At 43.2% G+C, this 288,358-nt stretch overlaps 1 protein-coding gene and 1 long non-coding RNA gene across 6 annotated transcripts; both read right to left on the bottom strand.

Annotated features, from left to right (window-relative positions):
- Positions 1 to 66,704: 66,704 nt before the first annotated feature.
- Positions 66,705 to 187,069, bottom strand: Acvr1 (activin A receptor type 1). Of its 5 annotated transcripts, none has more exons than XM_038336988.1 (10): positions 186,998 to 187,069; positions 116,713 to 116,786; positions 96,612 to 96,875; positions 94,486 to 94,697; positions 90,983 to 91,082; positions 86,193 to 86,339; positions 81,626 to 81,901; positions 77,153 to 77,350; positions 68,655 to 68,785; positions 66,705 to 67,942 (listed from the first exon to the last, which is right to left on the bottom strand). In XM_038336988.1, exons 2-10 carry the CDS (start codon positions 116,777 to 116,779, stop codon positions 67,808 to 67,810), a joined length of 1,530 nt encoding a protein of 509 aa, XP_038192916.1. In that variant the 5' UTR covers positions 116,780 to 116,786; positions 186,998 to 187,069; the 3' UTR covers positions 66,705 to 67,807. The 5 variants fall into 5 exon arrangements, with proteins under 5 accessions (XP_038192916.1, XP_038192919.1, XP_038192918.1 ...); XM_038336991.1 differs by lacking the exon at positions 186,998 to 187,069 and adding an exon at positions 182,230 to 182,254; XM_038336990.1 differs by lacking the exon at positions 186,998 to 187,069 and adding an exon at positions 135,305 to 135,401.
- A 92,442-nt stretch (positions 187,070 to 279,511) lies between these two features.
- On the bottom strand, positions 279,512 to 280,424 carry LOC119819521. Its single transcript, XR_005286277.1, has 2 exons — positions 279,964 to 280,424; positions 279,512 to 279,765 (listed from the first exon to the last, which is right to left on the bottom strand). It is a non-coding gene; the product is annotated as an uncharacterized LOC119819521 (long non-coding RNA).
- Between the last annotated feature and the right edge of the window lie 7,934 nt (positions 280,425 to 288,358).

Raw genomic sequence — 288,358 nt, 5'->3', positions numbered from 1 at the left:
AATATTATTAACCACTGAGCCAGGAAGCACATTTTCTTCTTTCTTTTCTATTAACATTTTTTCTTTATTTTACATACTGACCATAGTTTCCCCTCTCTCCTCTCCTCCTATGCCCTCTCCTCTACCCAGCTCCCATCTATCCCCTCCCTATATATCCAGTCCTCCTCCATCTCTATTCTAAAAGGTGTAGTCCTCCCATAGGCTTGAACATAGCATGACACATCAAGTTGAGATAGGACTGAATCCTCCCCCTAGATAAAGGCTGAGCAAGGTAATAAGGCATGGGAAACACGTTCCCGAAAGCCAGCTAAGCACAAGGGACATATCCTGATCTCACTACGAGGAGCCTTACAAACAGACCAAGCTACACAACTGTCATACACACACACGGATTCTGATCTCACTGCTAGGAACCTTACAAATAGACCAAGCTACACAACTGTGATGCACATGCAAAGGTTGGCCCCATGCAGACTCCCTAACTGTTGGTCTAGAGTCCATGTGCTCCTATGAGCTCAAGTCAGTTGTCTCAGTGGGTTCCTCAATCATGGCCTTGACCCCTCTGGCTCATACAACCCCTCCTCCCTTTCTTCAGGAGGACTCCCAGAGCTCAGTCCAGGGCTTGGCTGTGGATCTCTGCATCTGCTTCCATCAGTTACTGGATAAAGGCTCTATGATGACAATTAGGATGGGCACCAATCGGATTAAAGTAGATAGCCAGTTAAGGCACCCTTTCCACTATTGCTAGGGGTCTTAGCTGGCGTCACTATTATGGATTCCTAGGAGATTTTTTGGTACCAGGTTTCTCCCTGGACCTCTGTCCCACCCCCAAACTGCCTCCTGCACCCAACCTGTTCAATAAGCTCCTCCAAGTTCCCATCTCTCCATTCCCCAGCCCCTACCCCAGTTTACCCAGGAGATCTAGTTCCCCTTCCCAGAGAAATCTATGCATCCTTCTTTGGGTCCCTTTGTTACCTAGCCTCTATGGGGCTGTGGATTATAGGCTGGTTATCCTGTACTTTACTCCTAATATCCTCTTTTGAGTGGATATATACCATGTTTATCTTTTGGCCTCTGAGTTACCTCACTCGGAATTACTTTTTCTAGTTCCATCTATTTGCCTGCGAATTTCATGAGGTCATTGTTTTTTTACAGTTGAGTAATATTCCACTGTATAATTGCGCCACATTTTCCCCATCCATTCTTCATTTGAGGGGCATGTAGATTGTTTCCAGGTTCTGGCTATTATGAATAGTGCTGCTGTGAACACAGTTGATCAAGTGTCCTTGTGGTGTGATTGGGCATCCTTTGGGTATATGTCCAAGATTTGGTTGGATACCTGGGTCTTGAGGTAGACTGATTCCCATTTTTGAGAAACACACATACCATTTTCAAAGTGGTTGTATGTTATGAGCCAAAGGATAATTCAGTAATTAATCAGCCTCATTTCACAAGGTCAATTCATCAGCATCAAGGGCTTTGTTTGGAGAATTAAGACAAGATGCAAGGCATGTTGGAATTATTGACTCGTGAATAAAGTGACTGCTTCTTGCTATAGATTTCTTGCTGCAGCTTATCCCTTCTGTTACAAATTTGGGATTTATCTCCCACAGTTTAGCACTATTTGATCATTTACTAGGCACAATTTTCCCTATGCATTTGGGGTTTATTGTTTACATCCCCTAGTTATGTGTGAAGCCAGTCACACCATCAAGAAACCTATTTCCCACTACCAGATCTCTGTTTCTTTCCTCAATGTAAATGTAGAAATCTTTATTGGCAGGCATTTGGTCAATGTTGAGGTCCCAGGAAAAAGCATTCCATTTAAAGTATTCCCAGATATCCAAGGACATAGAATGACTACATGCCCAAAGCTTTTTATTCATAGCATCTCATATAGATAGAAAAAATAAGCATGCCCTGGTTTTACCTCACTTATAGATAAGAAAAGCAATGACCTGAAACTAATCTTCCATTAAAAGATTCCTAACTCCTCATGCTCACCTTCACCTCAGTTTATTGATGATTTTAGTTCAGGAGATTTACTCCTTGTGTCTTACTCACAGGAAAAATAATTAACCATCTACCACAGCCAGGAAGAAGACAAACTTCCACTGGTGCCCTTGATAGGCATCCAGCCCAGATCTTATAATTCAGAGGCTTGGGTCTCCTCTTTGTTTCAATCCCTTAGAGCAATAGGTGTAAACTTCAGATTTAAAAGGGGTTCCTCAGAGTTTGCTACATTCAGAAGAATGTGCTAATAGGTCAAAGGCCATAAACTTCCCTTGTCTGTTTATGTGGGTTTCCTGGTTACTCTCTATGCCTTGCCTTCAAGGTCTACTGATTTTTTTTTTGAGGTAATTTTGTATCCCGTCATATTGCTGTTGGTGTTTATCAGCTGTAGGAGTCATGAAACACATTTTCCTATGAAAAAAATATTGAAGACAACTCCAACATAAATCAGCAAAGAAATTAGTTTAAGGACACCTGGAATAATTAATGGCTACTAAATATTGTTTGGTCTTTCTCTATGGATATACACAGGTAAGATTAAGAAAACATAATTCAATCTCAATGTTTCAAAAATAAAAGATACATGTGTATATATGAATACACAAGTGGGTAAATTGGTGAGTAAGGTGCTGGAATGTATTATGGATGAGGCATAAAGGGTAAAGCATGGAACCACTCTTTTTAAATTCACTTCTATGCTGATTAAATTTTATAAGATTATATGCCACACTTACGATTAAAGATACACAGTGCTCATATTTTAAGTCATTGAGACCATATCTGAGAATTCAGGATCTTCGGGTCACATAATATTGTTTTGCTATTTTTGTCTCAGCTTCCCAGAGATGCATGCTTTCTACTTAAATAATATAGCCAAATATTCCAAAACACATACAAAATAACAGAAATATTTACTTGTCTACCATATGTTCAAATAAATATGCTGAAATTAATGTACAATCAATGTCTAGACCTCCACTGAAAAGAAACCTTAAAATAAAAGGTCAGAACCTTAAAATAAAAGGCACTTGATTGACTCTAAAACCAGGACAGATTTTAACTTAAAAAAAAAAAACGAATTATAACTTGGGACTTTTTTCTATGCATTTATTCTTTTGAAGCCATGTGTCAGGCCAGTTTACAGCTGGTCTAGTGAACCACAGGAAAATAAGCATGTGTGGCTCATGAATCATAAACAGTTACTCTAAACAGTTATTAACAAAACTTCTTAAGACATCTGCCTTAACCCAAGGGAATGTTTTACCCATAAGTCTGAATCTTGCTCAAAAGCGAAAGGTAGATTGATGCCCCGCTTACATGCAAAACTGTTTCATAATGAATTCCTTTGGGTACTTCATAATCTAAATTCCTCCACCACAGAGAAAGAGTAAAATTAATTCATTCTAACTAAATGCTTCTTGGTAATTATGAGAGCTTATAGAAAGGACCACATTTCACAACTGAATATCATTGAGAAGTCTGAAAAGGTAGAATACTCCACTTCCTCCTTTACTGGAATGCTAACTATTTTGCGCCCATTAAATACATCTATCCATGTGTTCTCAAATGTACACAAATAAAAGTTGTATTTAGCAGATGTTCACTAACAAAGCATGTCAGATATTCAAAAAGAGCCGCTTACTTATTATATATATGTCTAAGTAACTAGTCAAGAATGGCAATGGAATCCCCCAAGGAGGGATGAAAACAAATCAAATCGTATGCAAAGTTAATGAAGTACTGCCCAACACTGGTGTTAAATAGTATGAGCCCATACTGTTTGCAATGTAGCTCAGCAAGACTCGTTTCAAAATGATGATAGGATAATAGGGATAAGAATAACCAAAGGACTCATAAGATGGTGGCAGCTGCCACTCATAATATCTCAAACGACAGAGTATCATGATTTACAATAAATATAAGATATTATAATTTTTACATTTGATTTTAATCAAGAAATGTGTCTCTATATTTAAACAATATTTTAAGAGTGAAAACCTTCCATTCCTATGTTTCTTTTCCTTTGGAGGTAGACATTCTGGAGAAGACTGTGTTGCTGAGAAAGGAAGGAATAATCTATTAGAAAGATGTCGGGACTGGATGTCACAAAATGTGAACTCCTATCAAAGATCTTTCAGGAACTGGTTGAGTATCAAGCAAAAACCAGTTCCTTCCTTTTTCAAAATGAAAACTGCCCCGAGATTTCACCAGACCTAAGACAACACTCCACAGGAGTATTTAAGAAACTATCCCCAGTGACATCCTGACCTACAGATGGTTAATTGCTCATAAAATACTAATTTTTTAATAAGGTCCCAGTAGTTCAAATGAGTTACAAAAGTCCAAGACTAGCCGGTTGAACACACAAAGTCAAGAGATGTGCATCAGGCTGGGGGTGTAACAGAGTGGTTAAGTTGCTTGCTAGCGTGTAGTGGGGTCTAGATTCAATTCCCAGTATCCCAGAGGAAGAAAGATTTACGTTGTACATCCAGCTTCCTTTGTGTCTGATTCTGTTATCCTTTGCACATTTTCTGAATTTCTCTGTGTTGGAATTCTCTTTCTTTCTCCCTCCTCCTTCTCCTCCTCTTCATGATGCTGGGAATCAAATCCAGGACCTTACACAGCTAGGCAAGTGTACTATTACTGAGTCCCAGCCTCGGCCCTTCAACAAGCAACCTAGAAAAGTGGCTAAAACACTACATACCCCCTTCCTAAGTGATTCAAAGAAAAGCAAATTGACATCTCACCTCTAGATTTAAAACACAAAGGAGTACTACTCAGTGATGAAAAATAATGACATCTTGAAATTTGCAAGCAAATGGATGGATCTAGAAAAAACATATTTAGTGACCTTACCCAGACCCAGAAAGACAAATATAACATGTACTCACAGACAAGTGGCTTTTAGACATAAAACAAAGAAAAAACAGCTTACATACAGTCCACAACTCCAGAGAACCTAGACAACAAAGAAGATCCTAAGAGAGGCTTACATGGATCTACACAGGAAGGAGAAAAAGACAAGATCTCTTGAGCAAATTGGGCATATGGGGGGGTCATGGGAGAAGGGAGAAGGGAGAAGGGGAGAAGGAAGGAAGAGAAGGAAGCAGAGAAAAATGTATAGCTCAATAAAAACAATTTTAAAAATCCACTGTTTTGTTTTGTTTTTGTTTTTAGAGACAGGGTTTCTCTGTGGCCTTGGAGCCTGTCCTGGAACTAGCTCTTGTAGATCAGGCTGGACTCGAACACAGAGATCCACTTGTCCTGTATCCCAAATGCTGGGGTTAAAAGTGTGTGCCACCACTGCCCGGCTCACTTTTTAAAATAATGAACACATTATAATTATTTTCAATGTCCAAGTGTCAAAACGAAGTCCTTTAGGTACCTCTAACCTCCACCCCTTCCTGCTGAATAACGGAGCTTCCATCAGATACTGTCCCACAAATCCTCTCTGAAGAACCCCCTCGTCACATCTTTCTATAATAAAAGGCCATTCCCTTGTCTGTGAACTGTATGACATTTGTCAGCTGGAAGCAGCTCTCCAAGATAAGATCAGCTGCAAGTGGCCAGCAGCTCTATCCCTGGGATCAGTGTGAATACAGGTTTCCCTTCCAGTCACAGGGCCTGCCTTCCTGTGAGTGCAGCTACTTCCAAAAATTCCCAGCCAAAAGACTTAAGACACCAGCACCTTACACAGGCCTCCAGGAAGAAGGGGCTTCCTGAAAAATAGAGAGACTCCCACTCGGGGCTTGCTACCTCTAGTCCACATCTTCATGAAACTGAGAGAACACGAGATTAAAAGCCGTTCTCCTGATGATAGGAACTCTGTAGTTGGTGGCTAATGGGACTCACCCATTATCAGTGCACTATAGATTGTCAGAGCTCAGACTAATGGGCGTGAAAGGGAAGGGAACAAAGGGTGAGGGACATGGCCGCATTCGGTAAAAAGGAATAGAGATTTTGAGAAAAGACTATTAAGCTCAATCACACTCTTCAAGAACAAATCAAGTCAAGTACTTTAAAAAAAAATCATTTTGCCTCTGAATGTTTCCCATCCGGCTTCCAAGTTCAGATGATTTTCTACTAATATGGCGTTATGGGAAGCCAAATCTCTTCCTTTGAACAGTGCCCAAAGAGGAAACAGGTCCCTTTTAAAACGCATTGCAAGCTGGAGCAGATATCCAGCAGCGTTAGAATCCTGTTCCAGCTAGGAGTCCGTTGGCTCAGACACAGGGCTGAGATGGTTTCCTCAACATGAGCCCCGGTCGTTCTATTCGGTCACATTTTCAGTCTTCAGAGGCTCATTTTTTTCTTACTGGGTGGATGTTATTTTTCAGATTGTGAAATTCTTGAATTAGTGGGTTGTTGGAGTTAATGAGTACATTCGTCATCGCCCATCTGGTTATTTAGTCACCTCCGTAGGTCTATTATGTCTGTCAAGAAGTGTAAACATGCGAAGAGCACATGCTCTGCCTGAGTGAGCTTCATGGAGGGCCTCCTTGGCACCGGCCGCATAACGAGTACACTCTTAAGGCCAAGAGAAAGCATTGGGTGGGGGTGGGGGGAACAATTCAAATTCATAACAAAAGCAAAATATGTTTCTTCCTCTTTGGCAGAGTCCCACGAGAACAGAAACTGTGACTCATTTACCTCTGTATCCTCAACATTGAATGCAGTGTGTGGTTTATTACGTATTCATTATCTTAATGGCTGCCTGGTGACAATGGATAGATAAATGAGATCTTCGTGGCTCGCTCATAAAACAATGCAGCAGGGCACAGAGACGAGACAGAACCTGAGCCTGTCGCTTGTCAAGGTTCCTCATCTGCGTGTGCAGTACAATTACACCAACCCTGGAGGTGATAAGCAGAAACAGAAACAATTGGCAACGTGGCACACGGCCCCCGGAAGGTGTGCTGGAACTCTTGCTGGCCAAGAATCCCTTGTGCTTTCGACTGAGCAAGCTGGCAAGCCGAGAGCATGCCTTTCTCTATTCATGGAGCTTATTTAGATCAGCACAGCCCACTGCAGAAGGGGAAGGGGAACTCGTTCTCCATCTGGAAAGCATTTACTCATAGGCTCCATTCTCTACACATGTCGAATGCATCACTAAGCCCAGAGAATTGGATGAGGATGTCTTCCAGCACCTAGGATCCTAAGTCGGTCTGACTGTCCCTTCCATCCTGTGCTCCTGAGTTAGGAGATGCGCAATCATTTGGAGGTTACTCTGGAGGAAGAGAAACGCAGGACTACAAACTACACTGGGCCGGCATCTTGAATCATGCCCAGCTGAGAGACTGCCCCCTCCCTCCTCTCCTCCCTCCCTCTTTCTTCTTTTAATTTTTATTGTAACTCATTCATTTGAGCTTGTATCAGGGAAATGGAAAAAGGAGATAAATTATATCAATCAAAGATACTATTCATTCACTATAGAAATAGTTCTAAGACCAAGGTCAGTGGATAAATATCCTGAGCGAGGCAACAGCAACACAAGAGACAAGCAAACCGGCTTCCTGTGTCTTCTCTGCTGTGACAGGTTACGGTGAAGAGGCCAGCAGCAAGATTTATTAAATTTTCCAGCTTGACACACTGTGTTTGCGTATTTGCCTCAACAAGAAAGCAGTCTATAGCCTTGACTCCAGGCTTTATTGTAGATTGTTTTGGAAGGATAAATACATCTGCTATTCTGAAAAGAAGCATCCTGTGTTATTGGAGACTATCTCCACTTTGATGGGGCCTAAATAATTTACAGAGAATTCTACAGACTATAGTTGTATTTCCATGCAAGCTACGACACCAATCAACTTATTTCTCATGTTCAACACTCTCATGATATCCACCATTAGGATGATTCTTAAGGCTCCAAGAACCATCCCCAGCATAATGTTTCAAAAGAGGAAATGCCTTGTTTTGGGTGGCTTTTATTTATTTCAGAGCACCCCAAACAAAACAAGAGGTGGCAAGTGACTGATCCTGAAAAATTGATCTCATCTCTCCTCCTCCTCCAAGCTGTTGGCACCAACTGTAGCTTTTGGAGATAAGAACTCAGAAGCAAGGAGGTAGACAAAGAAAGAGAGACCGTTTTGCCCCTGCAATAAAATGAACCACTGTGACACGTCAGGAAATGGCAGCTGCTTCTGCGTCGCCTTGTTTAATCTCCTATGTCCATTCTCAAGCTCACAAAAGGGAAGGAAAAAAAAACAGAGCTCCAGGTCGGCTGCATTCACAAAGTGTGACTGTCAAACATTGTGATTTGAGCAGTACTTAGAGACTGTGCCCCAAATATCCATCTCATTAATTCCCATGGCTCTATGAATCTTCATTTGACTGTGTTCTCTGAAGTAAAAGTACACCATTACTAAGATTGTATTCACTGGAGTGTAGACATATGGTTGTTAGCACAACCAATTCTCTTGAAACTCACATGTCTAAAGTTCTTGTCTACTCAGAGTGAATCTGTTGGGGGCACTTCCTCACATTCTACAGCAGTGGTTCTCAGCCTTCCTAATGCTGCAACCCTTTACTACATACAGTTCCTCATGGTGTGGTGACCCCCAACCATAAAATTATTGCATTGCTACTTCACAACTATAATTTTGCTAGTTGTGAATTACAATGTAAATATCTGATATGTGGGAAATCTAATATGCAACCTCTAAGGGGGCTGTGACTCACAGGTTAAGAACCACTGGTCTAGAGCTATCTAGATCAGGGTTTCTTCAACTTTAACATACACGAGTAACCTAGGGATCTTATCAGAATGTGTATTCTAAATCAGAGGCCCTAGGTTAGGCTCAAGATTCTTGTATCCATGTATCCTTGGGGTAGGATTGAAGGGGAGGGGAGGGGCAGGGAGGGGAGCAGAGAAAAATGTAGAGCTCAATAAATATCAATAAATTTTCTTAAAAAAATATTCTTGTATCCATACTAAATGCCCTGTTGCTGATGTAGCTGGTCCACTGACCACATTTAGAGCTGCAAGTTTCTTGATTCTTTTCAATGTCTTGTGCATTGGTACTGAAGACCAAATCGTAAGCAAATTTTACTGTGAAGAGCAGATTGTAAATAGTTTAGGTTTTGGGAGCCAGAGAGTCTTTGTTACAATCTCAAAAATGCAAGAAGGTATCCATAGTCAGCATGTCAATGAATGGACACAGCTGTGTCCAAATAAACTTAATTACAGAGTCAACAATAGGTCACATTTTATCTGCAGGTCTTAGCTTGCAAACCTCAGTACTAGCCATGTCTGCTAGCTAGTTCTATTTCAAGCCTGGTAAGCCTGCCACTAAGAATCATCTTGCTGTTTGCCTTGACAAACCATTCATATCAAATCCATCCAACCATTGACAAACTTCCCATTGACTAGGTAGCAGGCAACAGGTTCTGTAAGCAACTAAAGTGGTAATTTTCTAGGTAGGAACACTTAAGCAACAGCTGTAATGCTGTTGCTTAAAACGTTGTCCTGCCTTTTTTCTTTTGCTAATTACTCATATTTCATAACATAGGAGACACAGCCTCAGTAGATTCAGCCCTCTGTGTTAGATTAGATTCGACCAACCACAGATAGAAACTATTTGAAAAGAAAATGTGTCTCACAGAATATGTTTTCTCATCTCTCTCCCCTGAACAATGCAGCATGATGACTATTTAGTTTTATTCGTTACTAGAAGTGATCTAGAAACAATTTCATACATAGAAGACACTATGTACATACAGCTTCGTTTTTCAGAAGAGACTTGCTCATTGAGGATTTGGTATTCCTGAAGGTCCTGGCACCAGTTCCCCCATAGATATGGGAGATGACTCCACCTCCATATACCCAACCAGCTCATCCTAAAGAGTTTTGAAAGCCAGTAGAGCTGTCTCTTCCAGTATGCTAAAAGGATGAGTTTCCCACGGAAATAACGTCACTGGTGATAATGTTAAATAGTCTCTCTTCCACAAATATTTCTCCCAAACTTTCTAGGGTCTTAAAATAGTCACCATTTGTTCAGTTTTGTAGTGGCATGTCCATTACGAATAAGACAGAATGGGTGTTAAAACATGTACTGATTGAATAAACAATTATAGTAAATAAATACTGATGGGCTGAATGTGTGAATGAAAAATGTTCTGTGGCCAGAATGAAAATATGATGTCAAAGCAAATACTAGCCATGCTGAGATCCACTGACTCTTCTTCCTGTGCCCTTGGCCAAGAAGCTGGCCAAGACTGTGCCTAATTGCCTTAATCACAGCCAGATGGAACCATGTGACTGACCGTGTTCAGGTAGATGTCTGGGAAATTGCTTTCCTGGTTTTTTCATTTTTCCATTATCCAAGACTGATGCAACAAGGACTCTGCTGCAGCCATGCCAATGAGGACCATGTCCCAGCAACTGGCAGAGAAACAACGGAAAGATGAATCAATAGCATTTTGTGAGAGATTTCTATCTAGAAAAATGGTTCAAGTCAGCTACCATTTTGCTGCTATGACCAATGCCTGAATTAATCAATTTATAAGGAGAGAAAGTTTATTTTTGTTCACAGTTGTAAAGCTTCCGGCATATGATCAGTTAACCTCCCGGCTTTGGACTTTTGACACAATGGCAGATCATGACAGGGATGGATGGCAGAAGAAAGCAGCTCACCATACGAAACAGGAAGTGAAAGAGAGAAAAGAGATTGGGGTCCCACATTCCCATTGATATAAAGACATCCCAATAGGCCTCACTTCCCGGTGAAGCCTATTTGGAAAGCAAAACTTTAAACACATGGGCATTTAGGAAATAATCAAGCTCTGAAGCAGAGGGGGAAGGAAACAGAAGTTTCTAGATGTCGAACTTAGACAATTAGGAAATTATTTTTTCTAAGCTGGGAAAGTTGAGAGAGTTTGGGAATAAAATCATGAGTACAACTTTCCAAATGTTAAACTGGAGACAAAAGTTTGGTTTTGTTTGTTTGCTTGTTTGTTTGTTTTGTTGTTGTTGTTGTTTAAGGAAGATAACATTCCAGGATTCAGCTTCTTTAGTAACATTTGGTTGATAGGTTTTGGTTCCAAAGGACTTCTCGGTACTTTCAGTACACTAATGCACAAGAGAAACTCAACATGGAATACATAGCATTAGGTAAACTGAGTTGATCCGAGGCCATCTCCTCAGAGAACTGAGGCTTGTGTTCTTTTACTGTACACTACAGATCAAATGTAAAGTGTGTGTTGGTGCCACTCTGCAGGGGTGCAGGCAGGGTGTGGAGTGAGTTGTATTGGTTTAATAGTCATGTATCAGGAAAATGTGCTATGACTGAAGAATCTGTACTACCTGCGAGAGTTCTTACTTTGAAAAATTCATGCCTTGAAAGGCAGGTATTCATGGAGAGCACTCAGCTGAAAGCCAAGAGGACACAATTCTGGATTTACTGGGATCCAGAGTTAGTGATATAGAACATTAAGGACGGCCTTAAAACTTTCTAGAGTAGAACAAATGTTCTGATTTGAGTCTTTCTTGTAAATATATTAAAAAATTCAATCTTCTTTGGCACAGGTCACCAAAATTTACAAAGAACTCAAGAAATTGGTCATCAAAAGAACAGATAATCCAATAAAAAAAAAATGGGGAACAGACCTAAACATAGAACTCTCAACAGATGAATCTAAAATGGCTGAAAGACATTAAGGAAGTGCTCAACATTCTTGGCCATCAGAGAAATGTAAATCAAAATAACTCTGAGATCCCATCTTACACCTGAAAGAATGGTCAAGATCAAAAACACTAATGACAGCTTATGCTGGAGAGGATGTGGGGCAAAGGGAACACTCATGCATTGCTGGTGTAAGTGCAAACTGGTACAGTCGTTCTGGATATCAGTATGGTGATTTCTCAGAAAATTAGGAAACAACCTACCTCAAGACCCAGCAATGCCACTTTGGGGTATATACCCAAAGTATTCTCAATTGTATCACAATGACATGTGCTCAACTATTGTTTGTCATAGACAATACCTGGAAATAACCTAAATGCCCCTCGACCAAAGAATGGATGAGGAAAATGTGGTACATTTACACAATGGAGTACTACACAGTGGGAAAAAATAATGACATCTTAAAATTTGTGGGCAAATGGATGGATCTAGAAAACATCATATTGAGTGAGGTAACCCAGACCCAGAAAGACAAATATAATATGTCCTCACTGACAAGTGGCTTTTAGACATAAAGCAAAGAAAAAACAGTCAATTATTCACAATCCAAGAGAACCTAGAAAACAAAGAGGACCCTAAGAGACATACATGGATCTAATCTACATGGGAAGTAGAAAAAGACAAGATCTCCTGAGTAAATCGGGAGCATAGAGATTCACGGGAGAGGGCAGAAGGGGAGGAGAGAGGAAGGGAGGGGATTGGAGAAAAAAATATAGATCAATAAAAACAATTTTAAAAATAAATTAATTAAAAATGCAATCTGTGCACATAAAAGCAATGTATCTTGCTTTGTTAATTATCTCAGTATTATTTTTAAGAAGAATGGAAGTGGACTGGTCAGAATAGCTCTTGGTTGAGTGTTCTAGGTTCTACCTATATGTCCAGCAAATTTTGAAGGCTTTTGAGTCACATCATCGGGGACAGAAAGCAATTAACCCAGTTCTCAGCTCTAATTTTATCGCTTGGTTCCCATTGCTGCGACAATGACTCAGTGCTTAAGAGCACTTGTTGCTCTTACAGAGAACCCTGGTTCAGTTCTCAGCATCCATGTGGTATCTCAAAGCCTTTGTTTTTGATTCAGGAGACCTTACGCCCTCTTCTGACCTCCATAGGACCCAGGCACTCATGTGATACAATAGTCATATGTGTAGGCAAACACTCATACAAGGGACATCGGAGGTACAGGAGAAGGGAGAGGAAGGTAGAATAAACCAGGTTGTCCCTAATAACATAACTTCCTTTCATTAGAAACCTATTACATATACAGAACCTAAATAAGGTTAGTAATAGGATTTATTTCATAGTCTTCCAAAAAATAACAATGGGCTGGGAATGTAGTAGGAAAGCAGCTACTTTGCATGGGTGAGGCTCTGGGTTCCATCCCCTGCAGAGAGGAACAAAGGGAGGAGAGAGGGGGAGAGAAAGAGGAGGTGTGCTTGCTGTATGATAAGGAAAGTAGAATTCAAGACAGATAAACACAGCCCATCCTATAGTTACCTGGGAAATGGTTACTCTTGCCATAACATAGGCAAAAAAATTAAGACACTCTTCAAGCTTATATTGAATCTGGGCAGACTTGTTCCAAAACTCCATTTCTACCATTGTGCAATACCACATCTCAACAAAAACAAATTTGGTTTGAAATCCAGGTTTACAGAACAGACACGAGTAGCATATCGCCATTGTCTCCAGGCTGCAGAAGAAGGTCCTACAAGGCTCTTCATATCCAACCTTATCCTCTGCTCCACACTTCCCCCTTGGTCTGTATATCTCCCAGTCAGGCCACTTTCATCTTTATGAAAACAAGAGAGATCCTATCTTTTGTTTCTCTTTACATCAAGACTGTAGACTTGGCACTTTGTAAATATGGTAAATACATGTCAAACAAACATCCCAAGTGAGGCACAGGGAATGACAGTGTCAACAACATTTTGTTAGCCCTGGAAGTCCACTTCTCTGCGGATAATCCACCAGATCGTGAGGCAAGCTGACTGTCTCCTGTCTCTCGGTGCCTGAGTTCATAGGACAGTTTGTTACATTGACTTTTTGTAAGAGAGGTTGCTTCACCTACTTCCACATGCAGAGGAAATACGTTAGGACCAGCCCAGTTGCCTGCAGCCGGGCGCACCTGGTGCATAGTAAATTCCCAATAAAGATTTGATTACGGAAAGGGGAAAACACTGCTGGAGGTGCTTGGAAACTTTGTGTTATCTCATACATGAAGGAGCATCCTTAAACTGATTGAGTGGCAGCTCGAACTCACAGAACGCACATTGAGATCAGGAAGACTGATTGCTAAGTAGCAGGCTGCTTTCATGATCCTTGCATTTATTTGGTTGCTAAATGCAAATTCTTTCCAGAAAAAAAAAAAAAAACCTCCCAGGTAATTTCTGAGGTCACAAACGTCATCCTATTAACTGTATTTTTCTATCCATCTCCTAAGCTCTATTCTCATCCCCCAAACAATTATCTTAAGCAATTTGTAATGCATGTCTTATTTTAATTCCCATGATATTTGACAGAGTAAAACATTTCATAATTCTTATTTCCTGCCTCACACAGCAATATAAACATTCATGTTCAGGCATGAGATTTGGATGCTTCCTCAGACTGTTCCCCTATCTGCTCTTGGGAGAAGTGTTGAGTTCATTTGGCACTGTATAGTATTATCCTGCATTGGTGTGGGAGGTCCTTCTGTCTGTGTGTTGCTTTTCTTGGTTAGTGAATAAAGAAACTACCTTGGCCTGTTGATAGGGCAGAACTTAGGTAGGTGGGGAAGACAGAACTGCATGCTGGGAGAAGAAGGGTGGAGCCAGGGAGAGACACCATGGAGCTGCCAGAATCAGACATGCCAATCTTTGCGGGTAAGCCACTGCCACATGGCGATATACAGATTAATAAAAATGGGTTAAATTAACATAAGAGTTAGCCAATAAGAAGCTAGCGCTAATGGGCCAAGCAGTGTTTTAATGAATATGGCTTCTGTGTGATTATTTTGGTACTGGGCAGCCAGGACAAACAAACAACCCTTCCCCCAACACTGCATGGAGCTTAAAGCAGTTGTCTTTTCTTGATCAACTCTCCCCCTCCCGTCGTCTGTCTCTCTATCTCTCTGTCTCTCTGTCTCTCTCTCTCTCTCTCTCTCACACACACACACACACCTGTATATGTGGTGTGTTTTACATGTTTGTTGTGCATGTGTGTACAGGTGTGCACGTACATGTATGCATGTGCATGTATGCATGTGCATTTGTAGGCCAGAGGCTGACATTCAGTATCTTCCCCTCACTACTTGCCACTTTTATTACTGGAGTCTCTTGGTGAAGGAGCTCTCTGGGTCAGCTAGTCTATCTAGTCAGCCAGCTTGATCCATTAATTCCACTCAGAGTGCTGGGATTACCAGAGGGCCACCATGCCTGCCTGGAGTCAGTGCTGAAGGTCAAAACTTCGGTCTGCACACTAACAGGGCCAGCAGTTTATCTACTGAACCATTGCCTTAGCTAGCCCTGCAAATTCTGGACCCTTCTCATCACTTTGCACCAGACAGCCATGACTAAGTAACCAGGCGCCATAGCAGTATTTTTGATGTGCACAGTTTCTCTGTCAGTACCCCAACCTACCCAACCAGTTCATGTTTTTCTAACCACATTCATTCTTTGCCACCCCCACCTTCAGTCTCATAACCTGAAGCTTAAAAACTGAGTCTGGAAAAGTTGCTTCAGTTACGAGGGTCATCCTCGGTCCCCAGACCTTGAGGTTTTCCCTTCCCTTGGTCCTTTGCCTAGACACTTGACATTGTCTTTCCTCTTCCACAACTTGGGGAACAGCTTTTTCCAGTCATGCATGGTCACTCTCTTCAAAGTTTTCTTCTAATGCCACGAATTGCATTTTCTGATTTAGTAATAAGGCTGTAGTTTTTCATATAGCTTTTTTACCCCTTCATTTGGTCAACCCTCCCCTACCCCTCATCTTCCCTATCCCTTACACTCTCCCTCCTTAAACCCCAGTATTCTCCCTCCCTGCCCATATTACCTATGTTCTGCTGTCCCCCATCCCCAAAACTCTCTTCCCAATGGTATCTTCCTAGTTTCTTGGCTTCTGCAGATACTCCAAGCTGAACATCCAAAATTAGAGATCTGAGCCCTGAGGGGAGGTGTTTGATGGAGACATTGCATTTAGGAATCAGTGTTCCAAGGTCTCTTGGAACCATTAACCAGTTATGCGTCTCTGTGTGGCAAAGCAGATGGAGGACACCAAAGCATGACCAATGCACATATGAACTTAGAGACGGTGGCAGCATGCACAGGGTCTACATGGATCTAAGACAAGTGATGCCTGAGAGGGAGAGTAGACACAAGCCCCCATCTCCAACCCAGAAGCTATCTGCAATTGTTAACCCCTCACAAAGGAAAACTAAGTTTCCTCCAACTGAATCTCACTGTGTATGCAAGCCACTCTTAATAAAACAAACTCGATGGCATTTTTGGAAGTTCTTTTTTTTCTCTTACAAGTCTTTCACATATATAGTATGGTTTCCAGTTTGGGGCCATTATGGAATTTCTGTGTGTGCAAATGTGTGTGTGTCTCTGCATCTGTATGTGCTTTTTGTGCTTCTCACTTTGCTTTTTCTTCTGCTTATTTGTTTTGTCTGATTCTGATGTATTTGGTTTTTATTTATCTTATTTTATTATTTTTAGATGCCTGTTTTCTAAACAGAGAGAGAAAGAAAGAGTATTGATTTGGGTGGGATGGGAAAAACCTAGGAGAAGTTGAGAAAGGGAAACTCTAATCAGAATATATTGTGTGAAAAAGGTATATTTCAATAAAAATTAGAGATCTAAGGCTAGAATTTAACTATAAAAGAGAAAATGTCACATCTGGTTCTCTGTGCTTGGGTTACCTCATTCTAATTCCATTCATTTACCTTCACATTCCATAATTTCACTTTTCTTCACAGCATAACTAAAATTCTATGATTAGAGTGTCATCTGATGGACATCCATAATAATTCCATTTTCTAATTATTAGTCCCTCTCCAGTAGTGTCACTCCTGGATTACTAAGCACTAAAATGTATCGTTCTTATTCAACCATGCTCACATGTGAGCGAGTGCACACACACACACACACACACACACACACACGTGCACGTACAAACATACATGAAGCATTTTTAAATCTCCTCAAATTAAACTGTAAATTTTATACATTCCAACATAACTGATTTTTGAGAAAAAAAATGAACAGTAGAAAAACTAACAATGAAGAATTCTAAAATCCTATTGACCTATGTGTTCTTCACTCTCTTAATTGGAACTGAGTCTCCAAATTGTAATGTGTTGTAGAATACAATTTGTTTAACTAGGTAAAGATGCTAACCATTTGTTCTCGTTGTAGAACAATTGTTGAACTATGTAAAGATGTGTTGCATTTGTTTATGCTGAATTTGCTTACTTATGTAAAGGTGTGTTGCTTTTGTTTATGCTGCATTTGCTTAACTATGCAGAGATGTGTTGCTATTTCACCTTGCCTGCCTAAGGCACCTGATTGATCTAATGAAAAGATGAGTGGCCAAAAGCTAGGCAGAGAAGAGACAGACAGGGCTGGCAGACAGAAAAGGGGAGCCAGCCAGCCATCTGGGGGCCAGTCAGCCAGACTCAGAGGAAGCAGTAAAGCAGGATAGACAGTACATAGATGAGGTAAAGGAGACTCAGGACATCACATAGATTAATAGAAATGCAGTAATTTAAGTTAAAAAAAAAGAGCTAGTGAGAAATAGGCATAAACTAAGGCCAAGCCTTCATAACTAATAATAAGTCTCTGTGTCTTTATTTGAGAGATGGTTGGTAGCCTAAGGAAAATTCTAACTATGTTAATGTCATGAGTAGGGTGGTTGATGGGAAATGCTGATAGGGTAATTTTTATATCACAAGCAATGCCTTCATTTTTACCCATGTCAGTGCCCTTACCATAAACTTGATACTAAAAGAACAGATGTATTTGTTTGGGGGCTAAAATGAACTTTTTGCAAACTGTAAGTACATTTCTTATCTCTCCCATACCAATGTACTTTGCTATGAACAATTGCTCTTCCATTATCCAACGTAATTAAAATCAGTGATCCTGTGACCATCATGTCTTGCCCACAAAATAGGTAATCAAATTCTCTCAGCTACTTCTCATTGGCACTAAGTCAGAGGTTCTTTGAGATGAAAAACTGTATGTCTCACACAAAACTTAAACTGATGCCAATTACCACCACATGAAGAGAGCCTGCCAAAGCAATACCAACATAGGAAAAACAGAACCAAAGGGTAGACAAAAGTTTCTGCTAATCATCTCAGCTTCTAGATCCATCCATATTTGACTCACCAATGGTTGTTGTCAGACAAGGAGTTCAATAGATGCTTGCATAAAGTATCTTAAGATTAGTTTCTGTCACCAAAAGATACCTGGATAATATGAACTTACCTATAAACTACATTATAAATGAAATATGTTAGCGGACAATGTATTCCTAAACTGCTAACAGTTATTTGTGGCCCTATAACTGCCCCTGTTTTCCAACTCAGTCCCTCTGAATTGCTCTCTTAAATTTCTATGACCCGAGATGAACCTAGAAACAAGAGCAAGAACCACTTTTCTTGGTTCCTCCTCCTCTTTAGTGACACCATTTTCCCCTTAAATAAACTCTCTTCACCTCCTCTGTGTTACTTTTAAAGCCATTAATATCCCTACCAGTGACACAGCATGTATCCTCCTCCTCCAAACTAAAAAGTGGCAGATAATGCCTTTTCTCTCTGGCTAAGTTCTATACAAAAAGGATTCTGGATCACACCTATTTGGGCCTCCCAAAGTTCAGAACAGAATACCTGCCTGTCTCACAAATCTTTTCTCAGGAATTTCTGAGTTGTTGTGTAAACTAGTGATTTTTCTACAGTAGATTTCTTTGGCAATTCATTGTAATTCTGGAGTTTCATTAGAAGCAGCGACTGCAGAGTGATTGCTAAAACAGATTCTGAGTGAGCTCTTCCAACTCAGCACACATCCTTCTTAACCACTCTAGGCAATTGCTCACACATTTACTTCTGTGTTACAAAGCTGGAATAGCTTTAGGGGTATAGAGTATTCTGGTGAATAATGTATGTCTAATCTGATAGGCCACCTCATATCACTCTAAATGCTAAGTCCTTCCAGAAATGCTCAACCTAAGAAAGTAAAGATAGAACCTACTGGAGTGTGTGTGGAGAGAGAGAGGAAGAGGGAAGGAGGGAGAGAGAGAGAGAGAGAGAGAGAGAGAGAGAGAGAGAGAGAGAGAGAGAGATAGAGAGAGGGAGAGAGAGAGGGAGGGGGAGAAGAGAGAGCGGGAGAGAGCGAGAGAGAGAGAGAGAGGGAGAGAGGGAGAGTCTATTTTAGTGTATGTCTTGTGTTGCCCAAAATAATGCCACAGAAACCATATTATTTGCAATACTGTTTGGCCAATAGCTTAAGCATATTTCTGGCTAACTCATATCTTAAATGAACCCATCTCCATTAATCTGTGTATTGCTATGAGGCTGTGGCTTACCAGGTAAAGTTATGGCATCTGTCTCTGGTGGGGCTACATGGCTTCTCTTGACCCTGCCCTTCTTTCTCCCAGCATTCAGTTTAGTTTTCCCCACCTAGCTGTGTTCCACCCTATCAGGCCAAGCCAGTTACTTTATTAACCAATGGTATTCACAGCATACAGATGGAAATCCCACATCACCTCCCCTTTTCTGTTTAAATAAAAAGGAAGGATTTATCTTTAACAGTAAATAATAAAATATTTTATTTATGTAATAGTAAAATCACACATAACAAAACAGGTATTAAGCAAGGTTATACTTACAATATTTATATCTACTTTATATTTTATCATATCTATAAATTATATCTATAACTATAATTATTTATTCTTTAACTCCATCAGAGACTCAGGAAGTGCATTGTAAGAAACTTCCAAAACTCTAGAATTGACAGAGACATCTTACTACCTGGACAGTCACCCAAAGTTCTTCTGTATTTTTGGAGCATCCATCTTCAGCCTACAGGCCCATAGTATCCAGCAGACTTTTCCATGAAGCAGGAACTTTCAAAGACAGTTCTGCCTATATTGTCAGTCCCTTTTTTCTGTGTCCTGCAGAGTGTCTGGTAGACTCTTTCATGAAGCAGAAATCCCAAAGGATCGTCTCACCCTTAGGCAAGTTCAGCCGTCATTTCTCTGTGGGTCCTGCATATCCAGTTCATACAGCATAACACCAAGCAGTCCAGGCAAGAGTAGTTTCATGCCCAAATACCTTACAAACTTTATAAGGAACCTCTTCAATGTCCATCATCCTCTTGGAGTAATTGGTGGTACCAGGAGCAGATGTGTCTTATGTCATGAAAAGTCCTAAGTTCCTAAAATGTTTGTTTTAAATGCCTATTCTGAAAGTCTCTGAAAGATTTGAAGTATACCTGTCTAACTGAAATATATCTATATATCTAGAAAGCCTAATTAAAATGACAAGCTTAACTATTAGAGATGATTATCTATTAATCTATATTTCTCAATTATGCATTATATTTTTAAATGAGTTGTACAAACACAATACCTTAATCAAGAGTAGAAATATACATATAACAAAATTGACCTAAAATTTGTATCAATAAACCAAGATCCAGACCAATGCAAAGTATCCATCTCTATAACATATCCCCCTTTAAATGTAAACAAACATTTATAAACAATCATTTAGGGAATTTGGGTGTAGTTCTCTCCAAACTGATTCCTGCTTTTTGTTGGGTTATGTAATTTTAGGGGGTGTTCACGGCAATCTTTCAGGGGGTCTTGGTCCATCAAAACACATTAGTCTGAAAGGATTCCATAGGCTCTCATCTTCGGTTGAAACAGAAGAAGAACCTCTTTTCCAAAACAACTTATCCTCAGATACAAATTTTGAAGTCAAGATACCTTGAAAACATATATGTTGGTTTAGTTTAGCAACCCACACAATAAAATATCTTTCACTTAGCTCCTTCACAGTCAAAAAAAATAAAAAAAACACAATATTATACATAATCCAGACTCTCTTTGAATAGTCCCTCTTTACATGGCTTATTGTTTTTACTCTGTTACTTTATTTTATCATCTATCTGTACTATGTCTCTTTAAAAACGTTGTTTTGTTTTCTAACCATTTATTTCTTCTTAAAACTTTCCATACTCTTTCTCTTCTCTCTTTCAAGCCTATGTACATTTATCCAACACTGTGACTCGTTTAGAGTTTTTTTATGTCTGAATCTGTACTGCTGTGTATCTGTAATTCTTTTCTGTCCAGGAACATTTCTTAAAATGCTAAGCGTTTCTAAGGCTGCTTTGCCTTTTGGTTCCACCCAGTCCAATATGGCAGGGCAGAGGGTTTTTTTTAGTACAAGTCATGTCCATAGCCCCATTTTCAGGCACACAGCAGGTCTATGTTGCCATTAAGCAAGTTGTAGCACTCTGCTTAGAAACCCCATTTAAATGCTCTGCCTCCTGAAAGAACCAGAGTTTGTGCTGGCAGCACAGCCCAGGAAGCCACCATTTCAAAACCATGCAGCTTTTTTTCTACTACTGTTAAATCAGAAAAAAACCTCTCTTAAAGGAGCTGTGGCATGCCGCCACTGAAAAGAGCAAGAAGCTGTATTAAACTCTGGATTTTTGCATGTGTCTAGAATTCCTTTCCAAGCTTTTTCAGGTTTTATGTGGATGTAGCTAGCACATGTTAGAGCACCAATTTCTTGTAGGAGGCCACTTGTTCATTTCCAGCTGCTCAACCCCGAAATAATGGCACAGAAACCATATTATTTGCAATACTGTTTGGCCAATGGCTTAAGCATATTTCTGGCTAATTCATATCTTAAATTAACCCATCTCCATTAATCTGTGTATTGCCATGTGGCTGTGGTTTACTGGATAAAGTTCCGGCCTCTGTCTCCAGTGGGGCTACATGGTTTCTCTCTGACTCCACCCTTCTTTCTCCAAGCATTCAGTTTAGTTTTCCCTGCCTAGCTCTGTTCCACCCTATCAGGCCAACCTAGTCTCTTTATTAACCAATGGTATTCACGGCATACAGAGGGGAAATCCTACATCAGTCTTGGTTGTCCTTTTATTGCTGTGATAAGATACCATTACCAAGGCAACTTATAGAAGAAAGAATTTATTTGGGACTTAGAATTTAGAGGGTTAGAACCCTTGACCATCATGGCAGAAAGCATGAGAGCAGGGATATGGGAATGTCACTACAGTAGCATATAAGGTCTTACATCTTGATCTACAAGCATGAGGCAGTGAGAACTAACTGAGAATGACATGAGTTTTTAGAAAGTTGAAGTCCACACCTAGTGACATACCTCCTCCACCAAGACCACACTTTTTAATCCCTCCTGAACAATTCCATCCACTGGGCAACAAGCATTCAAATCTATGAGTTTATGGGAGCCATTCTCATTCAAACTACCATGGTATCTTAAGATGACCACTTGGAATATAACTTCTCCTTGCCAACTATATTTGAGAAGTGCACAAGCAATACCACTGTTTTTTCAGACCCAAAATAAATAAATTACTGATAGTGTTTTCTGGTTTCTCTTGCTTACATGGTGAGCTCAGTGGGAATGAAAAGCTGAATCAGCTCCAGAGTTTGCAGTTCTATTATACTGTAGTGGAATAAAGTAAAAATTATGAATGAGATTGTCTCTTATACACTGTACTAACTGTGGAGTGTTTCATAACCCCACAGTAAGCCAAAGTTGACACATTAAGAGACACAAATGTTATTATGCTATGCACACATTGAAGGGATCTGAATTTTTCAGAGCACAGAGAATAGTGGGATGCCAGGAGCCTTAATTTGGTCAATATCTATATTTGGTAGGCTGGAAGAAAAAAGCAGATCTTCAAGTATCTGTTTATATTCCATGCAAAAGAGATTTGGAGAAATACACCACAGAGAGAACAGAAGCAATTCCAGGCGCAAGTTTTTGGAAGCTGGAAAACAGATGGGTAACTTAGCAAACCAATGAAGCTAGAGTCTAAACTGGCAGAGGTAGACGCTAAGCAATGACTTATTTTTACATGGTAGAAACCCCTGAACCTCAGGAACTGTCAGCAAGGGGCACCACTAAGGGAGGCATGGAGATAGGGTGAAATCGGGGAGCATGGTTTTAAGTTTGTTTGGGAAATACTTCACATTCATGATTTCTTCTGTCTCTTGTGAGATTAGAGTTTATTCTCTGGAGATTATAAAATATGTGCTCTCTGGCTGAGAGACACCAGACATAGTTGACAAAGGACGTCTTACTGACCACCCAGGAAACTGTAAAATTTGTGTATTAAATATATATATATACCTCACCTTTGCTCTAAATGGAGTACTTAGTATTGGCAATCTGGTTTGTACTCTTTAGGTCAAAGACTGTAAGAGTTTTCTCCAAGGAATTGAACAAGCCAAGCAGAAATTCTTCAATCTAATGACTCTGGAAGCTTTTTAATTACATGGCTCATCCAAACACAGAGAACTTTCAATTCTCCTTTTAATTCCATTCTAACAAGTAATCAGCAAATATCTGGAGGACAATTCTAAGATGAAGACAGAGCTCAAAGATTAAAAAAAAAAAAGACAAAATATAGAAAAAACTAAAAATACATTTTCATAAAAAAATCCAACAAAATGACACAGGAGTTATAATTAATATCAAGAGAATTTAAAGACAATATTGCAATGACTAGGCAAAAACAGGATGTGTGTAAGTACATATGCATATGTATATATATCCTTTGGAAAAGTATATCATAATCAAAATTAAAAAGTCAAAAGAATCAGAAAATAAAGTTGAGAAAAATATCTTCCTCAAAGAAAAGCAAAATAATATCATATGAAAACACAGAAGAAAATCTTAAGAACACTTCAGATCTAAGTGACCTGAAAATCTGATTAACAGGTGTTCCTTAAAGACAAAACAGAAACGAAGAGAGAGAAGTCTTATAAAACGAAGAGCATCATTTCCTGGGATAAAAGGGCTTATCAGAAGCTTAGCTGGATGGACGCAAGTATCAGATGCCTCTGCCATCATATCAGATCTTCTGCCTCCCAGTTTCCTGCCCGGAAGCCCTTCTACTATTTCAGCCACAGCAGTGGTAACTCGCTTTGGCTTTCCTTTAATTCGCATGTGTCCAACCTCACACTGGCACTGCTGTGTGCCCTGAGGATGTTGAGGAATGGGACGTTTCCAATCTTGTTTAATTCCCACACATTCCCTTTCTGTGGTTTAGGTCAAACTTTGAAGAGCTCTGATACCATCCCCCCCTACCCCCTGACATCTTCCTCAGATGTGTAATAAACTATGAATCAAAGTAAAAAATAAAAAGCATGCAGCTTCACCAAAAGTAAATAACAGAAAAAGGCAAACTGGGTGCTCATATGATTTCTCGGGCCAGTTACTAGAGAATTGCAAGCAGCAAAATACCGTGGCCAGTCAAGAATTAAATATAGGATACAGGAAGTCTAACCAAGGGATGCCAGGGTAACAGTCTCCCTAAGAAAGAGAAGTGACCACAGGAAACAGGGCCAGGTCAGAACAGCTTGAGTTTCAGGCTCTAGAAGCTTCTTCACGTAAGATCATACAGATAGAATATTTTCAGCACATGAATATGACCAAGAAGATATAAGTAGCCAGAGGAAGTTTCAGAGACTACCTATACCAGGGCTAGAAAATGAATAAATTACCTGCCTATAATCCTAGCACTGTGAACCCAGGCCAGTCTGCCCAACATTGTGAGAACTCGTCTATAAAAATCGACAAAGCCACAAGAAGCTTAACTCCATAAAAGCTTGGAAACACATGCATTAAATGAAAATAACAGTATATGTTAGGAACAAAGTATGAATATTCATATGCCACAATAATTCAAGTATAATATTTATGTTGAAGGTGGTTTGCTTTTCTCCTTGTATCTTGGGAGTGACCAACAGTTGTCTAATTGGAATAAAGGCTCCTTCTCTCACTGGGAAAGGATCCATGCCTGGTATTGTAAAAGAAGCCAACTACTGGTGACCAGTGAGGTCATGAACTCTAGAGGAGAACCTACTACTGACACCTTCCTAAACAGTGTACTTCCTAACTGCATTCTAAATGTTTATCCATTTATCTACAGATAAGTGCAACTCATCCATCATCAAAGGAGCTTCTCTTTCCGGCAGACGGAGATCATTATAAAAACCCATGACTGGTCTATGTATGTCTCTCTTAGTGTCCTCATTGTTGTCTAGGTTCTCTGGGATTGTGTTTTATGGGCTGGTTTTCTTTATGTTTAAAACCACTTATGAGTGAGTACATGTGATAATTTTCCTTTTGTGTCTGGGTTACCTCACTCAAAATGATGTTTTCTAGACATACATAGATCTAATCTACATGTGAAGTAGAAAAAGACAATATCTCCTGAGTAAATTGAGAGCATGGGGACCTTGAGAGAGGGTTGAAGAGGAAGGGAGAGGCAGGGAGGCGAGCAGAGAAAAAAATGTAGAGCTCAATAAAAATCAATTTAAAAATTCACCACTGGTCAAAATACAGAGAATAACTGACTCTGGGGTGCCCAACCCCAACTGACATATTTACAATACAAACCTACACCTAAGGCTCGGGAACATCACAGGGGTGGAGGATAGAAAGATTGTAAGAGTCAGAGGACTAGGGCATCTTCAGCAAGATAGTGATTTCAATGTGTGCAGAGAAGCTGCACTTATAAAATCTCGGCCATATGGTCACCTAGACAAGACCTGCACAGTGGCACCGGCAGTTGATAGACCATTGTAAATGAGGAAATCCCACAAATCACCATTTCTAAGTGACGAGTAACTGGCAGTTAATGACTGCTAAGAAAAGTGAATCAATCTCCTCCAAGGGTAGTCAACTGATGATAAGTTTTCTAATCACACGTGTTCCAATCTAAAAATATTATGCATACAAGCAACACTAAATGGGCTCAGAAAGTTGTGTGTGTGTGTGTGTGTGTGTGTGTGTGTGTGTGGACTAGAGGTTTGGAATTTCAGAGGAATCAGGGGGCCAGCAGGAGTAGAGTGGGAGAGAGGTAATAGAAATGGTGTAAATACAATACACATGTATGAAACTCAAAAAATTCAAAGTAGCTGTCTTTAGATGTGAGCAATATGGTTAATAAGGTCATTGTATTGTATGGTCTGGCTTTGGTTTTGTGACCTTTTAATAATACTATATGGCTCCCTAAATTATGTATATGTATTGGGAGAGCCAAAGTTACATTTTAAGTTTTAATTATTATGTCTAAGAGAACCATGAAACAAAAATGCCTCCCATCCACTAGCCACTTGCCCAAGGACAGACAGTGCCTGAGCCAGAGGCTATTGTTGATCAGAGATAACAAGACATGTGTTTTCACTCTAAACAATTTTGTTTGACTCACCTGCACAGGATGGGCTTAATCACTTGAAAGGCAGGAGGTACCTGGGCAGGAAATATGTCATAATGTACTCTTGCCCCTGATTGGATGTAGGCTGGAAGTGTGCCCGGAAGAAGTAGATCAGGATGTATGCTTGCTCCTGATTGGACTTAGTGGGAAATACAGTGAGTTGTGAGTTTTGCCTTTTTAAAGTCCCTGCAAAATGTGACTTGGAGCTATTTTCTGGGAAACCAGAGATGCACCTGGCCAGAGAGACTATCCACCTGGCCAATATTTAATTAAAGCTTGCTTCAAATTTGACTTTAAACTATGGTAGTGGCCATACTCTCGACCAGGGGGATTAATAGTATTACTTATGGAAATTAGGATGGGACTTCTGTTTCTGGTTACTGGGAAGAAAGAAAGTTTGAACTCACTAGCAGACAACAGTCAACTCCAATAGTGAACAAAACAGACAAAATAACAGTTTCCAGACTGAACAGGCAGCAGAGAGCTGCCAGGCCTGAGATATGGGAAATGGACTCAGCAAGCACTGGGCAAGAAACCAAAAAAAAAAAAAAAAAAAAAACAAAAAAAAAACAAAAAACAGAAATGAGGGATGTGGGAGATCTCAGCATTCTCCTGAGTAGAAGTGGCAGTACAGGTTCAGAGTTCAAGGATCTGAAAGAGTTAGAACGTACAAAGAATGCAGTTAGAACTGTGCTAATTAGGTCAAGTGGTGGCTGTAGGCTCTCCTCTAAGACCAACGACCACATTAGCCCTGGCTAGTAGGCTAGGTTCCCAGTCCCAGGCATAATTTTCACCTGTTGAGCAGGCCTAAGTCCAGTTAGAGAGCTCTCGGTTGCTGGCAATATATGGATCTCACTACTGCACCCTTAAACTTACTGTGCCATGCTGGTGATTATTGTAGTTAATAGGCATTACATTTGGGTAGGACTATTGATTGCTTCCCTAATTTGGAAGTTTGAGTATAATATATATATTATATTAAGTATAATATATTATATATATTAATATATATTATACTCAATATATAATATTATATATTATTATATTATATATTGAGTATAATATATAATATACAATATTATATATTATATATTGAGTGTAATATATGTTAATATAATATATATTATACTCAAACTTCCAAATGTGTGTGTGTGTGTGTGTGTGTGTATACACTCTGAAGTTGAAATCATCTACATAGTACATACAAATAATGCTAAACAGACTCGGCTGGTAGTATTTAGATATTTATGCAACTAGATGGACAATAATGCTTAAACAAAGAGAAGCCATGGTTTCAAGAGGGATCAGGGAACAGGGTTGGGTCAAAGGGAGGAAAAGGAAGAGGGTCGAAAAGAAAGAGAAACTTGCAGACACAGTTGTAACACAGACAGGACCGGCTTACACTGCCCTCCTTTGGAAGCTTGAACCTCACCTGAGAAATATGATAATTCTCACAGAGGAGGTTTTCAAGTCAGATCCAGGTCAGGTCCTCTGGGGTTTCCTGAGTCAGAGTTACTTCATTCAGTGTAGTGTTTCCCACCCTTTAACCTGGCTGGGCCCTAGTGCAACTGAAATAACAAATGTTGTTTTTAAAAAATAGACTTAAAAGATAAATCAAATTATTCTACTAATAACTTAAATGACTGCCAGACTAAAGCCCAACAGATAATTTTCAAATAAATATAGAAAAATCTAGCATTAAAATAAAATTGGTATTACAAGATTCAGAGTCAATAATAGATTACCACACAAATACAGAAAAAAATATGTAAAACAGGAGGGGAGTTGGTGTGTAATAATAAATCTAGAAATTATAGAGATGGTGCTGGGCATACAATTCAGTTGTAGAAAACTTGCCAAACATGTGGAACTGAACTCAGCATAAATAAACAAACAAGTAATCCCTACCAAAATATTATAAAACATGTAACCAACAATATTTAAATTGTGTACCATGGGCACAAGGCATCCTGGCAGAACTGTGAAATTATTTCAGCATTTCAAATATGAACTGAGGAGGGCTGGGAAGTGCCTCAGTAGATAAGAGTAGGGGTCTTTTGTTTAGAGGACTTGGATCTGATTTCCTGTGCCCTCCGGGGGCCCTCACAACCTTGTGTGACTCCAGTCCCAGGGGGAGGAGGGGGGAATCTACATGCCCTCTTCTGGCCCGCAGGAGCACTGCAGGCACGTGATGCACAGATAAACATAAAGGGAAAGCAAACATACACATAAAAATAGATTGTAAAATAGTTTTTAAAAGCAATTGCTATAACTCATATTAATAAAATAAAGAAAAATTGTATGATCAGAGCAATATGTGGAAAATATTTACAAATCTTAATACTAATTCTTGATAAAACTTCAGCAAATTAGAAACACACAAAAAAAGAATTCCCTCAGTCTAATAAAAGACACTTAGAAACAAGAACAGTTAGTTTAAAAGTAAAGAATAAGAGGTATTTCATAAGGATCAGCAATAAGGAAGAATACTCACTTCTGCCAGTTCTCTTCAATTATACTAAAGGTCTTTAAATGAGTTAATAGAAAAAAAGGATAAAAAAATTAAAACATGTAAATTAGAAAAAATACAAACATGTCCCATTTGCACATAACTGTCATATATATAGTAACAGTTTATATTAAAAATATCTTGTAAGTAAGTAAATTGAGGCAAGATCTTAGGAAAGTATACAAAAATCAATTGTGTTTGTATGTACTTATAATAAATCATTGGACCAAGAATTTTAGAGAAAAATATTTTAAAATAGGAAATGAAAGAAAAACTTTATCAAGAAATACATACAGTGTTTATACTAAAGATTAAATTATACTTAAAAATTAAGGTTTAACCACAGCTAGGGAGCCTTCATGGGACCAACCTAGGCCCTCTCCATGTGGGTGACAGTTGTATAGCTTGGTCTGTTTGTGGGGCCACTAGTAGTGATATCAGAACCTGTGAGCTGGTTTTTTGGAACCTACTCCCCATCCTGGGATGCCTTGCCCAGCCTTGATGCAGGGGGAGGACCTTGGTCATGCCTCAATTTGATATGCCATGCTTTTTTGATGCCCATGGGAGGCTTGCCCTTTTCTGAACAGAGGAGTAGATGGGTGTGTAGATGAAGACAGGAGGTGGGGAAAGAAAAAAGGAAGAGAGAAGAGAAGGAAAACTGTGGTTGGTATATAAAATAAATGAAAAAAATAATTAAGAAGATATAGTAAAAGGAGTGGTGGGCCGCTTCCCACGGCCCGGCTCCCGGCCGCCTGTCTAGCTTATACCCTAAAATAACAACACACAAATTGTATTCATTTAAACACTGCCTGGCCCATTATTTCTAGCCTCTTATTTGCTAACTCCCACATCTTGATTAACCCATTTCTATTAAATCTGTGTATCACCACATGACTGTGGCTTACCAGGAGAGATTCAGCACGTCTGACCTGGCAGCTGGCTCCATGGAGGCTCTTACTGACCCTGCTTTCTTCCTCCCAGAATTCAGTTCTGTCTACCCCACCTACTTATGTTCTGACCTATCATGCCAAGCCTTTTCTTTATTAATTAACCAATGAAAGCAACACATAGATAGAAGACCCTCCTACACCAAAAAAAGAAAAAGTTAAGGTTTAAATAAGAGACAAATTGTATCTGTAAGTATATCCATTGCTGTGATAGAATTAGGAAATGAGGTGATGTTAGTCTAGAAGGGTCATTTTATCATGTAGTTTCAGTTTGTGTGGGCAGCTCCTGCCGGAATAGAGACCCTCATATCATGGCATCCAGGAAACAGAGAGAAAAGACCTACACTCACTAGTTTTATCTTTTCTTCATTTTGGTTTTGTCTGGTCCCAGAGGTGTGTTCTATTAATCTTCAAGACCCTTGTCAATCCAATCAAGTTGGCAATCATAGTCATGGATAGCATAACACAATTATTTTTAAGATATCAACTCTCTCTAGAGAGGTTGAGTATGAACTAAATCAAAATCACAACAGGCATTTTTGCAGAAATTAGCAAGCAGAATTGAAAATAGCAGAAATTAGCAAGCAGAATTGAAAATACACATGAAAATGTAATAGATCCTTAGAAGGAGAAGCCCTATTTGAAAAAAAGAAAAATGAGATTTGAGACTTATTACAAATTTACAGCAAGAAAATATCTTTATGGATGTAAGGATAGACTCTTCATATAAAAGTACAAAATTAGTCAGATTTGACTTTAACAAAGGTACCAAAGTGATTCTGGGGGTGGGGAGAAACATTACTACAATAATAGAGGACACTGGGATGATTCTAGGAAAATGAGACTCACATTACGGTCTTTGTTAGATTAATTTAAGTGGATTAGATACCTAAATGCAAAATTTCAAACTAAAAAACATTCTTAGAAAAAAATCTACAAGGGCCTCTGTGCAGTTTTAGACAATGGTACCAAGACGGGGGAAGAGAGCGGATGCAATGAACTCATCCTTAACAACATTTGACTCCTTTCGGAGGAAGAAAATAAGGCGAGATGCAAATCAGGAGGAAATAAATATTCACAATATGTACACTTGAGAATAGTCCCTAAAATATGTATCGAGCTTATACCACACAAGATGAAGAAAGTCACACAGTTTAAAAATGGGCAAGTTATTTTAAAACTTCCACGAAGTTGCTTGATCCATCAAGGACTGAAACCATGAACCAGATGTAGTGCTGAATGCCTACGATCCCAGAACTTGGCAGATTGAGGCAGCAGGACCGAGAGTTTGGAGTCACCCTAGACTACATTTGGAGACCCTGTCTGAGAGAGAGAGAGAGAGAGAGAGAGAGAGAGAGAGAGAGAGAGAAAGAGTAAAATATGTGTGACGCTACTTTTCTTGAGGTAAATGTAAATTGTTAGCACAATGGGATGCTTCCACTTTGGTCCCTACTAGGTTAGTTAAGAAAGACTGGCAATGAGGACTGCTGGAGACAGTCTGGAGAAACCAGAACATGGCTACTTTGTGGTGCAATGTAACACAAACTGGCATTTTCTTACAAAGTTAGACATATGTTTAACGTATGACTCAGTAATTACACACCTACACATTTAGTCCCCCCCCACCACCACCACCAAAAACAAGTTATGCAGCCACGCAAGGACTTATGCATTAAAAAAAGGTTCATACTGGATTTATTCATGGTCGCCCCAAAGTGGAAGCCACCTAATGTCTAACACCTGGTAAACGAGGAAACAAATTGTCATACATTCGTGCAATAGAGGATTGTGGAGCACTGAAATAGAGCAGCAACCTGGATGATCACCGCAACATTCTGGCGAGGGAACGAAGCCAGGAAGAAGGCAAGCACACCCTTCACGATGACATTTATATGAGATTCTACTAAGACAAACCCATCACATTGCTGCCTTAGAAAGTGGTTGCCTCTGCTAGGGTAGTGGGGTGGGGGCAGGGTGGGCTTTGACTGGGCAGAGGTACTGCAGCCCTCCAATTTTTTTTTTTTTTTTTTTTTTTGGCTGAGGTTACTGATCTGTATCTTGATTGTGGAAGAGCCACACATGTACATATTTTTCAAAGCTCATTGCTCATTCAAACAGAGGCTGTGTGATTGGTAAAAAGTGATAAAAAAGAAAGATGAGAAAGGCCAAGGGTGGTGCTTAAAAGGATCCTATAGTTCCTTCTTTTAAACATACCTTGTAGGTGGATCTCTGTGAATTAAAGGCCAGCCTGGGCTACACAGTGGGCTCCAAGCCAACCGAGACTACAGAGTGAGACCCTGCCTCTAAAGAAAGTAAGAAAAGAAGGAAAGAAAGAAGGGAGGGAGGGAGAGCAGGAACGAGGGAGAGAGAGAGAGCGAGAGAGAAAAAGAGAGAGAGAGAGAGAGAGAGAGAGAGAGATGACAGAAGGGAAGGAAGGGAAGAAGGAAAGGAACCTGTGACATAAGAGAACTTGTGAACAAGTTAAATGAAGGAAAGGCTCAAAAAAACTTGAAGTCAAGAAGTTAAAATGGAGAGCTTCCCTAGCCTGCCAGTAGACAAGCCTCCTGCAGGCAGGCTGTTCCAAACCTCCCCATCAGTCAGATCCTGTAACCTACTAGTCCCACTCTGCCCCCAAATCTACACATCCCCGTGACCTCAGAGAATCTCTGACTCACAGACTGCAACTGCACAGAACAGACCAATATTTGAGTGAACAGTGCCCCAGCTGGACAGTTCAGTCTCTAGGCCCTAGGTCCCTAGGCAAAAACCCCATACCCCTCCCCCACCTGCCTCAGCTTCACTAGCCAGTAGGCAGGCAAGCCTCCTATAGGTACACTGCTCTACCCTTCCCCAGTCTATCAGACCCTGTAATCTGTAAGCCCCACTCCATCCCCAAACCCAGAGACCTCAGTGGCTCCTGAAGACAGAGACAGTGACTTCACAGAGCAGACCAAGAGCAGCTCTCTAAGACACACACAGCAACTATAATGATCCGTCCAAGTGAGGATCCCTGAGATTCAAATACTGACTGCAAAGACTGAAATAAAGACACTGCCTGCACCACTTGGAGGAAGAGACCAATGCAAGAATACAGTCAACAACCTAAAAAGCAACATGGCAACACCAGAACCCAGGGACCATACCTGAACATCCTAACCCAGAATAAACAGGAGAAAATAGCCTTAACTATAACTTATGAAGATGATAGAGACCATTAAAGAGAAAATAAAAATTCCTTTAAAGAAATGGAGGAAAAGACAAACAAAAAAATAAGAAGAAATCAATAAATCTCTTAAGGAAAACAAAGAAAAAAATATCAAACAGGTGAAGCAAACAGGTCAAGCCTTGAAAATTGAAATAGAGGCAATAAAAAAAACACAAACTGAGATAATTCTGCAAATGGAAAATCTGGGTAAACAAACAGGAGCTACAGACATGAGCATAACCAACAGAATACAAGAAATGGAAGAAAGAATCTCAGGCATTGAAGATACGATAGAGGAATAGATTCACTGGTCAAAGAAAATGTTAAATCCAACAAATTCTTAACATAAAACTTCTAGGAAATCTGGGACACCATGAAAAGACCAAACCTAAGAATAATAGGGAAGGAGAAGAACTCCAGCTCAAAGACACAGAAAAAATTTTCAACAAAATTATGGAATAAAATTTTCCCAACCTAAAGAAGGAATGCCTATGAAGGTACAAGAAACTTACAGAACACCAAATAGACAGGACCAAAAAAAAAAAAAAAAGTCCCCTCACCATATAATAATCAAAACACTAAACATACAGAATAAAGAAAGAATATTAAGAGCTGCAAAGGAAAAAAGCCAAGTAACATATGAAGGCAGACCTATCAGAATTTCACTCAACTTCTCAATAGAAACCCTGAAAACAAGAAGGTCCTGGACACATGTGCTGCAGACACTAGGAGTTCACAAATGCAAGTCCAGACAACTATACCCACCAAAGCTTTTAATCACCAAAGAAAACAAGATATTAAACAGATATTAAAACCAGGTTTAAACAATACCTATCCACAAACTCAGTCTTACAGAAAGTACTAGAAGGAAAACTCAAACCCTAGAAAGTGAGCTGCACTCATGAAAACACAGAGAACAGATAACCTGACAGTAGCAACCCCCAAAGAAGGGAAACACGCAAACATTACCACAAAAATATATCAGGAATTAGCAATCACTGGTTATTAATAGCTCTTAATATCAATGGACTCAAGCCACCTACAAAAAGACAAAGGCTAACAGAGTGGATACAAAAACAAGACCCAACCTTCTATTACATACAAGAAATACACCTCAACCTCAAAGACAAAGGTTTATTAAACCCATTTATTACCTCAGAATAAAGGGTTAGGATATGATTTACCAATCAATGGGCCTAGGAAACAAGTGGGCATATGTATCCTAATATCTAACAAAATAAACTTCAAACTAAAATCAATAAAAAGAGATAAAGAAGAACACTTCCATCTAGATGGAAAAATCCATCTAGATGAAGTCTCAATCTAGAACATCTATGTCTCAAATGCAAGGCATCCACATATGTAAGAGAACATTACTCAAGCTTAAATCACAATCAAACCCCACACTCTAATAGTAGGAGACTTCAACACCCCACTCTCCCCAATGGACAGATCAAGCAGACAGAAACTTAAAAGAGAAATAAGAGAACTAACAGATGCCATGACTCAAATGGACTTAGACATCTATAGAACATTTCACCCAAATACAAAAGAATATACCTTCTTCTCAGCACCTCATAAAACTGGCCACATACTCGGTAACATGTGAACCTCAACAGATACAAATAAATTGGAATATCCCCCTGTTTCTTATTGGATCACCATTACTTAAAGTCAAAATTTAACAACACTAATTGTAGAAAGCCTACAAACTCATGAAAATTGAATAGTACTCAAGTGAATCATCTCTGTGTCAAGGAAGAAATTAAAGACTTCCTAGAATTCAGTGAAAATGAATATACAACATAGCCAAACAATGGGATTTATGAAAGTGGTGCTTACAGGAAAGCTCATAGCACTAAGTAGCTACATAAAGAAAGTGTAGAAATCTCACGCTAGATGTAGAAGGAACAACAGGCTGTGATCCTGCCACCCCGCCCCCAGCCACCTGGCTAGCTTATGCCCTGAAATAACAACACACAAATTGTATTCTTTTAAACACTGCTTGACCCATTAGTTCTAGCCTCTTATTGGCTAACTCTCACATCTTGATTAACCCATTTCTAATAATCTGTGTACCACCATAAAGTGGTGGCTTACCTGGAAGATTCTAGCCACTGTCCATCTTAGGTAGGAGAAGCATGGCAACTGACTCACTTCCCTTCTTCCCAGCATTCTGTTCTGTCTTCCCCGCCTACGTATATTCTAACCTATCAGGCCAAGCAGTTTCTTTATTAATTAACCAATGAAACCAACAGATAGATAGAAGAACCACCTACATCAGCTAGAGACTTAACAGCTCACCTGAAAGCTCTAGAGCAAAACGAAGCAGACTCACCCAGGAGAAGTAGATCACAGGGAATAATCTAATTGAAGGCTGAAATCAACAAAATAAAAACAAAGAAAACAATACAAAGAATCAATGAAACAAAGAACTGGTTCTTTGAGAAAATCAGCAAGATGGACAAACCTTTATCCAAACTAACCAAAAGGCAGAAAGAGAACATCCAAACTAACAAAATCAGAAATGAAAGGAGGGACATAACAACTGGCAGAAGACTGATCTCCAAAATATATAAAGAACTAAAGAAACTAGACATTAAAATACCAAATAATCCAATTTTTAAAATGGGGTACAGATCTAAACCAAGAATTCTCAACAGAAAAATCTCAAATAGGCAAAAGACACTTAAGAAAATGTTCAACATACTTAGCCATCAGTGAAATACAAATAAAAAGGACACTGAGATACCATCTTACACCAGTCAGAATAGCTATGATCAAAAACACTAATGATAGTTTATGCCGAAGAGGATGCAGAGAAAGGGGAATACACCTCCATTACTGGTGGGAATGTAAACTGGACAGTCACTTTAGAAATCAGTATGGTGGTTTCTCAGAAAATTGGGAATCAACCTACCTCAAGACCCAGAAATTCCACTCTTGGGCACATACCCAAAGGATGCTCAATCATACTACAAAGACATTTGCTCAACTGTGTTAATAGCAGCATTATTTGTAACAGCCAGAACCTGGAATGCCCCTTAACCAAAGAATGTATAAAGAAAATGTGGCACGCTTATACACCAGAGTAGTACTCAGTGGAAAAAAACCAATGACATTTTGAAATTTGTGTACAAATGGATGAAACTAGGAAAAAAACATCCTGAGTGAAGTAACCCAGGCCCAGAAAGACAAACATGGTACGTACTCACTCATAAGTGGATATAAAGCAAAGGGTAACTAGTCTATAATCCATGACTATAATCCCCAGAGAAGCTCGGTATCAAGCAGAACCATAACAGAAACATACATATATCCTCCTAGGATGGGGAAATAGAGAAAATCAGGAATATGGAGGTGGCGGGTGGCAGGAGAAGAGAGGGTAGAGAGGGAGGAGGAGGGAGAAGGGGAGGTGGGGGAGGAGAACATGAGGGAATGGGATGGTTGATATGGAGGTAGGGCAGAGAGGGAAAGCAAGGAAAGAGATATCTTAATTGAGGGAGCCATTGTGGGGCTATCAAGAGTCCTGGCACTAGGAAAATTCTCAGGAATCCACAAAGATGAGCCCAACTAGGACCCAAAGCAATGGTGGAGAGGGTACCTGAACTGGCTTTCCCCTGCAGTCAGATTGATGACTACCTTAATTGTAATTGTAGAACTTTCATCCAGTAACTGATGGAAGCAGATACAGAGTTCCAAAGCAAAGCACTGGGCTGAGCTTCCAGGGTCCAGTCGAAGAGAGAGAGAAGGGATGATATGAGTGGAGGGGTCAGGTCCGTGATGGGGATGCCCACTGAGGCAGCTTACTGAGCTGGAGGGAGCTCACTGACTCTGGCCTGAGAGTGGGAGAACCAGCAGGTAAACCAGTATGGGATCATGCTAGGCCCTCTGAATGTGGGTGACAGTTGCGTGGCTGGGGCAGTCTGTGGGGTAATTGGCAATGGGGCCAGGATTTATCCCTACAGCTTGAACTGGCTTTTTGAAGCCTACTCTCTTTGGAGGGCTACCTTACTCAGCCTAGATATAGAGGAAGGGCCTTTGCCCTGCCTCAAAGCAATGTGCCAGACTTTATTTACTCCCCATGGGAAGCCTTACCCTCTCTGAGAACTAAATGGGGAGTGAGGTGGTGGGAGAAGGGAGGAAGGAAAGGGGTGGGAACTTGGGATTGGTATGTAAAATTTCAATTAAATAATAATAAGAAAGAAGTTAAAATGGAGATAACCTTGCACCGTTAAATGCTCTCCAGCTGCTAAGGCATATCACAATTTCCCTTAACTTTCACAACCATGTTGCAAATTTAAGGTAATCATCTTCACTTTATGGATATGGAAAATGAGTCCTTGATACATCAAAGAACCACACACACACACACACACACACACACACACACACACACAAAGTGGCTCCCAAACACTTCTTTCTGAAAGTAGAACCATATTTTGCAAGTTAGTTTGGAGAGCGTAGGTATGCAAGAGTCCAGATTGAAGAAAGAAGGACAGAGAAAGAAATGAAATGGAAGTGCAGGCCAGCCACATCCCTGACAATCCTGAAGGGGTGGGTGAGAAGAATGGGACCACTGGAGTCCTATGTCGAGAACAGTGGTCAGATCTTACAGGCAGTTCTTTGATCCCCACGCATGGGATCCCCAGGAAGCTCAGTTTTGCTTGGATGACCCCAAGCTGAGATTGACATCTGGAGGCCAATTTCTTGTAGTTGGATAGTATATCCTTCCTTGAAGAGGGATATAGGTGGACCACCATTGTGCCTAGTGTGACACTAATCCTACAGAAAACTATTTGAATGGGAAGATATTCATTTTTCTTCTAACATAAAAAAAGGAATGGATTGTGGAGACACAGAATTCTCCTCCTCTGTATCCTGTGGCACCTTCTGTCCTGTCTGTCTTGGCAAGAAGGTTTCTTTTCCTGAGATCACCCACCTTTCCCTGAAATTATTTGTCCTAGGAGAATGAAGAGACACCCAATCGGGAGCAAAATGACAAAGGTCTTGTCAGCGTCTTACATACGTGTATGGTCAAATGTTCAAGGCAAGTCATGTTATAATTCGCTCACAACTACAATGGCCGTTGAGGTGGACGCCATTTTTATATCTTTATTTGACACCACAGCAGGGGAAGACTGTGAGTGAATTTGCTTCCAGCCTAAGAACACATAACTAGTACTTTCAGAAGGACCCAGTTTCTTAACCCCCACACATTGCGGCTTTCTCCACATCAAAAAGACACTAAGGAGGTTTCAGTGACACGCTATAAATATGCTTGATCAAATGCCACATAGAGTACCACAGCTTCTTCTCAACCTAAAGCCACCCACCAAAGTCCTCAGGTTACTCTTCTATTTGAAACAAGAACCTTCTGACTAAACTCATATTCTCCCTCAGGCAATCTGTTCTGACCCAGTTGGACTCGAACCAATCGCCTTGCTTATGAGAATACTCCCCGGTGGCTTTAAACTCTAAGGGGGTAAAAATCTTAAAGAGTGACCAGGAAGGACAATAGTGTGAGTTTAGGTTCTATGTGAGATCAGATCGGGTTTAGGGTGCTGATCCCCTGCCTCCACTATCCTAGATTGGTCTATAACACAATCTGACTCTCGAGTGCTTAAAAATAGAGATAATTGAACACCCCACGCTGTGATGTGGGGCCTTGAAACTCAGTACTGAATTCAGTGGTGGGAGGGCTAATTTGCATTAACTTAGTCATGCCCACCTCGTCAACTTAGATAACTGATGTTAGGTCCCTAGAGTCTCCTAGGAACCTGCGTGCTCCTGTGAGCACAGCCGATGAGGACTTAGACCAGGATTTCACTCCCAGCTCTCTGTCGTAGTTCTGTGATCTTACTCAAGGATTCAGACCCTTTCAACACAGGCTTTGAGACTTGGGATGGGTAAATTCACTTTCATCTAATCCTGCACTGCTTAGAAATGAAGCAGGCACAAAGACTCCCATACAGTCATTGGGAGAGTTGATTGGAACAGTCGTCTCTAAAGTGTTTCTCTAGAGCCTGTGCGGCTAACATGGCAGCGTGGTTTTTTTTCTTCAGTCCCATGAGCCTCTTAAGGCAGTGTCCTAATGTGCCTCTGTTGAAATGGATGAGGAAACAAACCAGCCAAGAGGGATCAACCCATGGTCAGGAGGCGGTACAGTCTCATGGGAAGAGAGGGGCTAGGCAAGAACTGAGCACGGCACTTCCAGAAGCCATCTTACCTTCTTCCTTGATGAACCCGAGTCACAGCAACTGCCATTTCCGCAGAAGCACTCAGAGAGCAAGAAGAGAGGAGAACAAAGACCAGAGAGTAAACATGGCTGATAAAAATCACCCGAGCTCAAGAGCAAAGAAAAGGGTTTAGTTTACCGAGTGTGGGGGATGCATTTTGAGTTCCCTGGATTTCATTCACTTAAACCAGGAAGCAAGCATTGCAAACGGCTACAATTTTCCTCAAACAAAAATGAGGGAACTCAAAGGGAAATCTGAAACGGGCATTGCATGACCCATCTCACGGTTTGCAAAACACACAGAGAAAAAATACGGGATATTGGAAGTGAAAGGGCTGAAGGTCTATTACTAAGACACGGACCTGTGCTCATGCGTTTTTCAAAAAGAAAATCAGCGAAGGATCTTAAATGGAGTAGCGTAGAGGGACTTGGGAGCTTGAAGATGCTCGCTCTGGAGAGGCAGGAAGCCATGCGACTGTTAGAATAGAATGGATAAAACAACCTGACTCTTGCTTCGAGATGATCTCCATCATCGTACTGTGAGTACAGACTGTAGGGACATAGGGAAAGAGGGAGCATGGGGAAGAAGCTGTTATAATAAGTCAGGCAAAAACGACGGTAGCTTGGGCAGGGTGACAGCAGTAGTGAGTACCCAGGTGCTTGGTGTGTTTCAAAGGTAGAAATAAGTGAATCAGGTGAAGAAAGAAAACAAGTCCAGGATAGCTCCAAGGTCTTTCCTCAATCCTGATTAATGTATATGCTGTGCCCAGAAAGTTCACGAACACAGTTTAATCTGGGGAAGGTGATATGATCACATTTGTGTGTCTAAACGATAGCTGTGGTGGCATCATAAGGAAAGGGCTACAGATGGATGGGGAAAGAGGTTTTAGTTAAAGGCTGAGCAGGTTAGACAGGAATATGTTCATTATGGGCCATTTGTATACTTCCTCTCATTTACACAGTTTAATTTAGAGATAGATAGATAGATAGATAGATAGATAGATAGATAGATAGATAGATAGATAGATATAGATAGATGACAGATAGATGGATGGATAATAGACAGACAGGCAGGCAGGCAGACAGATAATTATAAAAAATAAAACTCGGCCGGGCGATGGTGGCGCACGCCTTTAATCCCAGCACTCGGGAGGCAGAGGCAGGCGGATCTCTGTGAGTTCGAGACCAGCCTGGTCTACAAGAGCTAGTTCCAGGACAGGCTCTAAAGCCACAGAGAAACCCTGTCTCGAAAAACCAAAAAAAAAAAAAAAAAAAAAAAAAAAAAAAAAAAAAAAAAAAACTCATTAAACCTGTGACTTTGGAAAATTGCTTAAGATATAGACTAGCATAGCTCCTTAATTCCATGTAAAATATATTCAGTGGGATAGTCAACAGATTAAAGTGGGGGGAAATTATGATGATAACAAGCAGATATCAACTGTGGGGGAAACATACTGTCTATTTGGTGAATCTCACATTTTTATGTAAAATCATTTGAATAGCACACCATTTGGGTTATACTCCCAGCTCACAAGCTGCACTATCCCACACTATTCTGAGAAATCTCCTTGAACTGCGGTCACATTCGGTCAATAGGACGCAGACATTGGTTGTAGTAAATTGTACCAGACAGAGGGCCATCTGATGCTGTCTTCTGGAATGGGAGTGTGTGACTGAAGCAGCAAGGTAGCACTGACAAGTTAGTAAGATGATAATCTCTCGGTGCAAGAGCTACTCCTGTCCATCCCTGCAGTCAATGAAGTAAGAGAGTCGCTCAGAGGAGAAAGAGAGCACACACAGCAATGCTGGCACAGGAGACAGAGGACTGACAGGGACTCAGGGTCTAGTCCTGGACATTTTCTGAAGCCAAGGGGTCTTTCTACACTGGATGCTTAAGAAATTTGTATATGGGAACAATTCACTATTGAATATTTAATTAATTTAATTTGTTTAATTTTTATTACCTTGTACTAAAGGTAATAGAAATCATACCTAATAGTGATTTCTGTATTGAGGAAACAGAGTAGATAGCTTTTTCCCCTGCATATTCACATATACAACTCTTGGAGTTCAATATCTAAATTCATTTTCCAGCCAAAGAACATATATATTTTAAAGATATCTTGACTTCAGAATTTGAGTTTAAGAATATGTTACTTTGGAAAAGAGTAACTTTTGTTTCCACAGAATATGAGAACCTGTGGACTCTTTCCAGCTAATGTGGTTTGATGGAACAAGACCCCTTGAAAGGTCTCCGTGAACCCTAAAAATATTTCATCTGACAAATGGCAGGAAGCAGTTTGAAGAAAACAACACTCAAATTCCCAAAATGGTTGTTTATAAATGTGTTTTCATTTAAAGGAGGTTGATTATAAATGGTTAATGGTCACAATCAAGGTTTATCAAAAAGGGGAAAAAAAGCTGGGAGGTGGTGGCACATGCCTTTAATCCTAGCACTTGGGAGGCAGAAGCAGGCAGATATCTGTGAGTTCAAGGCCAGCCTGCTCTACAGGGCAAGTTCCTGGACAGGCTCCAAAGGTACAGAGAAAACTTGTCTCACTCTTTCCCCCAAAAAAACCTAAAGAAAAAATGGGATAGAGATAAAAACTTTGCATTGGTATGGACCTTGATCTAGTGATACAAATTTAAGGTCAATTTTGTTACACTGTGTATATATATTTCTACAGTTATTTAAGGTATTGTGTTTGTGTAGCTAATGTAAAAATATAATGTATAGTTAAGAAATACAGATTAATAGTTATCTATAATAATTAAAATTTCAATTATGACAGTAATTAAACTAATTAATTAAATTTAAAAATAATTTCTAGATATACAGAGATATATTTCAGTTATATAATTTTCAACACTTCAAAGACCTACAGAATAAGGCATTTTAAAGGTTTTAAGAACTTAGACTCAAATTTAGAAGTCAAAATATCTTTATGTTGGTTTAGCTTTGCAGCCCCCACAATCAACTGTCTCCCTGCAGTTAGTTCTGTCTGAATCTGTCTTTATTGTGTATCTGTAACTCTTTTCTGAAAAGGAGAGTTTTGTGGGGGTATTTATTTCTTTTTTTTCAATGCTAAGCAGGCATGGCTAGAACTAATGCTGCAGCTTGCCTGTTGGCTCTGGCCCATCCAACATGGCAGAACTATGTTCACCACCTCTGTGAGCCATACTCACTGTCCCAACTCCAGGAATGCAGCTGGTCTATACCACCATTAAGCAGCTATAGCACTCTGCTCACAAAACCCATTTAAGTGCTCTGTAGCAGAACCAGAGCCATTCATGCTGCCAGAACGAACCAGGAAGCCATCTCTTAAAGAAGCCACACTTCTGTTTGTGACCAGCAAACAGAGCCTATCTGAAAAACTGTGGCTACCAAGAAGCTCCAATTAACTCCTGATTTCTTGGGTCTAGAAGCCCTTTCTTTAAAGCTTTTTTTTTTTTTTGGCTTTGTGTTGATATATGTTGCTGAACTTTGTGCACCATTATGTGAAATGAAGACTTCTTTCATTTTCCAGATACACAGACCCAAATAACCACACAAAATCTATATTAATTGCAACACTGTTTGGCCAGTGGCTCAGGCATATTCCTAGCTAGCTCTTATATCTTAAATGAACCCATTTCTATTAATCTGTGTATCACCAAAAGACTGTGTTTACTGGTAATGTTCTGGCATTTTTCTCCTTTGGCAGCTACATGGCATCTCCCTGACTCCACTTCTTTCCCCTGGCATTCATTTTAGTTTTCCTGGCTACTTATATTCTGCCCTGTGATAGGCCAAGACAGCTTATTATTAACCAATGGTAATAAATCATATTTATAGCATTCAGAGGGAATCCCATATCAGTTGGCTGGGGAAATGGCTCAGTTGCTAACATATCTACCACATAAGCATGAGGTCGATATCAATCTCCAGCCTTGCTCCAGCCAGTTCTGGTCATGAATATCTATAACCTTAATGCTGGGGTCAGAGATACACTGATCCTCAGAGAGTATCAGCTAACCAGACCAGTCTTGCAGCAAGCTCTGAGTTCAAAGAGAGAGACCTCTCACAAAAGGTAAGGAGGAGGGCAGTACTGGAAGATACCAGATATCAACCACCAGGCAAAACATGAGCTCACACTAGCACATACATGCACAACAAACACCAACACACACACACACACACACACACACACACACATATGTCACCAGGCACTGAAATCATTCCTGTACCTGCCTGAATCTTCCAGGAACTGGAGAATATAAATATATCTTAAAGCACAACAGTTGCTGCTTTCTCAAAGATACATAATCATGTGGTATTTCAAGGATTCAGATTTCCCAATTCTTTAAGCAAAGGTAGGTATTTGAGGTTTTTATAGAAAATATTTCTAGTTTTTAAAGTGAGCTACAAATTAGTGTTAGCGCTATGACTGCCGAATAGCATACCTGTGCACCGTTAGCCTGTGTTCTTTCCTGAACTGCTGAAGAAAGGAAATACGAGAAAGTCTGTAGCACCTGAGGAGAATTCCATGGTCCTTTTGCAGAGATACTTGTGTATAAAAAGAATCATGGTGTCCTAGCAGCAAAATTAGCTTGATGAATTTAGCGGAATAGTCACCAAACATCCACCAAACATCCACTGTCTGTGAGAAGGGGAAAAGTTCAGATGGGACAGCATCACTCTCCTCTCTGTTAGGAGCAATAAACCAATCATACCTTTGGCATCAGTGATAAATAATAGGAGATGTGTTCTATTCTGATACTGGTTTCACACCAAGAACTCACAACACTGCTAACATTCTGGTGAGTTTGGGGTCAGAGACCTGTCATCAGACTGATTAGGGTGCCACCATGGTATCCGTGATTTGGGTCAGCTCCTTTTGGTTCTGTGGCAGTCCAGATGGAGTGGTTTGGTTCGGTTAAATTTGGAGACTATGTATTCTGTTGAGACTACTGACTTGACCAATCAATTCAGCTTTTTTTTTTTTTTTTTGGTTTTTCGAGACAGGGTTTCTCTGAAGCTTTTTTTAGAACCTGTCCTGGAACTAGCTCTTGTAGACCAGGCTGGTCTCGAACTCACAGAGATCTGCCTGCCTCTGCCTCCCGAGTGCTGGGATTAAAGGCGTGCGCCACCACCGCCCGGCTCAATTCAGCTTTTATACAACAAAAAGAATCAGAGACAATAGTTTAAAATTTGTGGTGCTTGTGTCCGGATAAAAATTCATTCACATAGTGAGATAATGAGACACAGTAGGTCCACAATCTGTAGCGTGTCTACTCCTGGTCTAACCTTGGTATCCAAACAACTCTGTGATTCTGAAAGAAGACATTTGAAGACTCTGAACCTCACTCTCTTCCTTGGGAAATAAGAGTTTACAGCCGCCACATTAACTAACTTACAAGGACACTGAGGTTATACCTAGGATGAAATTAGGTAACTTATTGAACAGTGCTTTGTAAATTGCCAAGTGGCATGGGATTGTTTAATGATTAACACCAAAACTTCATGCTTCAACAATAAATACTGGCTGCCTGCCAAACCATCATCATTGTTTTCCTTCCTTCTATTCCTTCACTCAAATATCTCTGGCTCATTCTTGCTCTGGAACCCCCCTTGAAATACATATGCATGTCTGCTTATAAACGCACAGCACAGCACAGCACAGCACAGCACAGCAGAGAGAAATTCTTCATCCCTGGGATTCTATTCTTACTAGATCCTGCTGTACCCTAAGTCCTCTGATTTCATTCATTCCCCTAGTAGACTTGCAAGCTACCTCTCCAACGTCCCTCTTCACATTAGCCCACTAATGGCAGAATAAATATCATTGCTGACCCAATTTTCTATCTAAGAGGAGTCATTTGCAGACAAATGGCTTATCCAAACATGCCCTTGGGCCAGCTCACTAGAGAAGCCTAAAGGTTAAAGCGGAGTGTGCCATTCCTTTTAGAGCTTATTAGATTACTTCCAAGAAACTCACTTATAGTCCCAAACAGCAACTAGACTCTTGCAAACCAGGGGAAATCTGAGCCAAGCGAGTGCTGTGTGAAGCTACTTCCAAATGTGTGTAGAATTCGATCAACAACGCAAGAGTCACAGACAGTGTAGAAAAGCAAGCTTGTTTAGAAGAAAAACTTGGTTCACACCTGCTGGCCACTCCTTCATCAGAAGAGCCAGTCCCCTGCTTGGTAAATGATGCCCCTCTCTTTTATAGTACTATTTCCGATCACAAATATAAAAGGCTTCCCTTACTGTATTCTGAGCTGTGTGAGAGCAGAGAGAATTTGTCTACTGTGTATTTCAGCCACTATTTCAGGGCCTGAGCTATAGTAATTATGGAATGAAAAGCATGTTAAATCAAAAGTATTCATTACAAGTATAAAAGAAAGTGTTTGCATAAATTTAGGACATCTAATTCATAATTCTTTATGAATTAGAAATACAAATTGAAGACTAGCTGGACTTTGTGGCATCCAGAGCTGGTTCTAGCATTGTCTCTAGTCCCAGTTTGAGTCTTCTGCATTGCAACTACTGTTCATATCTGACACTGGACATATTTTCTGGTGAGAGCTTTTGAATGACCCATTCCATCATAAGGCCTTTGGACCAGTATTTCCACCATGGCTACTACCTAGAGCCAGCACTGGGCTAGCATCCTCTATAAACTTTTCTTCCCAAGTTTGCTGTTTGTTCTTTCACTAATATTTTGAAATATTTGAAATAATATTCCTACCGGCTTTGGTAGGAATATTCATGTCATAAAAATGAGCAAATGCCACAATCAACATCAATTCACACACCATTCGCTAAGCTGCATGCTGATTTAATGGTACGGAACCTGACAGGTGAGCCCTTGGACACTGTGAGGAAGGACTAATAAGGGTGCACTAATTCTAACTTAATTATACAATGCCAGGCCAGAAAAAGCCACTATCCCATTCTTCCAAAGAACTCGAACTTCTCAGGTCAAATCCCACTAAGTTTGAGTGGCCGCTGGTTCCTGACACTGTTAAAGATTCTTTGCATTGTTTCTACATGGAATACCTCCTTGACTTATGCCTGTCAGAGCAAGACAGGAAGAGATGATGGATGCCAAAGAGTTACTGCTTTCTGTTCACTTTTCTGGTCTTTGTATCATCCAGTATTATATAATCTAACAAATATGACTATTGGCCCAAAGGGTTTAAACCATATAACAAAAATAACATTGAAGTTTCTTCACCTGCATTTTTAAGGGACTTTCTCATCTTCACCAAACAAGAAGGAAATATTTCTTTTAACATGCCCCACAAAGGTCTTACATACTTAGAAGGAAGATAGACAATGACCACCAGCTGAGTCATGGCTTCCTAATGTCAACACCATTTGTATTTTGTTTTTATCTTTTCCATCCAGCTAAAAATCTTATTCTTTTAGAAATCATACTTTGGATTCAGCTTTACATCTTAACATGGTTACATACAGAAAAATAAATCTGATTTTTAAAAAATTAAGTTCTAAACAAAAAATCCACTCCATTGGAAGTTGGTACATAAAAAGAACACATTGCAAGAGAAAATATAAGGATAAATGAAAGCTCCTAGTGGTTCCACCTGGATTAACTTCACTCTTTGATAAAATAGGTCCCCGGATATTTGTAAATATTTGAAGAACTTCTGCAAATAATAGGGTTCTACTATCTGATCTTGAAGTTGAAGTTATAAAGGAGTTGAAGCCTAGCTCTTCACATCCCTTAACTAAAGAGGAAAGCTTCCTTAAAGTTGAATGGTAGAGACGAATTTATTTACTTGTTTATGCATTATCAGATTTTAAAATAATGCTTACAGAATTATTTGGGTGTGTGCTTCTGCATGTATGTGTATGTGCGTTTGAATGGATGTCATGTGTGCCAGTGCCCATGAAAGGTGTTGGATTCCCTGGAGCTAGAGTTACAGGCCATGGTGAATGACCTCATCTAGATATAAGAACGTAACTCAGGTCCTCTGGAGGAATAGTAAGTATTCTTAACTGATGAGCCGTCTTTCCAGCCCCATAATTTTAAAGTGAATTTTAATGAATGATGTAGCTAGATGCATACATTGACCATACCGGGATTCTTCTAATTAGGGTTTTGCTTTGTTTTGCTTTGTTACCACCTGTGCACGTGAGTGAGCGTGTGTTTGTGTGTGAGTACATATGTGTATACATGTGTTAACACAATAAATTCAATTGGTAACCTGCTTAACATGTGTGAGGTACCAGCTTCTAACCCCACCACCAAAAGGTGGGGATAGATATAGTGAAATTGCCAACTATAACTGTAGGTGATCTTATATCTCCTTTCAGTCTCTCCGGTCTCGGTTATTAGGTCCATTCATAAGTGTTTGGAGATTGATTTTTGTCTTCCTGATGAACTGACTCTATAAGGAATATCTTCTTCACTCTGGGTAAATTCCTCATCCCAAAGCTTACCTTTTCTAATAGTCGTGAAGCTATAATGTGGAATGAGAAAGAAGTCATTTTCATTCATGCACATCCTTACTTTTTCAGCTTTCATCCCCGCATCTGTCCAAGTTCGGATCAAGTGTGCTTTCCTTTGGTCTGAGATTCCGTTAAATTTTTTTTCCCCCAGTGGGAATTGTTTAGGGTGAATTCTTTCAGCTTTGGTTTATTTGAAAAAGCTTTATTTTAACCTCATTTTTGTAGGATACTTTCACAGTGCATAATATTTTAGGTTGACAGTTTTACTTTCCATTCTGAGAAATGCCATTCCGATGACTCTGACTCTCATCATCTCTAATGAGAGGTCTGTGTTCCTATCTTCACTCCTCAATACATGGGTTTTTTTTCCCCTGACTGCTTTGGATATATTGTCCTTATTACCAAACCTTGGTTAACTGTTAAATAAAAAAACCTGGGTGTCATGTTAATGATTTTGGCGTTTTGTTTGTGCTTAGATTTTGGACTTTGTGGGGTGGGATCCTTAAATACATGTGAAAATGATATTCCTTGTTTTGGAATGCCTCTACACATTAGTCCTTCAAACACATTTCTGTCACTCTTCTTTCAGGGATACTCCAGCTTTTCCTGTGTTATATCTGTGAATACCGTCCCTAAATTACTTCAGTTTTCTCACTGATTCTACATTTTACCCTTCCAGAATTCATTTCGAGTAATTTTTAGTGCCAGGCCTTCAAGATCATTGACCTTTTTTGAACTGCAGTCTTAAATCTGCTGACATTTTAGGCAGTGAGAATTCTCATTACAAATAACAACTTCCAATTCTAAGAATTTTAACTGAGTTCTTATCACATCTCACCAACATATTTACACTAAATGTATATTTTCTTTTAAATCCATGAACATACTAATCTTATTGAAAGCAGATCTATGAGTATCTTTGACTCACTGTCTCCCTCTGGTCCCTTTCAAGGATGTATTTGATGTGGGATTCTCCTCTGTATGCTGTGAATATGTTTTATTACCATTGGTTAATAAAGAAGCTGCTTTGTCCTATGGTAGGGCAGAATATAGCTAGAAGGAACAATTAAACTGAATGCAGGGAGAAAGAAGGACGAGTCAGGCAGATGCCAGGTTACTGCCCAAGAAGCAAGATGTGAGGTAACAAACCACATTCCTCATGTTTAAATATAAAAAAATAGAAATGTATTAATTTAAGATGCAAAAGCTATCTAGAAATACACCTGAGTTATTGACCAAACAGTAGTATAATTAAAATAGTTTTTGTGTGATTACTCAGGTCTAGATGGCCAGAAAATGAAAGCACAGTCTCTACTTATATAATGATGCCCAATGTTTGGCAATGTATATCCACATAAAGCCTAAGAAAGCTTTGAAAAAAGGGGGGCTTCTAGACCCACAAAAATGGGAGTCAATTGGAGCTTCTTAGTAGCTGCATTTTTTTTTTACTGTCCACAAGCAGAGGCGGGTCTTCTTTAGGAGATTGTTTCCTGGTTTGTACTGATTGCAGAAATGGCTCTGGTTCTTTCAGGAGGGCCTGCCTCAGAGCATTTAAGTGGGGTAAGTGAGCTGAGTGCTACAATATACTTAATGGTAACATAGACAACCCACTGCATCCCTGGTGCTGGGGCAGTGAGCATGGCTCACAGAGGCAGTGAACATACCTCTGCCATGTTGGATGGGGCAAAGGCAACAGGCAAATTTGCAGTGTTAGTCCTAGTTATGCCTGCTTAGCATTAAAAAAATCTCTGCTTGTCAGAAAATGATTACAGATATACAACAAGACAGATTCAGACAAAAAAAAAAAAGATCTCTGAATGGGTAACAGTGTTGGATAAATGTACACGGGCTTAGGAGAAGGAGAAGAAAGAGTACAGACAGCCATAGATTAAAGGAGTAAAGATAAATAAATATTAAAAGGTAAAAGAAGAAAAAATAAGCCACATAAAGGTATAATATATACAGAGAGTCTGAATATGTGTATTACTGTGTTTTCTTTGGATTTTTATTTTTGACTACTAATGAGTTTGCTCCTAAAATCATTGATTCTGGGAGCTGCTAAGCTAAACCAACATATATATTTAAAAGATATCTTGACTTCAGAATTTGAATCTAAGAATAAGTTACTTTGGAAAACAGGTTCTGTTTTTGTTTCCATAGAAGATGAGAACCTGTGGATTCTTTCCAGGCTAATGTGGCTTGATGGAACAAGACCCTCTGAAAGGATTCCATGAGCCCTAAAAATACTTGACCCAACAAACAGCAGGAAGCAATTTGGAGAAAACAATGCCCAAATTCCCAGAATGATTGTTTATAAATGTTTGTTTTCATTTAAAGGTAGTCGATTATAAATGATTATTGGTCATAATCAGTCTCTTTCTGAAAAAGGGGAATAGAAGTAGAAATAGATATAGAAATGAATACACTTATATGGGCTTTGATTTATTGATACAAATTTAAAGTCAATTTTGTTATATATATATATATATATATATATATTTCTACTCTTATTTAAGGTATTATGCTTATATAGATCATTTAAAAATGTAATATATAATTTAAAATTACAGATTAATAGATAGTGATTTATAATAGTCAAACAAAGTCATGTTAGTTAGGTTTTCTAGATATACAGAGATATATTTCAGTTAGATAATCTTTAACACTTCAAAGACCTACAGAATATGGAATTTTAAAGGTTTTAAGAACTTAGACTTTTCTTGACAGGAGACATGTCTGCTTCTAACAGCACCAATTACTTCACAGAGGTTGATGGACATTGAAGAAACTCATTATGAAATTTGCCTTCAGAGTCTGCGAGACATTCTGCAGGACACAGCAGAAAGTGACTGAACTGTCTTTGGAATTTCCTGCTTCATGGAAATGTCTGCTGGACACTATGGGCCTGAAGGCTGAAGATGGATGCCCCAATGGTACAGAGGAACTTTGGGTGACTGTCCAGGCAGCGAGTTGTCTCTGTCATTTCTAGAGTTTGAAAGTTGCATATTTCTTGTTTACTTAGGTAATATTATATCCTGCTGGAGTCTTTGATGGAGTTGAAGAATAAATAGATAGTTATAGCTTTCCTTAGTTATGATAAAAGATAAAATAGATTTAAATATTGTAACTGTAATTCTTGCTTGATAACTCTTTTGTTACATGTAATTTTACTATGTTAAAGTTAAAGCCTTTCTTTTTTGTTTAAACAGAAAAAGGGGAAATGATGGAGGAGTGTCTCTGAGTTACTTTCATTATTAATAAAGAAACTGCCTTGGCCCTTTAAGAGACAGAAAATTAGGTAGGCGGAGTAAACAGAACAGAATGCTGGGTAGAAGGCAGGCGGCAGACGCTTCAGGCAATCACCATAGTGAGCAGTTGCCATGCTTCTCCTCTCCGAGATGGACGCAGGTTAAGATCTCTCCTGGCAAGCCACACCTCATGGTGCTACACAGATTACTAAATATGGGTTAAAGAAAGATGTGAGAATTAACCAATAAGAGGCTGAACCTAATGGGCCAGGCAGTGTTTAAAAGAAAAAAAAAGAAAGAAATTTGCCTTCAATGTGACAAGGCTAGCCATTTGGGAAAAAAAAAAAACTGCTCTAGCCTTGACTTCTTAATGGTATACTGTATAAACTGGAGATGCAGGATTCACAGAAAAATGACTGCTGATCTTACCAAAAGAAGGTGAGATAGTCCTTTAGGGTTCCTGCTTTATGAAAGAGTCTGTCAGATATTCTGCAGGACACAGAAGAAAGTGACTGACAAACTGCCAATATAGGTGAAACAGTCTTTCAAATTTCCTGCTTCCTGGAAAAGTCTTCCAGATACTATTTTCCAGTAGGCTAAAAATGGGTTCCTGCAATGTTACAGAAGAACTTTGGGTGACTGTTAAGGCAGCAAGATGTCTCTATCAATTCTAAAGTTTTGGAAGTTGCTTACAATGTACTTCATGTTTACATAGGTAATAGTATATCCTTTTGTAGTCTTCAATAGAGTTGAAGATAGATAGTTATAGTTTTTCTTAGTTATGATAAAAGATAAATTAGATATGAAACTTTAGATTCACAAAGATAAAATAGATGATATAATATTTTTCTTTAATTTTATCAGAAACAAATAAACTAAATATTGTAAGTGCAATTCTTGCTTGATACCTGTTTTGTTATATGTAATTTTACTATGTTAAAGTTAAAACCTTCCTTTTTATTTAGACAGAAAAGGGGGAGATAATGTGGTATTCTGCTCTTTATGCCATGGATATGTTTTATTATGGTTAATAAAAAAGCTGCTTTAGCCTATGACAGGGCAGAATATAGCTAGGTGGGAAAACTAAACTGAATATAGGGAGAAAGAAGGTGGAGTCAGGCAGACGCCATGTAGCTTTCCAAGAAGCAAGAAGGGAGGTAACAAACCACGAGCCTTGTGGTAAAATACAAAATAATAGAAGTGGGTTAATTTAAGATGTAAGAGCTAGCTAGGAATATTTCTGAGCTTTTGATGAAACAGTGGTCTAATTAATAAAGTTTTCTGTGATTATTCGGGTCTGGATGGCCAGGAAACAGGAGCACAGTCTCCATTTACATGTATTTCTATTTATCCTCTCTTCTTCAGGTGTGCAGAAATTACTATTTTTATTACACACTGGACATTGTAGATGTTACATTGCTGAGTATGTGATTTCATTACATTAGTTTTAATCATTTTGGATCTTAATCTACATTTTAAAATGCTTTGGTGAATCACTTAGCTATTTAGGGAATTTGTTTTTATTGTTTAGAGTAGACCAATGAGAGCCATTGTTCCACCTGTGAGAGCTTCAGTGCTGTGGTAAAGCCTTGTCTCAAGTTGCTCTGACATGTTCCATGTATCCACTGAGGTTCCATCACTTGGGCTCTTGCAACAACTTTCACCCCTGCATAAGCTTAGAAAATTATTTGGTTTGACCCATTTTATTGTATTATAGCAAATATCTGAGGCTAGATAACTTCACAATGAAAAGGTGTATGTCTCGTTCACACCTTTGGGGGCTCAAAAGCATGACTCCAGCATCAGTTCAGCTCAGGAAGGGCCTCATTGAGGATGGCATTGCAATCATATCACAAGAGAGGAACACAAATAACAACTAAGGGCCACCTGGGGTCACCCTTCTAATGATCTCAACACTTCTCATTAAGCCTTGTCCCAAGGTTCCAACACCACCCAAGCCTCCAGCCAAGACCTCAGCCATTGCATCCTTTAAGAGTGCACATTCCTGAGACGTTCATACTGGCCAGCCTCAGAGAATTTTATTCTGTTCATTTACAAATCATTTTTCAGCCAAAGACTCAAGCACGTCACTGTGTACAAATATATTGTCCGTGCCCTTTATCTAGTTTCCTTCCCTCTGTTACGTGGCTCCACAAAGCCTCACTGTCTGGATCTCTAGTTCCCTCCACTAAGCAACAGATGACGAATATCTGTGATGTGCAGATGGAGAACTGGGGGCAGGTAGGGTCTCCATCTGTGCATCACACAGGTCTAGCGTGCATGGCTTTGCCTCATTTGGAGTCTTACTCACTTGACTTGCACTCTCCCAGAAAACTGCTGTGCCTAGAGGGTGGACTGCTTTCTTTCTCCTAAGTGCTCTTCCCTAGGCTGCTCGGTGTGTGATGGTAAAAACAAACAAACAAACAAAGAAGCAAAAACCCTGACTTTAAACATTGTCCTTGTTTTCAGACAGGGCAACTCTCACAGTCAAAAGCAGAAGGCTTAAACATTTGCAAATGAATTTTATCAGCAAATGGAAGCCAGATTAATTTGACATCATTGATTAATTTCAAGGTGAAATAGTTTCCGATTTATTGTCATAACAAGTTACAACAGCCTCATGGGCTTAAGCAGCATACATAAATGTGCTAGGAGTTCCAAAGATCGGGACCAGTAAGATGGCTCAGTGTACCAAGCCCAACATCTTGGGCTTAATCCATGGTACCCACATGACAGGAAAGAACTGACTCCTCTCCACATGTGAGCTGTGGCTCAGCGCTTCCCCACAAATAAATAAAAACATAACAAAAATTGGGGTAGAGGAGGCTGGAGAGGTGATCAGGGTTAACAGTGTATGCTGCTTTGCTAGAGAAGCTGACAACTGTCCCTAACTCCAGCTATAGGGGATCTGACACTCTTCTGGTCTCCAAGGGTACCTAAATAACACACACATACTCACAAATACACACACTCACATACATACATATATATACACACACACACACAAGCCCAAATCCAGTTAACGAAGTGTTAGCCATCTTGCATTCCACCCTGAAGGCTCTACTATAAGGGAGGCTATTTCTCTGCCTGTAACAGCCTCCAGCAGCCCCCACCTCCCATCTCCAAAGCTAATCACAGCGAACCCCTTCTGCCATCTTCTCCCATCAGCACATCTACCTCTGCTCTTCCTCATCTCTCCTCAACTTTGTGAAGCACTCAGTGATTATGCCAGGCATGACCAGCTCCCAGTTCTAAATTCAGCTGATTAGCTACTGTATCCCACCTGCATCAGTAAGGTCCCTTGGCCATGCCACCAATGCTATTCACAGTTCCGTGGATTAGGACATTGAGGGGCTGTTCACATGGGGCAAATAAACAATTCAACACCACGTCCTTATATTTTCATACTGGACTTGGCTTTAAATCTAAGTTCAAAATAACTTCTTAGGCAATTTTAAATCCCCACTGTATAAAGTCTTAAGGATAACATTGGCAAAAGACTGTCAAAACATAAAAATCAGCTTCCACTTATATTTTTGTGAGCTAGAATATAAGATGGGAGGAAAAATTAAAAATTCACACGTGTTTTTATGTCTCCTATGCAGTCACAATTTATATTAACTATATAAATAGCTATAGACACAGACAGGATTGCTGCAGTTTATCTCATCCATGGTAACTGAAGCTTCATTCTGAAGTTATTGCCTATTTGAATGCACACCCCTTTTTCCAACGTGTGGAGTCACTCTGCTTTTTATGTGTGTTGTAATTTTCCCTTTTCGTGTTTGTCCACATCAAATGTCCCGCCCTTAAGGGTTATGATCAAAGTTGGGGATACAGCCTGAAACTAACGCTCCATGGTCACCTCAAGGCTTTATAGCAAGTAGAAGTGAGCACAGCTCCTATCCTGTCGAATATCAAAATGCGAGGTGAGGAGTCCTTCTTTACATTTTGCAATGTGAACAATGTGAACTGAAGAGTAAGTCTTTCTGTGTGGGGAGACATTGGCAAAGACTCTCCGTCAAATGTCAGCCTGCTTGCTCACTTCTCTAGTTTCTCTTCTCTTCTCATTTTGCCACGTCTTCAGTGTATTCCCTTGGAGCTGGCTGTGTTCTTCTCAAGTCAGTCAAACATTTCTGGAAAGGTAGACCTCTCAGTTTTTCCTCCACTATTAATTTCTCGGCAAAAATTGCCTGCGACTGCTTTACTTATGACTTGAAGAGATGGTCAGCAAGTCAATAATTGCTACCCATGTTCCTGAAATAGTGCCAGCCTCTATAGGTACACACACGTGCTCACGTGTGTGTATGTGCGTGTGTGTTATTTCTGAAGTCTTCCTTTTCTTTCAGACTGTGTGTGATATTATGGCTCACGGCAAACATTAATAGAGATTATGGGTGTGACTGCCGGCAGAAGGAGTCTCTAGAAAACACTTCCGTGACTCAGCAGATTCTCCAAAAAGCTCTCAAGGCATTTATCACACTCTGAACTGATGATGTTACCACCCTGTCATTTTGATGCCGTGATGACAAAGCCACCCAACCCCTTAGATCTATCTTAGGAACTGCCATTTTCATGGGAGAGCAACTTTAACAAGAGGCATCTTTGTGTAGTGCCAAGAATTTCGGGTAACATCTTCCCTTTTGAGCTGTTTGTTTTCAATGTCGCCATCTCTTCTCACCTGTCGCCTCCTTTTGAAACCTTTGCTTAAACTTCACTTGATTGGGCCTCTTTCTGGATGCCACCCCAACTACTATCTTCTGAATATTCATATGTAATCTGTGTGTTTCTGGATGTTAAACAAACCATGCCTAACTAAAACTTTACTCAGTTCCCTCTAGAGCAAACCATGCAAAATTCATGTAGAAATTCTCAACTTCAGGTTTTCTGGGGGTATGCACAGTGTTTTAAAGTTTGATCCATTTTACATAGCAACCCAGAGTCCTCACATGGCTGGAAAAACAGGAGCATTTTCCAAGTCTGGGTCAACAATCTTCAATAAGCTAGAATGTATTTGTGTGTGTCCGGACCAAGGCCTTAAGGTACTCCCTGCCTCCCTAGTTGGAAAAGCCCTGGTGGTTTGGGATGAGAATAGTAAGACACTTGTCAACTCTGTGCAAGACTCTGGGTTTGATTCCCAGCTTTTACACTAACAATAACAACAAAAACATGGCTGAACGGAAGAAATCCTAGGAAGGAGCTCCGTGGTAGGCCACATTTATGACTTTACCATTCTGCTTGCACCATAAAGGCAGGAAGAAACAACCACTATTTATTAACTATCAAGAATGTGTGAAATGATGCCTGCTATGAAGAAATTCACATTCTAGAAGAAAAAAGCAGCAGAGGATAAAAACAGCCCAAGGGCAAAAAGGCTCACAACAGGTAGGAACAACTTTCTGCTGAGCAGGCAGTGAAAGTCCTCCCAGCGTGGGAACTATAAACCCAGCCATGTCGCGGGAATACATACGCAGTACAAAGCTCCGAAGCCAGAGGAGACTGCCCTGGAGGTGAGGGTACAGGGACTCCCCGGTCTCAGCATCTTAACCCTCTTATCTGCAAGTGGGATCAGAAATGACTCTATCAAAGAACTAAATGAGTTAGTGTTCGGCTCTTAAAAGTGTCAGCATAGAGCAAATGACTATTGAAATGAACCGGAATGACTTTTTAAACAGGACTCACTCTGAGGAACTTGGTATTGGTGGTGGTAAGATGCGGGAAAGTGGAGAGAGATGTCCAAGGCAGGTTCAGTTACAGGGACCATCATGAGCACACTGACTTCACTGAGATGCAAGAGACTGTGTGCCCCTGGATGTGGATGGGTGAGGGTCCTGTCCCAAGACTCCTAAAATGAAGAGGGCACGCTATATCTTGGTGTATTTGTCTTTGAAAAACTTCTTGGCGGGTGTTTCTTAGCACTTACTACAGGCTTGGCTCTGGAATACATTAGCAGCAAATGGTAATAAAAGAAGAGCTTTGTGGTTCACTTTCAGCTGGGCCAATGAAGAGATATATAGACCAAGACATGGCACCTACTTAAACTATCCTGAGTACTCACAACCTCGGAGAAATTGTAAGAATGTGCCAGTATTCAGCTGTATTAATAATGTTCCACCAGATACTAATTCTATCTACTGTCTTGTCAATACAAAATCATCTTTAAAAAAAAATCAGTTACATGTGTTTTGATAGCACCTGCTTGGCTCAGATCATCAACAAACTGTGTTACAGTTTTGTACTGTTGAATGGATTTCTCAGGCTACTGATCTATACACTTTTCAAATTGGAGTGTATTCAGGAAGAGACCAATTATTTCAATTCAAGTGAATTTGGACTGTGGTAAGAAAATCTACTTAAAAAAACATGGCAAGCAACAATTTCAGTCTCCTTTTTTGTGTTCTATAGCTGAGGAGCAGACAGAAGAAGTTGGCCATTGTGTTGTCAAGGGAAACAAAGCAGAGAGCCAGATTGACTCCTTTTGGACAAATCCACCCTTTGGGGAGCCTGACCCACTGCTGTTGAAAGACCATTTTTCTCAAAAGAAATGCATTTGCCCAATGCTGTTGCAACTCTCCTCTAATGCATGCTGCCCTACGGCATGGAACTCCTTTCCCTTTTTTTTTGATATTGCCAAGTGCCCCCTCTGGAGCCAATAGCTTGTTTACCAGACACACACCAGGGACCAAGAGATCCCAAAAGCTGGGGACATGATCTCATACACATTAAGATTAGTTACTGCCAGCTCCCAGCTTAGTCTCAACTCCTAAACTCTCACCACTATAAGGGAAAAATGGATATGTAGTGAATTTTCCCAACCATGAAGGGTTTCAGAGAAAAAGCAGAAATGACTCCCTTTGTGGCCTTCATTTTGAGTAGCTCATCTTCATTGGATTAGGTTAACCTACATCAGTGAGATTAGTAGATGCCTGCTTAGGAGGATTCAAAGACACTTGCAATGTTTTCTTAGAGTCCTCTGTAGCTAGAAGAACTCTCCCTGGACCAGTTTTATTCCACCCGCCTGTTCCCGTAGCCACTTATGAAAGAACCACTCTGAAACTTCATATTAATTACATATGCTTTGGTCTTTTAGCTAAGGCTTCTTATTAACTAACTCTTACATCTTAAACCCATTTCTATTATTTTATATTTTACCACGAGGCTCCACCTTCTTTCTCCCTGCATTAAGTTTAGTTTTCCCGCCTAGCTATATTCTGCTCTGCAAAGCACCTTCTTTATTAACCAATTGGTAATAAAACATATTCACAGTATACAGAGGAGAATCCGACATCATTACTCCTTCTATATTCTCAATCTGTGGGTTCTAAGGTATTAGGTTTTCAAAAATTAGCATTTATTGGATTTACTTTGGGGGCTTTGGTTCTTTATTGTATTCCCCCCCCACCCAGAATGTCCAATTCTATAGGTCTGAGGTCTACACTGGTAAACTCCATGTGTAACAAATTCCCAGTTGGTGTCTTTGTCACTGATATAAGTACCACAATTTGAGAACCACTGCCTTAATGTGTCAACTTGAGATCTGAAAATCACCTAGCAATAAAAAGGGGGAAATTCTTCAAGCCACATAAAATAGTAGAAGGGTTTTGAACAGTAGCGTCAGAAAACAAAAGCCTGTGAAGAAACCACTTGAAGATGGAGAAAGAATAGAGCAAAATTTTTGGTCTTTACACTGGGCCACGATCAGTGCCTGTTTTTGCCAAACAAGTTGGGAAAATGCATAAATAATGGTTGTTTGTAATGTGCATAGGTGAACCCTTACTAAGTAGTGAAGATGAACAAGGCCTACACTGTGTCTGTTACAGCCCCACCTAAAACTATGAAAATCAAGAACCATAAGGAATAAACTGTTTCCAAGTGACTGTATCCTAGAACAACATTAAAGGATATTTACAGGAACACAAAAATATCTGACAGCCAGTAAGGTAAATTTCGCAATGTCCAGAATCTAATAAAAAACAAAAACTACCAGATTTATTGAGAATTAAGGAACTATGACCTCTAATGAGAAGAAAAATGGACTGAAATGAATCTATTACTGACACATATGTAAAGAGCAGAATGGAAGGACATTAAAGCAGTTATCCTAACTATATTCACTATTGCCAATCACTGTAACTAAAGACAGAAATATTTTTCAAAATGTTTATATTGAACTATACAAATCAAAAATTTTCAACATGCGAGATGAAAGCATGAATTTGAGGGATTAATGACATACCAAGTCTTCTAGAAAATATTAGCGACCCAGAATAGAAACCATCCAAAATAAAACACAGAAGAAAAGAAACATGGTACCCACCAACAAGCTGTGGGACTTCAGCAGCCTAAATAATGTATTATAACTGGGGTTTCCGGGGGAATGAAAGGCACAGTGCCCACCAATCAAGGAGGAGAAAATGACAGTGATCTCTCACATGGGAATAATACAAATAGGAAAATAGTAGAATGGCATCTTAAAAGTCCTAAGAATTCCCAACCTTGGAGCTCTGAGATGTAGTGTGGAGCTGTGGGCCGCTTCCTGCCACCTGGCTAGCTTTACCCCAAAATAACAACACACAAATAGTATTCTTTAAACACTGCCTGGCCCATTATTTCTAGCATCTTTTTGTCTAATTGTCACATCTTGCTTTAATCCATTTCTAATAATCTGTGTAACACCACAAATGCTGTCTTACCGGGAAAGATTCAGCACGTCTGACCTGGTGGCTGGCTTCATCGCATCTGGCTCACTGAGGTGAGTCATGGCAACTGTCCCAGAGAGGAGAGGTGGGGCAATTGTCTGAGCCATCTACCTCACTTCCTTTTTCCTTTTCTGTCTACTCCACCTACCTAAATCTTGCCCTATCAAAAAACCAAGGCAGTTTGTTTATTAGCTAATGAGAATCCTCCATCACTGAGAAGCAGAGACTTCTCCAGATATGCACAAGCTGAAGAAATTTATTACCAAAAATCCACACTGTAACAAATGGGAAAGACTAAAAGGAGAGGATGCCAGGTGAAAATATTGACCAGTAATGCAAAGAGTGCTTCTGTTCAAGTATAAAATTACTACTGAAAGCTTGAAAGTTTTCCCCAGTTTCCTCTGGACAACAGGGACTTATCCAGATGAGCCCCTTTTTTTCAGTGCACCACATCAGAACTGACAGAAAACAGGGACCTTGGAAAGACTCAAGGGTAGCACAAATTTACCACGCTTAGACTAGTTCTGACTAACCCGACAAGGGCCCTACTTGATGAGGCACACTACATATTTTTATGCTTGGATTGACTTCTAAGTCGCTTCCCACGTTCTGAAGGTACAGTATACTGCTGAGAAATGGGAAATGCGGCACAAATGTTGGAAAGTGTGACCGAGGAAACAGTAAGTACTGGTGTCTTTAATCGTCATAACGAAACATGCCCACTTAGCAGGAGAAACTAGAGCAAGAGGAAGTGACTTGTCCTAAACTGGCTCCTCACCAGGGCATCTGTTCTTGGACTCAATGTTCTTAATGTCATATTGCAGGCACAGATCTGGAAAGGAGCACAAGAGAATGTTTTGAAGTCAGAAGACCAGCTAAGAAGGCTCAAAATCTAAATAATAAGAACTTAAGACAGAAATAACCATAGAGACAAAAAAATCTTTACAAACTCCACTGAGAAAAACAATGTAAAGAATTTATACTCAGATGACACAAAACTTCTCGGCATCAACAGGCAAGGCAGGATGATAAAGTATATTCTTACCCCCAATGTCTGAAGGTCTAACCTGGAGTGCGATAGTCCTGAACTCTTAATCAGGTATGCGTGTAGAACAAAGAGATTCCCAGTTCTAAAAGGTCTAAAATAATTCACTCCCCACATATTCTTTTTAGGAAATCACTGGATGATACATTTTAGCAAAATAAATAAATGATAAAGAAGGTATTGGTATCCAAGGTTCCTATACAAGAAAGGGCCAGGGAATTTAACAGGTGGTTTAAAAGGGAGACTCGGGAGGAGAGCAGTAATGGATGTGCACAGCAACCCGTGTAGCCTGGAGCATGCTGAAAGAGAATTCCAACCTTCCAGAGAAGCAAAAGGTTGACATGAGTGGATGGGTACAGAGGAACGAATGACTGTATACCAAAAATTCATTAATGAGAAGAGAGAAGAAATCAGTCCAGATCTGGGGCTGTGGCTTAGCAATAGAGTGCTTGACTAACATGTATGGGGTCCTTCCTAGGTTCGAACCTCAGGGTTCAAGTGCACACATGCACACACACACACTCACGCACCATTTACTTTAGGGAAGCAAACTCTGTACAGGGAGAGAAATAGAATTATTGGTGGATAACATTATTAGTAACAAAATCAAGTAATTGGTGCTGACTTCACTCAAAAATAGTCTCTGAATGAAAAGAGGTTTCTGTCTGCTAGGTCACTGATTACACACACACACACACACACACACACACACACACACACTTACTTTCATGGCAATCAACTAGGCACTCAATAAATATGTATTAAGTCAATGAATGAATACAAAGAGGAAAGAGGTATAAACACATGCAAAATGAGGGCGAGAAAAAGCTGGTACGAGGTACATTCTCTTCTTGAATAGAAGCGAATAAATAATGTCTGGAACCAAACACAAAAACAAGAAATAGAAAGATAACTGTGCTATTTCAAAGCACAGGCAAAGACTTTAAAAAGCAAAAGGGGTGGCCACAGGAGAGGGAGTGAGACTGAGAAAGATCAGGAACTGCCGCTTGCTATTGTAACTGCAGAGCTAGCTGCCTTTTTAGACAATAACTTAGAAAGTATTAAAATTGTAAATTGACAAAAGTAATCATCAGCCATCCGCCAAGTCAGCTGGTAATTAACAGACTGGCCTGACCTCCCAAACCAGAACAAAACTGCTTTGTCTTTTACATTCCAAAGAAGTTTCTCATTATATAAAGACACCTAGGGAGATGCCTTAATGGTAAAGTGCTCACCATGCAAGCATGAGGAACTGAGTTTGATCCCCAGCACCCTCATGAAAGATGGTGTGTGTCGATAAGCCTGGTGTTGGAGCAGGGCCATATACAGGCGAATGCCTGGCGCTTACTGGCCAGTCCCTCTAATTGATGAGCGCTAGGCTATGAGACCCTGCCTCAAAAACTAAAGTGGAGAGAGACCGAGAAAGGCACCTGACATTAACTGTGGTCACCCCCACACAGACCCACATGCACAGATAGCCACATGCACATGTATACTAAAAAAGAAACAGGAAAAAAATAAGTCAGAATGCCACTCCTCAGAGATAATCATGTGCAATATTTTAGTATAGCTGGAGAGAGGTTTTTCTCCAGGCATTTCTTTTTTACAACTGGCAAGTATATTTTAATTTATTTCTTAAAGTGTTGAAAGTAAACAACAGTAAGCAGAGTCATAGCCTCCATTAGCCCGAGGATCTCCAAATAGCAGATAAAAATAGAGTACAATTCCCTGCTAGTGTGTGTGTGTTTCTGCTGAGTGCAAAGGACCACACACACAGTGACTACTCAGGAGACCTTAACTATCTGCTGGAGTGTAGCAGGGACTCAGGAGAGTCACACAGTGGACACTTCAAGATGAACTCTACATAGAGCAGGATGGTACTGCATGGTCGGTCGGTTCCTGAAATATAGATTACTTAGGTTTCGAAATACCATGTCCAGGACCTTGACAAGGGCAGGCTATGACATAGGAACGCTTGGAGGTGGATCTTTGAGGCCAAAGTACTCAACAGTGTACAGACATAGGGACTAGGAGTTCTTCAGGGGGTCTTCAGTTTATGTTCAAAAGATTATTACTGATTTAGACAAAGAGGTGAGAGGAAAGAAAACCAGACCCATAGTGGAGATACTAACAATCTAGAAATAAAATGAACAGTAAATCCAACAGGTTCATTTGCTTTTCCTATGGAATATAAACAAATACAGAGATAAGACCACACAAGTGATTCTTTCTCAGTCCTACCACGAGGGAAGGAAGGATGGAAACTGGGAAGTGAGGATGGAGCCAAGTGGGAGTCACAGGTAACTGAGATTGCTCTGGCTTTAAGAATCTAATCTTGATTCTAGTTAATCAGGTTACAGCCTCAGGGTTTTGTTGTTGTTGTTGTTTGGTTTGGTTTTTCGAGACAGGGTTTCTCTGTAGCTTTGGAGCTTCAAACTCACAGAGACCTGCCTGCCTCTGACTCCCAAGTGCTGGGATTAAAGGTGTACACCACCACTGCCCAGTTAGCCTCAGTTTTCCAACCTGCCAATTGGAACTATAAAACCTATGCCGTTGCCTCATAAAGTGGCCAGAAAGAGGTCACAGGACAATGGTGGTATTAGTCCAAGGAAGAGTCAGGGACTACACCGTTTTTCATTTTATTTCAACACATTTGGAGCATGGTTAGCTGGGTCTGGCTGCTAGTAATTGGGGAAAGGCCAAAGATACAGCAAAATTCACATGTAGGAAGCACCCAGAGGAAGCAGAGGAACAGAGGTAGGAGGGTGGGGTTGCTCTAGTGTGCCAAAGTTTGAAGGAGAACACCAGAGGGGGAGCTGACATCTGAGGTCCTTGCAGGAAGTCAGACCTTCTGAGGAGCTGCCCTGGCTTCTTGGCAGTGTATATAGTGAGGGACACAGAAGGCTGCTTCTGCAAATAATAAGACAGCTGCAGAGTGGACCAAGAAACAGTGGCATTTTGGAAATAGTTGCCACTATGAAGTTGGGCTGGGGGCCACTGCTACACAAGATGCAGACTAGTACCCATCCGGGCTTTCTCCTGCCCTGCAGGCTTCCTCTAGTTACCTCTCATGTCATAGTTAAGTAGAGGGACTTAAATATATCCAGACTTCACACACTGACATATAAAAGGGGTAGACGACAGTATCTTCTAATCAGGTCCAATGCCCATGGAAGACAATATGGCAGCAATCCACCTGTGTTTTCTTACCGATCTTGTGAAATAAAGCAAGCACTCAGAGAGAGGGGCTTGCCCACCAAGTCTAACACCTGAGTTCGAGTTGATACCCAAGAGTCACATGGTAAGAGAGAACTGAATCCCATAGGTTGTCCTCAGACCTCCACAAGCTCATGGTGACACATGGCCATCCATACAATACACCCATACACCCACAATTAAAATTTAAAAGTCTCCTTGATATAACACTCAAGGGGCCTGTTTTGAAAGACCAAGGAAAACAAACGTGTTCTCACCCCAGAACTCTGCAGCTAGCCCAGTGCCAGTGAAGGGGGAAGCCACCTTGGAGGACTGATGTGTAGCTAGAGGGTCAGCTCTGATCTTAGAATTAAATTTCAGTCCTGGTTCAGCAACAGACCTCTTAGGACCTTGGCTTCCTGCGTGGACATGGAGGAAAATCCACACTGACCTGCTTTCTCAGAGGGCGACTAGGCTTCTTCTCACCTCATGCATAGATCAGTCAGCACCCAAATACAAATCACAGGCTGATCAGATGGCTAACGGCATTGGCTGCTCTTCCAGATGACCTGGGTTTAAATCCCAGAGCCTAAATGGTGACTCTCAACCCTATGAAACTCTTTTACAAGGAATTCGACACCCTCACCTGTTCTCCACTGTCAGCGCACGCATGTGGTACAGACATACAACAGACAAAACACCCTTACACGTAAAATAAAAAAATCTTTCTTTTTTTAATCTTGAGGTTAAAATTCAAATTCAGGGTCAGCGAATTGGCTCAGAAAGCAAAGGTGCCTGCCACCAAGACTGGCAACAGGAGTTTCATCTCTGAGTCCCACATAGCAGACAGAAATGATACCCAGGTTGTCCTCTGAGCTACAGGTATGCACTGTGGCACATGCATACCCCTAAAGCAAACATGACAGGCAGACAAACAGATAATAGATACATACATAGATGCAAAGATAGACACATCGATATAGTTTTTAAAACATGGTTTTTAAAAGAAAATTCAAAATCACTAAGAGGGAAATCAGATGGGGTCAAAATTACTTCCAAAAAAAGGCCATTCTGAGACTGGAATACGACATGCTGGTCTGCAAAATTAGATCGGAAGCAGCCAGGCTTAGTGGGTGGGTACCAAATGACATCACAATTGATCATCCAAGTCCAGGCTGCAATGTCAGTGATGTACATTCACAACTCACACTTAGCCGGTGTGAACTGAGACCTTTTCTGCTCCAGGAGGATGACAAGAGCCATTTAAACCATCATTTACTCATTCCCCCTCGCTTTGTTTCTTCATTTTCCTGAAATGCATGTACAACACCCACCAGAAAGACTGAGATGGAAAAGAAAATCCCAAGGAACTGGTGAAGACATAGAACAATCGGAACCCTGATGGAAATACACCGCGAACAGCCCTGTTAATAGGAGCATCTATTCACCAGACACCACTCCCAGTGACCCCACTCCTTCCCACACGCATGTGGTATGTTTCTACTGGTAATATATTCAAAACAACTGAAGAGAACATACGATGCTGATGGTCAGGAGAGCAGCTTCCTGGCTGAGGAACAAGATGCGAGCAGGAATGTGCCTTCCTGGAACTGACAGCCTTCTGCTGCTCAGTGGGGTTCCGCGTCCGTAGATACCAACAACTCATCACCATTTATTTAAGTTCATTAAACTGCATCCTTTTTTTTTAAGTAGTCAAAATCTTAAAAAAAATAAAGTGATTCTATTTAACTTCTGAGTATACGGGCAAAAGAACTGGAAGCAGGAACTCAAAGACACGCATGTCTACTGGTATTCACGGAAGCAGGAACTCAAAGACACGCATGTCTACTGGTGTTCACGGAAGCAGAAACTCAAAGACACGCATGTCTACTGGTGTTCACGGAAGCAGGAACTCAAAGACGCGCATGTCTACTGGTATTCACGGAAGCAGGAACTCAAAAGACGCGCACTTCTACTGGTATTCACGGAAGCAGGAACTCAAAGACACGCATGTCTACTGGTATTCATGGAAGCAGGAACTCAAAGACACGCATGTCTACTGGTATTCAGGGTAGCATTTTTTCAGCCACTCTGCAGCTAAAGATCGGGAGGTTCATCAATAGATATGCAAACAATCAAGATGCTGTATGCGCATGCAAGGGATATTATTCAGCAAGAAAAAAAGAAGTTCAGACATACGCTACACCATGGGTAAAACTTGAAATCTCTGTGTAAAGTAAGCCAGTTTTCACTAAAGAACAAAGACTGCACGATCCCACTGACAGGAAAAACATGAACGCACAGGGAGGGAAAGCCGCATGATGCTGTAGGGGTCGGTGAGGAGGAGGAGGAGGAGGAAGCCTAGCATCCAATAGACACAAAAGAAATAGATACCGGGGAAATGATTACGTAACCATAGATGTGCTTCACGCCTCTGACCTGCGTGTGTTAAGTTTATTAAGATAGTAAATTCTATGCAGTGTGTAACCAGAAATAAAATGTCCGTTTTCACCCAAAGCAAGTTTAATGTGATTCTACTCTATGAATGCTAACGAAGGCATAAACCACCCACAGAGGACCTTCAGGAGTCCTCACCCCCTTTGGGGGTTACTCTAAATCCTACCTTCAATTCTGTTGTAGACAGACTTGCAGGCACTGTGGTGTATAAGGCTCTGGATTCACTGGGACCCTGCACTACACAATAGCCATCCTCCAGTTCAGAATCACAGCCCAGGTTGGAGGGACAAGCAGAGAGGTCTGTTCATACACTTTAAATCAGGGAGACTGAGGAAAAGAATCCAGTTGTAAAAGAATTGTGGGGACCTCAAATTCAAACTGTGAGCTAACCCCTTAGGTCCCCAGACTCCTTAATCCCCTTGAAAAACAAATTCGATTTTCAAATTAGTTTTGTGTCTCTAATACTCCCCAAAGAAAACACATTAGATTTCACAGATCTTTTGTTATACATTTTAAAAAATTCACCATTTGACTTGAAAACAGTTTATTTAATTTATACAAATAACTACTAAATACAAAAAGTAGATTAAAACAAAATAGTTATTTTTTTCTGGCAGAGTTTAAATGCACATAATGGATAATTCCGAAGAAGATGCATTTTCCCCCACAGCGTTTGGGACTAAAATTCTACTGAAATCTTTGCTTTCTAAATCAGTAATATATTGGGTGGTGTCGCATGGGTAATGACTAAATATGTTCTGCATACGAACTGAAAAGAAAGTTACAGTCTACACACATTAAAAAAAAAAAAACGTGAAGCACTTAAAATGTGAATTTAACTGATAATAAAAGAAAAATGTCCATTTCAGAGTCTAGTGTTAAAAACATTTCGGTAATAAAATCATAAGACCACATAAAAATAAGCTTTAACGTATGCATGAAGCAGTTTTGTAAAAACTGCTAGGTGCACAAGTAATAAATAATTTGCAAAGTTGTGTATAAACAATTCCTAATGTTCGCATCGTTGTAAACATCAGCACGTGTGTAAAATGCAGCAGAGTCTAACATTACATTTTTTGTTTTGCCAAATTGAATTCCTATTATCCAAAGACAGACCAGTGGAGTACGCAGCCGATGTTTTTGGCAAGTTGGGTCTTTAAAATTAAGGGTAACAGTGCAAGTAAGGAATGCACAGAATTCCTAGTGCAACAAAGAAGAGCAGTGCAGCCAATATTGCTGATTAAGAATTCACCACCTCCTTGAGTTTCCCGTGGGGAGTGTCTAGGAGACCCGTGAAAGATATGCAAAGCCACTGTCTTAATGCCCAGACCTCTTGCAGGATCCCTCCTGGTTCCTCCAGTCCCCTCCCTTTGCAACCGTATCCGCCCACCATTAGTCTCTGTGGTGGGAACAGTTCACCAAGTGCCCAGGTCACAGTTTTTTTTGAGCGAGGTTAGGGTGGTTTTAGTGTCTCCCTGGAACATGGCTTGGGAGAGACATCTGCTTTTGTCAAAGCAGCCACTTCGGGAGGGAGACCGATGGGTTCTGTTCTGACAACTGGTCAGGCCAGCGTTAGGTCCCAGCTGGACAATGACAGTGTTGACTCTTCCTTCTTGACACCGCGAAAATGTCAACAGTCAGTTTTTAATTTGTCTAGGGAATTATCGATTTTGGTCAAAGTCTTTTTGATGCGAAGAGCTGTGAGCCTCGCCGACGGGTTCTGATACCAACACTCTTTCATCAGCTTCGCCAGAGAGGTTAATGTCTGAGGAGAGGAAAGAAACATCACACAGACTGACTCTCTGGTGGGCCTAGAGACTAGGCAGATGTTGTATCAATTGTTTTGAAGAACCTGCAGGTCTTGAGAAGCTGGCCATGCTATAGCCATCTTCTTTAAGGAAGTACTCAAGGCCTTAGCCACCAATGAGGAAGCATTTATGAGCTTCTTTTGGACTCCTCGTACCACCAGCTTACTTTATCAGGCAAATGCCATGGGCCAAGTCAGAGGCCTTGCATTTTATGGCTGCTAAAAGTAACATTACTAACCCAGTGATGAGAGTGAAATCTTAGGAATCATCTGGGATGTGCTACTAATGAGGAATTCAATCAAGCTCCTCGGCATCGTACAGCCTGCTTTGAGAATCTCAGGTAAGCAGAGATGGTCAAGAGTTAATCACCATTGCTGCCCTTGATTGACACACGCAACCACAGCTTTGGGGCAACGGTAATGAGTAATCTCGTTTTTGACACTGGCCACACATGGACACTCATGGGAGTGTCACCCATTAGCAACATCTGCCAGATTGTGCTTCTTCAAGAATTACAATGCGATCCAAACCTACGCAATGAGGCTCCAGGATCCTACGTAACACTATGCTGGAGAAGAGTAGATGCACAGTGCCCACGAAATGAATGCTAAGAGTCAGGAAGCTAACAGTTGCTGGGATGATCTAAAACTAATAATACAGCATGCTTACCGGGTCTGAGAACCATCTGTTGGGTATGTTTGGCCTCTGTTGATCCACACAGACAACTTTCCTCATATCTTCAAAACTTGGGTCATTGGGAACGACATCATAGAATGGCGGCTTGTAATCTTCCACTATTCCTGCGTAGGACAAGATGAGAACTGTGTGGGTTAGCAGGAGAGTACACCTCCCCGTGGGGTTTCACTGTCGTGTGTCATTGTCATGAGTTATAATGTGACAGGATAAAGCACCAGCCACCACTCTCCTATGCAAAGCACCTTTGGAAGCCACAGGCAGGTCCTAAAATAAGTTGAGACAAAGGCAATAAATATAGGCCCTGCAGGAAATCAGAATGAGATGAAGACTGAAAATCCTCTCATGAAATCGCAAGTATCACAAACCATTCCGACACTGTCTACAAAGAACTCACAACCGTCTGTAATTTCAGTTCCCAGGGAACCAACATCCTCTTCTGACACACACACACTCATACACACACTCACACACACACTCACACACTCATACACACACTCAGACACACACACTCACCACACACACTCACTCACACACACTCACACACACACCACACACACACACGTTGCACAGATATACATGTAGGCAAAATACTCGTACACATAAAATTAAATTTAAAAAATCTTTTCAAAAAGTATCTGCAAACACCTGGAGGCAAAATAACAAATCAAGACCATCACCCAAACCACCTTTTTGTTGTTGTTGTTCTTATGAACTTGAAAATTCATGGCTTTCAAATAATCTCTCTCATCAGGGGCACACAAATAGCGTGATCTGAGACTGTCATTTCCCAGTCACTCACTCTCCACACAGGCATGTCCTCAAACTACCAGACGGAAGCCTCTGTTCGGTGGCTAGTGCACAGTTATTATCAGTACCTGCCTTTTCACAAAGAAGACGAATTCCGCAAATCAATTTAAAACTTCACCATACGGAATTAGCAAAGTGACTGTCCTCTTACAGCCAGGGAACCAGGGAAATTACTACTTGGTTTCCCCTCACCAACCATGCGGTCAGTGACTAACTCGGCTGCTGGCCCTTTTTCTTCTTGCATGGAACGTACTTCTATTCCTAGACACCCAGGAGGACTGTTGTAGAGGACAGAAGGAGGCTGTGAGTAAAAGGTATAATTAAGCTTTCCCCATTCTTGCAAGCCCCCTAAAAAAGCTTCAGTTCCCTTTTCCTTTGTCGCAGGGGTTAGTGAGAATCCACTCACACCAATTTCACAGAAATACAAGTCGCTTATGCAGAAGCTCAGAGATGAGGAGCATGTGCTCTAGAAATACTACAGGGTTTCTAAACCTCACAAACTCCAGAGTTTATTTTTAAAACGGCAAGTAGTCTAAACTGTATCTTAAAGATTCTAGTTGACACTTTGTTAATCCTAAATAATGTAGCCACGTTGTGTAACTGAATCTGTGGTGTGGATCCAAAAGAAAACCTTTCCAGGCAAATATCAATTGCTCCTAATGGGCCTAAACCTCACCGGAAACAGTTATTACACCATCTCCAAATCTTACTTCTCTTGTAAGGATCTCTGAACACGTTTAAGCAAGAACGTCTTCACCCTTCTGTACTTGGGAAACCACTTCAAACACAACTGAACATTATGCGAAAAAAGAACTTCCGTCTTTTGTGGGGTCGCATATGCTCGCAGGAAACAGAAAGCAAGGTGCCATTCACCATCCTCCATTTATCCATGGAAATACAGTTCACAGCCAGGCTTCATGTTTTAAAAATGTAGCATAGGCTGGTCAGTAGTACCACACGCCTTTAATCCCAGCCCTCGGGAGGCAGAAGAAGGCAGATCTCTGAGTTTGGTCTAAAGAGTTCCAGGACAGCCAGGGCTACACAGAGAAACCCTGTCTTGAACCTCCCTTTTCCCCTGAAAAAGAAGTAGCATAATCATTTGCTATTTGTGGGTAACTTGTTCAGTCAGTACCAAAAGGGTTATGTAAATATGAGCAATAATACAACGTTGAACTTTTCAGTAAACTAACTTTCTCTCTTTTTCCTTTATATAACATCTTGCATAAAAGTATCTCCAAACTGTTGTGTGTATGTATGTGTGTACGTGTGTACGTGTGTACGTGTGTGTGTGTGTGTGTGTGTTCGTTCATGCTGGGGGGAAAAATTTACACTGAGCTACAAGTCAACATCAGGTAATGTTATTCAGACACCATCTCCCTTTTGGTTTTCTTTTATTGGTTTTATCTTGTTTTATTTGAGACAGTGTCTCTCACTGGCTGCAAGCTTGACCAGTGAACTAGGCTGGCTGGATAGCAGGATCCGGAGACACCCCTACCTCTGCCTTCCCCAGCACTGGGATTACAAGCATACCCCATCATGCCTAGCTTCTCTACGTAGCTTCCTGGGATCGAGCTCACATCCTCGTGCAAGAGCTACACTGTCTCCCCAGCTCAACAACCCTTTCCCATGCCACTAAATACTTTTACTTAGAAGGGAGAAGTTCTCTTATGTTTATGTGTTAGCTCCTACATTAAGTCATCATCTGATCCACTTAACTCTGTATTAGAGACGGTGCCCGGCAGCAGGGATACAGAAATGGTCATACCGGTGACAAACAACAAAATAATGGGGGAAAAAAATGGATGAAAAGAGAATCATCAACTAACATCAGAGACAGGAGCAATGGGATTGAGCTCAGAGAAAGAGACACCGTATGGTTTCCTAAGTAGTTCCTAGAAACTGGGTGTCTGGGTGGAGGGCAAAGATGGGTAAGCTGTGAGACAGAGTCAGAGGTCAGGAAAAGAAAAACTACCAGATGATGAAGGCATAAATGGATAAGGCCAGTCATACGGAAGGATGTCGCCCAAAGGGCCCTGACCCTCTGAGCCTTTCCTCATGCCAAATAAGCAAGGAAGAAGTTTTGGGTTCCAGAACTCCGAGGATCTCTCAGTAGTGGCTAAGGGATTGTCGACCTGAGTCTTGGAGACAGGGGACCAGGAACCCACAGCTGACACTCTGAAGGCAGGCAAGGGAAGCCCAGCTCTGCTCCACGCTAGGTAAAGGACCCTGTGACAACTGTATCATTACCCATCGCCTCCAGTGCAATTCATGCCATATGGAACCATGCGCAGCGAAGTCAAAGCCCAGTCTTGGAGGGTTTTTTGGAGGTCAGAAGCAAAAGTCAACAGCCTGTAATAGAGTACTATGCAGTCAGGGATGGTTAAATTATCAAGCAATGTTATCTTAAGATGTCAGACAAGAGAGATGGGAGTCTAAGATAGCTTCATGGCCGCTCCCCAGTTAGAGCTGCATATCACTCAAACCTAGAGAGACAAAACGCACCACAGGGCTGAAACTGGATGCCTCTTGAGAATAGAGGCCATGTACTAAAGGCCAGGACCACTACAAAAGACACGAATATCTGTCTTAGAGGAAGTAAGAAGAAAACCAAACAAACAGCTTCTTGCAAAGTTCTGATGCCTCCCCGCTATTTCAGCATGAGGCCAACTGATGGTCCTCCTCTGTTTAGCAACTCCAAATTGGGGACACAAAATTCCAGGAAATCGCAGGAACAAAAATAATCCTTCCTCCAGCCTTGCCTCCACATTCCTGTCCCCAGTCACTTCCCTAAAGGTTAAAATGAACAACTAAATAAAAGCCTTCAAATTTCAAAAAATAAAAAGTATAAATATGAATTTTCCCTGGCTGATTCATCAGCTCAAACATTAGTGCGCACTAAGGGAGTGAAGTCACATCATGACGCATGCTGGACATCCAGCGTTGTCATGGCTCCCACACACAAGCCACTGTGCTCACGAACAGAAGCACATGGGGCTCTCTGGCAAACGCAAGGGCTCATTAGAATAGGTTTCCCAAACTACATGTGCCAAACATACGTTTACTCTAAGTATTTCCTAGTCCCCAGCCCATGCAATGCAACTTGGCCAGCCAGGGTATTTTTTTTCCCTATAATACAATAGTTTTTTGGCACATCTGAACATGTTTTTATCACAAAATAACTAAAGTCAGGAAAATAGGAGTGCTCCCCCAGAGTCTTCCTTTAGGCATGGAAATGGGGGAACACATGGAACACAGGGGAGGGGGAGAGGTAGACAGTAGGAGGTGGGGAAGATCTGGAAGCTCCTGGAAACCTATTTCCAGTAGAAAGGAGCCAGGAAATGGTAGCAGTCAATGTTCTCCCTATGCAGCAGGCAAATAACAGTTGCTTCGCTGACATGTTAGCATTTAACTGCCATGATCTCTTCATGGTGGTAGTTGGTGTTACTATCAATATTTTTCCAATGGTGAAACAGATCTAAATAGTAGTGTCATAGTATAATAGGAGAGCCTAGGATATTATTGATTCTCCCATCCCAGCGGGATCAGAACCAGAGACAGAGCTCCAAGGGTTCCACCCACATAAGCCTCTGTGTGTCACACCTGAGAGCCCTGGTTTCAGGCATCGGAAAACAGAAACACACAACAGGAAGCAAGAAGCCACCAAATGCCACAAAGGCACACGGCTTTACCCTCTAGACTACAAATGCTTGCTGGCATTGTCTCTTCTGCCTTCTCAGGACGCCTCTAGTCCAATGTGCACATTCAAGCCCTGGACATCACATTCTCTAACTCAGAACCCCTTCTTTGGAGTTCCAGGGCTGAAACCCAGCAGCATCTTGGCATGAGCTGGCACTGATTCTGATGCCTACTCCAGCTTTCACTACTTCCCCAAGCAAACCCCTGCCTTTAGTTCGTATGGAAATCCACACAGGAAAGGTGGGAAAATCCTGTTCTTCCCTAACGATTCCAAGCTCACTGTCAAAGTACTAACACCAATAAAATACAAAAGATCCTACTGAGAAATCCTTGATCGTGAAAATAGACTGAAGTCTCATTTCCTATACAGAAACAGCATGAGGTTTATTACTAGTAGAAAATAAATGTGAAATTCCAATAAAAGTGCAAAATATGACATATTTTTATGCTCATGGTTCACTTGAGGATCACTGCTCCAACAGAACTATCTGGTCATGAATTTTTATAATAGACTCTGAAATTCAAAGGACATATAATTATAATAACCCTTCTTAATATGAGGTGTTCATATATTTAAATGAGGTACATTTTATACACAATAATTTAAAAAAACATATATTATTTTAATGACAGTTCCTAAAGGTGGTAAGAAAGTGAAATAGGTACATTGTACCCTGGGGTGAAGGAAATATTGTAAATTAGGACAACTCTTATGGAAAGTAATTTGGCAATGTGTGCCAAGCCATAAAAACATCCATATTCTGACCTATTAAATCCACTGCTTTTAAGATGAGGACTTAAATTCCCCAAATGAAAAGTTACGTGCACAAAAATGTCTACCATAGGCCTCAAATGGGAGACACAGGATGTCTAGCAATCTGGGAATGGCCACATTAATAAAACACCACATGACCATTTAAAATAAGAGCGGAGATTAGCTTAAGAGTCGCATACAAGAGAAAGACGATCGTAAGCACATTTAAACAAAGTGAAGAAGGGAATAGAAACCATGAGTGTAGGAGCGAGGAGAAGAGAGCAGCATTTCTCCTGCTTTCCGTTCTTCCCACCTTTCCTCTCGGGGACTAGCCGTGGCTAAAATAAAACAGGGCTTCAAGAAGCACTGACTAGTCTCAAGTCTGAGTTTAGGCACATTAATTTGAATGTGTGTGTGTGTGTGTGTGTGTGTGTGTGTGTGTGTGTGTGTGTGTGTGTGTGTGCGCGCGCGCACGCGTGCATGCACGCACCTATGTGTGTGTGCATGTGTGCATGCATGTGTGCCTATATGTGTGTGTGCATGTATGTACATATGCATGTGGCATATAGATGTGTGTGCCTGTTGCATGTGCATGTGAATTCTCATGGGAGAACAGGGGCTAGAGGAAAAAGAAAAGATCAAGTAAGCCATTTCTAGAAAGTTAAAACTTGCTTTAAAATAAGAGACAAGATACCCTTATCTCCCCTTAAACACACACACACACACACACACACACACACACATCACAGAACAGAAGCTCAACCCATCTTGGGAAATAGCTAGACGCCTAACCCACGATGCAAAGGAGAGACCAATAAATCACAAAAACAACCAAAACATTCTCCCTTCCCCTCCCAGCCACAGTTTTCTGCTTTTTTTTTTTTCTCTTCCCAAAAATAACCTTAATCACAGGATCTAGCAAGCAACCTAACATTTGTTTGGCTGAATTTCAAGCTGATGACTCTAACTTCAAGCTGACTACTATTAATCACAGCTGATCCTCCAAGCCATTGGGGTTGACGCCTGTGACACTGACACAGGGCACATTTGTGACACATTCTTACAAAGCCCACACCATGCATTCCTGCCTAGCAACCTGATTGGCTCTGGGCTGTGCACCCAAAGCTGGGAAGCAGCTACTGTGCTCGTATATGGACACCTGATTCCTCCTCTCTGGGGGGGGGGGGGGGGGGGAGAGAAGTTCCCCAGCACACTCTTTAGTCTGGTACCAATCCTCTAAATGCTCCTGTTAAGACAGACTAAACTAGCCAGTGGCAATGGCGCATGCCTTTAATCCCAGCACTTGGGAGGCAGAGGCAGGCAGATCTCTGTGAGTTCAAAGCCAGCCTGGTCTACAGAGTAAGTTCTAGGACAGCCAGGACTACACAGAGAAATCCTGTCTCAAAACCAAACAAATGAAAACAAGCAAGCAAACGAAAAGATGGCTTAAGCAGAATCTGGCTTTCCCCCTCAGTTCTAAGGCAGCCACAAATGACTGGGGAAAGGTGAGGAAATGAAGTCAGTGTGCAATCTCAGGCAAAGTTCAGAACTTTATAAACCAGCTAGGCAATCCTTCTGTCGCAAACTGGTCTCCAGTGCTTCGATGGCACTAACTAAAAGGCAGTGGATTGAGAAATAATTACCAGAAAATGTCCATGGCTCCATAAAAAAGAACTGTCAAGTTACCGTTCACAGATGTTTAATCTGAAACACTTGCCATAAAGTCCTTTGATGGTATCTTAAAAATGGACACACCAATGTCACAGAAAACCCTATCATGAAGGCATGCTAGCTTCAGCTACTGAAACTATATCAAATTACTCAACCCCATTTTTTTCCACAGGATGTCTTAATCTCTGGCCGTTACTCACAAAAATTGTAACTACCACACAATCTCAGTCCTTAGGAAGAAAACTATCAGTGGATGGTAGATGTAGCAAAGATTTAGATTTCATGTCTTATTTCTAGAAGACTTCAGAACTGGGATCCCAGTGGTTTACAGGAAGATAAAATGACTTTTGAAAATTGAATAAAACTTTAAACATCATTTTCTTCTCTCTTTTTAAAAATAATTTATTTAACTTTATTTTATATGTATTGGCGTAAAGATATTAGATCCCCTGGAACTGAATTTACAGACAATTAGAGTTCCTGCCATGTGGGTACTGGGTTTTGAACTCAGGTCCTCTGGATGAACAACCAGTGCTCTTAACAACTGAGCCATCTCTCCAGCCCTCATCTTCTTCTCTTTTTATGAGATAACTTCAGAGACATATTTTCTAGGTATAAGAAGTTCATCAAGTTGACTCAAGGAATTGGACTATGAAAACCACTCCATGCTGTTGGGGCATTTCTAAACTGAGAGAACAGAAATTAATGCTTCCTAAATCAATACAAAGTTTCATTATGTGGAGGTTCCCTTAAGTACCTAGTGAACACGAGGGAGAGCTACCTGTGGAAGGCACAGGCCAAAACACAGTGACATACAGGTCAAGCATAGTGGCACACACCTTTAATCCTAACACCTGGGAGAAGAGGCAGTCAGGTCTCTGGGAGTTCTAGGCTAGTCTGGCCTACATAATGAGTCCTGGAAGGAAGGAAGGAAGGAAGGAAGGAAGGAAGGAAGGAAGGAAGGAAGGAAGGAAGGAAGGAAGGAAGGCAGGCAGGCAGGCAGGCAGGCAGGCTGGCTTTCCTATCAGCTAAGAGAACACCATTTTATATAATTAAACAGATCAATATAAACCACCCATCCACAGTCCTTGAATTTAACTGTGATTCACAGAGAAACTATGGAATTTTTCTTATAAAGAAATGCCTTCCAAATGTGGAAACAGACTTTCCCCAATAATCCAGTGATAAGAAGAAAGGAACCATGCAATAGCAAGATGCTTACATAAGGGCTGGACATTGCTCATGGAGGAACAAAGAGAGAACAGTGAGAAGAAAGTCAAACAGAAAGCCAGAGGTCAAAAGGAAAGAAGAAGCAAGAGACCCAAAGGAAAAAAACAAGAAAAAAATTACGCTGGTCGAAAAATAGTCCTTCCGCTGTTGCTTCCTCTCTGGAACTCCAAACACAATGCCATTACACACTTCACCCACCAGAAGTCAGGCAAGCATGATTAACTCAATGAACAGCACAGCTGCCATATTCCCCTGTGCCTTCTGACCACGAGGCATCAAGAGACCATGGACAAAGACAATGCCACACACTTACCATTGCTCACCATCCGCCTGGCCACTTCCCACAGAACAAGGCCAAAGGCCCAAATATCGACCCTCTTGTACGAATCAAAACAATCCACTTGGATAGTTTCATCTAGAACTTCGGGAGCCATGTAGCGCTTGGTCCCCACACGGGGGTTGTTTCCCACGTCAAGCTGATTGGTGCTCTGGGAATGCATGACTGCTAGGCCTAAAGGGAAAAAGACAACAGCAGATTAGCTACTGCTTTCTTCCTGCAGGGCAGCTGAAGGAATTTAAAACAACCCCAATCATAAGCGCCCTCTGGTGGTGAGTGTGTCACTGGCATTAAACCTAGACTACCCCGAATAGCCCCAGATTAGGTGTAACTCTGGGCACGAGAGCAGGAAAAAGTACTAATTTCAGGATGAGACTATCAAGTTAATATATAAAGATCCAGAAGATAGGGGTTTTTTTTGTAAATGCAGACCAAAACACGAAAGCAATATGAGGCCATGTTTGAAGCCGATGAGAAAAACAGGCTCATACATGTTCTACGTATATCTCAAGGTGGCTTAAAAATCAGCCAATTAAACGCTCCACTTTTCCCACTTATCTCCAAACACAAATTTTTGACAGTGAGAGACCATAAGCCTGAGGTAATTTATTGTTCCATAAGGGGCAAGCTACGACTGGTTCTGGTGTATCCCCATAGGGGGCAGCCGCTTATCAGAGCAATCAGGCTGGCTGAACCCATGGGCCTTCCCCCTGGAATCATGGGAACAGACGGCAATAAGCTGAACCTTGACTCAGAGTGCATCTCTCTCGTTAAATGGTTCCAAAGCACTTAAACCATGGCTCGTTTCTGAATTCCTCAGTCAATTAGAGAGACCTGCCATTCCCCGCTAGCCACTGGGGAAAGACAGATTTGTGCATGGCTTATTTGAGGATGGAATTATTTATTGATGCATAAATAGACCATCTTAAAAATGATTGCTATAACACTCAATATAATGAGAAATCCCAAATAGGATCAAGATGCCCCGGGAAACTTCGCGATCCTAAGGTGCCTTGGAAATCCCTCCAGCTATCTGCAGTGAATGAATTCTTCAGGCCATAGTTTTGAAGACGTGACTCCACACAAGGCCAAAGAGCGCACCATTTTTACCCTTCACAATCGGCAAAGATTTTAGCAACTGCCTTCATCTGAAACAGAGTGGGTCCTCTTTCACTGTCTGGGCTGTTATGAACATTCGCCAAACCATATACACTCCTCTGCATCAACCTGCTGGGCAGGTGCAGGTGAGACCAACAGGCCATGGCAGCTGGGCTGGCTTTAGCCACATTAATAACAACAAAAGTGACTGTGTGTATCTTTGAAAACGAGGGCCAGAAAGACAGAATAAAAAGTTTTCTTGTTTGTTTTCTTTGGCCCATTCATTATGCTAAAGGCCAGTAAACAGCCCTGTGGAGAGGCTAATGTGCAGGGCACTGAAGTTTGCTGCCCAGAGCCATGTGACTGCATCATACTGGAACTGTTTCTTTCCACCACAGTGAAGGCTTACGATGACCAGGGCCCTAACCAACAGCTTATCAGTATACATCTACGTTCCCAGCTCTGGGGAGGCAGGAGAATTTCTACAAGGTTCAAGGCCAGTGAGTTCTAGGTCAGCTAGTAAGATACTGCAAAAAAAGAAGAAAGAAAGGAGGGGAGGGAGGGGGGAAGGGAGGGAGGGAGGGAGGGAGGAAGGGAGGGAGGAAGGGAGGGAGGGAGGGAGGGAGGGGAGTGGACAGAAAGGAAAGGAAAGGAAAGGAAAGGAAAGGAAAGGAAAGGAAAGGAAAGGAAAGGAAAGGAAAGGAAAGGAAAGGAAAGGAAAACAACAACAGAAGCTTCCAGAAGATGCTGGGTGCTAAATTTTACAGAGAATCCCCTACCTACTAGCAGGCAATATAAAGAAAAAAATGCAATCTGTAAACTTTGACTGAATCGTTACTTGGGAAAGTCAAGAAATAACCAAAGCCAAGTATCATGGCATACACCTGTAATACTCTAGCATTCAGGAGTTGAGGCAGGAGGATCCCGAACTAGGTTAAAGGAGGGTCCAGGCCAGTCTGGGTGACATAGTCAGACTCTAGTCGTTTTTAGATGAGACTAAACTGTGGTTTTGGAAGAGATATATTTTGATATGGGGTGATACATTTTGAGATATTTAGTAAATAAAATGTTATAATATCTGTCACACACCCCCAAATGAGTAAAAGTACATAATCACAGAAGGAAAATATAACAACAAGTTCAATTTTGAATCTAAGAGTTATTATAATATTCCTTCAAGCCGGGTAGCAGTGGCAAACACCTTTAATCCCAGCACAAGGAAGGCAGAGGGAGGCAGACTCTGAGGTCAAGGCCAGCGTGATCTACAGAGGGAGTTTCAGGACAACCAGAACCACACAGAGAAACCCTGTCTCACAAAACAAACAAGGCCAGGTGGTAGTGGTGTGCATCTTTAATCCCTGCACGTGGGAGGCAAAGACAGGTGGGTCTCTGAGTTCAAGGCCAGCCTGGTCTACAGAGTGAATTCCAGTACAGCTAGGGCTGTTACATAGAGAAAAAAACTAAACAAACAAATTAAAAAAAAAACAAAACAAAATCTAATATTCCTTCAAACCATTTATGTAAAGTTTTCACTTATTTGCAAGTATTTTTCATGATAAAATTTATTTTTAAAGAACAAATTAATTAAAATCTTATACGCTTAACTGTTTTTAATAACAAAAGTTAGAAAAATCAATTGGATATAGTCCTTTCAGCAGCGCTGATAACAGAACACCGTTCCTGATGAGTGGTCCTTAATTTCAGGGTAAACCATGAATAATTACATGCAACTTCCAGCCTTCAAGGGGCTGTTTCCTATACAACATTACTGGTCTCAGGCAGTGACTCAGTAGCATGGGTTTTTGCCACAGCCAATGCATCTAAATGGAAGGCTTCATACCAAAAAAATGTGGCTGAACCATTAATTAGCTGGACGAAATCCCCCATCTCCTTCCTGACCAAGTCCCATAAACCAAAGCCTAGAGCTTCTCTATTATAACCGCAGCCCTCACCGGAATCATTTCTTCTGAGACATTTCCGGCAATGCCAGAACCCTACCATAATCCTGTGAGGTGGGCGCGACTAGTGTTGAGGTTCATGAACAGTTCTTGTGAGGGCACCAGTGTTGTAGAATTGAGAGCTTGGCATAAAGCACTAGGACCCCCTTTGGCCCTTGGGCAGAGCTTAAGAAGTGTTGGCATTTGAGCCAGGTGAGCCCACAAGTAAATAAACAAGCAAAAGACAGAATTTGCACACAAATCACCGTGGCTCCAGGAGCCATGACAGAGCTGTGCAAGTTTTCTTCACAACTCAATGGCTCCATGCGGTTTGGGGGCCACACCCGCACCCTCGCAAAAACACGGGCATGAGGAGACTCGAAAGAAATGGATTTCCCTAACATGTCAAATTCTCTGCTTTTAAAATCGAACAAAAGTATATTAATCTTATCACACAACTAAAGCTAATCCTGTCTAAACCTTTCTTCAGAATGAGGTGTCATAACGGCACCATTCAGTTATTATTAGGACAACCACACAGCCAAAATCCTAGGGGTTTAGGGTAGAGATTAGTTTGCAGAGTTGCCACTATCTGGGAAGATAGTTTCATTTGTAGGACAACTGAAACTCCCGTGGGTAGACCCGAAACCCTGGGGGGGGGGGGGGGCCTCCGATTTCACAAAGGACGAGTTACCTAATGGCTCACTTTCTCCACTTGCTAACTTTGCTTTGGTGACTGAAGAATGACTTCATGCACCATTTTTAAGACAAACCAATCCATAAAATATTTACTTTCACACAAAAGTTCGTGAAATCAGAATGCTACAGTAGTTGTCGCAGATGAGGGTGGTGGGATAAGGACGGAGCCTACTCTAAAAAAAAAAAATAGTAAGAAAGTCTTGGCAAAGGTTTACAGCTTCTGTCAAAACTCTTAAAATATAAGCTTTGGGTGTTTCAGGATATGTAAATTGTACCTGGAAGGGGGAAAAAAATGAATGAACAAACAAATAAGGCGCTTTACTGAATGGCATATTAGTTTGAATGGCGAAGTTGTCAGAGCAAAGGATTCTTTTGTCCACAACTTGCTTTAGAACGCTCCGAGATGAACATGAACTGATAGATGGACAGATGAATGCACGATAAGGAGGACAGAACTGTGAAAGGGTAACGGGGAGATGCGAGTGGTCCACACACAGCTGCTGGTTAACGGGGAGATGCAAGTGGTCCACACACAGCTGCTGGTTAACGGGGAGATGCGAGTGGTCCACACTCAGCTTAGACAGACATTCAGTTCTCCTTAATGTTTGAAATTTTCAGTACAACATGTTAGGAGGAGAAAAGGGCACAACACGGCTAACTGCTAGAGTACAATGTTAATAAACGAGGTAACGAAGAATGGTTTTTAAAGTTTTACCCAGATCTGCTATGCAGCACTGCCCATTCTTCTTCACCAGGATGTTTTTGCTCTTTAGATCTCGGTGGGCAATAGCTGACTTCCCTTGGGTCCCAAATATCTCTATGTGCAAATGCGCAAGACCACTGGCTATGGACAGCACTATCCGAAGGCAGCTAACAGTGTCCAGCGTCGTGAGCTGAAGGTAGTCGTACAGGGATCCCATTTCATGGTAATGTGTGATTAGCCACAGCTGGGTGCTGGAGTGTCTGGATGTCATGTCCGAAGCAATGAAACCTGGGAAGAAGGACAAGATTTTCACAGTGAGAACTCTACCTTGTGACTCTTGAGAACCCAAAACGGTCACAGAGCGCATCCAATCTAGAACAAAAAATAATTAATTACAAAAGCACCAGGGAACAGCATCTACTCCTGAAAGGAACAGCACTAATGAACAGCAAAATGTTCTGCCAATTTCCACCATAAGTAATCCTTGTAAACACTAATATACAGTGAAGAATCACATGACATTTATACTTTGGTGCTCACCCATAATAAATTTTTAGAACTCTTGCCAGATAGAGCCCTAACCCTACAAACCTGGGAACTGGATGTTTGCCTTCTAGTCCTGACTTGGCACCATGAGCCCAGCACCCTGAATCCTAACTGGGTAGCTCAGAGCAGGTAGGCATGCTACTGCCATGCCTACTGCAGCCTGTGCAGAATCTAAATAATTTTTTTTCTACAATAAAAAATTTTAAAAATTCAGAGCAAATACTGGAATAGGTTTATATCCAGAGGTGACAGAGGTCTTGGAAAGAAAATGAGACACTAGTAGACACAGACATGAAGCTACTTTTGTACACATCTTAAGTACAAGGAATTCTTCCCCAAAATAAAGATCCCGAGCTAGAAAGTACAATTCCAAAACAACCAAACTGCTAACATATACTTATGTAGTAAGCCCATACTCATTTATTCCCCTGAGGGGGGGAAAAAGCAAGCTCTTCTCCTCTCCCCTTCCCTATGAACCCTAGATCTTAAAGAAGGATTTTGTTTGTCCCATTTTGCTTTAAACCAGGAAAAATCACTTTGAAATGAACAGGACTTTTACAACTGTTTACCTCCCAAGTTTATGTAAGTACATTTGATTCTCAGTGCTATAACGCTGTTGTAGGATGACTGGGTTTGGAGTCCAGAGACGTCCACTAATGAAAGCTGAGTATGTGCCTTGAGGTGGGGACTTGGGTACACCCACTGGATGTGTTTGTAATACAGGGAGAGGATGGTTAGACCCAATACTTCTGTCAGAACTGTCCCCTTGGCTCTTCAAGAACTAGACGTGATCAAAGAGTGACCGAACCTCTGTGAAGTTTTCAGGGGCCATGCTCTTAAGGAACCAGCAGAGGTACCGAATGGAAGGTGTGGAGATGGCTGGGCCCTACAGCTGGACCACTACTTCACACACTGGCTCTACCAGCCTTGATCATGATCAAGTCACGTTAAGATCTCCACTTGCTCTCCTTGTTTATAAGATGAGGGTAACAACATTTATCCTAAAGGGCCATGCCAATGGAAGATAGTGCATTCAAAATGCTCAGCGTGATGGTGAGCGCACCGTGTGTACAATGAACAGTTTAATTGTATACTTCCAGGAACAGACTGCTTCCCTCCCCAGTAGTCTCCAGAGATTGGGACATTAAACAGTCAACAGCACTCTTGTGTGCATGTTTGTGTATCCACATGTATGTGTATATGTATGTGTTCATGGTGTGAGGACATACATATGTGAGGGTTCGTGTGCGCAGGTCACAGAACAACCTCAGCTGTCAGTCCTTGCTTTTCCCGTTTTTTGAGACCTGGTTTCTCTTGCTGTTGACTGTTGGATATACAACATTAGCTGGTGTGTGAGCTCCTAGCAATTCTCCTATCTCCATCTCCAGTCTCCAAGTAGGGGTGTGCTGGGATTATAAAATTTCTGCACTACAGCATACTTTTTACATGGGTTCTGGGAAACCAAACAGGCTGTCAGTCCTTCAAAGTAACCACTTGACCTACTGAGACATCCTCCTAGCCCCTCCGTAGTGCTTTAAATTTTAAATTATTTATTTTTATTATATTTATTATTATTTATTTTGTGGGAGCATGAGCATGTATTCATGCACCATGGCGCATGAAATCAAAGAACATGTGGAGGTCTGATCTCCTACCACGGGGATCTCAAAGATTGAACTTGGGGCAAATTCAGGTTTAAGAGCAAGCACTGAGCCATCTTACCAGCCCATCACACAAGACACAAGAACACAAGAGAGATAGGGCGAAGGACGATGGCAATCACTGCACAGCCATGCCAACTTTAATGCCATTCAATTTTATGCTTAAAAACACAGGACAGGAGATGTAATTGTTACAGGGCTTGCCTAGCATATAAGAAACCCTGGGTTTGGTCCTCATCTCCATAAACATAAAGCAGGCATGGTGGCACTTCTAGCTGTAATTCTAACACTTGAGAGGTAGAAGTAGGGGGTGGGGGTCAAAATTCAAGATCCTCCTTGACTACATAGTGAGTTTGAGACTAGTCTGAAAGACATTAGACCCTTTGGCAAAAACAAGGCACAAAGCGATCAATATCATATGTGTTTTTAAAAGAGCGTGATGTAAGACGTGGAGTAGACCTCCATACCAATCAACCTCCTTAGTGACAGAGATAGGGCAGTGAACGCACAGACAGACACAACTTTGGCAGGGACAGTGGGCCTCGAACAGTCCTTAGATTAGGGAAGAATTTTACTCCTCAGAATCAAAGCCAGTTTCCCAGCACCACAGGGCAAGCTGCATTAGTTACACCTGCTCTCTTCCTTGCCAGATGCAGCAGGACAAAGGCTTGAAATTCGAGCTAGCCCACAGGTTTAACGAAGGGGACAAACAAGGGCCCAGAGTTTTACATGCAATTGCGCCTACATACAAAGAATAAGTTGAATTGAACTATGTGCTTTGGGGACCTAGACTTTGCAATACTCCTGGGGAGGAGGATCATAATCAGATCCTGGAGACATAATATGCAAGGCAGGCACGGTGTGGCACAAACCTCTTCTCCCACTGATTCAGGGAGGCTGAGGACTGAGGACTGCATGAATCCCGGTGTTCAAGACCATCCTGGGCAATGCAGCCAGACTCTGTTAAAGGTTAAAGGATGGAAAGGCGATAGTAGAGAGTCAAGAACAATGCAAACAAGGCCAAAGGCACCTGTTTGTCACAGTCCCACAGAAAGGAAAATACTAGATGTAGCCAGACATAGACAGATTTGTAACTGACGCCCAAAAGACTCCTTGCAGCTGACAACTAGGGAGTTGGGAATGTCAGGCCTAGGAGTCACCAACCCCATAGGCCGATTGGGGAGCACTCAAAGACACATTTTAATTATTTAATTCGTGTTTGTGGGCATGGCTGTTTTGCTTGTGTGTGCCCCAGGTGCATGCAATGCCCACAGAGGCCAGAAGAGGTCCTCAGATCCCCGGAACAAGAGTTACAAAAGGTTGCCACGTGGGTGTGAGGAACAGAACCCAGGACCTCTGCAAAGGCAACCAGTGCTCTTAGATGCTGAGCTACCTCTCCAGCCCCTCAAAGACAACTTTTAAATGTCCCTGAGATTGACCACCACCATTGCACTGTTGAAGCAATGCTTTGGACGGCCACCCAATCATCAGCCACCAAGAACCTGGGTGGCATTTAAATATTAAATTGATAGAATGGGAGAGAAGTACAAGGTACAATACCCAGACATAATCCAATAGCCATACAGTGGCCAACACTAGCGCCTACATTTAAATGCAACACAGATTTCTCTTCTATTTTTGAAGACTCACTCTAGGCAGCTTTCACCATATGTGTGTATTAATGGAAACGCACTTCAAGCCTTTTGAAACTATAGAAGCCATTGCTATAGCAGGATGGTAGTGGGCACTTCGCATATTTCTAAAGTGTTGCTAAGCTTTCGTGATAAGATGATGAAAAATCATCTATATTTTGTGAGTCCCAGAAGTATCCGAGGAGTTTTCAAATGAAAATGTATGCTGAATCCCTCTGTAAATCTGGTCTCTGAAAGTGATGCCTAGTTTGAAGGCATGTGCATCTAATTACGGCGTCCCTGGGAGCTGTGAATCTCTAGGAAAAAATCCAAAGACCTTTCTTAGTTTGATTCCAGTAATAAATATTCAGGAAGGGCGGGGCAAGTGGAGCCACCCAAGAAGCCTTGAAGTGAACAATGCAGAGCAAGTTGGTGTGGTTTAAACACATCCGCCGGTCCAGGTGTAAGAAGTCCTGCAACCTCTGCTTAAACACATCCGCAGATACAGGAGTTAGAAGGCCCTTCAACAGATATCCTCTTCATCATGCAGGGAATTATAACCTATGTGCATATTTAAATTAAAAAATACCTGTTAAAAAGTTAAATAGTCTATAAATGCTGGGGGGTCACTACGTCGATTTCTGGAAGAGACTCTAAACTGACGATGTGACAGCAGGAGAGAGCCAGGACAAGCAACTTATCTCTACCAAGACCAGCTAATAGAAGCTCATCCGTACTCACCTAAAATATTTTCGTGCCTCAACATCACAGTGTTGTACAGTTCCGTTTCCCTGAACCATGACTTCTCATCGCGGGAGGAGAAGATCTTTACGGCCACATTTTCGCCTTGCCAGCTGCCCCTCCATACTTCTCCATACCGGCCCTTCCCTGCGGACGGTCAAACAGATGAAGCACATGAGAAACGTTTTTGTTTTTCCCAGCAAACATAGTCAACCTGACAGTGTCCTTCCCCTTCCTCTCTGCAGATGAGCCAGTCATGTCGGATTGTGAAGTTGAGCCCCCGCCAATGGCATGAAACGAAGTCACCACCTACATCACAGAGGCCATTCTGGCACATGCCTTTACTAGTTTGGTTTGGGTTCTGGTAGACCCTTTTTGCAAAAAGAATGCCTTGCCAATAACTTTTGCTTTGTGTTTTTTTATGTGACACTGGGACTACTCTTTGTTTCTGAGATACAGACACACAGGCAGACCAAACACTCTTGCGGTAAACACTGAGACTAAAGCCCGAAACTCTTAACCCCTCCCCTTATCTGCTGGGCAAACTCACTTTGGGAGTGCAGATACTTTACCTACAAAGATGTACAAGGATGAGGTAGGACTCTCTTTTCTCTGTCCACCTCATTGTGACAGGAAACTGCCTTCCAACCAGTGCCACACAATTAGCTGATACCAATTAGCTGCACATTTATATTTAAATTGCTTTCCTGAAGGGTACCTAACTTGCATCCCTAGTCCTGCAAGCAGGTCAGCATATCTGTAGATGACAATGTAAAGCCGCAATGTCAAAAGGATAGAAACCTTTGTCATATCGTTTTTGAAAACACAGGAAAGGTGGCACAACTCAGAAAATAGTACTGATTCTTAGATTTCAATATAGTATCAAAACCCAAAGGGGTAAGGGTATGAAGCTAAATCACTGAATGGCTTCTCTGGCTCCCTTCCTTTACACTGGACCGTCACAGGCAAGTCTGGTCACAAGTATCACCATGTGCGCCTGTGCTTTTCCCACACGGAAGGACAGTTTGAGGTCCTGGAGATTAGCGACAGACTGTGGCACTGGCAGGAGGCCGTTCTGCACCATCACCACCACCTCTAAAGGGTTTCTTGGAGAAAGGTAGTTTTCAAAAGCAGATTTCCAAAATCACAAGCACGCAATTCCAGAAGAGCTCTGATTTCTAACACTGGTCATGACTGTCTGTTTAGAAGGTCCCTGGTGATGGCACACACGTGGACGACACTTGAAAGAGTGTCTGGGAGGCAGGGAGATGTCTCAGCAGGCAAATGTGCTTGCTGAGTTCGAGCCTGAGTTTGACCCCTAGAAGCTATGTAAAAGAGAACTAAGTCCATAAAGTAGTCTCTGCCATACATTCATATATGTGTTCCATAAATGTATACATACAATACTAATACATAATTTTTTAAAAGTCACCTGGGGGCTGGAGAAATGGCTCTGTGTTCAAGAGCACTCTATGTTCTTCCGAGGACCCAGATTTGATTCCCAGTACCCACAGGGTGGCAAACAACCATCTATAACTTCAGTTCCAGGGAATCCAATGCCCTCTTCTTACCTCCTCAGACACCAGGCAAATCTGTGATACACAATGCATGCAAGCAAAGCACCTATGCACATAAAGCAATAGAATATTTTTTAAGTCACTTGAAGAGCATATTTTAGAAAATGGGGTGACTTAGCCCCATCTGATGCATGCCCCTTACTCTCATTCAATAGCCACATGCTTATCAAGGACAGATTCCCCCTTCCAATAATCTCTTTAATTATAGGTAAGGATGATCAAAGAGGCAGGAAAGAGGAGGTCATTATCTCAAAACTATGGGGGTCACATGGGCTGTAATAGCCGGGGTGGCAGGCAGTGCAGCGGGAGATGAAACTACAAGGCAATGCAATGAGCCTGTCAGTCCAGGCGTGTGCAACTGCTCCATCACAGGCCTGTGGTAGGCAGCTGCCGAGCCACCTGCACGCACACACATACCGTGCTCTGTTGGAAAACTACACCAATAAGAACCTAAACATAGAAAGAAAGCAGGTGTGTCCAAGTCACACCTGAAACAGCCCCCAAACCACCGACGGCTGGGGATGGGGCTTGGCGACAGAGTGCCTGCTTCACAGGTGTGACCCACAGGGTACCATCCAGCTCCAGCGGTTCCCTGACAAGAACTAATAGCTCTATCCAATAGAAGTGACTAATCTAGAGGGATGCTAAGATTGGCTAGAATGTAGTGCAGGCTACTGTCGAGAATCACACAGAGTCGATACAGTTTACCTGTCAAGCCAAAGGCATGGTTAGCCTTTGATGAGGACTAGTGTTGGGATGCTACAAAGCCAGAAGCTACAAAAGAAGAAGCTGAGTGCTAAGCCCGCCCTGCCTTTGCTCCACGTGGCAGCTTTCGATCCTCTTTGTAGCCACTGTTTTACTGGGAAGAAAAGTATCCCAAAGAGTTGGGGGACACAAACTTGATTGCTGTTGTTAATCTTTTTCTTTTTTAATGAAGAAAATAAAATATATGGCATGGTAGGTGGATATAATCAGTACAGAAATTTATTTTGATGGCTGTCGCATGCTTTTTGCTAATGCGATCTTACGCAAAAGTCCTTAAAATCGTGGCACGATTTCCCAACAGTTCCTGACCAGAAAGCCCCACAAAGAGGATGCCTGGGGCCTTCAAATTTGGATAGCACGATATGGAAGGGGCTAATACGGTCAACTCCCCATGTTCTCGAACTAATGTGGTCATCTATCTGCCTTTCTCCTCAAAACGACACCATGCAAACACAAACGTCAAGCTCCTGGAGAGACACTGCATCCACCAGTCTTCAATGTCGACCCAACAAAGCGCCATCATTGAATCTACACTGGCTCCAAAATGCTTGAAGAACATTGAGAGAATCAGAAACTGTACCCAGGTCAGAGGAGCAATTGGACTCTGAGGCCAATCTCTGAGGATTAAGCTTGGCACATGGGACTATCTGGGAGTGATGGGACAAGGGGAAAAAGGCAGGAGAGGCAAGTGCATGGTCCCTTTGCTGCCTCCCAGCACAGCCCAGGGCATCTTTGCTCATAAACAAACAGGGTGCTAGTTAGTACAAGAAGACAATTCTGTTGTTGGTAAGGAGTATATCTGGGTATCCTCCCCCCCCCCCCATCTTTCTCTAGTCTCAGTCAGCATGGGTGGCACCACTTGCGGTGGAAATAGGCACAGTAGGTGCAAGAAGACCCAGGGAAATGGCAACACAGCTCCATGCTGTCGCCTATGTGTCTGTCTTAGGCAAGCAGTGTCGCCCATCTTAGTACAGAATTCGAGAGCATTCCTTCATATAGCAGCAAGTGTTGGGGGCATTCTGCACCATCTTCACAAAATCTATGAGGCAATCACAACAACAACAACAACAACAACTACTACTACTACTACTACTACTACTACTACTACTACTACTACTACTATACCTACTACTACTACTACTACTACTACTATACCATGCCATGCCTACTACTACTACTACTACTACTACTATACCATGCCTGACTCAGAAATTCCCAATTCCTGGGAATTCATTCTGCCAATTCAGAAGCAGAAGAATGTGTGCTAAGTCCTTCATGAGCATTTCTGCTAACCCACCAGCCAAACTGACTTAGTGCTGAGTCTTTTTAAGAACTTCTGATAAGTCCCAGTACTTGAAAAAGTGTGTGCCCTCATAAACTGAAGGAAGCTGGGCCAGTGATACGATTCAATCAGTAAAGTGCTTACACACAACCCTGATGATCTGAGTTCAATCCCCAGCACCCACATAAAGGTATAAGGTGACAACCAACTCCACAACACTGTCCTCTAACTTCAGATGCGTCATGGCCTGCACACACCCACACACATACATCATAGACACACATGTGTGTAGCATGCACACACACCCCACATACATCATATACACACATGTGCTGTAGCATGCACACACACCCCACATACATCATATACACACATGTGCCATGACATGCACAGACCCACACATATACATAATATATACATATGTGCCATAGCATGCACACATCCACACACATACATCTTTTACACACATGTGCCATGGCATGCACAGACCCACACATATATGTCATAGCATGCACACGTCCACACACATACGTCATATACACACATGCAATGATAACAGATCAAAAAAATTTTAGTGAATAAAGGAGCACAAAGTTTTCAGAAACAATCCACCACCCTAAAATGTGGTGTAGGGAGAAAATTGAAAGGCTATAAAAATATATATAGCCCTTGGGAATAAGGACCTAATATGAAAACACTTAGTAAAATTCACTCTAGTTTTTAAAAGTATATTTTAATAAGTTTCCTTGTTTCTAATTGACACACAGTAAGCAGATAAACTCATCATTCTTTTTAGAGAGCGGGGACAGTAGAAAGGATGGGAAAACCTTACTAACAGAAGTCTATTACCTTAGATCATTCAGTCCTTGGGCAACACAGCCTCTTCAATTCACTCTTTCTAGGCAATGTTTGTACTGCTTGGTGATGACCCCCTTACCAGAACTTCAACAAGTTCTCAAACTTGAGTCACAGAAAACAGAACCCCCCCCCTCACGGCTATCTCTCTCCCCCTCCCACGCTGAATAATCACCTGGTGCTTGGCACCTCCTGCGCTTAATGAGGAAATACAATAAACAAAGAGAAGCAGATTTTTCCAAGCCCCTTTCTACTTCTAGAATCACAGCTGATGCTGTCCATTCCCAAAAGGAAGGGAAACCAAGAATTACCAACACACTCCAACAGGGTAATCTGGCGAGCCACAGTTCTCTGAACCAGAAACGGAAGACCAGAGCCGCTTCCTGAGGTACACGAGTGGTCCAGTAATTCCTGTAATGAAAACAAGGAGAAAAAGAAATTACTGAGCTATAGCTCCTGCTTCAGGACCCTATGATGCATGCCGTGGTGACCAACATGAGTTCCAGCAACTCTGGTCATGGGACCCTGCTAATGCCTGAAAACCGCCCCTGAAAGGACTAGAAACTGTGTGTTTCAGGAAAATTAAAAGGTAAAGCAAAGGCAGGTTTTCCTGGTGCATAAGTCATTCTTTCTTAAGCCCTGAAGTTTTTTTTTTTTAACCAAATACATAAGAAGGGAAGCTGATCAAAGTTAATGAGCACATTAGAAAGTTCAAAGGATTGACATGAGGAAGCAGTAAGAAGAATGGGGGTGGGGGATGTTTCAGCATTAGAGCCGTGCATTATCTAGTATATTCTGCAATGCTCACTAACTATCTATCCAACGATCTACTTTCATTGCCAAAGAAATTAAAGATGTCTAATTAGAAGCAGACAAATTAGGAGTATGAACATCCAAGTGCAAAGTCTGTAATGGAAAGATTCTAATAGTATGTAGACCATTAAATTGGTACTTATAGGTGCATGTTTCTTACAGGTAGGTGTTTCTCTGGATGGAGGCTCCTTTTTTTTCTTTAGTTAATAGATGAACAAAGGAGTCACTAAATTAACACTTGCCATTTCTGAACACGAATTGCAAATTAGAAAGGAAAGACATAAAACAATATTTCATTTAAAACATAAAACCAGAGTTGAAAATTGATTTCTCCCAGGGAGCATGCTGGCAAGAGATTGCCAGTAAGTTCACTTATGAAGTTTTCCTTCCTACTCTTAGCAAAGGCCTGGATCATGTCTAATGCACAGACTCCCCACCGTGGTGGTGGTGGAGGGACAGCTGCAGTATCAGCCAACTAACCCTGCCCAAAGTTAGTCCCTTCCCAGGACATGAGCAGCGTAGGTGAGCAACGCATAGACTTCCAGCGACTTTCATCCTCTCTCCCTCCCATACAGCACTGCTGCACAACACTGTTGATCGGTAAAGTTACCAAACTACAGTTGACTGGTAAAATTACCAAAAGCTTAAGAGTCAACAGAAGAAACCCGGAACCCTTAAAAGCCACAAAAGGATAATCAAGGAGAGAATGGATGTAGATGGAGCAGGGTTCACGCCTCTCCAGCAAGTCTCTCTTGCCTCTCTTGCTGTGTTTGTCTCCATTTGATCAATTATTTGGGAGAAAAACAACTCTGAATATTAAGCTGTTGCTTTCCCGTGATGCCCAGTTTGGGTTCTAATCAAGTTCACAGATTAAAGAAAGGGTGGGAGGAGGTCAACCAAAGACTAATAAATATCTCCCTCAATCCCTGAAGCTCCAGCCGTGGGTAAGCTTTCGCAAGGCCACACTCTGTCAGATCACGGCAAAGAACACACCGTTCACTTGAGCAAATAAGGACAACTGGTTGTTTCTTGCTATCATTATATCGTGACATTCTGTCAGTTGACGTGGCGGGGCTGTGTTGAGAAAACTGTTTTGGCATAGGTTTTCATTCCTACTTCAAAACCCTAAAAGCTATTCAAACAGTAATTTACACTAGACGTTCCAATTACTGCCCTTGGTAATTAGACACGTTAGCAGCTCCGAGGAACAAAGTTCTGACTGATCTCCATTAGAATCGTGCTTTGCCGAAGCTTGGTCGGGAATCATCCTCACGTCTTCCTGCTACAAACTCCATAAACCCATCCGCTTTACGCTAAATCTCAGAACACACTTCAAAGCCAATATTTAATGGATGGGTATCCTCTTCCCGCCTCACTGCCCCGTAACTCAGATAGCTAAGTAGAAGGAGGTACGCAAGGATAACTTGTTCCTTTTTTTATGCAGAACACTGATGGTGCCAGGCAGAAGGGCATGGTGGCACCCAGGCTGGATCATCATCAATGTTCTGGCACCTGACTACAGGTATGTCCTACGCCTGTCCAGGTGTAACACACGAGCCAAGGGTGGCCACTGCCTAGGGTACATCATCTCTAGAACACGAAAGGGAGGAAGTTGCAGAGAAGCCTAATTAGAGGACTCCCGAGCACTTAAGAGACTTGTGGTGTAGCGGAGCCAGCCTTCATGCATGACGATCTGCTGTGAGACAGGAGTGTAGCATTAAACAGCTCTGAATCACATTACGGAGATGACTTGATTGACTTGCAACTCACTGGATTATGACAAGGAGGGAGCGGATTTGGTTGTGTCATTTGCACCTAACGCCCACGAATCCATGTCTTTTTCAAAGAAGCCATGTCGTTAGTATCCATGGAGAAGGCTGCTACTTTATTCTTTTGCGCTCTATAGTAGGCTGTTTATGGTAAGTGACCTACTTCCCCGACTTAACTGAAAGTTTAGCAGAGTAGCTAAAGGAAGACATTCACTTGGAATGGGACACTATAGCCTTAAAACATATGAGTAACTTTATATTTTGACTGCATTTATTCATTTACTTATTTATTTATTTGCGCGGTGAGGGGGGGTAGCCTTGCCACAGCACATGTTTGGAAGTCAGAGGACAGCTTGTGGGAGTCAGTTTTCTCCTGCGGATTGAATTTAGGTCATTGGGCTCAGCAGTGAACATCTTTACCCTCTGGGCCACCTCACTGGCTAGGGAGTAATTTTCAAATGTATAAACATAGTGCCTTCTATGCTGGAGAAGTAAACTATGAAGGGTCTGGAATGGGGCACCTTGCAAATAACTTTGGAATTTTATGTAAAATAGCAATAATCTTATTGTATATTGAAACAATAAAAAATCACAAATGCTTTGCTTTCCTCCCCTCCTCTACTTGTAAAGGAAGCTACTAAACATTCGAAATTCCGGATCTGCTACACATTTCAACTGGATGGAGGACACTGGTTCAATCAGCTGTTTACACTCCACAAGGGGGCAGTACTGGAGCATCAAAAACTTAATGGCTACTTCAGGAGAAGTCAAGTTTCTAAAGTATGGGGTATTCAAATCATCTAAAAGGAAAAAGATTTTTTTACTATTAATGAAAAGATGCTTCCTTGTTAAAAAAAAAAAAAAAACAACAAAACGTTTTTGTTGTTACAAATAGAGCAATTGAATAGCGCCATTCCAAGCCTCCAAAACTCCAGTCCACTAAACATTCTTTATCCCTTTTCCTCACATTCCCCAAAGAAAAGTCAGCACCAAGAATCTACTAAGGTAAAACCTCCAAGGCCATTCTTCAAGTGTCTACTTAGATGGATGTTCTTATATACGGGAGCCAACCTGGTGCTCACATACAATTGGACATTGGTACAGTGACTAGTTAGCCACTAGTTAGCACATCTGAACTGTCTCTTCACTGCTAGCTTTCCACACTCAAGGTAAGAAAGTGTCCATCTCCATTTCAGGCATCCCTAGACATCCCTCTGGGGTCCCAAACTCACCGCAAGAGTGCTGTCTCCGACATTGGTGGTGATGAGCCCTTCAATGGTACCATATTCCACATCTCTGGGGTTGAGGCGTTCTTGGTTACGTCTTTTAAACTTCCTGAGAGCAACTCCCAGGATGCAGGCTAACAGACAGACCGCAAACACCACCGAGAGGATAATAAGGCCGACTTCCAGGTGGAGATTCTGTGATCCAGGGAAGGATTTCCCTGGAGAATGGGAAGAAAATGGTCAGTGGGAGTCAGGACCACCGTTTCCTTCTTCTTTACCAATATCCTAAGAAGTGGCTCCTGATCCTGGCCAAACAATCTCACAAATCAAAACAATTTACAACTAAAACACGTCCTAACATCCAGCCAATGGCACAGTCATTTATTTGAGTGCTCATTCAGCTAAACAGAACTGGAGTTTAGAAAGGATCCCAAGAATCAACTGCATTAATGCATGGCTGTTGAAGGGTTTCTAAAATACAAGAGCCATATAAGCTTCATTGCTGCTCTTATTAACTTGAATTTCATATGGAAAGATGATTTATCATCAAGCCCTGAAGGACAGCCATTCCACTGTAATATCCCAGTGAGAAATCTCCCCTAAGCTTTCCCTCTTTCAGGGTTCCTTTCAACAACCCAACACTCTACTCAAAGACCCTTAAGTTTCTTTAACTCCCCAAGTCCTGAGAATCAGGTTGGCACACTGCGTGACAATGCATGGCAATACATGCTTTTATACATGGCATCTGTATGGCAATGGAGGACATGTCATGAAATGACAGATACTGTGGTCTCTCAAATGAGAAATTCCTTACAGGAAATGCCTTCTGTTAAAACGCAGGCTGTTGAGAGAGAGGGAAATGGCTCCTCAGGGCAAGAGTGCCCACTACAAAGCCTGCCAGCCTGAGTTTGACCCCTGGACCCCAACTCCTACAAGTTGTCCTCTTATCTGTCCAACACATGCATGCACATGCAGGTGCATGTGCACATGTGTGCACGCACACACAAACACACAGATAAGTATATAAATAAATGTGTAAAACTTAATGTGTGGTAGTGTGCGCTTATCAGGCTCTTCACCCTGTTGACATAGCTTTTGTGTGAATGCAGAGATTTCTTCTTGTCCATCCCTCTGTTAGTAAAAAATTAACACACTGAGCATACGGGAAATAACCTTTGAGTTCAACTACTTCAATATTTGATCCCTGTTTTTCAAACCCTTGTTATTCAACCCTATTTTTATATTAGAAATGGATCTCTTCTAACTGCCCTAAGCAGGTCACGGTAACTTAAAAATTGCCATACAAACTATCAGCTTTTTGGTTTTCTGCCTCAGGCCTCCTTCCTGCCTCGTGACAGTCCTGGCAGTGAAGGCTCCGAGTGGCCTCTCTTGTGCCATTTGTCATTTCCTTCTTCCACAAGCTCAAAATCATATAATTAAACCTATTAAGAGGTACTCTATATTAAGGAATAAATTTGGCTTGGAGTGGGCCTATGTTAATCTTGACAGCAACTTGAGATAGCCACTTAAGAGTTCACTGTATGAGAAAACAGTTTCAGAGGGAGACCAATTTCCAAGGGACACGGAATCCATAGGAAATGCATGAGGGGAAAATTCCATAAGTACATGGCTCATGCACAATCACATGTGACTTCAGTTCACATGGCCAGGAATTATATCTGGAAGATGCTGGAGAACGTTCCTTTGTCTTCTTCTTAACAAAGAAAAGGCATTTCATGCAAGCACCAGGTACCACACATGACCTCGAGCTGAATGTTTACTAGGCTGAATTACTAAAAAAAAAAAAAAATATATGAACGTCACTACCACCCCTTAACAGAAGGTGCTAGTGGGAGCCACACACCTGTGCGTGGTGACCTCTGGTCAGCAAACCCTGTCCCTAAATCTCTCCTCGATGAATGTCACATCACTCCCTGGCCCCAGAATGCTCATTCTCCTTTTAGATTGCAAAAGCCTTTCTCTTCCTCACCCAGACTGACCTGCCATGGCCCATCAGCTCTGGTTCAGGGTGTAAGAGGAAAGCTTCTGGCCACACAGATCTTTAACCCACAAGGACTTGGGGCAACACTAACAAACCCCCCTGATCTAGGAATAGAAGAAGCCATGGGAACCTTTAGTGGGCAGCTGAGCAGTGATGTTTCTGTTACACCAATCCCCCTGGCAGCATTCCACCGCTTGGCCAGGCGACGGAGGGGTCTTACACGTCATCTTCCCCTGCTCATAAACCTGAAAGCAGCCCTTCTGGTAGACGTGGAAGCCATCGTTGATGCTCAGAGAGGAGAAACACTGCTGGCCTTCACAGTGGTCCTCGTTCCCACAGGAGAGGCCCTCACAAACACACATGTAAAGCTTCGAGTTGACTTTGGGCTTCTCATCTGCAAAGGAGAGGTAAGAGGGGGAAACGATTCACTTGTATGAGCTTCATCACTCTCAGAGGAAAAAAAAAATCAGGTTGCCCTGCAATCACCCCAAACCTGATCACAGAGACATCACCACTGACCGAGGTCTACGCTCCACACGACTATCACTCAACCAAAGAATAACGCCATCCCAGTCTATGGGTCCATCTGTCCGTGCTCTGTAGCCTCCTTAAGAACATGCTAGCACAGAGACCTCAAGGGGCTGTCCAGAGTCATGGGGAGCCCCTCTCTCATATCCCCAGTTCCTGCATCTAAAAAACAGTATTTATTAGGAACATATAATTTGTCACCTTTATTTTATACCCACCCAAAATGGCTGCTAAATAAATATATAGCAACCATTAGCACCATTTCCTGCCAGCTCTGCCCCTGGAAGCACGCAATAAATCGGGACTTGAGTGTTTCGGAACACACTTGTAGAAGAGTCGATAGCTACAAACCCAAGTTCTCAACCTTCTTAGCCGGATGCTAGACTACGTGTAATGATGATGATACTGGAGTCTGTATATTGGTTAAAATTACAATTAGTAGATCTTAAGAACTGTCTACTGGTAGGGAAGAAGGGGGAAAAACTGGCATCAAATACTCAGGCGGAGGGCACAAACAAAACAAGGGAAACTATATTTAAACAATTAGGTAACAGGTATGACCAGGGACCAGGCAGTTCCCGGTGACGCCACCGAGAAGCAAAGCAAAGTGAGACAGAACCGTATCCCAGGGAGGCACACTTCCTCTGACCTCCCAGCTGTCTTTCTGCAAACACTTATTTGGAGTTCCATTTTCACATCGTTCTTTCCACCTCCCTCATCAGGATGATTAGTTCAGACTTGCTGCCTCCCAACACTTTCCGCCAGCCAGGGAGCAAGATGAAGACAGAATTTGCCGAGTCCAGTCATAAAGGCTATTCCTTAGCTGGCCAAGGCCACTGTCACCAAAGCCCTATTCAAGGAAAGACCTCCGGAGCAAGTCTCTCCCAAGGTCTATGGCACAGGGAGGCTCCCCACTGATCCTTGAACTCTCAATGGCAGGTCTGTGAGGTAACTGCTTTTTTCTTTTAAGTTAAAGAAGAAGAAAAAAAGCAAGAAAGAAAAAGAAAAAGAGGTCAGGTGGCTGTGCTTTTAAGACAAGACCTTAAAGTCAGGTCTTTGAAAATGTCAAGTTCATTTACACAGATTTGTGTGGGTGTGTGTAGAGATGTGGGTTATCTCAAAAAGAAAAATGCGTTTTTAATCTTTCTTCTTCCCTCTTCAAAGAAGGGGAAATATAGTTCGCAGCCCGCTGTCGGGCGGGTGCTGCGTCCCACGGAGTAAGTACATACAGACACACTGACAAAGCCTTCTGTTTATAAGTGACTTGCTAGTTCTTTTGAAAGGTAAGGTGCTCATCCGAAAGCAAAGACATGCCTGAGAGCAGAGAAGCCAAAATAGCCTCTGCCATTCTAACCCCTGAGGATCAAGATCCCTCAGACTTTTCTAATGAATGGTAGAGGTAGTCTTTATTTTCTCTGCCTAGAGAGATCCAAGAAATATCCCTGCCCCTATCTACTTCTATAAGAATAAATATCATATATATATATATGTGTGTGTGTGTGTATATATATATATACATATAAATACATGCACACACACACACACACAGACACACACAATCCAGCAAAAAAGCTTACTCTTGCCAAAAGAGAGCTGAAAGATAATATTTCTAGGGCGTCTAGACACACCTGCCACTCTTGACTGGCATGAAGCTGGGCTGAAACCTGCCAGCTAGCTGCCCGACAGGTGATGGAAGGAACTGAACCGGGGAGGGGAGTTACGGGGAAGTTAATGGTGTCATAGCGATGGGTGTGTGGCCTGAAATGAACATTAAATGACTGTATTTTAAAAACTGAAATAAGGCAACGGGTACAAATTTAAAACACACACGCTTTAATCGTAGAGAATTTGTAATCATATTTATCCGAGAGCATAGCTAATACACTGAAAAGGACATCGGCCCGTACTGGGTTGGAGATGAAGAACTAGTTAGTTGTAATGAAGACAAAATACAGGAGCGACTATTCACAGACCCATGATGGATAGTCAAAGATCACCTAGGCAACGCACTGCACCAGAAATACCAACAAGCTGAAAAGATCGTATTCATCCCTGAGCCTATAGAGTGGATGGATGGTCAGAGAACGGGGCTGCGGCTCACGGAGAAGCACAGGACACATGGGTGAACTACCCAGGTTTATCTACAGCCGTGGTTCTCAACCTTCCTAACGCTGCGCCCTTCAATACGGTCCCTCCTGTTGCAGTAACACCCAGCCATAAAATTATTTCTGTGGCTACTTCACAACCGTAATTTTCCTACTGTTATGAAGCATAACGTAAAAATATCTGTTTTTCTGATGGTCTTGTGAAAGGGTCCTTCGACCCCCAATGGGGCAGCAACCCCCTGGTTGGAGAACCACTGAGCTACAGCATCACAATATACAAAGAAGTAAGCAAACACACACAGATAAATGCACGGTCCGAGACAACAAAAATTCACACTTTGTGGTTGTAATAGTATGTCTCTAGTGTGAGCTGTCTCCAAAGCTGTAGCCTAAATTAGACTCTCCGGCCACCGACATAGGAAGAAACACCACTTTCCCAAGACCTCTAGCTTTTGACAAGATACATAGTCTGACAGGTGTTCCGACTATAACCAGAGCGTTTTACCAGCCGCAAGAAGCCTCAAGTCATTTTAACATTTAGTGAGGCCACGTCTGTCGTGGACAAAGGCATGAAGCAGCATTAACCTTCATCAGCTTTGACCCCTGCAGTCTCAAATAAGTCTCCTTCAACCTTCTACATACTTCTTGCTGTTCCTTTTTTTTTTTTTTTTTTTGGTTTTTCGAGACAGAGTTTCTCTGTGGCTTTTGGAACCTGTCCTGGAACTAGCTCTTGTAGACCAGGCTGGTCTCGAACTCACAGAGATCCATCTGCCTCTGCCTCCCGAGTGCTGGGATTAAAGGCGTGCGCCACCGCCGCCCGGCTGAGGATCTTGAATTTTGACCCCCACTTCTTGCTGTTCTATAGAAAGAAATAAGAGTTCCTGCCTGCCTTCCTGTCAGTGATTCTTTTCAATCAAATGTCAAAACGCCTGGTTTACATAGCCTTGCTCTCCAGACTCAGGACAAAGAAAAGAGGCAGCAGGAGAAGAGCTCTTATGGCTATAGAGTAATTAACTCCATCTTTGATATGGAACCAGGAGCCAAGCACGAACCCAAAACCTTCATCAAATCCGGTTCTCTCATGCTTTCCTCCCAACATTTCATTTATTTAATTGGTACATTCCCATAAAACTAACTAGTAAATCCTTTATGCAGTTACTTTACACACACACACACACACACACACACAAAATAAATGAGAACCTTAAGTTCATAATACAAGATGGCAGTCCGGGTTAGTTTGAAGAGACGTCAAAGCAATTTTCTGAATCAGGGTTACTAATTCAGCAAAGGCTAAGAGGAAGGCAGAACACACTTAGCTGCTAATATCCACAATTCTTAGGAATACAACAAGTCTCAAGATGCCCATGACTCACATTTTCAGTCTGGTAAAATTTAACATTCACCATAACATGTGTGGGCCTGTTTTATTTTATTTGGGCTGGGTGTTGGGCTAGGGGATGCCTTTAAGGGCTACATATAAGAATGTGTGGGTTCCTAATCTCTCAGACCATGATATCAATACACTATAATTGTGTCACGCGCTGCCCCTCCCTGGCGCAACAGGAAGTGTGATATATCTAAAGTGAATATAGTCTTTACACCTGCCTGTGCGAATAACCAGGAAGTGCCCTGGCAGAAGGCAGCAAGCCTACTCCGCCTAATTGACATTCATTTAAATAATTCAGTAATTTAAATGTCAAGCCAGAGGTATTCCCTCTCTGCAAGCTCACCCACATTGTTTGTTCTAGAAGGCACATCCCGGCATTACTCAGTGTTATGGCTGGCTCTGCTTGCTCTTTGCTCCTTGTATCGCCAGAACCAGGGCCGTGTGAAAATGCACTCCGCTGGAGCTGGCTGGGAACAGACTGGAGAATTCGGTCCACAGCGGATGGCTGCTTCCTATCAAGGGAGAAGCCACCAGAGTGGGAGAAGATCAGGACTGTTCTGCAAGCCAGAGGCACAAGCTGGGAGTCCCCAAGAATTCAAGCAGCCACATCTTTAAAAAGATTTTTCCAGGCAGGCAGTGGTAGCGCTTCCCTTTAATCCCAGCACTTGGGAGGCAGAGGCAGGCAGATCTCGGGTTCCAGGACAGCCAGGACTTTTACACAGAGAAACCTTGTCTCAAAACCGCGCCCCCCCCCCAATAAAAGATTTTCTTTTTCTTGTTCTGGGCAAGGCTCAACTCACCATCTGGACACACACAGACTGGCAACGGAAGACGCAAAGCAAAGTGCAGCTCAGACTTTATCAGACGGTTGATAGCTTGGGACAATCTTGTGCTTAAATCATAACATTATTCACATTTATGTTGAACTAGGACTTCAGCAATTGAAGCACAATTCTGCAGACTCCCCTGTCCCCACCTGCCTAGTGGTGTGCTGTGTTATGCTTTACAGCATTCAAACAGCTTTTCGTTCTACATGGTGCAGTAAAGCCCACATTTCCCACTAAGATCTTTAACACAAGACAGATGAGAAAACGTTGCAAACTACCCTGCCCTGCACCCAGGAGCCATGCCAAGGGTCATCAATAGGGGACAGGCTGAGTTTTTAACAGGCTCACCTTAGAGCAGGGTAAATAATAATGTAGTAATTAGAAGGTGATTATAAAAGCCCCATAGTGCAGAACTTGTATAAGCTAAAAAAGGGAACTCCAAACATCCTTGGCCTCCTTCCAGCAGTCCAAACGGCTCATTCATTTGAAAAGGCAGTTTATATTAGGTTTATAGATTATGGGAGTCCTTCCACCGGTCTCCTAATCTGGGAGCACTGTTTGGCGCCTCTCCAGAATGTGCAAGCATTTGAGATCTCTGGCATTAAACAAAGGCTTAAGGAAGGATTTTGCAATGCCAGGTTTCATTGCCAGCAAGCCTGCTCCTCAGACAGAAACACAAAGGTCTATCCGGAATGTCTACTGAGCGGCCCTTGATCCTCTGGCAAGAAGGCGGGCTGTATAGGTTTGAGGCTGAAACTCACCAGGGGTGCAAATGCTGTCTACACATTCCTATAAGGGAATCAACATCTTACTCTTATTTTTTTAAGTCAGAGATACTGATACGTAAGGAAGTTGTAAAGCCAAGAAACAAATACATCTCAAGAGCAACGGGAGAACAGAGGGAGTCAAAGGCTCTAAAATAGAATGAAAATAAGGAAGTCCAAGACTTTTGAGTAGCTACTCCAAATGCATTTCTCCTGAGTGCTCTCTAACTCAGTGAGTGGCATGCCCATTCATGCAACCACACAGGCTGATGGTCGCTGGCTTCCATCATCTGCAAAGACAGACTATAGTCTGACTCATGCAGCTCTTCACCCTGCCCTCTCCAGAACCTGAGAATCCTCAGGAAGCCTCTTCCTGCTACAGGAGCTCAGATCCTTTCTTTATGGAACCCCCTCCACATTGCACGTTTATTTCCTGACAGGACTAAATCTACTTGATGGGTCTCCCCTTGCCTGCTAGAGCCCAGAACTTGAATCTTTCAGAACGGATGGCTCCCCAGCCCTTTGCTCTGATGGTCAACAACCATGAGGATGGGACCTACACCTTCCGGCAGTACCCTCCATACTTGGCGGTACCAACCTGATGGGTATTTGCTTCAGCATGAATTTTCCATTCACAGAAAACTGTCAGGGGTGGGAAGAGACCTGATGCTGGTTTGCAAGCCATAAACTCTTCAAATGTCAGCGCAGATCTTCAGGCAAGGCTTAGTCACTTGCCAGCGTGTCTGTGCAAATCATTTCTTCCTAGAGGGGGCCCATCCCACCACCACGTCTGTTCACTACTTGGGCTCCCAGTGGGTGGAAAAATCAGTATTTTCTATGAGATTGCAGGCTTGTGTGTGTGTGTGTGTGTGTGTGTGTGTGTGTCTGTGTGTGTCTGTGTGTGTGTGTGTGTGTGAGAGAGAGAGAGAGAGAGAGAGAGAGAGAGAGAGAGAGAGAGAGAGAGAGAGCTTGTTTGTTTATCAGAGGCCAGAAATAAAATGTAAGCATTCCTTAAATAAAGAACTCTTAAACACACTCATAAAACAGCTGGGCTTTGTGGGTGGTCTTTCTCTGGCTAGCTGTTCCATGGACTCTGGGCTGCTAGGATGCTCCCATGATCAAGGTCATTAATAAACAGTCGGTGCCTTCAAGGCCAATCAGTTTGGAATGATCCATACAGCCCCTGGCTTCCCAGCAGAGCAAATCTGCCCCGGGGTCTTTGTTGCCGATGGAAAATTCAGTAGGGAATGGGGAAGGAAACGTGAGTTCTCACTTTCCCCTTAGCGCTTTGCTGCAGGTAATGAGGATCCCTAAGTCATTCTATATTTGAACTCCTGAAGCTGGGGGGCGGAGGTGGGGGTGCCATCTGTTTATTTCATGCCTGGGCTGACTCTGAAATAATCCCCACAAATTAAGCCTATTGCAGCAGCTACACCTTCTGCTTCAAAGCCAAAAGCTCGGCCTGTGTTCCAGTGATGAAGAGATGAAGGAATACTTTGGGCAGCAACCATAGACAGCATTGGCCAGGCTTTTCCGTGTTTCTTATGACCCTCTGAAAACAGCAGTCGTGGCTTTAACACAGACACCCAGTCTAGAAGGCAACCTCCTCAACCTGGGAGAAAATAACAGAATAATGACCTCTCCACTTTGTCTGCAAGCCTCTTGAAGCAACACTTCACAGAACACAGGGTTGCAGGCCGGAAGGGAATCACGTTTGGAGGAATATTTTCGGAACCCAAATATATCACCGTTGCTCTACACAAGCCAATGCCCGTGTTGGAACAAAGCTCCAGTTTAGAGGGCATGGCAGAGCCTGGAGGAAGAGGGCGACAGTCCCAGTGAATTATGAATGGTTCAGAGAAGTTGTTCTCTTTGGATTTGGAAGGAAGTAGGAGCAGGGGGCTGGGGATGCTTCCATCTCAGCCAGGAGGCTGCCGCGGTGCGGGGAGAGGTCCTGGCCTCTTCTGTTGCTTCTCCTACTTGTGGGGACTTGCTTCTGAGGTTTCCCACGCAGGTTCTAAACTGAAATTTAAAGTGTGACAGAAAACCCTAAACAAGAATGCTACGTGGACTAGCCAATGGAGGAGTGTGCCTGAAGCCCCGGGACCTACCTTTGCTCTCCCCTCTCTGTGTCCTGGGCTAACCTTCTCTAGGGACTCAGGAGACAGAGCTCCTCCAGAATTATCAATCTGGGATCTGGAAATCACAGGAAACTTCTAGCCCACCTTTCCCAAAGAAACAAAGGAAACAATGAATTAAGACTTCCTTCTGATTAGCAGTTAAGAAAAAGGGAAAGAACTGGCGCACGGTTCAAACTTCTGATACTGTTACTGCCGCATCCCATACAATTTCCCAAGTCATCGCTAAGGCCTGATACAGTTTAGTGTTCCACTGCCGGCTAACAGAGACAGGATCCCATGCCGCTGGATGCAGAGGTGTGTCTTGTGCATCAGTGTGTGGACCTTTGCAGCCTCAGGAACTCCTTCCCTAGTAGTCATATGACCAAAGGAACACAATGGAGGAAACTGCCTTATGAGCCACCGACTAAAAACACTACAGTCACCACGAGAAGGTGGAGTTTCAGCCATTTTGAGCCTCATTTTAGCGCTAGCCCACAGAGAGGTCCCAGGTGCCTACACTCAATGTGGAAAGAACAAGCCTTTCTCGTGGCTGCACAGAGGACTGCTCTTCCTATCCTCCCATCTCAATCCCTGCGGCTTGCTGACCCATTCCTAGCTTCTCCAGTCCTATTGGGCCTCGGCAGAAGAACCCCCCGCTAAATCTGAGATGTGTCACGAGGCCTCTGGCTGAGGAGCAAGAAGATCTAAACACAACAGGCAAGAGTTTCCACAGACTCCCTTTGGCTCCTGCAGCCTCGGATCACTGACGGCCTAAAGATAACCCAGGTATCTATGAAGGGCCACTTTTAAATAGAAGCTCGAACACCACCGGTCATTTCAGAAGTATTTCCTTGTGGAGCCTGCTTCCCTCCTCGCCAGCGTGCCAAGGCCACTGAAGAAACGAAAGCCCAGAAGAAACTGGAAAGGAACTTTGAGAGGTAAACAGCACTCAGCATACTGTGGTTCCATTCTATAAATGCATGTGCCCACAATCCCACTACTGAGGAATAATGGCTTAACAAGGGAAACACCTCCTCCTAGGAGCCATCCACTGGCAAGCACTGGGGATTGAAGAGCGGGTATGGAATGAAATAAAACAGCTTAACTCAATGTTTTACTTTCTAAAGCAGAAATTACGCCTGTTTTTCCTTCAGACACATACTTGACATAGGTGCCCCCGGAAACCCCGACAGCCACCAGTACAGCACAAACCTGCTCAAAATGCATTGCTGGCTTGCTTTTGTATTTTGTTTTGTTCTTTTCATTCTTTAAGGAAAGTTCCCAGATCTTCCTACGAACCATTAAAATCTGCCAGCTCCTCACCTGTCTCCCAACCGGGTCCACATTGTCCTAAATGGCAGGCAGCCAGGTGCTGGTGTACAAGGGACAGGTGCTCAGGGAACTATTTTCAGATGCTATCAGCTGCCGGGTCCTGCACATGCTCAGGAGGGAGGGAGGCGAGTCTTGGTTGCGGTTCAAACTCTGGGCTGCCGACAGACATGCACCTTGCCCAGCTGCCAAGCCAGCCAGCTGCCCAGCGCTCCTCCCAAGACGAGAGCAAGGGAAACAGTGTAACCTGGCCAGCCGGCATGCCATTGAGCAAGCCATACCTCTCAGTTCACTGTCTGGGTTATTCTGAGCTGCTTATTGACACTCCATGGCAACCTGGGAACAAAGGGCCAGCTAAGAAGGGTTTAAATGTCCTGCAAAAGTTGCTAGAAAAGTCAGCAGCCCAGACTTGACTTCATTTAAAAAAAAAAAAAAAGACTGTGGAATGATTCGGTGATTATTGTTGAGCCACTGTCGGTTTTATTACAATTTATGAGCTACCTGTAATGAAGCTTTACTTTTTGAATGTTAAGTCTTTTTCAGTTGCCCCTACGTGGTAGCGTTAGTTGGGACACCTTTGAAAGTACAGCATGTGGATCAGCTTGCTTCAAAACTGCAGGGGTGGGCAGAAGAAGACACGGAGGCTGCAGCGGGGGCCTAACAACCCAAGTTCAATCTTCCAGAACCAACATAAAGGTGGGAGGAGAGAACTTCCTGCACAGAGTTGTTCTCTGATCTCCATGTGCACAGCACAGCATGCAAGCACATGCGCAAAACAATAAATAAATGAATTATTTTATTAACGGTGGGAGGACTCGTATTACTCATTCCTTCTTCTCCGCGCCTTGCCGTAGCCCATGATCTAACCCCGTCGACCTGTTCAGTAACTCGCCACAGCTTTCAGAGTGGATGGCAAGCACCTTAGACTCTGTTTTCTTGGCTCTGCATTCTTGCAGCTCTCCAATTCTCAGGCCTGAATAATCCCTTCTCCTGAATTTCAGTGTCTCTCCCCCCACTTTTCTTTCCCCTCCCTTATGCTCCCACTTCTCTGGGCCCCACCCATCCCCTGCCTAAAATGCCCTCCTCAATCCCTTCCTTGCTGGTTCAATGCCTGTTCATCCTTACGGCACTTCCTCCTTCCACTGCCAAGCCCAACATCTGTGAGGTCAAAAACCCTTGGAAGGAGAATACGAGGGTTGTGTTGTAGCTCCAGGTTCACACAACTGAGGAGTGACTCCTGGACATCAGAACCCACTCCTTACCTACATCTGCATCACAGCCGTGGCACTGTTTGCAGCTGACGCCTGCAGGAACTCACGGACTGAAGGATCTTAACCAACTCTTGTGCTAAACTCAAAATAAAGGCCTTGAAAGGGTGTGAGTATCCTCTTATCTTCTTCACAGCTCAGACCAAGTCCCTCTGGCCCTTACGCTACCATTTTCATATTACAGAAGTCATTACTGCAGCCAACATTATTTATTCATTTGTCAAATATTTACTGAGCACTAATGATAGATGTCTTAGCCGCTGTCCTAGTGCTGCGAAGAGACACCATAACCAAGGCAACTCTTAGAAAAGAAAGCATTTAACTGGGGGCTTGCTTACACCGTCCACGATCATTGTGGTGAGGGCGTGTGGAGCAAGGGCGGCACTCACTGCACTGGAGCCGTAGCTGAAAGTTACATCCTGATGCAGAGATGTCCAGAAGAAAATGAGCTGGCCACGGGTTTTTGAAATCTCAAAGCCCACCCCCAGAAACACACTTCCTTCCACAAGGCCACACCTTATAATCCTTCTCAAATTCTGCCACTCCTCGGTGACTAAGCATTCAAATATATGAGCCTACGGGGGAGGGGGTCATTCCCACAAGCACTAGAGATGACACAGTGAACATGACCAACCCTCCTCCACCTAAGGCTTACTTTGTGAACAACCTGTGGCATGCATTTTCCCATGGCTCCTTGCAACAAGGTGCAAGCAGGGACCGCCTTCATCGTACAGTATGATAAAGAACACAGAAAGGTGCAGAAAGGATGAGCAATAAAAAGGAAGACGGCTTAATGACGCTGATCAGCTGCGTCTCCTTCCTGATTCCTATACCAGATTCCCAGACCCAGCCAAGATTTAAAATAAGTTTATTGAAAATAGACCCCTTCAGATTGATTTTAACTGACACCATCAAACATTATCCTAACCTGAAAATGGGCATTTATTTAACCAGGCCATGAAGTCAAGAGGAAAGGAAGGCGGTTCTAGGAAGCTACAGGGCGTCTGGCAGTGCCTTCCGTTCCACCAGAGTCAAACTCAAAACCGAACTGCGGGTGGCTGTCACTTTCTATCCTTCATAACTGCTCTGAATAAATCTGTGGGTCTCCGGGGTTTTGAGACCGCAAAGATTTTCCATCAGTCCTAGAGTAGGTACCAGAATTCCGAAGACAAACGAAACATAGGATGGAGGAGGAAGAGGCCATCACCGCTCTCCCCGCCACCAAAAGGGAGAGCAGTGGTTGTTTAAGGTGAATTCCACCATCACGTTCCCAAGAGAGACATCTCCCCAGCTTCTTCCTTCTCTCCCTCCTCCACATATCCTGGCAAGGCCATCGTCTGCACTAACCCACAAGAGCGTTAGCTGCAGCATCCGCCAGCTCTGCGGGAGGCACTCTGCTCCTGGACTCAGGTTCAGCTGATTAGAACCAGGTCATTTCTGTCCCGGGGCTGTGGCCCAGGCTTAAAAAAGTGTAAATGTAAGTTTCCCTCTTCCGGTCAAGTCAGTGGCTTGGAGACAGAGGAGGAAGCCGTAACCATAAATAAATAAATAATAAATAGAAGATTCTAGAACAGCGTCAGTGGCTAAAGTTGGGAGTGAAGGCTTCCAGCTGAGGTTCAGCAGAACTGGGCAGGAAACTTTGGGGGGAGTTCCCTGGGCTTTTTCCCTTTAAAGCTATGGCTTTGACCTATTACTGGGTAGCAAAGGCAAACTCGGCTCTTTGTTTGTTCTGTGAAAGATAATGGATTGAATTAAGGAAGGGGAAGAATAAAAGTAATCTCTGTTTCCTGATGCCGTCTTTTTAGATGGATGGGTCTTGACGCTTGCCCTTGGGTCCCACTCCAAACGTTTCTTGCCATGAGTCACAGGGAGAATTTCAAAAACATGGCCTTGTGTCTGCAGGATCTTGGAATGACTTGAGTTCTGGGTAATTACGACTATTAGGAATAACCATTATCTATGGAAGCTTGCCTGGGGTCAGCCCAGGCTGCAGGGGGGATGTTCCAGAGGGCAGTTAACAGTGCCTTAAAAGTTGAAACTCATTTCTAAATGGGTTTTCTTTTCAGTCGTATTCCTCCCCCCCACACACACAAAAGTGAAAGTTGTGGACCTGACCCCTGACAGGAATCCTGTGTCAATAGTTATAGAGAAAACGGTATCTCTCCTCTCCCTTCAGAGGTCATCTTCACAAAAGAGAAGGTTTGGATGCATTTGCCCTACGTACCACAGCTGACCCCAAGCAGAATCACCTCATTTGCCTGCGGAGTGAACGTGGTTGCCCATTTGCTCAATTCTTAATTTTGTCTGATCTTTTGTTTCGGTGAGTGCTACCCCCTCTGCTCTTCAACATTTCACTTAGATAAACAGACGTGGCTGGAGTTTATGGCAGAAGCAAACAGTTCCCAGGAAGGAGTGGCTGAAAGAAACCTTTGTTAAGCCGCTCACCTTGCAGCAGTTTATAGACAATCACTTGGTTACAAAAGAAAACTTGATAAAAACAGAAGCAATTTTGGGAGAATGTGCGGCTTCATCAGAGAATTGCATTTTAGGTCCTCCTAATGGCAAAAGGCCCAGTGTATCGCACATCTTTCCTTTAAGGAACTAATTTCATGATACGGTGAAGCCCGAGACTTTATTCCGAACAAAGGGGATAAATGACAGTAACAAGAAATGAGAGCAACAAATTCAATACTGAGACGTTTCTTTTCCATTCATTTGCCCCCTCAAGAACTTCCTGAGGCCTCAATAACAAGAAACTCAAAGAAAGGTTCATTCTATTCTTCCCCCCACTGGCAAAGAGGGGCACCTTTGTGGACCCTAACAAAAGTCTATTGAACTTACCCACTTCCCTCCTTCATTGGGTAATTGGGCTGGAAAGTCTGAGGGCTGATGGCCCTGGGAAGTCTACAATCCAGTCAACACAGAAAATCATTTAAGGCCAAAATCTGCAACAAAACAGTGCCTACGTCCAGACTTCCTTGCTGTCTTCAAATCTAGCTGCGGTTTGTCAATTCAATAAACTGGGGGGTTGTCTGCGCTTTGAAAGACTTCCAAAAAAGCAGTCACCGTTTTCACCTCCATGTCATGGTTTCCACCTGCAAACGCACACAGAGACAAAGGGAGAGCCAAGCTCGGAGACTCCAGCTTCTCCCTGGTGGCATAATAGCAGTGTTTGAGCATGATTAGTCTTATTAGTGGGAAGGAAAGGCAAGAATATACAGGTAATTAGGACTAGAGTGCTCTTCTCTCTGAGAGCAAACAAAACTCTTCCTGCAGCTAGGGTTGTACAGATAATGAAAATGAGAGATGTTTACCCGGAGGACAGACAAGAGACCTGGAAAACACAAACCCAGGTGAAGGGCGCCTCATCCTTTGCCCACGCTCTCTTCTCTCCCCCTCTGGCAAACTGCAGTGAGCTGGATCCCAGCATGTACCACACAGGGAATGAAGGTGGATGGATGCTCCTAACTTACAGCAAAAATCTAAAAGTTTGAAGAGGATGGATGGCGGAAGCTCATGTGCATCATAGCTCACAGTAGGCCTGTGTTGGCTGTGTACCCTCAGGAGCGTTCACCAATCTGAAGGTACTGAAAAAAAAAAAAAGCTCCTGTCTTATTATTATTATGAAAAATAATTAATGTGAGAAATAATATAAAGCAGTAAACTCAATAACTGGAACACATTAAATATCCACTGTTGCCTATAATTGTCAAAAAGGTAGTGTAAGAGCCAAAGTCACATTTTAAATTTAAATTCTATGCATAAGAGTTACATGAAACAAACAAACAAAAAAAAAAAAAAAAAGGCTCTGACCTGCTAGCCCCTAGCTCAAGGACAGATAGTTTCTGAAATGCTGGAGGCTATAGTTTATCAGAGATAACAGCCCTAAATTTTCACACCTCTAAAGAAGCTTGTTTGACTCATCTGAAAGGATGTGCTTGATCACACCCATGGGTGGGAGGTTCACAGGCAAGAAATACAACAGGTTATACACTTGCCCCCTGATTGGATGAGGCTGAACGCAGCAGGATGTGTGTTTGACGCTGGTTGAACCTGATGGGAAATGCAAGCAATGAATTCTGGGGGCTTTCCTTCTTTTTTTTGGGGGGGGGGTGTTTTCGAGACAGGGTTTCTCTGTAGCTTTTGGAGCCTGTCCTGGAACTAGCTCTTGTAGATAAGGCTGGCCTTAAAGTCACAGAGATCCACCCTCCTCTTCCTCTGAAGTACTGGGATTAAAGGCGTGCGCCACCACTGCCTTAAGCCTTGCAAACCTTGATTTGGGGCCATTTCCCAGGAACCAGCAGATGGACCTGGCCAGAGCCCATCCACCTAGTCAGTATTTAATTAAAGTTTGCTTCAAATTTGGCTTTAAATTGCGGTAGTGGTCTTATTCTCGGCACTGGGATTAACATTTTCTACAATAAACAGCATTTTCTAAGTTTCCATATTTGGATGAGAAAAAAATTCTTACTTTTTTCCATGCTGATTAGTTCCACAGAACCTGAGGAGTATTCTGAAGTACATTCAAATGCTATGCTATCTCAGTTACTTCTTTCGACCTATTACTGAACTGTTAGCACATTTCTAATCAGTGTTTAAGAAACATAAACATTAGGTCTCCAGCACCATGGAGAAAGGGCGTGGAAAGAAGTGAGACAGGAAAAATAAAAATATCTAAGAAACAAAGAGATAAGAGGAAAGTTGACCCATGAAAATTGTACCTACTTACCGGTACTGTATGTTGTTTTGGTATATTTGAACACTATATAATATTCCAATCAGACTAAGTATAGCTAATGCCTCAAATATTTCTTTGTGATTTAAAAAAATGCAACATTCAAAATTCTTTCTCCCAGGTTTAAAATGTACACTATATTACTATCAACTACCCTCCAACTTTTCAACAGCACACACCGTCTAACAGTAACATAGGGTCCACTGGCCAATGCTCTCCCATCTTTGCTTGCTTTTTGCAGTGTCTCCCTGCACTGCCCTGGCAAGTCTTGAACTCTTAGGTTCAAGCTATCCTCTTACCTCAGCATGCCACCAAGTGCCCTTTGTTTGTTTCATGAACTAAGTCTGTACATCAAAATCTATCACAACAAAATATCTGTGACTTTTTACGTGTGCCCCAAGAGCATCGGGTGGCCTCAGCAAGACATAGTCACTAGACGGCTTCTACTGCCCAGTATACATTAAATGGAAGTCTTACTTTCTTTTCAACTTGTTATCTACAAAGCTCGGCACCAGACTTTTTATTATCTTTCCTAGTATTTCTCTCTTTCAATTAAGCATTTTGTACCTAAATTTTACTTTATAACTGAGTGTATTGCAAGCAGTTTTTTTAATCCTTAGTGTGTATATAGAAAGCTAAAGTTCCTTTTACCGAATATACTACTGACAGCTAACAAAACTAAGTCATAAAAAGGAAAGATGGTGACCAGCACCCAAGCCAGTCACGAATGTGACAAGCACACTCCAACTTAGGGTACTCATAGAATGTTACAGGGGAGGGACAGTATTCCACATTCAGGTCACTAGCTGAATTATAGTAGTGGTGGTCTACTAGCTAGTAAAATCTTAGTGGTAATCCATTTCCCTATCAGCTCAGAACAATGGGTTTTATTATCTGTTTCCAGTACACAGTCATTTGCCTGTCTGGGGGAATGAATGGGATGGAAAAGAAAGAGGAGTGGGGAGGTGAATGAGGTCAAACCACATGGCATACTTGCATGGAGATGTCTTTGTGACACCATCACTGTGTATAAATGCCGGTAAAGAAAGAAACATGGTGAAATGGGTCACTTAGGGAAATGTAAATAAATGTGTACAGAGTTCAGAAACTAAAAGTGAAAATACAATGTATAGAAAATCCTAAGTAGTATGATCCATTTTATATAAATTTCACTAAATATTAAAAATAAAGAGGTCATTTGCTGGATTCTACAAAGCTTAAGTGTTAGAAACACAGAGGGGGGGGGGGGGGACAAAAAACCAAATCCAGAACAAGGTCCTTAACGCTACTGCACAAGTGTCCCTTTCCTCCCTCCCTCTTCGCTGTTTTCCTTCCCCTCTCTTCTGGTTCCTTCCAACTCGACCTCTGTTCTGATCTCCTTTTCTCTCCTGTCTTGCTGCCATCACAGGTCCACCGTGATATTAACTGAAAGCAAAAGGCATGACTTAATAGCTTATGGAGAGGAAGAATTTGGAGAGAACTTAGTTTCCAAGATTCCTGAGACTTATTTTTTTAGCAATGGGCACTGAGTAAGGGGAACCAAGAAATGGGTCCTCCAAAATGTCCTACTGAAAAGCACTGGTAACTCAACCAATACTTCCAGCTTCCTCCTACGAATGCCTTCAGCACTTGCAGGACAGGATCGTCTGGGGCACCACCTGCCACGCCTACGAGAGCATTGCAATGTCTTTAACAACATTCATTGCTGAGAGCTGTCTAGACAGACTCTAGATATCCAGACTAGGCTACAGCAGCGCTGCTCAACAGAAACAAAATAGAAGCCACCTTACTAGAGCTAATCTAAATGTTCTCACAGTAAAAAGAAGCAAGCCAAACCTTCGTTTGTGTTGTCTTCAAAACCCAGCTCGTACCTTACACTCAGAGACCTCCTTGACTATTACCTACATTCCAATGCTACATGTAGTGGATTTGTGACTCACAAAGAGGGACATTGGAGAGAGAAAGGCAAGGAGTGAGGGATAGAGACAGAGAGACAAAGACAGAGAGACAGAGAGACAAAGAGAGAGAGAGAGACAGAGAGAGACAGAGAGAGGAGTTGGATGGGATGATAGATAGATAGATAGATAGATAGATAGATAGATAGATAGATGATAGATAGATAGATAGATAGATAGATAGATAGATAGATAGATATAGTAGAGAGATAGACAGACAGACAGACAAGCAGACAAACAGACAGACAAATGATGGATACATAGATACAGATACATAGATAGATAAAGTAGGAACAGATCCAACAAGGTAAGTCTAAAGTTCAACAAAATAACTCCTAGGACACTGAGTACTGACTTTTCTGCAGAGTTGGCTGCACTAACCAGTTTAATTATTTGCCTCCTTGGAAGCTCATCAATTATGCAAAGTAGACCCCTACATCCCAAAGAACTCACAAGAGGGACATGAGACTTATGTCTCATCTGATCAGAACAAGACTGAGAACCACTCTATGCACTGCTCTTCCTGCAGGAACTTGTACAAAACAGACATGTTCCAGGGCACACGGAGATAGACTTTAAGATTTGCAGCTGGAATACACTGACATAGCAACACAGAAAGGCGGGATTTATAATTGCCCAGAGTTAGGATTAAGTTTTCCTTTCTTTCGTAGTCAGCTGTTTTTGTTGCATTCAAAAAGAGAAGTTCCACCCCTAAGTAACTTTCCAGAAACAAGGTAGGGCAAAGAGGGAATCAATAACAGTAAGAAAGGGCCAGAGAAGCCCAAGGCTTTGAAATGCCTGGTTACATCATGCACTACAATTTTCCCTGCGGTGTATGCATGTTTGTGTCCCCCGAAATCCATGATGACAGTAGTATAAGGTAGGGCAAGTGAGAGAGCATGAGCAAAGACTCTCAGCGTGAGCCTGTGATGGTTCACTTCTCACCCAGGTAGAGTCTCAGTGAAGGAGGCACTGGATTAGCCTCTGAGCATGTCTGTGGGGAACTGTTTTAAGGCTACTGCGGGCAGCACCATTCCCTGGACAGGGAAATCTGAATGATGTAAAAGTAGAAAGAGCAGAGCAGAACAGAGCAAGCGAGGGAGCACCCGTGCATTCGTTTCTCTCTGCTCTCGACCGTGCAAGTGATGTAAGCAGCTGTCTGAAGTTCCTGCTGTCTTCACTTCCCTACTGCGGTGGACTCTAACCTAGAGTCGCACATGCGCATAAGCCCTTCCTTTAAAGCTGCTTTTGTCAAGGCATTTTAATCACAGCAACAGCAACGAAACTGGGACAGCGCCCTCGTAAAAGAGATAGCTTGCCTTTCCACCATAGGATGCAGTGAAAAAGCGCCACCTCTCATTAACGAGTTCTCAGTCGACAGCAAATCTCCCGCCCAGCACTTTGAACTTGGCCTTCCCAGACGGAGAACTATAAGCAATAAATGTCTGTTGCTTATAAGGTATCCAGTCTGTGGTGTTTTGTTACAGACACACAAACAGACAGAGACAAAGACATAGCCTAAGTCATAGCAAGCTTGTTGCTTTGAGGCAGAGTTTTCTGAGGCCTAGGCTGGTCTCGAGTTCACTATGTGGTCAATGGTAACCTTCGGCTTCTAATCCTCTTGCCTTCACCTACTAGTGGCTGGGCTCATATGCAAACGCCTCCATGTGTGTTTCATCAGGACAAGTTCTGATTACGCCGCAACACATGCGTTTACCTAAACAAGTTGCATAATTAACTGAACCATATCCACCTTTTATACACAAAAACTTGTCTTGATGTATATTACATTTCCACCAAGTAAAACTACCAAACAAACTGCAGGTGTTCTGGTCCGCTTTCCATAACTGCAACCAATCCCTGAGGTAATCAAATTAATTTAAAAAAAAAAAAAAGGTTATTGGGGTGGGCAGCTGTGGAGGTTACAGTCCATGACTGATTGCCACTGGAGGTTTGCAAACCATAAACACAACACATAGTAGTGTCTTGAGAACGGGGCGGGAGGGGTGCAGAGGAAGACTAATATCTTGCAATCAGGCGTGAAAGAAAGAGAAATGGCAGGGCCTTCCACAAACTTCTTGGACGGCAACCTCCCAATAACCAGAAGGCCTCTTGCTAGACCCTCCCCTCCTGCCGCAGCAGCGAACCTTTAACATACTGTGGTTCGCTGCAGATAGATAAAATTATCAAAGGGGCCACGGGTCTCTGTTTTCTTGACATTCTACCAAAATTTTTCATTATTCAGAAAATGCAACCACTGAAGGTAGAACACATGAACGATACCAGTGCCACACAATGCAACAGCAGTCATCTATTTTTGGGGGTAGATGGCTGAATACACACACGTGTGTAACATTAGAACACCCCCTTTATCCTTACACCACACTTATAAGTGTGGATACCATCAAATTCTAAACATATTACTCCCCCCCCCCCCACCCCGCCCCGCCCTGCCGGCTACCTTCTGCGATGTTTCATGTGTGAGTTAGTCCCAGGAAAGACTGGAAGTGGCTCTGTAGGTAAAGGCAAAGCCAAACCACTTGAGTTCAAGCCCCAGAACCGCTGGGTGGAACAAGGGAACTGACTCCTCGAAGCTGTCCTCTGACCGCCACACACGCCACTGCAGGCGCACTTACACACACATGCACACACACAAAATAAGTAAACAGATTTTAAAATGAGGCGCAGTAAGTGATAAAAAACAGAAGTATAAAACTAAGCATAATAATATTATACTATAATAAATACATTGACAATTACTTAAAATTTAGAAATTGCTTATTCTGCAACTTCCAGGAAACATGTCGATCATATTTACCGTGGGCCTTCAAAATAGTGGATATTAATGTACAGATAATAAATAGAGAATACCACACTTCATAATATCTAATGTGCTTGGGCACAGAAGCACAGTGTACCTTTGTTTACACATATACTTTACTGTTAATTACACAATCGACTCTATTTCACCTTCATATTTATTTTTGGTAGGGTATTCCACAGAACCTTTAAAAACTGCATGCACAAGCACGCACATAAATCAAGACACAATGTGTATCAGAAGTGCACATTAAAGCAGTCAAGGGACAGTGTGGATATTCATCATACAAAGGGTGTGTTAAGTCAGACCGGATTAAGGACCAAATACTTTATAGTAAGCCAAAGAATACACAGCACGTTATCCTAACCAAGCAGCTGTGTGTCACGTACCTTCCAGACTCGGGGAAGGAAAAGCCATCACCATCAGCACGGGAAGGATCATTACTCCATCTACCATGGTATAACTGTGGAAGGAAAAAGAAGACATGTAAGTCAGACCAAAAATTAACCGCAGGACAACAGTAAATCAGACATACCATCTCCAAAGGCCACGGGGGGCCTTCAACTAGACCCAACACAGAATGTCTTGGGTCCTATGAATATCCTCTGCTCATGGATCTGAACAAATCTTCAAAGGATTTAAGATTTCCCTCCGGCCTGTGACCTCATCAAGGCCATGTCTCCAAGCCTGCCTCCCTGATGAAGACCTCAATAAGGAAATAAATGGAAAAATGTTCAGATAAAACATTCTGAAAGACTCTAGGTTTGAATTTTACTCTACCTTATTGTACATGACATTGGCATTATAGTACAAAAGACTGGGAGGCCAAGATCATGACTCTAACATGATGTTAAAGATATGAGAATGGGGGGGGGGGGGGGGTTGCTCTTCCAGAGGTCCTGAGTTCGGTTCCCAGCAACCACATGGTGGCTCACAACCATCTATGAGATCTGGTGCCCTCTTCTGGCATGCAGGCATATGTGCAGACAGAATATTGTATACATAATAAATAAATTTTAAAAAAAAGATATGAGAATGGATAATTCAAGGCTGGTCACTGTGTCTGAGCCTCACGTTTCCTCTGTAGGTTTGGAGGCTGAACTTAGAGCATCATGAAAACCCAAGAGGGGAACAAGGAAGGTATCCTCTACCACATCTGCAAACACTGCATCAACCTCAAGTTTTAAAAGGCTAGTCTTTTCAGATGCTAAACACAAGACAGGAATGTTTTCAAAATAAGAAATTATGTAAATTTACAGGCTAGGAAATGTCCATGGAGAAAAAAATAAATAAGACAGTTGATAGAAAGTTCAAGTTGGTGCTGACCTAGAACTACATTGCCAAAGCTCACTTCCCTGAGTTAAGAACCTTCCTGTTGAGGCTCAAGAGATGGCTCAGTGGTTAAGAGCATTGCCTGCTCTTCCATAAGGCCCTGAGTTCAATTCCCAGCAACCACATGGTGGCTCACAACCATCTGTAATGAGGTTTGGTGCCCTCTTCTGGCCTGCAGACATACACACAGACAGAATATTGTGTATATATAATAAATAAATAAATATTTTTTTTTAAAAAAAAGAACCTTCCTGTTCTAATGAGAGTCTGATTTGGTGCAGTTTCCTGGATAGTGAAGTTAAGAACCTGGGAGAGCTGTTCCATGAACGGGTCAGCACGCTGTCACGCTTACACCTTCACAAGTGACAATAGCCAGTAGATTATCTCCCGTGTGTCTGTGCAGAGTGCACACACGTGCGTACGTGAGTGGGGTGGGTTCGTATTTGTATTCACGCATGTGCAGATAGTTTCAATGACTGGAGGTCAACCTTGAATGTCATTCTTCGGGAGCTATCCACCTTGTTCTATGAGACAGAGTCTCCGAGTGAGACGCGGGGCTCAATGATGAATTTAGACTATCTGACCAATGAGTACACAGACACAATCCTCTCTGCCTCTCCAGCATAAACCACCATGCCCAATGGGCAGTGGTAGTATATATTTTTAATCCCGGCACTCCAAAGGCAGAGGCAGATGGATCTCTGCTGCAGACTGGTCTACAGAGTGAGTTCCAGTTCAGCCAGGGCTACAAAGAGAAACCCTGTCTCAAATAATAATAAAAATAATAATAATAATGTAGTGATATTTTGTTTGTTTTAAACAAAATAATGAAGATCGGAGTGCAGAGCTAAGTCACTAGAGGCCAGGCAGTGGCGGCATGCACCTTTAATCTCAGGAGACAGAGGCAGACAGATCTCTGTTAATTCAAGGTCACCCTAGGCTACCTGAAATTGAGCCAGTCTGAAAGATAAACAAAGCTCACACCAAGGTGATTCTAGCAGGTGGGATCACACACCTTTAACCCCAGAACTAGGAAGGCCGAGACAGGAGTGATATGGCTGGGTGGAGAGACGAATATAAGGCAGGGAAGAGACAGGAGCTCAGTGCAGTCTGAGGCAGCGATCTAGACAATCAGTCTGAAGAGGCAGTGTGAGGACCGGATCGCCCCTTTGGTCTGAGCATTGGTAGAGGGAGGAACTTTAGTGGCTGACTGCTCTGCTTCTCTGATCCTTCTGCTTTCACCCCCTGATAACAGACTCCGGGATTTTATTATTAAAAACAATTAGAATTCGTGCTACCAAAACCCACCATGCTCGGTTTCTTATGTGGGTATCAAGGATCAAACTCAGGTTCACGTGCAGGTACAGCAAACACTTTACCTCCTGAGCCCCCAGCTCATCCTAAACCATCGTTTTTCTCAGTGGCCTGTCCATTCACCATACTCTCTGTTAACTGTGTTCAGAGAAAGGCTTAGAGGAAGGGGGGCAGTTACGATTAAATGAAGGGCCAGGCATGGTGGTGCACACCTTTAGTCCCAGCACTTGGGAGGCAGACAAACCTCTGAGCTCAATGCCAGCTTGGTCTACAAAGCAAGTTCCAAGACAGGATTTTACACACAAACACACACACACACCACAAAACAAGCAAAAAAAAAGATAAAATGAGTAGGGTAGTGATGGAGTTCCAAAGATGGCATCATTGGCTTTTCTCAGAAGAGGAAAAGAAACTAAGTGAACGCTTTAACTCGCACCGGGATGTTCTCTGCTACTGTGTGCGGCAGCACGAAGACCTTTAGGAGCTCAGCTGCTCTAACACGCCACTGGGCTCTCCAGACTAGGAGGGAGCGGGGATGCTTCTGCCTCCTGAAACCGAACTTAGAGGCAAGCACCAGCATGACCAATCTAAAAGTGAATTTCTTAGGTATGAGATACACAGGAGGTCTTAATTGGGAGGCAGAAGCAGGAGAACTACAAGTGCAAAGTTAGTCTGGGTTATATAACAAGGTCAAACTAAAACCTATACATACATACATGCATCCGTATATACATACAATCAATCAATACAATTTTTGTTGCAGATTAGGTGACCTAAGATACTGTACTATATAACAGGAAAGAGATCAATTCTTGCAAAAGTCCTCTCTACCCGAAATGACTTCAACTCCCCAACTCTGGTCTAATATCTAGAACTGTGTTTCTGGCAGCCTCCAGCAGTAACACACTCAACTCCAGTGTGGTTACACGCATCTAAGAGCCACACAAAGAAACCCCTTGAGCTGGAGAATGAAAACACTCCAAGCTTGCTTTCACACCACTGTTCCCATAAACCAAAGGAGTAAATAACTGACCGCTTTACTTGGCATCCTTCTCTGTTCCAGGGAGCAAAAGGGGGTACCTTTCAGAGAGACTGTTAACGAAAGGGTAGTCATGGCTAGCCTACAAAGCTCCCAGGAGCTTGCTGTAGTGAGATGAACTCTCCCCAAATGGCAAGTACTCTAGCGTCAGTGAAGAAACTAGAGATTAATTACATTAGTGATACAAGTACCAGAGAAGAGTATCAAAACACAGGCCCCGACATCACATATTCCTAGAGGTTCCTCCTTCGCCACTTCACTGAAGAACAGCAACAGAATTCAGGTCAACCTGACATGAAGTAATCTCTTCAAATACACATTTTTTAAGATATTAAAAAACGAACATTGTTCCATCTTGCGTAATAAACATTAGGTTTAGTATCTTGAGAGTTTCGTTAATAATATGATTCCACCATGAGCAAACCTTTAATGTCTTTAAGTTTCTGTTTTATGTGCTGCTATCATGTAGGCTTGGTCCCCAGGCTGGTACTACTGGCAGACAGTGGTCCCTTTTAAGAGGTAGGGCCTAGGAGGTGTCCTATGATGACTATGGTGGGGTTGTATGGCCCCACCGCTTCCCTTTCCTCCTCTGCTTTTTAGCCATGAAGAGAAACTGTTTCCTCTACCACATTTCTGCCACCGCCATCCAGCACCCCCCTTAGAGGCGGAAAAGCAATATATAATCCTGCCACACAACAAACCTCTTCATTTGACAAGCAAAACCCTTGTCTCTTATCTCAGGTAAGCTGTCCCTATGATAGAAAGTTGATTGATGTATATATTCTATTCACATATTTTACAGTTAATATCAATACACATTAGGGGTACACCAGTGGGTACTGGCAGCCCCCAGCAGTAACACACTCAACTCCAGTGTGGTTACACGCATCTAAGAGCCACCCAAAGAAACCCCTTGAGCTGAAGAATGAAAACACTCCAAGGTATATCTTGAGGACTTAGGCTACACATCAGAACATAGTTTGAGAACCCCTGGGAAAGCTGACAAGCAAGGAAAAGATGAGACCCAAGCTAAGATACTGTCTCCTTAGTCCCTCTCCACCCACACTGCTGCCAACCCTCTGCATCTGCCATCATCCTTCCCTTGGATCACTGCGCACTCCCACCTTATTCCAAGGTCTACTGCCTATCTCTTGAGCTTGGTACATCATCACACTCCCTGGGGTGGAGCTCTTCTTTCAATGCCCAACCTGGCTAAACTCCTGCTCACCCTTCAATCTCCACAGGGAAGTCACTCCCTGACCTAAATCCTCTAACACTTTCTTCTAATACAGTTGCTTTTCATCCACATGAAACACAGTTAATGATGATATAGTCTTACCTAGTGTATTCTCCAACCACATCTCCCTTACCAAACTCCAGCAGCAGAATGTACGCCTCTTGTTCACTACAGTTGAGCCAAGTAGCAAAATACTTAGAACTCTCCTAAATTTAACACACTCAATTTAACTTTGAATTATAAAGAATTAGCACCACCCCCATCATACACACCTACAAAGGACGGGGAAGATTAAAAAATACATCACCTCTGTAAGAGTTGAGTTTGGGTAACGATAAATGTCAACAGTCGACCCACTTCAACATAAACAGTGCTTTAATAATTTAAAAAACTCATAACAAATCATCTCTGCCATGTTTTCCATGTTAAAAGCCAACAAAAGCCTATGTGCCCCAGGAAACCTATTTACAGACTACTATCATTATTATAAGATGATTTAAGCTCATAAGACAAAAAAAATTATAAATTTATTTCCTCAAGCTCATCTATAAACTAAGAGCAACACGTATCACATTAAAAGAAGAAAAAAAGAAAAGAAAAACCTAGAGAAGAAAAGAGCCAGCAACACTTGCTGGTTGTCATTTGCTTTGCCTGCCTACCAGTTGTCTACTAAAAATCATACTACCAAGAAGGGAGGAAGTATTAAAAAAGAGAAATGAGTAGGGATTTTCTGATCGAGTCTTAACTATAAGAAACATCAAGCCTTGAATGGTACACATATAGGATCCTGGCACCACCAGCATGTGGTAGGCTGAGATAGAGGGACCAGCCGAGGCTACCCAGCAAATTCCAGGTCAGCCTGGGCTTACCTCAAAACAAACAAAAAATCAATTTACTAAAGTATTGACCTAAAGCACAAAGTATCTATTTTTACTTTTAAAACATGAAAGGAAAAAAGGTGCTGTTGTTGTTGTTGTTTTTTTTTTTTTTAAGTAAACTTCTGATCCTTTTGTTCTTGGTCCCAGAGAACGGAAGTGGTAATGACTCAATAACCCTGAGCTCAGGGATTTCTCAAGTGCTTTGTGAGCTTACTGATCAGCAGGCCGTGTTAGACTCCTTGAAAACTGCGAGTTACTGGTATGTGGGCTTTAGCCACTGATATTTACTATGTTAGAAAGTAAAACACACTGGGCAGTTGTGGTGCATGCCTTTAATCCCAGCACAGAGGCAGGCAGATGTTTGTGAGTTCGAGGCCAGCCTGGTCTACAGAGCAAGTTCTAGGACAGTCAGGACTACACAGAGAAATCCTGTCTCAAAAAAACACAAAGAACAACAACGAAGAAGAAAGTAAAACTAATTTATAAAACATTATATTTACGTCTTTTTAAAAAAAATCTTACTACATTTTTTAAAAAAGCAAATTTGAAAAGAGTATTATTTTTAGAGAACATGTATACAGAAGGGAAGTGGCATTGTTTTACATTGAACAAGTCTCTACATTTGGCATGATCCTACCCATGATTCTACAGCCCATCTGTTAGAGCATGTTGCTGGCTAACATACACATGGAAAATACAGTTGGAACCCAACACTGGATCTAGAGAACCTTAGAACCCTGACAAATGTCTCAGATTCCCACAGACTCTGCAGCAGCACCTCAACAGTCCCTGCCTCTCTCTCTCTCTCTCTGGGAAAGCTCTATCCTTTGCTACTGCATCAGCACCGGCCCCGGGTATTCTGGACTGAGCACCCGCCCCACACCTGACAGAGATGCGGTGGAGTGTCGAAACTCCTGGGAGCCCTTCCCGCATCTGAGAACTCTAACCATCTAGGAGGAATGCATTAGACATCTTTTAATATATGAACAATGTTTTACAGAGACAACTACAGTTTGTAAGAGCGTGTGCAGTGTTGGGGGCTAGGAAGGTGCTCACACAGCTCATCTCCTTTAGATTCAACTGCCGAAATCCCTAGGCAAAAGATGATAGGCTACTGGGGATTACAAACACAACACACAGGGTTCAGAGTATAAAATTTTTGCCTCTGCTATATGTATAGTTCCCCTTCCTACTCTTGGCTCATTCCTCCATTGCTAGCAACTACTCCTAATGCTTCAGACACAAAGAGAGAAAACCCTCTTTGCATCAGCACCATCTCTTATGATGTCTCAGGCCTGTCCTCGGGGAGGGAGAACATTGCCACGTTCTCTCCTTTAAAAAGAGACAGGACAGAACAGAACAGGACAGAACAGAACCACTTTTTTTTATACCATGGTACTCTGCACACCCCATTTCTAGATCTGGGAGACACTAGCTAAAGAGTTGGTGTTTGCCTCAATTTTTAACATGTGTGGGTTCAGGTCAAGTTCAGTAGTCCTCTTTGCTCATCACAATGTTATATGTGGAATTGGGGGAGAAAAACCAGAAATCCTCTGAAGTCTACTACTAAAAATATCATTTTGATACTGGTCACAGAATAATCAATGCATAATGGCCCTCTGTATTCAACTTTCAGAACTCCTAGAGAAAACGTAATGTAAAACTATGGTAGGCAATAAAGGATGCTCCTACAAGCTGGATTCTGCAAAGTATGTGATTTGCTTTCTATGTAAGGAAAACAATCATAACATTCAATGGAAGTTTAGCTGGCCTTTTATCTGGCCTGCATGCCCAAATTCATTTAGTTGGCCCATTTATGACTCACTGAGTCTTACTGAGAAGGGAATTTCTTGACACTGTTTTATTTTTAACAATCTTTGCGTTAAAATGCAGCCTTGAAAGACAGTCAATAAACACTCATCCCTGCTTTGAATGACTTGGATGCCATCCAGGAGAGGTCAACTTTACTCTAATCCTGTTAGCCACTCTTAAGAGTTCTTCCACTACTATTCAATGATGACTTTTTCCACCATGACATGTGCAGCGTTTTTTATTGTGTCTTCTACAATGTAAGAACGAATTCAGTGAAATAAAATTCTACTGAACCCAAAAGCCAGGGGCAGAGCAAAGAAAGATGCTGATAAGCCAACATCAAGCCATCCTCACTACAGGAGCACTACACCCAGGTAATATGTCTAGCTCTCTGTCTAGGGATAAAGATACAGAATTTCTTCCTAAAACATTTATGATATTCATAGTGATCTTTCACAAATAAGAAAATGGATGGGTACAGATGACTATCCAAGCACACGAGCTCAACCTAGGACCATTTGGCCAATCACTATGCTGACTTAACCACTTTCCTGAAATGGCCACCCTATCAGGCACTAATCATCAATCCAGTTTTCCCATCAATATTTGATCCAAACTAATGAATCTGAGCTTCATCCACCTTCAGCTTTTCCTAGGAGAACAATCTTTGACTCAAGGTGATTTGAGTCACCTTTCAATTATGCCCTCTCTCCATTTCTCTATAGTCAAAATTAGTTTTACACACCCTGTAACCTCCAATAGTCTCCCCTCATGCCTCCTGTCTCCCAGAAGAAAAATCTCAATGTCAAAGAAGCTATTTTGGGAAAAAAAACAAAAAAACAAAAAAAAACAAGACTTTCTTGCAAGTGTGTTCATGTTCCCGTCCACCCTTAATTCATTCATCAATTCTCTCATAATTCACACCTCAAAATAAATGTGGAAATTAGTATAAGGTTTATTTGAGGACAAAGTAAATCCAGTAATACATATATTTTAAATGAAACATTGAGAGAAAGGCATACTTACAACAACCCCCATCTACGACAAAGCCCAGCCATTCTGGCCAATTGGATGATGTAAAAATAGGCACCACCGCCCAAGAGAAAAGGAGCTACCCAAGGGCAGCTTCCTCCAAAACACTTGGGCCTTTGGGAGGGGTGAGAGAGACATGCGCTGTCAGTGGGAGCCAGAAAGAGAGGCCAAACTGAAGACATCATACCATATAAGTTAAGGCAGGGTCTTCTCTTCAGTTCACAGACGACCTGTTAAATATTTTTAACACCACGCTCTGACCTGGCAGTCTGCAACGTTGCCAGGGCTCGGTTTTATATAGACTCCACTACGAGGGTTTCTGGTAGGGTGTTTCCTTTGGAATATTAGCATGTAGCTTGATCTTTTGCCACAGATGAATACAAATGGCCCCTTGGACAAGTCCTGTAGAACTGAAAACCAGACCCTGGATCTGTTCCTGCTGTGGTCAGAGGAAACAATCAGAGATCATTTCAGGAAAAAGAGGGTTTTGAAGGGGTTCCCCTATGAACATTCCAGCTGTGGCAGATACACTCCAGATAACAGCAATGAGAAGGAAAAGGGGGGATAAAAAATAATCTGTAAATTGGGGGAGGGGAGCAACCGAAGGAAAAGTAAATGAAGGGTTTAGCATAGGCTGCCATGGAACAAGGAACTAGCTTTTACTTCTTTACTTTTAAATTTACTTTATTTGTACACAAAAGACTTTGCTCTCCCTGACACAAATGAGAACTCAGCTATCCCTGAGATGCCAGCATTTTGGTTTCCTGCCGCATGCCTTTCTGACAGCTCAGATTCCTTTCTAATTGTATTCATGCATGAGACCTATGGGCTGGTCATGTGGTTGTGTGAAGATATGCTTGTGGGGGGACAGGAACATGTACGTGCACATGCACGTGGAAGCGAGATGCCAGCATCGTTTATCTTCTTTGACAACTCCCCAGTTTACTTTATGAGACAGGTTCTTTGAACCTGAAACTCAGCATGGGCTGGATGACCAGCAAGCCCAAGGGATCCGCCTGCCTCGACCATATCTCAGGGCTGGGCTCGAAGACCACTCAGACCACTTGCTGCTCCTGCTTTCTACATGGTACAGGAATTCCAAGCCAAGGTCTTAGGCTTCCAAAGCAGGCACTGAGCCTTCCCTCCAGTCCCTCCACATCAGGTTTTCTTTGGCCATGGAGAATGTTTCCTATCCTCCTTTTCCTTCCTTTTGGATCACACAGGCTCAGCTCTGCAGCTTTGTTGCAGGGAGCGGGACGCCTTCACCTCCTACCTGTTCTATGTCGTCCTCGACTTTCCCCAGGGTCCCACGCCCTCTCCCTTTGGTCTGAAAGGGGTACTGGAACTTTTCTTCTGTTATCAAAGGGTAAGAATGACTTCCTTATTTCCTCCCAGAAAACTTTTACATTTGGATCTCGGGGTCTACTTAAAATCCCACTTCCACCTCTAGTCCTCAGTGAGACGTGGTCTCTGTCTTTCTTATTTCTGACTGTGCAGACCTTTCCACCCCGCCAACATCTGGACAACAGACACCTACCGTCACACACGATGATGCTGTTTCTATGGCTTGCTTTCTTACTTGGTTTTGTGAGGATAGATCTAATAATCCAAGCAGGCCTGATACTTATTATATAGCTGAAGCTGAGGTTGTCCTTGAATTTGTGGCCGTGCTGACTCAGCTTCCTAGGTGCTTGCAGTAGACATAAAGCACATACCTAGAGAAATGTTAAGGCTAGTGAGATCAATTGACAATACTGGTGGTGAAATGGGTATTAGATGTGGGAGGAGACATAATTCAAAACCATATTCTCATTCTCTCTCTCTCTCTCTCTCTCTCTCTCTCTCTCTCTCTCTCTCTCTCTCTCTCTCTCTCTCTCTGTCTGTCTGTCTTTCCTTTGCCATCCCTTCCTCTCCCTCCCTCCTGCTTTTTTTCCTCTCCCTCCTCTCTCACTACAGTATATTTCTGTGGAGGTGAGAAGAAACACCTTTCATATTCTTTCCACCTTTCCACCTTCCCTCTCACACTTGGGTCCCTCACACTCCAAGCCCACTCCTGCGTTGCCGCTTCCTACTCGGCCCTATGTGTTCCACGCCCTAGCTATCTAGACCCGTCCCAAACCAATGACTCCGGAGCAAAATGCACCGTGAACTTATTATTTTATTTTCACTGTGTGCCCACCTCCCCCCAACATATGCAAACACCACACAAGTTGTCTGACTCCAAGCCTGCATGGTGACATCCCCCTGCAGCAACCAGGCACTCAGGAGCAACTAAAACATTAGTTTGAATCATTAGTCTACGAGGCATTTGGACTGGGTGGGGAAAGGAAGGTGAGGTGTCAGTCTGACACTGCTTAGCTTGGCAAGGAAGTGACCTGGGAGCAGGAGGGGCTCCGCAACCTCAATTTAATTGAGAAGCAACTGAGTATTTGAGATCAATTAAAAGAGATCACTGCTAACTTGGATTCCAGCTTTCCAGAGTACCATCCAAGAGAAGCAGCCAGACAGAAAGGCGCTGGCAGACTCTGGGTGCACCAGACAGCTCCTGGCGGACAATAGCCCATTTGGAAAGGCCTGCTTGGATCTCTCGTTGCAGACACCAGCTGATATGCCCCAGAGCCATCCCTAATGACTCTAGGACAACTTTGGTAGCTTGAAAACACAGCTCCTACAAGTCAGAGATTGACCTACCATCTCCCCCCACCCCAAGTCTTCTAACAGTTATTGACGCTATTCAGAAAGCCATGCTCCCAAGCCTATTAATAACCTCAGAAAGAACTGGGGGGAGGTGTCAAGATGAAAATGGATCCGGCTCGTGGAAGCCAAAGACTCAATCGGAGGTTACAGTTGCAATTAGTCTACTTGAGAAGAGAGAAAAGAAAGACACAGCATTGTCCGTTCCCAGTGTAATCTATTCAGGAAGCTCAAGACAAAACACTTCACCAATGAATTCGAGCCCTGAGTGGAGAGCCCTGATCACCATGGGAAAAGGAGCCCCTCCAGGATTCATTATTTGGAGAGATGAGCAGTGGCAAGGAGCGGCCTGCACAACAGTTACTTCAGAGCGCTTTGCCTACCAGGCTGGTATCGCTAAGCCTTTGATAGCTATTTACACCTTTGTGCAGTTTCTGCAAGTGACGCGTTAAGTTGCAACTGGATCAACGTCCTCTAAATAACGGGAATCACTAATTAATCTTTAAAAGGGCTTTTTTCACAGTGGCCTTGCTCCATTCCCCTCCCCCTACCCAAAGTGACGGTGATTAATGGAATTCTCTCACAATTTAGCTTGAAATATGGCTTTTGCCAGTCAAGCAGTTACGGCAGAATCAGGTAATTGTGGAATGACTCAACAAACGCGCAGCTGTTCATTTAAATATATCCGTCAAAAGTATAAATACGGTCATGAGAAAGCAAAGGAGCCACGTACCAGGGTCAGAGCACAAGCTGAACTGGTTAGCATCCAAGTAACCACAACAGAAAAGAAGGAGGCACTGGGAAGTGGCAGGAGGGGGAATACAGGCAGGATGGGGAGTTCTGGATACATACTGCATGGGAAAGAGACCAGAAAATAGACATAACCAAAAGATGAGCCACCCAATGGAAACCACTCGCTGACCTAAACAGAGCAATGTTCAAAATAAAATTAAGGGCACTGTATTCAATGAGGAGGATTTTTAAAAATAGATGGTGACCCAAACACATAGAGCTAGAAAGCCTGCAGGGTAGAAGACAATTTATTCTATATTTGTTATGGAAAAACAATGGCTACCTCTCAACCCCCCAACACACACAAATAAATAATAAAATTTAAAAACAAACAAGCCCACCACCTACTCTCCAGTTCTGAAGATATGTAAACTGACATCTTCTGTTCTTTCATTTTCCTCTTGGGGTGTTCAAATGAGAACCCCAGGCATTATATCATCTCTCTCCCACTAGCTCCCTAATAGTTATGGCTGCTTCTAAATTTATCTACAAGTCCAGCATCACATCTAACAACGTTGCAATTATTCCAATATAATATAAAATCAAATCAGTGTTTAATTCTGGGAAATTGTCAATGATAAACAATCTCTCCCTGAGGAAAGGAGGAAGACCCAGAACAGACACATAAGGGGGGAGGGGAGACTAGTTTTCCAGAATGGCAAGTCGCGGTACAGTGGTAGCACTGAGGCATACTGGGAATGCCATAAGCCTAGTACTGAGCAAATGAGTCACTATGGCTGATAATGTCACTCCTCAGTGTTCCTATAGACCAGAGTTTCCACTGTGCAGGACAGAGAAGGAATAGGTGCAACATAAACAGGAAAACCTCTGAAACTGAATTTAAACTGGAAATATTTGTGAGAAATATTTTATTCATGATCCCAGGTCCTGCCCACAAAAAAAAAATAGCTTCAAAACACGGCTACCCATTGGTAATGGGCATCACTGGTGCCCAGACTGTGGTATTAAGATGCCATTTCCCATTGAGAGAAAATCAAAGCAGAAAGATACAGTCACCAAATTCTATCCTGAAAGGAACTAGAAGTCCAATGTCTGAGTTTATCAGATCTATGGAGAAAGAACTGGCGTGTGGGGAAAACCTGAAGTTTAAGAGCCTTATCAGACAGGAGAAGTAGGGGCCAAACTAAACCATACTGTGAGGCACAGACCCTTTCCTTGATAACACTGCAATTATTGCTCCGTTAACTACCTAACGTGCTTGACCTGTATGGAGGTCACAAAATTCTCACTTTACCAGAATTAACTAAACTAGATGCTTGTTGGGTAACAGTTTCTTCTGAGGTTGAAACATTTCATACTGAGGGGACACTCTTTAAGCAGGAAGGTAAAGGATGCCAAACAGTTTCAGGAAGTCCCCGAAACTGAGCAGAGTCACTAGGCCCCTCCCTAACAGAATAAGCCATAAAAGCTAAGAGTGCCTCTCAGATGGAAGGAAGCAGTGCTACAAAGACACCTCTCAGACAAGCCGAACCGTGCAGACAGCACCCACCGAGACCACGCCTGCTGCCTGCAAAACAGAAACCAGCCGAGCTTCCCAGAAGAGGTTTAGACCAGAATCCCTTGGAAAGGACACTCTCAAACCTGTCGAGCTGCCTGCAGGCTGTGCAGTGCGCTCCAGCTTCCAGATTTGGGAGCTGTCACCCATGCTAGTATGGACCTTGGTGGTGTAGCTGTCTTTGAGTCATTGCTGCTCCTATAAGCAACCCCTCACCCACTCTCCTAGAAGTAACCCCAATAAAACTCATTGGTTCATCAAGCTGGACTTTGGTGGTATCTGTACTTTGATCCATTGTGGGTAGACTTGCATGCGTTCCTGTCACCAGGGCAGGTTTTGTCACACAACAATGCTTCAAGAGTAAAACAGTTTTACAGTTAAAAAAAAAAAAAAGCACAGTCAAGATCAAGATCAAAGCTGAGTATGTGCTACTTGACACACACACCCCATATTCATACACACACAACAACAAGCAAGGTGCATCATATTCGGTATGCCAAACTCTACCCAGGCTTAGGTGTCTCAAGATCTGAGTTTATTATCAGTAGAAAAATAAGTACCAGTTTCCTTGTTATAAGGAGAGACCACTTACTAAAATAAAATTAACACCATGTCATATAAGTTGGTCCTTACTCCTCGTACCTGCTTCAGTGAAGTCCATTTCTGATGTCAGAGGACACAGAAGGACCAGATTCCTGATCAGTGTTTCCCAAAGAGGCTATGCAACATGATCATCAGAATTAGCACCATAAACATATGCACCCTTGCTGACAAAGTGCAGAGCAAACCCCAGCGAGACCAGCAGCTTTCTCTCTCACATGGGGAAACGGTGGCTAGATGTGACTCTCCTGAGTTTTTGTATTTTGAAAACACATAAGCCACACGAAAGACTAAATATGGAAATCCTGTAAAAATGGAACAAGACAGGGAGACTCCACACCCAAGAAAGTACATTATGGTTTTGAGTTCTCATACTTGCCTAGAATTAAAGAATTAATTAATGAAGCTACGTGGAATCTCAGAAATAGGTCAGAAGGTACAGGAAAATTCATACCGCAAAGGAAAGCCAGAACTGGTGATATGGGCCTAGACTCCTAGCAGTAAGGAAGCTGAGACTCGGGGTCTCAAGTTCAAGGGCAGCGTGGAACCAATACTGTTAGACCGTGTGAAAGAAAGAGGGGGTAAAGTTTCAGAGAAAATAAACAATGAAAAACTGATTGGAGCTGTTTCATAAGTTGACTACAGGGCCACTCTGCAAGAAGACCAAGTAGTGACAGGAGGAGGGCACTGGAAATATGAAGCCAATGAGACAGTTGCTGATTGTCCTCTAAAATCCCTCCTTCCCTTCTCCTTGGGTAGCAGGTGACGGGAAGAGACAGTGCTGCCCAGGCTCCCCTGCAGCTAGTTGTGGCCACGGGTCTAAGTTCTCACCGACCACATAAGCTGCAGCGATGCCTACAAGCGCTAACACTTGCCCTGAACTTTCCCCTTTGTTCTTGCCACTGACCGGACCCGATAAGACCACACAGATAATAACCTCAGCGACACTCCCGGCCAATGGGACAGAAAGAACCCTGGTTACGCAACCTCAGGTGGAAAGGGGCTTTTCCGCCCAGCTGGGACTGCTAAGTGACGAAAAAAAAAAGTCAATGTCTATGTTCTTTGAACCACGGCGTATTTCAGTCCTTGGTTAGCGCAGGTCAGCCTTACACTAATTGATGGAGCGCCTAGAGAGAAATTATGTTGGATTATACCCAGCATTCCAGCTCCTTTAAGAGAAGCACATCACCCCAGCAGGAGCCAGAACAGGGGTCTTGTCACCTGTCACTCAGAGAACTAGCATCACTAACACAAATGTCTGGAGCCACAAAACGACTGACGGTAGAGGTTTGTCTACAAATCTCTTGATGTGGATTCCACGTTTCAGAGAGAAAAACTGGAGTCTGTTTTCTCTTCTACTGTACAGCTGGGTACTTAAAACATGCTCTTAATATGTGAAAGGAATTCAATAAATATTTGTGGAATGAATACATTTAACTACACGGAATGTTTAATAATCAGCAAAGCAAAACAATTTAACTTTATGCAAACGACCAAGGAAATACACAGCACAAACGGCAAGAAGGGGAGAAAGGGAAGCTCTGAACTGACCACGAAAATCGGTGTTTTTGTAAGAAACCAGCATTTTGGTAATAGAGATCATGAGCATAACAGTGTAATGGACAAAAGACACAAACTTAAAGGGAACAGCACCAGAAACATAAATGGCTTTTAAACCTAAGGAACGGTGCTGAGTGTGGATCAAAATGAGAAAACAGGAACGACAGAATGGTAATCTGACATTTGCACCTATCGGTTTGTCAGTTACGTTGTGACTGGCTAAGGTGTAGGGAAGCAAAGGTGCAGGACTGGCAATGGTGTGCACACCTCTGTGGAGAAATCTAAAACTTCCTAAGGTGAGTAGAACAACTGGCAACAAATGGATACCAAAATTAAAACGCACATGTTCTCTCTGATCCAGCGGTTCTGCTAGAAGCAGGCCCTACAGCTGCATTTAATGTCTGAGACCACGCATGAGGCCCTTCCCTGCAGCCTTATTCATGAGCATAAAAGCTGGACATAGCCTATGTGTGCCTCAATAAGCCACGGGCTAAGCACATGACATCCTCCCCCAACAGGCTACCACACACCCACTGAAAAGGGATGCAACACTAATAAATATGGAAGAAATTTAAGAGTCGTCACTTCAATGCAAAACTCACACATCATTGCCATTGTGATGAAAAAGTCTGCAGTCTGCATATATATGTGTTATATATGCACCGAAAGAAAACTTCAGAATATAGCAAGTGCGGAGTCAGAAGGTCAAGTGGGTTCTTTGCAAACCAGAAGAAGAGACTTATTTCTCAACCCACACTTCTTTTGTATCTTTTAAAACCTGTGTACATCGAGGGGCTGAAGAGATGGCACAGCGGTTAAGAGAACTGGATGCTCTTCCGGAGGACCTGGGTCCAATTCCTCTCGTCTACAGGGCAGCTCACAATTATCTGTAGTTCTAATTCCAGGGGATCCTACACCCTCACATAGACATACAGGCAAAGAACCAATGCAAATAAAATAAAAATAAATAAATTATTACAAAAAGTTTTAAAAACCTGTATGCATCAATTATACTTCCTTTCTAAAAAAATACTTTTACAAAATAATTTTTAAAAATATAAATATGCATTCCCAAAGAAAGGTATCCAAAAGGCTCCCCTAGAGATTCCCACCCTTGGCCACACGGAGAAACAACTGAGCCCAATCATGTTCACACGGTTTCATAATTGAGACTGACAGAGTCAGTGATTAACTCTAGCCACCGACTCCGTCTCCTCCACCCTGCAAATAAATAAATAAACAAAGCAGCGTCTCTGTGCCACCCCTGTTATTCATTACTTCCTTTGAAAACTAACTCAACCTCACACCACTTCACCCAGGTAGAAGAATAAGCTTGAGACCCCTTAAGGGTGAAAGCCAGGATTTACAAACTACCAACCACCAGGAAATGAAAAAAAAAAAAAAAAAAAAAAAAAACGGATACAATTAATACCTCCATAGCAGCCCAGAGAGAGCTCCACCTGGCCTGAAATCCAAGTCACAACCTTAGGAGCTTAGTATCAACAACCAAGGCTCTTTTGGTTCCCTAAGGAGAGAGGTCTGCCCCCTCCCCGCCCCTTTAAATTATAGGCTAACTCCTCAGTGGAGGAGAGCTGCTTAATACCGTCATATGAAGGACAGACACTAAGGGAGGATGACTTATGCTGAACTTAAACCCCACAATATATCAAGTGCAGAGAGAAGCAAGTTGCTAGCCGCAACGTCAAATTATGTTCCATCGGTTTTAGAACCGTGGATATGTGTGCTTTGTACATAAAACATGTCTCTCAATAAATAGGTTCACGTGTGGAGAAGGTAAGACAGAAAAACGGAAACAGCGTGGCCCTGGTGGGAAGAGAGGAGTGAAAGCATTTTCTAGGTAGGGACATGCTGGCAGCACGTGAACAGCTTGCCCAAAGTTAAGGAGTGTGAAGCTATGACCCAGTAGAAACCTTGCCATTCAGGCCATGCCGGACCTAAGAACTAGCCAGCTGCCCCCAAACTTTATTGTACTAGATTCACGGGAAACAACAAACCAACACTGTGCCAGAGAACTAAATGCGGATTTGATCTGTGCCAAACGGCATTAAAAGAGGTGACTTGTTGGAAAGGCTGTACGGCTGACAACACTGCCCGGTGAGGTTCAGAGAAGGCCCAACGAGGCTACAGTTAAAGCCAGCTCCTGGGAACGCCCCGTCCAGGTCCTCCTTCAGAGAGGGACTGACTGCTCAACTGCTCAAAGGGAGAGGGCAGTAGGAGAGAGGCTCCTGAAATCTTCTAAAGCTGTATGTCCAGGTCCCCACTCCCCCGCAGGCAGGCTCCCTATGGCCAGACTAGTCCACAACATTTAGGGGTGCAGAGGGGAAAAAAGAAGACATCTCTGCATTTCTGACTATGTTGGCTAATAAAGGAAGTAGGCTTGACAAGCTTCTCCACTGGAACCATGAAGCGACAGCCCATTAGCAAGGGGAGCAAGGACGGAAAATCTGATGATACGCTAACGCGCATGTGTTGAGGTCAGAGAGTGGCACTGCTGTTTAAATATTTTTGTAAGTGACACAAACCCAGAGAGAGGTTAGTAACTCAAAGTCAGGTTGCTTTGAAGCTCGTATGCCACACGCTCTAAACCATGATGAGAAAATTTCAAACAACAAAAAATGGCTATGGATATGATTTTATGCACTTAAAAAGTCTGCACATTATAAGGATAAATAAAGTCTCCCTCTGGTCCCACCTAAAGACAGCAGTACACCAGACTAACTAAACCTTGAAGAACTACGGAGAAACTGCTGGGTTTGGCCCATATTCAAGCAACAGTCGTAGTAGTAGATAATACAATTCAAAGACTCCAAAAACAATGGTGGGGACCGAGCACAAAGCGGAAGGGAAGGGGCTCCAGATAACTCACAAAAAACAAAAACCACCCAAACTCCCTTTTCCTTTAGGAAGACCTGGAAAATGAAAAATATCAACATTTACTCAAGGAAGAGGAAATTTTTATTAGAATCAAACTTTCCCATTCAAATCGCTAGTCAAAGTACCAGACCCCACGCTCCTCTCCGAAAAAAGTTCCCCATTTTTAACTTCCAGGAATACTTTGCCAAGAAAGCGCTTGTGTAAATAAATCTCAGTGGAAAACAAACCCACAATACAGCATTCCTAAATAACCATGTGGAAAAGAAAACCTTCCACCTACCCTGGAATTCAAGAGAGAAGTCTCAGACGCTACGACACCATGCCTTAAAACGAGGATCCCAATCAACTTGAAAAGAAAATCTAGACACATAAATGGCACACCTAAAACAAGACGCAGTAAAAAGGATCTCTTTGTAGAGCGGCCATTCCCAGCAATCATGCGGCCGAGTCAGGGTGATGGTCGCTCCCTGAAAAATGCACCACAGACCCTTGAGTCTCCATGAACTGCTGAAATGCGGGTACTTCCCTGGGTTTCTGGGGCCAGGGAAAAGCGATGGGTTCACAGGAAAGTCACTCCACGTGCTCGTGTTTTCGGAGTAGGGTAGCAGAAAGCGTCCAAACTCTGGCCGGTCGGACAACTAAGATCATGGGTGCCGCTGGATCAGGGGGAGGTTTAAATCAACAAGGGAGTAAGCCTAAGCTGATGCTGATAGTTACTGATTTATTTCATTATCCTTGTAATTCTCTGTGCTACTGAGTGCTCACCCTGATTCCTTGCCCTGGTCTCCTTTTAAACTACAACCTCTAGGACCTGTTATCTTTACTGCATGGGATTCTTTACCATCCTTCAACGGTGTTTACATCCCTGCCTCTGACCAGCCTTCTCTGGGTTCCAGGTCTTGCTCATTCTAATTCCTTGGCATTTATATTCTGTAAGTCTCAAGCTGGTGCCCAGTTCTATACTGTAAAGTGGATTTCTCCCAAATTCAATTTAAAACCAAGTGCACATTACATATTATTCTTCTGTTTCATTCTTCCTTCACAATACGTAGGATACCGTTGGTGCTCAAAAGCTGCAGGATAAACATCAAATTAAAATTTAAGTATCATTTAACACCTAGGGCCAAATGTACTGGGCTATCTGTAGATTGTATCCAAAAGTGTGATGTACTATATGAAAAATATTTGGTAAAGGGGTTGGAGAGATGGCTCGGTTGTGAAAAAGCACTTGTCACTCTTGTAAAAGACCAGGGTTCAGTTCCCAGCACCCACATGGTGGTTTATAACAACATCTAACTCCTGTTCCGGGGCTCCGAGGCCTTCTGACATCCACACACACCAGGCACACATGTGGTGCGCACACACACACACACACACACACACACACACACACGCAGGCAAAACATTCGTACACATGAAATAAAAGAAGTATGTCTAAAAAAAAAAACAAAAAAAGGTTGAAAGGGTGGTAAAATAAAGAGTTCCAGGGTTGGACAAATTCTGAACATCTAAGCCTTCAAATGCCCCATTTAGAGCCTATCTGCCCACAAATCAGCATCATGTCAGGAAGCCACCCGGGCAGAAATGGCAGGGATGGAAAACAGCTATATTCAAAACCCTGAGTCACCAAAAATATAATGCAAACTGAAGACTTATGTACTAATTAAAATGAGCGCTATAAGATAATTATATAACAAACTGCAACAACTTGAACTAGACTTTTATTGAGGCCTAAGTATTGTTCTTACAAGTCTGGCCAACATGTTTGTTTGGCTATGGAGTTTTAACCACTGGCAGCTAACTGAGCCATAAGAAACCCTAGTCCACAAATTCTAAACCATGCTCCTGTGAAGGAGGAGAGGGTAACCATGAGGGAGGAGAGAGAGAGAGAGAGAGAGAGAGAGAGAGAGAGAGAGAGAGAGAGAGAGAGAGAGACAGAGACAGAGACAGAGACGAGAGAGAGAGAGAGAGAGAGAGAGAGAGACAGAGACGAGAGAGACAGAGAGAGAGAGAGAGAGAGATCCAACCCAGCTTTCTAATTCCAGTGTTGAGTACTTAGAACAGTCATGAGTTTGTTGTATTGAAGCTGAAAGAGTACAGTTGGTTCTTAGACATCCGCGAAGGACAACAGACCTGAACAGGCTAACACAAGAAGCACTTACAACGAAGCAAGTTGCTGGGAGTCAGTACAGAAATGAAGCAACAGGAAAACAAAATCAATACAAGTCTCACTATGAAATTAAAACTATATCCTTGGATTCTAGTAACTGTGGCTTGCAAACACTGAGGGTTTCTGTCTTTCCCAAAACAGTCATACCTGGGTGTTCTACCCACCCAGGGACATTATCCAAATAAACAACAGCCTTCATATAAAAACTTCCTGAAGAAGCAGGGTATAAGAACACGGACTTGGAAGTAGGCAAGCGAGTTTCTCAACCTACTACATGTGACCTTCAAACATCATTTAACGTCTCTCAGGTTTTTTTTTCCCCATGAAACAGGAAATGTAAATAGCTTTCACCATGGAAAGCTGCTAGGAGTCCCTTGTCTCTGACACTCGTTAGCCACGTTATTTATGTTATCCAACTTAGTCCTATCAACTACAACAGATATGGACAAAAGCACAAGTCGTCTTTTATACATAAAAAATTATGTTCAGACAACTCTAAGTAAGTTGGTCATATTTTAGTAAGCGGTAAAAACCAGAAACTGTATTTTTCTGACTCTAAAAGTTTATGCCCTTAAGTTCTAAGTTAAACTGTCTCTTGATTGTATGTATAGAAATGAAGTAAATGAAATATTTTTTATAGAAAAAAGAAGTCACATGTTCTGAGTACCAACCATCCTAGTGGACTGAGAGGGGTTGGAAGAATGACAACCCTGGGCACGCACGCCACTGCTCGACAAATCGAGAGGCAAAGTATCGAACAGGACAATAGCTTCCTGACTCTGAGAGCTTTCAACATCCTAACAAATTTTAATCTTTGGATTTGGGGATGAAATACAGTTATTTACAAAAATGTCTCTAGAAGTCAAAAATAAATCATTCTTAAAATATTTTCAAACAAACCGTTCATGGTTGCACAGTCCTGTGTCCTATCTCGGCTACTTCGGGGGCTAAGAAAGGACGGGAGCTTAAGCCCAGGGATTAAAGCCCAGTTTGAGAAACACAATATGGACCAATCTCAGTAATAATGACAAAGAAGGAGAAGGAGAAGGAGAAGGAGAAAGAGGAGAAGGAGAAGAAGAAAAACCCAAACTCTCTTTTCTCATGGACAGATGAAGACACTGTTAAATAAGATAATGTCCTTGGTGATATTTGCAAAGACTTATGGCCTATAGCAAGTATTAAAGCCTGGACAACACCTGCAAACATTACTGCATAGTATTCCAGCAGCAAGCCAACTGCAGCCCACAGTCTGCTTTTTACAAACAAGAGTTTCACTGGAACAGACACATGTGTTCGTTTTACATATACTGTGTTGGCTGCCTTCACGCTGAAATGGCAGAGTTGATCATTGTGACGGAGTCCGTATGCTTGCAAGGCCTAAAATATTTACTATTTAGCCCTGCAGAGAAGAAGTTTGTTGACCCATACAATAACCTACATTCAAATCCACGAGCTGCGTTAACAGTAGTACGCACAACTGCCAAGTTTAAGATGTATTTTGCTTCTGAAACTTATTTCTTGGAATGCCACACTTAGGATTTGTATACAGTGTGCTGTGCATATAAACTGACTTTATTTGCAAGGATGACTCACCAAGAATAGCAGACTGGGCCACAAACACACATTTATAACATAGCAACAGCTACAAGCAATCGTGACCAGTTCTCTCCCACATGTCTCTCCTGCTCTGACTCCGAGAAATGTCAATCTATCCTATCCTTCAACTCACAGGGCACCTTTACCAGGCTTTCACACTGACATCAGCTACGAATGCCTCTGTGTTAACTCTTTTAACTCTCGTAGAAGAATTATAACGTATTTTCCATTCCCTTGATAACTGATTTTTCTTAGGTTTTTAAAAAACAGATATAGTATACTATCCAAGAAGTCTTCGTAAAGAATTCGGTCACGGAAGCACTACCCTCCCTCCTGGCATATGAGTAGGAAGCAAACATTAGATGTCTAAGACAGGAAGAAGAACGTATAGGGGAGAGATGGCACGATATAAAAAATAAAATAAGATCTCCAGGGTGTTTTAAGGTAAAACACGTGTCTGTCCCCAACCTCAGGATCAGTCAAAGAGAAAATACAAGGAAAACTGTACACTCCCAGGAACCCAATTTAAGGCCCAACTACCAGAGAGACTCTTCTCTAGAATTTAATGTATAAATTGGCTGAGGAGAGGGACTCACGGTGGATTACTTAATTACTGAGCGTAATTAAGTACCAGACTACACTTCTGAAGATAACCTGCTTATATTTTGTAACCTCAGAACTCTCCACTGAAGTGGTTTGGCGGTCCATCAAAATCCTTTTTATTTGTCCAACCAAAGACCCATTTATTTGTGCCAGAAACATAAAGGTTCAAGGATGAAACTTGAGAGAACAAAGGCAACACGCCACAGTTGAGTTCCAGGCTTACACCAGAGCCCTGGATGGAAGCCCAGGCCTAGTAGCAACCGTGTCACGTGACCTGACCCAACAGTTCAGGCAGCAGTCCCCTACAGGCAAAACCAGCATGGTGACTTCCCTGCAGAGTGGCCACATTTGAAGGCCGTGGCATTCAGGGGGTTCACTTCTGCCAGCATAGATAAGCTCAGTATTTAAGGAGTGAAAACAGGTAACAATGGGATGACCGCAGTTGGTCATGAAAAGGCTAAGATCTGACTGACCACTTTGATCTATGATTGCTATTTTTTAAGTAGTTATTACAAAGGATTCCACATAAAAACCAGAAAAGAAGGTCAGGAAAGACTAAGATACCAATGTCCACTGGCAGAAGCACAAACGAATTTTTTTTTTTTTTTTTTTGGTTTTTCGAGACAGGGTTTCTCTGTAGCTTTGGAGCCTGTCCTGGAACTAGCTCTTGTAGACCAGGCTAGTCTCGAACTCACAGAGATCCGCCTGCCTCTGCCTCCCGAGTGCTGGGATTAAAGGCGTGCGCCACCACCGCCCGGCTCACAAACGAATTCTTAAGACTTTAAATAAAAAAAGGGCTACAGACGAGGGCTAAAGAGATGACTCAGTGGCTAAGAGCACTATCTAATCTTCCAAAGGACCTTGGTTCAGTTCCCAGCACCTCCATGGCAGCTCACAACCATCCATAACTCCAGTTATGGATCCAACATCCACTTCTGGCCTCATGGGCGCCACACATACACATGGTTCACATACATGTATGCAGGCAAAACACTCATAGACACACAAAATTATAAATTAAATAAGTAAATCTTAACCACAAGACTGAAATGGAACCCCACCCCGACTCCACTGTCACCGCCTCACTAGCGAAGAGGCTTCAGAGAACAGCAGATCCCACCAGAACAGAAAGAAGACACCCCACACAAGCAGCCCACTCAACTCCCTCTTTTCGCGTCTTCCCTGTCCCTGGCCTCCCCTATCTGTGTCCAATGGCGTCTACTTTTTTGAGTCCGTGTGTCGGCGTGCACACGTGCATTCTCCTAACCCACCACCCCAGCACGGAACCAGATTCAATGGTAAGCAGAGCCCTCTTCAGACTGTCGGGTTCATAGTCACGTGTGCTTCCCACCCCAACACCCAACTCCCTCACCATAAGGGGCCCGTGTTTTAACTGTTGACTCACCGGAACATGGTAATCCTTGATGATTACCTTTGCACATAACACCATCCAGGCTTTCATCAGTTCCTGATCTCAAAACACCTTCACAAAGAGTTCGAAGTGATGCCACCCCCTGAGCCAGGACCAGCTTTTCTGGTTTTATAATGAGGTGTCTGGCATTTTGTATCTCCTCAGCTTTATTCTAGGGTGCTAAGGTCTACATACCTCACTACACAGACCTGCTAGCAAAGCTTCCCTGGGAGACACTCCAGAAAGCAGGGACTCAGCAGTCAACGTCTTGTGTCTCCAATGCCTAGTCCAGCATCACACTAGGTTGAAAACTATACGGAATGGACAAAGTTTAAATTACAGAAAAACCAAATGCACGGACAATGGCAAGCTCATATTTAAAACTGCTGTGTGGCATGTGTCTACCCTGAGCAAAACAGGAACGGAAGAAGCCAAGGATTCCTAAACCTTTTTATTCCATGTAAGTCGCTTTCTAACCTAAATAAAACGTTCATCAGGTCACTTCCCTAACTAAGCTTCAACACTAACAAACTGAGAACAGTTCAACACGCTATCCCATTTGTTATATTGGAACGATTATCTGCCCACAGGCATATAGACATTCCCATGGCTGCTAAGGCAGCTGACCCTATGCCAAGAACACGAGACTGAGCGGGGAGGGAGGAAGTCCAATCAAGTTAAAAATAAAATATGAACAATGATTTATGCAACCTTGCTTTTGGGGGTGTGTTCACTACTTTGTAACTGTGTCAGACAAGCCGTATACTTTGTAAGCAGTTGCCAGTCCTGCCAGGAACAGCTAAAGAAGCAGCGTCAAGCCTCTTGATGACAACAGCCAAGTGGGGTGTCACACACCCATGATCCCCCAACTTAGGGTGATAAAGCAGAAGGCTTACCTCCCATCCTGGGCTAACTTGATCTATGAAATGAAACGCTCTTTCAACCATAAACAAAATAAGGAGAAAGATGAGCTCTAACATATCACTCTGTTTGGTTTGTTGCTTTGGGATGGGTCCTATGACATCATCCAGGCTGGCCGCGATCCCTGGCTCCTCCAGATTCCCAAGGGTGTGCAAGCTCACACACTGACCATAGGTGTCTATAACTGGGACATATCCTTTCCAACCCCAATCATCCACGAGCCCCTGTCAGCCCTCTAGACAGTGAGCTGACACAAAACAAAAGTGGATGGTCAGCTCGGCATCTACCACCGGTGGTGCTGGTACGCACCAGAGTTCTCCATGCACCAGAGTTCTCCATAGGAAGGCCTTCTCCCTCTACCAGATTATACAGGTCTAACCAAGGTCTGGGGAGAAAGCACTTAACTAATGAAACAATGTTCCTCCAAGCCCATGCTGTGTGATACAGGGAAGTCACTTACTCTCTCTGATACCCACTGTCCTGGCTATATACTGCAGCCGCCCAAAATTAGTAAATTCCCCACTAACTCAAACACTCAAAGCTTGTCTATCTAGATCTTTCTTTCTTTCTTTCTTTCTTTCTTTCTTTCTTTCTTTCTTTCTTTCTTTCTTTCTTTAGCTTTTCCATGACAGGGTTTCTCTGACTGTCCTAAAACTTACTCTGTAGACCAGGCTGGCCTTGAACTCACTGAGATTCCTTTGTGTCTGCTTCCCAAGTGCTGGGATTAAAGGTGTGTGCCACCACCACCGGGCTGGATATTTCTTTTACTACTGCTAACAGGATTCTTTATGTATTACACTTAAAAGGGATAGTCTTTAATTAAAGATTTAATTGAATTTAATTTTGCTATCTTCTACTGTATTGGGGATGGCACCTCCTAGCCCACTCACCAAAAAAAAAAAAAAAAAAAAAAAAAAAAAAAAGTAAACACATTTCTCATGTAACTTAGCAGTTCTTAACTCAAAGATTTGCTTGGAATTTGTTTTCCAACTGAGGGGTAAGTGAACAACAAAATCCAAAGAAATGTAGACAAACTGGATGCCATCAGATATGGTCCCCTACAGGCATAATACATGCAGCACCCAAGCTAGACATCTCAGTCTCTCAGCCGCGTTGGCGAATGTCTGCCTGCAATGATTTTTTTCCTGGAAATCTGGCCAACTCCTCTGGTTCATGGTCAGCTTCAGCATCATCTCCTGAAGTCCAAACACATACACTATCTGAGCTCCATGCTTCTCACTGGGTGCTCTCAAACTCAACTACCATGGCACCCATAAAGCTTTTCAACCTTTCAATTTTGTCCTCTATTTTCCCAGTAGATTTGTGCACTCCTCAATGAAAAGTAGTGTTTTCACCAGTGAAACATCAGGAGCCATCTTGTAAATGACAGTTCCTTCACAAAGGATGAATGAACGAGTCTATCCTGATACTAGATTCGAAGCTTGAGGAAACCTCCCAAAATATAAACAACAAAAAAATAACAATGCTAATAGCAAGAAGGAGGTGGGTCTTTTAAAATTCACTTATAGGGTTATCTCTGCTTTTAAGCCAAAGCAATACATACATCTATACACACATACCTAATGCATACGTAAGTAGGTATATAAATAGATAGATACCAAGTCCCAGAGCCAAGTTACTAAGAGTGAGCCACAAATGGTTCTCACTTTATATGAAAAGGTGTGAACACTAAACATATACACTCCCACATACCTTCCTACTCACACTGGAGAACAAAGAACTATTGTCCATTCCAGCAGAACACAATCTGTTTTCCAAATCACCGAAGAAGGCAGGACTGGCGAGCAAGGCTCAGACATCATGCTAACAATGCAGTGTTACTGGAAACTAAGATACTGTCAGTAAAAGTATGAAGGAAGATGCCTCATCTTACAAGAAAAAAATGCTAATTTTTTTCCCAGAAATTTATTCTTGAGACGGTCACTTGGAGCCATGCCCCATATAGTTCCTGCATCCGGGCTGCCTCTCCTTGGCCTCTTTCCAGACATTCGCAGTCAACGAGAAGGGAGTGCAGTGAGAAAGGCTGCGTTCTTCCTCCGATTATATTATGGGTTGTAAATGTGCTCTTCAACACCCCATGGATTAAAAACTTGGTTCTCAGTCTGTGGCCCTACTGAGGGTTGGCTTCCTCAGTAGGGAAGGCCAAGTGGAAAGAAATTAGGTGAGGGGGTATGTCCTTGAAGGGAAGACTGAGACCTTTCTTTCTCCCTCATCCCCGCACCAGAGGCAAAACAGGTCTCTCCCACTCGCCATGTTCCCATCACAATGCACCGTGCCACGACAAGTCTGCACAGGCGCGGAATGAAACTCGGAACCAAATAAACCTTTCCTCTTGTGAAGGTGATCATCTGGGGCATTTTATCACGGCAAAGGAACGCTGACTACGCACAACATCATGAGGGCGCACGCTCATCACAGCTTTTCCCTACCTTGAGTGTCTGCCCCGGTGCGGGGAGGAGGGCTGTGGCCTGGTGGAGTGAACATGAGCAGCAGCTAAGGAAGGGTTCAGGAGGTATTGGGGAAGACAACTAAAAGGAGGGTGGAGTGGGGGAAGAGTCAGGCCTGTGGCTCAACCTACCAGAATGGGGAGAAACCCCTCAGGAGTTCTCCTTTATGTTCCCATGATACTTCCGAGAGGAGGTGACACGGGTGGGAGGCTCGAGATGGGGCTATGTCCGGGATACATGCTACTGTCACGACTATACGATCTCTGCCGCATGAATACCCAGCTTCCATAACTCAAGCAGTGTTCTATCAGGAACCAAAAAGCACAGATATCACACACACACACACACACACACACACACACACTTTAATCTCCTATCATTAAGCATTCAGTCCACTAACAGAATTTCAGGGCTCTTGATTGGGGGGGGGGGTTATTATTAATTAGGACAGTTTTGCACCCAGATTCATTTTGATAGATTCCTTCTCCAAAACGAAACATGCCTGCCATTGATCCCATTCACAGTCTCCATCATGAGCTTCCACACCTGTGGTTCATTTACATCACCACCAGCTGAAACCCTGGCTCTCCGGTCATTTGCGATAGCGCATCTCTGCCGGCGCATCTTACCTGGCAATTAATAGGAACGATCTATATTTACCATCAATAACCCAATTCCCAAAGGTGACAGAATCGCTAATGTAAATTAGAAATTTACCCAGGGCCTTAGGCATAGCAGGCAAGTACGGCAGACCCGGTTCAGAAACTAATTCACAGGGTGCTTTGGTTTGATTGATTGCTTGAGACAGTGTTTCAGCCTGTATCTTAGGTTGACCTTGAACACACAGTGCTCCCATTACAGCCTCCCAGGTACACATCACCGCAATGGTTCTACTCTCGTCCTTTGTCCAATGATTATAAAAAACAAACAACAACAACAAAAAACCTATCTATGTTAGCATATACTGGCTAGGTTTTATGTCAGCTTGGCACAAGTGAGTATCATCTGAGAGAAAAAAATCTCAATTGAGAAAACGCTTTCCTAAGAAAGCCGGCTGAGGCAAGCCAACAGAGCATTTTCATAATTGGTGATTGTTACTGGAGGATCCATTCCATTGTGGCTGGGGCCACCCTTAGGTTGGTTATGCTGAATTCTATAAGAAAGCAGGCTGAGCAAGCCATAAAGAACAATCCTGTAAGCAACACCCCATTATGGCCTCTGTATCAGCTCCTGCCTCTAGGTTCCTGCCCAGTTTGAGTTCCGGCCTTGGCTTCTCTCGATTGTGATTCAGGATATATAAGCTAAAGAATTCCTTTATTCCCTTATGGTGTTTCATTACAGCAATAGTAACCTAAACACACAAACATACATGTGTACATACACATGTATTTATGTATGTGTAAACTTTATGCTACACATAAGTTTAAAAAAGAAATGCAAGGGATGTGTATGTAGCTCAAAGACTGAGCACTTGCCCAGAACATGCAAGGGCCTAGGCTCAATCTCCAAAACCATAAGACAAAATACAGTATTTTAATTCAAGAAAAGCTAGAAATAACCCATCATCCCAATGTATCCCCAGGTGCTAATGCCCTCAGTGAAGTTCTAGCAGAAAACATATAACAAACTAGCATCATGCTTTGGCTTCCCAGATCCTCCAATCCCAGATGCTTAGAGAGTATCTGAGTTTACCAGGTGGAAAAGGAGGGGTCAGGCAAAGATTATCCAAAACACCAGGGTCAAGGGAAATATGGAGCCTGAGGGTTCTCCCAGTGGCTACATGAGAATATGGTGGGTAACCTCAGCAAACTAACACCCTCAGGACTGTTTCCACTGAGAGAGAGAACATGAGAGCCTGGCAAGATGCTCAGTGGTTCAGAGCTTGTACTCCTCAGGCAGAGGACCCGAGACTGGTTCCCAGCACCCATGCTAGGCAGCTCACAACTTCCTGTAATTAACCTCAGCTCCAGAAGAACACATGCACACCCCAACACATACCCAAGCAAACACACATACACATAACCAAACCTTTAAAGAAGAAAGGACATGAAAGTACAATGAATACAGAAAGGAAATAACGTTAGCAGTCACCATGTTTACCCGACATGTCAACACTTCTTAGAAAGACTCACTGTTTGAGATGACTAAGCCCTAGTCCGTCCCGCGAGCATTTGTCTCTCTGACTTTGCTTTTCCACTTTTTAAGTCTCAAAGGGAAGTGTTAATCTTCGGGAAGTTTTAGAATGGCTCAGTTTCTAACACTGGCAGCTTCTGAGTTTGAACTAGGAATGCATTAAGTGTGAAGGCAGGCGCTCATCATGGCCACTAGAGTTTCCGAGCTGCAGCCCTTTCGGTGCCTGTGCCAACACCGACCTGCAGTCAGGATGACTTGAAGACAACACAGACCACACATTCCACTGGGTCTCTGAACGTATCACCAGCCATAACCTGGCTTAACTTACCCTGAAGCGTCCCTCCCGTTGTCACTTTGGACACATGAAGAGTAGACCCCAGGCATGTCTAGAAACTTTAATTTTAAATATAATTTTGGATGGACTTTCTAATCACGCACACCCCAAAAAAATATACCCTATGTTCTACTTCTGACTTCTGAGTTAGAGTCAACACCTAACATTTTGGGCCAAGGCAAATCCAATTTTTAATCTCTCTCTCTCTCTCTCTCTCTCTCTCTCTCTCTCTCTCTCTCTCTCTCTCTCTCTCTGTGTGTGTGTGTGTGTGTGTGTGTGTGTGTGTGTCTGTCTCTCTCTGTCTGTGTGTGTGTGTGTTTGTTTGTCTAAAGAAAGAGGTAAATAAATGTGAGTATTCCACAGAAGTAGGGTCCAGTCTGCACTGAAAATACATGAGTAGATGCTCTAGAAACGAGTAAATGGTTCCCACCGGTGGAGTTCATCATTCACCAAACACCAAGAATGGTGAAGAAATCTAGGATCTTATACACACAATCACAATTAAAAACAAAAACAAAAACAAAAAAACATGAATTCATGGTACAGATATAACCGCGCGCACACACACACACACACACACACACACACACAGAATTATGAATTCAGTCACTGGCATAATCTGAATGTTTGTGGCCTCCAGAAAATGTACATGCTAAAATCTAATCACCAACCTGGTGATATCAGGAGGCAGGGCAGAGAGAAGCAAGTAAGCCCAGAGTGTAGGATCTCACAGGATCGATGCCTAGACGGGATAATGAGGCTCCCTGGAGCTGCCTTTCAATTCCCGCCGTGTGAGATCACAGTAAGATCCTCCTGTGTTGTTTTGTTTTCCAAGGAAGTGGCCAGCACACTGTGCCTCCTCAGTCACAATCTGTCTCCTCACGGACACTGGCTAAAAACCCAGCCTGAACCAGACATGGCTGCCTTGTCATTTGCTACCTTCAAGGCCATAGGCACTAACTACACGTCCCTCATTTCCTTCATCTACAAAATTAAATTAAAACTCGTGCCTGCCTGGCAGAGTTATTATAAGAACTGCATGAGCTAATATACATAAGGCACGCAGAACAGAGCCTGGTAGAAGGAGGCACCATTTCAAGGCAAGGGATCACTATTACTGACACTCTTGTGACCATAACCCTGACTTTTATAACACTCATTTCCTTCCTTTCCTTAATAGATTTTAGTTTCACCAACTTTAAAAAAAAAAGCAGTTCCTCCAACTTGTTATCTTCTGCCTTCTCCCACTCTGAAAGACATGGCAGAAGGCATGGGGAGGCTGGAGCTGAGTCAGCCCCATCCTGTATCATCTTTACTTCCACAATGAATAATAAATCACCTGGCAATTCTCACAATGGACTTGCAACCTAGCTCTGCCCCACAGGCGGGCTGAAAACAATGGTAAAAGCAATGATCCCTCAACCAGAGGTGTTTACTGGAAGAATAAAGGCAAACCTTCAGATTAATAGCCACTGCTTGTGTGTTCCTATTCACATCCCCTGGCCTCAGCTAGCGAACAGAAAACTGAAACCATATCCCCGCCAGCCCGCCAACCAGGTCTTCAACACACATCACTATTCTTCATTAATACGGACACACCCATCCACCAACAATACTCTGGACCCATGTAAACTTCTATGTCGGGGACCATCCTCAACAAAAATACCACTTGCCAGGGTAAGGGCATGGAGATTAGAAATATAAGTAAAGAGTATGAAAAACATGAATAAAATAATAAAGCAGAAACCATAAAGTAGTACGGGGGTTGGGGGGATATTTCAGTGAATACTGAAATTGCCCATGTTTAATTTTCCCTACACTTTTATACCCCAATACAAAAGGGTTTCTCTGCAGCTTTAGAGCCTGTTCTGGAACTAGCTCTTGTAGACCAGGCTGGTCTCGAACTCACAGAGATCCGCCTGCCTCTGCCTCCTGAGTGCTGGGATTAAAGGCGTGCGCCACCACCGTCCGGCTAACAAAGACTTCTTAACATGATACAAAGGACAACTCAAACAGTTCATTGCTTCAACACTTTGAGAGATCAAGTCATTAGTATTCTGTTGTTTAGGCAGTGAAGCCACCCTAGACCAAGTATCCTGAAGGCAGCCATTCCCCCAGGTAACCTCCTATTACAAAAGAAGGAGTAGAAGTATGTTTGCATATCCTGACCATCTATCAGGATGGAATGGATCTACCTGTATGAACCATCTTAATGTCAAAAGAACCAAGTAATCACATCCTGAGTCAGGAAGTGTGGCTACAGTTGTTGTCAACAATTTTGAACAACCTCCAAAATCTCTGGCCATCAGTCAAGGTGGAAACAGGCTCACATTTTTGGGCCTCCAAACTTCTACAAAGTATAAAAAGGAAAGACAAAGTGTTACAACTGGAATTCACCTGAGCCCTTTAAACAACACAAAACAGCAATGTCCTGATGCGTAGAAAAAAACAACTCGCACTGACGAGCTACTGAGACCTGTCCAAATCCATTCACTATCTAATATTAATCACCAAGGGTCGCATTTCCTTAGAGTAGCCTCTTCTGTTTGCCATCTAAACAAAAACCACAGCAGGAAGAAGTTGCACGCTTTTCCAAGGATGCCTCACATAAAGGTCCTGTCTAAAAGAGCTCTTATTTTGCCATCTGTAGTCAAAAGATAAACAAAACCAGGCTTGGCAATGCTAGGCCTCTTAGTGGAGCCTGGGAGTGGCCTTTGTGCGAGGTTTACTGTAAGGAACCTTGGGCTAGCTCACGGTCAGAAAGCTGTTTCCAAGAAGGAAAGGCAGGCTATACCTGAAAGCATTCCTGAACTGTCCCTCCCTCTTATCTGTCTCCTTCTGACCGACATTCCAGGGGGATAAATGAATAAGCCACATTACCAGGTAAGCATATCAGCAGGGATTTTCCTCAAGATTCACTTCCTCCTCCCCCTGAGCTAGTAGTCAGAGGGCTCATCCAGGAAAGGGAGGGTGTCACCAAGCCTGACAACCAGACTTCAGTACCTGGGACCCACATGGTGGAAGAAGAGAACCAACTCCTACAAGTTGTCCTCTGCCCTCCACAAGTGTGCCGTGATTGTAATGTGTGTACACACTCACGCGTACATGTGCACATGCACACACACACACACAAAATAAATAAACAGATGTAAAAGAACAGATTAATCTCCCCAAGAGTGCTTTGGGGTACACACTCTGTACTCCTCACTCCAGGTTCTGGCATCCTTTGACAACAGAAAGGCTTAAACTCTTGGATCCTAAGTCGCCAGCCCCAGGCAGAATGCACGGGACATCTACCCCTTCTGTATGTGCACTGCAACTGTGTATCATAAATATTCAACTGTGGGCAACAACATGTTTCCTTCCAGATGTTGCCAGGAACAGGAAGAGAAGACTCTGGGATAGAGAGTTTATTCCTCAAACTTTGTTTCTTTCAACTACAAACTGAGGCTAAGGGTACCAACTTCCCTAGGACCTTCAAAAGAAGAAAAGGGGCAGATTCACCTCGATTTGAAACCTACAGGTGACTGGTAGTCAGTCACCTCTTTTGAAGAGATGGAAGAGATATGACTGTCCACTCAGTACAATTTTTTTTCCTCCTTTGGAAACCTAAGGGCTTTTGGGAAAGGATGTCCTCTCTGTACAGAGAAGAGTGTGGCAAGGCAGCTAAGAGCTATATTCAAGGAGAGGCTAAGGGAGAACACAGGCTGAGTGCTGACAAGACCAACCTTTGAGATCATTCTGCTTCCTTCTAGAATGAAACAATAGGTGTTGTTGGTTTTTAATTATTATGTGTGTGTGCACATGTAACGTGTACACAGGCCTATGTGATACCACAACACACACACAGAGGTCAGAGGACATCTTTTGGGGGCTGGTTCTCTCCTTCCATCATGTGGGAACCCAGAATCCAACTCAAGTAATTAGGCTTGGGGGATCCTCTACCTATTAACCATCTCATCATCGAGACAATGGGTTTCATACTATTTGCTTTGAATGGGAAAATTCAAATATACTGGGGAAAGGGCACAAGGTAGTGAGTGTTGTGATGACTCCTCCAGCAAACTTTAGGAAGTGTAACTTTTCAATAGCATTTATATCTATCTCTACAGTCGCAAACTAACCAGGACCATAGTTTGGAAACTGCCAGCCAACCTTATTCTATGGGTAACCATTAAGTTTTAATCAGATGTGGTTCAATTTCTAGAACAGTGCACATTAAGAGGGGAAATTGTGCAAAAGGAAGGGGAAGGATGGAGGGGGGAGGACTGGGGAGGATGGAGAGGAAAGGAGGGAGGAGGAAAGGGAAGAAGAGAAGGAGGAGGAGGAGGAAGAGAAGGAGGAGGGGGAAGAGGAGAAGGAGGAGGAGGAGGGGGAGGGGAAAAGGAGGAGAAGGAAGAGAGGGAGGGGGAGGAGGAGAAGGGGGAGAAGGAGGGCGAGAAGGAGGAGGAGGAGGAGGAGGAGGAGGAGGAGGAAAAGAACAAAGAACCGCCCCCCAGCCAATCAGTGACAGTGGCTGCTAGCTGGGAATACTTCCGCCCTCTGTGCAGCTGTCCTCTCCTGCAGTTGGCACGAAGCACTGCCAATCTGGGACTGGCTTCCAGGGAGGAGAGCATTGTTTTATTGGCTACTTAGGCGGTGCACACACCATTAATGGAGTTTTTATCTCTCCTTCTTCCTGTCAGTGCAGAACCAGCCAGTCTGACTCTGTTTATCATTAAGAAAGCTTTCTCCCCTCCTCCACACACTCTTTAATCCAACAACATCTGGGAAACTCCTGCCTCTATCATGTAGAAAAGGAAACGGATATTGAAGGAAAGGTGGAAAAAGTACAGCTCTTGCCACACGGAAAAACCAACAAATTCCGACAGGCAAACTTCTCTTGAGCCACCCTGAACCTCTAAAATGCTGATGGTCTCAAAAAGGGAAGGGACTGGCCAGAGTGTGACTTTAAACTGTAGCATGATTATTGCCATTTTGACATGTAGCTTTTCTAAAAACCAACAAGAACAGAAGAAAGAAGTGAAAGGAAAAATTACATATTAGGAAATTTCCTTGCTAGGATTGTCTAATTTTAAATAATAATACTTAGGTTATTTTTTAAATTTATTTTTTTTCTTTCAAAGGGGTAGAAGCAAAGACCGTGTATAAGACATTGCAGTGAATCCGTCACTAATGTGGGAATGCAGAGGAAACCCCGCACCATTTAAAGCCTGACAACACACCCCCTTGTCACAGTCTGCCGTCTCTTCTGTGGCTAAAGTGAGCTTTTTGGTTAGACCATGCTCTCACTCTGAGACATTAAGTCCATACGGGGCAAGCTCACAAAGCTTGAGGTTGAGAGAGGAGTGTCCAGCCACTCAGTCACTGTCCCCTTTCCTTGACCTTACTCTCTGGGAATCACACACACCCTATTCTCTACTAAATGCTTGGACAAGGCTCATAGGGACCCAACTGTTGGCCCCTTCAACACAGACGCTAAGTAAATAACCTAAAAATGAAAGATGCCCAATACACAGGTGCCAAGCGATCCCGCCCTTCCCTCATTCCACGGTTTCTTTAATACACTACTAACGGCAGTGAAAGGTTAAGAAGTGTTTACTTCCTCAGGAATGCTCGTTACCCTAAAACTGAACATCTGAGTGTCAGCAAAAGTTAATCATCCAATTTAAAATTTTTGTTATTGTTCCATTCAGGAGAAGAAGAAAAAAAGGAAAGTCACTAAGTGTCTGAGCTACAGGCTGGTGCTCCTAGAAGCTGTGCCTAACGACAGTCTCCATAAGGTAACTTGATCCTCTCACAGTGGGAGACTTGAGCAAGCACTGGCCTCTCTCTGGTCTCGCCTTTCTATTGTCCCACCCTGCAGGGCCAGCTGTTTCTGACAGCCAAATTGCTGCATGCTAAGCAATGAATGCTGCCAGGGAAGGAATTTTCATCTCTATAATGCATAGGCCTCCGCGGACAAATTATACAGCTTATGGTGCTGGCTGCAGGATGCTGCTCCAGGCTTGAAGTGTTGCCAAAACACAGCACTGTCCTCCATGATCCCCAGTCCCAAGCTGACAAAACGGTCACCAAAAATGAATCTGAATGGCCAGAGAGAAATGGAACGCGCGTGTTTGCAAAGACAAACGAAACCTGTTGGGACCGGTCACCTCACAGCAATCCGTGATGGGCCGATAAGGTGTGCTGCGGGCTTACCGCGCTATGTCGTAGCACAGAGCCACCAAGCACAGCATCCTTCAATACCCTGAAGAGATCACCCCGGCACAGCAGCACAGGCCCCAACTCTCTGCTTCTGGGGAATGCTAGACTTCTGGGGAATGCTAGACTTACTCAGAAGATGAAACAGGGTTTACTACTTCTTAAAATGCCAACGAAATGGAAGCGGCCCAAAACTAGTGTTCATTCATAATAAAGAAAGTCCTCAACATGTGCTTTATGGAGTCATTCCTCCCCCTGCTCTCCAACCTGCACCTCAGCTTTTGCCGAAACAACCCCTGAATCTGAACTGGGATCCCAAGCGCTCCTTTTCCTGAATCCACGCTGAGGATGGACAGACTGCACCAAGTGGCACATTGAATGAGATTTGGGGTGATCTGTGACCTAGACTGACCCAGCCACGGTGACTCTGAGACCTTTATTGGAACAACTAGCAAAGAACGTTTGGTTTTCTCAGTCTGCGTGAATGTGGGAGAATATGCCATAGCAATCCTGATGTCATTAAGGGAAATCTTGCCTGAGAATGGAGCTGATACAGAAAGAGTTTGGGCACCTGGGGAGGAGGTAGGAAGTGACAGGGGACAGGGACAAGTTCCCACGGACCCTGCTGGAGCACAAGTCAGCCCACATCTTAAGCAGCCATTGAATGTCACCTGGGCTTTCTAGGGCTTACAAATACAAGAGAAACACATGCACATCCTCTAACAGCACCCAAGTACGCCTTCTTCCTACCTTACCCTGAAACCCAGGAATAAATAAGATGTTTCCTTGTAGCCTTCAGTCCTGTGATAAACTGGAAATGGGGGTGTGGCCTAATTCAGGCCATTCTGTAAAGCAGGTCTAGACGTCTGACCTGAATTCATGGAGAGATGAGTGAGGTAGGCTCTCGATCGGCATTGTCCTTTGGGGCTGTTATACATCTTAGCACGGCACAAGTGGCAGAAAGAAAATGGACTAGAACCTAGTGTAGTGGCTTAGGACTGCGATCACAGCAGTTAAGAGGCTAAGGCAGAAGAGATGTCATGAGCTTAGTGCCAGCCTGGGCTATAAAAGGAAATCTTGTCAAAAAAAAAAAATCTCAGATCACACAACCCCATGTCAGTGAGCAGAGCTACAAGGAAGGCTAGGAAGCCATGGAAGCCAGGAGCAGTGTAAGCAGTAGACAGGGCCACTCTCTTGGCTGAACACCAGGCTGGTCACAGCACAAGCACCTGCAAGCCAGGAGCTGCCAAGGCCATCACTCGCTGCATCCTGCAGGCATCCACTTTATCATTAACTGCTGTCTGGCCAACAAGGGCAGGGTCCAGGTCAAGAACATCCAGAACTTTCAGACAGAAGGCATATGCCGAGCCAGGGTGGACTCCCAGCCACTGACAACGAACTATAAATATCTTCCTAGCTACAGACCTGGCAGAGCCACAATTCTCTCTCCTGTTGGTGGCAGAAATTGTAGCTAGGACTTTCCCCCAGGAAAAGTCAGAACAAGCAACCAGGCATGGCGAAAACAGGAGATGTGTGCACAACTTTCTCAGTGCCAAATTAGGCCTCAGGTCGCACCCCAGTCTTGTCCATTTTTGGCTTCTGATCCCCAAAGATTGAAAAGAAGAGGTGCTAGATCTAAAAATATTTTTTTTAAATCTCAATATGGGGCTAAGAATAAACTATACAATATAAAAATGTGCAGTGCCACCAGAAGGGGAGGAAGACTAACCTTGCCCTACTCCTTTAAGACAACCACAGGGCCCCGGACTTGATTTGGCTTGAGGAGGAAACATTCTACAGAAACGTTTCTTATCACGAACATGGAGAAAAAAAAGAAAGAACCCACACTATAGAGAACCAAAGGCAATACTACTTATAAGGACTTGACAAAGTGCTTGATACGACTGGAGCTCCAAAGTATGGACAGATCTCTCCAACCAACCTCCTGACCCTAGCGAAGGTCATACTAGAAATAAGCTCACTGTCTCTCCTACCCACATCCACACATTTCCCCTCCAGGATACTGAGTGTCTGCGGTGGGCAGACATTAGAGTCATAACAGCCAATGCACAGAGCATGGAATTCCACACAGAAGTTAACTCATCCATTTAACCACATCACTCCTGTGAAAGACCCCAAATCTGAGAACACCCTCTCCATATGAGAACATATCAGAACATCAACAGCCCAGAACATCAATGATCAAGGTCAGACAATACGTGCTATTGCTTTCTTTAACTCTTTTCTCTTTTAAGTGGCATGACACCCAGCTCTCAAATAAATCACACATGGAGTCTTCGTCTTCTAAATGAATGCCTGGCCTTAGTTTGGCTTGTTCCTAGCCAACTTTTCTTAGCTTAAAAGAATCCCATCCATCCTTTGCCTCTGGACTTTTACTTTTTTTCTATTTCTGTATATCTTTCTTTCTTATTCGGTGGCTTGCTGTGTAGCTGGGTGGCTGGCCCCTGATGTCCTCCTCTCCTCCTTTTTCTTTCCCTCCTAGATCTTCTTTCCAGATTTTCTATTTATTCCATCTGCCTGCCAGCCCTGCATATCCTCTCTCCTGCCTGGCTATTAGCCCTTCAGCTTTTTATTAGACCCATCAGATGTTTTAGACAAAGTAACACAGCTTCACAGAGTTAAACACATGCAACATAAAGGAATGCAACACATCTTTGCATCATTAAACAAAATGTTCCACAGCATAAACAAATGTAGCACATTTTAAAATAATATTCCACAACAGATAAGCTTCCCCCATACTCTCCTCCCACTCAGCAGAAATGATACACAGAAACATTTTAATTAAAATGTTCATCCTGGACAAGGGTCTGTTGTAAACTTTCATCTGGTACTTGAGACCCGCTGTGTGAACTCCAGATTGCCTAGTTCAAAAGATGCTGTATTTAATCAAATTGCTGTTAGAGAAGCCCCACAATGTAGAATAAACCTCAGGCTTCAACAGTCATTCCTTAAAAATATGTATTTTGGGTTGAGGATGCAGGTTCAGCGGCAGTGTACTTGCCTAGCGTGCACAATGTCCTGAGTGTGAGCTCCAAGCACTGTGGGAAAAAGAGAGGAGAGGAGAGGGATGGGGGGGGGGGGGAAATCTAATGCTAACCAAAGCCCTTCTAAACTGGATAGTTTCATTGAGTTTGGATGTGGGCTTCACTAAAGACAAGCAGAGTTTAAAAGAGCTCTGGTGTAACAAGTGGGTCAGATCAGGGAGGGAGCTGGTTACTGTTCCCTTCCCACAAGGTAACAAAATATATACCTACAGCCACTGCTGTCATGACTGGCACACCCAACTCAAGAGTCTTCCTGGAGGTAGTTTGGAACATTCCTACGTCATCACTCCTGCCTCAGTTTCTCCTGTATATAAACACTAGTAAACACAATATTCTAAATACGTTCAGCCACAAAACACTGTTGAGGTAGGGATTTATCGGCAAATCATTATACTTAATTCTTCCAATACGCACCATGATACATGAGTTATCCCCCTTTTCCAGATGAAAGCCACCTCAGGTTCACAGACGTTATGTAACCTCTCTGATATCACAACTCCAAGGTGTGGTAGACCAGCACACCCAACCCAGCTCCACACCGCCCAACACTACAGGCCATTTTCTCCACTGCATCACAACCTCTGTGTTCCTTCTCCATTGGGATGCCACGGCACAGGATTAACGTGTACCTGATGGGCATGGAACACCGTCACTCTAAGAAATGGTCACATTACAAGGACTTCAGCAATCACCGGATTCGTGGATGAAGTTGGTCACCGAATACCAGCTTAAAAATACAAATAAGGCTAAAATTAATCACCTTCCAAGGCTTTGTTCAGAAAAGTCACAGCCTCACTTTAAGAGGATTAGAGTGGCAGCATCCACTCAAAGTTAAGACAGCGACAAAACGCTATCTGATAACCTTAAAATCAAACCAAATAAAACCGAGCTTAATTCGGAAAACAGCCAGAGACCCTCGCTCACAGGCAAGCTATCCATAGCAGCTGTGCAGAGAGCAAGGCAAAGTAGATGGCACTAAGCAGCCATCTCCTATGAGTGCCAGGCTGCCCTCCCTGACTCCAGCCTCTGGTACATTGCAGGAGATCATATGCAGGTACCTGCAAACATCTTCTGGGGATGGTGGGCAGCATGGCAGATTCCAGCACTGAGGAGAATGAAACTCAACTCCATTAGAAAGGATAAGTCCAGCGACAATAACGACTCCCGAGAGAAAGGCATGACAAATTCTCAAGAGACAATGACAAGGCCCAATCTGCCAATGGGTCTCAAAGCTTCATCCAGCAGACCTCCAAAGCCACTGCCCCAACCAGATTACCAGGTGTTTCTCTGTTCACCCACTGGGGTGTCACCTCTGTTCCCTTTCCGAACACTCAAAAAAAGGGCCCAGAGATACAAAGGGCAGCTCCTTTTCTGCTACCAACAAGGAACAAGGCATGACGTTACCAAAACAAAATAACAGAAAAGGTTGGGTGGGGGATGTCAATCAAAGAAGCAATCTAGGACTGCTGGCACAGGTCGTATGGGTGGGGTTATTAGTGTCACCTAGCAGCCATGTCCTTCTCCTGTTCCGAGAGACTGTGTGACCTGTCTTCAGTAAGATTCATTAAGATTTATGGAAGAATCCCCCTAAAGGTTCATGTATGCAATCCTCCTAAAGGCTTGGTCCCCAGATGGTGGTCCCTAAAGGCTTGGTCCCCAGATGGTGGTCCATTACTTTTGAGATGTGACTGAACAGGAGCACTCTGATTTCTCAATGGGCAAATCCACTGAGGCATCCACGGTTGGAGGCCACTATCCTGCAGTGGGAGAAACTAAGCCTTAGACTAACTGGTCATCAACATCTGGAAACATGAGCCAAATGAAACGGTGCTTCCTTGAACTTGCGTCTCTCAGATAGCTGCCCACAGCCACAGCAGGCCTGACTGACACAGAGCTTATTTGGAAGAGGGTCTTAACAAATTAATTACTCTAATTAGGTTAAGGATCTCAGGCTGAGATCATCCTGGATTATCTGTGTGGGCCTGACATCCAATGACAAGGTCCTCACAGAGGATGCAGGGAGAGGAGGAAAGCTCCTACAGGGGTAGAGGCACAGACTGGCGTTATCCAGTCACAGAGCAGGATGGAACTGGAAAAGACAAGAAAGGAATCTTCCCTCCAAGCACCGGGAGCACAGAACCCTGCTGGAACCTTGACTTCACACTTTAGAACTTCCACAACGGTGACAGAATTCAATCCTGTCACCAGCAGAAGTCATCAAGTGTGCCCAAGGAAACCAGTAAGAGATAGCAAGGACCACTGGGGAAAGAAGGGGATGGGGACCCTATAAGCCAGAGGAAGAAACAGCAAAGGAAAAGTCAACTTGGCCAGGAAAGAAACAATGGAGAAAGCCAGCTGCTTGACATGAAAAGAAGACACCAAAGTTCAATGTGTTCTTGGGCTAACCAGCAGCCTGAATGTCAATCTGGCCTCTCCTGGTTTTATTAGCTAACGGGGACTCAGTAGACATGTTCCTACAAGAAAATAAATCCACAATGTGCCGTGGTCGGAATATCAATATGATATTAAAAAGGAGAGAGGGCTAGCTTGGAATACCTGATAGCCCTTCCCTTTTTGTCGAGAAAAATCCTTGAAAAACAAAACCTGAGCGTCTACATCCTTATCTCCAGAACCTGTGAGTGCTGCCATACAGGACAGGGGACTCTGCAGATGCAATTAAATAAGGATTTGGAGGTGAGCTGATTATCCTGGATTATCCTGGTGGGCCCTAAATATAACCACAAGCTTCCCTGAAGAAGGAGACAGGGAGGATTGTACCTCCAGAGAGAAAGTGAGGAAACCAGAATGGAGACAGAAAAAGAATGTCCTTCACAGACAGAAGCGGCCACGAGCCCCAGGAAGCAAATTCTCCCCGAGAGTCTACAAAACTTTAAAGGAATGAACCCTTATGCTTTTGAGATTTAAAAAAAGTCATAACTTGGCAGGGTAGCCATAGCAAATTAATTTTTATGTTTCTGTTCTGAAATTTAGGTAAGTTTTGCTTCTCTGAGTTCTTCCTGAAATGGTTCCCCATTTCCAGCCCCCGCTCCCTCCAATTCTTCCCGATTCTCCATCTCCTCCACCCCTTAGCTCTTCTGGCCCCAATTAATTCTGCACCAGTTCACAGGCATCTCCTACCTCGCTGACTAACACTTTCCCAACTCAGCTGTCTGAGACCACTTTGCCTTGTAAAACTAGGCGCTATCCGGTTCGACTCCTGAGAATGGCTCACTGTGTAAATCAAGTGTCAGGACCTCAGTGTGGATCCCAGAGACATTGTGGCCCATAATCCTAGTACTCCCACTGCAAGAGGGAAGCCAGAGAGAGGAGAAAGCCCTCCAGTCATCTAGCTTGGCATACACAGCAGCCAACAACAGTTAGTTTCCAATAAGGTGTAGGGTAAGAACTAACATTCAATGTCCTCTGACTGCCACAAGCTCCACAGAACCCACACACACACACACACACACACACACACACACACACACAACTAAATGTCATTACAGTGGTCCTCCCTCTCCAACACAGACACATTCCAGATCCCCAAGAGGATACTTCAAACTCTGAACAGGGTCCACACCCACTTACACCTGTTTTCACAGTAGGGGATTACCATCAATAACTAATAATATAATGATAAGATAGTAAAAGTGTCAGCGTGGTTAGCTGTTCCTCAGGGCCATTATTAAACAGTAAGAGTTTCTAACACACCACCACAGAGGATCGAGCTGATGGCTGTGATGGTTACTAACTGACTTAACAGGCAAGTAGCACAGACTGCACTGAACCGTCACGAAGGAGCAAGGTTAACGCCCAAAAGGATGGACCGGTATAACACATGCGCTTATCATTCTGTTAGGAATAACGAGCAATTTAACATTCAAGATTTATTTATTTCCAGGACTTTTCATTGTATTATTTGGGGGCTTAGGATGGCATGCAATAACTGAAATTACAGAAAAACTACAGACGGGGTGGAAATACTACTAAATGTGGCAAAGTAAACAAACAGAAAATCCACTCTTTTAGTCACCCATGCATCTCACTCTGCCAAGGACCTAAGAATAGTCGGTTTCCCTCTACAACGCTCACATAGACAAACGCAGGCACAGAAACTCACTGAGTTGTGTGCTGAGATGCTGCACACTTTACCCTGCAGGTCCTACGCTTCAGTAAGAAATACCAGAGGGGGCTGGAGAGAGACCTCAGTCGGTGAAGCGCTTGCCTTGCAAGCGTAAGAAATTGAATGTGATATCGTAGAACTCATTCTTTTTGTTGGTTGGTTTGGTTTGGTAAAGACCAGGTGTGAGGAAGCGAAGAAGACTCTCGATGGCTAACAAGCCTAGTGAGAGGCTGCCTCTGAAGAGGAGTGTCCTAACTGAGGAACAACAGCCGGAGTGGTCCTCTGAACTGCACACAAACAAGCACCTGCATGCACACTCATCCCGCATACACACAAGAGCCAGCAGAAAAGAGAATAAGCTAAATCCTCCTATTTTTCTTGAGAACAGGGGCTGTCTGGGAGTCTCCGGAAGGGGAGAAACACAGCAGCATTTGCCAAACTGAGAAATTAGGTCATTTTTGGTCTCACATAATCTAAACTAGCCTCGAACTCCAGATCCCTCTCTCTCTACAAACACTGGGATTGTAGGCATGGGCTTGCCACACCTAGAAAGAAATTGGGGGAAGGATGGCTAAAGCAGAAAAAAATGTATGTGGGCTCATTGGAAGATGGTAAGTAAAACCCTAAGAAAAAACTTTGAAAGAATTAAAGAAAAATAAAAATAAGCCACAAGGTCAGAGTTTACAAGGCATTTATACATAAGTCCTCTGATAAAATTTATCTCTCATTAAAACAGAAAAAATACATTTTACATTTCAGCTCATTACCAACATGGCATGTATAAAACTAAAACTGAAAATTTCATGAAATAATTCTTATCCTTGCAAGACATGAATTTTTATCCATAGCTTCTGTGTCCCTTTATTTATAGCCTTGGGTGTTACTCATTAAACTGACCCAGTAATGGACTGTAACCATCGTTTTCAAAAACATAAAAAACACTAAGATCTGAATGTCAAGGTCAAAGACTGACCTAGGCAAAAAGATGGTTAATAGCAAAAAATCCGTCCTCCTCTTTTAAACTAAAAGAGAGTTCCTTTAATTTTATGGCAATGGGGGGAGGGGGCGAGGCTTACAACTTTTGCTTTCGAACTGCTTTATAATGGAGAGACAATTTTCTTAAAGCTTTAAAATTCAACATCAGAAACAATCTCTATTCCAATTGGGAAGCTTTTGATTTGTTTCTTACAATTCCCTACTTAACCACTGCTAACTCCCAACCCATCCGGCTCTCACTCTGAGACCTGCTTGCTTTGACATTGAAAGCTCCATTCAAAGAACATACCTGCTATGAGGTACACAAAGATAAACGAGACCTGGTTCTTATGTTTAAAGACTCAGGCGTCTACTAAAAACAGCTGCAAGGGAACCAGACAAATAATAATGTGGGATACAATATGAAGGATAAACTTGACCGGGCAATGGGGGCACATGCCTTTAATCCCAACACTCCGGAGGCAGAGGCAGGCAGATATCTGTGTGTTCGAGGCCTACAGAGCGAGATCCAGGACAGGTTACAAAGCTACAGAGAAACACTCTCTTGAAAAAGGAAGGAAGGAAGGAAGGAAGGAAGGAAGGAAGGAAGGAAGGAAGGAAGGAAGGAAGGAAGGAAGGAGCTTCATGAGATGGGATAGGAAGGAGACGGGCAGAGGGAGGGAGCAACTGATGTAGGGATAGATGAGGACAGAGAGCCTGGTTGCGACCATTTAAGGGCCAGCATTCTCTGCTCTCCTCCCATCAAAGTGGGTTTACACCCTCTCCCCTGGAATCTATGGCAGCTCAACAAACACAATGTGGTGGAGGTGACAGTAACAGTTCCGAGCTAGGACCGGGTCTGAAGAAACTTGCCTCAAACAGCCTGTGTGGAGGCACGGCAGGTAGGTGCTTCAGTGGGCAATCCCAACCGAGCTTTCAACCGACAGCATCGTCACCCAGACGTGAGAGGATGGAAAGAGGGAACTGTCAGAGGGATCCAATCCCCAGATGCTCCCAGATGCTGCCCCAGACAGAGCCTGAGAAAAGATGCCCTTGCTGTGCGCAACACAATGGACGATTAGGTAGATTTGCAGAGCAGTTCACACAAATGTGATCTGGCCGGGATTGGAGCAGTCTAGGTGAGACAGGATCTGCGGTGTAAGAGGATGTATAGAGTCAGAAAGGAGATGCCCCTGGCTTAAAGATTGACCTGAGCAGTCTCAAAGTTTTCTTCTAGATACAGAAATGGTTAGCTCATAAGCTGGCCAAGAATTAGTGTAAATTGATTGGAAAGATTATGAATAGTCAGGTAGAAGAAGCATTTCTAGCAAGCTGAAGAAAGATCTAGCAAAAATAATATCAGCTATGGTTTTTTAACCTTAACTGCTTCACAAACAAATTAGGGATTATGGGAGGGGGAAAGATAATCTAGAGTAATCTGACATCGATTCCTGTAGCAGTTTCTTACTGCTCTACCAGACTCCAATCGGAGCCCAGTCTGAGCAATAATAGCTCACTCCCACCTAGACCAAAGCAATCGATCACTCCTACCTAGACCAGAGCAATCACTCACTTCCACCTAGACCAGAGCTTGTCCAACTAAACTTCCCACCCACCATACAAGCACTGAGAACACCGCTTCTAGATTCCAGACAGTCATCTTCTAGAACAAAAACAAAATATTGGAACTCACGGAAATCAAAACTGACTTTGAAAATATTTCTAATACTCTTTACTCACAGCTCCACAGCTTTAGTTAGGCTTGCTTGGTTTTGTTGTTCTTTTGTTTTGTTTTTGTGTTTCTCTATGTAGCCCCGGCTGTCTGAGAACTCACTCTGTAGACCAGGCTGGCCTCAAACTCACAGAGATCCTGTTTGCTCTGCCTCCCGAGTGCTGGGATTAAAGGCGTGCGCCACAACCGCCCAGGCTTGCTGGTTACTCTTGCTGGTTTATACATGTATACTTGTGGCCCTTGTTCAGAACACGCAGGCACCACGAAGAGCTGACAAACATCATGAGACATTTGGATATGCTACCTAGGTTGGCAGCATTAGAATCATATGCCAAAGCTGACGACTTAGGGGGCTTTCTTTTGTTTTTTTTCAAAGCTCAGTAGCTCTTGGCACACTACTCACGATGATACAAATATTCTACACATGCATTTATTCGCATTTACTTCGTTTTCAGAAATGACTCAGTATTAGCAGAAGACACAGGCCATAAACACACATGTATAAACCAGCCGGGATAACGAGCAAGCCTAACTGCTTGAATTCTGGCCATTTTGCTCCTTCATGCTCTGATCTTAATTCCAGGAATAGTCGGCCTTAACCTTCTGCTCCATGGGGTCAGCCTTTCCTGCAAAGGCTTTCAACTTGAAGTCAGTAGATTCATTAGAGACATCAGCACCTCTACACAGACTAGGGTTGGCAGCTACCTCATTGAACAACGAACACTCAGAGAACTTTGAAAATGGAAATTCAAAAAGAAGAGGAAAGCAATTTCGGAATGCAAACTTGGGAGCAATGTATGTCAACAAAGAAACATCCGAACTGCTCCAACACTAGGCGCTACAGGCGCTACAGAACACCTATAATGACCGTTCCACAAGACTCTGGACGGCAAACTGAAGTCCCCCGCAAGCTTTGGGAGCAGATCTTAAACTCGCTTTAATAAACAGGAGCAACACAGTTTCCTTCTCCAGTAAGATCCCCTATTTGCGGGCGAAGGGAACGTACACATCTGGCTTTAGCAAAGCATAATAAAACCTCTTATGAAGTATTTGCAATTTAATATGGACAGAACGTTGAAGAAACGCACCTGCTCAGTTTCTACATCAAGGGCAGTCTTAGGGTTTCTATTGCTGTGAAGAGACACCATGACCTCGGCAGCTCTTATAAAGGAAAACATTTAACTGAGTTGGTGGCTTACAGTTTCAGAGGTTCAGTCCATTATCATCATGGCGGGGAGCATGACAGTGTGCAGGCAGCCATGGCGCTGGCTACATCTTGCAGGGAACAAGAAGATAGTCTATCTCACTGGGAGTCGCTTGATTATAGGAGACTACAACCCACTCCCACAGTGACCCACTTCCTCCAACAAGGCCACATCTACTCCGACAAAGCCACACCTCCTAATAGTGCCACTCCCTTTGGGCTCATGGGGGCCAGTTACATTCAAATTACCACAAGGGTAATGATAAGAACTCAAATCTTTCCTGAGTGATAATCATGATCCACAAAAAAGGAAGAAAGAAAAAAAAGGGGAAAAAAGCCTATTGATATGGACAGAACCAGATAAACAGATAAACTAAGAAATAAGCAAAAATAAGGTATATAAGGTCCTACACTGATAAAGAATGAAAGACAAGCAAGGGAACATGGAGCAAGCCGCAGAACCCATGCAACACATTTCAGATTTGTGTTGGCAGCCAGACTCAGTGAGTCGGACAGTGTGACCCTCCCAAATACAGCAGTCCGCAGTCGTGAAAACAGACAACACAGAAATCGTTCATAAGCTCCCAACTCCGTGCAGCTCAGAGCATCTCGATGGCGTCTTCGGCTGCCCTGTCATCTCTGTTATCTGAACAGCTGTGCAGCAGCTGTCGTGGGGTCCTGTTCAGGTGGCCCTTCCGTGTTCCCTACTAATGGCCTCAAACCTCGGGGACAGAGACAGCCAGTTTGGGTGGCCAGAGAAGCCAGGAAGAGCTTCCTTGAAGTGAAAAGAAGCAGGATCTCTCTATGTAGACCTGGCTCACTTACAGACATCAATCTTCCTGCCTCAACCGCCTGTGTGCTGGGATTACAGGTGTGTCCCACTGTGCCTGCTATAGATAAACTTCTAAAAGGCCAACCGCAAAACTGTTGCTAGTGATCATTTCAAAATTCAAATCTAATCAAATCTCTTTCCTGCGTACAGTTTCCCAATAGAAACAAAGTTGGAGAAGGATGTCTGAATTGTTTAGCAAACAGAAAGCAGTCTCACTGAGTGAGGGAACCCCCTCCCCACCTCTCCAGCGCTGCGTCCCAGCAACACCATTAGGGCACACTCACTGTATGCTATTGTTTACCTAAACTACCTGAAGTTCCCTGCATGTGCCATGTTTTCCGGCGATGCCCTCCACCTCTGTGTGGAATGTTCGCCATGCTGGAGTACCCTTCCTTACATCACAAAGCAAACTTGCCGCTCAAAGTCTTACAACCTTCGTAACCACCCTTGTCAAGACCTGTCTACACGCTTTCCCGAAAGCAAGTAGGCGTATCCTCCCCCCATCTCCACTGTACACTGCACACCTTCCGCACTTCCAAAACTGAACCCAGCCACCTATGCATGAGGCTCCCTCGCTAAGCTGTGAATTCTCTGGAAGCCCAGAATAGCACCTCTGGGGCCTGTGTCACTGGCAGAGAACCTGAAACATAGTTAGTATTCAAAGACAAAAGAAAGCTGAAGAGCATGAACCTGAATCAAACAGACCCGAAAATAAAGACTTGAGAGTTTTTTATTTCTTAACATTTCATTCTCCTCTTTGAAAGACATATTTCTAATTGCCTTCCCCTGATTTACACAAATATTTGGCAATCACTTCTATTTCCACCAAAATGGAAGATTATTGCCAGGTGTGGCAATCCCAACACCAAGGAGGTAGCTAGAGGCAGGTGGATCTCTGTCATTCCAAAGCCAGCCTCCTGGTGTATATAGTACGTTCCAGGCCAGATTGAACTACCAAGAAATAAAAATAAAGTAACAGAATTCATCAACATCAGGTACAGAGAGACTGATGATTCTGCCACAGGACTAAGAAACAAAAAGTGTCCTTATCCACAAAGCAGGCTTCCACTCTCCTGGGGTTATGAGCAAGCACGGCTCCTTCTAATAGTTCAGTGCAAGGGAGAACACTGCCCAGTCAGAATCGTAAACAGCACTTTGAGGTTTCAAACCAACTAAACTAGAGCAACTAGGTACTTTGTGAGTTCTAGGCCACTTGGAGCCACAGCATAAATAAATAGATGATAGATAGATAGATAGATAGATAGATAGATAGATAGATAGATAGATAGATGATAGATAGATAGATAGATAGATAGATAGATAGATAGATGATAGAGATAGATAGATAGATAGATAGATAGATAGATAGATAGATAGATAGATAGATAGATAGATAGATAGATAAATGGCAGCATGCATCACCGTCTGAGCTGTACTTGCTGGGTCTGTGGTCCTTTAACAGAAGGGTAGAAGAACCAAGTGGAGGGAAATGACTTAAGAGTCTGCCTGACGCATCGTTTGCCCTTTGCTCCTCCCAGAAGAAATAAGCTCTTAATGCTACATCTTCCGATGACCAAACATTAACTCATCCTCCTCGGTCTCTTTGATGACTAAAACATCCCTTCCTCCATAATGAAACAGCCTAAAATTTTAATATCAACACAAGAGAGAGTCCAATTTTTACGACTTTTCTTCAGCCTACAGTACCCTAGGAAATATGTTTTTTTTAAAAACAAAAACTGCCATACAAACTGAATTGCACAAAAGAGACTACACTCTACCAGCCCTTAGTAGAGATAGAAAAAATATATATATATGCTTTTGTCATCCTGTGGCTATAAGTAAGGGTTGGAAAGACGCCTACCGTATTCTCCTCTAAGACGCTGGACTGAATCCTCCTGTCCCATCCTCAGGCCCCACTGGTGTGCTCCTCTGCATCTTCCCATCTTCCCAAAGGACTCTTACGTACTTCCAACTGTTTACAGCTCAGGCAGAACCCCTCACTAACCAAACTACTGCCTCTTATTCTGATTCACTGATTCCATCACTTTATTCTCTAATCATTCCCTTTCTCCAAATCCTAATATTATAGAATTAATGACTCATCAGAAAATAGATGGATGGATGGATGGATGGATGGATGGATGGATGGATGGATGGATGGATGGGTGGATGGATATAGATAGGAAAAACAGGCAGGCAGGCAGACTGATAGATAGATAGATAGATAGATAGATAGATAGATAGATAGATAGATGATTGATTGTTTGATGGATGGATTAAAAACTTGCCATGGTTCGCTGTGGTTAAAAAGGAGAAAGTATAACATAATAACAACTCCTCTGTCCTCAACATGTATCCAGAATGTCCATGATAGAGTTACTGAATAAGACAATATTTCTAGACTGTCAGCTCCTTGAGGAGGTTTGAGTCATCTCTGTGCTTGTCCCTGCTCCACGGTGCATGAGAGGCTCTCATAAGGAGGCAGCCTCAGCATAAAGTGTATTAGAACACACTCAATCTGGTTTATGATGGCTCAACTCATGGACATTTACTCTATCCTATAACCCCTACTTAGAAATGGGAATCTGGGAGCCAGTGGGTAAAGGCACTTGCCGATGTGCCTGGTAATCTGGGTGGGTTCCATCCCTGGAATCCACATTACAGGTGGAAAGAGACAGTTGACTCCATAGAGTTATCCTCTGACTTCCACATGCCTGCCACGGCATGTACACACCTACCCATACATCATACACACAGAATAATAAATGTTTCCTTCAATGTGAGGCCAGGCAGGGTGGTACAGAACTTTAATCCAGCACTTGAGAGGCAGAGGCAGCCTGATTTCTGTCTGTTCAAGGCCAGCCCATTCACAAAGACACCCTGTCTCAAAAAAACAGCTATATACAAAAATTTAAATTTAAAAAAAGAGAAAGGAAAGCCAGGTGTGGTGGCACAGGCTCTTAATCCTAGCACTCAGAAGGCAGAGGCAGGTGGGTCTCTGTGAATTTGAGATCAACTTGGTCTACATAGCAAGCTCCAAGACAGTCAGGACTCATAGAGAGAGGAAGAGACTCCGCCTCAAAGAAAAAGGGGGGAGGGAAAGGAGGGGAGAAGGGGAAAGGAAGGAAGGAAGGAAGGAAGGAAGGAAGGAAGGAAGGAAGGAAGGAAGGAAGGAAGGAGGGAAGAGAGGGAGGAAAAGAGGATGAGGAAGAGGAAGAGAAGTGAAAAAGATATGAAATTGAGGGTTTAGTAAAATGGCCAGGGCACTAGCACCAAACTCTGAAAACCTGAGTTCAATCCCTGAAACCCACAGTTAAAGGAGAAACCCAACTCCTCCAAATTATCCTCCAAACTCTATAAATGTGCATTGAAAGCAAGTACACGCACACGCGCGGACACACACACACCACAAATGGTTTTACTGGTTTTATTTTTAATGTGAATTGTGATCTTTCCCCCAGACTAATAATAGATAGAATACTCCTTCCCCTTCTCAGCTCAGCCTCAGGCATAAGGGCACACACCTATCTTCTATTGAAGAACGTGTGGCTAAGCTAAGCTGTCGCCAGGTTAAAACGTGTTTTGACTCTGGATATTTTCGACTCTTCTGGATTTATTGGGGCACAATTTCTTCACAAATCAAAAAGGCATCTGAAGAGGGAATGCCGAAACAGGGTGAGAAAGGCCAGGTACATTTTAAATGTTTACAAAGCATGCAAAACACTAGCACTGGACTGACCTCAAGATAATTGCCAGACCCATTCATGGCACAAGTTCAAGCTACATGATCCATGCATGATGTCTTTGTCAATCCTGTTGCTTTACCCCTGCGACTCTCACTCAAAGGTAACGGGAAACATCTTCTGAATGGGAAGAACCCCTCTACCCACCATTACTACCACCACCCAAGGTCCCAGGACAACAGTAAATGAAGAATTTAGGGGGGAAAAAACCTCAACTATGAACACTAGAAACAGAAAACAAAACAAAAAGAAAAAATTTTAAGCAAATTCCCCCATCAATATAACGGAAAAGCCACTGCACCAGAAATCGTGCTTCCATCCTGGACCCATCCCGAAAATCATTAATTCACCATCAAGTCCTTACTCTATACAAACTTCCCTGAAAAGTGAAACGATCCTATTGTCAGGCCTGCTTCCTGCAGGCGGGACCTGAGAGGGCCACCAATGTCCTGTTCTGTGTAATCTCAGAAGGGAGGGAACAAAGGTTGACTCATCACATACAATCTTACCGCCACCATAAAAAGAACCCTTAAAGGCATTTATAAACGCGTCAATTCTGACCTTTCAGCTGTTGTGTCCAGGAAACGACAAGAGAAGCTTTTGAGAAAGTGGGGGGAAAAAACAAAACAAAATAAAACAAAACGTGAGCTGGCTATATTGCAAAACAACTTCATGGAGCCCCAGTAGACTCTGCCGCCTCCTTTGAGTATCTGACCAGCCCGTCTGTGTTACCTCATGGAATAGCCTCCATGAATAAGCAGGTGTCTAATCATCAGGCCAGGGCCTATCTCCTAAGGTCCAGTATCACCTCATGCCCTTTCTTTAGTAAAAGCTTTCCTTCTAGAAAAGTCCTTAGTTCCAGCTAGCTACCTCCTCCTTCTTGACCCATTATAACGTGACTTCATCTTGAATCCATAGAAACAACACTTAAGAGGTTGTAAATGACCAACACACTATCTCTGTAGGCACCCTCCCTAGGGTGCTAGCCACCCACCAGCTGTACCCACACTGCTCTCTTCCAGACACCCATGGCAGACCCTAGGCTTGTTCTACTCTCTGACCTTTCTCCCTGCAGGATGTGGTTCCCCACTGCCTGCACTAGGTGTAAACGCTTATCTGTCCCTGCCCCATGCTCCCCCCTAAACTGTTCATTCTAGACAGTTCCACCGAGTGCCCCGAGGCCAATCAATCCTAGTCACCTTCCAGTATTCACCTACAGCTAATTACCCCAGACCCAGTCCCCTCCCGAACCCACCTTCCCTGTTTGATGCCAAGTCCCAGTAGTTCAGCATTCCAAACAGTCTTAAAACCTCTAAAGCCACACCCTTTGTTAAATAGAGGCCTGTGTTCCTCACTGCCCTTCCAGCCTGCCACTCCTCCTTGAGTGTTCCCACAGTGTAGAGCATGGAGGACTGCTGGTCCCCTGGCATGCTGCTAAGTGGCATTTCGGCTCTTTTCTTTTTCATGGATAATGTTCTTTTCTATTGCATATTAAAATAAATCCATAAGTGGCACATCAAGACTACATTCCCACACATTTAATTGCTTTGAACAACTTTTATAGATGGTAGGATAACTTGGGGGACCTTTGAAACATTCCATAGTATCCCAGACCAATTTAGACACAAGCTTAGCAACTGGGATGGGACACAGGGATGTAAACAAGACTGGGAACCACTCCATCAGAAAGTGGCTGCGGCTGGTATTTAAGGAAAAAAAAAAGAAAGAAAGAAAATTCCTACGTATGATAAGCAAATTGAATCCCAGCTTTGGCTCGGGACCTCGATACTACAAGTCCTATATCCCAGGACATCCCCGATTCCCAGGCAAGCCCGGACAGCTGGCCTCCCAACTCAGTGTTGCGAGCCTGAGAAGCAATGCTGGCTTTCCCAGAAAGTACTCGGCAGAAGGCAGTCTGCTAAGCCTGGGGTGTTAACAGCTGCACTGGGTTCCTCTGCGGAATAAATTTGGAAGACCCCAGGGATGTCCCAGCAGAAGTGATTAAGTTAATGATTTTCCTCATCACAGACGCTTCGGAACTCTCAGTGTACCTTCTACACTGCCTGAGACAATGTGCTTCTCACACTTACTTGGGGACCTTTTTAGTGGAACTCCCGCAGTGTGATTTGAGTTCCTGATTTTTCTTTAATTTTTTTAAAATTTATTACTACTGTGTGTGCACAAGGATGGTGTGGGGGCAGGGCATACCACAGCGCGCGCGCACCACGCGCGCACAAACACACACACACACACACACACACACACACGTCAGGGGACAACTATGTTTGTCCATGGGGTCCCCATGGGGTCCCCATGGGGTCCAGGGATGAAGCTAAGCTTGCCTTTACCTGGTGAACTAGCTTGCCTCCCGATTTAGGTTTCGAGAAACATTTGTGGGGGTTGGAGATATGGTTGAGTCAGGAAAGTGTACTACACAAGCACAAGGACCTGGGTTCGGATCCCAAGAGCCCCTGTGAAAACAAGGCATGGTAACACAGGCCTTCAAACCCAGCTTCAGGGCCCAAGAACAGAAAGAACCCTGAAGCTCATTGGACAGCCAAGCCTAAGGCGCTTTAGTTTCAGTGAGACACCCTGTCTCAAAAAACAAAGGGGGAGAGCAATGGAAAAGGTCTACACTGACCTGGGACTTACACACACACACACACACACACACACACACACACACACACACACACGCACATACACACACAACAATATTTAGAAAATGTAAGTCTGCTATTATTTCTGCATTATCAACCGTACTTTAAAAAATCAAAATCAATACTCCTTAGCACATGGTTGGTCCCTTCCCAGCTCTCTTGCATCTTACTGCTTGCTGTTGGCTCATTGGATCTCAGACTTCTAAAGGCATTCAAATTAGAGTAGTGTTGAAGGACGCCTTTAATCCTAGCACTTGGGGGGCAGAGGCAGGTGGATCTCTCTGAGTTCAAGGCCAACCTGGTCTACAAGAGCTAGTTCCAGAGAAACCCTGTCTCGATAAACAAACAAACAAACAAATGGACCTGCTGAGAGCAGTGAGAAGCTGGGTCCAGCTCAGCAGGATTCCTGGTAGGTCTGTGTTCTAAAGACACCATTGCCTCATCTCTGGTCCCATTAGCATTCACTGAGACATCACTGCAGATGTTTACTTTTAAAGGAAGCTGATGCTATCGTCTCTCCCACCCCCCACCGCCCCAAGCCTCTGCTGGGATGGCCCTAGGCTACCTGAGAACTTGCAGTTGAACTTCTATAAGCAGCTCACAAACATCACTGCCCTGGAAGATGACGCCTGAAGCCCTCTTAAGCAGATGTCCGCACCCAGCATACTTTCCATTTATGCCATGTGCCAGACGTCTCTGTTGTATCCTTGCTACTTCTCTGTCTGTCTGTCTGTCTGTCTGTCTGTCTGCCTCAACCAGGCTTTTGTCACCATGCTCAGTGGCAACACCTGAAAAAGAGCATCCCCCAGGGAAATTTAGAAAATAATGCTAGGACCAAGGATGTTTCTCAGCAGCAGGGCACCTACTTCTAGTGAACAAGGTCCTGGGTTCTACCTCCAACACAAAGGGAGAAGCCGATGATGGAAAAGAGAAGGAGGAAAGAGAAAGGAAAGGGGTAGAGTGGGTGACGAAAACAAAAAGAAGAAAATAAAAATAGAGGACAAGCCGCTATGGTGGGTCCCGACTTTCCAGAGGCTGAAGCAGGAGGATAATAAGTTGACTGGACCCAGGAAAAATTGGGAGGATTGGGCATTCAAGGTCCTAGACTACAAACAATTGGAGGCTACTCTAGGCCATGGAAGACACTGTCTCTAACAACAATAACAAATGGAAAACAAAAAGGGAGGAAAGACCATCACACACACACACACACACACACACACACACACGTCTGCTGATCTAGAGACAGATGATTAGGACAGCCAGTGGAAGTAGAGTCTCCGTCACCTTTGAGGAGTCAAATCAAAACAGAGTAGCATCACGCCATTGCTTGCTTTTTCCCCCCACTATACAAAAAAATAAGATGAAGCTTGAAAAGTAAACTTAGGTAACCGTCAGTTTGACCTGTAAACAGACCGAAAATCGACAGCCGCAGTGGGGCTCAAAGCACATTCTCCCCCAAGTCCCCCAGCATCCACCTCACTGAGAACCCCTCCCACAACGTGAAGCTTAAGCAACCTTCTATGAAGACTACCATGGCGGGCCCAAGGCAGTCAGAGCTATCAAAATCACGGGTGACGTATCACCCTTAAAACAGCATTAGAACTGTGTCAATAATTATAGTTAGACACTCACACCAATCAAATGCGCCTGCACTATGTGAAATTAAAACCAGCCTCTCCAGAGTGTAACCACCAGATCATAGTTTAAATCCTCACGTAGGCATAAAGTCCTATAGAGACAGGAGATTTTACTCAAGAGGAGCAAAAGTCACAATATTGTTGAGTCGCCATTATAAGGAAGGTGGCCACCTTTAATGCTACCTTATAGAGGTGACACCAGGTCTTGATATTTACTCCACTCCTTTGTGCTTACTGACTGTCTCTTCCTAATCGTCATGACCCACAGCACGATGTCACATGAGATGGCAGCTGCCACTGTCGCAGTAAATGCCCTAGTAGCTCGTTTCCCCCCTTTAAGGCATGGCTTCATAACCATCGATCTAAACAGCACTAAGGAAAATTCAAACTATGATCCGGAGCTGGCTATGATGGCGGACACCTATAATCCCGGCACTGGATGCAGAGGCAGGAGGATCACTACAAGTTCCAGGCCTGCTAAGCCTGCATAAAGAGACCCTGTCTCCCCAAAAATGTATGATGCGCCCATGAACAGTCATCTGAAGTCATAGTTTTAGGGGACTACATAGGATTCATTTTTACAAGCAAATAAAACTTCATTTCTGCAAGAGAATATCTAAGCTGCTCTGTTTGGGTTTTGCTACCCTACAGCTACATAAATAAATTTGTACATGGAAAGAGGTTTGATAAATACAAAAAAAGAGCAATCAAGCGCTCAAAAAAATGTTCTAGAAAAAAGTTTATTATATTAGCGATCCAAAAATTCCAAGAGGATCAAATGAAAGAGTCAAACGCAGTGCTTGGCTGCGGGAATCAATGCTAAAGGGAAAATCCAGGACAGAGAACAAACATGAATTTTATATCATGCAATGTGTTTAAAATTTTAGATATATCTAGCTTGGTAAGTGCAAAGGTGTCATTGGCATTATTAAACACAGCGATTGTCATAGTGGTTAAACCCTACAAGATGTACTTCAGCCTTGGAGCTCTCCCTGGCTTACACAGGCCCTGGGTTCCAGTCCCAGCACCACCAAGGAAAAAATGCTGACTAAATGCTTCAAAAATAAACCTTATTGTACCTTCTTCACCTTACAACATGACCAAAAGCAGTCTCCTCTGATCTGCTCCAAAATCATAAATAAAATTTTGCTGTTTCTTATAGACTGTCCATCACTAGCCTATTGTTTTTTTAAAGCTATTAAAAAAATAAAACTTTTTCCCTAAGTATAAAAACCCACTGTCTCTGTTCATGATCGATAATAGAAAGCTGACTATATGAGTTCCTTGGTCACTAAATGCTTATTTATCACTCGCAATATATATATATATATATATATATATATATATATATATTTTTTTTTTTAATTCAGCCATCAGCCACATAAGAAACGCTTTTGACATACATAGGCAGACATGGTACTTTAAAACAATCAAAGTAAAACTGTGGTTTGCAAGGCTTCCAAAGCGCACAGTTACTCACAGACTTAAACTTACATAGGAAAAAAAAAAAAATCACCAGACTCCACTTACTGGAAAAACCAAAAAAAAAAAAAAAAAAAAAAAAAAAAAATGAGAAAGAGAGAGACTAGAGAATTATTTAACGTTAGGAAGAACCAGCACTAAATAATTCCTGCCTTCCTTGACAGACAGGAAAACAGTGAAAATAAAATTACTTTCTTTGACCACATAACTGGCTTTCAGCAAAGGCAGACAGGGCTGGGTCCTTGGCCCCTACATCCTCATCATGCACTGTGTCCTCCAAACACATACGAAAAGCCTGATGCGAGCTGCAGCCTCAATAAAGTTACAAAGCAAAGAGCAATCATCGGTATTTATTCTCAGATGTGCAGGAATCAGTAAATCAAGCTGTCCAGACACAGATGTTCAGGAAGCAGTGATGCCCCCCCCCCCAAGGGAGCTGCCCCAAGACACCCAGTGGGCGCTTTCAATGGAGAGCACCAAACGTACATACGTGAACCCCAGCTCTCCCTAGTATGGACGCGCTTATGCAAAAGCGCAATTTACAAACCATGTAGAAGAAAAGATTAACGGTCATAATAAAACAGAAGGATTAAAATAATATCGCATAATAAAAGGTATTTTATTTTTTGTTTGTTTTTTGTTTTTGTTTTTCGAGACAGGGTTTCTCTGTAGCTTTGGAGCCTGTCCTGGAACTAGCTCTTGTAGACCAGGCTGGTCTCGAACTCACAGAGATCCGCCTGCCTCTGCCTCCCGAGTGCTGGGATTAATGGCGTGCGCCACCGCCGCCCGGCTAATAAAAGTTATTTTATTTTAAACATACAAACTATTTCTGAAACTTTCCATGAAATATTTTCAGACCACAGTTGAGCACTGACAACTGAGAGCAGGAAGCAAAACCGTGGATAATGGGGGACTATGGCATACATAAACACAGCCAATGCAAGACTGCATACATATAAACACAGTCAATGCACAGTTCTGCATCTATAAACTCAGTCACTGCAATGCTACAGTGCACAAGGTTATCCAAAGCAAACGCTGAAAGAACTACCACATAAGTTATAGTACGTAATACAAGGCTATCCAAAGTAAAAGAGGGGGTGCAGAGATGCACTCACCTAGCACACACGGGGTAAGTGAGGCCCTCAGTACTGCAAGTAAACAAGAAGGCAACGCTGTTCATAGTAATAGAGAATTTTCCCAAGACTAGTTAAAAACAAACAAAACAAAACAAAAACAGGTACAGAACTGAAATTTGTACAAAGAACAGCACACATAGAAACAAAAATCATTCGCAGTCAGAACGGTGGCGGACGCCTGCAGTTCCTGCTACCTGGGAGGCCAAGGCAAAATGACTGCTGGACTCCAGGAACCCTGAGCCATCCTGGGAACCACGGTAAAATTCTATATTCAATAAACAAGCCACCATTAGTATAAGACTGCAAATATAATTTTTAAATGTTACCACTGAGAAAATGGCGAACTTGGACTTTTTTTTTTCCTTCTTTTTGATGCTGGGGATTGAAGCGGGGGCGGGGGGGGGGGGGGATCTTCCCTATGCGAGACAAGCACTCCTGAACTGAGCTGCAACTCTTCCTCTGACTGGTGCCTTTCCTCTAATAACGGAAAACAGACGATGGAAGTACACAACTACTTTTTCCAGGGTTCTCTTTTCCTTTCTGTTTTGTGACGTGTATGCGCATCCCAGGCACAGTGTAAACGGCCAAAAACACAAGTATCAACCAAACCCAAGGAAACACATGTTCGGGAATGCCTGGAATGTGTACAGGTGAGATACAGATGCATGTAAGTTTAAAAAAAGAAAAAAAGGTTCACTTGAATTTTTAAAAGTCAGAGCTGCATGTCCCCAAAAGGAGTCGCGAGTCTGAGAAGAAAAGGAGTGAATACCTGGAAGATTTCCAAGAGCAGCTCCCACGTCTGAGCAAGATTCGCCCCACCTGTAGACAGAATGTCCAGACCTTTGGAGGATCAAAAGGCAACCAGGTGGAGAAGACCACGCAGCGGAGGTGGATCCAGCTAGTCAAGAAACAGTAACCTGGATGGAATCCGAAGCAAACGGAGTGGAGGTGGAGGTATGGATTCATCTGAATTTGTCAAGGAACATTCCATTCTTAGCCAAAATAAAACCTCAGCAGAGAGTCATGACCCCTCTGGCAATTTCCCCCACCTTGGGACTCAATAAGCTCTTCTTCTATGACCTATGATACAAAGATAAATAAATACTTCTAAATAAAAAACTTCAAGTCACGGAATCAGTTTCACCTAAGGAAAGCATGCGTGTAACTTACAGATGTCGTCATCTATCAAAGACAGCGGCCACCTGCTTCTGAGTCTATGAAAAGATGCTTCTCAGTTCCCATGTGGCGAAGTGGAACTGCTGAGTTTATTCCTTCCTTAGGATAAACATTTAATTCATCTGGGAGGCATGACACTCGTCCCCAAAAAGTCAACAAGAAACCCTGAACTGTTTGCCCCGGGGTCCATTTTGTTATGGACGCTCTGGGCCACCTCTCCCCATTCCCAAAAGGGCCGCCCCCACATTCATCCTCTTACCAAGCAGGAACACAGATCCAATCAGAATAAAAGCCAGAGCCCCAAATCTTCACCTCCAGGATTCTAATGCTCTATCCCTAACTTCTCACAGGACCGAAAGAAAACTACTCTACCGTGCCCTTGCTCTCCCAGCAACCTCATCGCACTCCAAACAAGCTCCTCTTGCCAACTTTATGCTTTAAGATCAACACCATTACCCCAGCCATGCAATTTCCACAAGTCAGATACATTTACTCCAACCCCACCCTCCTTCTCATCACAAGTGAGTTATTCCACAAACTCTGTCTCCAGCCCCAAAACCAAAAACCTGTTCCATCTAGTATTAATGCTTCTTCCTGGCTTCTGAGAAATATATCCTCACTACCAAACAAATCCCCTAAAGGCCAACAGCATGAGGGTCTCAAGAACACACAGCCACAGGGACAGTGCAATTAGTGTGTAGGAGGAACAAGGCAGGCAGATTAGGGAGGTCTTAAAACCCCAGCGCAAGAGCGGGGGATAAGAAGCACCTATTAGCAGATGTCAGCGTCTAAGAGAAAACAGGAGGAGCTGAAACAGAGGCAAACTCAGAGCCCATGACCCTTCAGACAACCACAAGTGCTTCTCACGGCTTCCTCCAGGAACAGGGTCAAGGTGTTACCAGTATTGCGAGTTACAAGAACGAATGGAAGCTGGGCTATTTTAGTGGGAAATGTCCTCATCTTCAATAATGGCAACCTTTTTAAGAACTGTTTAAAATGCAGTACCAACCATAACGTAACTCTAAGGCACACTAGCCTGCGGACTAGCAGTTTCTACTTCTAGCCTTACCTGCAACAACGGGGGGAGGGGATCCATGGTGACCTGGAGAGCCTGGGTTCAAGCTCAGATGTGTGACCTCAGGCTTGTCACGCTATTGTGTCACGCGGGTTTCGGTCTCTCCTCTGCACAGTGGGTCTAGCGGAAGAAGGTACTTCAAGTGGATAAGAGTATTAAATGAGCTGACACAGGATGGCCTCTTTTTAGCTTCTTAAGACAGGCTGGCCTCAAACTCCCTCTGTTGTTGAGGATGACTCTCAACTTCTGGTCCTCCTCCACCTCTCAAGTGCTGGAATTACAAGTGTCAACCAGTACATCTGGCTTAGGCAGTGCTAGAGATCAAACCCAGGGCTTTGTACACGCTAGACAGCACTATCAACTCTCCCACATCCACAGCCCCAGGCCTGCTTTCCCAGTAACCCAGGAAACCACAAAGTACAACATTACCCTTTCTTACTCCTTTCTTTCACCTTGCATACTCCACACAGCCAAGGTACATTATGGAGACTGTACCCTCCTGTTTTCCCAGGTCTTGGATGTTCTCCTGAGGAATGCCAAGATGTAAAATCCAATCCAGTGATTGAAAATGTGTCCAGTCAACACTGCCTTCCACCTGGCTCCCACAGCAAACCTATTATCTCCTCTTCACTAGACCCAGAACCTATCTCCAGAAGGCTGTTTATCTCACAGCTACACACAAACCTGATGGAGGAGGGTCATCTGTCTATGTGTTACTTTCATTGGTTAATACAGAAACTGTGTTGGCCCTTTAATAGGACAGAAAATTAAGTAGGCGGAGTAGACAGAACAGAATTGTGGGAGAAAGAAAGCAGAGTCAGGCAGACGCCTCAGGCAGACGCCATAGCTCTCCTCTCCGAGATGGACGCAGGCTAAGATCCTTCCCAGTAAGACACCACCTCATGATGCTTCACAGATTACTAAATATGGGTTAAAGCAAGATATGAAAATTAGCCAGTAAGAGGCTAAAACTAATGGGCCGGACAGTGTTTAAATGAATACAGTTTCCGTGTAATTATTTCAGGTGTAAAGCTAGCCGTGCAGAAGCCGGGTGGCGGGACGCAGCCCGCCGCTCCATCTACACAAACTTGTCATGATGATAACATAAATGACACCTCTTTCCGGGGCTGGCCAAACAGCAGCCACCTCCTCAATGGTGCTGGGCCGATCCTCTTTCTCTAGACCTTCTGACTGAGGTAGTTAGCACTCTGCCTCCTGCAGGAGATGTTAACTCCCCTCCAAAATTCCTGCACGTCTAATTGGTTTTATTGGGTTTCATGCTCAGCCCAAGTACAGGAAGACATGATGAACATTCAGTAAATGAAGACCGAAGAGGCAAAAGAAGAAGAAGATGCAAGAATGCAGCAAATTTTACTAACAAAGACAATGACAATGGGCGAACTGTTTATGCCAACAGTTAACCTTTCATTTTTTATTTTTGAGTAATACATGATGGCGTCATCGTCCAAATTTCATTCCCATCTTTTTGGTGTGAGCAGGTAGGTACTCCTGATTGCCTCTTCAACTGAAAGAGACCATCCTATTTAAATATAATCTCCATAAACAGAGAGCCAAGGGCTCCTGCCCAGTTCAAATGAATCAGCTCCCATCTTTGCTACTGGTGGGGCTCAGCAAGTCCCACATGAGCCCTTTTCAAACGATTTGAAAAAAAAGGCAAAAATTCTTGCACTAAGAAAAGAAAATGGTGGGAGAAGGAGAGAGGTGGAGGCTTTCTGTGGAATGACTAAAATTCATGCCAAAAAAAAAACCTAACAAAATACTCATTCAGATTAGCAACTATTCAATAAACAAATTAAGGCTAATTTCCACAATACCTGGAACAGAACACTTTTTTTTTCTAACTGCTGATTAGGAACCATTAGCAAGTTTTGAAATCAATTTAGTAGATAGAGATCAGAATTTTTAAATAAAAACTGAATAGAAATTAGGAAGCATTACAATATAGTCTAGTGAAGACTGTAATTCGGCTTCGTTTCTAATATGCATGTGTAGAAGTGTGTGTGTACCAGACCATAAAGGAAAATGTCTCCCTGTGAGTCAAGAGTCTTTTGAAAACCCTGACACCAAACATTTATGTTTACCTAATGTTCTATCTCCAGAACGAGCTGCTCCATTTCTCTCTAGACCGCACTGAGAAGATACTTGTTCCAGACCCTATTCCCCACAACGGCTCAGATCCTTCCCGTTGAAAAACCACATGAAAAACAACATTGAATTCACTTGTCCCTCACCATTTCTCCTACAAAAAAAAAAAAAGAGTCACTCTGGGCAGCCACCGCCTGTCCTCCTTTCCCCTACACACTATTCCTAGGTCTAACTGTCTGGTCTATGTCGCTGGAGCCAAGAAAAGAGACACAACTCAAGTGCTCTGGCATTCTTGGTGACATCCACTGGTGACATCCAGCATTACCTCAGGATAGTAGCTAACTACATGATATTTCCACTAAGAGAAAGACCCACAGGCAAATAAGATTCAGAACCTGGGTTTCAGTGTTATCCTAACCGCCCCTCTGCTCCAAACCGCTTCCCCTCGAGACCCTCGAGCTCCTTGCCTGACCTCACCCACAGGCTACACGTTCCAAGTCCCATCTCAGTCTGAGCAGCACCAACCCCCACACCTCCCTTTATTCCATCGGTCTATTTCTTATAAAACGCAAGGTTATGTTTTTAGTGGTTCGATCAATAATTCTTCCATCAGCTAAAGCAGAAGCAAAACCTAGGGCAATCTTGTTTTTCAATGGCAGCTATACTGCAGTGTAACCGCGAACGGCCAATGCTGGCTTTCACAGGTCACCAAACTGCCCAGCAACAAGTGTTCAGGTTGAACAGTTCCTTGTGGTTACATCCACTCAAAGTCAGCCCCTAAAATGTAGTAAAAGAGGAGTTTACTTTGGACTCTATACATTTTTCAAAAAGCTTGTAGACATTCTTTTCCTTGCCATTTTTTTTTTCCGAACCAGGGTTTCTCAGTGTAGCCCTGGCTGTCCTGGAACTCCCTCTGTAGACCAGGCTGGCCTCGAACTCACAGAGATCCGCCTGCCTCTGCCGCAGAGTGCTGAGATTAAAGGCATGAGCCACCACCGCCTGGCATGTCCACATTCTTTCTTTCCCTCTGACATAATCACTGTCTAGTATTTGGTTGTCACTGCCAATTCTTTGGGAACACACACTTGTCACAGGAGAAAATCAGAATAAAGGGCTCGATTAACCAGTGCTTGAGTCCCACATTAATGCAGGATTCCTTGCGGTGGTGGAAACAAAAAATGAGTTAAAATTTTCTTCCCCGGAATAGAAGTGTCTCCCTTACCTATTTACAGAGAAATAAAATTACACAAAAATGCAATAAATATTTACTGAGGGGGTTCAATAGTTAAGAGCACTGGCTGCTCTTCCAGAGGACCTGGGTTCAATTCCTAGCACCCACATGGTCGCTCACAACTGCCTGTAATTCCAGTTCCAGGGTACCAGACACCTTCCTACTGACAAACATGCATGCAAAACACCAATGCACATAAATTCTTTAAAATAAAACATTAAAAATAGATAAATAAATAGTTGCTGAATTTACTAAGTTCAAGCTACAGCCAAGGATAAAAGAGGGGACACAGTCGTAGGGCACATTATGAGGAGTGAGGCCCTGGTTTTTATCATCATCACAGAGATAAAAACAGGGCACTTTGTACGTCTTCCACTTGCTTCCCATCCATGCATAGGGACCAGGTATCAAGATTGCCATCTTCTCTGTGCTGTCCCCTTTATTGAATGCAGGGTCCCTTTACACCCATGACATGCAGTCATCCCTTCATCCTCTCAGGATTAAGAAAACATTCCCTGTTGCTGGAAAGATGGCCCAGCAGTTAAGAGCATACAGTGCTCTTACATAGCCCAAGTTTGGTTTCTAGCATCTACATTAGACAGCCCACAATCACCTGTAACCCGGCTCCAGAGGATCTAATGCCCTCTACTGGGCTTTGCAGGCACTGCACTCATCTGCACACACACACACACACACACACACACACACACACAGAGAGAGAGAGAGAGAGAGAGAGAGAGACAGAGACAAAGACAGAGACAGAGAGAGGAGAGAGGGAGAGTTAAAACTAAAACGAATCTTCTTTAAAATTTATCCAAAGAAAAGTATTGCTTTTCTGATCTAGTCTTGGGTTAGATGTACAAGATACACAAAGGATAAGAAAGACATAGTCCTTGCCTTGAGAGCAGCCAGTGAGACAACTCAAAATGTCTGAAGTCAGGGAAAGGCAATGAACCACAGGGAAAGAATAAAATAAGGAATGACTAACTCTCGGGTCAATATCTCAAAGAGATGAATCGAGGCCTAAGAGGAGGAGGAGGGCTGATACAATGCTTAGAATATAGCCGGGCTGAGAAAAGCAGGACACAGTCTCCCTTGAGGTGAGATTTCTCTGACTTTCCCCCCAAAGAAAGGGCAAGGTGAGAAAGGGTCAGATCAGTCAAGGTCAGGCCTTACGGTGGGTGGAGAGCTGGCCTCGGAGACCAGGCAGGACATCTGTGCTATGGCTGCTTACTTCACCCTCGGCCCCCAAACAACCTTCAGCTACTACGTGTATCTGCACAGAACTCAGAAAGAGCGGAATCCGAAATCGCTTCCCCAGTCACTGAAATAAAGGCCAAGCACCCAGAGTAAACAGTAAAGCAATCCTAATGGGCAAAGTGGAATGTTGGTCTGGGACCGAAAAACCCCGAAGTCAAACAATGAAGCAGTGGAAACTGGCAAGCAGAGCTCTCAGTACCTGGGAAGATCCTCACAAACGGGCTCAGATTCCCAACCCTGCCTGGGGGGAGGGCAGTTGTGGAGAGTTGGGGAGGGTGGATGAGCGCGTTCATTTTTATCAAGGAAGCGGAGTTTTTCTTCTCCTTGTCCTCCCTGCCCCCCCCCAATAGTGATGCAGGGTCTTGAACCACTAGGCTACCACCGCAGCCTCCCTTTTTCTTTTTATCCTGATGGGTCTCTTTATCAGTTAGTCTCGGGTGTGGGGGCGCAAAACCACCTTCCATCTCAACTAAAAGCCAGGATGCACCAGCCAAACCAATTCCACGAAGCCTTTTCCTACAGAGGTTTTCATTAGACTGATTTTTTTTTAATGCGCACTGGTGTTTTATCATGAATGCTGGGTCCCCTGGAAACGGAGTTACAGAAAGTTGTGAGCTGCCATGTGGGTGCTGGGAATTGAACCCAGGTCCTCTGGAAGAGCGGTCAGTGCTCTCAACATTGAACCATCTCTCCAGGCCCCTGTGCTTCTGATTCTTAAACTAGCAGGACTATCAAAAATGGCTTTAAAAAAAAAGAGGTCAATCTTTCCTTCGGATCTTCTAAGCTAGAACTGGCCACAGGGAGGTTAAAAAAAAAAAAAAAACTAAGTTTTCATTCCAAAAGATCAAAGAAGGCATTCTGTACCAGGAAACCTAATTCCAAATCCTCATTTCCAGGAATAAAGCCACAGTGCCCAAAACTTGCTTGGGAAAATAACACAGGAGACTGTGGGTTCCAATTAAAATCTCAGATGGCTTCACTGCCCAGCCTCCCTAACTTAACACTGCTAACACTTTCCCCAGGCACCACTCCCCCTTCAACAGCACTCCGGTCCCGAGCAGTCACTTCGCTTCACTGCTAGACATGCAAGCACGTAAACGCTTTGTGACTCCATTCTGGGACCCATCCTGGAGATATACAACCCAAGGTGACGCTGAAAAGGGCCAGCTGCAGCCCAGCCCAGGCCTCTCAGGAGAAACCCCTGCAAAGCCCAGGCTGTCCGGGCACTCATGATAGGGGGAATGAGGGCAGAAGGAGCGGAAAACAGACAAGGGGCAATACCTCAACTTTACTCATTAGCTTTAAATGATTACCCATGGTTTTGTCAACCAGCCAATAGTAAAGGTGTCTCCTTCATGCAAGGAAGCAAGCTAGGGGCTACAGTCAGCAAAGTGCAGTGAAGTAGTCCCCCAAGTAATCATTATGCTAATTACTATGTTTAATTTTCTTTATCGTTTCACAGAGAAAAAAAAGTAGCATATATGTAGCTTATGAAGTGTAAAACTAAAACCAGCACCCATGACCTCGATTCCTAAATAAAAAAATCTGAATGTCACCAATTGTGTGACCTTCTTTGCCCTTACCCCAGGTCTCTGCAGCACAAGCATACATAACCACTGTCTTGCATTTCAGGGCTTAGTATAAGTTGATTCTATCTTCATGATTGCCTTGTTTCCTAACCCAAGAGCTGGCTGCTACTTAAAATATGTTGTTTTAAAATTATTGGGTTTTTTTTAAAGAAAAATATTAAAGGAGGCTAGATAGATGCTTTAGAAGCTAAGAGAACTGGCTGCTCTTCCAATGTACCCAGGTTCGATTCCCAGCATCTACACGACAGCTAGCAAGGGTTCATAACTCCAGTTTCAGAGGATGCAACACCCTCTCCTGGCCTGCAGAGACACTGCATGAGGTATACAGACATACACTCAGACAAAACACCCATAAAACATAAAATAAATAAATAAATAAATAAATAAATAAATCTAAAACCGAAGAAGCACGACATGAAATAATTAAGTTAAGTGACACTGAGCTGCTGCAAAACACTGGCAACCACTGGCGACAAGAGCCTAGACATGTGATCTGGAGTCCTAGGAGTTAGGGAGTCAAATACGAACTCCCCAGCCTAAATCTGCCGAGCCTCAGGTTCCTACAGGAGAAGCACACGAGGGAAAGCATGCAAAGTGTTCCTACGGAGGTGGGCAAGCTGCATGGCTCATACTCAGCACATCCTATCATTAACTCTACATGAGCATATCAAAGGGTTTGGCCCCCACGCATTCTTTGCTTCTCCACAATCCCCGGTGAGCTGGACATGAGATTCGATCACAGGAAAATGAATCGTGATAGAAGTACCCAACAAGTCAAGCAAGCCACAGAGGAGCGATCAGGTCCCAGCATTGATTCTTTCTTTACTTTGTGACCTTGGAGAGGAAGATCATTTTTCAAATCCATTTCTGTCCTGTCTCTCCCTCGACTCTGCTGACTACTCCATCCAACCTAAAGAAATACCTAGAAGTCTACCATGACCAAATCGCAGTTCAACCTTGGGAAGAGCAGAAGCGTGGGTAAGATGTTTACCAACTCAGCCACTGTCACCCGTTGCCTGAGTGCAGGAAGAAAACTTAGTAAATTACCAGTCTGGAGGGGAGGGCACTCATTACAATGCTATTAATCAAATTAAGTTCCTCACTCCTGAAAAGCATTACATTTCTGAATATGGCATTTTAACTCCGCATCCTTAATATTCTCTGTAATTACTTAGCAATTACAAGAAATTTATTCAGATTCAAGTGATCACTTTTAGTCCAACGCGCGAAAGTTGTAAGACTATTATCTCAATCAAGTTTGATCTAAAAAGACACGCTCTGTTTCCAGCAAAACTCAGCGACACAGTGGAAGCCAGGGTACAAAGCCAGCGCATGCGCATGCCGGTCCTTGATCTCTGCCGTCTAGCCAGGGTTTATCTCCTCGTCAGTCATCACCTCGGAGGATTCACATACACAATGGCAGCAGAGATGCTGTGGCCCATTACAAAGCGACAGCAACCTAAGGCTCCCGGCTAGGCCACAGAACACTTCCTTCCATTCATCAGCCCCAGGACGGGAAAACAAAAGTAACCAAATCACAGAACAAGGGACTGGATCTTCGGGTGGTAATCCAGAGCCTATCCAGACTTAAAATAACCTCGTGACCGCACTGTCTCCAGGAGTGCCATGGGTGAGGCCTGGGTTTCATACTTAAGCAGCGTGCCAACTGTAGAGCAGCATGGCAAAGCAGTGTCTGAGGTCAGCACAAGTCTAGTGTCTGCCGCCTGCCCAAGCCTGGGCCCCCGGCCAGCAACCCACCTCCAGAGACTAGTGCCAGGACATACTATAGTGTTTCCATTTAAGGCCCGCCACTTGGATCAGCCCATCTCTGAAGTTTCTTAACACCACCTTTCCAGGAAGAATTTTTTGGGGAAAAGGGAGGTGGTGTCTATTTTTTGCCACCGCCTTTCCTTGGGCTGTCAGAGCAGTCTGCCTCTCAGGAACAGGATTCTTTAAACTCACTGGGTTAGGTCTCAATTTGGGAATTTATTTTTTTTTTTTCGAAAAATTACATAGTTATGCAAACGTAAATACATGTACATACAATTACATTAAACATGTGTGGAATCAGAGATATTTCTCATCATCTCATACCATTCACCCAAACCGCAAAGAAGAAAAAGCCAATAAAGGGAACAAATCCACTGCATTACAGTCTGTCTCTCTCCAAACACCAAATGAATGACAACTTTTTAACCAACACTTTTCTTCTGCTACAAAATGGATGAGTATTTTTTCTTTTCTTTTCTTTTCATTTCTTTTCTTTTTCAAGTAGCTTCCTCCACCGCTCCTCTGCCATGCAAGGGGATGGTTGCTCAGAACTGCAGGGGTAAAGGGAGGTAGGGAAGGGTGGGAGATGTATCTGGCACAAACTGGACAGAACCAAGCCAGTCTCTGAACCAGATGGAAGTCCATGAACGCTGTGACCCAGAGGCCCACAATTCTCCCCAAAGCGCCTAAGGTTCTAGCCTCGTTGTTTTGGTTAGTGTTGAAGGAAGGGTTTTAAACTTGGCAAAGTACCGTGCAACATCTGTAACCACATCTGCCTTCTGGGGATCGCAAGATGAATCCCACATTCCTGGCTTTGAAGCTTTTTGAAACTGCAGCTAGGAAGGACAGAGGGAGGGAGGGAGTTGAACAGAGTTTATTGGCTGTCTCTCCAGCAGAAAATTCCTCTTGGAAGAGATGGATATTTTGAGGGTGGGGGTGACTCGCCAATCTCTTTAGTCTGCCAAGCTCAGCTTGGAAGGTGAGCCCGGGGCCGGGAGGCCAGATCGATTTTTAAGTCCGAGGCGCACACCCTGCAGGAGTTCACCCTTCGCACACCCAAGCACACTCGAGCCCCCAGCTCCATGCCTCTGCCCTCCCCGGATCCCACCCGTAGCCGAGGCCCATAGAAAGACAGTTTCGTTCCGCCGCGGCTTCCCCCTGTCGAGAGGGCACGCAGCTTGCCGGAGAAAGAATGAAAGCAAGGGGGAGGCACCGAGACGCCCACCCTCCACCCCCGGATCCCGGCTTCGCCTCCAGCTAGGTTCCCTCCTCCTCCTCCTTCGATCCTCCCCGTTCCGGCGGCGCGGCCAGCGACCTGTCCTCACCTCTGGTCCAGCGGCGTCCGGGTGCTGAACCCGGGGAGGCGGAGAGCGCGAGGCGGAGGGGCGCTGCAGGGCGGAGCGCGGCGCGGCACGGGGCGGGAGGCTGGCAGCCACGGGGCCGGGGCGCAGGCAGGCTGGTGGCAGGGATCGAGCTGGAGCCGGGAAGACGACTGGCGCGGGGCGGGAGGCGGAGGGCGGGGAGGAGGGCGGAGGAAACTTGCTGCGACGCGGGGCTCGGCCGGGGGCGGCGGGGAGCCGGCGGCAGCAAAGTTCCCCCAGCGCTTGGGGGCGGCGGCGGCGGCGGCGGCGGCGACCGGGAGCTGGAGCGGGAGGAGCGGGAGGAGGAGGAGGAAGTGGCTGCGGAGCGCTCGGCCAATGAGTGTCTGGAGCTGTGATTAACCAGGCAGCAACACATCATTTCCTCCCGGCGCGGATCCAGGGAGCCGGGAGGGAGAGGGCCGGCGGCGGGGCGGGGCGCTCCTCGCGCCCCCTGCAGGCGCCCGGCCCCGGGGAGCCCGCCAGCCTAGCCGCGCTCGCCCACCACCCCGACCCCGGACCCCTCGGGCCGCCCCGGCTGCGGGCTGCTACGAGCAGGGCTGGCGGGACTCGGGGGGGGAGGAGCGCGGCGCGGGGAGCGGCCAGGTAGGCGCGGGCGGGGCCGTCTGGACAGCTCCCGGGGCGCGGGGCGGGCGAGCGGCAGGCAGCCTGCCGGGGACTGTGGGGGCTCGCGCACTCATCTCCAACCCTGCGTGTCAGGCGGAGGGGTGGGTGTTCAATGCTCCGCCTTGGCCAGGCCATCGCTGCCCTGCCTGCTGATCCCCTTCCACTCTGCTCATTTCCTCGCAGGGTCCGGGGTTATGCAAGCGTTTGCCATTTTCGCAGTCTGCTTCCTTGGTAATAATAATAAGCAAGTCGCGGGGGAAGGGGGCTTCTGCAATAATCCCGCCCTGTCCTAGGCGCCATGGGAGCTTACAGTGGGAAGGAAGGAACATTCCCCGCCGCAGAGAGGCTGACAACCTCGGTCCTTAGATACACAAAAACACCCCAGTGTGCTAATATTATCCGGAGTATCAAAAAAAAAAAAAAAAAAAAAAAGGCATGCAAGGATCAAATTTTACATGGTGCCCGCTTAGTGTGTGGAAGCACCAAACCATTTTCTCTGCCCTCTAGAAGCTTATAATGTACAATCCTCTCACAAAGCAAAGTAAAATCGTGACACCAATAAATGGGAAAACCATGAAGTATTTTTTATCCCTACAGGTCCCTTCATGCAGAGGGCATTCATTGGTCGCTGGCTGCAGCACTGCAGAAGGATGCAAAGGAAATGGAAGATCTGGCCTTTGCAGGAGTTTGCAGTCGTGCTAGTAACACAGGCATATGTGCAAGGAACGGCTAGAGAATAGCCTTCAGGTGTTGTGTAAGCAAAAAGACAAGGAGCTTGTTGGTTCTTTTGTGTTTGGGTGGTTCATTTAGAAAGGCCATGTAGTTGTATTTGGTGGAGATCAGGAGAGGAAACTCCAGGTCAGATCAAGGAAAGAGTACCAATCTGTATACCTGCTTAATGAAACAATGCAACAGAGCCGTGGGTGACATTTAGCTGAAGGGTCAGTCGCTCACTGTTTTTGACCTTGAACACACTTTTAACCGAAGAGGGGAAAATGGCAGGCAGTGGTTGCAAGTTTCCAGTGCAGCTACCTCTTCAAGCTGCTGTATGCTTTTAGTCCTCCAAACGTTTACAGTCCCCTCCAGGAGGTCAGGCAGCGAGGGGGTTTGGTTGGTTGTAGTATATCATCATGCCTGGTGGGGTTGTGCGTGTGAATTTAGTTTAATAAGGGCTTGCTGAAAGATAAGTGAATCGAGGGAGCTTGACCTACTTTGGGCAGCTACTGTCTCATGTGTTCTTCCTGTGGCTAGCTCAGGACCTTCTAACAGCTCTCCTGGGACCACCCGGTGTTCTATGAGGTTGTCTGGGAGGACTCTGTGTAGTACTTGTGGCCTTGTACTGTACTTAGTGTGTACATATGTATATGTAAGATAGGATACAACTTCTCACAAGCCCTGTGCACATAGGTGAAGCCCTCTGGCATAGGGACCTTGTTCCAGGATTTCTCAACCTTGGCACTGTTGGTACTTCGAGCTGGATAACTGGTTTGCCATTCTACATGTTGAAATATATTTAGCAGCATCCTTGACTTCTACTCATCAGATTCCATAGGACACCTCTCCCATCACAATAGTGACAAGCAGATGTCTCTAGAGTGCAAAAGTGCCCTGTTTGTTGGAAATCACTGCCTACTCCACCCCAAGAGCCAACCCACTGATTTAACCCTAGTGGAGAGAGAGAGAGAGAGAGAGAGAGAGAGAGAGAGAGAGAGAGAGAGAGAGAGAGAGAGAGAAATCACACCCTTAGAGCAACTTGGAGGAAATAAATCTTCTGTCAGTCTAAGCTTCTCCAATCTCAGTCATATGTTTCAGGGAGCCCGACTCCTCTTAATTAACTGCCTGCTGCATTGTGAATTGGCACCTTCTCTGTTTTCCGCATATCCTCCTCCTTTACGCCCAGATCAACATGTTCATTTCTAAAAGTCAACAGATTTCAAAAAACTATTAGGAAATAGGGTCTTGGGCAACCTAAGAGTCCTGTATGCTATTTTTCTATAAAATGTGGGGAATTTATTCCATAAGATTTTTGCAGACAGCTTCACTCTTATAGTTAAGCTTTTAATCTTACAAGTAATAACCACATCCTTTCCGCACTCGAGGTTGTAAGGGATACTTGCCAGAAATTGTAATGTTTTTAATTCTTTTCATTTAAAATATTTAGATAGCTAATTGAGTCATTTGTATCTTGAAGCCATTTCCTGTTGGTTCCAGAGTTTACATTTTGTGATGGGATAGAAGAACATGTTTTATTTAAATGCATGAAGCAGACATCGGTTTTGTTAGGCTTACCAACTTCCCCAAACAAAATCTCTCAAATAACGTTGGCGAGATGCTCCTGGACTGGAAACATTGGGAAAGATCCTGACAGGGTGCGGCAGCTCAGCTTCTAAAGGGTTCTAGAATAAAAATAAAGGCTACTGGTTGAAGCAATGAACAGATTCTGATAGTCTGTTGAATCAGTGGTGAGCATATAAAATCCTTGTAGACAGCTAAAAAGAAAAACAAACAGCCAAAAACCATTTCCTTCTTCCTAGCAATAGCATCCTGTTTGTGATGAGTATAGACATTTCTACTCAACAGGATGCTATCATTTTAAAAAGTGATTTTAAGCATTGGGTTTATAATATGTCCGTGTCTTGTTTGGTTTTGATGGTCACAAACATGCAGATTAGCTGATATCTGGGCAGTGACTATTCCCATTTAAGTTGAGCCCTGGAGTCTGGGTGAGAATTTGCATGGCCTAGAGAAAGGGCTTTGAGGGTTTTTTGGGGTCTCCAGATTCTATTGTCAGACATGAATGGAGGCATTTGCTCTTCTACCCCCACCCCAAGATCTTCTAATCCAGGAGATCTGTGCCTTTGTAATTACAATGTGTGAAAAGAAAGTCATATTAAAGAAATTAATTAGTATCATGCATATTCTGGATCACAGCCTTTTTGTTATGTATCTCTAATGGCAAGGACAGTTTAATAAAAATAGTATAATTGGCAATCCATAGGAATTTTTTTTTTTTTTTTTTGCCTTTTAAAGGTGTCTGTACACCACAAGACTCAAGTGTGAGGAAAAAAACTGACCCATTTAATCGTAACTGTTTTTGGAGAATCATGAACTGAAAGGTGTTGAGATATGAAATTTAGTCCTAATGTTGTGACAAAACTAATCACAAAACTAATGCGATGATCTAAAGATGGAAATGACTTGATTCTGACAGTGGGAGATAGAAGAGGACCTCAGGCTAAAATGATGACTAAAAACCCCTGACTAAAACCCATATGGAAACCATGAGAATAGTCAAGAACATCGGAAACAATGGGAATCATCAAGAACATTGTTGCTTGTTTAAATTTTCCAACTGTTTCTGTGACTCATCAGTTGTATATTTCATATGAGTTTATTGGTCCGCTACTGCACTCAATGAAGTGTGTGGGTACCACACAGGACTTCCTGAAGCTGTCCATTTTCCATGCCGGGCATTGTGACAGTTTTGCCTGACACACCAGTGTATAACTTGGGGCCAACTGTGGTTTTAAAAAAAAGTGTTACAAAGCCTTGGGGGAAGATTGTTTATTAAACCCTGTTGAGGCACTTTGGAAAAATTCTGTTAGTGTCTGCTAACATCAGTTCTGAAATATTTATACAAGGAATAAATAGAATGTGGGGGGTCACTCTGGTCTAGAACTTCTGAGCTCAGGGGACCCCTTTTTCCCAGTCACTTAGATGTATAGTACCACCAAGATAAGAGATAAATTATTTTAGATCCTGAATTAATTGAAGGCAAGAGTAAATAAATTCTTATTTTTAGAAATAAAATAGCTTTCTAAATAGAAAACATAGAATAAATGATAATTGATTTGAATTGACTATGTAAAACTCATCCCCAAAATTGTTGAAAGAATAATCAAGTAAGAGAGAAACAATGAAATTATTCACAATGCATATCCAAAGTGTTAAAAAATTTGATGTACAAAAAAGTTAAAATCAACAAAATGGACCCTCTAGTTAAAAGTCAAATTTGATGAAAATCAAACTGATTATGTGTGAGAATTAGAAATGTTTATCCTTTAAGAACTGAAGAAACTGACAAAAAGATCAACAGGGCATGGTAATAGTATTCCTTTTGAAAGGCAGAGATAGAATCTCTGTGAGTTCGAGGCCAGCCTTGTCTACATAAGGAGTTCCCAGACCTACATGGACAGACCATGCCTTATAAAATAAACAAATAAATAAAGTGATAAATACTGAAGGAAAGGCAATACAAAACAAATAAAATAGTCCATGCAAATATTGCATAGCCTTTGTCAATAACTAAGCATGTTTCTGTTGGTAAAATTGATTTAATAGTTTCTGAAGAAATTGCAAACTGAAAAATAATTTATAAAAGACAATTAGGTGATACATATCAACATCTTAAGAATATTTATACCCTTTGACACTATAGTTGTACCTCAAGAATTTATGCTAAGAAAATAATAAGCATCAAACCCAAAAGGGTTTTCATTAAAAGGATAACCATCATTTTATAACTCTGGAGATGCCAACAATGAGTTCTAAATTGAAAATATACATTTTGACTCCATCAGGCCATAACTGTCTCTCCCTCTCACAGAGATACAAAGGACAAAAGAGCGAGAGGGAGATGACCCAACGGGTGGTTTGCTGAGCAAGCATCAGGACATAAGCTTAGATCACAGCGTTAAGTCAGGAGCCTGCCCCTGAAACCCCAGTGCTGGCTCAGCAGAGACAGGAAGATCCCTGGGGCTCACTGGCCAATACATGAATTTTGGATTCAGAGAGATCTCCATTCAAAAAGTATGTGTGTGGTGGGTCGTGGCACACACCCTTAACCAAGCACTAGGGAGACAGTGACAGACCATTCTCTGTGAATTTGAAGCCAGCCTGGTCTATATAGTGAGCTTCGGGACCACCAGTATTACATAGAGAAACCCTGTCTCAATAATAATAATGATTACAGTGGAGGCAAAAAGGGGAAGACACTGTCAACACACTCACACACACACACATACACACACACACACACACACTAAACTCTACAAAAAATATTTCAGAAAATTGAGTGCCTCCTCCTCTCTTCCTTTTTTTGCTCCCTCCTCTCTCTCTCTCTCTCTCTCTCTCTCTCTCTCTCTCTCTCTCTCTCTCTCTCTCTCTCTCTCTCTCTCTCTGAGTGTCTCTTTCTCTCTGAGGCAGGAGAATCACTGCAAGTTTGAGATCAGTCTGGCCTACCTGGTAAGTGACAGGCAAGCCTGGGCTACAGAGACCCTGTCTGACAATCTGGAGACGCCTTGCATACACCAGAAATGTGCCTTCTGATCCTTTTTTCCCAGGTCTCTCTGTTCCAATTATTCTATAGCATGACTTTAATAAGCAGAAATAATAAACATTATAAAAATAGAAATGCACATATTTTCAAAGGATCTGACAGTCATGGGACAGAATCCCGCTGGTGAAGAATGCATATGGATTTGTATTTCTGAAGTGGGAGGTGCGGCACTGGGGTTTCAGCTTTGGGGTGTGTGTGTGTCTGTGTCTCTGTGTGTCTGTGTGTGTCTTTCTTTGTGTGTGTGTGTGTGTGTGCACACGCTCTACTTGTAGGTCTCTTTCTTTCTTTGAGAAGGAAATTGTTTCCCAAGGCTCTGCCACCTTGGCTGGCATTTCAGACTCCCCTGATTGACTCCCAGCATCCTTGACAGCTGGATTCACTCAGTCTTTCCTGAGGTCCTAACTCTGAAGTTCCTAGAGTTTGTTTTAACTTACTTAACTATGGTTAATGTAGCTTCATTGTCTAGATGTGGGCTTCAAAAGCCAGTCCCATGAGTCCCTCGGATAAATGCGGTTAGGAAGATCAAATCAATTTCTTCATCAAATTAAGCAAATACATTTCAAATTTCAGAGTGGTAGAACTCCGAATCAAGGTGGCTTTTCATTTTTAGAGACTGTTCCTTTTCCTGATTTTTCTCTGAGCGTTTGCACTGCGAGACATTGTCATAGATAAGAAATCAAATTAATTTTCTAAGGCCTAATGTGGCCCCAATTCTAACCATATCTAAAATGTAGGCACTTCCTTTTTATTAACCTACTTTTTTTAAATGAAACTCCAGAGAGCAGCTACTAAGGTTAATTACATATAGTGGAGAACTAGCCATGCGACCTTATGCAAGTAACTTCAGACTTCAGAGCCTCCACTCTTCTCCTCTGGTGTGGAGCCAGGGCTCAGCTGCATCTTGGAGACCTCTCAGTTCTGAAATCCCAGACTTTTGCATTTGACCTTTCTGAGAGTAAAGAGCTCAAGATTTCCAGGAACTCCCAGAAAGCCTTTTGGACCCAGTGGGATGAAGGCTGATGGAAATGACCACAGGACGAGTCTGAGGTCACCGGACCAAGTCCAAACCATGTGGGTCTCACCAGTCATGGAAAGGGAAGTGATCAATCGAGTTAACACCAGGAAGTGGATTCTTTAGGTCTCGCTACCCAAGACATCCATAGGCCTTGTTGCCAAGGCTTTTGTCTTCATGTGGTTTTGTTGGTGGCGTTTGCAAAGATCATTCAAGGGGCTGCTGGGATGTACCACGGTGCTCATCTTGCCCTTGTTCAAAGCCTTGGGTTCAATCACAACACCCAAACCCCTGAACAAATGAATGATAGAGCATACACAAGGACAAAGGGACAAACTGTAGCGAAGCGAGCACAAAGAACCAGTTTCCTCTCCTTGCCAGCTGCCATGTATCCTTTCAGAAACGGTCTAGAAATAGGAACAAGTACATGTGTTTTCTTTTGCTTTCTCACAACTGGTAACATAGTATACGCTCTTCTATGCTTTTTGTTTTTAATTAATGTCACAATGTATCTGGATGTTCACTAGTCATCCTTTGATAAACAGTCTTTTCTGTTACAATAAAATTATTACTCCCAAGACTATTTTTACTGTGTCATCCTCTTAGGGGGCTTGGGAGCTTCCCAAGATCTTCCTCTGATCCCACCCCTGCCTGTTGTCCTTGGAAAAGTTAGTCCCTGAAACATACAGCTTTTCAAGGTTTCACGACTACTTAAGGCAAGGCTGGGGCTAGAATTTGGTTTTCCTAACCACCGTTTAGTCCAATTTTACTTTCTGATCATGAAATTATACATGTTGTAATTAAACATGCTTTCTTAAGGGGTATGCATTCTGTGACCCAATTTTTGAGGTTTTTTAGACTACTGTGCATGCTGTGCAGAAATGAGTGTAAAGGGCTATGCACAAAGATGCCAACAGTGATCATCTTGAGATTCTGTCAGTGCAGGTAATCTTTGTACCGTGTGTATGTGTGCATGCACGCATGCACAGAGAAATACATATGCATACAAGTGCATGCACTATAGGTTGAACTCAGGGCCTTGGGCAGACTGGGCAAGCACTCAACTACAGAGCCACATGCACTCCAACCCCTACTTCTTGTTTGTTTATGACAAGGATTCACTATGTAGCCTGGGCTGGCCTACAATTCACTACAGACCAGGCTGGCCTCAAATTCACAGCCTCCCAAGTGCTGGGAATAAAGGCATGTGCCTGCACACCTAGCCCCAAACTCCACCTTTTTAATAGAAATGATATTGAGCTGTAATTCTCTTTGAAGACTTATTTGATTTTAAGCCATGTATATGTGTGTTTGTGTGCAGTCATATGTACATATGTGCAAATGCCCACAGAAGCCAAAGACATTGGATTCCCTGGAGCTGGAGTTACAGGCATTGTGAGCTGCCTGACATGGGTGCTGGAAATCTCACTCCAGTCCTCTGGAAGAGCCATATATGCTCTTAACCACTGAGCCATCTTTACAGACTCCTTGAGCAATAATTTTCATACTGTCCACATCACCCATTTCAAGTGTTCAGTCATCACGATAGATCAATTTTAAATCACCTTCATTGCCTCCAAGTGGAACCCTGTATAAACCAGTGATCTCCTGCTGTATACTTTTTATTATTGGTTTATATCTTTATTTTTTACAGTAGTTACTAATAAGAATAAACAAACGTGTTGGAAATTAAAAGTAAAAATAATGTCACATGGATTTTAAAGATAAACGTAGAGAAAAGCATTTTTAAATTATCTTATTTTGAATATGGGTGTTGTGATGCATGTATGTCTATATACCTCATATCTACAATCCCTGCAGAGGCCAAAAGAGGGTGTCAGATTCCCCTAGAACTGGCATTATAGTTGCTTGTAAGCCAGCATGTGGGGGCTGGGGATCAAACCTGGGTTCTCTGGAAAAGCAGCTAGATTTCTAAAGTGCTGAACTATATCTCTCCTGCTGCAAAGAGGAGTATTTCAAAGAAGGTAAGATTATTTTTGCTATATACAGTGTAAGTAAATAATTTTACCTGGGTCTTTTGTATTAATATTCACATATTATGTAAAAGAACACATAGATTCTTTTCCTTTTTTGTCTGTATTCTGAGTATTTGTCCAAGTCCTTAGATATTCTCTGAGAGTATGACTAAGATCTGTGGCTATATACAACTTTTGGGCACAACTTATTATTTCTTTAGGACAGAACCCCAAGAGTACAATCCTGATCATATTTCTGATTGCTAAGTTTCTGAGTCCTTTCCATTAATGTGTTTAAGTTTTCTTTTCTCTTTTTTTAAATTTTTTTTTAATTTTAATTTTATTTTATTTGAGAAAGGGTCTTACTCTATAGCCCTGGCTGGCTTGTTACTCACTATGTAAAACAAGCTGGACTCGAATTTACAGTCATCTTCCTATCTCTGACTCCCAAACGCTGAAATTACAGGGGTCTTCCACCATGTTTTGTTACACTGTCTCCAACCCTGCCCTTGTCAATTGGGAATGTGGGGGTCTTTCATTGATGCTGTTGTTGTTTTGGTGTTTTGATTTTTCAAGGCAGGGTTTCTCTGTAGCTTTAGAGTCTGTCCTGGAACCCACTCTGTCAAATTCACAGAGATCCTCCTGCTTCTGCCTCCCGAGTTCTGGGATTAAAGAAATGTGCGACTCCCACCCAGTCCAACAGGAATTTTTAAAGATAATTGTTTTTGATCTGGTTTGGTAACGTAGTGGAGCACCTGCCTGCCTCGTGTGAAGCCTGAGGTTCAGTCCCCAGCACCACAAACATCCCCCCAAATTTGTTTTAGTCTGAACTCATTCGATTATTATTAATGACACCGGACTTTGTCCATACATCACTGTGTAGTTTTCTTTCGATTAATGCCCTTTGCTTATTCTGTTGTGGTGTTGTTTTTTTTTTTTAAGAATAATATGGGGAGCCGGGCGGTGGTGGCGCACGCCTTTAATCCCAGCACTCGGGAGGCAGAGGCAGGCGGATCTCTGTGAGTTCGAGACCAGCCTGGTCTACAAGAGCTAGTTCCAGGACAGGCTCCAAAGCTACAGAGAAACCCTGTCTCGAAAAACCAAAAAAAAAAAAAAAAAAAAAAAAAAAAAAAGAATAATATGGGGGCTCTTGCTTGCTAACTAAGAACAAGACAGAGATTCTAATCTATCAGTAACTCTTGAATATTAGCACTCCATCCTTAGAGCAGGGCTGTTCATCTTCTCTGAAGGAGTATTTTCTATTGTTGAAGAAACCTCAAGGAGTAAGGAAGACCAGCTGTGAAGTTCCTTGGATAAAACAACTTTGTGCTTACTTCATTGCAACTTCCTGAAATACTATCTGCTACCAATAAAAGGGGGGGGGGGAGTATTAAATGATCTTTGGTTTTCTTAAGTAGCTAGAAAAATTTTGTTCAGTTAAATTCAGTCATCTCTATATAACCCCAGTCTTGAGGTAAATGTTGCCAAAATAGGAAATGCTCCAATCTCCATTCCATTTTCTCGTTGACAAATCTGAGTTTTCAAACTGATGAGTGTGTTAACTCCATTCCTCCTGGTGCGCCACAGACAGCACAGGTCCCCTAGGGCCGGACCCAAACACCCAATCTGGAATGGAGGAAGCAAGTGTCCCACTCTAGCGGCCCTCCAGCTGTTATTGTTATTGTTATTATGTTATTATGTTATTGACTGATGGAGGAGTGTCTATGTGTTACTTTCATAATTAATAAAGAAAACTGCCTTGGCCCTTTAAGAGACAGAAAATTAGGTAGGCGGAATAGACAGAACAGAATGCTGGGTAGCAGGAGTAGGGAGACGCTTCAGTCACCATGATTCTCCTCTCTGAGATAGACGCAGGTTAAGATCTCTCCTGGTAAGCCACACCTCGTGGTGCTACACAGATTACTAAATATGGGTTAAAGGAAGATGTGAGAATTAACCAATAAGAGGCTGAAACTATGGGCCAGGCAGTGGTTTAAAAGAATACAGTTTCCGTGTAATTATTTCGGGTGTAAAGCTAGCTGGTGGCCGGGTGGCGGGACGCAGCCCTGCCGCTCCATTCTACAATTGACCTGTAAGAAGCCAGAGTTTCAAGACGTGAACTCTGAAAGCACCTAGTTCTCTTTGTCGTGGAGAAGAGGCTGGGATGGGAAAGGAATGGCCTCACAGCAAACAGGAAGCAGTGATTAGCCTCGCATATTTGGTGAAAAGGGCAAAGGAAAAGCAATTTACTGAAGAAAATGGCCATTCAAAAATTTGTTCCCCGGTACCTCTCACGTGCTCTAAAGTGCGTTCCATGGGAGAAGTGACCTCGCTGTTAAGAAGGGTTTGTGATTCCTGTTGGCAAATTAAGCACAGATTTGGTGGCAAGTGTTCAGAACCTAGAGGAGTGACACTTGCCTGAGATGCCAGCACCTGGGAGGTGGCAGCAAGTGGCTGAGGAACTCAAGGCCCCCTTTCTAAGCCGCAGAGCGGGTTGGAGGTTTGCTGGGCTGTATGAAACCCTGTCTCAGAAACCACAACATTTCCACAAAGAATCGTTTGCTCCCATGTGACTCTCATCCACTTAGGAGTTGGGCATTGGCAACAACACTCTCAACAGTCTTCATTAGATACTTGTTTTTTTTTTTTTTTCAGAATAAAGCAAAACTTGTAACATTATCATCACTATGAGACCTTTGGAACAAAATAATGACAACAATTTAGAACTAATTTAATATAGCCTCTACCTTGCTTTTCTTTCCAAAGGATTGGTAATTAGAAAAGAAGAAGCTAGGCATAGTGGTACAAGTGTAAACCCAGCAGAGTTGGGTAGAGCTCTATGAGTTCTAAGCCAACTTGATCCAGCCAGGGTTGCATGGTGAGACTCTCTTGGAAGAAGGAAGGAAAGAAAACAGAAGACAAATTGGTAATGTTTATGTTCCTTTTTTTTATAAAAGTTTCAAATGCACGCATACATTCTAACTATGTAAATGGTTTTAAACCAAGCTTTCCGAAGTTGAAATGATAAGCTTCCTATGAAAGTAATAAAAGTAGAGTGTTCGCTCATATTTTGAAAAAAAGAACGAATAAAAAATTATGTACATACAAATTACTACGGATTACCAGTACATACAAATACACTAAGCATTAAAAACCTGAGAACTTGTAAAACAATTGGTCAACTGTGTTGACTCATGGTGCTCTTTCTTAATCTAGTAGGGGTATAGTTTGTTGGTGATATAAGCCATACCTGAAAACAGGTGGTTTGTGAAATGTGGTTTTTCTATGTGCCCAGAAAGAAGGATGTTAGGGATATTTAAGGTCCAGTCACAGTAGGGAGGGGCACTTGCTGAGATGTCCAGGTTCTTGTGTCCCAAGGAAAAACAATAGCAGGAGCACATGATGAGGTCCTAGAAAACGTTTATTAAGAAAGAAGAGGAGGGGCTGGAGAGATGGCTTAGCGGATAAGAGCACTGGCTGCTCTTCCAGAGGACCCACGTTCAATTCCCAGCACCCGCATGGCAGCTCACAACTGTCGGTAACTCAAATTCCAGTGGATCCGGGTCCCTCACAAACATATGTAGATCAAACACCAATACTTATAAAAAGACAAAAGGAGATACTCCAGAGAATGAAAGTAGGCTGGTACAGCTCAGAAGTGCTGGACGAACTGGGTAGTGGTGGTGCACACCTTTAATCCCAGTACTCCAGAAGCAGAGGCAGACAGATCTCTGTGTGTTCAAGTCCAGCCTGGTCTCCAGAGCGAGTTCCAGGACAGCCAAGGCTACACAGAGAAACCCTGTCCCCACAAAAAGAGCTGGACCAAAAGTCATATGACCCTGTAATGGTCATTTGCACAGCATCCGCCATTCCCATCTCTTTAATCTCTGCCCTTCGTCATGCATGATGTTTGTTATTGGTAGCGCAGGTGGAGAGGAACGCCGAGTCTGTTTTCGTTGACTGGCTTATTTCATATATTATTTCTCCTGTCTCACTCCACATCCCTACCCTGCTGCTGCAGGGAGCTGGGCAGCGAGGGCAGGCAACACAACCCTCCTTGCTATTCTGTAAAGTCTCCGGAGAGGATGGGAGAAGCAAAAACTTGAACCCACATCAGTGGCTTTTTTTCCTTTAATAGAATCACCCAACAAATGATTTCTTTTAAATTAGTTAATAGTTTTCATTTCTTTCTTTCCGTCTTGTTTCCTTCCATTCTTCTTCCCTCCCTCCTTTCTGTATAAACCGGCCTGAGGATTGTTGTTTCCAAACACAACTTTCTGTTATAAGCATGAACAAGTCTTAGGCACACTTCCACCCCAAACCCTCACCCTCACCACCACCACCCCTCCCTCCCCACCCCATTCATTCAGAACTGTTAAGCCAATGGTCATCTACCATTTTGGTGTTTTTTAATCACTAGATATCTCTGACGAGAGTTTAAAGTATTTGTTGGTGTGGAGTAGTTAAACAGATTCTCTATGACTGCTAATGAATTTTTTTTAGGGAAGTGAAAAAAAAGAAAGCCACATTGTTTTGAAAAACATGTTTTAAAAATAATTTTATAGACTGCAGATTTTGTAAATGATCATGTTAATTGTTGAGAGGGGGTTCCCAACCTCGTTAATGTCCCCTTAGCTTTAGGCTTTTGTTCCCCAGCCTTGAATATGTCATTTTCTCCCACAGACTGCATTTCTAGGGGTATAATTGCTGTCTCCATGTAAAAAGGCAACGCGTGTGCATAAATTTCCACGCACGGCAGTGAGACTCTGCCTCCCCTCATTTTAATGCAGATGTGATCCAGAGGGTAGAGTTACACTCACTTCCCTGAGCAGATGAAACAGATTACACATTAAATATTGTCTTTGGAACCAGGTGCACAGAAACAACCAATTACCTAGACAGCTCATCACGTCCTTGTCTGTTTACCACATTTTTTTTTCTGTTTTCTCGTTAAATATTTGGAGAATTATTCTGAGGCATTCATTTTCTCTGCAATGAGCAGAATATGCTTATTAATAAAGGCCCCCTTTGTGTGATTCAGTAGCAGTTGACTCACAGAAGCCTGCAAAACCACATTTGAAAGTTTCAGAACTGAACTTAAGTTGCCTGGAAGACAAAGCTTTATCATTACAAAGAGGAGGTTGCTCCTGGTTCTTCCTGCCTGAACGATTGGCATGGAAACCACCAAGAGGAAAGGAGTGTGAAGGAGTGAGGGCTGTCTCTGTTCGTCCTTTAGATGTTTTATTGAGTTGATCATAGAGGGCAGTTTTTAGACAGATTTATCATATTTTGGTCACTGATAATTACATCATCTTGTCTGCTCCCTCTTTGGAGACAAGGTTTCATTATGCAGACCCCTCCCCTTCTCCATGGGTCTGCAAGTCACAGACATCCTCCTGCTGCTGCCTCCTGAGTGCTGAGATTAAAGGCTTGTGCCACTACCATGCCGGGCCATGTTGATTTTTTAAGGAAGATTGTTGCTCCTTTGGGTGTTTTGTAAATTTGAAATGCACATGAACACAAGGACAAGGGTTCTCCAAAACTTGTTTCTGCTGATCCTAGACATTTCTAACATGAGTGGAAGCAGAGCTGTTTTAGACTCCCCAGTCATTAGCCTCCCAAAGAATCTAAAGAGCCAGGCTAGTGACTCACGTGCATATCACTTTGACTTCAAGGCCAGTCTGGGCTACATAGGAAGTTCCATAAAAGCCAGGGCTACATAGAGTGACCCTGTCCTTAAAAAGAAAAGAAAAAGGGAGATGTGGTGGCACACACCTTTAATCCCAGCACTGGAGAGGTAGAGACAGAAGGATCTCTGAGTCCCAGGCCAACCTGGTCTACCTAGTGAATTCTAGGACAGACAAATGACTACATGGTGAGACACTTTGTCAAAAAAAATAGAGAAAGAAAAGGAAGGAAGGATGTAAGAGAGAGGAGGAGAAGAAGAAGAAGAAGAAGAAGAAGAAGAAGAAGAGGAGGAGGAGGAGGAGGAGGAGGAGGAGGAGGAGGAGGAGGAGGAGGAGGAGGAGGAGGAGGAGGAGGAGAAGAGGAGGAGGACGAGGATGAGGACGAGGACGAGGAGGACGAGGAGGAGGAGGAGGAGGACGAGGAGGAGGAGGAGGACGAGGAGGAGGAGGAGGAGAAGAACAAAAGAAAAAAAGGATGGGAGAACCTTCAAGGGGTTGGGCTATGTGTGGGTGCTGTTAAGAAGATCAGAGGCAGGGAACATTGTGTTGGGTCCTTCCAGTTGGGAGCTGCTGTTATGGGGAATAAGGAGGTGTCATTAAAAGCCCCAATAGAAAGGTTTAATGTACAAGGCTTGGAGGTCAATCTCTTGCTAGTAGAGCCCGTAAGCAGGTCAGATTTGATCAAGGTTCTAAGCTCATAAACTTCAGCTTCCTTTGGAAGGTAGGGGGAGCTCTAAGCAAAGGAGGGGGGAAAGTACACAACAGGGGATAATAAAACTAATGCAGGGAGGAAGGCGGGGAGGGAGGAAAAGAGCAAAAATGTGTGAGTGAGTGAGTGTGTGTGTGTGTGTGTGTGTGTGTGTCTGTGAGAGAGAGAGAGAGAGAACATGTGTGTGTGTACATCGTTTTGTGTGTGTGTGTGTCTGTGAGAGAGAGAGAGAACATGTGTGTGTGTACATCGTTTTGTGTGTGTGTGTGTGTGTTTGTGTGTATTGGTTGCAACCTAATTGAGAGCACTGGGTTTTGCTAGGTAAAGACCCCGCCTATGAGCTACATCCCGGCTTCTGTATTTTTTTCACAAATCATCCCTGAGATACTTTTGAGAAGATAGATCTTTCAGAAGTGAGTAGGAGAGCCTGACGTCACAAAGAATGCTGCATTGCTCTCGTGTTATGGTCAGTGTGGTAGGGGGGTCCAAAGTCTGTAGAGGGCAGCCTGAAATGTCCTTGCAAAAGTATAAACGCGCACACACACTTCACCTTGTAGCTCTATGCTGTAGATACTTGGTATCTGTTAAATGTATTTCAATGTCTACAGATGTTTAATTGCCAAGTTCTTGTTGCAGAGCTAAACAGAAAAGGGAAAGGTGGAGATGACCTAAGTGTTCAGCAGTGTAACATACTTTGTCACTAAGTGACGATCCATCCCTACACTGACTGTCAGAACATTTGAAAACTGCAATAAGGAAGTCTGTAATGGATAATACAAGGTGAACGTCTCGATATTTTGGCAAATGAAACAAAAAGATCCTTGTCAGGGCAAGAAAATACTATGCCACATAATTTCAGTCAAAAGAGAAAAGGTAGTAAAAGCAAGTCTGCACATTCTTTGTTGGCTGCTACTGCACAGACATCCCCAGCCATGGGGTAGGAACATGGAAACAACGGAAAAGACAGAGGAAGGCAATGTGGTTTAATGCGTTTAAAAATATTATATATATATATATTAAAAATATTATATATATATTTGGTTTTTCAAGACAGGGTTTCCCTGTAGTTTCTAGAGCCTGTCCTGGAACTAGCTCTTGTAGACCAGGCTGGCCTTGAACTCACAGAGATCTGCCTGCCTCTGCCTCCCGAGTGCTGGGATTAAAGGCGTGCGCCGCCACTGCCCAGCTTTATTTAATATATTTTCTATATGTGAGTTTTCTGCCTGCCTGCATGTAAGTGCATCACTTACATGTGTGTCTGGTGCCAGCAGAGGTCAGAAGAGGGCAGCATCTCCCCTGGAACTGGAGTGTGTGCCTGAATGAATTGATGTGCACCTTGTGGATTCAGGTACCTGCACAGCTGGATTCCCTGGAACTGGAGTTGCAGGTGTTTGTCAGCTGCACTGTGGGTGCTGGGAACCAAACCGAGGTACTTCGGAAGAGCTGCAAGTGCTCTTCACCTCTAAGCTATCATTCCGAGCCTTCGTTTTAATGTTTTGAGCAGAGCTACCGAGTATATGATGTTAGTTATTCAAAATTGAAGAGGCCACATTTGGTTTCTTAGAATCCCTGCACTGGGGAGGCTGAGACTCGGGCAGGATGGTGGCAAGCTTGACGCCACATGGACCATGTAGCAAATCCCTGGCCTAGAATTAACAACCAAAAATAAGTGAAGTAAACCAAATTATTTTAGAGAGTTTTAAATAAAACAGAATAGGTATTGAAGCTGCAGCTAGTTCCAGAACTTTCTGTCTATGCAACAGTTTCCTTATCTGCACAGGGAAGTGGATCATTCTACCTGCGTCAAGAGGAAGGTGGAGTTATTAAATGAGAGCATGCATCTAACCTCCAGCAATACAATCCAGAGCCTGGGTATTTTCAGTAAATGCATCTGTTTGTCATTCTTCGTCTATGCTGGGCATGGTGCTGTAAGCCTGGCGCTTGGGAGGACAGGAGGATCCGGAGTCTAAGAGCATTCTCAGCTACACAGTGAGTTTGAGCTCCTACCTCAATGACCAATTTCCTTTACATAGAAATTGTGTGCCCTAGATTAAAGAAGAATAGTTTTTCTGACCATCATCACCCTTCTCTCATGAGTAAGAGAATTTTGGAAAAAGAAGTTGAGAATTATGAGAAATATGGAGAGAGGATGCATAAGGGATTATAAAAATAATATTTACCTCCCAAGAAGCTGCTGGGGGGAGCTGTATCATTGAACCCGTGTGAGCCTGGCTCTTCTGTACAGAATTAACAAACAAGAAGCCTATCCTGGCTCACACCTTGTACTTCTTTTCAGAGGTCCTAGTACGCAAAACCGGGATGCCAATTGGTCTATCTGTGACAGGTTCCAGCCTCTGGATGAATCAGTAACAGGCACCCAAGAAATGGCGGTGCTCAGAGTTTCTACATTAATGAAGTAGGGAGCTGCACCTCCCAAGCGAAAAGGAGTTGACCTGGAAAAAAAAACCTAAGAAGAGGTCTCGGCTACAAATATTTTTGTAGTATATCTGGGTTTTGAGAAAGCGGGCATGGGGGAGGCTGGGAAGTAAACGCTGTGTGTACTGTCTCATCAGCACAGACAGCAAGCTGGGTTGTTTTTCCCTGCCTCTGCAAAGAGGAAGGGAAGATGGCATTCCTTCCAGCAGTATAGAAAACGAGGTCTTGGGGAGGGAAGGGGGAGGAGGAGGGGAGGAGATGGAAATTTTTAAATATAAAAAAATAAACCATGAAAAAAAAAGAAAGAAAACGAGGTCTAAAGACTCCACCACTGACCTAGGAACCCAAGAAAATAGCAAAGCAGACAGACACAACCATGAATGCACGCTCTCCGCTTCCCCAGGAGTCTGCGGGTGGGTGCTAAATTATCTTGGGGTCCCAGAAATTCTATGCGGGTTTGTGGGAGCATGAGAATATATCTTTTCCCAAGGAAACCATGATCTTTCATGGGCTTGTCGAGGAGGGCTGCACGCCTCCTCAAAGGACTATAAACTCCTGCCGTGCCAGTGACCTCAGGTCTGTGAGTAATGTCACACTGGGAACTTAGGGCTGACACCGTAATAAAACTTTCTCAGAGACCCTAAGAAAAGGATGAAAGAAACACCACGCTGCTTGGGTAGCCCAGGTTAGCCTCCAACTTGCTATGCCTCCAGGATGACCTTTTATTTCTGACCCCCCTACCTCTACCTCCCGAGCTGGGATTACAGGCATCGCCGCCAGCATGCGTAATTATTTTATTTTATTTTGCTTCTGTAGGACAGGGGGATGAATTTCCTACGTGAGAGACAAGCACTCTACCAACTAAGCTACACCCCCAGCCCCTAATTGCTTCCTCAGCAGGCTTTCTTGTATACTTTGTGTTTTGTCATATTCATGTTTATTGTTTACTGAATATTCTTCCTTAAATGTGTTTCACTCTTCAAACTTAAACGCCTATGTTAGCTTCAGCTTCAGCGAGATATCTGTGAAATTGGGAGTATCCTGGCAGTCACCTCCCCCTGCCTCCCTGGCCCCCCTCCCCCCGCCCCCCCCACCCTACACCCCACCCCCCACCCCGGTTTACAGAAGAAAAATGGATTGTGGCAAAAATGTAGAAACGTGGTGTTTGTATTGTTTCCCAGATCGTGGAGAACACAGAGGTGGTCTTGTGATGCTTCTGAATATGGCTGTAGATATTCTAAGCTCCCCATCTGGCCTCCATTGTTCAGAGGAGGAACCCAGGGCATGAGACAATTAATGCACTTATTAAAGGAGATGAACAAACACAAGGAAAGTTAAGCCAGGTTATGGGCAAGGCTGGATGTGTCCTGGCTCGGCCATGCTTGCCTGTCTTATTGCTAAGCAGACAATTGAAAGCAATTTGAGAACTCTCTCTCTCTGTCTCTCTCTCTTTCTCTCTCTCTCTCTCTCTCTCTCTCTCTCTCTCTCTCTCTCTCTCTCTCTCTCTCTCTTTTCCTCATTACCATGTAAAAGGAATCAAGTAGACAAAAACTTGATCGATTTAATACTCTGGTAATGATCCCAGCAATTGACGGGTGGGGGGAAGCCAGTGAGTTTCTTTCTACTCAAATTCCATCTCATTTTTATTTTCTCTTAATTTTTTTTTTGAATCCCAAGTTCCAAAACCTGTCCCCTATTATGCAGTGCAAACGAGAACAGATGGGGAAAAGTTATGTTGGAAAGGGCTTTGGAGGGCCACAGAGAAGAGAAATATGACTACTCAATGTGTCACACACCAACTTGCAGCTGCCACCAGCCCTTCCCCACCCGAGCTGCGTATGGAACCAGCCCGCGGAGCTCAGAAGGAGCAGGCGTACTGCAGGAAGAGAGCGCAATTAGAGAACGTTCGCTGCGCTTGTGCTGCCTTGAAAATAGGAATAAAGAGCCGTGCAGCAGCTCAGCCAACAAAAGAGAAGTAAATCCCCAGGCTAGCCTGGAAAACACTTAGCTGCGCCCCAAGCTATCCCAAATGCGAACCGGTAATTGGCGCTGTCTCTGTCACAGATACAACTCTGCGTATCTCGATGCCGCAACTCAGGTCTCTCTGTGTCTAGGGCTTGTTCTCAAAAGGGCATGCTGGCTCACATGTATGACGTGACCTTCCAATACCCATTTTTCTGTATTCACTGAGCGCTTACGAGTTCCCCAAATATTTCAAGCTCTGCCAGGCACAAGCTGAATGGCCTCAGGCCGGTCACCAAACTTCTCTGGGCTGGGGATTCCCCAAATATAAAGCAGAGGTTGCTTTCCTTCTTTCAGGCTTTAGATATTTTGGGGTATTGTATGCGAATAACTGACATGTATGTTGTTCATTTTGTGGCAACTGTTATTACTGTGATGATCGGAAAGCATTGAAATGTTCTTTCTTAATCCAATGTAAGAAGCTAAGAATATATTCTTGGCCATATGTGTACATATACATATATGTATATGCATAGATGTATATATTCATGGCTCAGAATCCCTAAGAATTTATGCTAGGAGTAATTACAAGGTTAGCATAGTTTAAGGTACTAGAGTGTCTCTCTATGGGGAAGCCCACATTTAACATGAATGATCTCTGGTTCAATCCAAGCAACCCCAACCCCCCCCACACACACAAAAAAAAAATAGAGAAAAGGCTCATGTGGTTTGAATTATTTGATTCAAATAGTGAGTGATGAAGGCCACAGCGATGGCATCGCTGAAGAAATCCTAATGTTGCAAACAGTCGAGCAATTGACTCCAGCAGGAACCTCCTTTGCACCTCTCAGGGTAGAATGAGTGTGTAAATATTTGGTATCACTTTGATACCAAAGAGATGATTTCTTTTTTTTTTTTTAAAGAGGCGTTTAAAATACAGTTAGTTACCCAAGCCTGCCGCAGAGTGTATTTTCAGCATATCCAGAGTAGAGCTTGGATCCACAGTTAAGATAAAAATGATTTGGCCAGCAAGACGGTTAAGCCAGTAAAAGTGCCTGCCACCAAGCCTAAAGACCTGAGTTCAGTCCCCAGAGCCCCCTGAGTGGATGGAGAGAATTGGCTTCTGGGAGTTGCTTTCTACACGTATGCACACATCCCCCCCCCCCCAAAAAAAAATAAATAAGTGTAATTTTAAATGATTAAAATGACTGTTGAGGGATGACTAAATGGCTTAGCAGGCAAAGGCGCTTGCTTTATAGGCATGGCGACCAGAGTCCAATCCCTAGAGTCATGTAAAGGTGGCAGGTGGCTCTTCCATCCCCTACAACCTCTGTTCTCTTGTTTTGTTAGGACGGGACTGTAAGCAGTCTTCTGGTCCACAGGAGGCATCAGCTTCATTATACTTTGTCTGAAGCAGATAGCCGTGCATCCTGGTATGTCCAGCATGGCTATTAATAATATTCCTTCCTCCCTGCAAATGCCCCAGCATGGATGGTAAGCTGCGTCAGTTTTTTAGGCCTAGTGGACACTTGATTAGCACATACAGGCGTGAATGAGGATGTGCAGGAAATCTAAGATGTGCTGTGTTAATGCAGGGAAGGTAAGTCCAAACACCGCTGGCAACAACCAGAGGTCACCCTGGGCTCAAGTAACATCAGAAGGATCAGAGAAAAGTATACTCTTTCTGTGTATTCCATAAATTGAAATAAGAATTCCATGCCCATGGAAACCCTGGGAAATAAAGACAGGTTAATGCCCATCTCTCACTCAACACTAACAACAATAAAAGGCATAATCCTGGTACTTACATGATCATTTTCCTCATTTCTGCTACTGCCTGTTGTCTTGGGCAAGCTATTTCAAATCCTTGAATCTCACCTTACTCGCGGGTAAGACGACTTGGTAGTTCACAACTGTAATCTCTATGACTAAGAGACTGAGGCCAACCTGAGTTATATACCATCTCGTAGCAAAACCTTGTCTCAAAACCAAGTTAGTGTATCTTCTTTTAGTCATGGGAGTTGAAATATGAATATAAAGTAATCATCGCTGTGGCTGGGTCCCCTGGACTGACTCTCCCTCCATGCACATCCCGCTGTGCAGCAGATGCGCCAATATGTCAAGGTCATGAGTTTAGTACAGGTGAACTTATGATGACATCGTGGAAGTGGGAAAGATTCTCTGTCTATCTGTTTGCCTGTCTGTCTGTCTGTCTCTCTTTCTCTCTGTGTCTCTTGTTCTCTCCCCCTCCCTCTTTCTCTCTAGATTCTGAGTCTAAAGCACTCCCCCCAGTCTGTCTTTCATGTCTCAGAAAACTCAGAATCATAAACTTTTTCATGAATGGAAAAGAAAATACCTAAAGAGACAAGGAATGATTAAGAGAGGTCAAGAAAGGCATAGTTATGGTACCATGTGATATAACTGAACAAGGATAGGAGAAAGGAGGAGAGGAGGGAGGAAGGACGAGAGGGCGAGAGGGAGGGTTAAACAAGATGCCCAGCTGTGTGCTCTCTAGCTGGCCAAACCTGTCTAGTTTGAGGCCTCATGGCTTCCCTGAAGGTCTTGCTAGGGCTCTGAGGTGGGGGAAGGGAAGGCCAAAGGAAAGAACAGTGCTGTTCAAGTAACTGCTGCTTTTCAGCATCCAGACTGCTGTTTGGGTGGGCGGGATGGAGAAATACTATTCTGTTAAAGTGAGGAGCTTTGAAGTGGAGACAAACACAATCTGGTAGTATTACAGAGGCAGCATTCACCCTGGTGACTCACTCTCTGGCTCCCACACAGCAGAGACGAGAAGTAACATCAGTGACCTTGAAGATACTGGCCAAGTATACGGGAGCCTCCAGGCTCAATGTTTCAAATGAAAGTGTGTATGTATGTGTATGTGTGTGTGTGCTTGTGCGTGTGCAAGTGTGTGTGCAGGTGTTTGTGTGTGTGCATGTGTGTGCGTGGGTGTGCGAGCGTGTGCATGCGTGTATGTACTTGTGCATGTGTGTGCATGTGTATGCGCATGTGTGGGTAGGTGTTTGGATGTGTGCATGTGTGTACAAATGTGTGTGTGCATGTGTGTGTACAGTGATAGATACCAGGAAAGTAGAGGAAGACATGTTAGAGGAGGAATATACTGAACAATTCTTAATCGCTAACACCAAATCCTATTAATATGGAAACAGCTAACTCAATTGAGTGACAGGTACAAGGGATTTACCATTATGAGCAGGTCTCTGCTCAGAGCATGGAGAAGGCAGCTGGGTGTGGGAACATTTAACATTATCCTTAGCTCAGAGGTAAATATGGAAGCAGTCCCTTTACGTGACCACACACCTCTTCCAACATTTCCACCCATCAGCACTTCGTGAGCACACTTTGCTGAACCTATTTCCTTGCTCCAAGCCTCATAGGGATCCATGTTCAGAGTCCCACAGACTCACTTCAAACAGATGCATTCACTAGACCTCTGACAGCATGCAATAGAAAGCAGACAGTAATAGAAGGGCACGCCAGGACCTGCAGATGTGCAAGCAGTTGTACGACGGCCATCAGACATGGCCTTCCACCAGCTGGTCCCTGTGTGCTACTGCAACCTTTTAGATGTGGAGCCCAGCCAGCTTTAGGTTGATAGGGATAGCCAATTCTTAGAGTTGAGCATGCGGACCTCAAAGAGAAACAAAAAGCAAACTGTGAGGTCGTTCGAAGCTGATTTGGAGGAGAAGCCAGAAGAGGAGAGGATCAGAATGGCTGCCAAGAGCAGAGAAAGGTAGACGGGAGATCCCCAGGGTCATCCAGTCTGTTACTCACCGAAGTGTCCAAAGCTTTCATAGTTGTGTGTTCGGTTGAATTTGTCCCTTGATGGGTTTTTGTTTTGGTTTGGTTTTTTACTGTATTGAAAGTGATTATTTTTATGAATACATGTTATGCTTATAGCAAGTAAGGTGTGGTTTGTCTAGAATACATGGCTATAATTAAAGCCAACACATGAACAAAAGGTCTCTAACAATCTTTCCTCCTCGCTCAGAATGATGTAAGGAAGAAAGAGGCTTTATTACAAGAAAACCTGACTTCTCCAACTGTCAAGAACTGGAAAATAGGAGCTCCTCACTCTCTGCTTGTCCTTGGTCTGTTTCTACAGTCGTTTGGCCTTGTTCGCCTCCTCATTCACTTGCTGGGTGTGCGACTCACAAGAGCAACTACCATAGCTGCCATGTAGCCACCAGGTCACATCTAACCAGTCTTAAACCCAGGCCCGATTCCTCAAAAGACTAAGATTGGCTTGGTTTGTGCCAGGAGCCCACCTCTGAATGAATTAACTGGAGCCATGGATTCCATTGTGCTAACCCCCCTGACACAACAATGTCTGTTTGAGTGTGTCGACAGGGACAGTTTAAGAAGTTTTGTCTGCCAAGGTGATTTTGGTGACAAGTAACAGGGTATACCTCTCTCTCTCTCTCTCTCTCTCTCTCTCTCTCTCTCTCTCTCTCGATCTCACACACACACACACAGACAGAGAGAGAGAGAGAGACAGAGAGAGAGAGAGAGACAGAGAGACAGAGAGCGATGCCTGAAATTTCATGAGTCTGAAAATTCAGGCAATTTAGTTAAACACATATTGACCACATGGCCACGTGCCATGCCAAAGGCCCTGTATCATGCTAGGGATGTTTGTGTGACTGAAACGCATGACACTCCTGGCCTTCAGGAGGCTTTTATTCTGTGACTCAGAAACATTAAAATAGTCCTATGAAGCTGAAGGTGTGTCCTGACACTGTTGTGAGCACTCATTTCTTCCACTGGTCCTGAGTTCAGTTCCCGCACCCATGCTGAGTGGCTCACAACTGCCTATAACTCCAGCTCTAGGGCATCTTACATATTATTTAGCTATAACTATGACATGGATGCAGATCGTTTTGGTGATTTATCTAAGGTTGAACAAGCACTAAACAAAGGAAACTTTTAAAAAAGTTATTATATATAATATATATTATATAATATACATTATTTTTAAAGTCAGAGTTTCTCTGTGTAGCTTTGGAGCCTGTCCTGGAACTCACTAATAGACCCGGCTGGTCTCAATCTCACAGAGATCCGCTTGCCTCTGCCTCCCATGTGCTGCAATTAAAGGCACGTGCTGCCACTGCCCAGCTTAAAATATTTTTTAAACTTATGTGTACGACTGTGTGCCTGAATGAGTTTGTTTGCATCATTTAGATTCAGGTACCTGCAGAGGCCAGAAGAGGATGTTGGATTCCCTGGGACCAGAGTTACAGGCAGTTGTGAGCCCCCTGATGTATGTATGTTGGGAACTGAATTAGGGTCCCCTGTAGGAATGTTATATGCTCTTGACTCTTCCCTGAGCTGTCACTCCAGCCCTTGGGGGAATTTTTTGGGGGGTGGGGATGGGGGAGGGAATGTTTTTAAGACTGAGTCATATGTAGTACAGGCTGATCTCAAACTTACTAAATACCTAAATAGCTGAGGATGACTGGTATAGGAAGTTCTTCTGTTTATGTATTGTTTTCATTGGTTAATGAATAAACTGCTTTGGGCCTGATAGGGCAGAATTTAGGTAGTAGGCGGAGAAGACAGAACCAAACGCTGGGAAGGAGGGCAGAGTCAGAGAGATGCCATGGATCTTCTGCCTGAGACGGACGCTGGTTAGAATCTTGCCGGTAAGCCACAGTCACGTGGCGATACACAGATTAATAGAAATGGGTGACATTAAGATGTAAGAATTAGCCAATAGCCGGGCGGTGGTGGCGCACGCCTTTAATCCCAGCACTTGGGAGGCAGAGGCAGGCAGATCTCTGTGAGTTCGAGACCAGCCTGGTCTACAAGAGCTAGTTCCAGGACAGGCTCCAAAGCTACAGAGAAACCCTGTCTCGAAAAACCAAAAAAAAAAAAAAAAAAAGAATTAGCCAATAATAAACTAGATCAGTGTTTTAATGAACAGTTTCTGTGTGGTTATTTCTGGGGTTAAGCTAGCTGGGTGGCCAGGAAGAAAAAGCAGGCCCTCCCCTTGCCACAGATGACCTCAAACTGCTGGTCATCCTGCTTCCACCTCTTAAGGGCTGGGATTACAGCCATGTGCTGCCACCCTGGTCCAAATAAAGCATTCTTGAATCTAGCCTCATTGCGTAGCTCAGGCTGGCCTTGAACCCACAAGATTCTTGCTTCAACTTCTCAAGGGCTGAGACTACAGGTGTGAGCCACTGCACCTTGGCTTTTGAACCAATTACTATGAAGTACTGTTTATAGATTCTAATTACTATGAAGTACTGCTTATAGCCCTGGAGCTTAGAAAAAGACCTTGATTTCCTAAAGCATCTGGGCTTAAACAAAACAAAACAAAACAAAAAAGACCTGTGATCCAGAAAGAGGTGAGGATGGTTTGTGTTTCAGTCAGACATAACTCCAAATACTGGAAGTGATGAAGTTGTTAATGAAACAAAAACAAAAAGCAATGACAAAACCCTCAACCCCCTTTCTTTCCTATGTATTCATGTATGGTATGCATGAGCATGAACATGTATGTTTGCATATGTAGGTGCAGGCATACATTCAGGTACAAATGCATGTGTGTGCACATGTGTGGCCCTGGAATGAGGGTTAGGAGTCTTCCTTGATCACACTCTATTTTATTCTTTGAGGCAGGGTCTCTCAGTTGAAAAGGAGCTTGCAAAGGCAGATTAGTCTAACTAGCCAGCTTGTTCCAAAGATGGTCTGGCTCTTTTTCTGAGCACTGGGACACTGGAATCACAGGCGGGCTTTCATGGGTTCAGGGATCTGAATTTCAATCCTAGAGAGAGCTCTCCCCAGTCTGCAAACCACGTATTTACAGTCTAGTTAGAAGCGGTCCCTGAGACTTTTTGACAGTGGTTGAGGAAAATTGCCTTAATTTGCCTTCAGACGGGAAATATGCTGTTCAGTCTTGGGCTGCAGCTATAGCGTAGGTAATTACTTCTGAGTGGAACCTGGGGGTTCCTGTCAAGAAAAAGCATAAACCCAAACAGGATGTAGACAAACTTTAATAGTGCAGAAGGAAGAAGGATCGTAAGTTCCTTGAAATAAAATTAAAATAGTATCCTACATTGAGAAACCAGTAATAAATCTTGACATGAAAAGACAAGAAATTATCAACGAAGTGGATACACAAAAGGACTTCAGTTGTATTTGGAATGTTTATTTCATATTCTGCATGGTGAATACACAAGTGTGGTATTATTTTCGATGACTCATTATTATTTTGTTTTTTGAGGCAGGATCTCAAAGTCGTGATTCTCCTGCATCAGCCTCCTGACTACTGGGATTATCTATACCCACCTAGTTCTATGCTCCCCACAAATATTTCATTTAAAAGAAACCAGACCAAGTTTTGTTTTGTTTTGCTTTTTAATCATTTTTGCCTTTCAGGAATGTATGACTTGATTCATTGTTGTAAGTGACTGGGGACATGGAGAAAGGATCTGAGTTTTGGCATCTTCTCCATACTAAAGAAAGCACAAGACCTTGGGTCCCTGGGCTCTTGTCATTTGTGCAGTCATGAGAATGTCTTTCCCCAACCCCTGTTCCACTGCTTGTTTGCCAGTTTTTGCTTTCCATTTGGGAACTCGGTTGCATGCTGCAATTTGCCATCGCCTGGGTGGCACTGTGCAGTGGGTGTAAGAGACATTCAATATCCACTAGTGTATGTCATTGTTCCCAAGTCAACTTTGCTTTTCAAAAACACAATATGTTATTAAACAAAATCCCTCCTCTGTTCTGAATAACAGACTGGAGGTTTTTTTTAATATATATTTAAGAAAATAGTGTACATACTCAGGACACTCAGAGGCGAATCACCTGCTAGGTTGCTGGGAGTTGATAGGGTGGGTCCCCACCCCATACCATTTCTGCAGGCACATAATGGTGACATTTTGCACTAAAAAACCTGCTAACTTCTCTTCTGTTGTACTTTTGCTGTTATTCAAAAACAGCCAAATGGATGTTATTGAAATCCGGTCCCAAAAAAAGGTTGAAATTGCTCCCCAGCTGGGCCTGAGACCCTGTGTGCCAAATTTCAGCCTAAAGAGAATTCTTATATTTGAGTCACTGTGAGCAGCTGAAAATGCGAGGTTTGGGGTGGAAATGCTAACAGACTCGTAACTATCACTTTGCAAACCGTGTGATTATAACACAATGCAAACCTCCTCTGGAGCAACGCTCTGGCAAAAGCAACAGAAACAAGACGTCTGGGCCCTGAAGTTCTGCCTTTACAAGCTTCTGCTGGGCTAGCAGCAGGCAAGGGAGGCCAGGCCGTGACTCTGCCATCATTGCTGGGATTGTTCAAGGGAGACTCCACTGATGGATTCCCATGAAGTACCAGCTAAGCAGGCAGCTCATTCCTTCACAGGGCTCTTTGGAACAGGGGCTTATGGTCACCCTTGCTTGTTCTGGAAGTGTTATTGCCAACACAGTGCTTGGTTCCAACCAGACATGAATTGTTTGCCACCTCTAGTCCCATTGGCTTAGTCACACTTGCTCCCCTTCCAACTTGGCAAAGATGCCTGCACTGCTTGGCCACTTGCTTCTGTCATCTGGCATTTAAATGTAGGCTGAATCTCTCCTTAGTAACACTCAGGGCCACAGAGATGCTTTGGTTCCAAGCTGCAAACATGTGTTCCAGGCATGGAGGTAGAGATTCTGCAGGCAGCCCCATTCATGGAATTCTTTTCCATGGTGGAGAGACAGCAGAGTTTCATGAAGGCAGCTCCCCTGGGTACCGTTTCCAGAGAAGTGTCTCACCATTCCTTCCTTAGCACTTAGCCCCTCTCCTTGGGCTGTGATGCGAAAGCGAAGCCCCAAAGGTTGGGGCCAATCTGTGCTACTTTGCAGCCAGACTTGGTTAAAGCCAAGGAACCACACCTGATCTCTATTTTCCTTACCTATGTGTTGGAGACCAGCTTCAACAAAAACACCACTTACCATGGGGGTTAGAAAAATAGTAAAGAGAATGAAGACATGAGTGAAAATAATAAAACAGAAAATATTGAATATTGAAATCCACCTGCGTTTAATTTTCCATACCCCAACACAATAAGGGGAAGAATACAAAAGACTGCTTTAACATGATACAAAGGACAACTAGAACAGTTACTTGCTACAATACTTTGAGTCATCAAGCCATTAATCCATGAGAAAATCATTCTGTTGTTTAAGCAGTGAGCCCACCCTAGACCAAGAATCCTGAAGGCAGCCACTCCCTAGGTCAAACCTCCGATTTCAAAAGAAGAAGCAGAAGTATGCTTGAATATCCTGACCATTGGTCAGGGTGGAAAAGATCTACTTATATGGGCCATCTTAAAGTCACAAAGACCAAGTAACCACACCCTAGGTCAGGGTGTGTAGCCACACTCGTTGTCAACAGCTTTGAACAAGCTAAAAACTCTCTGACCTTCAGACAAGGTGGAAATAGGCTCACATTCTTGGGCCTCCACACCTATGCAATAGAAATAGTACCTTTTTCTTTTCCACATATAAAAATCACACAATGTGAAAGCATGTTGCAAATTGCAGTGTAGCGCAAACATGGTATGAGCATGTGAAACCATGGCTTCATGTTCAAGATATCACCAGAACATAAAAGTTGTCACTTGAGTTAAGACCACAGCCAGGCTGGGCATGGTGATGCATCTTTTGATCCCAGGCCCATGGAGGCAGAGGCAGACAAAACTCTTTGAGTTCCAGGCCAGCCTGGGCTAACACAGTGAGACCCTCTGGTGGTTTAAAAGAGATACTCCTGTTACAGGCTGTTTGAAAAAGGTGCAGCCTTGTCATAGGAAATGCCTTACTAGGGGCAGACTTTGGGACTTCATAGCTGACTCCTTTCTGGTTTGTTCGCCCTAGTTCACTCTCGCAGTTGAGTTGAAGATGTGCACTCTCAGTTTCCTGTGCTGCCATGGAGGTCTTGAGGAGCCTTGCGAGTTTGGGGGAAACTGAGAAAGTAGCCGGAAGAGAGCAACTGTGCACGAAAGAAGATGGAACTAAGCTAAATTAGGAGGATAACTGAGCAAGAGGCCAGTATGGGAGTCACTCAAATGTAGTTAAGAGTCAAGGCCTGAGCCGGGCGGTGGTGGCGCACGCCTTTAATCCCAGCACTCGGGAGGCAGAGGCAGGTGGATCTCTGTGAGTTCGAGGCCAGCCTGGTCTACAAGAGCTAGTTCCAGGCCAGGCTCTAAAAAAGCTGCAGAGAAACCCTGTCTCGAAAAACCAAAAAAAAAAAAAAAAAAAAAAAAAAAAGAGTCAAGGCCTGGTTAGAAGGAAATAATGCCTCTAAAAATAGAAAACCACACCTATTTAATCTCAATATTATAATGCCTATTATATTTAGTCTCGTTACCATGTCAAGTTCTCACAGATGGGTTTCCCATGTCCCAGTGGATGTGTCCCACACCCATACACATACAGGAAGCATTCATTGTGCTCTGGAAGTTATTAATAATGAAAAAGAAGAACATGAAGTTGGAAGGATGACGGAGTGGAGAATACTTGAAGAAAGTAATAGTGAATGTATATGATCAAAATACATTGTATAAATGTAGGGACTTTCCAAGGAATAAATAAAAATACAATTTAAAAAAACTAAGAGTGGTGGAAAATGCAGGGAATAGTAGCACACATACATAAGTAGAGAGGGTGCAAACAGCACAGATACTTAAAAAAATAAAGCAAATTGTTATCAGTTGGAACATTCATATTAAACACCAAGAAATTCCATCTAAATTAAAATGTCTTTTTTACCCGAGCATCAAGAAAATAATGCTCTCTCTCTCTCTCTCTCTCTCTCTCTCTCTCTCTCTCTCTCTCTCTCCAGAGACTTGTGAACTTGGTCTTTAGGGAACGAACCCAAGGCTTCCTGAATAATGGCCATGAACCTCATCAACTGAGCTACATACCAAGTTCACATTTTTAAAAAATATATACATTTTTTTACATTTTATTTTATGTATATGGCTATTTTGATTGCTGTATTTGAGGACACTGCTCTAGAGGCATGGGAGAGCATGTCAGATCCCCAGGACTGGAGTCACTAATGGTTGTGTACTAGCATGTGCTAGCTAAAAATTGAACCCAGGTCCTCTGGAAGAGCAGCCAGTGTCTTAACTGCTGAGCCACCTCTCCAGTCCCTCACATGATTTTAAAGAGTAAACCAGTCGAAATATCAAAATAAATATTCATCAAAAAGAAAGGAAAAATAAATTTTATTTTATTCATATAAACTAGGAAGTCATGGAAGTTAAAAAAAAAGGAGGAAAGAAAGAAAGAAAAAACTAGAAATGTGTGTATCAACATGAGGGAATCTCAAAGACCATAATGTTGGGGGGGGGGATCAAATGAATGAGAGGCACATAGAGTATGACAATGACCGTGCTCCCCAGCTTGCTCAAATATACTGTTCTCATTTTTCTAACTCCCGAGCGTTGGAATTGTATGGTAGCCAGAAGTGACCACAGTGAGAGTACCTACACCTTGGAAATTGGCAGATGATCTAAATCAAGTCTTTTCCTTCCCCGGAGAAATTAATTGTTAACTGATTATTAGGACATCACTTGATAACATTTTGATGAACATGAAAGTATTTTAAAGCTGTACTAAAGCATATCATATCAGATAATTATGGGTTGTTGTTTGTGCATGCTAGGTAAATGTTCTACCACTATTTATATGCCTAATTCTCTTTTTCGCTTTTTGTTTTTATATGAGGTCTCACTAAATCCCCCAGGATGGCATTTAAGCACTCTGCAGGCAAGGTGTCAAACTTCTGATCCTCCTGACTCACCTCCAGAGTAGCTAGGCTTGGATGTAAGCCATATTGGGGCTTCCATATGAATGTCCAGCATCTCTGCAAGTAGGCTCGACATTTGCTTTTGCAGCGTTCCAATGAGTAAACAGACTCAAGAGTATCTGCAAGGAAACTTTACCAAGGCTGGTTCCAGCATTTGGGGCAATTCTCCAACTCAGTCTCAGCACTGTGGGCTGTCCTGCAGGAGGGCACTGCTCTTGGGTTAGAGGCAGCCACATGGCTGTATTCTAAACTAGGTGTGATGGCACACACCTCTAATCTCAGCACTCGGGAGGTAGAGGCAGGTGGTTCTCTTTGTGTCTGAGGTCAACTTGGTCTACAGAGTGAGCTCCAGGACAGCCAAGGCTGCACAGAAAAACTCTGTCATGAAAAACAAAACAAACAGAACCCGTGTTCTAGAAAGTAGGAAGTGCTGGGAACAGACCCGAAACTAACCAGGTCAGCAGATGCTCGGAGCAGATGCCTTTGTTCTAGCAAAAAAGTCAACCTACCCTTCTGCTGGGGTTTCTGTCGTGTTTTCATTCATTGTTAAGTGACAGAGAATACACAGTAACATTCAAGTAACTTTTTCTCTTCAGGCAACTTAGTAGGCACCTATGGGCCGGTCTCATTTTGTGACTCTACCTGTCCCCCACTCCTCACCGCACCCCAACATACTGGTTACTGCTTGGAGTATGCTGTCCAAGTGATCTCTTCCCATCTGCCCTGTTCTCGCCTGCTGCTACACTGCCCTACCCCCATGAAATCTTCCATCCCTCCGCAGGAGCATAGTGTATCTATCTTCTCAGATGAGCCTTCATTTCCTTTATATCCAATGTGCTCAATTCTCCAGCGCCAGGGTTATGCTCCTTCAGAACAAGGATCTGTGTTATTGAACATTGTGTCAGAGGCGTGAAAAGAGACCAGCATAGATCTTAAGAGGATGTTTAGTAGAGGAAAGAGAGGCGAGGCCGTGGGTGTGGGGAGGTGGAAGTGAACCACCCTTTTCTTATGAGGCACCCTCTCTTTTACTCATCTTTCCTCTTTCAAATTATCTGTGAGCACCCATGCAGGTTCCAGCCATCTACACAGGAACAAGGTAAGAAGTGGGATGGAAGATGCTAAAGATAGCAGCAAAAAGCACAAATGAATACTGTTGAGTTTTCCCACTGTTGGCTATTGGAAATCACACATCCAATGCACAAAAGTACATAAAACAGAAATTAGGGTTGACCCAAGCTCCTGGTTCATATCCTTCCCCATCAGCTATGATCCTTTTCCCTGCCTTTCCTCCGGCTGTGTGTGTGTGTGTGTGTGTGTGTGTGTGTGTGTTGGTCCTGCCTTGGTCTGGAGTTTTCTGAATTGGTGTCAGTAGCTAGCTAGTTCCTGTGTGTGAAGCCCTGCATTCTGCTTTGAATACAACTATAGTAGGTTCCACTAATTAATTAAATTGTACTTCATAGACTTGGAGTCAGGTCTCTTGAATACAAGATGCAAATTTATGCAACATATGCAAATCACTCATGTTCTCAAATTCCATGAACAAAATCTGGTAGCCTTGAGATAAAAAAGCCCCTGCCAAGCATCATCTCTCCTAATTATTGCTTAATTTCCCCCCTTTAACATGGAACTAACACTTTCAGGCTTGGCAGAAACTGGAAGACACACAGCAAAACCTGGTTACTACACAGGAAGTTCCTTAAGGGCAAAGACCCTGTAATCTATTTATTTTATGTTCCCCAGAAGTTCCTAATGTGCTATGAGAACACATAGTCTTGCACAGGGTACTCCACCAGGCTTGGCAACTAAATTATTGAGTATTCAGATAAACAAAAGTTGAAAGCCCCACATGCTTTTCAAAGCACAGTGTTGAGACCAGAATGCAGGAAACATAACCCACACTGTGCAATACACATGCCTACTTCATTTCTGCTTTAAAAGTACTTCATATCAAATAAAAAAAATTCAAATCCCTCTTCAGTCAGGCAAGCCATGTTTCAAATAGCTACATGTCTAATAGCTACATGTGGCTACAAATGTGTTTATTGGGTGGTGAGACAGAAAAAAAAATCTTCCATGATCACGGGATGCCTATTGGACAGCATTGATTCCATCTCTAGCTCTTGAGGTCTGATCCTTAGATGTATGGTTGGAGAGCACCCAGGAGACCCAGAATCCCAACTTAGCCCCTCTCACTATCTTGCTGAGGTTGGATCCAAGCTCCTAGAATCAGGCAATCATAAGCTTCAACCTCCTCAGTACCTGAGACCACAGGCTTGGGCCAGCAGGCTCAGCCAGAATTCCCTTTGAAAGCATACTTTCGGGCTAGTCTGGTCATGAAGACTTCCAAAGGCAGGGCATTCTTGCTGAGGTTTTTAGTGGGGGTGGCCTTCTTCAATCGCAGATCAATTAGACACAAGAGCTCAACAGATGAAAAGCTAAGGTCAGATCCATTTCCAGTAAACAGGCTGAAGAGTACAGTGTGAGCCTTGATTTCCTCTTGCGCCTTCTTATTGCCCCTAGCCTAACAGAAAATACGTGGCATAGTCACAAATGGAGAAACAAGACAAATGACTCTTGACCGTGGTGCAAGGTTTAAGGGTACGGTATGAATTTTATCTGTTACTCAGAAAAGGAGAGCTCCCCACTGAGAGAGCGAAAGGGAATGTGCCCAGTGTCTCTTCCCTCACCTACAACAGAGGGCCTTCCTTCTCTCAGCGCTTTCTACTCAGCATCCATCCCAGCTGTCTTCTTACCTTCAAACAGAACCCAAATGCTACATACAGACATCCTCTACTCTTCCACGCTGTCCAAACCCCTCAGGAGGCCAACCAATCCTCAATCAAGGCAATCATGCTAATGGCAATCCCCTTGCAAGCAACTGGTTGCACCAATTAGGCTTCAGCCAATCTGTGCCCTGCATTACTTTATAGCTAAGAACTAACCAGTTCTTAGTGTCAACCCTGCTGTTCAAAGGTCGAAGGGAAGATACTCTTGCTGTGGAGACTGGGCTGTCCCATAAGCCCCATTCTTTCCTCAGCCTCCTAAGTGTTGGGATTACAATCATTGCCACAGAGGAAAGATTTCCCAATAAGGAAGGTTGATGTCTCTATTGTTGGTAGAAGTCACCTCATAAGCACAAAGGAACCACACTAAAGGAAAAGTCTACCTAACTCTAGGTCCTAGAGGGAAGAAGAATACAAAGAGGAGTAGAGAGATGGCCTCCTGGCCCCAGTTGCCTTAGCCTAGCAATATTTTTTCCTTATTGCCACATAAGATCCTAATTGTCCTATTGTTGTTAGTTATGCATGCATCTTTCAAATCCAGATAAAATAATCTTTACCAATAAAACACTTACATACTGTTCCTACTGGTTAGGATAAGCTGTCTTATGAACCCCAGGAAAACTGAACTCAGTCCCCAGTTGCCAATTCTCTAGTTTAATAAGATTGTTCTTATTTTAATTTTGAATATAGTTTTTGAGATGAGATTGCTATGTAGCTCTTGCTGGCCTTGATCTCACCATATCGGACTCTCTGTCCCAGCCCACTGAGTGCTGCCATTACAGGTATGCTCCCCCATGCCCAGCCAATGTTCCTCCTAAAATATGTGCCTTTGACTAGGCAGATTACACCAGCCATTGTCCTCCATTAACTACAGGGCCCAGCACAGGACCTGCCTGTGCATGCTAGTCAGTAGCTGAGCACATGCAACTAGACACTGCATTAATATTTTTCACAGATGATGTACAACAGTTGACCTCTACCAAATTCCAGTAATTAAAGCCCCTGGAATACACCCAAAGCTGTTTTTCTCCACCCGATAGCCATGAAATTGTGTGTTATATAGAGTTGTTCTTTTTAATTTTTTTTTAGCATAATAGAGCGATATTGAATGTTGTTCAATTGTATCTAGGAGATACCAGCCTTAGGTTGCACCGAGTTTAAATGTTTTGATTTGTTTGCTTATTTTCCTCTTTGTGGTGCTAGTGGTGGAACTTGGGACTTTGCACAAGCCAGGCAAGCACTCTGCCACTAATCTACATCCCAGTACTTGCTTTGAATTTTTAAGAGAAGGTAGCCCATGTGGGCCTCTAGTTTTCTAAGTAGCTGAGGATGACTTTGAACTCCTCATCCTCCCTCCTCTGCAACTCAAGTGCTAGGAGTATAGGCCCGTGGCCCTACCCCTGCTTTAGTTAGGATCTGCTAAAATTTGTCCCATCATTTATTGTATTGGTTATCATCCTCATTTTTGTATCAACCTTAAAGGAATATACACTCATAGACACACACACACATATTTCTTCCATATTTTCTTTTTTTCTTTTTTTTTTTTTTTTTTTTGGTTTTTCGAGACAGGGTTTCTCTGTGGCTTTGGAGCCTGTCCTGGAACTAGCTCTTGTAGACCAGGCTGGTCTCGAACTCACAGAGATCCGCCTGCCTCTGCCTCCTGAGTGCTGGGATTAAAGGCGTGCGCCACCACCGCCCGGTTTCTTCCATATTTTCTATGCATCAAATGACAAAATTTGGCTATAGAGCACCAAGAATAGAAGAGCCCAGGTTACATCCCTGCTAGAAGCAATCTCTGTATCCATCTCCATGTATTTCATATTTGACCCAGAATAACTTCTAACTTTCCAAAACTAGCAGGATCGTAACTTATTTCTAATACACCCCTTCCACTGGAATCTGTGCGGGGTAGCTCATGAATTTTGGAGAAGGGACTAAAAATGCCCCCAAGCACATTCTCACAACACTCTTCTGTGTGAGACTCAGACATTCCCCTCTGCCAGGCACCCGGCAGCCCCTGACTCTGAGGTCATTGGTGTCCCTTGGTGACAGAGCCTAATGCTGTGAGGGGTAGAATACTGGCAAATATTAGGAGCCAGACTATGGACACAGAACAAGGTGAAATATTCTATCAGTTTTGCCAAAACAAAGAGGAGGGATTTTTATTTATTCGGCTAACACGCGTGTTTATTTATCCATTACATCAGAAGTTAGGCAGCAAAGAGCAATTTGTCATTAATTGAGGCTTCCCAAAGCACCAACTTAATCAACATGCTAAGTTTGATTGTCCAATAACTTCCACACCATCAAAATATGTTATTACTGAGACCTTCAGTGTATTCCAGATAAAGCAGGTCTACGACAGTCCTCTCATATGCCAGCTTAGTAGTCCAAAGAAAGGGAGAAAGAAAATGAGCTTGACTCATTTGGCTCCAAAGCAGGACTTATTTTGAACAAATTCTTCACTCTATGAAATGGTTATTATGTTCTTTTCAGAAAGTTATAAATTATCTGTTGATTAGCCAAATCTAGATGAGTTCTGAAAAGAATTGACATCTGAGTTACACGTTTGTAGTTTCCATTATTCCCACTTATTTTCCATCATTTCCGCAAATCTGATTCTGTTCCATTAAAAAAAAAAGGATTCAGTGTGTGTTTGTGTGTGTGTGTGTGTGTGTGTGTGTGTGTGTGTGTGTGTCTGTGTGTGTGTGTAGTTGAACCACAGCAGGTATGTGGAGGTCAAGAGACAATGTTTTGGGAATTGATTCTCTCCCACTTTGTTTCTGACCCAAGATCTCTCCAGTATTTCTGCATCTACTCTGTGTGCGCATCACTGCATCGTTCCGGTCCATTCTCCCATCTCCATCTCCCCTTTCCCCGTAGGAGTTCTGCGTCTGTGTTTATAGACCCAAGCCACCACTTCTGGCTTTTATGCAGGCTGGGGTCGTTAGGCCCCTCCCTCACTCCTTTGAAGACACTCCCCCGAGTTCCTACTCTGCTTTCTGTTGCTGTGGTGAGCACCATTAGTAAGGATCAACATGGAGAAGAAAGGATTTATGGGGCTCACAGTCTACAGTCTATCACAAAGGGACACCAAGGTTGGAACTCAAGTAGCGGCCAGGGAGAAACGCTATTTACTGGATTGCTATCCATGGGTCGCTCAGTTTGTTTTCTTATGCAACCTAGAACTACCTGCCCTGAAGTGGTACCACCCACAGTGGACTTTTCCCATCAATCATTAATAATTAATAAAATGCCCTACAGGCATGCATACAGGACAACTGCTAGAGACAGACCCTCAAAAGAGGCTCTCTCTTCTCAGATTTCTCTAGTTTGTGTTAAATTGACAAACACCAACCAATACAATGAACTCCTTATCAATTTCACACACAAAAATATCACTATTAGGCCAGGTGGTGGTAGTGCACGCCTTTAATCCCAGCATCCAGGAGGCTGAGGAAGGCAGAGCTCTGAGTTTGATGCCAGCCAGGTCTACAGAGAAAGTTCCAGGACAGCCAGGACTACTCAGAGAAACAAAAACAATAAAAAGAAAAAAACAATCAAACAAACAAAATCGCTATTAAACCATAATCTTTTCTTGTTTATCCCCCAAGACGTCATGCTAGAATCACAATATTAAATATACTATAACTTTAGAAGTATCACAGTCTAAAATTCACAACACCTGTAAGTTCCATCTCTCTTTAAAAGTCTCAAGTCTTTTAACTGTGGCCTCTGGAAAATTAAAGATGTTACATACTTTTTTATTCCAAGAGGGAAGAACCAGGACACAGTGACCAAAAAAAAAAAAAAAAAAAAAAAGCAAAAGCCAATATCTACAGAGGTAAAAACAGATCCTGTAGCTCAATGTCTATTATCTGGGCTCATGACCTTCTGGGCTCCACAGCTCCTAGGCAGCTCCACTGCCCTGACTGTGAGCCACAGTGTTCCAGTTTGTCTGGCAGTCTCAGGTCAGCTCCACCCTACAACTGATGCTGTTCTTGGTGCTCAGCCCACCGTCCTGGCATCTCCAAGATACTGGAGTTTCTTCTCCAACTGAGATTGCACCTTTGCCGGAGGCTTCAGCTGCTCTCCATAACCCATTCAACTCTATAGTGTTCAAGCTGCCAAACAAGTCCCGCATGGGAGACTCCAACATGCCATCAGGTTTAGCTTATAACTCGAGATAGAGCCTTGGCCCTCTCTGTATCACTTCTTCTGTGTGCTGACCCCAAAGAAATACTTCTCAGAGGATTTCATCTCAATGACAGTGATCTAACTAACCATAGCCCTCGATTCCTTCCTGTAGTGGTAAAACGGAACTTGACTTTCCTTCGGCTTCATGTCATGTGACTCTCAAGGTCCTAAGACTTGAATTCATAAAGCCACCAGATAAATGCTTACTAAATCTGCTCAATACTGGGCAACTGGAACAAATCATGGCCGTGATGGCTTAAATGTTCAACTCTTGGTGGGAAGAAATGCACCGCTCTCCTAACGTATGTGACTCTGAACCACGGTTCCTTCAAGGAGTGTGACTCAGCTCAGAGCGGCAGCTTAACAACCCCATCTCAGCTGTGCATTTTGCGTATCTCCCAGTGACCTCAACAGGGTAAAGACGCTTTATCTCATGATGAAAATGATGCGGAAGAGGTTCTCTCCTAATACAATGACAATAAAAGGGATTTTTCAAAAGCCGAGCATGGCGGAACACACCTGTAATCACAGACACAGGAAGCAGAGCGGGATTTGGAGTTTAAAGGCACTTTTAAAATGCTAAAATAATGTCATGTCATTCTCAGATCTTTTAATTTGTGCCAGTCCGGAGTCAAATGCTCATGATTACCAGGAGATCCACGGACTTGGACAACATGACTTGAAGATTTGCACTGTAGGCTTCGTGTGTGTGTGTGTGTGTGTGTGTGTGTGTGTGTGTGTGTGTGTGTATGTGTGGTGTGTGTGTATTAGTAAACACTGTTTTGTTATATATATTAACTGTGTGCTGGCTATTTTATGTCAATTTGACACAGAGTAGAGTCATTGGAGAGAGGGAACCTTAATTGAGAAAATGTCTCCATAAGATTGGGTAGTTTCTGGCCTGTGGGGCATTTTCTTAATTAGTGATTGATGTGAGAAAGTCCAGCCCATTGTGGGTGGGGCCTCTCCTGGGCTGGTGGTCCTGGGTTCTGTAAGAAAGCAGGTTGAGCAAGCTACAAGGAGCAAGCCAGTAAGCAGGTCCCTCCAGCCTCTGCATCAGCTCCTGCCTCCGGGTTCCTGACCTGCTTGAGTTCCTGTCCTCAGTCCCTCGATGATGAACGGTGCTGTGGAAGTGTAAACCAAACAAACCCTTACTTCCCCAAGTTATTTCAGGTTATTGTGCTTCATTATAGCAACAGTAACCCTGACTAAGACAAACTGTTTCTCCAATTTTTGTTTAACTGAGCCTGAAGTCGTTTGAGATAACCTGGCTTGTCTTCTCTGAAAAGAAGAGCTTGTTATCAAACTTGGTCTGAGAGCCAAAGAGAAAGAAAGGAGCTTAATTCTCATCTGAGAGAAGAGTCTGAGGAGCCAGCCAAGCCTTTCTCCAGGATGAGCAAGACCTCAGAGGTCATGGTTCTCTCTGGATACAAAGGACTCTAGGGAGGCTTCTGCTGACTATGTTTGGTCAACAAAGAGAAGAGAAAAAAAAATGTGGTCTTAAGAGCCGTACTTTGACAAAGACTGGTAAACGTCATCATTGGCTCTTTGTTCCTCCTGTTACTTTTGCTTCTTGTCAATACCTTCAGACCCACATGGAGTGGTAAAACTGGTCCTGAATCACTAACTCGGGCTGGAGTTACACCTACCATTTTGAGGTCTAACCCTTAAAGAGAGCCTCAGGTGTGCACCTCCAACCCTTTTCAGACCCAGTGCAGGAAAAAAAAAGGGGTTGCCGCAGCCCAGATGAGGCAGAGCCCTGTGAGGAAAGGGCCCGGATGTCCTGAGTGACTGCCTGGAGCAAAGGTGGTTCTGGGAAGAGGGGCAGGGACTGACAGCAGCTCTAGAGAGCAAGAACCAAGCACACGTACTAATAGGAGAATGAGGCTGACAAACTGGCTCAACAGATTTCATACAGAATAGCTGAAAGAAATGGAGAATTTATTGCATTATTATTATTATTATTAGAGAGACAAGATTCACTAAATAACTAAGCTTTAAAGGAAGAAATTATAGCCTGAGAAAATATAGGTGAAATAAGATAATTAGATCTATACGAGAAGATAGAATACGCATGTGTAAGGAAAGGGTTCTAATGCTATAATAACAGGATAACCCATTAGACTGAGTTTCCAGAAGTCCAAAGAAAAAGGAAGAATAATAAAAATGTACATCTTGCTTAGGGATCACCTCCCATTACTAATTCTTCAACTTTTTTTTTTAATCTTGAGGCTCAGAAGCATAGGTATTTATCTTCAAGAAGAGACTATTTAGGGAGTTTCATTATGGTTTTCTTCAAGTATTTGATGGGATGCCAAGTGCAAAAAGGAAAAGATTGCTTTGGGTAATTCCAGATCGCAGAGCAGGAATCAATGAGTGTAAGTTAAGAGGAACAGATTTGGGTTAAAAATAAAGAACTTTCTAACAATTAGAGTTGTCCATAAATGGAATGAGCTGTCTGGCAAAGAAGTGAGCCCCCTGTTACTGGAAGTGATCAAACAGAGGCTGGCCGGCCATCTGTCAGGGAGAGGAAGGATATGTACAGAGCGGGAGAATTATGCAACAGCGCGATCCGAGGCTCTTCCTGACAGTTTTATTTATAAGAGTCACAGAAAAGATAGAATCAACCTAAATGTCCAACAATAGGGCATTTGTTATTTACGGTATTTTTTGGTGTTCTAGCTTCCTTTCAGGTTTGACAGATATTAAAAGCTTATGAAACAGTGAAGCAGGAGAAGCTGATGATTGGTTATTACTGAGAAGAGCAGGCTGCAGGAAAGGCCTATACAGAGGCACGTGACCTAGAAAGGCACCAATAAGAGAACAGTAGTGCTGGTGAACAGTGATTATCCAGGGCAGCTGACTTCACTCCTCCACATTTTACAGGATTGTCTAAGTTTTCTCCTTTGGGCACTTAAGACTTACTTCATTAAGATAAATAAAGTTGAAAAAGGCAGAAGCGCCCAGGCACGGTGGCACAGGCCCTTAATCTCATTCCTGATGGGCAGAGGTAGTCAGATCCCTGCCACTTGGAGTTCAGCCTCCTCTACAGGGCAAGTTCTTCTAGGCCTATCTCAAAATACCAAAAAACAAAACAAAACAAAACAAAAAAAACTCTCCACAAACAAACAAACCAAAAGAATCCCACAAAACTGGAAACAAAATTTTCAAAGTCCTTCATTATCAGTCAGTCCCAGAGGGCTTTAAAACCCAATATTTTATGATTTGTTGTTGTTTTGCTTTTTTTGTTTTGTTTTATTTTATTTTGTTTTTTGGGACATGGTTTCTCTGTGTGGACCTGGCTGTCTTGGAACTCACTCTGCAGACCAGGCTGGCCTTGAATTCACAGAGATCCGCCTGTCTCTGTCTCCACTCTGCCCACCACTGCCAGGCCTGTGATTTTTATTTGAAACACAGGCTGACTTTTCTTCTCCTGAAAAATAAAAATATCCATCAACAAAGAAGCATCGCCTTTGATTGTGTTTACTTGCAATAGGATGAATTTGAAATTCTGAGGGTCATTTTCATCTGAAGTCTCTGAAAATGTGTGGAATATAACATTAGTAATCTGTGGAGTAGGTGCTGGGCACATGACTCAGTTGTTGACCAAATGCATGGTTAGTATTCTGAAGGCCCAGGTTCAGTCCTCCGGACTTGTACCTTTGCATGTTGTGTGTGTTTGTGGGTGTCCTCCATGAACACGTGTGCACACCAAGACAGCTTAGTACATAGAAAAGAGCTTAACAGTCAAAGTCAGGTATCACTGGGTCTCTAGGTTCTACCACATAGCAGTCCCACCTTCCTCCACTTTAGTTTTATTTATTTGAGGACTGAAGAAATGGCTCAGCAGTTCAGAGCACTTGGCTGCTCTGTCAGAGGACCCACATCTGTGACTCTAGTTCCAGGGGATTCAACACCCCCTTCTGCCCTCTGTGGGTACTGTGTGCACATTGTGCATAGATATACATGCAGGCAAAACACCCAAACCCACAAAAATAATAAATAAAATGTTTAAGATACTGTGTGTGTGCATCCTTGGAGATCTGAAGAGAGCATTGAGCCCTCTGGAATTGGATGTGCGTGCTCAGAGCAGAATTCTGGTCTTCACTCTTCACCGTCTCTCTATCCCCAACTGCCTTTTCTTTAATCTGCACTACTAACAGCCAGGTCTGGCGAGGCTTCAGTGTGTATCAGGCCCGAGGTAAGGTCTTGCCATGCAGGAGAATCTTCCAGACAGTCCTCTGAGATGAATTTTGTTCTAAAACTAAGGCACAGACACTTAAGTCTCTTGCCAAGTTCATAGTTAGAAAGTGAAGGACTGGAAGTTCCCCATAAGTGGGTTCAACCTCAGGGCCTGTGACCAACCTCTCTTCTTACCACACTGCCTCCCGGAGGTGTGGGAGAGTCTACTACTTCACATATGCAAAATGCCTGGCAGAAAAATGGGCAATTGGAAAATTAGTTTTCTCTTCAACTTTTCCGGTGCCATTTGGCCCCATAAAGACTTCTGGTTGCATCCCTCACACGACGCTCGCAATGGACTGGGCAGCGGTGGCTTTGGGGTTGTGGGTTTATGGGTTTATTATCAATGACAGCCTTGTCAACGTGGGGGCTGTTAGAAACTGCCCTCTGGATGCCGTTCTGGGGGCAGAGTCTTTGATATTTCATCAATGATTTCCATGGGGAGAACAGAAAATAAGCTGCGAGGGCTGACAGATGATAGCAAAGCTGCTAGCAGATGACACCCATCGTCAGCTCGGAAGGCGAGCATCCAGGACAGGATTAGAATTCCAAATGGTCTGGCAAGATGGAGACGAGGTGGAGGCAGAGAGAATGAACTTCATTAGCAACTAACACGGAGTAATAGCTTCCAGAGAGGGCCAATAAATGATCTCCCTGGTATGCTAAAGGCCATGGCTGCCCGTGAATGATTCTGGCTATAGAGCCCATGGTAGGAGTAGTTCATTACTGGAAAGGAGGCAGAGAGTCAAGTAGAATTCTGGAAATACTAACAGATAGGGCTACACTGGATACACTCAATTTTTCCCATTATATACTATATTCTTAAAACACTGTGTGTGTGTGTGTGTGTGTGTGTGTGTGTGTGTGTGTGTGTGTGTATGTGTGTGTCTTTCAGTGTTCTCAACGTCTTAGGAAAAGGCACAGGGGCAGCGGAAGCCTTTGTGGCTGCAAGGTTTGATTTGATGTCCTTCCTTAATCTGAGAAAGGGAGTCCAAGATGGGCAGGGTGGCTCTCACCCTCATAATCCCACCACTTGGGAAGCTAAGGCAGGAGGATTGCCATGAGTCTGTGGCCAGCCTAGACCGACCACATAGTGACACACAGTGATTTCAGGCCAGCCTGAGCTGCAGTGTGAGACTCTGTTAGAAGAAAACAAAGCAGATTGCCAGCCATTCATTTAGGAATCATTCTCTGAGCACTGTTGATGTGGCAGCATTGGGTACGGGGAAACAAAGAGGACCAGGGCAAGGTTTGCGCCCTGAGCTCAGAGACAATTCCTTGTACATTTATAAAGGCTGGGACTCTGAAGTTATAATATTTGTGGATAGTCCTACACGCCTCTTTTTCGTTCGCTTTCCTTTCCTTCCCACTTTCTCCAGTTCTGTTTTAAATTTCACCTATGGAGTCTTTGAGTCTGTGCTCGGATCCCACTTGCAAGGCAGGGTGGGTGTGTACTGTGAAGCCCCTCCCATCTGGCACTGTGACAGAATACCCAGTGCCTCTCCTCTTTCATTTGAAGAAATTGCTGAAAAATTATCTTTTATTACTCTCCAGACACTCTTATTCTTTGTTTTAAAATTGTGATTTTGAGAATTCCATGTAATACTGACGTATTGAATTTACATAACTCCTTTCCCGTCCTCTCCCCCTCTAACTTCTCCCATGTCCTCTTGATCTCACTAAACTCATGACCTTTCTCTTCTAATATTTTTATTCTGTTATGTATTCATATGTAAATACAAATGCAATCTACCTAGTCCATTTAGTGTTGCTTATGTCTTTTGGCTTAGGCTGACCACTTGGGACTGGAATAACCTATCAGGGGACTTGGCCTTGGATTCTCCCTCTTTCAATGGCCCTTAACTGCCTGCCTTGAGCTCTATATTTAGGCATGGGTCCTTGTGAGCTATCCTCTATCCCTTAGATGTCAACTGGGGCTGTCATTGTGTAGTACTTACTTAGGTGACTGTATTGTTAAGATATCATGGGCACATATAGAAGATATTATCTCACAACCAACAGTCCAGACCTCTGGCATCTATGAACTTCCTGTTATCTGCTGCCATGTTCCTTAACCTTAAGTGTAAGGGTTGTGTTGGAGATGTGTCAAATGGGACTGACTCATGGTCAATTGCATTTTGATCAGTTGGAGATTTCTGTTTCTGTTGGCTGCAAAAAGAAGCTTCTTGATTCCCCTTCTGTTGAGCAGGCAGGCTTTAAGCCCAATTATGTGGCTTTTGGGTTATCACCAAAATGTTTAAATGTCACTATTGCACCCTTGAGTATACCTTGCCAGGTTGGTTATTACTGGGGATCATAGGATTTCCTGTTGAGACTACTGATTGCTTTCTTCTCTTGGCAGCTTATATAGCTAGCAACTTTAGATACAGTGAGAGATAATCCTCAGAGAGGAGACACCCAGGTCAGTGCCAGCTTGATTTCTTAAGTCCTGTGTCTGGGTGTATGGAATCTTCAGTAATAGTGTCTTACCATTACGTGCTGAAGGCAACCAAGGACAAGGTAACAAGCCTGTTGGATCCAATAGTCTCTGGATTTCTCTGATCAACAACTGAAAGGAAGATTTCCCATGCCTGGTACTTGGGATTTTGTTAATCTATGACTCTTGAGGAAAGTAGTATCATCCTGAGCGGCATAACTTTAAATTACTTCTAACATATATATATATATATATATATATATATATATATATACACACACATATATATGTATGTATATATACATATATATATAAAATGTTTCCCTATAACTTTTTCAAACATCCTCAGTGGTTTTTATCCCTCTTCCCTTTCTCTCCTTCTGTATTGCCTCTGTTCCCCCCTCCCCAGATAAAGTTGCACTTATGTTCCCATTCTCCCTTTCATAACTTCTGTGTCCTACTATCCAGATGCTTTTTTAGGAGTACAGGAAATGGACAAGGCTTGGAGGAGGAGAACCGACTCCCAGTGCTGCTGTGTAGGAAAGGACTTAACTCTCTTGTTGACCACAGCAGGTCAATGCTGGTTCATGAGAAAAGGAGTGAGCAGTGAATTTTGGGTTTGGAGAAGGGTAAGTTGATTGTGGTAGACAGAATGGGTTGCTACAGGACAGACCAGAGACAAATATCCTTTGGGAAACAGTTACTACCAATCTGTAGAAACCATAAGAAGAGAACGAAAGAGTAGTCAGAGACAGAATGTGCATAGAAAGCACAGATGTAAAGACAGCACAGCACCTAAGAGATGATAAGTCATCAATGAGGAGGAAGAATCAGAAACAATCAGCATATCTCAGATCAAGGGCTTGAGAAATAAAAATATTATCAGACTTAGTGGGGCAGTGATAAGGTGAAGGGAAACATGGTGGACAAATTGTCTTCATGCTGCTGTGTGATGATTAATAGAAGTCACATTATCCAACAAGATGTTAGGGATATGTTCCTGGGGAGCCTCCTCACAGAAATAATGGTGTGTAGAAGGAGTTGTCTTCTGATTCACATGTACTCCTCTTGCCACATACAAACAAATAAATACATTTAGTTGGAAATAATTTTTAAAATTCACAGATGTGGGAGTAGACACCACTTGTAAACGTACACCAATCACCTTCTAGACTTTCAGAATACAAACACACACACACACACACACACACACACACACACACACACACACGTACATGTAACTTTTTTGTGATTTGCCCAACCCATACTATCCTATTTTTTACTCTCCACCAGAATAACCAGGGTCTGGAAAGATGGCTCATTGCTTAAGAGAACATACTAGTTTTTGCAGAGGAGTTCAGTTCCCAGCACCCTGGTTGTGTGACTCACAATTACCTGTAACTCCAGCTCCAGAACAATCTGACATATCTGGCCTCCACAGGCACCTGGACTCATGTGCGTATACTCCACCTCCCCCGTAAACACATAATTACAGATGCAATAAACTTTAAAAACCCAAGCAACATCAATTAGCAGCATTAATAACGGCAGTGTTCACGTCGACATCATTTATAGCGGGGTCCCTTGTCCAGAGTATCATAGCTGCCATGCTGAAGATGCGTCTTCACTAAGTTCTTCACACCAAACGAAGGACCACTTTCACTATATTTCAGACTAGGAGATTCGCCAAAGCTGGTCCCCCTAGCCTCTTTATAAGGTGTTCTACAAAGTATGTCCACTCATAGCTTGAATTAGAAACAATTCGGCGGCTGGAGAGATGGCTCAGTGGTTAAGAGCATTGCCTGCTCTTCCGAAGGTCCTGAGTTCAATTCCCAGCAACCACATGGTGGCTCACAACCATCTGTAATGGGGTCTGGTGCCCTCTTCTGGCCTGCAGGCATAGATATAGACACAGACAGAATATTGTATACACAATAAATAAATAAATATTTAAAAAAAGAAACAATTCAATATCTCTATGCAGTGGCAAAGTGGTTTTCTTTGGTGGGACACGGTGGCCTTCTCGGCTTGATGTGTTAAATAGTCAGATCACATCCTGAGTGGTGACAATAGAAACTATAACAACAGCTTCATAGCTGAGGTCTCTATACAGTCTACCTAATACTGCAGCGCTAGTGGGCTGGGGGTAGGGAAGCTCAGTGGTAGAGCACCTGCTAACAGGTACACAGCTGTGTTCAGTCCTTATCGCTATAAACAAGCAGAGCTAACGTGGGCATATCCACTACTGGATAACACAGTAATAAAAACTGGAGGCATATGCAAGCTCCATTATATTGATAAGAGCACTGGTAAGAGTCAGAGACACTTTTTTCTCCCTCATGATTTATTACCTGGACATAGGCACTTATCTTCCAAATCCTTGGTAAAGACAGTACATGGAGACTCAATAATGCCAGCATCTTGTCTGCCCTCATTTGGCCATCTTAGGCAGGCCATTTGAAGCCCCATGAACATTCGATGCCACATATAAAACTCACTGTGGACTTCCCAGCAGGAAGCTCTTGGTAATAAGGAACATTGACCGAGGGCTCGCCAGGCTGCATGACTCCTCTTAGCACTTTGAGAGGTGTTTCTCATTTAATGCTCACAGTGAAACTTGGGAAAGTCCTATAAATAAAAAAAAAAAAAAGTCCCAGTTTATAGATGAGCCAAGTGGAGATTTAGGAGGTGCAAGTGAATATCGCTGTGGGTTAAACATCGCTCCTGACCAAACAAAAAGGAGAGCTCCACATTCCATGGTCAGATGTCTCCCAATGAAGCCCAGCACCCCTGAGCTTAGAGCTACACACTGGCACCCCATGCTTCCTTCCTTTCCCACTCATCCTGGGGATTGTACTGGTGGGATTTTGACTTACCATAAGCTCGGGAATCACTCCACACCTCACATACCAATCTTTGCACCGCCTTTTGCACAGTGGTAGAAAAGGAAACATCAACTCAAACTAAATGAATCAAATGAGGAGAATAAAAGACTGTCTTGGACTGGTTTAAAAAGAAAATCAACTGGATGTCGGCGTGTAGAAGAATACAAATAGATCCATACCCATCACCCTGTATAAAACTCAACTCCAGGGCTGGAGAGATGGCTCAGAGGTTAAGAGCATTGCCTGCTCTTCCAAAGGTCCTGAGTTCAATTCCCAGCAACCACATGGTGGCTCACAGCCATCTGTAATAAGGTCTAGCATATACACAGACAGAATATTGTATACATAATAAATATTTAAAAAAAAAAAACTCAACTCCAAATGCATCAAAGACCTCAACATAAGCCCAGGTACACTGAACCTGATAGAAGTAAAAGTGGGTAATAGCCTGAACTCACTGGCAAAGGAGACAACTTCCTGAACAGAACACCAACAGCATACGGGCACTAAGATCAGTAATTTATAAATAGGACCTCATGAAACGGAAGGCCAAACAACCCAGGCTGTTTCTAAGACAGTTAGTTGCTCTTCACAAACTGACAGCAAGGCCTCGTTGCTGAAGATAACACCCACACAACTCACACCTCTTCCCTATGAAGAGGTTGAGCTGGTGCGTACATGGAACCTTCACCCCCATGGTCTAGTGACTAAGACATGGAACGGTACTCTACAGGCCACCAAAATAAAACAGTAAACACCAACTTCATCACAAGACCTTTGTTCTACAATCTGCTCTGTCTGGAAAATATGCGAGGGCAATGGTGGCACAAACCTTGTGGGAGTAACCAACTGACACTGCTTGGGTGACTAAGAGCCAGAGTCTAGATAGCCCAGAGACCTAGAGTAAAATGAAATACTACCGGTCAAAAAAATAAAAAATTAAAAAAGAGGGACCAAACAATAAAATGACCTCTAACAGTATTCTGCTGTACTCATAGATCAGTGCCTTATTCAGCCATCAACAAAGAGACTTCCTCCTGCAGCAAATGGGAACAGATACAGAGACCCACAGCCAGACATTCTGCAGAGATAGAGACCTTGGAACACACAGCTTTAAATGAGATGTCTCCATTAAAACCCACCCCTCAGAGCTCAGGGAATCCCAAAGAGGAACAGAAGGAGCAAGGGAGACAGAGGGAAAGGAGGACCCCAGGAGAACAAGGACCTTTAAAACAACCGAGCAAAGCTCATATGAACTCACAGAGACTGAAGCAGCACGCACAAGGCCTACACAGGTCTGCACCAGGTACTCTGTGTATATATAGAGGTTTTAACTTAGTACTTTATGGGACTCCTGAATATGTGGACCAGTGGGTCTCTGATTCCAGGCCTTCTCTTGGTGCTTTTTTATTTTTCTGTTGGCTTGCCTTGTTCAACTTTGATGGGATGGGTTTTTTTTTTGTATTATTTTAGTAAATTTTGTTGCTATTTCTCAGAAGACTGTTCTTTTCTAATGAAATAGAAAGGAAGTAGATCCAGATAGGAAAGGAGGTGAGCAGGAACTGGGAGGAGTAGAGGGAGAGGAAGTTGTCTTCAAATTGTATTATGTGTGGAAAAAAAATCTATGTTTTAATAAAAAGGGGGAATGCATGGAGGTATAAATCAAGGGGAAAAAAATCCAAGAAAACAAATTTTAAAAAACCTTAAATGTATTAAGCTTGTCTTAAAATACTGATGTCAGCTGTCACTTACCCTTCCTTCCTTCCTTCCTTCCTTCCTTCCTTCCTTCCTTCCTTCCTTCCCTCTCTTCTTCCCTCCTTCACTCTCTTCTATCCTTCCTTCCCTCCTTTTCTTTTGCAATAGGTTTTTCTTTATTGCCCAGGCTGACCTTGAACTTGTGGATGTAACAGATCTTTAACTAGACCTCCAGATGGAGTAGGTGGGGCTATACTTGCATGCTCCAGTACCCATGAGGAACTCTTCTTCAAGTTTCCAAATAATAATAAACATTCCAGAAGGATTGCAGACACATCTGTAGGAAGTCCAGAACAGCAAAGTAAGCCATTGTTGGTAGTTTCTTACCCTTTGGCTCTCGGCTCTTTCGTGGATCCACCACCCATACAATCACGTACAGCGACTTAATTCTTACTTATAAATGCCCTGCCTTAGCTTGGCTTGTTTCTTGCCAGCTTTTCTTAAATTATCCCATCTACCTTTTGCCTCTGGGCTTTTATCTTTACTTCTATACATCTTTTCTTCCCTTCCTATTTCATGTCTGGCTGTGTGGCTGGATGGCTGGCCCATGAAATCCTCCTCTTCCTCTCACTTCTAGATTCTCCCTTCTATTTATTCTCTCTGCCTGCCTGCTCCACCTACCCTTTCTCCTGTCTTGCTCTTGGCTGTTCAGCTCTTTTTTAGATCAACCAGGTGTTTTAGGCAGGCAAAGTGACGCAGCTTCACAGAGTTAAGCAAATGCAACATAAAAGAATGCACCGCATCTTTGCATCATTAAATAAATGTTCCACAGCAGAAACCAAATGTAACACGCCTTAAAATAAATATTCTACAGCAGCCACTAAAGAGAAGCGAGCCCATAACGGGTCTGTCAACTCCCAGGACGGATGAGCACTGCATTTCCCCTGAACTCCTCTCATACAGTGTGACTGTCTCCTCCATTGCCTTATGTGTTTGACTTTAAACTCTCTGTGTGGGTGTTAAGATCTGCTGGCCTGGCCTGTCACCTGGGTACCCTGCCCTTTAAAGGACAAGCCCCGCCTACTCCCAAACCCCGTCTTTTGCTAAGGCAGGTGGATCTCCTGCCTCCTTCAGTCTGCTCGCACTCTCTCTCCACATCTCTCTTCTGAAGAGGTAACTTCAACCACTCCTCCCCCCCCACCCTCTCTGCCTCTCTCTCTCTTCTTTCCTTTTCCCCCTTTCCCCTTCCTTTTCCTCTCCATAATCCACTAAATAAACTCCATACCCAAACTCTCTCTCTCTGCATGGTGTACAACCATATCTTTAAAAAGAATAACAGTGGGAGCGGGATTAAAGATCTCATTTTATAAATTGCCCAATTAAAGCTTCAGGTCCAAGTCACGTGTCCAAGGATTTTGAAGGCTCAGCTTTTCCATTGCCTTTAGTTCAGAGTGGATAGATATAGACATATCACACAGTCAAGGTATACCCTTAATTTGACTAGAGCTTCCCAAAAGTCTACTATTTGACTTTATCCATACTTTTATTTTTTCTTTAATTCGAAGAGCCCTCCTAACTAACTAACTAAATAAATAAATAACTCGCTCCTTTGCCAACTGAGATCCACACCTGCAGAGTCTTTGGTGGCATAGCTTGCCTTCTCCAGCAACTTAGCCCCCAGGACTCATCTGTCTCCCCAGTCTGGCCTTTGGCCAGCGTTAGGCCTTTAGTGTTTCACTTGGAGGTACCACCCTCACCCCTTTAGCTACATTGACTCACCCTTTTAGCTACATTGGCTCACCTTGTGGAGATGCTCCGCGGGAGAGCAGTGTTGACTTGCTGAGGACACTAGCTCAGCTCCTGCTTTCCGGTCCTAGCCAAGTTACCCTTAGCCAGTATGAGACGGGAGGCAAAAAGAAAAGGATCATTTCCAGGCCGCCGCAGCTCAGATTCTGCTAACCCAAGAGCAAAGCCCTTTTTAGCATTTGAAAGGAAAGGCAATTGTATCAGTGAGCCTCACTCGGCCGCCTCCAGACTTTTCTTGACCGGGAAAACAAAGAGCACAGAGCAAAACCATTCACACCCTTATTCAGTCGGGATTAGCAGAGACCTCCCACTAAACAAGAGGCCTTCCAGAGGTCCCTTTGGGAGTGGATTGAGGAGGAGGGCACTGGCCTCAGGAGGGAATGTTTCTTGTCACCCAGGGAGCAGGCTGCTTCTGTTTTCCTTCCGGCCTGTACAAGGGTTACAGCTGTCAGAACCGGACATTTCCGTCCTGGTTTGCTTGTTGGGGGCCACATTATGCTTCCTTGCAGCTCTGCAATATTTTCAGTCTTGGCTCCAGCTTAACTTGCAAAGAAGGGCCACTCTGGGCCAGGACAGTGTTCATATTCATCAAATCAAAAGGCGAGGATTGATGGGCTCCTGTGCATCCTGCACTGTGGTAGGTGTTGGAAGGAGGCAACTCCACAGCTCGGACGTAGAATCTAGACCGTTCGGATCGATTGGAAAGACTCCTGTTGAGTAAGGAGACGTGCACTATTATTTAAAGACAGCTGTGAGAAATGTTAGGAAGAACACGGTGCTCCGCCGTGTTTGACAAATGCTTAACAAGAGAGTGGTTGATCTCATTCCGTAATTCTACTTGTGAAAAAGAAAGAAGCAAGCAAAGGGTTCTTGGGGAAAAGCCTGCCCTGGCCTAGGAATTTGAAGGGGCGGACAGAGGCTAGGGAGGACAGATGGGCCTGAGCCAGGCAGCTGGGGAACGTAGGTATTGCTTTCTGGAAGTCTCTGCTTCTGGGGCCTTCAATGAGGACAGTTGTTGCAAGGAGGCTGCTTGTTTTGTTTCCAGCCACTTATCCACAAAATAATCACACAGAAACTGTATTAATTAAATCACTGCTTGGCCCATTAGCTCTAGCTTCTTATTGGCTAACACATATATTAATTATATATTAATTTAACCCATTTCTACTAATCTGTGTATCATCATGTGGCTGTGGCTTACTGACTAAAGTTCCGGTGGCAGGGCTACATGGCTTCTCTCTAACTCTGCCTCCTTTCTCCCAGCATTCAGCTTAGTTTTCTCCACCTAGCTCTGTTCCCCTATAGCTCTGCTATAGGCCCAAAGCAGTTCCTTTATTAACCAATGATATTTACAGCATACAGAAAGGAATCCCACATCAGGAAGTCACTTCAGAGGATTGTAACCTCAAGAGTTTTGGGGTCAGAGAGATGACTCTAGGGGTAAAAGTTCTGCCTCTAAGCCTAAGGATCTGAATTCAGTCCCCAAGACACTCATGACAGAAGAAGAGAATCAATGTCCATAAATGGAATACACACACACAAACACTCTTTTATTTAGAAGAAAAAGGCTGGCTAGAGAGATGGCTCAGAGGTTACGAGCACTGGCTGCTCTTCCAGAGGTCCTGAGTTCAATTCCCAGCAACCACATGGTGGCTCACAGCCATCTGTAATGAGATCTGGTGCCCCCTTATGGCATGTGTATATATAATAAATAAATATATTTTTAAAATATACTTAGAAGAAAAAGGCTTATGGACTTGTCTTCACTCAAACAACAGGCCTGCTGACTTTAACTTGATCCCTGAATCTGATAAGTCCCCGAAAGTTGTCCTTTGACCTCCACAGGTACACAACCACACATGCATACCTGTTCTCATACACACAAAAAAGGAAAGAGAGTCAGCTGTAGACAGAGGTGCAAGGGTAGATACAGGGAAAACAGTTAATAAGCTCTGTCAAAAGGCAAAGTGAGACGGTCTCAAATTCTATGACTTTCTGGGGACTTTGTTAGAATGCAGACTCTAGCAAGGGAGTATTTTCTGAACTATGTGGCACGAGGACTTGTGTCCTGCTGGGCGACACAGGCAAAGTTTATTCTAGAGACAGCAGAACAGGGGAAGCCATGGGCCTCCTCTGAAGCATCGTTCAGGGCAGACTAAGAGATCTGGATAGAGCCCGAGAGTCTGTAGTTTGAGCAGAGTCCCAGGTGCCCATAAGGAAAGGCACGGGCCAACACTTGCTAACAGTTTTTGATCTGGTTGGTAATGGAGATGTGGAGAAGCAGGCTCACTTGAGCGCTAACTATTCTCTGGGAAGGTCTTGGAAACATCAAGATGCTTCACAGGTCTCAGCCTTGGGTGAATGGGTGTAAACAGAGGTGTCCAACTGTTGCTGACAGCACAGCCCCAGCTGCTGGGCTGCCCTGGGAAGCCTCCTCCTCCCCTGTGGGCTAGTGAGATGGGGAGTCTATATCACAGGCGCTTTTGGCAGCTGGTTCTGCTAACGTATTTGCAACTGTTAATGAGCTGTAGACGGTAGCTCTGAAGTTACTTACACATAGTTAAGATGGCAGTGGTGTTTAACATCAAGCGTTTATGTATTTCCTGAGTCGGTTTATTTGCAAAACGGAGATAATAGTGTCTATTTTAGGAACCCTTGTAGACTGTGGATGGAAGTTGGTAAATTAGTCAAGCAACGTTGAAGAGCAATTTGGCAGAATTTATTAAAATCGAAAATGCATATTGTCGGAGACTCGAGAATCCTAGGTAAATCTCAGAAAGGCTCTTGAGCAATGCACTGAGAGACTGTACCCAACCATTCACCGAAACGCTTTCTCAATAAGAGAAAATTAGAAACAGTGTAGACATCCATCAGAAAAAATATGCAAGCGAGCATAGTAATTGACATGCAGTGTGCGGAGGGGCGGCTCAACTGAAGAACTGGCTCTCTGTAAGTCAGCATAGATGGACCTCAGAAGGCACGCCTGATGAAAGAAAACAGAAAGCGAATTGCACAGTGAGAAGTACAGTCTGATTCATTCACACAGGCTTTCAAAGCAGACCCTGCGCTACATACATTTATGGATCTGTGTGTCTATGGAAAATAGATCGGAAGGACACAGTTGCTACACGGGGAATAATGGACAAAGATTTAAAACAAAATAGGGGTCATGTCTAGACAGATGATTATATCATGCCAGTAACAGAAAAGAATGACTGATTGAATCAATTCAGTCCCGTGTCTGCAGCTCAACCTTAGGAACAAAATAAAGCAAAACCAAACATAATACTATCGCTTTTCTGGGATTAAATGACATAATAGCCCGATGTCTGGCACATAGTAAAGGCTTAATAAACGGTAATCATTACTATTATTATGCCCGCCTTCCGCACTCTCTCTTTCAAGTTCTGTAGACTCTAACACAATGGTCGTACAGAGGAGGGGTTTGGTTGGGTACTTTTCTCTACCCTAAATTTCCAATTCTCATTTATTGGCAGGAAGGCTGTAAAAACAAAAGGCTTGGTACGCAGCCAGGTATTGATGCTCACTGAGGCTACTCTAATGGGTTAAAAAAAAATGCTCCAAGGCAAAGACCCAACAACAAGCCCAGCCCAACAACCCAACAAACAACTCTTAGGAAGAGAACGCCTTACCTGTGCACTGTCCTGCATTTGCATAAGTAGTTTATTAATCAGATCTAGGTTAAGCCAAAAGGGAAAATATGGTAAAGAAACCAACCAACCCACCCAGGCATTCTAGACAAGCAGCTGGCTTCCGTTGGCTTCAGGCTTCTGGGCTGAATGGTCTACTTCTAGCTGCCTTGTCCCGGCCTAATTCCATGTCCTCAGCTTGGAGTGCCCACGTCCAGGTACCAATTTCCGAGTGAGTTTTACAAGCAACTCAAGGAAGCCCTGACTCAGCGGGGCAGAAAGGGGGCTTTATTGGAAGGAAACCATAGAGCTCACGGAATTAAATGAAACACAAAAGCCAGGTCTTGGGCAAAAGAAGGGGAGGCCAGAGGGTCTTAAAAATGTACATCTCTGGGGGCTGGAGAGATGGCTCAGAGGTTAAGAGCATTGCCTGCTCTTCCAAAGGTCCTGAGTTCAATTCCCAGCAACCACATGGTGGCTCACAACCATCTGTAATGAGGTCTGCTGTCCTCTTCTGGCCTGCAGGCATACACCCAGACAGAATATTGTATACATAATAAATAAATAAATATTAAAAAAAATGTACATCTCTTTCTTTGTTCAAGTCATGAAACCACCCATTCCAACTCGGAGTGCCATTCGCTCTAGAGAGACTGATTTTATCAGCTTAGTTCAGGTGGTATGGGGCAGGGGAATGGGACTGGCCGTTCTATTAGGACTACCTGAAGTCTAAAGGGTATGTCTCCCAGAAAAATGACTTCTAAAACATGGGGGGAAAATTTGCTGGCTGACTTCATTGACTTAAGCTGCCACAGCAATATATTATAGGCAGAGTGGTTTAAACAAAGATTTTCCTCATGGTTGTACAACCTCAAGATTCAAAAGATACCAGCTCAGCTGAATTCTGCTGAAGGTTATCTTCTGGTTGGGTTATAGAGAGTCGCCAGGATGCTGTGTCCTCAAGGCTAAGAGAGCTCTGGGGTCTCTTCTAATTTTCATAAGGACAGTAGTCCCATCAAGAAGTTCCTCATTTTGACAATGTCCTCTAAATCTAATTATCTCCCAAAGGGCCCATTTGTAAATAACATCTCCTCGAGGGTTAGCGTTTCAACCCATAGCAGTGGATCGGCAAATATAACACATGTCCGAAACACAGCTAAATGTGGCTTGCACATTATTCTATAATTCCAAAGGTCACACTCAAAAGACACAGTAAAGCTAAATGACTAGCTCGCTTATCTAATCGTGGGAACTTGACTCCACACTGTGCCTTTCCCCTCTTTGATACTTTCAAGAGTGGGCTCATGACAAACACTCCCTGTCTTAGTCAGGGTTCTCCAGAGGAAGACACACAATAAAACACGTATAATTATAAGAGAGGATTTATTGGGCTGTCTCTTACAACTAGAGGCTGAAGAGTCCCTCAGTGGTCATCTGTAGGCAGCAGATCTGGGAAAACCAGTAGCTACTCGGTCCAAGAAGCTGGAAGCCCCAGAAGCAGGGGGCTAATTACATAAGTCAGTTTATGGCTGACCGCCTGGGAGCTCCCCGGAGAGCCGCTGCTATGAGCCCACAGTCAAAGGCTGAAGAATCTAGACTTTGATGTTCTCAGGAGATGGCCACAAAAACCACAGCTGAGACAGAGCCAAGCTTATTTGTGGCCTTGCCCCCTTTTCTGTTTTGTGTCCCATCCTGGCCGCCAGACACCCAGGGCAGGTCTTTCCCCTCAGATTTCCCACTCACCCATTTGCTAATTGCTTCTGGAAACCTCTCACAGACATGCCCTGAGGTTTTCTTCACCTTATCTGTAGGTGTCTCTCAATCTAGTCAACAACCAAGATTAACTAGCCATACTCCTTATGTCACCGGACACAAGGTCCCATAAATTCTTAGTAACAGAGCCATAAGGGCCTCAGATCTTCCAAGGAAGTGGTTCTCAACTTTACCTCAAGTTAAGAGCTGGTACACAACTTTTAAAAGAGAACACATGCAGGGAACCAAATCGATTGCTCTGAGAGGGAGTTTAGGCATAAGTTTGTTGTTCTGTTCTGGCGTCAGTACGTGTGAACACTTCAGGTGATTTGAAGTTTGGGAGGTGCTGGTTGAGGGCTGGTTTTCTTTCTCCTCCTGAAAGAAAGTCTGCGTGAAGAGAGATGGCTGTCAGCTTGCTTTAATGGCTACAGTGAGGGGGAAGGGTTCATTCTGCTGCAGCCACCATGACCTAATAGCCTGGCCTGGGGAGCATCAATGACAGAAACGTTTTCTCTTGTACTTTTGGAGTCTGAGTTTAAGAGCAGCGTTCCCATGGGTAAGTTGCTAGTGAGCCGGCTTCATGACAGCTGGCTGCCTCTCCCATGTCCTCCTACTGAGAGAGCAAACCCACTGCTGTCTCTATCTTTAAGAACTAGTTCTCAGAGCCTCTCCTTGCATAATCAACATCCGTAAGTTCCTATCTCTATCATAGGAATTCGGGGGCAACAGAAGTGTTCAGTCATGGCCGGTAGGACTGGTGGGACAGTAGAGGGTCTTAAAACTGTCAGGGCAGGTATTCGCAGAAGTCCAAAGCTGTCTCTCCCTAAATTCCCAGATCTTTATCCAAATTCCACAGACAGAGTTAAAGGAAAAGCAAGGCATCAAACGTGACAGATAATGACTTGCTACAGATTTCACTGCTACAGTCCCTCTTACGCTCCAGAAAAATACCGTGGGGGTGGTATCTTACGACCAATTTACAGACCACAGGACCGGCTTATTTCTGCCACTTCAAAATCTACTTGCATTAGTGTTTCGAAATTGCTTTCATTCTATAGACTCTAGTATTGACCACATTTTTTTTAACATGTTTAAGAGTCAGGTGGAAAGCTTTTTATTCACCGAGGTTCAAAATTTTATAGCAAACAAGCTTCAGGGGAGTGTGTTGCAGGCAGCTAGGGAGATGAGGACTGGTTTTGTGACTGGCTTGTAGAAAGTGTTTTCCTATGCCTTTTTGTTTTCTCCTCTAGGCAGAGGCTCACCTTGCTCTTCTGGCTGGCAGAGAAATGCACGGCTTGGATGAGGATCGATTCTCTAGGTCATACAATGTGCTCCGTGTCATCTGAGCAATTTCCTACCTGCCAGGCTTCCCCACCTTTGTCTGGAAGAGCATTTTTATTTTGGGGAGATAGTCTTAGTCCACTACGGGGTAGGGTAGGTGGAGGTGAGGTGGCCCTAACCCTTGTTGCTTACTGCCTAGGGTGAACTAGCCTGGGCAATGCTCAAGAACTCACCCTGGTGTTTTGGATGAGGGAAGAGCCAGTGGACTGACCAACCCAGCATCCACCCAGGCTCAGAACCAGGGCTATGAGTCGACCTATCCCAACATCTGCTTCCATCTATGATACGCTGGAGCAAGTTACAGGAACCCCATTACACAGGACAACAACAGGATGTCTAAGAGGAATCCCAGTGAGGGTGGTGTCAAGAGTGTAGCAGAAACCAAAGGCCTCAAACCAGACCAACAACTCGTTGCAATGAACACGGACAAGTAACAATGTATGACTAGACGGTACACTGTATGATACACTGTGTCACACTACAGCTTCCATGATGAGATATTTCTTGTCTTTTACTTTAAATTTTTATTTTGTTTTATCTTGGGGTAAGGGAAGCTGCAAGGGCAGAGGGTGGATTCGAAGGGATGGGGAAACGGGCGAGAGCCAGATACATGATGTGAAATCCACAAAGAATCAATGAAAAGGTTTTTTTTTTTTAAAAAAAAATGCAGGCTCTGGAATGGGCAAGTTTGGGCTCAAATAAAAAGTTAATAGCTTGCTAAGTTGTAAATTTCTTCGAAATCCAAATCTCCTAGATATAAAACGAGGATAGCATCATTTATGAAATAACTGCCACATTATTTATCTTCCTCGTTTTTAAAAAAATAATTCGCTCCTGTCTCCCCCCCTCCCCGTCCCCAGTACAGGGTAGGTGTTCACCTGGAAAAAATCCAGTGATTGCAATAATGAAAGAGGCCACACACTGGTGGAAGGCTAGTTTCCAGTTATCCAAAGATGGAACCCCAGATCTAGAAAGGGACCCACAGCTATGACTGCTCTCCGCAGAGCCAACCTTTCTTGCCCTCCTTTGCCCTATCTGCACAGCTCTTCTGATTGGTGAGTCAGCCCAGACGCCTTGCAGACGCTTCTGTTTGTTTGTGTGGGATGCAACCAAGGAGCCTGAGTGCATAAATCCACCTCCAGTGCTTGCCCTGAGAATTGGACAAGACAGTACCTGTGAAGTAAGGAACACATTCCAGCAAAACTAATAACCCATCAGTCAGTGTTACCTGTTTGCATTACTGCGATTTGACCGTTTACTTGAGTCCCAAACAGCTAAGCAAATTCCTATTTATTGCTGAGAAGTCAACTGTATGGAGCATCCCATTGCTCACTCCTATCTTCAGAGAGGGTAAGACCCAGACGGTGATGACGTCTGTCTGTCTTAAAATAATGTCTTGCTATTTAACCCCAGCTGTACTAGAACTTGGAATCTTACTGTCTTAGATTCTGCACTGCTGGGTTTACAGATGTCTGACACCATGCCCGGTTGAGAAGTATCTTTATAGAAAGCAGACAAAGAGGATTGCGCACTGCAAGGTGGCCTGGGGGTACATAGTGAGATCCTATATAAAATGTAAAATTTTAAAAAAAAATGAGGCAAAGGAAGATGTTATTCCCATGGAGAGAAGACAATGTGAAGGCAAAAGCACAGTTAGTGTGATGTGGCCACGATTCAAGGACACTGGCAGCCTCTAGAAAATGGTAGAGTCAAGAAACACTCCTTTAAAATACCCACAGAGGTTGTGACCTACTCACAAGTAGGTTCTTGGATCGCTAATCCTCAGAACTCTGAGTGAATAACTTTTTGCTGTTTGAAGCCATGGAGTTCCCAGTGACTTGTTATAAGAGCCAGAGGAAATGGGTACACATATTATCCTGAATAACTGAATGGTGAGTGTATTGAAAACCCACACAACCAGCTGCTAGAGCAGAAGACACTTAATTTGGTTTGTGTAGGCTAGTCAGCTCTTTCCTGCTCTGCTAATGTTTTCCAAAGCTGAGGAGAGCTGTCACTGTGTATTGTCATCTCTCCTGGTGTCGCTCGCATATCCATCCCCTCAGCACGTGTGACCCTTTCAGGACAAGTTCCCAGATTCTCACCTCTTCAGGAGCTGTCATTCCCAGAGCTGTGGAGGAGCTAGTGAAGCTGACACCTCCGATAGTAAAGCATCCTCTCCTCCCTCCCCTTCTCCCGGGTGACTGAGGGTCTTGAAGAAGCAGCACTCAGTGTCTTCACGGCTTTGTTCTCTCTCCTTGGGATGGGCTGAGTGAGGTCAAACTCACAGGAGACATTCAAGGACACTGCTGATATCTCTTTCCTCCTTCCAATTCTTTCTTGATAACCCAACAATCCTTCTCCATTTTCTAGTATTTTAAATGCTAGGAAAGTACTTGCAAATCCAGTTCAGTCAGGTTCCTCACCCCATGTGCTGGGACACTCCCTTATTTCTCTTCTTTTCCTATACTTTATCAGTGTTAAAAAAAAAAATACTGACATTTTCTTCTAGAAACTTCTTTAGTTGCACCTGACTCTTACATTCTCAGAAGCTAGCATTTTTCCAATAGCTCCTTAGCTAGGGGGAGGGAATTCATACCCATCTCCCCTCTCCATGGGAGATTTTGTCTAGCCAGAGCTTGGAAACACGTATCTTGGCTTGCTGACACAACGGTTGTGAATTTATATGTACTGCTGTCATGTTTTATCAAGAAAACACTGCTTTCTTTTAAGTCACCCATCACCTCTGGCTCTTACAATCGTTCTGCTCCCCCACCTTATCTGCAATGATTCTCCAGCTTTAGAGGGAAGCATAGGATACAATTGTTCTATTTAGAACTGACGCTTCATGGGCTTTTAATCTTTGCACCTTGACCAGTTGAGGGAATCTGTGTTAATCACCATCTGCTACATAAAGAAGCTTATCTGATAAGGACTAAGGTATGCATTAATCTATATTAAGTTAATATAAAGAGAGAAATATGTATATATTATTCTGTATAATGATAATCATTAGGAGTCAGGTTAATACTCTTCTAGGTTAGCAGCACTAGCAGTAGGGCCTCCCCTAGAGTCTATGTTGTCTGTCTAACCACAGGTTCTTGGCTGATAATGGTACCAGGCATGAGCTCCACCTTGTAGAGTGAGACTTAACTCCAACCAAAAGGTGACTGGTTACTCCGTGACATTCATGCCACTATTGCACCAATGGGCATGTCTTGTCAGGTCAGTCATCATGATAGCTCTCAGGGTTCATACATGTTCGCATTTGTATAATGCAAACAGGTACAGAGGGATTTTTAATACTTTTTTTTATTAAAATGCTACACTTATTGTGTATGAAAGAATGCCTAGATCAGGGGACAACCTGTGGAAGTAAGTGCTCTCTTTTTACCATGTGAATTCCAAGTATCATGCCCAGGTTCTGAGGCTTGGCTTCAAGTGCCTCTATCTTTTGAACCACTTTTCAGGCTTAGATTTTTAAAATACGTTAATGACAATGATGGGGACAGGTTCTTTAACTCTGTCCTATAAAGATGATGGCTGAAATTAGGAGAGGCAGGACCTAGACTCCATGACCTTGGAATGTAGGGGTGAGTGTGCTTTAATATTTGGATACCACTCAGGTTTCTCAGAATTGTCCTGGTCTGCAGATGTGAATATCTATGCCCATCAAGACCTAGTCTGTGAGCTGGAGATTGAGCTCAGTGGACAAAGTGGTTATTTAGCATGCACAAGGCTATGGGTTCAATCCCTAGCACCTCATAAACCAATTCACATATATACTATGTGAATATATACATATATACATATATACTATGTATGTATATATATATATATATATATATATATAATTAGTATACTCTCTCAACATACAAATTTAACATCCTTTCAAGAATCCAAAGAGGCGGTGTGAATGCAAGGCTAGTGTAGATCTGAGAGGCTCAGAAATAAATGATATCCCAAACCAAACAAAGCTGAGATGTCATAATTTTGGTGGAAGAGAGTCTTCAAAGGCTCTGGGAAGTATGACTTCTGAAGTGTATTCCTGGAAGAATCCCGGATGATTGTGTTCTAGGACACAGGAAGGACCCGTAGATGTGTTGTTACTAAGCTTATAGGTAATACTTGGGTGAAAGGTGTACTTGAAAAATGAGGGGTAAGCCGGGCGGTGGTGGCGCACGCCTTTAATCCCAGCACTCGGGAGGCAGAGGCAGGTGGATCTCTGTGAGTTCGAGGCCAGCCTGGTCTACAAGAGCTAGTTCCAGGACAGGCTCTAAAAAAGCTGCAGAGAAACCCTGTCTCGAAAAACCAAAAAAAAGAAAAAAGAAAAATGAGGGGTAGATTTCCTATCTAAGACAAGGCTGAGCATAGGCAAGACCGTTACAGACAAAGTCTCAATAGAGATCTTGGGACTCAACATCAGCCAGGTAGTGGCCTAGAATGGCCAGAAGCCACTTAGTTATGGTCCGAATGGATAACAGAGGATGAAAGGTAGACGAGGAGCCTGACCTGCAGCCACAGTGCTAAATATGATTAACATTTCCATTAAAGTAAATTAACATGATCTCAAGTGCACAGTAGAGTTTCACAAGAGCACTCATGCTCTGACCAGAAAATGTGAAGAGGAAGAGTTTGCCCGCACGTGGGATGATACACACTTTCATCCAGAAGCTATGCTAACTCTCCTTCCCTCATCGCCCAGTGATGATATAATCCAGAGTTCCGAACCACCTGCACATCTCACAGGACTTCACAATGATCGATTACATCAATGATATTCTGTAATTGGGCTAATGAATAAAAAGTGACTAGTGCTCTAAAGACCTTCCTAAGATACATCCGGACCAGATGAGGTGATATAAAACTCTCAAGGACTAAAGATGTTGAGTTCCAACACCCCTTTGCTGTTTTAAGAGTTCAGAAGTCACGATGTACCTTGAAAGTCAAAGACAACCCATCACCTCTGGGTTCCCCCCAGCACAGGAAGCCCCATGGCTGGCATCAATTCTGGTACAGCACAGTCTGAGTTGAGAATATTCTCTAGCCCATGTACCAGATGCCAAGATATATTGCTGCCATTGGCGAGGTCTCCAATACAGGAGAACTCTGCAGCAAACTCTGGCTACAGTGCTCACAGCTTGGCTGCTTGGGTCCTAAAACCCTGAAGACCTACACTGCTAGGGATATTAATGACAGGGAGATATGCAATGGAGCAATGGCTCATATGAGAAGACACGGTGCATGAACAAACAGTAAAATCTCCTGTGATTCTCAAGTAAGAACACACACAGACTCATGCACATGCACACACATACACATATAGCCTTAAGCTGTTGGTATACTGCTGGCCATGGCAGACAAGAAAGGCCAGGCCACAAACTATCAAATGGCATTGCTTTCAAAGCTATGATCATGGCCTGAGTTCGTGCAGACCCCACTTTTACAGGTTGCTTGAGATCTACCGGAGTTTATTACCAGCAAAGCAAAGCATGAACTCTAAGCATGAGAAAGACCAGAGAGAGAAAAATTATAGCAAGACTCTAAGAACCTAAGGATGTTAGCTCAGACTACTATACCTAGCAAAACTTTCAATTATCATAGATGGAGAAAACAAGATATTTCATGACAAAGTTAAATTTAAACAATATCAATCCACAAATCCAGTCCTACAGAAGGTACTAGAAGGAAAACTCCACAACCCAACAAAAACAAAGGAAATAGATAATTTCTGTTCAGCAGAATCCAGAGAAGGGAAACACACAGATGTGCACACACATACACACCACCACCACCACCAACAACAACAACAAAATAACAGAAATTAGCAATCACCTGTCAGAATGGCTAAGATCAAAAAAACGCAAGCAACGGCTCATGCTAAAGAGGATGTGGAGCAAGGGGAAGAACTCTCCGTTGCAGGTAGGAAGGCAAACTTCCACTTTGGAAATCAATATGGCGGTTTCTCAGAAAATTGGGGTTGATCTACCTCAAGACCCAGTTATACCACTCTTGAGCATATACCCACAGGACACTGTACCAAATCACAGGGACACTTGCTCAAATATGTTTATAACAGGTTTATTCCTAATAGTCAGAACCTGGAAGCAACCTAATGCCATTCAACTGAAGAATGGATAAAAAAAATGTGGTACATTTACACAATGAAGTATTACTCAACTGTTTAAAGCAATGACATCATGAAATTTGCAGGCAAATGGATGGAACTAGAAAAAAATTGCAGGTGGATTGGGGGCAGGTGGGAATGGGAGTAGGAGGGACCAGGTTGGGGCATGGAGGAGTAGATTACTGAAAGAGATAACTGGAAGAGGGCATTGACTAATGGGTCAGGTAGAAACCTGATGCAAGGAAAACTCCCAGAAATCTACACAGATGACCCCGGCTAAGACTCCTAGCAATAGAGTATACATAGCCTGAAATGGCTATCTCCTATGGCCAGGCAAGGCTTCCAGTGGAGGAATTGAGACACAAACTCAGCCACATAACCTTCGACCTAGTGTGTTCTGCCAATGGGATGTACTGGGGTAAAGATGGCACAGAGATTTTGGGAGTGGCCAATCAATGACTGGTCCAGCCTGAGAGCCATGCCGTGAAAGGGAGCCAATCCCTGACAGGTGCTAGACCCTTGAGGCTGGATGGCCCAGCGACCTAGGATTGAACCAAACACGATCAGAGAAAAATAAATGCCATAGAACAAAACTAATCTACTTTTCATCCCTCTTGGTTATAGTTTGTGCTTCTAAAGAGCTGGACAAGTAAACCTTATCCATGCCTACGTCACAAAAATGTCAACTTTAGCTTATTAGTTCATGGTCATAACTTCTATTTATTCTTGTATCTATCTGGTGTGCATATTTCTTGTTAGAATCTAGAAACATCCAATTTTATCTCAATGTGTATAAATATCTTCCTTCTAGTATCCTAGTAAATCTCCATTAAGTGTGTCCCAGTAACTCATTTATATTGTTTTGTTGTTGTTGTTGTTGTTGTTGTTGTTTTTGTTTGTGAACCAAACCACAGTTACTGTAGTGGTTTTGTAGTTAGTGATGGCCATAGGGCTATTCTGTGCCGTGTTTGAAAGGCGTAAATGAGGGGGCAGCCATGTATGTGTGCATGTATGCATGCACGCATAAATGTAGGTATATGTCTGTTTGTCTGCCTGTCTCTCTGTCCTAAAGCTGCGTGGAATGTTGTCTTGTATACATTGCCACTGAACTGATAGTCCGCTGTGTTAGGTCAACTGAGGTATTCAGTTCCTCCAGCGCCTGTCACAACTCCTCCAGCTTTCCAGATTCAACCTCAAGAACCCCCTTCTGTTGACCTCAGGACCTCCCCCAGCCCTGCTACCCTAAAAATGAAAGAGCATCCACGCCAAAGTAGATTTGTAGTTAACAAAAAATGCTTTGTTAGCTTTTACAGGAAATGCTCAGTGTTTAACTGGTGCAATAGACAGTTTCTATTTCAATGGAAAATACTAAAGAAGCAGAAGAGAAACAATGTAGTGTGGTCTCTGCGGCAATGGGAGAAAGTGGTGTCTTCGCCAGACAACCGGGAAGGATCTGGCTTCACAGACATGATCTAATAATATAGGTGTCATGGTGGTGGCAGTGGTGCTGATGGATGTTGATGATGGTCACCATGTTCTCATCCTTTTTCTAGTCATCCACGGCTAGGGGATATGTAGATTGTGCTTTCTGGGTAATTTTTGGCTACAGGTAACACAAGGCTTATTTTTTCCCTGAGACAGGGTTTCTCTGTGTACCTTTGGAGCTGGTCTTGGAACTCACACTGTAGACTAGGCTGGCCTCGAACTCACAGAGATCCACCAGCCTCTGCCTCCCAAGTGCTGGGATTAAAGGCATGTGCCACCACTGCCCAGCCAGAAGGCATATTTCAGAGTGGATAAAGCATAAACCTAAAGGGAGAGCATCATCTCCAATCTTACGGGTACAGAAATGAATATGTGATGTTTTGCAGCTTCGTGCTTGGTTCACACCTACTCTGTTCTCTATTCTGTGGATGTAGGTCATTTTCTGAATAGCAAGACTGAACTTTCTCATCCCAATTAAAAGCTTACCAGTGGTCGAAAGTAAAATAGACTTGTTCTGTAACTGGAGTTTGTTTTTCTGCAAATACTCAGAGAAGGGAGGAAACAGTAAGGTATCTCTCATGGAGAAAAAGGGAGGACAGGCAGCTAACAATGTCTGCTCCACAGAACCGACACTATACAAGGGCTGTTCTGTCTGCCACGTGACTGGTGTCTGGACTTCCGGGTGCAGAGCCTCCTGCCTGGCATCGAGAGGGAGCGACATGGCTCCGGGTGGGTATGCAGGGCACAGATGGAGTACAGGTGCTGATGTATGTGTGGCTGATAAAGTGGATGAACATCCAGAGTGATTTATTCTTATCCCAAGTCCATCCCTCATAGGATGGCCCTGGGCGCCACCACAGCCCCGAGTCTGAGCCAGCATAATAAATCACAGAGTTCCTTGCGCTGCAAAGCGGAGTGCTAACGTGAATACTGAATAGGATTTGTGTTATCATGTTACCGAGGCAAAAAAAAAAAAAAAAAATGCCACGCGTGCTCACACGGAATGCGCTTTCTCTAGAAACAGTTAGATTTTCCGATTTCCCATCTCGGCTCCCCCAGGCTTATCCCCACAGACACAGTGCCACCTACTGAAAATAGAGCACCAATAGCCATGGTACCCCGAGGGATTCCCAGGAGAGCCCCTCTCTGTGGGCTCTGGGTCTCACCCACCTCCCAGATGGACTGGAGGGAGTAGGCGGAATCCGCAGGCTGTTCTCCTGTCACAAACTGGAATGCATCTGTTCCCTGGTGCTTTCCGTGAGCGCCAGTGAGAAGTTCCTGTAGGCCCCCGAAAAGCCTGGCAAGACACCTACGGGGCACATGCAAGCCCTCAGCTGTACGTTCTTGCCTTCAACTGACTATAAACTCGAGCTATCCTGTAGAGGAGGCCTGTGGTTATACTAAGACTTAGCAAGGAGGGTTGACGCGTCTCCTTTTGGATAACTATGAGGTGTTTATTTCCATGTAATAGTTTAGCCATGTATTTAATTCCACTTGTCCGTCAGTGAAATTTTGAATGGATGACCCAAGTAAGAGAGAGCATTACCAGAGTCCTAAAGCCCAAAGGGGACTTGACGGTTGTGCGTCCTTGGGATATGCTGATAACTGCGACTACCGTGAAGTCCAGTTGTGACAGGTTCCTCCCTTTAGTCCCTCATGTGCTCTCTAAGTGGCAGTGTTTGTGGATTTCAGAAATGGAGAAATAAAAGACAGATCCCTGCAGGCACTTAACCACCTCAGAGGTAAGCTAGGAGCCACAAGCTCTTCGACATAGCTTCCCAGCACGCGTGCTCACCTCTTCTTAAGCGTCTTATTGCTCTCCCTCCTCCCCAGGAGTCTAAGTCCTCAGGAAGCTCTTCAGAGCTGTTGGAATCTCAAAGCTCTGCTTTGTTTTGGTTCTGATTCGTCTTCTGTGGTGCAGTCAGGCCCTGTTTCCCCTTCTAAGCGACCCTTCAAATCCGGCCTCACTTCCCCAATTTCACTGGCTGCTCATTCCTTTCACAAGTTTTTTTAAAAAACATGTTTCGAAAACAAAGGCCCTCATAGTTAAATCTGTTATCTGATTTTTTTTTAATCACACGTATGCTTGAGATTGTGTTCCTTAAAAGGGCCTTCGAAGCTGAATTAGAAGTGTCTGTCAGCATAACCGTCATTGTCGTCTAGCTGTCTAAACAAAAGGTGAAGGGTGCCATTGGTGTGTGTTGGGGTGGGGGAGGGGTGAAGGTAGGGAGTCCTCCGGACAGGGTAACCAGCCTGGAATGCGCTGTGGGAGTCAGCCTGGAGCCAGATGGGAGTCCCTGACCCAAGGCAAGCATTTGGTGTCGTCCTTCCAGATTCTCTATATCACATGCTCCAGGAAATTTAGAAATTAAACATTTTTTTTTTTTACTATCAAATTGCCAAGAGGAATTTGGGTTCAAAATTATATCTCAGAGCTGACGCCATTACTTTTGACATGAGGTTGAAGAAATCATTGATCTTTCTGAGCCTCAACTTGATCTTCTATAGTTTTAGAAAATGGCCAAAAGATGCTCTATCACCAGGGTGTGTAGAAACTGTCTTTTTCTGCACCCATGCTGATGTCATTAGCCAGACTTCTCCAAAGGAACAGAACTGATAGAATGGAGATATATATATATATATATATATATATATATATATATACACACATATATATATGTATATATATATGGGGGGTTTATTAGATTGGCTGGCAGGATGCTGTAGTCTAAGGAGTCCAACAATGGCTGTCTCACACTAAGGAGGGCAAGAGTCTGGGGGTTGTTCAGTCCACGAGGCTGGGGGCTTTTTCAGTCTCCACCTGATGCTGAATGCCTGGAGGATCCGTGCCGTGCTGCTGATCATCAGTCCTGAATGGAATCCCAGAGAAGTCGGCTCTAACATCGATGAAGGGCTGTGGCAGTGACACCATAGATAGTGAGGAAGAAGGCGAGCAGACAGAAAGCCACCAGAAGGTGCCACCCACATTGAGGGTGGAGCTTCCCACTTCAAACAACCTGCTCTTGAGAATGTTTCACAGGAAGGCCTAGCTGCTTATGCTTTTAGTTAATTCCAGATGCAGCTAAGCTGGCAACCAAGATTAACCGTCCCATTGACTAAACTCTGTGGTTAGAATTTATAATCATTTTATAGAACTTCTTCTGGGTTGCCACCAGTGAAAGAAAATACAATCCCTCTGATAGACAGTGATGTCAAAATCATATCAATTGTTTTTCCCCCCCGCACCAAGATGGCTCATGCTTCCCATCCTTCCCACAGTCTACAAAGGAGCTAACGGTTGCTATGAGGCATGTCTCGCCGTTCTACCAAGCTGGTTTTAAGAACGTATATTTGAGAAGCAGTGACAGGAAGCACAAGTCAAATGTATCATCCGGTTTCCCTGGGCTTCCAATTGCAGTTTTGGATAGGATGTTCAAAAGTATATTAATCAGGAATGTTTAGCATCGTATTGAAACAAGTCAGGCAATATGGCTGGGAAATATGGGAAATCTGTTATCAACAGTAGCTATATGCTTGGGGGGATTTTGTGTGTATCTTCCTGGGTGGGGACACGGTGTATTGAATCGGGTTAGACAAACATGACAGACGTATCACAGGCAGAGTATAGAGTGACCTGGTTGTGGCAGTAAGGACACGATGCAATGCTGACATTCTTGTGACCAGAAGAGTGGGTGCACTTGGATCAAGTTGTGGGAGGGGTTTTTTATGGAAGGTAAGAATGAAAATACTGGAGTTATAGGGGGAAAGTATTTGAGTCGTGGATGCAAGATTTAGCAGTTTAAAGGAATTTCTCTTATGAATGTACCGGTGTTTTGCCTGTAAGAATGTCTACACACCACTTGTGTGCCTGGTGCCCACGAAGGCTGAAAGAGGACATTCAATACCCTAGAACTGGAGTCACAGATGGTTGGGAGACGCTGTGTGGGTGCTGGGAATCAAGTCTGACTCCTCTGCAAGAGCAGCCAGTGCTCTTAACCATTGAGCCATTTCTTCAGCCTCAACAATCAAAAAAAAAAAAAGACTGTCATACTACATGGCCAGGGCTGGCGTCAAATTCCTGATCCTCCTTCCTCAGTCTCCTGAATGCTAAGATTACATATGCTTGGTGGCTATTTTTTAAATTTTGATGTCTCATTCAAATACCCACACTGAGGCACAAAGGTAAGTAGAATTCATCCTTGATACGGCCGTGAAGACGGCAGTCAAATTCCTTTAGATGTTTACATTCTTTTCTAACAAGGGGATGGATAAGTCAAACTTTCCCAAAACACATTACAGAGGAAGTCACAAGAGGTTGAAACCATTCAGGTGCTCCAAGAAGAACGTGCTTACTTTGAATGAGATCTCTCACACATGCAGAGAGAAGACAAACAATCTTAAAAGATTAGGAGTTTCAGCTCTGTGTGGTAGCTCACGTGCCTGTAATCCCAGCCCTCAAGAGGTTGAAACAGTTGCCTCAAACTGGAGGTCAGCCCATGCCACACAATGAGTTCCTGGTCAGTGAGGCTTCAGAGCAACACCCCATTGTGAGAACAATGAAACCTGCTGCTTCTGTGGTGGATTGATTGGAAACCTCTAGAAACACCCTTTCTGCTGCTTATGGCTCAGATCTTGCGGATCACAAAATGTCCTCTTTGGATTGTAGTGTGAGATCTATGGAGTCACGTGGGCACTGCTGTCAGCTGTGGATACAGTTCTTTATTGTGGTTGCAGGCTGTTCTCCCTAAAATAAAATTCAGCATGTGTTGAATTTAAGTTTAGCCTGGCTTACTTCTCTGCCAAGCAGAATGTAAGTATAGTGGATATAATACTGTGTTAACTTTCTTTTCAACATCAACCTAAATTTTGAATGTTCTTATCCATTTACTATTAGACTTTCATGGGAAAGCAAAATGGGAGCCTTTCGGGGGCCTCATCCTTGGCAGCGCGGAAACCCATTTGGATCTAGATTGTGCCACTTCCTGTCTGTACAAGCAGGGTGACAAAAATCTTTAGGCCACATCGTGGTAACATGCTTTACAGGAGGGGACTGTGCAGACTGTGTAGGGATACTAGGGTAGCCTCAGTATTAACACACGTTCTCTGCATCCAAGTTCTGAACCAATCGAGAAACAGACAAGGGTAAGGCCTACTGGAGGCTGTTGGCATTCATAAGGTGGACGTCAGATGTCTTCAGCCTCCTGAAACTGAATACCCAAAGCACAGATAGTCATGGGCAATCTGTTCCCTCACGGCCAAAGCCCTTACTACAAAGCAGCTTATAGCGACATAGTACTAGTACTTACAGGCTTGTTTTGTAAAGAGCCAGCAGCGCAAATACTGTTGCTTCCAAACTTGCCAATGAGAGCCATCTCTCCTCCCCAAGGAAGGAAGATGAGGAGGTTGAGGTATCCATCTAGCAGTGTTAGAAAATACCCAGTAGTCTAACACACCCCTCAGGGTATGAAACATCAGGAGTGTCTTCTTCTGATAGGAAGGTCCCAACAGGCCATTTAGCACAGCGCCAAGCACAGAAAGGCATTTATTGAGTGTCATCTGTGCCTAATAGAATCTCCGATCCTTAAGGAAAAGAGAAAACAATCGTAAAACTGTCTTGACGAGGGAGAGGGAGAGTGGCAAGCCTCAATAGGCAGATAAAAACCTTGACACCAAAGGTCCTTATATGTCAAATAGGCATTTTTAACTTGGCTTTTTGGAGAAAGATGGTTTAAGTTAGGGAGAGACCTCCAAGCCTGCGTGTTCGGTTATGAACTCTAACTGCAATCAATAGCAGAGAGGAGACTGAATCCCAAGCGCCAGGTACTGAGTACACACCTCATAGTGTGTCCTAATCTCTGAGATGTTTAGGAAGGGTTTACTAAGAACATAGTCCTACCATATTTTAAAGGTGTTTACTCAGTTGTGTACTCACAGGGTTTTACTGTGTGTCCCGTGCCAGCCTTAAAATCACTTTGTAGCGCAGAGCAGCATTGAACCTGCAGCAACGCTTCTGCCTCGGCCTTTTAAGTGCTAGGATTCCGGCCTTGTGCCGCCGCACAAAGTTGCTACAGTGATGGAGGAGAGTTATCTGTCTATGTTTCTTTCATTGGTTAATTAATAAAGAAAACTGCCTTGGCCCTTTAAGAACAGAAAATTAGGTAGGTGGAGTAGACAGAACAGAATTGTGGGAACAAGGAAGTAGAGTTGGAGAGACGCTTCAGGCAGTCACCAGAGTGAGACTCCATGCTGCTCCTCTCCAAGATGGACGCAGGTTAAGATCTCTCCTGGTAAGCCACACCTCGTGGTGCTACCCAGATTACTAAATATGGGTTAAAGGAAGATGTGAGAATTAGCCAATAAGAGGCTGAAACTATGGGCCAGGCAGTGTTTTAAAAGAATACAGTTTCCGTGTAATTATTTCGGGTGTAAAGCTAGCCGGCAGCCGGGTGGCGGGACACAGCCCCGCCGCTTCGCGCTACACTACAGTTCTATGGGAGAGCAAAAATGAAACTTGGAGTTTAGGTAGCTTTTCTAAGATACCCAGATTATAAATGAAAATCAGGATTTGGTACTGTGTGGGCCTGACCTAACCCGGCTTCATGTGCAGTTGGCCTGGCATTTACAGAGCCCCGAGCTTAGGTTGGGTCCCACATATGACTCCATGTCCTCTTGTCATTATCCTGATATGAGTTCTTTGTTGTTTCATTTTGTTTTGATGAGGCAGGCTCTCATCTAACCCAGGCTGGCCCTGAACTTGTAACGTTGCAAAGAATGACCTGCACTCCTGGCCTCTTCCTCCCAAGTGCTAGGATTCCAGACATGTGTTACCATACCAGCTATAATTCGAAATTAAAACACCAACAGTCTCACTTTTGCTCCGTGTCCTTTAAACAATGTAGCGTGTTGAGCAAGACATGTTTACTTCCCGTGACCTCATTGTTTTCGCCAAACCTGAAGGGTTCCACACAAATAAAAAACTCCCTTTAGCCAAAGAACCACAGAAAATTGGCTTCTCTGGGTAGAATACTAGTATGTGGCTAATTATTTATGTCTGGTTCTGCATTCATATGTACATATATCCATGATTCAGAGCCAGCTCTCTGCCACTGAAAACTCTTGCCTCATATGGTCCTTGGCTTCTAGAGACTTTTCCAGGGCTGCCATGATGGTCCCGGGCTGCACAGATGATCCAAGCCAAGAAGTGGTGAGGAGAAAGCCTGGAGACTGATCAGGGGTGGGTACATCCACATCTAAGCGCATGTGTCTGAGTACGTTCCAAGCCAAGCATAAATTAATCTGGTATTATCTTGCTGATGTTTTCCATATTTCAACTCCCACCAATTGGCGCAAATAAGGAAGGGATAACGGAACACATATTGCTTCAATTGCCCAACTTTTTGCAGCCACATATCCACTGGCAGGCCCGCAGCTGCTCTAGGCTATTGAGGACAGCAATGTAGAGAATGCCATGTAAGCAGCTCCAAAAGGGACCTGTCATTTACCTTTCTTAATTATCGAAATAGCTCTTGTAAACCAGGCTGGCCTCAAACTCTCAGAGATCCACCTGCTTCTGCCTCATGAGTGCTGGGATTAAAGGTGTGTGCCACTACCACACGGCTCATAACACTCTTAAGAGTTGCTCAATACTCTATTTATTTCTCTAAGAAAGGTGTGTGTGTGTGTGTGTGTGTGCATGTTCTGGTGTGGAGATGTATGCCTATAATCCCAATTTCTGGGAGACTGAGGGGGAACAGTCACTAGCTGGAGACCAGTCTGAGCTACATTGCAAGATCCTGTCTCACAAAAGAAGAAAATGGTTAAAAATTAGAGGGAAGACAAAGGAAACATATAAAAAGAACCCTAGATTTGTTCCCTCTTTCCATGAAAAGCTAGGAAATGGAAACAACCGGATGATGGGTTTGCTGTTTTATACCGAAAACTTCCTGCTTAGCATTAAACCTTTGGAAAAAAGTTTAGTAGTTTCTTTTTTTTTTTTTGAGACAGGGTTTCTCTGTGGCTTTGGAGCCTGTCCTGGAACTAGCTCTTGTAGACCAGACTGGTCTCGAACTCACAGAGATCTGCCTGCCTCTGCCTCCTGGGTGCTGGGATTAAAGGCGTGTGCCACCACTAGCAGTTTCTTTTTTGTTTGTTTTGTTTTCTAGCTATTTTTCTATAAGCTATACTGTTAATTAAAAATCTGATTATTTGCTTAAGCTAAATTGAAGGATTCTGCTTAATGGACACACACACACACATTAATTTATGTCTATATGTCTGTGTGAGTGTATTTGAAATGTGTGTAGGTGCCCTTAGGACCTCTGGAAAGGGAATCACAGGTGGTTGTGAGCAATCCAGCATTGGTACTGGAACTGAACTTGGGTCCCCTGAAAGAGCAGCAACTGCTCTTAACTGTTGAACCATCTCTCCAGCATTCTATTTTATTAAAAAATTACATTTATTTATATATATTTTTTTGTATATGTGGGCTTGTGTTTTTGTGTGTATGTGTTTTGCTACCAGACACTCTGCTGCTCATTTGGGTAGCCTTTGCTCATTCCTCTATCATGAGGTTATCATTTTATAAGATGCTGTAGAACGCATGTGGAAGCTCTAATGTTTTAGGAACTTAAAACCGAGTATCAAGTTTAAACTGTCCTATTGCCTAGTAGAAGTGGGGAGTAAAATTAGACTAGGCACTTGATAAAGATAAATAGCTATTTCTAAATTGTAAGATCATTTTCCTAGGTAAAATTTCACATTAACTTAAATCTTTGTCTGTTTTGTATATGGGGGGATGGCTGTTACAGGGCACCTATGGCAGACAGAGGACAATTCGCACCAATTGTTACTCTCCTTCTACAGAGTGGATCCTGAGAACTGAGCCTGGGCTATCAGACGTGGTGGCGAGAGCCTTCACTCACTGAGCTATACAGCTGGCTCTGAACTTATTTTTAAAGATAGTCTTTCTTCCACTCCTTCATTCACAAACCCACATATTTTGGTAATAGAGAGGAAGACACCATATAATGGCCTCTAATTCAAAGCACATGGAATGTGTTGCAATAAAAAAAACTACACGCATTCATTCAGGCTGTTGTTTCCCACTTGACACTGAGTCTTTAGCTCAGCCATTTCTGAGCAATGTGGTCATGTGATGATACGACATGTCCTTTATGGCAACTTTGTTCCTTGGTAGCAAAATCCTCACCTGGGAAAAATACCTTAAGAGTGATATCTTTGGTCGTAAGCTCACCACAATCAATGCCTCCACCCCCTTTTGCCCCTTGCCACTTGGATTGAGTCAAACAAAGCTTCAAATAGTCCTGATGAATAAATACACACTATGACTTAGTATGACGTAACATACATGTTGAGGCCCAAGCCAGCAACCTCCTTGGGAGCAGGCCCAAGTGAGTGACCTCCTTGGGAGCAAACCTGATTGAATTCTGGGATTACAGAGCAACCTCCAGAGCACTGAGCTATTTCTGGGAATGTCTAGTGACCTCCGGGGTGACTGGAACCATACCCCAACTCCACTATGAGTAGAAACCATCTGAGCCTTGGATCCACTGGCACCTGGAAGGGTGATCACCAGAGACATGGAACCAACTACACCAATCAGAGGAAAATATGGGTAGACAATAAAGTAAGAGCATACTTAACACTACAAAGAGCAACACATCACAATCAAAAACTAGTGGCTCTACAACAGCAAGGCTTGAACACCCCACTACAGATGAAGCAGAAGAAAATGACCTAAAAACCAACTTTGGGAGAATGTTTAAAGTCCTTAAAGAAGAAATGAAAAAGTCCCTCAAAGAAATGAAGGAAAAGAGAAACAAAATATTGAAAGAAATCTCTTAAAGAAAACCAAGGAAAAGCAATCACACAGCTGAAAGAAACAATTCAAGACTTGAAAACTGAAATAGAGACAATAAAGAAAACACAAACCGAGGGACTTCTCGAAATGAAAAACATGTGAAAATGTTCAGGAACCACAAATGCAAGCATAAACAGCAGACTACAAGAAATGGAAGCGAGAATCTCAAGCATTGAAGATACGATAGAGGAAATAGACTCAAAGAAAACATTAAATCTAACGAAAACCTAACATAAAATATCCAGGAAAAAGGCTGGAGAGATGGCTCAGAGGTTAAGAGCATTGCCTGCTCTTTCAAAGGTCCTGAGTTCAATTGCCAGCAACCACATGGTGGCTCACAACCATCTATAATGAGGTCTGGTGCCCTTTTCTGGCCTGCAGACATACACACAGACAGAATATTGTATACATAATAAATAAATAAATATTAAAAAATATCCAGGAAATATGAGATACCTTGAAAAAAAACAAACCTAGGAATAATAGGATAGGAGAAGTCTAACTCAAAAATTCAGGAAATACATTCAACAAAATCATAGAAGAAAACTTTCCCATCCTAAAGAGATGCATATGAACATACAAGAAGCTTACACAACACCAAATAAATTGAACCAAGAAAAGTCCCCTAAATTAATTATTAAGCCACATAATTATCAAAACACTAAACAAAATAAAGTTTTTAAAATAAATAAATAATTTTAAGTAAAATATTTCTTTATAGAATAAAGAAATAATATTAAGAGCTGCAAAAGAAAAAGGCCAAGTAACGTATATAGGCAGACCTATCAGAATTACACCTGACTTCTCAGTGGAAACAATGAAAGCCAGAAGGTCCTGGTCAAGCATTATGCAGACATTAAGAGACCATGGATGCCAGTCCAGGCTACTATACCCAGCAAAACTTTCAATCATCATAGATGGAGAAAACAAGATATTCTATTACAGAATCAGATTTAAACAATACCTAGTCACAAACCCAGCCCTACACAAAGTACTAGAAGGAAAACTCCAACCCAAGGAAGTTGGCTATATCCACAAAAACACAGACAATAGATGATCTCAAAGTTGCAAATCCCAAAGAAGGAGAAAACATACAAAATAACATCACCAACAACAAAAACTAAAATAATAGGAACTAGCAATCTCTGGTCATTAATATCCCTTAATATAAATGGACTCAACGCACCTATAAAAAGGCACAGGCCAACAGATTGGATACAAAAACAGAATCCATCCTTCTTCTGCATATAAGAAACACAACTCAACCTCAAATACCGACATCCTCTCAGAGTAAAGGGTTGGAAAAAAATTTTCCAATAAAATGGAACTAAGAAACAAGCAGGTGTAGCTATCCTAATATCTAACAAAATAGACTTCAGACTAAAATCAATCAAGAGACAAAGGAGGACATTTCATGTTACTCAAAGGAAAAATCCATCAAGAGGAATTCTCAATACTGAACATCTATGCCCCAAATACAAGGGCACCCTCATATGTAAAAGAAACACTTCTAAAGCTTAAATCACACATTAAACCCCACACATTAATAGTGGGAGACTTCAACACCCCACTCTCACCACTGGACAGGTCTATCAGACAGAAACTTAACAGAGAAATAAGGGAACTAACAGATGTTATGTTAACAGACATCTATAGAACATTCTATTCAAACATAAAAAAATATAGCTTCTTCTCAGCACCTCGTAGAATCTTTTTAAAAACTGACCACATACTAAGTAACAAAGCGAACCTCCACAGATACAAAAATAAAAATGAAATTACTCCATGTATCTTGATCAGATCACTATGGCTTAAAATTAGAATACAACAGCAACAGTAATTTTAGAAAGCCCACAAACACATGGAAATTAAATATTCACCTGAATCATCAATAGATCAAGGAAGAAATAAAGGAAGAAATAAAAGACTTCCTAAAATTCAATGAAAATGACTACACCGCATACCCAAATTTATGGGACACAATGAAAGCATTGTTAAAAGGAAAGTTCATAGCACTAAATGCCTACATAAAGAAGCTGGAAAAATCCCACACTAGTGAGTTAACAGAACATTTGAAAACTCTAGAACAAAATGAAGCAAACTCACCCAGGAGGACTAGATGGCAGGAAATAATCAAATTGAGAACTGAAATCAATGAAATAGAAACAAAGAAAACAATACAAAGAATCAATGAGACAAAAAGTTAATTCTTCCAGAAAATTGATGAAATAGACAAAGCTTTATTCAAATAACCAAAAGCCAGAGAGAATATACAAATTAATGAAATCAGAATTGAAAAGGGGGACATAACAACAGACACAGAAGGAACCCAGAGAATCATCAAGTCATACTTCAAAAACCTGTACTCCACAAAATTGGAAAATTTAAACAAAATGGATAATTTTCTGGATAAATATCACTTACCAAAAGTAAATCAGGACATGATAAACAAATTAAATAGACCTATAATAACTGCTAAAGAAACAGAAACAGTCATCAAAAGTTTCCCAACCAAAGAAAGCCCAGGACCAGATAGTTTCAGCACATAATTCTACAAGACTTTCAAAGAAGAAGTAATACCAATACTTCTCAAATTATTCCACACAACAGAAACAGAAGAAACATTGCCAAACACTTTTTATGAGGCTACAATCACTCTGATACCCAAACCACACAAAAACATTATTAAGAAAGAGAAATACAGATCAACCTCACTCATGAACATTGATGCAAAAATACCAATAAAATACTGCTAAACAGAATCCAAAAACACATCAGAAAAATCATCCACCATGACCAAGTAGGCTTCATCCCAGAGATGCAGGGATGGTTCAACATACGAAAATCTGTCAATATAATCTACCATATAAACAAACTGGAAAAAAAACCCACATGATCATTTCATTAGATGTTGTTGGAGAGAGCAGGGATACAAAGAACGTATCTCAACACAGTAAAGGCAATATACAGCAAGACAACAGCCAACATCAAACTAAATGGTGAGAAACTCAAAGCATCTCACTGAAATAAGGCACAAGACAAGGTTGTCCATACTCTTCATATCTACTCAGTATAGTACTTGAGGTCCTAGCTAGAGCACTAGGACGACAAAAGGAGATCAAGGGGATACAAATTGGAAGAGAAAAGAAGTCAAACTCTCACTATTTGCGGATGATATGATAATTTACATAACTGATCCCAAAAATTCTACTAAGGAACCCCTACAACTCCAAAACACCTTCAGTAATGTAGCAGGATACAAGATTAACTCAAAAATCAGTAGCCCTCCTTTATACAGATCATAAATGGGCTGCCCAGAGAGATGAGCCCTGCCCATGTTTGGTTACCATGTGTTTGGTGTGGCTTGTTCATGTAAACTATTATAAGGGTGTGTTAAGTTTCCAGATCTCTGTTTATGTTCTTCAACTCATCTGGAAAACTTTCAGTTGTTGTTTCTTTTACTTTCTTTCCTAGTTTCTGTTTTCCGTCTTCATGGTGACAACATTTGTATATATACATTTAGGCTACTCAAGGTTGCCAACAGCTCTCTGATGCTCTGTTGTGGGGTTTTGTCTTTAATTTGTTATTTTTCTCTGTCTTTCATCTTGAATAGTGTATATTGGCATGCCTTCCAGTTCACTAATTGTTTGTTGGCCTAGAACTCAGAGAGATCTGCCTGCCTCTGCCCTCTCAGTGCTTGGATTTAAAGGTGTGCGTCACTACACCTGACTTTCCCCTCTCATATATTTAGCTTTCTGAAAAGGGCTTTCCCAGTTTTATTTAATTTAAAATTTTAACTTTTTTTTTGAGAATTTCATGGGTGGAGTTTGTATCATTTTTCCTTCTTCTTCCTCTGGCTCCTTCTGTGCCCTTCCTACTTCCTCTGAAATTATTGACTCCTTCCTTATTATTGTTACACACACACACATATACACACAGAGAGGCTGCTGGGCGGATTTAGTGCTGTTCGTGTGTATATGTGGTCATTGCTGACTACTGGGGGCAGGATAACCTATTAAGGACTTGTCCTTGGAGAAGACTGATGCTCCCTTTCTCAGCAGCCATAGTTGCTTGTAGTTCTCCATCTATGGGTGGGACCTTGTGAGATTTCACCATCGACATTAGGATGCTAACCGGTGCTGCCTCTGTGCAGAAATTGTCTTGTGTCGTCATTGTGCACATTGCTGAGATTTCATGGGTGTAGCTTCCCTGTTGTGTATAGAAGACACTGTTCTGCAGCAGATATCTTGGTCCTCTGGCTCTTACAATCCTTCTGTTCCCGCTTTTGAGATGTTTTCTGAGTCTTAGGTATATGGGTTATATCATAAAAGCATCAAAGTATAGAGTGCCTCCTGAATTTCCATGTCATCCTTCGGAAGAGCATGCTAACCTTCCCTGAACCCTTCAGAAGAGCATGCTAACCTTCCCTGCATCCTTCGGAAGAGCACGCTAACCTTTTCTATGCTGTTACACTTTCAGTACATGTGCTCATAAAGAGAGTGTTCTCTTTCACACAAAAAGATTCCTTTATTTTTATTTTATGTGTGTGAGCATTTGCTTACATGTATGTGCATTATGTACATGCCTAGTGTCTATGAAGGCCAGAAGATGCCATTGAATCCCCTAAACTTGAAATTGAGCATGATTGTAAGCTGCCATGTAAGTGACAGGAACAGAATCTGTGTTCTCTGCAAGACAGTGTTCCTAAGTACTGGGCTACCTCTCCACCCGCCCCGCACCCCCAATCTGCTTTTAACCAGATCCAGTAGATTTTTTAATGGCACACATTGCATTTTTCAACTTCCTAAGTCTGATTGGGGTTAATTTGCCTGTCCCTAACATGGTCATAGTTTTCTGTACTTTCTTAAATATAGTGTGTGTGTGTGTGTGTGTGTGTGTGTGTGCATGCATTTGGAGGTCAGAGGTCAACCTCAGGAATTGTTCCTCAGGAAATATCCATCTTATTATTTTGAGATTGCGACTTGGGTTTAGTCAATTTGGTCAGCATCCTGAACACTGGGGTTATAAATATGTGGCATCAAATCAACTTTTCACATGAGTACTAAATCTCACTCTTAGGTCCTCACACTTGTGGGGCAGGTTTGTATCAACTGAGCTATTTCCTAGCCCTTCAATGTGTATTTTAATCACCATGCCTCCTGGATCCATTATTGTACCATTCTAGGCCAGTTTCAATATATTTTTCTACATCACTATGGGACATATTTTCCTACCTCTTGCATGCTTAATAAATTTTCATTAAATGTCAGCTGTTCCAAGCTTTACATTTTTAGGTGCTGCATATTTCTGTAGTTCTATACATACACATGAACTTTGTTCTTGTCATATAGTTCATGTCCTTGGAAATGTTTTGATTATTTCAGGGTTTGCTTTTTAAGTGTTGATATTCAGGGGTACAAAATATAAGACCGATTCCCCCCTCCACTCCCCTGCTACCAATGTAGATAATTTCTGAGTACACTTTCTAACATTGCATGAATGACAAGACCTCTTCACTTTGTTAGTGGGATTTCCGACATCCTGTGGATCTCTGTGAGCTTTGAAGAAGCTGCTTTCCATGATTTCCAGTGATCAAGTTGGGAAAATAACCCTGATTTCCCCCATATATTCTTTTTTTAGTTAATTTTTAAAATGTTACATACCAACCAGTTTCCCATCCCTCCTCTCCTCCTTTTCCTTCCCTCACAACTTCCTTCTATCCCTCGCCCCATATTCACTCCTTCTCTGTCTCCATTCAGAAGGGGTAAGGTCCCCCATGAGAGAGCAAAGTTGAGGCAGGACCAAGCTGAGCAAGGCATCCACCATAGGGAATAGGTTCCAAAATGTCAGCTCATATGCCAGGGACAGGTCTTGGTCCCCACTGCTAGGGGTCCCACAATTAGACCAAGCTACACAACCTTCACCCACATGCAGAGGGTCAGCTATCTCTGTCCCCCCCATATAGTCTTACAACATACATCACTTATACCAACAAATGTGGAGATTTTCTCTCCTCCATACCAAGCAAGCCGTTCTGCCATGGATACCAACTGGACACACCCCAGTTTAACTCAATTGCCACAGTGATTTCCCAATATCAGATCCCACAGGTTGAATGCCCTGTCCCCTCACACTGCTCCCTAAACTCAGGACTTTTACAGGAGTCTCCCATCAGGACCATTCATCTGCTAGAATAGCTACTAAACCTCAGTGAACCGCACTGATCTTGCAGAGGATCAGAGTTTAGTTCCCAGCACACCCCTGATGGTTCTCAATGAGCCGTAACTCCAATCTGAGGCCTCTTCTGGCATCTCAGATTATTACTGCATATGCTCACACACATGCAAGCCAAACACTCATACTCGTAAAATAAAAATAAACAGAACTATAAAAAAAGTTTTGCAAGCATGCAGGTTGATATGTCAGGATTATGATACATCTAACCCTATCTGGGCTCTCAATCTGTAGAAGTCCCCATGTACTCAGTTTCCAATACTATTTTTTTAAAAATAGTATTATTATTATTGTTTTACTTTATTGGAAACTTCATTACCTGGGCGCACATTGTTTAGGTCACTGACATTGGCAATCTACTTAAACTTCAGCTTTTCTTCTTTTCCAGAGGCTAAAGGGGGTATCAGGAAGTCCCAACTCCCTAATTCTGCCTTTGTCTTTCCTATGACATAACTTTCCTATGACATAACTTTCTGAAGTTACGTAGGGCTGCCAGTCATTTAGCCAGTCATTTAGTCAACCCCCGGACCTGTCCCTTTGCAGAGTCCCAGGATTTCAGGAGTTGAATGAGAAACGGGTGGAGACCAAATGAACACATACATTTTCCCAGTGGTTCTGTCCCTAGAACTTGCGTAGTTTTCTACAGGTGTGTGCTGATTGCGGCTCAGGTGAAGAATTTCTGTAAGTAAGCCTTAATCTACAAGACCTCTTAAAAATTACAAATGGACAGAATCTCAATTAATGTGAAGAAAGGAAGAAAGATACACTGGCTCACAAGACGGTAAATTCTAGGGTCAGAACTGATTCAGGATCTGGCAGGTGCAGGAGAGAATGGGGGTATCTTGTTTTCTCCTCTCTCACCTTCCTCTCCATCTCTTGTCACCTGTCCTCTTTGGTTGGGGCAGTATAATTTCTGCCTGGAAAGGGTTTCCTCCAAACAGAATGGAAGGAAGCCTTAAATTTTAGGTCATCATTCATCCAGAGAGTTCGCTAGATCCATATGTCAAAGCCCATGGAAGATTTACTGCCTGTTTGCGTGACGTGTCCATCATAGGAGCAAACGTTGTAGATGGGTGTGAGTAGAGCTATGCCGGGCAAAGTCAGGGTTGGACATCTTCAAGAATGTCAACTGAGATTCTATCAGAAAAAGACCATTTTGAGGGAGAATTGTTAGATAGACAAAAACCAATAATCCATCTAGTTTCTCCTACTTTGCCTTTTAGAAAGTGGGCAAAATAATCTAAAATGCGATCATGTTTTTGTTTGGTGTCCGGATCATAATAATAGTACAGTAAATGTCGGGATCATTTACTGAGCATCTGAGCTTGGCCCTTCTGGTCATTGTGGTCGTTGAGCTCACTTGCTCTTTTGCATCACCCCATCCTCAATAAACAAGCTTTACATTCATCTCTCTGTCTCAAGAGTTGCTAGATTTCCTACCTATGGGCTTCAGCCTGTAGCTAACTGAGTTCTTAATCACTCACCATTGCATTTCCTCAAATATACATTCTTCTGCCACACCTGTTAAGCAGGGATCTTATATTGGTTTCGATTAGCAGCAGGAAAGACAGTCCCCTTGATTTGGGTAATGTGAGGAGGGTTTCATAAAGTGTCGGCAGGTTAAGAGCAATCACAAGTGGAATTAGGTGTCCCAGGCTATAGATAGGCACTGTAATAGCACGCTCTTTGATGGGATCAAGGACAGAATGATGACAGGAGTTGGAAAGAGAGGGCCACCTGGCAGGACTGGGATGTCTGGTCACCTGTAGGGACCTGAGAGACAGCGAGGATGGATATAGAAAGAGGTGGTTAAATACCCTGGCCTCTCCACTCTATGTTCTCCGTGATCTCTGTGTCCCCCTAAATGACTCTAATAGGAAGCCGGCAAAGCACTTGATGCACTATGCAATTGGTCAGCTTCTTAACTTGAGACAGAGAAGGGTGTGGAAAGAAAGAGAGGAGACTCCCAGAACAGATAGACTAAAGCCTCCTTTAGATGCCATTCCTACAGCGAGAGAACTGGTCCCTCGTCTCAAACATCCTGCGTCTGCTCACCAATACCCACTCTATTTTTTTAATTATTATTATTATTTAATTTTATGTGCACCGGTGTTTTGCCTATATGGATATCTGTGTGAGGATACCAGAACCACTGGAACTGGAGTTACAGACAGATGGAATTTCCATGTGGGTTCCGGGACTGAACCCAGGTCCTCTGGAAGAGCAGCCAGTACTCCAAACCACTGAGTCATCTCTCCAGTCTCCCAGGGCTCCCCACTCTTGGAGGGGTGAAAAGATGCCTGCTCCGGCGTTGTATTTTAAGAAGTTCTGGCTGTGTCTGGACATTCACAGCCGTGTTATGGGGGTTTGGTTTTTCATTGTGCCCTTTGAGTGGGTCCTAAATCTGGCCGGATTCTGAAGGGGACAGCGTGACTATCGACTATCGGCTGATTGGAGAGGCCTGAGGTAAGAATGGGAGCTCTTCTCTCCTGTAGGAAGGAGAGGAGGTATCTGGGGCCTGGAGTGACTCTCAGTTCATCACAACCCATAGATAGAAAACCACACCTCCTTTGGCAAAGGGCTTAGGAGGAAAGCTGGAGGACGAAGAGAGGATGAGGAAGATGATGAAGTCAAAATAAGGCAGTGGTTCTTGACCTTCCTATTGCTGTGACCCCTTAATACAGTTCCTCATGTTTTGAGTACCCCAACCATGAAATTATTTTCGTTGCTACTTCATAACTGCAATTTTGCTTCTGTTATGAACTGTGTTGTAAATATCAGATATGCAGGATCTGATCTGTGACCCCTGTGAAAAGGTCATTCAACCCCACCCCACCCCCCAAAGGGGTTTGACCTACAGGTTGAGAACTGCTGGATTAAGGAAAATTAGACCTATAAAAGGTGAGGACAAAGGAAGAGTGAGGTAATTAGAAAATGGAGTGTAATGAGAGCTAGATAAACTTTGAACTTGGGAGCCTTAGGCAAGCCTTCCAGGGGAGAGAGCGAGGCCTTTGGCAAGGTGAATGAACTCAGGCCAAGTGGCTGATTAACAACACGGTTGGAGGAAAACAGGTGTCTGTTCTCTTTAAATCCGCCTTTTGTTTTCTTCTGGAAGCAGGTAGCCAAGGTAAATGAGGAAAGGGGTGAGCTTGAGATTGGCTGAGCCTGAGACTGGTGTGTGATTTCGCACAGGCACCTCGAGAAATGGGCGCAGAGGCTGGAGCATTTTGGATCTCTTCGCTGACAGTGCAAACAGAAAATCACTGCTCAAGTGTGTGCCGCGTCCCCCGCCTGGGCTGCAGTGCGTGTGCCTCTCCAATGCTTTTGTCTTTGGAGAGCAGCTCTCTGCCCTGCTGCTTTGAGACGATGGAAAAAATAGAAGCATTTGAACGCTGAGCTGTTTGCACTTCTCGACAATTCCGGGGCAGCCGGTTATTAGCCGGCAGCGCTGTTGCGACATCCGCGGTGACTCTGTTGCTTGGGGTTCAGTTCAGAAACAGCTTCCTCCCAGTGCCATCTCTTTTTTGTTTTTACAAAATTTTCATTTATTGATTTATTCGCGTGTGTGTTTGTGTGTGTAGGTCAGAAGACAACTTTCAGGAGCTGATTCTCTCCTGCAAATGTGAGTCGTGGGGATTGAACTCAAGTCCTCAGGTTAAAGTTTGTCGCCCCCACATCTCCCTGCCACCCCCTCACCCTCACCCCCACTGAACAAACAGCCTGCTCCATTTTTTTCTTTCTTTCATCTTTTATTCTTCCTTCTCAGGCAAATGATAGACTCCAAGGTTATCAGTGTCTTTGATCTAACTGGCTGATCCTTTTCATGGTGATCCAAAGATGCTAGCTGCCGACCTTGATGTGGGTTTAAACTCTACATCCTCTTCCTGCCTCGATTTCTGTACTGTGTTCAACTTAGGGCTTTTTGCTTGTTAGACAGGCACCCTCCCACTCAGTGACACCCCTAGTGTTCTTTTGACTTTTTATTTTGAGATATGCTCTAGGTTGATTCGGAATCAGTCTCTAGCCCAGGCGGACATTGAACTTAGCTGGAGTCACATGCCTGTGCCACCAGGTCCAGCTAGGAGTTGCTTCTGGTGACCGTTACTGAATGGCAGGAGAATGGTCCCGTGTGTTGATATGTATTGGTGGAGGGTCTCATCCCAAGGGGTGCAGGGAAGTCTTGGTGCAATGGCAGGAGGGGCTTTGTTCTGGCATTGGATATCAGAGCTTGGCAGGGAGACAAAAGTTACTGATGGGAACTGTTGGGTCTAGAGAAAGGAGAAAGGACATCCCTACTGGAAGGGGGACTGGGGAGGCAACTGGAGATTTGTTACTACAACGGCCAATCCCATAAGCAGAAATACTGACAGCTGGTTGGAACCAGGAAGTGGTGAGGAAATTGTCCGTATAAAAAAGAGACAGCTGAAACTCAGTGGTATAGGAATGGCCTTGTAGGTATTGGTGCAACTCAAGGCTCTCAACATAAGCAGATACAGAAGTAAATGTAGACCATACACACACGTGTGTGTGGGTGTGTGTGTGCACATTTGCATGCGGTAACATTTCCCTAAGTTCCAGATTGTCTCCAGAAAGAATATGGGAATATGGGAGAAATAATACTATTTAATTGAGGGTATAATATAACCATATGGGATTGTTAAAATCATTATCTGAGACAATACACACGGCAGGTCTAAGGTACTGCACAGCATCGCCGTCCCTTGGGAGAAAACGTACCAAGTTCTAGCCTACATCTTGTTGTTTTTGCCCAAAACAAGTCTTTTCACAACAGTGTGCGCTTCACTTTTTAAAATTAATAAATCTAGTGCGTGTGTTTTACTATATCACTTTTATAATTAGAAAAAAGAAGAATCGTAGGGGGATAATCTGCATTAGTGTCATCTGCTGATGACTCATAATTTAATTAATTCTTGTTGCTAATGGAAACCTCTGGTTGAATAAGGCATCGTTGTAATTTAGAAGCAGCTCTTGGAAGTGGATAGAATAAGAAAAATCCATCCAACACCAAATCTATGGACATACGGGTATCTGCACTGATCTTTCCAACTTTGATACTCTCTGAATCAAAATACTGAGTAATAAAACACCTGCCAGCCTTTATTTCCCCCATTTATGTAAAAATAAAAAAAAAAAAACCCTGCCTAAAGTCTGTCATGGCCATAACACTGCTTGATATGCTGCTGAGTTGGTCGTGAACAAAACAGCCTCTCCTTGTCCCTGTCCTCTCCAGGGGGTAGGACAAACAATAAACAAATACCCTGCTTTCGACACTGCCTGACCGGATGATCAACCACAACCATGGGCCGTATCTATCCCCTTTCTATACAAAGAACAGAAAATGTTTGATGTTTTTTGCTCTTTCAGCTGATGCTCTTATTAGCCATTTGATTTTCAGTAACCCTTTGAGCCGTGGTTTTCAGACATCAAAACTAGAGATCCTAATTATAAGCCTAATTATAAGGTGATTGTCAGGAAGCCTGTAAAATGGCTAGTGTACAGCTAGCCCCTTAGCAGGTGCTTGAGAAAGAGAAGCCACTGGCTTATGTAATTCTCAGTTCTTATCAATTTTAAATGTAGTACAAGCGGGGTTGCTTTGGTTTATCCTGAAGCTGCTTCATTTGCTAGTTTGGCAATGCCGCTGGTGCATTGTGATCCCTTATCACCAGGCTCCAACACCCCGGTTACATGCCCCTTACTATCGTCTTACCTGTCAGAGCAGGAAGTTCACCCTTCTACTAGATTTCTTTAGAAAGACTTTGCCCCCAAACCTGTCCCATTCTCTCTTAACCTGTCCTCTTTCTCTCTCTTCTCCCTGCTTCTAGTATCTTGCTATACGGCCCAGACTAGCCTCTAACTTGTGGTCCTCCTGCCTCAGCATCCTGAGGGATGGGCTTATAGGTGTGTATCCTATGCCTGACTTACTTTGTTTTTTTCTTCTACAGAGAAGCTTATGACGTGCATGGGCACTCAGCCCTCTCATGGGATTTTCTGGATAGCTTTCTTTCCAGGGGTCAGGCTCTCGCTGAGTTCTCCCCGGCCCACTAAGTACCAACTTGGCTGTGTAGGTTGTTGAATATTTCAGTAAGACTTTTTAATTACATTTATTTATTAACTGGAGCTGAGAGGGGCACCATGGCATATGTGTGGAATTGCGTCTCTCCTCCCATCATGTGGCTCCAGAGAACCAACCCAAGTCCTCTTTCTTGGCAGCAAGCACTTTTACCTGCTAACCCTATACTTTGAGAAAATATCCTACTATGTAGACCAGGCTGTCAATCTTCCTGCCTCAGCCTCCCAGAGGCCTGGGTTATAGTTTTGAGCCACCATGCCTGGCTAATATTTCCACTTCAGTCTCTATCCCAAGGACTCTGAAAGGTTGCAGACAGTGGAACCACTAGACTTAGCTGAGATTTTAAGAAGGATTCTCGGGCTACTCTATAAGGAATGGGTATCAGGACAGAGTCTGGATGGTGGGTCCAATGGTCTCTCAAGAAGGTAGAAACTGCACTGTATTTAGACCTACAAGAACATTACCACCTTCTCCAAGAGCAGGAGGTATGTACTCCTCCAAAACACTTTTCAAACAAAAGGGTACAAAGCAAACAAGCAAACAAAAACCCAACCAACCAAACAGGCAAACACAAACACACAAAACCCACACCAACAAAAGCCTCTCAAGAACTGGTGAGTTTGGTCAACAAGATGCTAACAACCTCGAGGGAGCGCCCTGCTCCGCAGCTGAGGAGACCCTCCTTCAGAACCACCACCCTAGCTCTGAAACCAGGTCAGTCAGACATCTGGATCTTATTTGGAAAGAGTGCAAGAGTTGCTTTCCACCTGAGCGACGGGATTCCGCAGCTTATCTTTTAGACAGAGGACAGAGATGGATATTCCTAGGAGACAGATCTGAGCTACTGAGAGCCCTCAGATTGCTCCCCAGCACAGTGCCCTCTCTTCTGCTGTCTCCATCTCCACTACGGGGGTGGGGTGGGAGGGTGTCTGTGGCTGTCATGGGTTCTTGTGCGCTTTCCTCTCTGAGGCTAGCCCTCAGTCCCCCCTTTATCAACCGCTCAGCAGCAGCAGCAGGAGCAGCAGCAGCAGCAGCAGCAGCAGCAGCAGGAAGCAACAACATCTCGCTGTTGTTTGTCCCATCCTTTCTCTGAACGGATGAGCCATGCACTGAGCACTTTCCACGTGCCACGTCACAGCCTCGTGAGGATGAGTCTGGAGGCGCTAACCGTGCTATATTCACTTTACACTTGACAAGCACAAAGTGTGAGCAATTACGTCCTTTCTTTGAAGTGACCCATTTACAGTTCGGGTTGGTGACTTCTTTCTCAATGCGTTCATTTTTCTTGTCTCCTCTGCTTGTTTCTTCTGGCTTGCGTTTCCTACTGCCAGCCGTTCCATTCAGCAAACTCTCCCTAGACAGATGGAGCGTCCTCGGTTCTCAGGTGCCCTGGAGGTTTCCTGGCAACCACCTGGTCTTGAGGTCCTGAGCTGTCAGGGCAAGCGCTCTCTGCTGCCCCCTTCTGGCAAACTATAGCACGGATTCACTTCTTGGCCAACACGTTGATGAGAGTTTTCCACTCTTATTTTCCTCAGTAAGATGTCTGTGTGTGGCTGTCGGAGCTAAAAGGGGAGTGATCAGCTGCTCAGAATATACTTGCAGCCTCAAAATGAGTTGAAAAGAACGTAAGATCTACGTGGGTCTCAACAGAAGTTAATGGAAAGTGAAAATACTCTCCCCTTAGAACCTGTCCAAAGTTTTCCTTGTGGCTTCTCAAGTGACTTTGTGTGCTTTTAATCTATTTCTTACTTACGACTTTGCTCTTGAAACTTGGCCAGAATGTTCTGGAAAAGTCAGTCCAAAGTGTAAAAATTTACCATTTTGCAAAAGTCATTGCTTTTGAGCTTATAAGAAAAGAGCCAATGTGAAGTCAACAATGACCTCCAAGAAGGCTGAGTTCTGTTTGCTTCTCTTGTGTGCCAGGCATACAGTAAGTGTTCAGAGCATGTTCTTTGTGTTAGAAGACATACCTAAATGGCTTTTTATGAGTTGCCAAGAAGAGCTGAGAGGGAATCTCATTTGACTTGGGTCAACCCTGGAATTTATCTTAAATACACAGTTGTTCGAAGGTTTTCCTCAAACAATTACAGTACAAGTACAAAGCAATGGGTATCCTGAACTCACAGGGCTAATGACTTTCTGAAGCCTTTGGATTTCTTACCTATGATTAGCGCTGCTACTTCCAGGCCAATCAATAGGTACAACTCTGCGAGATTAAGAGCAATTTGGATCATTATTCTCCCTTCATTCCATGCTCATTATTTCCCGTTTGAATGAGACCTGTAATCAGTGTTATTTGTGATATTTATGGGAGAGTTTAAATCAATGATTGTTCCTCTCTTCACAGGTATTAAATACCATTTCCAGCGACCTTTCCGGGACTCTGTGCCTCCTAATGATGTCTGCTTTTCCAGACATTGCAGTCTTCCAAAGGAACACTGAACTTGAAGGAGTCTCGGGAAAGTATTTGTTATTTAATTGGAGGCAGCTGTTCTGAAAAAGTTACCCACGTTTATAAGGCCTTTAAAGTAGCTTTTTACGGTATAATATTCAGCCTTGCAATATGTACAAAATGCATAATATGAAATTCCTCTGACATTCTTTGCTATTACAAACACTAAATATTATAAGTAATATAGTCATGAAATTATGAACAACTAAATTTGGATTTAATTGCTAGAAATATATATATATATATATATATATATATATATATAATGTGTATGTATGTATTCAGTTGGCCCTCTGGTGCAGATTTCCTTAGAAATGTCATCATTTATTGTAGAAAATATTGAATGCAGCATTTTCCTACCTTGTCCTTGAATTCTTACCAAATATCACCAAACATCAGATGCACGCTGTAATACCAGAGTTGCTTAAATGTTGCTATTAATCTAATCTTTAACCTTTAACATTTTGTTCGCGGGATTTCAGGAAGAAACTTTACACAGATATCTAAGGTCCAGAACGACCAGAGTCCCAAACACAATGATCTCCCAGTTGAAGGACGGCCAAGATGCACAGTTTCTGAGCATGCTTTTCCTTGGAGTGAGTCTGAAGATGAAATATGACTTTTTTGAACACAGTCTTCAGTGGAAAGGCCTTTCTTGTCACAGCGCCGGGCTGATTTCCAAGCCAAGAGCACGGTACCGTACTCCTGGCAGGTCTATTTTTAGGTTCCCATTTCTCAACAGGAGGCTCTAGGCTTTGAGCTAGTGACGCGCAGGCGGCGTAACGAGCAGGAAGGAGCAGACGGACTGCTCTGTGCCTCCCCAGGAGGTTGGCGCTCACCACCTCTCACGGGAACCGTGGTCACCTGGCCCTGGCCTACTCTGTGGTCTCGGGGGAAGATAAAGACCCATCTTCCAGTTACCTCGTCTGGATTTCCTAAGAGCTCGGCCCCCTCGGGTTATCTATTAGTCTTGCACCGCCAGGATCTTCCAGCTGTGACCCCAGGGGTCCAAGTGGGCAGCGAAAGTGATTTAGTTTAGATGGAGAGGGAAGTCACCAGACAACAAAGGCACTCTGATGGAAAATACCAAATGCCATTCATTTGTTTTTGAAGTGGAACATAGAAGTCTGTAAGTAAATAATAAATGCGCTTCTCTTTAATATCATGGCATTTCACCGAAAATATGGAAGAATGAACATTTTAAAGCGAAAGTAAAAGACAAGGAAGATACTTCAGTGTGGGCAGAGTCTCTGAGAGGGAAATTTCTCATGTCATAGTTTTGTGTTATTTTCCCAGAAGGGAATTGCTAGATTGTTAAAGAGTAATTTTGGAATCTGTTATGAACACCACTTTGACTTTACGAAAAGTTTGGAGCGTACATATTCCTAAAATATTTTCTTTATCTCTGAGGGAGATGTCAGTTTCTGCCCTGAATGTTGGAACACAGCATCTTCTCCCAGCCCACATGAACTTGGACTTCTCCTGCGTCACAGCGCCATCTTGTGGTTGTTTGCCATTTCCCGTATTCCATTCATTGCGTTTTCACGGTTAGAGGCACAAACGGGACTCCCTCTATTAATTTTTCCCGTAGGCTGAACAGAATCACGCAGGATTGAAGAATGGGCTCCCAACTTTCCACGAAAGGCCATGAAGGGGTGAACTTGGGAGTAGGGCAAAGCAATAAATTCTCAAAGCCTGCCACCAGGGACGTACTACTTCTAGAAAGACTCCTGTCCGAAAGTTTCATAACCCGAACAGCTCCGCCAACTGGGGATCAAGTGTTCAGGATCTCGATAGAGCCCACGGTAGGCATTTCTCATTTAAGCCACGAAAGCTAGAAATGAAGACTCTCTTAAAGCACATTCGAAACCACAGACATGCCAACATGACTTTAATGAATTCTTCTGCAGAAACCTTGGCTCAGGAATCTGACATGGACACAGGGTAACCCTGTTCCTGGGGGTATTATGATCTTTACATAGATTGGCGTATGATGTGTGACGTGAAGCCAAGCTCTTTTTCCTGGGTCCCTGATGTTTGAGGCCTGTCCGGCTGAGGAGATACAGAGGCTGTATTTTGTGGCAGGTGTGAAGAGTCAGGCCAGGCCGAAAGGGAACTGTGAGTCAAGAAGAGGGCAAATCGTTGGGGCTCTCCTCTCTCTCTCTCTCTCTCTCTCTCTCTCTCTCTCTCTCTCTCTCTCTCACACACACACACACTTTGGAAAAAAACACACCCCCAGATTGTGCCATTACTGGTGTCATTTGCACAGCCCACTAGGAAGAGATAGAGACTCCCGAGGGTGAAAGACACTTACTTGACAAACATTACCTGCTTTCCCGTCATTACATATACAGACAAGGCCACCTTTAAGCATGGAGGGACGCCTGAAAGAGGAACGAGCTAGCCCATGCAGAGGAGAAATCCGTATACAGCACGTCTGTGCACACGGACCCGGGAGTTTTGTTTTCCGCTGTTTACACTGTGAGGATCACAAACAGTGGCTTCCCAAGAGGCCGCCGTCGCCTCCCCCACTGTCTTCTCCCAGCAGCCACCGGGAAGCCGCTTCCTCCCACAGCTGCGGCCGAAGCTGGTTTCCACGGGGTCCCTGACTGTGAAGAACTGAGCTGTTAGGAATGAGTTGCCCACCCGCTGCTAAGTCATGTTCTGTCTCCAGCATGGTATTTCCACTGGAAAAATGTGCCGCACGCTCGCTTGGCTGGGGGGACAGTGGTCTTTACCACACATCTGCCTCGCAGGCCCTTGCTGCAGCTCCAAGGCCCCGTTCCAGACTGGCAAGTGCTCTCCAAAGACTCTCTGCTTTCATTCGATCCGGACTAGAGCAAGTCAAGGTAGGCCTGGCAGAATCCATTGAGGAAGTTAAGCAGGGGAGCCTACTGAGAGGCCTTGGCAGCTTCCCGACTGCAGTGGCGTCTACCACCGCCCCACAGAGTCACCTAAGTCCTGAGTCTGCAGAAGGGGCCTTGCTGAGGGAGCAGCCTGGAAGGCCAAACAGTTGTCAGGGCTTTGCTGGAATTCAAGCTAAAGCCACAGTTTCCCTAACACTCCCTCCACAGCTCCCTCGCTTTTTAGAAACTACAGTTAAATCTGAACCTTTCCGTGGCAGTCGAGAAATGTGTTTTTGATAATAATGTTCCTTTGCGCTCCACAGTTCTGTCTCATCACAACGATGGTGAGCGAATTGCTTCTGCGCAGCACAAAACCAGGAAATGAGACCGAAGACATGAATCCTCGCTAATTTGCCATTGAGTAATACCAGAGTTCCCTATCCTTGCAAACCCAGACCAGCTCTCCCCACACATGAAGATCTCACCAACTGTGCCACACCACACTCCAGCCCCACACATCCAAACCGTTATGTTTTTTTTTTTTTTTTTTTTTTTAAGAACTGGCTCCGCTGATCCTTTGGTCACCAATTACTTTTAGATATGATGTTTATATTCCGAAGGAATTTTTGGGTTCTTTGGTAATGCCTTGTCTTTGAACACTCAACCCTGTTGACTTGTAGGGGTAGAGAACATGGCCTAACAACACTGTCAATAATAAAATGACCTGCATTTGTACCCTTTAGGAATCTTCTGAGCGTGGCTTAATCAATTTTCATTATAGTCATTGAAAACTTTTAAAACTTGATTAAAGGGGGCTGGAGAGATGGCTCAGCGGTTAAGAGCATTGCCTGCTCTTCCAAAGGTTCTGAGTTCAATTCCCAGCAACCACATGGTGGCTCACAACCATCTGAAATGAGATCTGATGCTCTCTTCTGGCCTGCAGACAGACACACAGACAGAATATTGTATATATAATAAATATTTTAAAAAACTTGATTAAAGAAAACAATATAAATTTTACCATTTTGGGGCTGGAGAGACGTCTCGGCAGTTGAGAACACTTGCTGCTCTTGCAGAGGGCCTGTGTTCTGTTCTCAGTGCCCACATGGTGGCTCTCAGCTAACCAAAACTGGTTCTGGGGGACTCTACACCCTCTTCTGACCTCTAAGGACAGGGGACATGCATGGCACACATACATCCATACAGTCAAAGCACTCATACACTTATTTAAAAATCTAAGAAAAAATTTCCCATCCATGGTAGTTTGAATGTATTTGACCCCCACAAGCTCATAGGGAGTGGCACTACCAGGAGGTACTTTTTTGTACCTCCTTTGTTGGAGTGGGTATGGCCTTGTTGGAGGAAGTGTGTCACTGTGGGGGTGGGCTTTGAGGTCTCATATATGCCCAACCCATGCCCAGTGCCACAGTCCACTTCCCATTGCCTTCTGATCAAGATGTAGCCAGCTCCACGTCTACCTGCATGCCACCATGCTCCCTGCGGTGATGATAATGGACTGAACCTCTGAACTGTGAGCTGCCACCTCAATTAAATGTTTTCCTTTATAAGAGTTGCCATGGTCACAGTGTCTCTTCTCAGCAATCGAAACCTAAGCTACCATATTAAAGCGGACTTTTGTTAAGTGTAGTCATGTCGTCAAAGTTCTCCATAACATTTTTATGTTTCGAAACTACAATTTTATACTTATTAACCAATTCACCATTAGCCCTTCCCCAGCAGAACTCATTCTACTTTGCATTTCTAAGAATTTAACCCGTATGTATCTAACTAATCATACGAAATTTATCTTTTCATGGTGGGCTTACTTCACGTAGCATAATATCTTCAAGACTCATGCTGCAGTATGGGATAGGATTTCTTCCCTTTTCAAGACTGAATACTAGGGCTGGAGAGATGGCTCAGCGGTTAAGAGCACTGCCTGCTCTTCCGAAGGTCCTGAGTTCAATTCCCAGCAACCACATGGTGGCTCACAACCATCTGTAATGAGGTCTGGTGCCTTCTTCTGGCCTGCAGGCATACATGTAGACAGAATATTGTATACATAATAAATAAATATTAAAAAAAGACTGAATACTATTCACACACACTATATACACACACACACATATATAGACACATACACACATACAAATACACACATACGAACACACACACACACATATATATGTATATGTATATATACACACACACACACACATCACCTTGTGGCTATTCATTCATTTATGGATTGTGTTACTCTCTTTTCTCCAGTGACCAGTCTTGCTATGTACAAGAGAGAGGTTACTTTCAGTCGTCTCTGGATCCTGTGGCAATTCTCTTTGCTATACTCTGAGGTATGACTACCCACTGCCTGTAGTAGTTTGACCATTCTACCACCCTACTGTCAGTATGCAAGGATTCTAGTTTTTTCTCACATCTTTACTAATACTTGTGTGGGATTTTTTTGTTTCTTTCAAGACAGGGTTTCACTGTTTAGCTCTGGCTGTGCTAGAACTCACTTTGTAGACCAGGCTGGCCTCGAACTCACAGAGATCTGCCTGCCTCTGCCTACTAGTTCCGGGATTAAAGGTGTGTGCCACTAATACCCATCCTTGTGGGGCTTTTCTTAATTAAAAACAACAAACACTTGTTTTTCTTGATTTCAATTGAGAACAATTGTTTTTGGCCAATCTTTCAGCTAAAGCCCTCCAATAGCATCGATAGCTTTTATAGAATATTCTTCAGGGATTAAATTGTCTTTTAACTATTTCATGGTGTACAAAGGTTTACTGGTGATTCACATTGGCAAGAGCATGCCTGCAAACTTTATATAGTTGGTGTGCTTCTGCCATTTTGTTTTAAAAACCTGAGTACCAAAAGCAAATGTTGGGGCCTAAGTCTTGGTTAGGTTGCTTTTCCCCTCTTCTTGTTAGCACTGAACTCAGAATTCCTTCGGGCCGTGGAGGGTTCCTACTAATTAAACCAAGACGGCCCACTTCCCAAGTGGTTCCATCTGTTCACAGAGAAGAGCCCAGGAGGAGCGAATGGCCAGACTCTGGAACTGCTCAGTGAGTGGCTGTCTCTTGTATGTAGATTTCCAGTATGTTAATGAGTTAAGATTGTGTGACAGAGCATCTATAGCTAATCTATAGCAATAAATGAGAGTGATAGCTGGGCTCTTGGAACGTTCTCTGTGGGTAATGTGTGACTTTCAAAGTGTGACATTTTAAATAAACTTTATTCTCTCAGTATTTTAAAAAAAATAAAGGCAGTAATGAAATATGGAACACAATGTCGGTCGATACAGGGATTCCTGCCTCTCATGCTAAATAACCAGAGCTTACTTCTTCATCTTGAAATAAATGGCTCTTCCCTGGTAAGTGAGTCATAAAACTTTTATGGAGTGTGCCCTAACTTTACTGTAAAAATATACTCCATTTTTATGGCAAAGGTGACTCAGAACTACCTTGTGAATAATAGGGAAACATATTTAAGCTATTAAATTCACTTCTGTGGGCCATACCTAAGCCTTCCCGATACCTACATCTCTCCTCGGTGGAAGTGGGGACAGAGAAGGCTCTGCATTGGACATTTCCCTGTAAGGTGACAATTTCTGGATCAAGAAGTAACCAAGTCTAACTTCAGGTAAGCACACGTAGACCGGAACAAGGACTTGAAGGCAAATGCTATCGCTTGCACAGAGAACATAGCCCCCTTTGTATATCCATCCACAGCACTGTGCAAGCTCACCTAGGCCTGTGGGATGAGCCATTCCCATAGACGGAGAACCAAATGCGCATGAGAAGAAATTAATCAAGATAGGGAGGTGCGCTTGTCATTTCTTACCAAATGTCATCCAAGACCTGCAGTTCTCTGATTCTGCCAAATTCCTGGACAGCTCTCAATGAAGCCCAAACAAGTCGCTGTCTGCCTTTCTCTGTTTCTTCTTCCTGAACTTACATACTCCGAAAACATTTGAATTAAATGTGCATGTTTTAAACCAGTAAAAATAAGCCCAGCAAGATTAGCCTGCCGTTTAACACACAGTGTGTGGGGCTGAACTTGAATGCTGCTTCGTGACAATTTTTGTCCTCCAAAGTGGAACGGAGCAATCCTGCAACACGCACAGAGAAATTCCAGCCAAGTGCCCTGGGAATAAAATGCATAATTCATTTTGTAAATATCCCCTTGGCTTTCAATTTATGTGTACACCACTCTAATTATTTCTGAGACTGTTTCAAAGGGCATGAAGGAGCTTTTGGCCTGACAGATCTGATCCCTAAAGGCGATTATACAAATCATACATGTGTTAAAATTCATAGAACTAGGTACCAAAAGAAAGAAGTTATATTTTCAGTATTATCATTTTTTTAAAAAAAAATGACTTAAAATAAAGCATATGCTGCCACAAAACCTCCAGATTCCTTATAATATCCAAGTGCATGCATGAACGTGCTCCCTCCTATTAAAATGAAGGCTGGGGAGACTGTTGATTAGAAATGGTACTTAGTGCCAGAGGCCTGGACTTGCTCTATTTAAACACCGATGCATTAACCAACACTTGGTAGCTCAGATTTGTTAAGTACTTGCTGGAGAAGTCCCAGAATTCCCCTCTGCTGGAGAGTGAGGGAGTTCCGAGTGTCTGGGTGAGCTCTCGTCGGGTCTCCATCTGCTTCCTTTGTGGAATCGTGGTCATCCTTGCTCCTTTCTCAGAAGGGCTGTTATGAGGGCCTCTGGACAGGCCTGAAGGGGAGGGGTCAGTCAAGAGTACCATGCACTGCGCAAATGGAGTACTGTCACGACCAACTCTGTCGGTGTGCCCTCGCGTTCACAGCCTGGCCAGCAGCACATCGCCTGCACCCTGGCTTCCTTGCTGAAGAGGAGGATCAGAAGGGCAGATACGGATCTTCTTCTGGTTCCTCGGGATGGATTCTTCAGACAGCTCTCACTACGTAGCTCTTATCTGGCTTGAGACTCACCAGACTGGCCTTGACCTCACAGAGGTCTGCCTGCAACTCCCTCCCGAGTGCAGGGATTCAAAGTTCACTACCAAGCCTGGCTTCCTCAGGATTGTTTAAGAGCCAAGAGTCTCCAAAGACTCTGGAGAGTCTAGTGCCTGTTACCTCTGCTCTCTCTGAGGGCAAATGGCTTTGGCTAGCTGGAGACGTCTATTGGAGCCAGTTCCAGGTGCAGACACTCACGCACAGGCCCAGAAATAGCTACAGTAGGCAATCACTTGAACATGGCCCATGGGCAGTAAGTTGGACACAACCCCTTAGGGGCCAGGGAACAGAGATACGATGTGGGTACGTGTATTAGCCCTTGTAGGGCGCCAGCGCTCTTTGGTTTTGGTTTTCCCTTTTCCACATAGGTTTTCCTAGGCAATCTGTGTTGAGTCTGAGGCCCGAACCTATTAGAGAAAAACTTCATGGCTAAGTTATTAGCCTGTTCATCTTTACTCATTTTTGATAGATAGGAAAAAATGGTTCTCTGTTTGTTTGCTTTTTTGTTTTTGAGGCTGAGTTTCTCTGTATAGCCCCGGCTGTCCCTGAACTCACTTTGTAGACCACGCTGGCCTCCAACTCACAGAGAGCTGCCTGCCTTTGCCTCCCGAGTGCTGAGATTAAAGGCGTGCATCACCACTGCCCGGCAAGAAAATGGTTCTTAATTCTGGGAAAGTCAGGAGAAGAAAATGGGAGTGCATGCATATAGCTTCAAGAAACTAAAGCGTAGCTGGCATGGTAGCACACGCCTGTAATTCCTGCATCCTGAAAGTGGAGGCAGGAAATTCAGAAGTTCAAGGCTAGTCTCAGTTACACAGCAAGTTCAAGGATAGTCTGGGCTACATGAGAAAAAAAAAAAGAATGTTGCCTTAGCTTGAGTTTTTATTGCTGTGAAGAGACACCTTGGCCATTACAACTGCTATAAAGAAAATCTTTAATTGAGGTAGTGGCTTGCCGTTTCTGAGGTTCGGGCCACTATTAGCAGGATGGCGAGCACGGTGGTGTGCAGGTAGATGCGGCGGGTAACTGAGAGTCCTACATCCTGTAGGAAACAGGAAGTTGAATGGCAATCACCCGGAGGGAAAACTGCGCAAAAGAGACCCCCAAAGCCCGCCCCCACAGTGATACACTTCATCTGACAAGGTCACACCTTCTAGTCATGCTACTCCCTTTGCGGGGTCATTTTCTCTCAAACCACCACAAATGTCAACCATAAAGGATATGAGAAATAAGACAAAGCTTTTTTAACGAGGAAGGGCTGTGGATATCTTTAGCAGTCTAGTCAAACCTTTGAAACCCTTCTCTGTAGTTTTAAATGACTAAGTCTATGAAGGAAGACACACAAGAATACAGGCACCCGGAGGTCTAGGCTGAGAACAGTAGTCTTTGTGTATCCACAATGGGGTTTGCACTCTGAATATTTTGATTTTCTTAGAAAACACAGCCATTCGGGTTTCAGAAATAAGTTTCTTATTTTCTTAACCATCATATCAAGTTTATGTGAACCCTGAGCCATTCCGAACAGGGATCGGCTGGTTTGACCGCAGGTCTAACATTGAAATCCAGTAATACAGACTGTAGGGGACTCTTGCCAAGCAGGGAGTGATGTAGTCCCAGGTGCTGTCAACAGACAGACTGGGGCCACCGTCATGGCGAAACCAGGCATCCAACACCTTACTCTTGTTTGAGCAGAAGAGGATAAAGGAGAAGAACAAAGGACAAAGGAGACACGTGTGCTCATGTGACCCATGTACTTGGAGTCATATTGTCATTTTCTTTCCTTGGTGTTTAAGGATTATCCTTTCATTCACCCTGGGATCTATATACTTATTTATAGAGCTATTTCAGTACATTTGTTAAGCTTTTCCTTCAGAAACCCCAGAGGTTTAATTTGCTTTTGTCATGTACTTCCTACTAACTTACAGAATGGCTTCCTCGGCTTGACAGAGAGAGAAGGGAGGAGGTAGGAGGATGTGTGTATAGTCATGGACAACATAGGATACAGACTGAGGTCCCGTGTGAATAAACACTCCTAAGCTGGAAATCTCCGTGGAGGGTATTTTCCTGTTCTGAATAGAATTAAAGCAGATAAGACCCAAGAATTACCATTTCAAATAACTCGACGACATACTGATCTCAAGAAACAGCCACAGCGTCTGCTCACAAATGGTCGCTCTCCACATTCCTATGAATGGAAGTCATCCCGTGACCATAGTTAGCTATTGTTTTGAAGGGAATCAATGAAGTGTCTAGGGATGGCCTTTCTTAGATAAGTGGCTTCGAAATGACTTGCCTCCCAAGTGTAGTCAAGAATTGTGTGTATGTGTGTGAGATAAATTTGGTATTACAGTTTCATATGCAGAAGTTTCTTGAGATAGTTCTTGCCGTTTCTAGAGGACTCAAGCTAATGTAGCCACTCAGTGTTTTCTTTTTTTTAAAATATTTATTTATTTATTTATTATGTATACATATTCTGTCTACGTGTATGTCTGCAGGCCAGAAGAGGGCATCAGACCTCAATACAGATGGTTGTGAGCCACCATGTGGTTGCTGGGAATTGAACTCAGGACCTTTGGAAGAGCAGGCAATGCTCTTAACCACTGAGCCATCTCTCCAGGCCCCCCTCCCCCACACACACACTCAGTGTTTTCATTGCTAGTGTCATTCCCTCAAGGAACCACGCAGTGAATACTCGTGAGGTGGCAGACGCGGGTGTTATATCTAAGGCCATGCAGACAAAGCAAGGCGATTCTAAAGTCACTTGTTATTAACTGAGCATAGTGTACACAGGGAACCATGGAATCAGAGGGATCACACTTTGGGGCAGTGGCCTTAGGGGAGCAAGAAGAGGGTTCTGGGT

Source organism: Arvicola amphibius, chromosome 7, assembly GCF_903992535.2.
Source record: "Arvicola amphibius chromosome 7, mArvAmp1.2, whole genome shotgun sequence".
NCBI classification, from domain to species: domain Eukaryota; kingdom Metazoa; phylum Chordata; class Mammalia; order Rodentia; family Cricetidae; genus Arvicola; species Arvicola amphibius.
Note: the sequence above shows the minus strand (reverse complement) of the source record. Positions and strands in the feature narration are given on the sequence as shown.

What these genes read in the sequence shown, in the direction of transcription:
- Acvr1 (XM_038336988.1), bottom strand. Translation starts at nt 116,779, where the DNA reads ATGGTAGATGGAGTAATGATCCTTCCCGTGCTGATGGTGATGGCTTTT. An exon ending in TGCTCAGCTGCCCACTAAAG is followed by an intron (nt 94,698 to 96,611) that starts GTTCCCATGGCT and finishes CCCATTCTCCAG; the next exon opens with GGAAATCCTTCCCTGGATCA. An exon ending in TACCCTGTTGGAGTGTGTTG is followed by an intron (nt 86,340 to 90,982) that starts GTAATTCTTGGT and finishes GACCGTCCGCAG; the next exon opens with GGAAGGGCCGGTATGGAGAA.